At 39.0% G+C, this 260103-nt stretch overlaps 5 protein-coding genes and 1 long non-coding RNA gene across 11 annotated transcripts; 5 read left to right on the top strand and 1 right to left on the bottom strand.

The window, feature by feature from the left end:
• Positions 1-10129: 10129 nt before the first annotated feature.
• On the top strand, positions 10130-12473 carry ccr9b (chemokine (C-C motif) receptor 9b). The gene is made up of 3 exons (XM_044104804.1): positions 10130-10228; positions 10343-10398; positions 11147-12473. Exons 2-3 carry the CDS (start codon positions 10348-10350, stop codon positions 12182-12184), a joined length of 1089 nt encoding a protein of 362 aa, XP_043960739.1. The 5' UTR covers positions 10130-10228; positions 10343-10347; the 3' UTR covers positions 12185-12473.
• Positions 12474-30443: 17970 nt separating this feature from the next.
• On the top strand, positions 30444-150037 carry gli3 (GLI family zinc finger 3). 3 transcript variants are annotated; one of them, XM_044104629.1, is made up of 15 exons: positions 30444-30878; positions 55506-55679; positions 78098-78343; positions 97889-97994; positions 117629-117834; positions 122773-122934; positions 127835-128039; positions 131023-131242; positions 132926-133039; positions 134581-134721; positions 141279-141428; positions 141552-141716; positions 142029-142319; positions 143469-143862; positions 144273-150037. In XM_044104629.1, the coding sequence occupies exons 2-15, from the start codon at positions 55547-55549 to the stop codon at positions 146591-146593; spliced, it is 4854 nt and encodes a 1617-aa protein (XP_043960564.1). In that variant the 5' UTR covers positions 30444-30878; positions 55506-55546; the 3' UTR covers positions 146594-150037. The 3 variants fall into 3 exon arrangements, with proteins under 3 accessions (XP_043960564.1, XP_043960565.1, XP_043960566.1); XM_044104630.1 differs by having other exon boundaries at positions 30495-30878; positions 78101-78343; XM_044104631.1 differs by having other exon boundaries at positions 30495-30878; positions 132926-133027.
• Positions 150038-152460: 2423 nt separating this feature from the next.
• On the bottom strand, positions 152461-163287 carry prpf4bb (pre-mRNA processing factor 4Bb). Of its 2 annotated transcripts, none has more exons than XM_044104576.1 (16): positions 163115-163287; positions 161606-161681; positions 160135-161264; positions 158919-159092; positions 158627-158785; positions 158360-158441; positions 158051-158252; positions 156577-156650; positions 156374-156464; positions 156117-156264; positions 155503-155640; positions 155264-155417; positions 155064-155178; positions 154723-154874; positions 154556-154642; positions 152461-153625 (listed from the first exon to the last, which is right to left on the bottom strand). In XM_044104576.1, exons 1-16 carry the CDS (start codon positions 163171-163173, stop codon positions 153422-153424), a joined length of 3045 nt encoding a protein of 1014 aa, XP_043960511.1. In that variant the 5' UTR covers positions 163174-163287; the 3' UTR covers positions 152461-153421. The 2 variants fall into 2 exon arrangements, with proteins under 2 accessions (XP_043960511.1, XP_043960512.1); XM_044104577.1 differs by having other exon boundaries at positions 156577-156647; positions 163115-163233.
• An 8475-nt stretch (positions 163288-171762) lies between these two features.
• pxdc1b (PX domain containing 1b) lies at positions 171763-183235 on the top strand. Of its 2 annotated transcripts, none has more exons than XM_044104731.1 (5): positions 171763-172517; positions 179265-179356; positions 179968-180109; positions 180210-180321; positions 180920-183235. In XM_044104731.1, exons 1-5 carry the CDS (start codon positions 172262-172264, stop codon positions 181041-181043), a joined length of 726 nt encoding a protein of 241 aa, XP_043960666.1. In that variant the 5' UTR covers positions 171763-172261; the 3' UTR covers positions 181044-183235. The 2 variants fall into 2 exon arrangements, with proteins under 2 accessions (XP_043960666.1, XP_043960667.1); XM_044104732.1 differs by having other exon boundaries at positions 171780-172517; positions 179992-180109.
• Positions 183236-184393: 1158 nt separating this feature from the next.
• Positions 184394-229258, top strand: tmx3b (thioredoxin related transmembrane protein 3b). 2 transcript variants are annotated; one of them, XM_044104462.1, is made up of 16 exons: positions 184394-184493; positions 184734-184791; positions 185761-185800; positions 187013-187136; positions 187289-187334; positions 192239-192319; positions 192751-192850; positions 193004-193081; positions 194657-194723; positions 204144-204242; positions 211105-211162; positions 211396-211449; positions 214855-214911; positions 219455-219584; positions 220888-220956; positions 226526-229258. In XM_044104462.1, exons 1-16 carry the CDS (start codon positions 184400-184402, stop codon positions 226781-226783), a joined length of 1413 nt encoding a protein of 470 aa, XP_043960397.1. In that variant the 5' UTR covers positions 184394-184399; the 3' UTR covers positions 226784-229258. The 2 variants fall into 2 exon arrangements, with proteins under 2 accessions (XP_043960397.1, XP_043960398.1); XM_044104463.1 differs by lacking the exons at positions 204144-204242; positions 211105-211162; positions 211396-211449; ... (2 more) ...; positions 220888-220956; positions 226526-229258 and adding an exon at positions 197083-197979.
• Positions 229259-258211: 28953 nt separating this feature from the next.
• Positions 258212-259341, top strand: LOC122824225. Its single transcript, XR_006369464.1, has 3 exons — positions 258212-258388; positions 258756-258860; positions 259158-259341. It is a non-coding gene; the product is annotated as an uncharacterized LOC122824225 (long non-coding RNA).
• Positions 259342-260103: the final 762 nt, after the last annotated feature.

Genomic DNA, 260103 nt, shown 5'->3' with positions numbered 1-260103 from the left:
CCATCCATTTCAACAAAACAAAAAACTTTGGAATGTTATTTTATAACCCAAATCTGCTCAAAATCTCTCCAAACTTTATCCCTGACTTGTCTGCTGCGTTCCTTGGTCTTCATGATGCTGTTTTTTAACCAACGTACTCTAATTGACACCTGAGGCCTTCTAAGAACAACTGGATTTATGAGATAAGAATGAGATAAGGTAGTAAATAAAATCCACACAAGTGGATTTTATTGTACTAGAGTTTTCAGAGGGGTCTCAAAACAAAAGCAAGCCACACCTTTTAGATTATTTTTTGGAAACAATTTCAGAACCACGTGTTTTCTTTTTGTAGCACAACTTGTGTTGTTTTATCTCATAAAATCCCAGTAAAATACACAATGCCTCAAAATGTTGAAAAAGGAGTAGAAATAGATTTGCAAGGCACTGCATAAGTCCCAAAGCATTTTATTGTAAGTAAATTCTCATGTTTTGGTCATCAGTCTTAACTATAGCAGCACCTTAAAGTCCAAGGTCCAATTTTAAAACAAAGTTACAAGTAAACTCCAAACCACTTTCCATTTTAGGACACTCTTGCTTATCAAAACATTTAATAATATTAATATTTCACTCTAAAATATTTCCAATAATCTGTAACTACAATGTATCTACTCTTACATATAGATGTAGAGGGCCTAGAATATTTTTGGTGTTGAATCCTTGTATATTTTTTGTATTGCTGTACATACATGATTTTCATGATATAAAATGCTCTTGTAGAGTGTGCATTTAACTGGTTTGTGAAATTTTAACAGGTTAATAAAAAGTGTGACCAAATGTATGTTGTCATCTTTTGTTTTAAATTTAGTGTTTTAAAAAAAGAGTAGAGCAGAAAGAATACAGTGAGCTGTGAGTAAAACAAAATAACTTAGATTCAACAAGAGGGCGCCAAATTGCAAAAATCCAGAGAGCATGGAAACATTTTATTGCACCATGACTACAATTTTGATTGATATCAAACACTATATGGATGTTGTTGTTTTTTTTATCGCTGCTGTAGATCTTCATGCTGCAACCACCTGCTGAGTATAGTACGTAGTCCAAAACATTATTTCACAATAAAGCTCTAATTGCACTGTGATCAAACTGTTATGAGAGCAGAACATGTTTTTTACTGTCACATCTTATCAGATCTAATTAGTAATTAAGTAGCACTTACATGATGATGCACTTCCTCTATTCTTGAAATAAACTATGAGGAAACTACAATCGATGATGTCAGACCTAAGTAAGATAAGTTTCTACTTCAACAGGCTAAATTACACCTGCGCCTTTTTCTTTGCCACCTCTTATTTCCTGAGAAAACAGGAACTATGTTGTCACAAAGCAAGTGACAAAAAAAGATGCAAAGTGGTCAATAGCTAGTCAACTGTCATCTCTGATGTTTATACTGAAACTATAAAAGCCACAATGTCCTGAGCTAAAATGGAGTTAGTTTTGCATCGAGTGGGGGAGCTGCATGCTTGATGTACAGTACCAAAACTAACTGAGCAAGGTAGAACAAAAAACATTTTTATGGTGTTTCACTGGGATTCTGTGTGATTGGTCGACATGAAATAATGCAGAATTGTTACGTGGAAGAAAATAATTTTTCATGCATTGTATTCAGATTCCTGTGGTGGAACACGGTTGTGGCAGCAAAGCTTTTCTTCAGCATGGACATTGAATGGATGGCAAAACTTAAAAAAATTTAAATGCTGCTTTCATATGTTTTTTTTTAATCTAATGACTAAATTTGAACTCTTTTACAAAGAGGAATGTGTAAAACTCTCCCCTTGGTCAAGATATGTCCTCACATTACAATTACAATTGCACTGAAAGGCGATTTAGCCTAAATACCAGAATCAACTTTGTGTGTATAAAAAGAAATTTATGTTTAGTTTCACAAGTTCACATCATACAAACATTAAATAGAAACATAAACTTTAGATCAATATCTACACCAAGCAATCTTTTGTTAAAATAATGTAAATAAGTTCATTTTGTTTTACAGGAGAATAGCAGAGTATCTTGCCTATAAGGTGTTGGTTGTGGTCATCAGAGAGAGAGCCTGAGGCAAGAAACTTAGTCTGTGTCTGATGGTTTATGCAAATAGCGCTCTGTAGCACTTATCTGAAGCTAGAAGAAGTTTGTTGTTGAAAAGCAAAACTTGAAAAAGTATGAGGCGTGTAAAAAGTTTTTGAAGAAAAAGGTGCTGGAAACAAAATAAGTCATAACAAAAAAAGCATTATCACACATATTTGTCTATCTGTGGAAACAAAGGGCCTAAAAATTTGTACTAGCGCTTACATGTGTGTATGCAGCTGAACCAAGTGGGGGGGAAACTGACGGTAATTTCATATAGGATGCCACAGCCTAGCAGTTACAATCTTCGTGCACGAAATAAATCACAGCGAGCAGATACAGGAAGTGGTAGCAGCCTTCTCTCAGTACCAAACGCAATCTCTTGTACTGCCGAAAGCTGTGACAGAAACAGTACTTTCCCACAATATGGGGCAACAGTTAATAAATTCAAGAGATGCGCACTCAATTCAGAGCAGCTTTCTGCTTTCTGACTTGGCATCAAAGGGGTTTTCTCAGTTTCAGTAGCAGAGTAGAAGCTTCTGTTGTTTGGGTTTTCAACAGAATCACAAAGCAAATGTTTGCTAGCTAGGATTTCAGCAGAATTTCACAATGAGGGGAGAGATACAATGGAATTTCTTCTTTGATTTTAGGTAAACAGAAAGCAAAAATGTGTGTTTTACTTTTACTTTTTGTATGAAAACAAATGAACTGGCTGATGAGCAGAGCTGACTCATCTCAAGTGCATGCTTGCTAGCATGGCCTGCTCTTTAAGGTGATTATTTCAGAAATCACTCAAAGCTGCAAAACAAAAATAGAAAAGATGATCAAATTGTTTCATAAGTAAAATCAATTGGAAAGCATTTCTGACTGAATTGAAATGACTTTTTGTAATGTATCTCGAGATGATATTTATTGTGAACCAAATTAGTTTCTACTAAGAAGCTTCAGGTGGTTGTTGTTTCCATATTACCTGATTCTCCTCACTTGTCTTTTGTTTTCATCTTCATCTTTTTGACCCTGCACCCTACTGACAGAAGATATCAGTAATATAGTTTTTAAAAGGCTTGGTGTTTGTGCCATAAAAAAACACAAAAAAATAACAGCAGATTAAAATCAGTGTCTCTGAATCCGGTTTTGACTCCTTCTGAGAACAATTGCATGTTCTGATTCATGTTTTGTTTTAACCTTTATCATGAGTAATTTTTATTCTAAGTAGCAAAGATGTCATCAGCAAAACTATGATTTGAAACTCAGTTTTGCTGAGTTTCAAATTCAAGTTGTCATTCTCTCTACAGATCGTTTCTTTTGTTTGAGTACTTCAAACAAAATCGTTTTGGTTCATCCAACTGTCTAAAAGCATTAACTCCCCCTTATTCTAGTGCTGCAAAATGAAGCACAAACAGCTGCTCCTAGGAGTCGCCTTATTAGTAAATAAAGGCCACATTTGTGTATTTTAATCTCAGTTTAAATTCAACAGTTCTATGAAGGCCTCTGAGGTTTGCTAGAGAACAAACAGCATCATGAAGACTAAGAAAACACAACAGAGAGGTCAGGGTGAGGCCTTTTTGATGTTTAAAGCAGGATTAGGTTATTAAACAATATCCCTAATGTGAAATGTCACCATCTGAAACAACTTGGAGCAATTGCACTTCTACCAACCCATCTAAACTAAAAGCCTGAGCAGCCAGGATTAATCAGAAAAACTAAGAGGAAGCTGTTGGTTACTCTGGAGGAGCTATAGTGAAGGAGTGCTCAGGTATGGGTAACCTTTGAAAGGACTTTTATGATTTTAGTTGTGCAAACTGGTCATGGAGAGGAGATGCTTCTGTTCAGCAAGGACAGGAGGGTGGATTGGTATTCTCCTCTACCTCTAACAGGGTGGCAGGCTGATGGGATTCAGCTGGTGCTCATCGTCGCCAATCAGTGAGTACCTTAAATAAGAGCAGCTTTCTTGAGGCAGATGCCAGATGGTTCTGCTCTGGTACACACAAGACTTTAGTGCTGAGCTCTTAGTGATCCAACTTGTTTCTAACTCCTATCCCGTCTCTTTCTTTCCATAGAATCAGCTACTGATGCTCAGACTCACCTGGACTGTTTGTTCCAAGCTCGATTCCTTCCGTCTTCTCACTGCTTCTCTTAAGGTCTCGCCCCTGGATAATGTCTCGAGCATCGCAAAGCAGCTGGTTTGTCCAGCCTCAGTCTCCTGTCAGGACTCATCCACCTGGAAGTGCCAACAACTGCATTCTGTCAACCTCAAGTACTGCAGAATCCAAGTACCCACCTCCGCTCATCTCAATCGCAGGACTCTAAGAGTCATTCATCAAAGTCTCCAACGCTTACTCCTCGTTCTAACCACTCACTTTTCTTCTCAGATCAATGTCTCTCCAATTTCTCCATTAGACTTTGCATATTCAGTAAATCAGCTAAACTGCTTTGTGTATCCATGTTTGCTGCTTGCCTTAGCCCCTGTAAACCCTCATTGTGACATTTTTCCAGGAAATCCCACTGTCTTCACAAGAGCCTGTAAGTATTGAAAAGCAGAGTTTGATCCTAAATGTACAGAGCAGGTATTTGTACCAAGATGGGAACATTCAGATTTTCAGTGGGATTGAAAACAATCCACAACAGGGCAATGTGTTTACATGAAAAGCCCCTGAAATTATAATCCCTTTCATTCAGCAACAGATACCATGCAACTTGGGCCTTTTGCTATGACGTACAGCCGTCTGCTTCATAAAATCCTTCCGCTTTCACTGCCCTACACTGATGACTAATATGCATCTCAAATTCTTGTCATCCCTTAGAATTCTCTAAGTTCTCACAACCTCATTTATCAGAGAGGTGTCAACATTTGTGTTTGGTAAATCAAAACCACTCTAAAACCTGCAACTGGATTTCATAACCATCATGTTGCAACATTGGGTCAGACAGATTTCTGGTATCCCCCCAGGATTCTCTAGTGTTTGTCCAAACACTAACCTGTCTGTGTTTTATTTACCAATAAGCAGTTGACAAGGACATAGAAAAAAATCCCACAAACGCAACAAAAAGCAGACTGAGCAGAGAACAAATGAAAATACTTTTCAAAATACCTTTCATCAACCTTCAATATTTGCTGACTGATTTGTAAGCCTGCCACTGACCTACTGCAACAGTGGGCAGTAAAAGATGCATATGGTATTTCCATTTATCTAATCAGGACACGGGTATTTCCCCATTAGATCCCTTTTATATCCAACCACAGAGCTAAACCAGAAAACAACAGCGAAAGTCTGGCCAGATATAAACCTGGTTGCTCTTTTTACCCAGTTGGAATGGTTCATGTTTCATCAGAGATATTCAGTGAAATTAGTTTCATGCTATAGAACTTGATGTCAGTGCTTATTTAGATACTTATTGTAGGCAGGAGTCTAAGACCAAATCATTTAGCTTTTGTTTGATTGAATTAATTGATTCAGTTTAAAATCACAGTGGGAAACTTTGAACTTTTTTTTATTTTTTTTTTTATTGTGCCCTAAGAAAATGTTTGTCATTCTTTATAAGGCACTTAAAATGTTCATTTGCAGAACACAGTGGTCACTGTTCTCATAAAGGGACAGACATGGTCAACAACAATACTTATCATGTGGCATTTAAATTATGTTCAGCTGAAACTAAGGAGCCCAAAATAAATTAAATAGTTCCCCACATCATTACGTCACCATTACCAGCCAGAACCAATGGTAAATGGATCCAGGATTCAGGTTGGTTTCTGACCCTACCGTCTAAATATGCTTGTTGAAATTGAACGTCAAGGACTTGAAAGCCATAATTTTCCAATTTTGGTGAGCGGGTGTAAACAGCAGCCACAGCTTCCTGGAAGTAGAGGCTGCCAGTCACTGCTGTAGTGCCTCCTGCAACTTGAACAAACATCATATTTCTTCATTGAAGATGCTGGCATAAATTTTATTGGCAAAATCTGAGTGGCAGAAATATAATATGGCGGAAACCAAATCTCCATTTATGTTCCCATTTATGTACAAGCAGTTATCCCCTGCTACTCACCAATAAGTAGGATGTTCAGTAGTAGTTTTATGTGGAATCTACCCTCAAACCTCTTGGAAAAGTAGTGCTTCAGGGAATTCACACCAGAATTAAATTGGCTCTTCTTCATCTAACGTCAAGAGAGTTTAATTTAAGGTACAGATCATCGATCACAAGGTTGAAGAGGCTCACAAAATTTCTTGGAAACTGCTGCTGTCTGGAAGAAACACTAACTTTCTTCCTGATAGAGTCAACAGGTATGAATGTATGGACAACAGGGCAAGCTGAAGTTCAGAGAGTTCATCAGAATTGGGATTTTCTGTTTCATTTGTTTGGTCAAAATGCCTCGTTCATGTCAGAGGTCATGGAAAAATAGGCAGACAGTTTCAAGATTAGGGAAAGGCAAACAACCACTAGTTACAACCTATGTATGCAAAACACCATCTCTAAATGTTCTTGTTGAACCCTGAGGTTGACTGGCTTGCAGATGACCAATGAAGACCATTCTGGTGCCACTAATGGCAGCTAAGAATAGTGAGACCACCAGTGATGATGAATGACAGAAAGATGAGCAGGAACTCCCACAGACTGCTACTGGGTGATTAAGCATAAAGAGAAGAAAAGAATGACTTGCTGGCTGATGTTATCTGTTTGTGTCGATCAGCGCAATTACAAAAGAACGGTAAATTAAAAGTAGTAAGAAAACATCTGCACTTTAAACATTTTAGGTGTAAAATGAGACATACTAAGAATTAGACAGTCACATCCTGGAGGTTTTAATCTCATCATCTAAGTGATGTTCAGCCTATTTTTCTAGCTCCTTTCAGAATCACCTGTTTTATTGTGTCTTGTCACTTTAAATCCAAAATAAGTTGCTGCTGGCCACACACCCGAACTCAACGGTTATACTCACATGTGAAAATGTCTGCAAACAGATTATGCAATTTGACATCTTTGAAAAGCAGAAGTAGAGCCTCCTGTACAATCAACAAGAATGCAGCAAGTAGTTTCTGGATGGGAAGTCAACAGCAGCCATTGCAGGGTTCATACAGAGGTAAAACCAGCTGAGTCAGCGCTTGCACTGCTTTTAGAAGCAGTAGAGACCCAAATGGAAGTACAAAGGTCTTCCCTTTAAATGCAAAGATGACTCCCACAGAAAGTGGTTCTGTGAAGAAAACCATACACTGTACTGTACAGTATGTTTAGCTCTTACCCAATCCACTGTGAGCGATTGCCCTTCATAAATGGAACACAAGACTGGAATCATATGCATTCATCACCATCAGTGCTATCAGGGTAATTTGAATGGTGTATTATACTGAGTCATAATTAAAGTATTGTGACACCTGTGCTGTGCTAGGAGTTAATAATTTCCCATATAATAGGGTCAGTCAAAGTCTAGGGCTCTTTTATAGCCCCAGGTCTTTCCTAAAGAGTAAATTCAACCATTTGAATCAGGAACAAGAAGCCCCATAAGTCGATGATATATGTCGGCTTACAGAGAAATATATTTGTGTAAGTTTTTACAGATCAATTAATTGGTTATGGTAGTGTTCATAATGAGCAATAAAGTGTTTAGAAATCTATAATTTGATCAATGAATATTTTCTAAAATTGGACTTGGTACTTCTGTGCATTTAGTACTTATATTAATTTTCTAGAGTAGAGTTTTCTGTTTGCCTTTTCTAACCACTGGTTAAAAGAAAGCAGTTGGAAATATGCGTGCAGAGTCAGTAAGATAGAAAGCAGTGAGCAAAATGTGTCAACGTTCAAGTATTTTCCCAGGAGGTAAACACTGATCGGATCGTCACTAAGCCGTTTCCCTGAGCCTTTCTCTGATCAAAACTGAGAAACGCAACCAGATTTTTTTTTTGTTTTTTTTTTTATCTGAACCTTAGTCTAAAGAGGTGATGTCCCACGCGCTCTTTCTCGTGCGCTCAGTGTTTCACACACGCCGAAGCAAAGTCGGGAAGTGAAACTTTGTGCGTAAACCTCCTAAACCTCCAAACCCTGTTTGCTCACAAAAGATCCAAACCAAAGAATTAATTTAAATACTTCTTACTTTGAATGTTTTTTGCTGTTTTGTTGTCTACGTGATCAAAATATGTTCCACCCCCACAAACCCAATCTGATGGTAAGACAGGGACTTTCTTTGTTGTCATGATTTCATTTTTCATTGTGGTGAGCCAAATGGCGTATTTTTTGTCATTAATTTCCTTTTGTTCTTGGTACAATCAAATAGAAGTTTTCCTTCCTCTTATACAAGCAAAGTCGCATTTACAGGACTTCCCAAAGACAGCTAGAGGGAAATGTCATGTGTAACATTATGACTACTGACAAGGAATAAATAGCACTGTCTGCCTCTCAGTCAGTATCTAACAACACTGATGAATCAACAATGGGTTCATAGGCATATGAAAGCAAATTTTGAGCCTGATCGCCATGTGATCTTGGACAGTGAAATTTAAGACAATAACATTAAGCTATCTGCTGATATTTGAGTTTAAACCTTCATGTTGTTTTTCCAGCACTTATACCTGTTTAACCAAACTAGCTGGTTTTCCGGATCGTTAATGGTATCTCAAAATAGACCACAAATATGTTAAATATTTTCTTTCAGGGACAGAAGATAATACATGCATATCCTCTGTATTAAAACATCTGTCTAATTGCTGTACATAGCTACACAAATGTCTTTGGACTACTGAACAACATTGAAATGGTCCATTCATTTTATATTTCAACCTTTAAAACAGGTCTTCCTAGAAATGGTTGCCAGGAGGAAAACTTAGACATCACCCTGTCTACTGACACTTTTCAACTCGTTCTAGGGAAATCCAAGATGTCCCCCGGCCAGAAGTTATATATAGTTATATTTTCTGCCTTCTATATATGACAGGTGGGATATAGTTGAAAAAAGTCTCCAATTAGAGGTGTCTATTTGGTATCTTGATGGGATGCATGATCATATTAGCAGACTTCTTTCCATCTCTTGCATCATCCGTAATATGTGGATAAGTAACCAAAATACTTCTTTAGAACCTCATCCCAGGTCTAGTTGCCACCATCGACTCTAAATACCATTAGCAATACAACCCATAACATTTCTTTCCATGTTATGTTTCCAAACCGTAAAGAAGCATCTTAAAAATAGATATTGTACAGCAGTTTGTAAGTTACTAATTTAAAGCGCTGCTGTCCATGTGAATACTTAATAAATAGCTAATACTAGCAAAGATCACCACATTTTGTGCACACAGCCATTTTGGATACTGTACAAAGGGTCTCTTGGCTAGTTTCAACTTTCACCATTTGGAATAGGATTCTGACTTTAGGGTGGCTTGTTGTAATTTTTCCATTTGGGAACTCGGGAAGTCCAGTGTTGAAGTACAAAAACACAATGCACATTAGCTGTGCTAGCTTGCTAGCATATGTTTCTTGTGTAAAACCAACTTTCCATTTCATTATTAAAACTATCTAAATGATGTAACATAAAATTAAGTATTTTTAAATCTATACTAACCTTTATAAAAATCTTTTGTTTTATAATATCCAAACATAGTCCCAAGTGTTTAGCTTTACTGTTAAGCTTTTTAATCTTTAAAACAAAATATGAACAACTCAGCTTCTGTTTCCAGGCATCAATCAGAACTTACAGTTTTCAGTTTCACAAGTGAATATTTTGCGGTGATAAAACCCTCACCTTTGTAAACATCATGTGTCAAAACTGAACAAAGACCTGATTAAGAAACCCTTGCTGTACTCCCATCCTGTTGGCTGTACTTTTGTAGGTTATGTCTAAAATTTAGGTGTAGAGTTGTTGTGTGAAAGTTTTCAGATATCCACCTAGTAAAAATTGTTCTTTTGATATGTAAGTGTTTTCCCCTTGTATTCAGCTTGAGTTGTTATTTCACCAACAACGGTTTGGTGTTGTTTTTCTCTGCTGGGCTGAGACAGAGATGTGGGGATAAACGTTGACACGTGATTTTGTGGTTGAAGAGAAACCATATAAGCAAGTGAAGATGATTAAGTTGACAGCTGTTCAACACTGACAGGAGCATACTTCTGTCTCCAGGTTCCTCTTTCTGACATTTCTATAAACTGGGTAAATATATTGAAATTCTTTAAAACAAGATTTTAAAATGTATTTCTCTAATGTGTAACAGTTGTTTTTTTTACAGTGTTGGTTAACTATTTATTCTTTTCTCTTTCTTTTTAGGTCAAATGGAATTAACAACTGCTTTTATGCCACTAGACACATCTACTGTGTCAACTGTAAGTACCACTTTACGATAAAAGCCTTTGAACATTTTAACTAGAAAACACTGACAGCTTTTCTCTAGTTGATGTACTGTGTATCTGAGTGGACTTAATAGTCTGTAGCATAACAAGGGGAGTCTGATTGTGGTATTTCATTGCACTGCTCTATAATTAATAAAACTAACCCAATTTGTCAAAAAAAAAAAATCCATGTTCCTTTTCAATAATTACTCGTGTTTGACAGCAGACATCTGCTGCGCAGTTAAATGCCACAGGCAGTGTCATAGCCATGTCGGCATCAAATTTTCCATTGTTTGTGAAAACCTAAGCCCCCCCACTGTTTTATCTCTGCCCTACATCTAAACGTTGAGCTGCTGGGGTATTGAGTTCTGCAGCGGGCGCCCCTTTCTTGAGCCCCTTAGGATCATTCACCCCCTCAGGCTTGGATAGCAGCAGGAAACAGTGCAGTTGTGTGGTTTCTCCTGCACAGACACAACACCTGCACCTGACAGCGAACTCTTGGTTAGAATGTACGTCACAGACTGCGTTTGATGTACCTTCACTATGTTCCCACCAGATGTGGGTTATGTTGTGAAACCCTCTGCTGTTGATGGGTTGACTTACTAAAAGAGAACAGAAAATTATGCATAACAGAAAACTACAACATCAGTGGGAAAGGCTTAGAGATAGTTGTGCAAAACATCTTTACTGTCTTATATAAAATACTTGTTTGAAACTTATTAAGAAATCTGTTTGCCGACAGACTCCTGATTATGATGGTTGGCCAACTGATGAAACCGGCATGTGTGACAGACGTTGGGTCAGGGACTTTCGCAGCCAGTATGAGCCACCTCTCTTCTGGATCATCTTCATCCTTGGGTCTGTGGGTAACCTGCTGGTGGTTTGGATTTACCTCACCGTGCGCAACCGCCTTAAAACAATGACCGACGTGTACCTGCTGAACCTGGCTGTGGCAGACCTCCTCTTCCTGTGCACGCTGCCCTTCTGGGCAGTCGACGCCATCAAGGGCTGGGATTTCGGGAGCAGTTCTTGCAAAATAGTGTCTGCTCTCTACAAGATCAACTTCTTCAGCAGCATGCTCCTCCTCACCTGCATTAGCGTGGACCGCTACATCGCCATCGTGCAAGTAACCAAAGCTCAGAACTTCAAGAAGAAGAGATTGTTTTACAGCAAACTTGTTTGCATCTGTGTTTGGTCTGTCTCCATTATCATGGCCCTGCCTGAGTTTATCTTTGCTGAGGTGAAGTTGGACCCAGAGGAACAATCCTATTGCACTATGGTCTACTGGAACAATGCATTCAACCGTACGAAGATCCTGGTGCTGTCCCTGCAGATATGCATGGGCTTCTGCCTTCCTCTGTTGGTCATGTTTTTCTGCTACTCTGTCATTATCCGCACACTCTTGCAGGCAAAAAGTTTCGAAAAGCACAAGGCCCTCCGTGTCATCTTTGTTGTTGTGTTCGTGTTTGTTCTCTCCCAGCTTCCTCACAACACCCTACTGATAGTGGAAGCCACGCAGGCAGCCAATACCACAATTACAGACTGCGCCATTGTGAGTCAAGTTGATATAGCTGGACAGATTGCCAAGAGTCTCGCCTTTACTCATGCCTGCCTCAACCCCTTCCTGTATGTCTTTATTGGAGTTCGGTTCAGGGAAGACCTCATGAGGATGGCTAAAACTTGTGTTGGTGGTAAAGGAGGGCTTATTAAAGTCCAGGCAGTTCCCAAACGTCCCTCTATCATGTCAGATACTGAAACTACCCCAGCCCTGTCCATATAGATGCCTGTTTTCCAAAATACTACACCTGAGACTTGAGCCTAGTAATCATATTTTAAATTGTATTCCTGATGCATTAATTACCACAAACAGATGAACAATAACATTTACAGCTCTGAAAGCCATATTCCATTAAAAAAAAAGCCATGTTCTGACAATTACGAACATATTTGTTCACTGGAACACCTGTATAAACTGTATTGAAATGTAAATATTGTGCTTTTTTTAAATCTTTCCATCATATATTTGTTGTATGCATCTGTAAATGTAAAAAGAAAACCCATTAAAAATCCAAAGAAATAAAAACAACAACTTGTTTTTTCATTGTGCTTTAGCCCTGCAGAACAAAACAGTAAACGGAAGGACTCAATAAATGAATGCAAAGTGATGAGATCAACAATATATTTTTGAGAATGTCTGTCTGCTTTCACTGGTGTAACGTATTCTGTGTGGTGGGTGAAACGGCTCCTATGTGGCTGCTTCAGTCCACAGTGTTTTCGATTTGACTAGACATCCGCTTCGTGTAGTGCCAGTCTGGGCCATACTATGTGCTGACACTTTTCAATTGTTGGAGCACGTTTGGTTATGACTTGGCAGTTTCACTGTTTGCCAGTTTACACACGGATGAAAGAAGTTTCTCATATTGACCTCTTAACGGCTGCACCTCAGACAGAAGACAGACAGACACACAAGTTCAAAACTTGCCATGTTTGGTGCCAAGTTCACTCTGACGCATTGGATTTCAGTTTCACCAGCTTCAAACTACAGTAATTGGTGTAGTTAATGCTTGTATGCAAAAGTCTAAGAAGAAAGTTCATTGCTAGACCTTGCAGAGAAGAAGTGCAATTCACTTCTTGACCCATTATGTCTGCGACGTTAACCCCACAATACTATGTGAAAGTACTCACCATGTGGCACCCTGAGTCAATACTTTTCAGAAGCACCTTTTGCTGCAGTTGCAGCTGCAACTCATTGCAGGAACATCTTTGTACAGCTAGAGGCTTATTTTTTTTCCCCCAATTTCTCTTAAAATAATCCAAGTTCAGGCAGACTGGTTGAAGATGGTGTTCGAAAGACTGTTTTTCAAACTGCACAGAGGAATTCTGATGGATTTTATCCAACAGTTGTTTATCTTCCATAGAGTTCAGATTTGTGAAATGCATGACTAATAGCTATTCTGCTAACAGATTCTTCCACTGCCAGAGTTACCATGGGCCTCTTGGAGCCTTTTCTTATCAGTGCTCTCCCTGGCTAGCCTTTTAGCTCAAGCGGACAGCCATGACATTGTAGTTGTGCTTTTGTGCCAAACTTTTTCCCATCTATAGATGGTGGACTGAACAGCACTATTTAAGATGTTGAACGCTTGAGATATTGCTTCATATGCTGCAGACTAAATACTTGGTCTGTAGTATTTTTGTTGTCCAACTGGACAAGAATAAGCAATAGAAATAAGCATCAGGGAACATGTTTAGGGTGCAAATGACAAAGTTTTGCTTTACTGTAGCTGCTCTCTCAGGCCATGCCGCCCTTTTCTTTTCCTTTCTGATGTCGTAGTTATAGCTCCAATTCAAAGCCACAGTGTTTTCATTATGTTACCCCTACAAAATAAAACCTTTCATGCAAGAAAAGACCCACCTCTGTACCTGGATGATTTTGCTCTTTTCTTCTCAGGAGTTAATAATCAATCTGATCTGACCTAAAATCTAATTTCTAATCACACATCAACAGACAAACAACTAAAAAGGAGTCAGGTGGCAGTGCAGAAGGAGACAAAAAGTACATGCTATTTCTAAAAAACAAAATCTGAGGTGTTATTGTGGTCCCTGAGGTCGGGCCTCGACTGGCACTGCCTACCTGCTGAATTCAGGTGAGACCACAAACACATTTGCTACTTTCCTGATAACAACTTCTCCCTCTCACGACAGGAAACCATCAGCACGAGTCAATAACAACATGGTTCTGCTTTAATTGTTCTGGTGATTGAGCGCAAGTTATAAAAGATCAGCTACCAGCTTTATGTGTGAAATATAAAGTAGCTTGTTTAGCCTGTAAGTGTTGCCATCGATCTGTCAAAACCAGATTTCTTGCAAAATGGAGCATATCACACAGCTGATCTCATGCATGAAAAACAGACCTTCATCTCATGGTTCTTTTAAAAAAGGGGAAACAACAAAAAGTAGCGTCACATCTGATTGCAAAATATACATAGTTTTATTTCCCACAAATCTCTTAAGCAACAATTTTATTAAGCAAGAACACTGTCATGGCAATAAAACATTACATATTTCATTTTAGCTGAAGTGCATAAAAGAAATAGCCTAGCTCATTAGCTTTCACACAAGTAACACAAATTAACAGAGAGAAATTGCAATGTACCAAAGGTCATGCAAAGTCACACTTGTATCTCCAAGAAGACAACCGAAACTGCTAATCATTTTCATCTCTCTAAATAGAATACAACACAGACAAATAGAAATAGATGCATTCATTACTCATTGACAGCCAACATTCTGTGCCAAGACAAGGGTCCTAATATGGAAATGTAAAATTCAGGAGTAACTTCAAAATAAATTAGCTGCCAAACAATTCTTCTTTTCAGAATCAAACAGTCCATTAGATCTTTTTAGAGACGTCAAAGCTTTTTATTAGTGTCTATAAAGATGGAGGTAAATTGAGCTACTTTAGAAATAGTGAAGTAAAATTTTTTGATTAAGTAGTAAGGCCTTTTCAGCATTTCAATGAGACTTCTACCTTGGAAGGTGATCACTAACCCTCCCTCCCCAAAAAAATCACTAAACTAAATGGATGAATGGACATGCATTTTATTTTAATTTGTTATTGCAGAACTGAGATACAAAATAGAAAATTGCTACTTAAAGTTAAGGGTCACATTTTGTTTTGAAATTAACTTGCTTTTTGGGAAGGTAACTGCAACTACAGCTGGTAAACTCTTGTATAATAGATATTACTGCATTTCCTTCCTAACAGAAAGTGGTAAAAAGAAAATGGTTTGATAAAATGGCTGCAGTTTGATTCAGTAACTATCTGAGCTGCAGCAGTTCATATGTTTAACTGGTTAAAGCTAAAGTAATTATAACGTAAATAATTTGAACAAATGCTGATTTTAAGAAGGTAAAATATCTGAGCAATTCCTTCTTTAAGTTGAACTTAAAAGGAAGAGGGTTTTTTTAAATTGTGATTTTATTTAAGCTTTTATTTTCAATTCAGAACCTTTTTAGAGGAATATTTTCATTTTATTTTATCAAGGAACTAAAAACATGAAGTACCAAATGATATCAGAAAAATTTACTTAGGATTTTTCTTTCTTTGGATTTATTACTTTAGTTTCATCTGAGCACTAAAGAAAACTGTTAAATTTCTCTATTGTGATTCCCAAACTACTGAGCTTCTATTCTCCTAAAATAACAGCAATTTCTTGAGTGCCAGCATTACTAATGAGTCTATGAAAACAGAGAATAGGCAAATATATAATTTTTATTTAATTGCATTTGTTAATTTTTGTAGGATTCCTCCCCCTTCCCCCCCACACACACACTTTAGAAATGATATTTTCTGGTTTTTATTTTAGTTTCATCAGAGGTCCTCACACCGATTTCAAAATTTGGATTTCTGAGCACAAAAGAGTAACTTCTAATAGCCTCTCAAATAAAAGGAGATTTATATCTGTATTTAATCCTATTTCTTAAAAGCATATACTGTTTCCACAGTTTTTTGTATGTTTTTGTATTTTATGCATATTCAGCAGCAAAAAGGGGATAAATTGTGTTTTTTATGCTTAAATGATCAAGGCCAATGTTTAAAACATAGTTAATTGTGAAAATATTTAATCTATTCCCATCTTCTCTTTTAATAAGTACAAATTTCAATAGGTTTTATTGGGATTTAGAAAGAACAAAAATGATTTTCAAATCATTTCCAGTTAAACAAACAAAAATGCCGCGCATTTTTGGGCAGGGCTGGTGAATTAATAGTTTGTTTTATTTCTATTTTTCTCTACTTGGACTCTATTTACAAATTGTGTGAGTTTTCCAGGCAGTCAGTGGTGCCAGACTGTATTTAGGGGCATTGGTATAAATGGGATTAAATGCAAACCCTAGCCACACTTTTCAGAGTTTCATTTGCAAGACATAAAAATTAAAATCATGTACTATTCGCCTTCTGCTTTGCAATTTGCCCTGTCAAATGTAGAACTACACTTGTGAAGGTATTCTCTGAATTTTGGCCACAAGATGGAGCAGTTTGCACTGAGGAGCGTGTGGTTTGTTTAACTATGTTACCAGCTTATCCTCCTCTAGTTAGAAAGGAAACGAACCCCCTCTAGTGGCGGTAGAGCAAAATTGGCCTTGAAGCTTGTAACTTTTGTCTGCTTTCGCAAAAAAATAAAAAAATAAAAAAATCCTTCCCAAGAACGCTAAAAAATGTTTTACTTATATTTCATGCTGCTTGTTATTGCACACCTTTGAGATTTGGTAATCACCACTGGGGAAAAAATGCAAAAAAGGCAAGAGCTGTGTAGGTCTGGATTGTGTAGTTAAGAAGGCAAAAGACTCACAAGTAGAGCAGCACCTGTGGTTTGGGAACATCCCATCTATCTTTCTGCACAACGGGGATTGTCTACGTAAATGTGTGTGTGTGTGTGTGTGTGTGTGTGTGTGTGTGTGTGTGTGTGTGTGTGTGTGTGGGTGCTGATGCATGAGCAAGATGTGTGAAAGCAAGAAAAAAAAAAAGCAGGACTTGGTGGAGTCTATGAGTAATAGGAGAGACTCTGCAAGCATATGCGACCCGTTGACACTGAGCAGGCTGCAGTCTGGTTCAAACTGGCGTACAGCCTGGCTCTTGTGGACAACAAAAAGCCTCAGGGGCGGTGGCTTATGCATCAACAGAGACCCAGTGGCTCTGGCCAGCATTTACAACTAAAGCCAAGCGTAAACTTGGGAAAGTAAGGATTATTGTTAGGTTTCAAGCTGGGTCTGGAAAAATTGGGAGGGCAGCTTCCATCAATGTAAACAGACGAGTCTTAAGCAGGGGAAAAAGACATATAATAGAACTCGGACCCCACAATATCAGCCCAAACAGGGAGCTTCTTATCAGCCTCCATCTCCCCCTGCAGCTAATATTTCACTTCGGCTTCCAGGCCCAGAGAATGAGAGACGTTTCCATTTCATGTCAGTCATTTCCAGGCCTGCGTGTTACCTGTGCGGTGATAAGTGTTTGACTGACTGGGAGCATCGTTAGTCACTGTCCAACTACGAGTGACAGTCACAGATTCCTGGAAATGATGAGAGGAAGGGGAGGAGGAGGAGGAGAAAGACACGGCTGATGAAGGAGGAAGACACTTTTACGCTGTCTGTTTGTCCAAACATTCAAAACAACTGTGTTTGTGTAAGAAGACGACTTGGTGTTGCATTCAGCTTCTGTGTTATATCTGATTTAATTTTCAACAATTTTTTTTGCTTTAAGTAAGTACAAGAATGAATCCTCATACAAGAGATAATACTCACAAAATGTATCCTAAGAAGGCACAACTGTTTATTTGAGTCTGTTGCTTTATCATTTTATTATTCTGTATTGATAATTTACATAAATATACACATAACTGTCAAATTCTATATTCAAAATATATGTCTTATATTATATTTATGTCTAAGCAAAGCTACTAACATACTGCAGTTTTTATTTTTTTTGTCTTAAAATTCTAATTAAATCAAGAAATCCAGAGGAAAAACCGGCTGTGCACTCAACCACAAAGTATACTTATAAATCTAGAGTCTCACAAGTGATGCACACATTAATTTCCCCACTGAAAATATTAAGAAATGTATTATTTGCTCTGTTATGTCATGGCTCATTCTTACAGTTTTCTATTTTATTTAACCATTTATTTAAACATTCCAAAAAAGGGCAGTGTAGCTCCTGAAAACTCTGTTTGTTAAAAAGAGGATGATGTGTCATATTCTTGGCTAGCTAAAGGGTATTTAGATACTCCACCAGAGGGCATAAGACAAGTAATGGATTCAATGCAAATGTTTTCAACATAAAACTGCAGTCTTTGAATCCCTACAGGTTATGGTTCATGCATAACATTCCTTCCGGTTGGAACATCTGCATAGAACAATAAACAATAGATTTAATTTAAGACTTAAACATAGCTTCTATTTAAGGTCTTAGTTAGAGGGTTTTGGTTACAATTAGGTCTAGGGTTAGTGTGAGAAAGCACATAATTTAAAGAACTTATGAACCGGAAAAGAATAGAATGTTGTGAGGTCTGAGAATGACAACAGCAGGTCAATATTTCTCAGCAGTGCAGCAAGAAGGTGCCTCAAAAATTAAACTGGTGTAACAGCTTGAATACAATGGGTAGAGTTTAGTTATAAAATCAGAGGAATCCCCTGATTCTGCATCTTTACACACAACCAAACATATATCAGATCCTCGATCTGCAAAATACTTTAACGTATCAGAAACATGAAGAAAAACATAATGCCACCTGTCAAGCATTCCAGGGGCTTTGTCAGCAACTGACCAATCAGAGGTTGCAATTAGTCCGGAAGTACATGCCCCTTATTTAGAGGAACTGGACCTCAGCATTGTTAATGTGCTGCGGTCATAATGAATAGTGAATCATGGTCCAACATTGTCAGTGGGGAACATAAAATCCCGACATCCATTACCCAGAGCATGTAGAAGGCAAAAAGGTTTAGATTCCAAAACCCAAACGGAATCGAATGCAAGAAATGGATCAAGGCCCAGTTGAAGGAAATTGTGATCTACCACATGTTCTTCGACATGAAGGTGACTGGTAGTAAACGTCCCATTTTTTGACATAAAGACACTTATTGGTCGTCAAATAAGAGATCAATGAGTGAAGGTAGTTATGCTTGATTTTATATGTTTGAATTGCAATGGCAGAATGGAAACATACGCTTCAGTGTTTACATTTAAACACCTCTTTATGCTAATGATTATTTTTAAGCATTTTCCTGAGGGCAGACTTTCACCAACTCCTATTATTTACTAATTACTCACCTCTTTTGCACGTATAAAATGCGTCCAACACAGCTTTTAACTCACGTCCAATGAGACTTTTTGCCCATCACTGTTAAACTTGGGCTTTAATGCTGATTTGTCCCGCAAATAAATTTACAGACCTGATGTACGACTTGTTGGAGAGTTTTCTTGCTTGTCGTCTTTGCCTCGATGTTGGCTGACAAGCAAAAATGACTAGGGTAATGCACTCCGCTACCTCTGCTATTACAGCATGAGACTGCTAGTACTGCTAGTTTTTATGCTAAGCAAAAATAGTTTTGCAGATAAGACGAAGCAAGATAAGATAGACTTAGCTTTTTGATAAGTATCTACAAAAATGCTACACAGATAAATTTGAACTGTATAACAATCTGAAAATGAATTCATCAGGGAGTTTTAACAGAGACGGTTGCTGAGAAAATTATGCTGCAGTGTTTTTATTTTGAACAGTGAGCAACTGTGCTAAAAACTGAACCAGGAGGGTTGATACCAAGACCTACCATGACTTCTTACCTTACAGTCTGTAGTTTTACCCACTTGGAGGAAGCCAGAGTGACCTTAAAGAGACAGAGTTCAAATCAAAGTGTCTCGAACAGAAAGTAACACAAGTTGTCATAACTATTGTCTTCCAAACATCTGAGTCCTCTTGTAAATATTTGCTACATATCAATTATAATGTAGGTTTTCTTGCTCATTTGTGTTAGAATGTGTTTAGTTTGTGGTGTATTTATTTATAAAGGGAGCAAAAGAATCTTAAAAATAAATCATAAATCATCAGTGAAATAAACTGTGTCCATGATAAAGGTTCTGATAACCGCAAGATATAAAGTTTGTAACAGTTTCAGACTTTATATGAAAAACTACAGGCTTTGTTTACACCATTACTCTTGCTGTGGTTTAAACTGGGGAAAATAACAGGAAATAATACAGCACTGTGAGGCCAAGAAGTTCAATCTCTGGACATCTCTGGAACATGTTTTCACCCTCACAGCCTCTACCCTTCCCTTTACCTCCTCTTCCAAAAGCAAGACAGCAAGCCGGGAGATGGATGGGCTGAGCTGTTGCAAGGTTTCCAAAAGCGAACAGAGTCTGACTGCTGCTCTACCTGAGGAGCAAAAACAAAAGAGCCATCTCTACCTGTAGGACTGTGGGAGTCGAGGCTTTGATCTGGACCAGAAAGAGAGAGTAGTTTGATGAAATATTGATGCTTTTCTTTTTCTTTCGTTCTTTTTTTTTTTTAACTGAGTCCTGTGGGAGCTCCGTCTGCTCTCAGGATGTTTGCGCTGATCCACAACACAGCTCCGTGCTTCGGCAGATAAGAATAGATTCCAACAATGGAGCTAGAGGAGTGTTATCTGCACTAATGGGGCTAATGATTACCCCCCAGACTGGGCCTGCACTGGTCAGGGACTTTTTCTTTCCTAGTTGATCAAAAGAAACAGTGTGTTTAATCAGTCAGAATCAATTGCAAAAAACATACAGGACTGATGTGTGTCTGACATCTTAACAGAATATTGACAGCAAAGCCTTCATGACTTAAATCTTTATTCTGTGTGGAAAAGAAAGGCACAGAAGCTTTAAATGGGAATCTGGTGCACTTAATCTTTTTTATGCCCTATTGTTACATGTCTTTTAAATATGATGTTGTTTTTATTAAAGTGTTTAACCCACTTAGAGTTTATTATGTCTTAATATTCTGAATCATGAAAAAACTCCCATAATTAACTTCTCACAACAAGCATTGCCCTGCAGGAGCATTTATTACCCCTAAACGTTTCTACATTTTGTTCCGACTTTACGCTTCAATAAATTTGTTTTATTGTAATTTTATGTGACAAACCAACACAAAGCAGCATATAATTGTAAAGTGGAAGACTGTTCTTCAGTATTCTTTATGTATAAAAATCCTGTAATGTGAAAATCTGTGTTGCGCGTTTACGCTGACATCCTTAAGAAATCACCAATTTAGTAAATAAAGTCGTCCCAAGTGTAATTTAATCTCAGTATAAATTCAGCATCGAAAACTTTAGAGATTTTGTTTAGACCCACAAAAGCAACATGACTCTTCAAAACAAGAGTCATGTTGTTTTTGGATTACCTAAAAATAGGGAATTTGATTAGATTTTCATTATGTCATAAAATTATTTAAAACTAAGAATAAAGCATGAAGTTCACATCTTATTGACAAAAAAGAGTAACTTCATAAAAAGAATATTCCTTACACTCTCAGTATTATTACGTGTTGAAAAAGTATTTATATATTTCATGAAAACACCCAAGAAAAACTGCTAAAATTAGCATTTTTAAGTAATAGAGAGACAGCCAGCCCACTGGGGCATGGTAGCTCTGGAGGAGCTGTAAGTATCAGGTGTCAACAGAACAACAATTGTAACCTATTAAAGACCAAAACTGAAGGCTAACATGCAAAACAATTTGTTGTTGAAAATTATCATTTGTTCTCAATCAACTTATGAGGTAAAATAAAACAAAATAAAAGCAAAACACTAAATGTGATGTAAAAGTTTCAATGCAAACCCCCCTCTTTATGGTGAAACATGGTGGTTGCAGAATCAATCCTGGAAGAAAACCTGTTTGAGTGAAAGGACTTGACGTCCTTAACATACCACCAGAGCTATAGGATGGGTTAGATCAAATCATTTTTTATGTATTGTGATGACCTAGTCAAAGTCCAAGCCTAAATCCAAACCAATTGGTTGCAAGAACTGAAAACTGCAGATTTGAAAGAATTATCCATCCAGTTTGGCTAAGCTGTTTTGTGAAGCAAGACAGGAAAGAAAATCAGATTCTAGATGTAGAAAGCTGTTAGAGACATACCTCTTAAGGTGTGTTTAAGAATGTAATTTAATGTTTTAAATAATTTTTATTCCTTATTACTGTTATGCACTACTGTATGTTGGTCTGTCACGTTAAGATCCAAATAAAACACTTTAAAATTTTGTGGCTATAATGTGACAAAATGTGGAGAAAGTTCAAGTTAATAAATGCTCTCATACATCACTTTAACACTGACAAGCTGTGATGCTGTTTTGCCTCAGTATTTAAATCCTACTGTCTGTTTAATCCCAGAGTTAAACCATGTAAAATGAATTAAAGCTCAAAAAAGTTTGATTTGAGTTTGTATGAAAGTGACCCACATTCTCCAGGCAAAACTGATCTCAACGGACAAAAAAAAAAAAAAAAAATCTGAATATTGATAAATTGCCTTGAGTGTTTTTTTTTTTGTCTGCAAGTTAAGAGGCCAACACCGTCCAATCTGTCTTTAAAAAAAAAAAAAAACTGAGAAAAACGAGAGAGGATTTATCGCTCTCCCATGTTCATACACAGATAGACGGCGGGCATAATGACTTCAGAGGAGAAGGCAGATTATTTAAACGTAAAGGAAAAGGGAGAAGAAGGCTGAGAAAGGGGGGAGAGGAAAGAGAGGGTATTAGGAGGAGCCAGGGGCAGGAGATAGTCTGGGAAAGGTCTTACGTTAGAGTTGAATTAACATGCATTTCTGTTGGAGTCCATTAGATAATCATATTCATACCACACAAGGCTCAAAACCCCTCTCTGTTTCATTATTCCCTTTTAATCCAGCCTGATAAGGGGGCGCGGGCGTCGTGGTTTTATTATGTTGTCATTTGGAATCCACATGAAATCCCCTGCGGGACAATATCACAGGGAAATTGCTTAAGTAGCCCAAGTGGATATAGTTTTACGTTTATTATTTCCAAGGGATTCAAAATAACTGCAAATATCCATTTTTGCCCCCTCCCTCGTCATGACTGTTGGGGACTAAGAGTATTTATCAGTCATTCACACTAATGGCCCACTCTAGCCACCCGATACCTTCGACAGAGGTGGGGGGGTGGTCTGTGTTTGAGAGCGTCTTGGATGTAGAACAGAGTACAGGTGCAGCACATGTGAGACGTAGAAGAAGGAAATCTGAAGGGAGATGATGGAGGATTTTTTGAAGTGTCTATAAAGGGTAGATAACACTCTCTTGACAGTAGATTAAAAGCTGCTGGAGTCCTCTGTTGTGCTGTGTTTGTTTGGCCCCAAATCCCACATTGAGGGCAAACAGAGCCAAAATGTCGGGTTGTTTTAGGATGCGTGTGCCTAGCAGACTTAAAGATGTAAGATTAGGGCAAAGTAAACACTCCAGCTAGATCCTCCGTTGCTTTAAATGTACGGTGACAGGGGACAGAGCGGAAACAAAATTGGGAGAAGTTAGAGGAAATAAAAAACCTGACCACAATGTTCTATTGTAAAAGCAAAATCTCTGAAACATTTGTAGTGGTAGTTATCTTTAAATCAGTTAATCTAAGTACATTGCCCTGCTAGACCATAGATACCAGTTGAAAGCACAAACTATAATGAATTTTATTTAGATTTTATCTGCAACACAAACAGTGAAAAGTTGTAAAATGGAAGAAGTATAACACATGATTTTTAAAATTTTTACAAATGGAAACCTGATTGAACAGATGTAGACTTTCATTGAATTCCTCCCCAAGCCAATAGTTTGTAAAACGACCTCTTGCCTCGACGAGATACCACAGATCACACGATCCGGTTATCGGGTTAATGTCCGACCCAATCTCAAATGTCATGCATGGAGTTTGTAGGTTTCTCCTATTCCAGGCATGGGTTCTCTCTGGGTACTCCAGCTTCCTCTGACAGCCTGGAAACATGACCCAAACCAGCAACTATTTTTATAAACTTTTTCAGGCAAAGCCCTTGTAATTTAGAGTCTTGGAATATAACTTAGGCAAAAGTTTTCATTAATCCAATGTCAACATTTTCTACATGTTGTAGAAACAGCTGGTATTGTAAAAACATATTAATATGAGCAGTAAATAAAGGTTTTATGCATCTTGTGTTTGGCTGATTTAAGCTCGTTTTTTTCTGTTTTCCCTTTCTGTGTTTTGGACTGAAGACTCTTCCCTCCCTGCTCCGTTTCATGCAGCCGGTGCATTTCCAGCGGTCACATCTGTGTGGATATTATGTGCCCTGTTCTGCTGTATCCATTTCTCTGTGACATCTGTCCAAAAATGGGGGTCAAAATTAAAGGCGAGACTCCAAATGCCTGCACAACATTCTGCCACGTATCGATTTACTGTTACTCGAGCAACGAACGTGGACGGGCCCGAGCGCCACATATAATTTCAGCGAGGTCATCTGAAACTGAAGGCACGCGCCGTCAACCGACCATAATGTCAGAAAGCAGCATGATGCTTCAGATGCTGATCTCGGGGCTGATTGTGCTGGATGTTTGTCATATTCTTGGATGTGGAGAGAGGAGAAGGGGACAAAAAGAGCGGCACCTCCCTGTCTGCAGGATCTCAGGGTCTGGAGCAAACAGGAGTTCCTTCTTAATTGGGGTGAGATCTGGGGCTTAAAGGAGGGCCAAGACGGGACCTGAACCCCTTTCTTTCTCCTCCAGAATCACTTTGGCTGCAGAGGTGCTTTTGATGTGTGCTTTGGCTCTGCGAGTCGTACTTTGTGAGTGTGTTCTTGGGAGACCAATGGTTACTTGCCTCCAGGCAGAATCTCAATCCCCAGGATCCTGGCCCTCTTTGATGAAATGCTTTCGGGAGCCGCTAACCCTACTGATGCCCATGTGCAACTCCCTCCCTCACTCCCCCCTCCTCCTTTGCCCTCTTGTTCTCTCCCACCTCTCCCTCCCCCACCACGTTCCTCTTTGAGAGATTCATAACAAGGACTTTATCTCTGTGTAGTCCAAGCCAGATGAGCACTGTCTGACAAACTGACAGGAGTATTAGTTGCGTCTTACAGAACACCTCACACTGTCTCCTCTCTCAGCTTCACTTCCTGTGGTAACAGACACAACTGGAGTCCATTGAGCCATTTATAAACACTTTTTGAGATTGTGTGGCCAACTACTAATCAGTTTGGATCTATCAATGATGGTCCCCTGCAACTATACACTATTTAATCCATGTAATATTTAATTTTGACAAGTTCATAAAATGATTTTATGTGTAAGAGCAAGTAACAGTTTTGCAAAATTCTGAGGTGGAGGCAAATAGTGAATGGTTTTAGATTTTTTTTAATCAACAAAAAATGGCCTAATTAGTATGCAGTCCTCGTTTAACCACTTCCTCAGTGCAGCTGCTTTGTAAAAGCTTCTGAGGTTTGTTAGAAAAGTGAATAAAAATCTTCATGAAGACCAAAAAAAATAGCAGACAGGTCAAAGATATAAAGCTAAAAATGTGAGACATGGTGGTGGGAGCATCATGCTGTGGGGATGATATGAGTCTTCACAGAATCAGTAGAAGTGTCAGCTAAAGCATGGTTCTAAAGCTAACACATTGTCTGAAACACATTAAAACAAGGTAATGGCAGCATCATGTTGTGTGGAAAGTGTTTTTCCATCTTTATATGAACATTTTTGTTTGTTATATTCAGTTGTTTTTATAAAAAGTGGATTAGTTGGTATCACTGTTGCCTTGCAGTAAGAAGGTCATTGGTTTGAATCCTAGAGTATCTGCGTGGATTTTGCATGGTCTCCCTGAGCTATTGTGGGTTTTTTGGGTACTCTGGTTTCCTCCCACAGTCAAAAACATGGTTAATAAGTAAACCGGTATTTCTTAATTTCCCTTAGGTATGAGTGGGAGCCTGCATGGTTGTTGTTCCCACTTCCCGTTCATTTATCAGATAAAATTCCAATAAAATACAGTGACTGAAAAAGTTCAAGGCATGTTAACACCACTGGAAGACCTCAGACAACAACAGAAACAAAAAAAAGTCCTCACAATGTGACAAAGTCAAAACACTCTCTATTGACGACAAAGATGTTGACAGACTTGACAGAAAATCTTTTGCTGTGACTAATTAAGGCTCCAATTAGACAGCTCTGACTTTATAAACGCAACAGTCATCAGGACATTAGTTACAAAACTTTATTTTCTTCCTTTGCCAAAGTGTCTGATTAGTGATGTGTCAAAGGTAAAGACAAATAGACCTAACGTGTCCCAATGTACTTAACCTGACAGCCACACACACACACACAAACACGCACATTCAAATCCTAGTTAAACAAATAACAGACTGATTTTCCTCCCTAAACCCCCACCTCTTCATTGATTGAACCAGTGCCCTACAGACCTCTCTTATCACATAATTTCCCTGTATATTGATCATGTATATTGATTACACACCTAACCACTACAGGAGCAGCTTTCCTGTATTTAACCGCAGCACCTTAAAGAACGACCCAGGAGACAGCTTGAGGCCTCTTAAACTAACTATTTACACAATGCGGGAGTCAAATCTGTTCCGACTGTTAATGATGCCTTTTTTGCTTCTTTTACTTCCATTTATACTTTATTTGCTTTGCTGGAGCAATGTGCGTTAATGTTCATAACAACTTAAGATTTAAGATATTTTAAAATTTGCGTAATTGCATCTGTTTGGGCTTTATACAGTCTTTACCTGCCTTTTGGTGATTTTAGACAGTTTCATTAAGAAAAACAACTTAAGAAGGTTTGAGGACATCATTCAAAAAAAATTTTTCCCCCTTTCTCAGCGATCATTAATTATCAATATTAGGAGCAGAGATAACTTCATAAAAAATCCTCAATCCAACTACGCTATTGGCTGATGTTAAGCAGCCAATCCAGTAACTGTAACTGTAACAGTGGCTGTACCAATCAGTTAAGGAAGACTGTACAAGTTATCTTCAGCAGTAATGCCAACACAATTTCCACTGTTTATATTAATACATATTTGCGTAAATCTGGTGCTTGAATTAATAAATATAGCCAGTTATGAGTATTTTTACAGAAGGCATTGGGTCTTATTGTCGTTAGCATTCTGTAGCAGCATTCAAACAGTTTGTGGGAATTTCCCTAAAAATGTCAGTCCTTGCCTTGAAGGCCAATACATACTCTGAAATAAACAGAGTGTGCTCTTTTACTCAGTGTAAAGAACCAGAACAGAGTTCTTTTCTGGCCAGGAAATGTAATATTTCACAATAGTTCACAAGAATCCCAGTGCAAAACAGCTGGAAAGTTATGATGACTCATATTAGGCGACAACCAGTGACGCACAAAACACAGGACAATGACCAGAGAACAGGAACAGAAACGGCTTGATACTGGAGGAAAAGTCATAAAGAATAATGCAAACCAGAGAGCTCAAATACAGGAGAGGTGGACGTGACAATGGAACCAGAAGAGCTAATCAGGGAGGAGTGGACACAGCTGAGGGACAGCACAGGCAGAGGAGAGAAGAGAAGATATAAAAGAGCTGAGAAGGAGCAAACTGAGGAAGGGAGAAATGTAGACAAAGATGAGACAAAGGAAAATCATAGATGAAGAAACCTGAAACTAACATAAACAGAAAAGAACACTAGTCTGAGTGAGTCTCAAATAATCCAAGTAGCAAGTAATGATCTAAAGGTAGATCTAAGATTAATAAAGAAATTGTCAAAATACCAGCACCAGTCAAGACTTGTACCTATGTGTGCTTCATTTATCTTCATTTTTAAACACCCCACTGACACCATGAACAGATGGAATCTATTGGGACTGAGACAGAGAACAGGCACAAGGGGAGGAGAGGAACAACTTCATTTTTAGATAAATAATGACAAAATAATTGTTAATTAAGGAAAGCAAAAAATTCAGATGTTTGTTTTCCTTGTAAAACAAAGAATAATATTTGCCAAAAAAAAAATCTAATTTGAAAAAGTTTCTAAAAAAAAAAAGGATCCATGTCAACACCTAAAAATATGACAGTGTAAATAATTTGATTTTAATTATTCTGATTTTGTTTTCTTACTCAAGTCCTCATTCCTCCCAGGGATTATTTCTTTAAAAATGAGTTACTTCAGGTTGGTCTTTTTAAAACAAAGGAACATAAAAATGAACCAGAGTTTGGAAACAACAAGGTACTGATCCTTTTAAAGATGCATAAATTCCAACTCTAGAGCACAACAGAGACTTGCTGCTTGAGCACTTCTGAGTTTTCAAACTCTGGACAGAGCTAAACAAATCCAACACTAGTAGATTTCTTGATGCTTACCTAAATAAAATTTATGGAATAAATAAACTACATGATCAATAACATGATGATTTTGGGTAAAATTAACAAAATCAAAGTCAAAGATTAGCAAATGTTTTCAGCAAATAAGAGATTTGTTGACTCTTAAATCTAACAAAGGAACTTCACAATCTTTCCAGATCTGGTGGATGAGGTTTAATTTTATTCAATTATCTTGATTGGCCAGAGAACAGCTAAACCACTGTGGATGTACTAAATGTTATGAATCCCTAATTGTTTGACATTTATTGACAATGTCTATTTTAATAAATAGCACTTGGGATGACAGGTTTAACAAGGTGACAACTGGGAAAAAATGTGTTTACGTATTTATTTCTCTAGTTTTCCAGCATTTAAACCCAAAACGCAGCAGAATCTGGAAGGAGGAGCCAAGCTTCATTTCATTGGTTGTGCTCGCAACTGCAGTAAACTGGCAGTTAGTTACTGAGAAATATTCATAAAAATTACAGTGTGGATAAAATGTGATTCCAGCTCAAGCTCTCCCAAAAGCGATTGGGTTTGTAAGCATTAAATTATGAATGTTTATGGAGCTAACAAGCTGTGAAGACATTTCTTTGTATGCTTATAACAGCTAAGAATTTTCTACTCAATTAAATGTGGACCCAATAAAAATTTGAACTTAAGGCACAACAAGTATGTCTTTTCTTGTTAAACAAATATGAACAAGAGAAACTGTGTGCGATGATTAAAGTGCATTTGAGGAGTGAAATTAGCAGGTAAGTTTGATCATTATTTGTCTATAATTGAGTGTGATTCTGAAATAAAAACACAATCTACTCACGCAACTATATTTTCACGGAGAAGCACATCTGCTCATGATATTTAAACTTTAACAAGTGGTGGACCTAAATTGTGTTTGAAGAATTCATTGCATTGTGCTTTGTTCATTTAGTCAACTTCCTTCAAAATGATTGAAGAGGATGTTTCAGTGTTGAGTTTTTCCAGAGCCAGCCCAAGGCATAAGCAAACCAAGCTGCTCTTCAGCGTCAACAGAGGGCCCCCAAGAGAGCTTGATTTCTCTCATAGATTTTGAAACTTTCCTATATCTATTTATGTTTAAGAAGAAAAAAAAACTACTTTAAATTTTGTCTTGTGTTGTTATTAGCATATATGAAAAGAATTTAACGCTATTGTAATATCACTACTTTATTAGTTCTTTCGTCTGCTTGTTAGTGTGCTGAAGTCACATTTTATGCACATTAGAAATGTAAAATAATCAATCAGTGACAATTTATCCTGCTTGTAAGCATAGTGGGTTAAACTGACTGCTCTCTACAAACTCTACTGAGTCCATTTTCAACTGATAAACTTTGGACGTCTTGACCAAATTCAACCTGGATGAGTAAGTCAGGGTAATAACAAAGTAACTCTGTCTTCATCATTTCCTGGTTTTACTGGTATTCGTCATTGCTACTGTGAAGTGAGTAGCTGTTGGCCACTTTGTCGCTACACCATTTTGTACTTTTGGTCATTTTGTACTCAGAGAAAAACTACTAACTTCCAGTTTGAGAAATGATGACTTAAAGACAATCTGGAATTTGATCATGAGTATATTTCAGGTTATGGAAAGAAAGAAGAAAGGAGTATGCAAAAATTAATTTATTTCAAATAATTCCATCCATCCATTAGCTTTCCATCCATTTAACCACCTATTGTAGCAAGTTTAAGTCATCCATCCATCCATCCATCCATCCATCCATCCATCCATCCATCCATCCATCCATCCATCCATCCATCCATCCATCCATCCATTGTAGCTGGTTTAATCCTGTCATCTATTTTTACTAACTTTCCATCCATCTAACTGTGTTGGTTCCATTTTTTTTTTACCTGATCACTGTATAAATATATATTTTTATCATAAACTCAAGGTGCAATTTAACATTTATATTATAAACATTTGCAAACAAACAAAAAACTCTGGGAAAGTGAATCAAAAAAAAAGTACACAGAAAAATCTACAGGGAACCCAGTTAACTAGATTTGGCCCCAACAAATCAAATTCCGCCCTTTACTTAAAACCTAAAAATGGGAACAACAACGGATCCAAAGTACTTCCACAAAGAAAGAATGACTGAAAGAAAAAAAGGGGTGCACAAACTAAAAAAAGGAGGGAGGCAGTGAGTAAAGGAGGGAGCAAACCGAAGGGAGGAGTCAAGCGAAGGAAGGAGCAGCTGGGAGTCCCACACTTCGTCCTCTCTCTCCCTCTCGAAAAAATGCTCCAAGTGTAATAACAACTCTCCACACGCTCTTCTCTGTTGTTTTTGACGCGCATCTGTGGTCTGCTGTCGGCAGATTACAATCGGCTGGCCCATGGTGTTGAGTAGGAGAAAACTGTGAGAAGGAGGAGAAAAGACAGGCAAGAGGAAAAACTCTGGCTGCGCCGCTTTGGAGTTGGACTTCCAGCGTTTGAAAAAAAAAAAAAAAGAGAGAAAAAGTCCAAGGCAACTCCAGAGGAACCTCTGCAAACTTAAGAAGAAAGAAGAAAAACGAACGCAAACAATTTTTTCCCTTCAAGAGAAGTCGAGAAAAAGTAGAGAAATCATCCAGAAACAAAGTAAGTTTTTCCTCCTAAACTCGCACACACTTTGTTGGGAAGTTTGTAGCGAGCCTGTGAGACTTTATGAAGCAGAAGAGGTTTCATATTTCAAAACGATGGACTTTCAGGCAGGTCGGAGCACACAGGCTTAGTTTTATTTAACAATAAAAGTCTCACACGTTATTTGCTTAGATTTCGGCTTCGTAATGCATCCAAACGCAGAGATGTGCGCCGTAAAAACTTCCAGAGAGTTTCTACAGCTTTATTTATGGCAGGAACAGAGATGTTCGCTCAAGTTTTTTCTTTATGAGTTCCGGCAGCACAAATATAAATGAAACATAACAATAGTTCAGTTGAGCGTTTTGAATGAAAACTTTTTGCAGAGATGCAACTTTATTGTGGCTTTACCTCCAGAAAGGCGGCCGCTGGAGGTGTGGTGTGCAGCAAAGACATGCATATTTATGTGCATGTGTGATCATATTTCAGCGCCTGTTATTGATTTGCAGATTTCTGCATTAGAACAGTTTAGTGGAAGAATACATTACTTCCTATTCCGGTTTATTAATTTTCATCGTTTTCCTATTATATCTTGTGGCATAAGACTTAATTTGAACTATCACTTAAATTAAAAGTTTAAACATTTATTTTAAATTTAATTATAAATTAAGAATTAAATTAAGTTTCTCTATGGCAATTTTATTTAAAATAAAAGGGAAAATCATTAATTATAATTTGCATAAAATAAGTATTTTTTAAATGGTTTTAGAGAATGGGATAATTTCTAAAATGTAATATTTAATATATATATGTTTTTTTTAAAATAAATCCTAAAACAAAGAAACAGGTTTTAGGACACTTCACATAAGCATGTGGGCTCAGAGAAATTTAAGCACACCACAGGGGAAGGGGTCTCTGTGGCCCTACAGGGGTCACTGATATGGGGCCCCAAGCAAAAATACCACACATCTCCAAATTTTTAGCTTAAAAACATCTAATTGTAAATTTGTAAATCCTTTTAAAATTAGATAATTTTTAAAATGAGAGAATAAAGCTCGTTTTAGCGTTCCAGGATAGGAAACTGGTTTGGGAGCCCTCCACATGTGCAGATATTTGTTTGAAACTTTCCCTCCTGTCCTCTCGCCAGCTGTTCCACATTTTATCTGCCTGTCTGCTCTCTGGTTTCATACAAACGACGAGGGTCCGAGGTGCTCAGCCATGCGGTGCGGCTCAAATCCTCTCCTTTTCATTTCTTTTTTTCACTCTTCCGTTTGACACATGGCAAATTATTAACGAAGCTTTCAGCAGCCTTGAGATGGAGCGCATTGTGAACAAACCAGATATTGGACAAAGTCCTATTTTTATGTATCTGGATGAGGATGTGGCATCATTCAGTCTGAGGTTAGCGTGTGGTTTGTAATCATCTTATTACACTTGGCCAGTAAAATAAGAATAAAAATGATGTGCCAATTTAAAACTCATCGCTTTTATTTTTTACTCACATTTGGAAGGAAATTAAGAAAAATGTTTGGGTAACAAATTAAAAAATTCCTGGCCTAATCTATTTTTCTTCTTTAAATTTTGCAGTTGTATTTTTTTAAAGTTAAAACAGAAAGTGTCACCAACCTTATTAATGCACCTCAAATTGATATATATCTTGTGTGATTTCTGAATATTTGACTATATTATTTGTATTACTGGTATTATTTTATGTGAATTTTACTATATTTTTACTATATTATGTAACTGGATTGATATTTCACAATTCCTTCCTCTTTTAGAGTTTCCTTATATATATATATATATATATATATATATATATATATATATATATATATATATATATAACAATCTCTGTTATAGATAAGTTAAAGTAGGGGTCATAATTAGCCCTGGAACCAGTTTTAATCCAGATATTATCAGATTTTAACTTAACTGAAAATAATGACAATTTCATTTTGAAGTTACGCAAAAATAATAATAAATAGTCTTTTTTACATAATGTTGCATCAGCAGGATAAAATATAATGGTGTTTAAGGATGATGATTTAAAGGAATCAGATTCAGATAGCATTTCCTCAGCAGCATCCCGTCCCTGTTATGTTTTTATTTAATCTCAATTTAAGCACGACGTTCTGCATACATAGTCGGTGACATCGTCCCGGCCACCTGTGACCTCGTGGCCCAACAGAATAGAGGCTGTCATGTTAATGCACGGACATGACATGCAATTAGCTTCTGAGGTATGGCTCCTCTCCTTTTTTTTTTTTTTTATACGAAGACCCCGGCATTCGCAGCTGAAGGCTGAGTTTTTCCACAACACACCGCAGGAAGAAATACCTGTAATCAGGTTTGTATTCAAGAAGCACTAATGAGCTGCCTTGTTGTGCTAATTCTGCAACTTGATGCTCTCAAAGAGGAGGCTAATATTTTTGTTAAAACAGGACTAACGAGAGGGAAGTTGATTGTCCTGAAGATAACGAGAGCGGAGCGGGATTTAGTGTGTGTGATCTTGCATGCTTTACAAGTTTTTCTGAAAATGTCTTGCTTCCGGAGGAGTCGAAGACTCCCATTTGGGTGTAAATATTGACAGTTTTGCTTATGGCAAAAAGATTGAGTCATTTTTTCCTTTGATCGGCTCTGATCAGATAACAAAAATCTGATTTTTTTCTTTTCCCCTCAATCATCAAATGCATCAAAACTGAGAACTCCCACCATTTTCAGCCTATAATCACTTCCACCATCATCATGATGACACTGTTTATTCTTCGTATTTCATTAAAATCAGATAAAGGTTATGCTTGTATATCTTTCCTTTTCTCGTTGGATTTGAAACTATTACTGGTGTTGCCAAGGAACTAGTAGTAAATTGTTCTTGTCTTATATTTTGAATTTAATCTCTGGAAAAAAAGAAGAATGACCTTAAAGAAAACTGGAACTCGGTTTTGGCCAAGAAAATCCTGATTGGTTCATTTTTACTTTTATGAGTTTAATTGTTTGTAGTAAAGTAATTCAAGAACAACCTGATGCGTGAATGTTTTCAGTAATCTTCCCCGATGAGTGTGATAAACTTTTGCTTTGTTTTTCTGCCCGTACACTATCTATTGTAGTTGATTTGATGTCCCCCAGAAGATATCCCCCACTTTGATGATTTGGTACTTTGATATGCTGACATCAAATGAAACAGACACAGTGCGGAGAAAAAGAGGGCGAGTCAGACAGAGGTAGTGATTGAGGGGGTAAAAAAAGACTTTGGAAATGTGTGTATGCGTGTGTGTGTGTGTGTGTGTGTGTGTGCGTTTGTGTGTGTGTGAAAACTTAGGCTGAGGCTGCAAACCTGAGGAGCGTCAAAATGTCTTGACGCATTTGCGTATGAGCGGAGACAAGAAGGGGTCTTCGGGCGCGCAAGGAGCTCCTCCTTGGCCTCCCTAATCCCCAGGCCCAGCCATCCCTTCAGGGCATGCCTCAGATCTGACTCCCTGGCTCTCTCTGCGTGGACGAGCCAGCTCCGCCAGCAAGATTTAATATGCTATGTGTTCCCTCCACTTCTCTCCCTCCCTCCTCCTCAGCTATCATTGTCCCTGAGCGGGACCCTCGCTCCCTGTTTCAAGGAGCCAGCTAAAGGCACCTTTCAGACCCGCGTGATGTCTTTGGATAAGGGAAAAGTAGGGATGAAGAAGCTATGAGACTCAAGATAGCAAACTGCAATTTTAGATATGTATATTACTCACATCGGGGAATTTTAATGCTCTTGCCTTTGCAAACCGGTGGTCACACGCTGGAAAACTGCATGCATGTCTTAGCATCCTGCTGCAAATTCATTTATTTATTTTAAGGTTGTTGTTGCTTTTTCTTTTTCAACCACCTTGAGGTAACATTTTTATTTCGTCTGAACAAATATATATATATTTTTTTCCCCCCCCCTCCAACTTACTGTCGGAGGGGGGAAACTTACACAAAACTTAAATTTGCTGATCATAACTTAAAAAATTTTAAAATGAAAACCCCAAAAAATGATATTCACTTTTTATTTTAAATGGATGCCAAAATAATATGAGATATTGTTACTGTTTTCATAATGTTATCTGTAATATTTAAATATGTTATTTAGATACAAATAAATACCTGTTAAATTTAAAAGCAGCTCCTAATTGCTTGTTGCATAGAATATTTTGTTATTTTTTTTTTTTATGAAACAAGAGGCTTAAAAGCTAATATTATCAGATTAGATGGGTTTTTGTTAATAATAACATTCCATTAGTTTTCTTGTCAGGAACATATTAGTGTTTTGCAGCCAGAAAAGCAGCAAAATTTGTTATTAAAGTTTTGTTTAAACTGCAGCGTTTTTTCAAAAGGCTGGCAGTGGCAGCAAAAGTTCAGTACAGCTTTTTTATATAGCACCAATTCACAACAATTCTCAAACCTTTAAAAAATAAGGAGATCCAATTCATATGCAGAAACGTGTGGGGGAGGGGGAGTGCTGGCATGTTCTATTCTCTATAAACAGCTGGAGAAAACTCACTTTCTATGGTCTTCCATTGAAAAGGCTCTGAACTATAGGAATAGCATTTGAAAAACATCCACCAAGGATTAACTTAACTTGTATAAAACCTGTATAAAGCACCTAACATGCATAATATATGGGATGTTAAATTTTATTTCGAAATATTACAGAAAATCAGTGTGAAAAAGTGACTGCTTCTTTTCCTCAAACACTTCATCAGTAAACAGGACAGGTCGCGGCCGCTTGTGGCCGCCGCTCACACCCCTCTGTTTGCTTTGGATGCTGTAAAGACGTCTTTAAGTCGTTGGTGTGAAGTGTAGCAGCAAGAGGTGAAGTGCTTTGGGTTTGAGGCCTCGAAGTGTGTAAAGCTGAACGCCCTGAACAGGATGAGTTTCCCGGGTCGTGGCTGTTTTTGCAGATGTGGTATTGTGTCAGCTTTGATGAGAGCCGGTTGTGGCATCCGTGAGGGGTTCTTTGCTCTTCTTTTTCTCCTTGTTTTTGTCCAGCGCTGTGATTTGCGTGACACATACACTTGGCTGCTTGCTGTGAACAATGATCTGTCACTCACCCAGGCTTCTTGATCTGTGACGCCAGCTTGATGCAGTTTTTTTCTCCCACCAGAATTTTGTCATATTATTCTGAAATCTGAATAATACGACAAATGCAAACCAAATGTTTCTTTTGGATGTGCAAAGATGTAGATATAGGCTCGTGTGAGATTCTCCCGTTGTGATAACTTTGATTAAAAGGTCCTTCAGTTGTACTCAAAACCACTTAAAACAAAGCAATGGAAAAGCAACTATTTTTAGCTATCTAACTTTATTACGCCTGTAATAATAACATTTTTTTGATTTAGACAGATTGAGTTTATGAAAAATAAATTTACTGGAAGTCTTGCTCTCTCTCTCATTCTGTTGCAGCCTTAATTAACCGCTGATATGTTTGACATTCTGTAGAAAATAAAGTCTTCTTATAATTTCGCATCTCTCTTCTGCTAAACAGAACTAGCTTTCAGTCTTCTGCACTCAATAATGTCACCTACTGTAAATATAGATAGAACTATATTCAAAGGCAGTTAAGCTAAAAACCGTTAGTAAATGCAGTTCTAGTGGTCGTTTTAGCTTTTAAGTACTTATTGTGAGAAAATTATCCCTCAATGTTCATCTTTTCATAAAGTAAATCAGGCACCCTTAAAAACTGATATTAACATTTTGATTAGTCAGGCTATCTGCTCCGGTACCATTTGCAGTCAGTTGCTTGACTGACTATGTTTTCTGGAATGTGTTTTTCTTGTAAGTGATGGAACAAGTGCATGAGTCTGTTTTTCAGCTTAATGAATGGCAGTGTACAGCAACAGGTGAGGGAGGGGCAGCATGGCGCTGCTTTCCAGAGAAAGCTCCACTCACTCTTTACATTGACTTTCTACCATAAGATGGAAAATCCTGGAGGTTTTGAACCTCTCTTTACATCAGCAACCAGTCTTGTCTAATAAACAATTAGAGGAACATTTCTAGTTTATTTTTTAAAAATACATTTTGGATGCTTAGCCAAAAGATGTTTCTGAACTGGATACAAAAATGAAGTTTGGAGTAAATAATCAGCAGAACAGTATGATGAAAAGTTTCAGTGCTATTCTGACCCAAACTTTTCTAACTTTATTATACCTTGACATAACCGGCCCGTGTCTAAAAATGAATAAAGGAGTATTGGATTGTCAAGCGATGATGCTCACAATGTGAATCTCGTGTTCTTGCACTCCCATGCTGCTCGGAGTTGTTTTCCGGAGGGAAATTTCCATTGGCTGTGCTGCATCCCGGGGTGGAGGTCAAGGAGGTGTCTATTGTTTGAATGCCAAATGCAAATCCCAAGGTTAATACCTGAAAGAAGCACGGGCCTAGACATTATCTTTCCACTGCAAAGAGTTCACGTGTGTTCATGTGGCTTCCTCCTCTCCTGCTTGGAAATCTGGAAATAGAAAGGCCTTGAATGGGTCCGGGTGTAGTGTCCTACATGCATCCCTCTTTAGTGCGTTCCGTTCAGTAATGAATGCTAACTGACTCTGCTTCTGATAATGACTTCATCTTGAAAAACAAAAGGTCAACTCTACTATCAGAGCAAATTTCAGCCCGAGCCTGAGAGAGGCTCTCCATTGACAGTGCAGCACTGGAGCAGTAATTGTTTTTTCTCATGCAAAGTGTGCTTTTTTAAGAGCGCGGGCCGCTGAGAGAGAGGGGGCGGCTGTGTTTTAACAATACTCTGCAGGGTTCGTGGAGGGGAGGTGGGGTTTGCAGTTGAGTTTGGAGGGGTGAGGTGTGTGTGTGTGTGTGTGTGTGTGTGAGGTGGGGGGTTCTTTTTTGCTCATCAGACAAAGCCTAGTTCCTTTCAGGGTTGCATGGAGGGTGGGGAGGTGGGGGGACGAAGAAAGGGGGAGGCATCCAGAGTTTTCTTTGAAAGAGAGGGACTCAGGACGTTTTTGATGAGAGTTTGTCATCGCGGCTGCTTCACCTTCCAGGGGGAAAAAATGTGGGGCTGCCCTTGCACTGACAGCCCTGGAAAAAGTGGGCTCGCAAAATTTTTTTTTATAGAAAAACAGAAATATTAACGCATACACAGGGCCCTAAAACGGCCTCGGCTATTCCTGCCAAGCTGCTGTTTTTATTAAGAGAGGTTGACGTGCTTTGGAAATATATCTTATTCATGAAGAAAGCCAGGTTAGACTTCCCAAAGAATTCATTATGTTCCCCTCAGATGCAGCTTTCGCGGGCTGCAGCCGTCCCCTCTGAGGACGCGGAGCGTGCAGCACAACATTGTAAAGCCTCCCTCAGTGGGCTCAGAAGTGCGAAGGGTTCCATTTGTCAAAGGTGCGAGAGTCTTTTTCCCTCCTCAACACTTTCCCGGCTCAGCCTCAAACTCATTGTCTGAGCGAAGGCAGGACATTAGTCACTGCAACGCCACGGGAGCCTGAGGGTGCTAAGGACCGGAGCTCTGGAGCCCGGTTTGGACAGAGGGGAGGCGGGGAAGGGGGGAACAAGGGAGGGAAAAGGTGACAGAAGGGCAAGAAAAGAGGAGGAAATATGGGGTAGAGGGAAACTTAGGAAGAGAGTACACAAGAGCAGAGTATGTGTGTGGGAGACGGGGTTAGAGGGGGTAGCTCTACCTCGGGGCTCAGCATTGTAAGCCCCTGTCTACCCCCAAAAGCTGCTTTCACAAAGAGATTTACAAGACAGGTCTTGGGTGTGCTTTGCAGCCCTGCATTATGAGTGATCGAGTGTGTAAATGTGTATGTGTCTTGCGGGAACAGACCTTTCTGCACTTGATTTCCGTCTTGCATCACCTATGCAAGAAAGACATTCTCCCTGAATTTACCAATTCCGGGCAGGTTAGACCCACAGCAGCCCCGGCAGAGCGGTGTGAATAACCTATTCCCCCTGGTGGCAGTGTGCCTTCTGTGTGTGCGCGTGTGCATTCATGTGTGAATGCATTTCGCAGATTTTCACATACAAGGGATCCTGTTAGCTTTTGGAATTATTTATAAAGCCTCGGCTTTTGTGTGGCACCCTAAGTCCCTGTCTCCTCCCATTACTGCTTATGACTCTACCTGGGCTTCCTTCAGCCCCTCAGCCACCCTCCGAGCTGAAGGAACTGAGTGTAGAGTTACACCTAAACCTTTTACTGCTACCAGAAGCACTTTCTTCCGCTTTATGAAAACTGACTTAACAGTTTTTCCACTTGAAAAATAGTTCAAAGATGAGGGTTTTTCTTCCAATACCAAATATACGCTGACAATTAAATTGTTGCTGTAGGAGTTCACCAAAAGCATTTTGTAACATGTTCATCTCATTCTGCTTCTTGTTTATTTTAACAGATGGCATTACAAAAGGAAAAACAACCAAGTACTGTGGTGGCTTTTTCTGCATTTGAATTGCAAAGTTCATCCTGACGTGAACCTTTGAGCCCTAACATAGAGATGGACAAAGAAGCTGACTGGTGACAGTCATCAGGGAATTTTCAGCTTGACACAAAGATTTTCAGGTTAACACAAAGATTTAATTTGATCAGTGAACTCACAGTACCAACTGTTAATGAAGGAAGACCCAAAGTTTGCTAGTTTCATTATCAGTACGTGTGGAGTTTTAAAAGTAAAGCTAGATGAAGAACGAGATGTTGAGGCATGTTTACAGTTCTTTCAGCCTGTGAGAAAGTGGGAGAGAGCAAGACTTTGAACAGATAACAGAAAGGCTGGACATCAAAGTTTACCTTTTTTACTCATTTGAGTTTTCAATCTCGGTTAAGGATCATGCTGGATTTGGAAATGTTGGAAGACTTTTGAAAATCTCAGATTTTACCATCTAAATTTTACAGAGAATATATTTAGGTTAAACTGTGTAATAAATTCTAACTGCTATCACTAATTTAAGATGCTTAAAATCTTTAAACATACATCTGTAATCATACAGAAAGACCGGCTGCTATTCACAGGTAGGAAAGCTAACTGAGCTAACTGTGCTAATTATGCTTACTACTAAACTGTCCTTAAAATATAAATAAAATCATTCATAAAATTAAAAATGTTGCCTCCTCCCCTAATTTAAATTATTTTTCTCTTAGCAGGTAGCTTAGAAAAAAAAGGTTGCTGTTCTTATACCTTCTTATGTTTAGTTCTTGCAGAACAATCAGGATTGGCTAAATTCATACTCAGCAGGTCAAAGATTTACAAGAATTAGAGATCAGCAACAGGATTCTCATTGTTGCATCTCTTATTTTTAGGGAAGAATTTGATTAAAATTTGAGTTAAAAATGCAAATGTCAGAAGTCTCATCAGATGCCATATGTGATCAGAGGCATGCACATGTGGAAGTTTGTTATTCTATGGTAGATTTTACAATACAGCAAAATAGTAGAAACTAATTGGAAAAATCGACTATGAATCATTGGGTTAGAGGTGACAAACTTTATTTACAATGAGTTTGATCTCACAGAAAACTCTAACTGGCAGCTTTAAACCAACAGTGGAGACATAAACTTATTCAGACTCATCACATATGGGGCTGATTATCCCATAATCCAAGAAAAGGTTGTTTTTTTATGTGCAGAAGGAATGAGGCTGAAGGTTTAAGTATGTTTTAGACGGTTTATGTTAATGTTAGCCTTTTATTGAAACAAGATGGAATGTGATTATAGTCCCTCTTGGTACATATAAGGAGTGAAACACTCCAGTTTTTCATCTCCCCCTGGCATAGAGATCAATGCAAACCAGCTAACGCAGGGTAATAAGCCATTACTACACACATTGTTGGAGGAGATTTACATACATCGACCGGCGAACTGATAAACTGGGTTCTCTATCCTAGAGGTAAGAATTATTAGTGATAAGCTGAGAGTGCACTGAGTTAAAGAAAGTGTGTGTGTGAACCAATGCTGGGTGATCTCCTCCCTGTAACTCTCAGTCCTACATGATGGGTGCCAGATTGCATAGCTGGGAGCCAGGTTTGTCTCTGCTTGTCAGGAGTGCAAGGTGGTAGGAGGGGGGAAGATGTGAAAATGATTACGGTACACCGTTCCTCTGATCTGATTCATCACTAACTGCCTCTCCTGCAAAGGGTGAACTTATTATCCCTGTCTGAACTTCCTCTGTGGAGCCAGCTGCTCTCCATGCTTCCCAATTAACCCCAGGCACCCGTCAAATGCTCCAATTAAGGCGTCCTCCTCCTTCTTCTACTCCGACACGCGGGTTTATTTGTCGACCCGGCTCTGGTTGAGAGCGGAGGTGAATGAGTGAGCGGCTGAGCTGGGAAGTTTTGAGCGTGTTTGCTTAACGGTTGTGTCGTGACACCCATATTTATTTGAGATGGTGGAGCTAACAGCTGAAACAAGTAAATACATCCAGATGTTTGAGTTTCTCTGAATCACATCTGCAGGTCTGAGCATGCAAACGTTTTCGCTTCAGACTAACGAAAATAACAGTGGAAGAGATCTTTAACCCCTACTGCTGACACAGTGTACAGCCACTATTAGCAAGTCAGTGATGAAGCGGGTAAAGACAACACAAACAGCATTTTAACAAGCCACTTTGAAGGCTATATAAAAATGCTACACACTGACTGTATGTACGTAAAGCTTGTGTTTCAGGTAATTTCGATGATTATGGCTTACAGCAAATAAAAATCCAAAATTCAGTTTCTCAGAAATTATATTATCTTACATAAGTAAAAAGCGTTCCTTTAAGAGAGAAGTGAGGACTAACTTTAAAGCATGCCCATTTACTGTAGAGTAAATACTTCAGTACTTGGACTGAACTTCTCTCTAATTACTGCATCAGTGCGGCATGGAGTGGAGGGGATGATGATTTGGCACTGCTGAAGTGTTAAGAAAGCAAAGATTGGTTTAATAGACCTTCTACTCGACTGTATTGTTGCCTGAAGTGTCTTTCATCCTTCTCTTGATTTAGGCCAAGATGTTTGTACAGTGACACAGTGGTCATTAAAGCAGATATTGATATTTTTGGCATTTCACACCGATATCAAGTCCTGCTAGAAAATGAAATCTGCACCTCCATAAAGGTTGTCAACAGAGGGAATCATGAAGTTCTCTTAAGTTTTCCTGGTAGCTGCTTTGACTTTGAACTTTATAAAATCCAGTGGATGAACAGCAGCTTAGAGCATTGCTCCCTAAATTATTACTAAAAGTTGAAACTTCATTCTGGACTCAAACAATCCAGTGTGATTACGTTACTCGACTCTCTAAACCAAAGCTTTTGGATCAGTGACTGGGTGTTATCGCCTGTCTACTGGAAAACTGTGAAGTTAGAAATCTTTCCTATGACAGTATAAGTTAAAAAAAACATTTCTGTATTAGTCTTATGTAATGTTTTCATTAGCTGTGACAGAAAAGCAAATATATCTCTACTTGTGTGTACTTTATCAGTATAATTTTGGAGTTTCACAGTTTTATTTTAATTAAATCAAAATCAAATAACCGTTTCATAGTATTTTATTTGATTCATTGAGATGGACCTCTGTTTTTTCCATCTTAAGTTTTCTTTTTGAAACTTGTAATTAGAAATCATCCAGTTAAAAAAATCACTTACAAAGCAGAATCTGACAATTTTCCACTTTTGTCATAGTTTTAACATAAACATGCTTTTATTATTATGATTTTTGGCTTGAAGTTGGATTTCTGATAAAAAGCTTGTTCCCAAATTTTTAAGGAGTTTTTATCACTTTTATGCAGTGCTAAGGAGAATTGGATTGATTTGGCCTGACCAATGTCAAGCTTCTGTTTTGCTCAAAGTCTGCTGTCAATTTGCATATTTCCTGTTTTTTGCTCTAAGAACTTTTACACATAAAGTATTTTTTTAAAGCAGGTTCTTTAATAGATTAAGTAATCTTAATCCCAGTTGAAAATTAAGAATTTCTAAGATTATCCACATTTATGTCATTGCATGAGTTTGTCTGACTTTCATCATATTTACATATGTTTCATCAAACTTGTAAAAAGCATCTGAAACTACGTGCTGTTGACTGATGTGTTTATGGGCTCTAAATGGTGGAGGGTCTTTGTCCTGACCTGCCAATCACATTCAGAGCCGATCAGGGGAAGATTTTCCAGTTTCGATCTCTGCTTGTCTGATTGGTGCATTTTTGTTTTTAAAATTTCACCCCGGGGTAAGGATTGAAAACTTCTAAATTCTGGCCTATCAAAGGAAGAAAAGAAAGAAAAAAAACCAGCTGTGTTTTCTGTTTTTGATGAGCAACAGTGTGCCTGCATCCAAGTGTAGGAGTCCTGCTGTAGGTGGGATGCAGGCTTGGCAGCACTCCGGAGTCCTCAGAGACCGCTTGCGTGCGTGTGTGAAGCCTTCGAAGCCGCGTGCAGAAGAAGAAGAAGAATTGGGGGGGCTCTGTGGCTGATATGAAAGTGAAGGGAGAGAGTTGTCTCCCTACGCCGCCGTGGGGAGAGCCGTCAGGGAGCTGGAAGTCTCTAGAACTCCCTCTGAGGCTCCTGGTGTCTTTGATCTCACTCCTTCGCCGCGGTACACTCCACACTCCTCTATAGAACGCACTCAACCTGCTGTCAATCCCGCAACACAGGCTCACACTTCACACAGATGAGATGCTTTACTCCACTTACAGACCAGCACAAGGTTCAGCACTCCTAGACACTGACATAAAGCTCTTCCTGAACAACTTAGGGTAGAAACTTGGAAAGTAACAATTTCAAAAAAAAAAAAAAAAAAAAAATATATATATATATATATATATATATATATATATATATATATATATATATATATATATATATATATATATATATATATATATATATATATATATATATATATATATATATATATATATATATATATATTGAGCCACAGATGGCATGAATGGCGTTTTATAAGTTGGTTCCAATTAAGATAATTTTTTATCTGCCAATTCTGATTTTTGTTGTCTTTTAGATGACTATTGACACCACTAGTAAAGATGTGTAAAAAGTATTTAAATAAATTCAAATTCAGTAAAAAATAAAATCCCCACCTTAATAAACTACATTGTTTACTTTTTAGACTTATTCCCTAAACAAAATGTACACTTTTACTGGAACTGATTGGTTGTTTTCCTGGAGTATTTATGAGTTGGAGAGTATAAGAAAAGGAGAGCAGTGATGACACATTTTAGTCATGTATTATCAATCAGATTGTGTTTGAAATCAGGTGCTGTTCTTTTGGTCATAGGGACAATAAATAAGAATAAAAAAAAACATCAAACTTTTCTTTTAGATGCAAAGAAATGGAAAACTCCCATCCTCTGTCAAGCAGCATGTTTGTCATACTGAATCTAGTAAACTCCTGATGAAGCTACACAATGTTTGTTTTCATGAAAAATATTGGAAAAACCTTGTAATCCTTCAGTTTTCTGGGAATTTTTAAACTATTTTGAAACTACAGAAACACAAAGTTCATCAAAGTGGGATTCTTTGTGTTATGTAGTCCAGAGAAAGAAAAGGAATTGGCAGAAAAAGCTTCAAAACAAGAAAAGACAAAAGTCTTGCGTATTTGTAGAGCATTCCTAATATTTCTGCCGTATTAAGTCAGTGAGCAGATTTTATCCATAATACGCTAGTTATGATGGGCCAAGATGAAATAGTCATGGCACAATAATCTGAGAACTTATGATTTCACTGCTTTAAGTATGAAATGATGAATAAGAAAAGAAAAATAAATTGGAGTTTAGGCAGCAACGGATGGGCGAGGGGCAGCGTGGTAATGGTGCTGTGCCCCATAGAGCTGGAGAAAACAGCAGTTTCTCTGGGTTTTCATTGAAAGAGATTAAAACATAAAAAACAAGAGAACTTTAAAAGCAGTTTCTGCACATTTAATCATTATAATTATTAAAAAAACGTAGATGAAACTAGGAAACTACACCCTCGAATATGTGGTGTTTCAAAATACTTAACTTCAAAATACTTTACAACTTAAAGTTCTCCTGCCACATTATGCACCTCTCGATCCGCCTCCGACATGTTGATTTACGGGGCTGGCCTTATTTTAAGGTTATTTTAACTACATTTTTATGTCATCTGATGCCAGATAACAAGAAAGAAAGCAAAGATAAAACCAAATGATCCATTTCTCTATCTATGGAATGTGTGACCCAGCTCTTGCCCTTTTTGGATCGGTTCCCATCCACACAGGAAGTCTTGCATTAAAGCAATACCCTTCATTTTCTTGGACTCAACCCCCACTTCAGTTCCCCACCCGTCTTCTGTCTCTCCCTGCATTCCTCTGAATGACTGTGTCACATTTCAGGACGGCTTCATTCAGCATTCCTTTACATCCCAACTTGTTTGCCCTCCACTTCTCATTTTTATTTTTTATTTTTCTCCCCCTCATGTCTGCCTTCGTTTAGGTCTGGGTTTTTTTATCAGAGGAGAGCCAAACACCGAGACAACTTCATCTCATCCAATTTTCACCCCTTTAATTCGGTTTAAATGGCGTGGCCGCGAGGGCCGAGCCGGGAATTAATAAGAGCCAATAAAGCTCGCCGCTGGGGCTTCGAGGCTAGTCTTTAAGTAAACATTATGACTTCTTGAGGGGGGGATTCAGGGGCAGCACTTGATGAATTGTGGCGGAGCTCGGGAAGGGCTAATTTCTCACTTAGCCGTCCTGATGGGGCTGGCTAATAGGCCTTGCTTTGCCTGGCTGATTGTCTGCTGGCTTTATTATTGTGCATTATCGCGCTGCCCCCTGGCTGTTTTTAGTGTTCGGCCCCGGAGACGCCAGAGCCCGTCATTAATCACGCAGCGGCACTGACTCATTCCGCTCCAACACTTTTTCCCAGTGACACGGTGAAATGAAGGGAAAGAAGAAAGACGGGAGAGAAAGCACAAATAAGATGCTCAACTAAGCTGAGAGAAAAGTTGGCAGGGCAACTTTGAATTGCCTATAGATGGGGCTCGGCAACAAAACCTGAAAAAGTCAGTTATATACGGCTGGAAAAGGCACAGAGAATAATATTCTTCTGTCTCCTGGGCGAAGGAGAAGACCTTTTGTCAGCCGTGCCCGCTGCCACTACATTTGCACGGGACCATCTATCTGCTTGATCCCTTTCTGAGCAGCACGTGTGAGGAGGAGGCACAGAGAAATGTTCATGTGTGTGTGTGTGTGTATGTGTGTGAGGTTTTCATCACTACGGGAATTTCTCTTTTCCCGCTCATCCCCTCCCTCGGGTCCCGTCTGCTATTTATCTTCCGAGTGCAGTGATTGCACTTGCATACCGAAAGGCGTGCGGAGCAGCTCACGCACCTATTCCTATGCTCACTGTGACATTTTCACGTGCGTTACACGGGAATCATGCTTTCAAGCGGCTCAGCCTACGGTGTTACATGCACTCTTTTTGCTCCGAGAGCGTGGCGAAGGATGTTGCTGTCATGCTCTGCTCGTGGCATCGTGCAGAGCTCCTTCTTAAGCCGTGCATGAAGAATGCCTCCACAAACACAGACCTGTTTTCTCTGCAGTTGAGAAGCCCTTTGACAACATACAGATCCCATTCTCCTGGATTTGCCGTGTGCAGGGGCTACTTGAATGGAAAACTTGGCTAAAAGTCTAGAAAGTAATTATTCTACGAAGTGAATTTCAAGCAGTTGGCTGCAAACTACAGCGTCTTGCAAAAACATTCATTTTTCCTTCAACACTGTTTTACAGTTTGTGTTGTAAAACCTTAAGCAGCAATATATTTTATTGGATTTTATGCCGTAGACCAGCTCAAAGTAATTGTGAAGTGGAAGGAAGAACATACATGGTTTTCAACATTTTTTGGGGGCTCTTTCACTGAAATACCTCTAGTAAAATGCAATGCTGGAATTGAAGGTCACTTAATTAGTAGTGAAAAAAGAGCATCATGAAAACGTGTTAGGTTATTAAAATGTGTCCAAAAGTGTTGAACATCTGACAGACAGAGTTCATTTCATCCAACTTCCACCTCTTCTTTTGTCCAGCAGAGACAGAGAAACTGTAAGGACTAAGGATGGGGGTTTACCCATCAGCAGGACAAACACAACAAAACTCCCAACTAGATCTACAAATATTTAGATCAAAGACATTCATGTATAAAAATAAACAGATATTCAACTGAGAATTTGTGGGAAATTTGTGAATCCCTACTCTACTCTTCTCTGTCTGGATCTACTTTGCAGTCTGTAGATGCGAGAGCAGATACCAACATTCTCCTACGGAGCTGTGATTGCAGAGAAAGGTCATTCTGGAAAATAATTGCTTCAAGGAGGTTGAATTTCGATGTTGACCTTTTTTCCCTAACTTTCATAGGAAAAATGTTGAACACCAGAATCATTTTAGTTTTACTTCACAGTTTTTCACAACTTTGTGTTTGTCTCTTATACAAATCATGTCTGACACAATATCAGTAAAGGGGTATAAACACTTTTGCAGGGCTTTGTACGTCTGTATTAAGGAAAAAATACTCAAAACCTTTTGGGCAAAGGGTTTTCCTTTTTCCTTAAAATTCTTTACTAAATTTGCTGGGGTAATATGTTCTTTTTTTTTTTTGCGTTTACCATCTTTAAGTTGCTGAACAAGCTTTTTTATTTCCCTTCTCAAGAATCAGGAAAAGCCTCAATGTTTTAGCATTTTGAAGAGAAGAGGGAGATACAAATATGCTATAAGTGGGGCAGAGCAGCCGCAAAGCTGCCAGCATTATCCATTGTTTGAGTCGTCACAGGCCTCGCTTCCAACGAACAAGTGGCTCACAAACAAATGCAAAGTCAAAATATATAAATAAACACGCTAATAAGCGTTGGGACTGTGGGGAGAAGGAGCAAGACTTCCATTGTGGCACATGCTTTATTTGGCCTTTATCTACTGGGTAGGGAGTGCAAACGAGGCATCGTGTAAGCATTATGATTACATCGTGTGGGTTTGTTACACGGGAATGTAAAATGCACTCAGCTCATTCTGCTCTGCAACGCACTGGGTCCCTCACCAGCCCTCCAAAGCATCCGAAGCGGAGAGGTCTGAGCCTGCTAGGATAATCTTATTAGCTGCGCTGAAAGCTACTGATCAACTCTGTTGTTGCACTGTTTGTCCTTGGGAAAAAATAAATGAAAGTACTTCACGTTGGCGCAGGCTTTCATTTTTTAAATTTCTTGTAGTGTGCTCGTGGCCGAGAACCCTTACCTGTTTGCTAGTAAGAATACCTTGGAAACTTTTTGCCCATTAAATTTGGAGAAAATAATGCAATTGAGCCACTAACATGTTCATATGCAGCATGTCCAATGACTGACAGAGGCTAAAATCTGAAGCCAGGTCTGCCTTCCTGTTTTCTGCTGGAAGTTCTGGTCTTTCTCTCCCTGTCGCTGCCTGAATGAATCACAAACATGCATGGATATGTGATAGAAAATACAGTTTCTGTTTATGTAACTTTTTACATTACTATGCCTCACTCACTCTAGAATTAGCTTAGATTTGTTTTTCACTTTGCTGCCTCTTATATTGGTAATAATATTCTTTGGATTGATTTTGTTTATTTTTCTCAAGGACATTTTCTTAATGTCCTTAAGAACTATAAAATTTTATGTTTTAGCATTCAGAAGAGGTGCGTGCAGCTAACCATTAGAAGCTAACAATAATAAACCTACTTTATATATTTACAAACTAAAGAGTTAAACTTTTTTGATGAGTCTTTGCAACACTTGAGCATCTTTAGCTCAAAATTTATTTAGCTTAAACTAACCTAGGCTAAATATTTCTGCACTGTCCAGAAGATTTTTAAAACACAAAGGGAGCCTTTCAGTATTTTTTAAAAATAATATTAACATCTGATAAGTGTTGGTCCACATCTTCATATTAGTACATCCCTGCTTCACTTTATATGCAAAACAAAAAAATGGTCAAATTTACTCTTCTCAGGATAATTCGTAAAATCTTCTCTTGTTCTCATAATCCAAGTATTGTGTTTGACCACATTTAGTGATGTATTGTAACACCCCCCATATCTGCCATTTTTATATGTGTGTGTGTGCGTGTGTGGCTGGGTGTGTCTAATTCCCCGTAAATGGACCCTATTTGAAGGGTTGGTCCCCATGAGCTGTAAGGCCAGGGCTTATTGCCATCTGGGCATGATGTGAGGTTTTGTTTGTGAATGGTGAACCGCAGCCACCAAATCCCACTCTTTTTTTCCCAGTTTTTTCCTTTAGGGGCCAAGGGCAAGCTTTAAGTGCAGTGTCAAACACAACGTAGTAACCTGAGCATGTGGGGTTTTCGCTAAGAGTTCTTCTATTGAATTTAGGAACAACTCCTGAGACTTCCTCTAAGCACCAACAAACACTTCCACTGTCCCCCTTAAGTACTCTCCCCTCACATTTTTCCCAATCCAAACACATGCAAAGCAAGCATATTTTGTTTTATTGCTAGATTCAGCTAATCTTGCTGGAGGGCTTTGACTCCTTCTCCCCCTCCTTCTCCTTCGCCCCTCAGTGTTTTAGTCATTCCAGCTGTGAAGGAGCCCTTAATATTGTTGGCATAGCTGCAAATTGTGCAAAACACACATTGGACACACAGGAAAACATGTGCAGGCATGGAGGGGCACAGTGAGGTGCACACAGATGCATGCATGCATACACATACAGACACACGCTCCTCCCCCTTTCCATTCATTTTGTTCCTTATCCCACTTTTGCTCACAATCTGCCTCAATCGTCTACATCTCCCATCTCTCCCCTCCCCTCTAACTCGCTGCGCTGCGGTGCGTTTGTGCCGCGCTGATAAGCCTAAGATAGCAGATCTCGGTGGTCGCTGATGTAATGATGATGAATGCTGCGGTGCTGCCAGTCTCCCCCTCGGGGGGCCCTCGACACTGAACAGTCGCCCTAATGAAATGAACTCAAATACGGCACCCCGTCTGCGAGGGAGGGGGCCGCCAAATCAAAGACGACACTTCAAGAGTTTATATTTAAATGTCCGGAGGTTTCTGACAGTATGTGTGTCATAAAATTAAGTGTGTGAAGATGCAGGCTTTAAATAACTGCAACAGTGATTAGTTTTTTGATATCATTAGTACTTGTTTAAGCTTGCATGAAAAAAAAAATACTTTTTTTTTTCCAAAGGGAAAAGTTTATTTTTGTGTTTTACTTTGATGTCTACAATTTGCAGATGACTTTCAACTCTCTGCCTTTGTTACCAGGGCGTATAATTTATGTTAAATTGATTTGCTTAATGTGCTTAAAAATAAGATTTTTCTTCTAAGTGAACAGTTGAAATTGTGGTGTTTAAACCTGTTTAATCTTCAGCCTTGTCTGCGTGGAAGGATTACAGCTGAACACAAATAACGATAAAAACCCTCTTTTTCTTTTCTCTAAGGCCTCGTCCACATGAAATTGCAGTTTTTCCAAAGCAATCCCTATATTTGTCGTTTATATAAAGTTCTTTATAAATATGCTTACAGTGGTGCCTTCATTCACAGGATAGATGAACCAAAAAACTATACTATCACTGACCTCTATGTGATGCTGTAGAGCAGGCATTGAAGTACACTAAAAATAGAAGAAGGCTTGCTATCAGAGGTGGTAGTTATGACATCATCTTTTTCAAAGTAAGATGTCCACACTTGGGTGTTGTTTTAAGATTTTTTTTGCCACTTTGAAATCCGTTCCAAAAATGCAACTTCTGAAAAATGAAAAAACCCTAATAAACAAAGTCATCGATGGCCAGGTTCTGGTTTCAAGGTATGACACAGTTCTACAAAGTCACAGATTCATGAGCATGATGATTTTTCTGCTTACAGTGGACTCCCACCTATTCATGGAGTTATGTTTTCTGTGTAACATAGCTCTAAATTATTTGTGAATTTTTCAAACAGGGAGTTAAAAGCATTTTTAGAGAGGTTGTTGAACTACACATGGCCCACATTGCTCCATAAACCCTCCAAATACTGGGGTCCACTGTATTTGGACCCGTTCTGTCATTTAAACTCGTTTTCATGAGATAAATAGATGGGGCTGAATTTTGTCTGGTTAAGCCGTATTTGTTGCCAAATTGAACAATTGAGTGCACAGAGTGAAGCAAGTACAGTCATTAAAAGGCCCTGTGTGTAAAAGTCCTAAAACCTTCATGAAGATTTCTTTACACACTCTGTGCTTCACAGTGTGTGAAGTACAGAGGGATAGTTGCTGTTTTATCTTTTTTTTCAAAGACAAGAAGGACTTTTTAAACTGACTTTATTTAAGCAATAAGCATTTACTACCACAAACATCAGTCCCAGTATCTACTCAATAGAGGAAATAGACTCCATCTTTAATTATTTTATGAAAGATTTCAAAATCTTACATATTCAGACTAGATTCTTTACTGTCAAATGTTATCTACAACCATATTACTTTCTTTTTAAGCTTCTGCTTGAATAACAGCAGGCATACCTCTGTAGGCAATCAATCTCCTTTTTACTATCAAATTATACCCTTTGTGCTTTCTCCAAATTCATTTTTAAATTTCTTACTGATTGTCAATATAGCTGACTTAGAGACTTCTTCCTTCAGTAGCAACTTGAACCCTGAAGAGTTTTGTGTTTTGGTGCTTCTCTAATGCCTTGTTTTCACTGAGTGTTACAATATGGGTCTGTGTCGTTCAGTACACTATTTTATAGTCTGGCATATTCAGAAGATTGTTTCCACAGCCTCTTGGACTTTCATTGGAGGGAAAGTTAAACCCGGACAGATAATGTTGCATCGTTCAAGTGCGACAACAAACTTGACACACTTGTTCTTGTCGCAAGCTGTGATATTTCTGTCCCTCAATCAATGGGTTGTGTTGTGTTATGCCAGTAGCTCTGAGCTAAACGTACCATTGTCCTATGACAACTGAAGGGGGCAGAGGAATGATGAGTTGGTTGTTTGGGCCTCTTTTTCTATGGAAACAGAAAAATAGCGTATTAAACCCATTCTGTATTACTCAGTGGAAATGAGGCATAGTTGCACTTTGTCACTAATTGTGTTAGGAGGACCATTAATGTCCAATACCTACTTGGAAATGACCTGTTCCAGTCTGAAGTTGCACACCAATTTTCTTTTGTCTGTTTTAACTTAATAGAAATGGCTCATGGTGTTTGATGTCAGAGGTGAAGGGTCACCTAGTAAAAAAAACAATGGTGTGTAGTGTAAGCTATTATGTGGAGTGTTATGGAACACCCTCTTGAGTGTATAATGAGGTCGTTGGATGAAAGAGTCTTTGCGTTGGTAAATTTCAGGAAAACTTCCAGGAAAACTGATAAAAATGAGCAACAGGACAGACGAAAGCAGAGACGGGAACATCTGCAGAATTGGGTGTGGGCGTCCAGGTCAGAGGGATTATGGGTGAAAAGGTCCTGCTTTTAATTGCTGCTTTGGAACTGTGGACTGCTTTGCGGAGTACAAAAGGCCCGTCAGACACGCTTCAGTTGCTTGGACTTCTGAATGTTTGCCCGACCAGAGGAATGCCCCGCTTTCGCCTCAACTCCCCCCATTTCAATTCAATCCCCAATCCTGACCCTCGTATTCACCACACTTTTCTTTTTCTCTCTGGCCCCCGCTCACCTGGGACACATGCATATTTGCATTTTTTGCTCACAAGCACTTTTTTTTTCACATCAAAGTTTGTTGTTGTTAATGACGTTGTTGCAGGAGTTCACAGACCTGCATCACACATGTTCTAACAATTACCCTCACACATCAAATAAAACAAACAAAAAAAAAATAAATCACTGAGAAGTGAACTGAGATAATATCTTCACGAGCTGGTCAAAAAAGCGTCTCCAGTTTGGGGACGACTGGTATACGTGTATTCAGGCGGGAGCGATTAGAGGACAAGCCCTCGTTTAATTCTGTTTTGATTGGTAGGGGTGTAATTGCATCGTGTTATTTTTTCCCCCTCTCTCTCTCTCTCTCTCTCTCTTTTGTAAGCAATTGCTTACAGATGTTGTTTTCGGGTCAGAACGGATGACAGACTGTGGTTTTTCAGGGGGTTGGGAAGAAACAAACAAAGCACACAGTGTTTGTCTGAAGTTTACCCCTCAACACTTCCCCCTTTGCCTTCCTTCCTTTGGGAGTTGGAAAGAAATCACCGCCCCCTACTTGTTTTAGGCTCTGCAGCACTATTCTTTTTGCATTCTAGCTAACTTTACTACCTTTTAATGCTTGCATGTTTATGGAGCGCAGGACAAATAAATAGTTGAGGGAGGTAATTAACCTGTCTTTATTGTAAAGAAAATGCTTGTTAGACTAAATATTTCCACTTGTTATCCATGAATTATGGAGTCTGTCCTCTACTTTGTGCCGTATGTCCTGTACTTTGGGTAAATGAGGGGTTGTGTTGTATCACCATCCATAATCAGAGGACCTACATGACCTAGATAGATTTGAGCTTGTAGACAGCCGTTGAGGTGCTGAACTGAGCAACATGTCTGCTAGACTTCTGGCTGAACCCCTTCTTAAACCCACAGACAGTATTAACTTGAACCACCTTTATTCTTTGAAAGAAAAATTGCCCGGCACCATGATATTCCCAACGGGGCCTTCAAACAAGCCTTGTTTTTTCAGGACTCTGAGTGTTTCTCTGTCTGTGGTATCCCCTGAAGGTTTCGCCTTTCTCTCTTTGGAAAGAGCGCTGGAGTGGGATTATCAGTGTATCCACAAGCTGCCTTTTCGTTTATTCTGAGATATAAAACCTTGTCAGGATGTCCTGCCTTGCTCTCTTTATTGAGCTGTTGTTTTTTGTAAAAAAAAAAAAAACAGTCAGGAGTTTAACTGAAAAATAAGATGAGCTGATGTTTGGATATTTAACCAGGTTTGGTCCTGAAGCAGATCAGAGTCCATCAGGTTATGGCTAAGTAAAACATTGTGTTTACTTAGCATTTGAGTTTTCTTAAATTTTATTAACTACAGTTTAAAATAATTTACTTTGTGTCAGAGAAAATATGGCTGATCTCTCTTAGAAAATGCAACTGAAAACAAAATCACCCAATATATTTGGTTTGGATTTTGCTTGGTTTGTAAAATCTAAAACTGAACATTTAAAAAAAAGACACATCCTAATTTGAGAACATTTATTCAGGGGAGGTAATAAACCTATGTTGCAACATATTTGTTGTATGTAATTGATTAGTTGCACCCCCTCCTGTAAAATTTTGTAACCAAAACCTTTTTAAATTATTCTCTCAATTAGCCTGGTAAAAACCAACCCCTTCTTGCAGCTTTGCTTCATACAGAGGGTCTGGACACTCGGATGTTGACGTTTTAAATTTTACCCAATTGCTTATTTTTGCCTGTGATGTCTGTAATGTAAACTTTGACGGTTGTTAATGTCAATTTAGTATTTGGAAGTGTGGCCAACACGGACTGAAGGGCTCTGTTCACTTCTTCTTCTGCCATTACTACAACTACAGGCAGTGTCCACTTCCAAAACTCTTTCTTTAGTTTGCTGACTTGTCCAGGTGAAATTCAACTGGACAAATTGAGTTCAGTGGGTTAAATCCTGGACAGACCACTGTACATTTAAAACTGGTCAAGTGAACTTGCATAGAAATGCAACGTCTAGGCTAACTGTCAATTGTTAATCCATGAATTCCTGCTTTCTTGGATTAAATTCATGACACAAAATTGTGGCCTTTTTTCACCACTCTTAAAACCCCCCCCCAAAAAAACAAACCAGAACATGGCGTTCAAATAAGGCAGATGTGTGTTTTTCATAAATAGATCATACCTTCTTCTAAACTCAGTTATTCCTTCAGTCAGAGTAGAAATTAACAAGGCAGGATGGGGAGCTCAGTTTATTTTCCTACCATACACTTTGAGGAGTATTGCGAGGAAAAATATATTTCCAAAGACTCAAGAGATTTTGTTTGAAACATTCAGACAGGAAATCAGCAGAGAGAGAAGGGGTAAGAAATGCAGCAAGGTTCCAGCATCGGAAATGAAATGCTGGATGGCTGCGTTGAGGACTAATGGCCTCTGTATGTGATCCACCATACCAGGAGAAATCAATCAGAACCCAGGATTCTCGAAGATCTCGAGCACAGCTCTCAAACTCCAGTCCTCAAGGGCCGGAGTCCTGCAGTTTTTTGATGTGGAATGAAATGACTTAATTGCCTCCTTCTTGTGTAGATCAGTTCTCCAGAGCCTTGCTAATGACCTAATTATTCTATTCAGGTGTGGTGCAGCGGAGGTACATCTAAACATTGCAGGACACCGGCCCTGGAGGGCTGGAGTTTGACACCCCTGATCTAAATAATACTGTAAATAATACTGATCGAAAATGTAAAGATTTTAAATTACATTTAAAAAGTGGTCCTTTAAACAGGGTGAGAAATAGTTACAAGTTGAGGAATCTTGTCAATATGAAGCACATGTCGAGATTGGTCTGCTGCTATCGTTTTTATAATAAGAAATACCTTTAGTCTTTAGGATGAGGAAAACATATCTATATTCTATATGTCGACCTAATTAAATTGGCTCCTTTAGATGGATGAAATGACTCACACATGGCATACTTTTAAGAAAAACTGACGACAGTCTAAACTAAGAGGCCAGAGGGTGTGCATGTGCAATTAGCACTAATTCATCTTGTTACATTCACCTCATTTCTCTAACTCCTTCTTCTTCCCTAGTTTCACCGTCTCCATGAGGTCCTGAGGAATGAGCAATTGCCATGGAAACCCAGTCACAGGCCAGTTCAGCAGCTGAGAAGAAGAAGAGGGTGGAGACCATTGTGGCTACGAAGGGCTCATCGGCACGCACTGACATCAGCGAGAAGGCAGTGGCCTCCAGTACCACCTCAAACGGTACGTCTTGCCTCTGACTTCATACTGAGACTCTGCGGTTCATGTAGACCAGTGGTTAATCAATGTTTTGGGTTTTAATCCACAAAAGAAGCTGCTTCAGAGACCTTCCACCCCCAGCTATACATAGTGGAAAAGTGCATACATACCAGTAAGCCACTCAAATGAATATAGAGTGGCAGTACAAACTTCCTAAACAACTATTAGGCCAGAACTGGCTAAAGCAAAGTAGATGTCAGCAATGATTCTGGTGGTAGCATTTTTCAGGAAGGTGACACTACTAAACACAGAAGCAATTGGTGAATAGTACTTCCTTTGGGAAAGACAAGCGAGCGAAGAACAGGAAGTGTATAGAAACAATAGCTCTATTGATGACTTTATGCATTAAAAAGACACTGATAAACAGAAAAGGACAGCAGAATAGTGAAAAGGAAAGAAATCCAATAGGCCCATATTGAATGTTAGCAATAGCTTTTTATTTAGCATCTTTTGGGAAAAAAACTAAAATAGTAGTAAGCATCAAAAGCTCTTTTACAGAAAAAACATGGAGCTAAGCATAGGAGAGCTTAGCTTGCTTAGCTCCAAAATACTTTCTTATGTCAAATCAACAATTCAAGCAACATTCGGGAAATACATTTTTTTGTTTTTGGACTTGAGTTTTGGCTTTATCAGGTCACCGTAATTGAATCAGTGCATTTGAACAATGTACCATCTGTTCTCATTATGTAATGAAGACCAACACACAAAAATATGATTAAAAGGTTAACACTTGTGCAAATTCATCTCCGCCTTTGTTCTGTGTCATTACGGTTCTCGTACAACATTCTTTGGTAGCAGCTTTGGCATGTTTGTACAGTGAAGTCTTCAACACATGCCATTAAAAGGGCACAGAGCTTCATTAAGCCTGTCGTCATTCAGCCTTTCATTTTCAAATCTTTGGGTGGAAAGAGAAGTATTAAATAGCAATTTTTGTGGAAAGCCTGGGAGGATCAAGCCAAAGTCATAACAAAACCGGGGTTGAGATCACCACATCCTAAGCTGCAGCTGTGCTCATTAGTCGAGAGAGGATTTGGAAGGTTTTTGAATATGGAGAACATGCTGCAGGAGTTGGAACTGAAGGCTTGACGGAGTGCTTTCTGACTCACCGCCATCATCCAGTGGATGTGTGAGAGGGAAAACAAACAACCCGGGAAAGAGTAAATAAGTTGCTGCGACTTTGCCTCCAGATGGGACTTATCACAGGAAGTGGGTAAGGTAATGCATCCTGAAACATCCTGGGAACGCGTTCATTCTTACCCACTCCCAGATGGCCGACACAGTTTTATTCATTAACGGGGCAGCATGGAAGAAAAGTTAGTTGCGGAAAAAGCATGGCTGCAATTTGGATCTGTGATAGCGGATTTTTCTTAGTAATGTCCTTGTAATTACGGCACCTAACGACACATGTTTTGTCTTGAAAACCTAGCAAGGGGAGCCTGCTGCAGAGTGTCTTATTCTTTAAGTCTTAGTAGTTTCCTAATATACTTGAGAAGGGAAGGACTCATACTCATTAGCAGAGTATGGTCCATTTTTAAAATCGTAATCTCTGTTACAGAATCATAATATTGCTTACACTTTCTTTGTGTGGTTATAATTACAGCACATTCCCAAATTCTCCCCCCAGAACTCTTAACCTCTTATCAGGTGTAACCCTACACTGGCCTCAACTCTAACCCTCACAGCCCCCTGCCCTGCTGCCTCCATCCAAACAAAAGGTAATTGTGAGCATCTGTGGAACCCCTGTGACTACTTTGCGTTTCCTCCCTGATCTTAGCCAAGCAGAAGCTCTTGTGGTGTGCCCAGCAGTACAAGAAGTTGCAAAATGTGAAACATAACTGTGAAAAAGCAGCTGGAGGGATTTGTACATTTGTATTTGGAATTGCTCTCCAGCAGATATTACTTTTCTTGGATTAGATATATTTGGTGCTTTTCCCTGTTTTCTATAACTCAGTTTTGTCCAGGTTGAGTAATCATTGAGTGCTGAAACAGAGTTCCCACATGGTTGGGTAAATGGTGGCTTCATCCTGGGTGCCATTCATCTCTTCTGGCCCCCTCCTCCTCTTCTACTGACAGCTCAAAAGAGCCGACCGGGCCACGACAGTGCTGTGATTGGGGCTCTTTAGGAGGGGCTGCTCTCCCCTAGAGTTCTCATCATTCAGCAGGCAGGTGAACCACAAAGTCCACTAATTCTTTTTTCACATCTGTTCCTTGGCAGAATAAATTCTGTCATTGGGGGATCATTTGTGGTTTTAAAAAGTAGTAAAAAGTAAGATTTGATCATTTGCAAATTTTGTAGAAAAGTATCAGGGGCATGTTTCATCAACATACCCTTTACATCTACAACAGGTGTCATGGATTTCACCAATATTTTAAAAAAAGACAAAATGCTAGCACTTAGCACAACTAGTGCTTAAGATCTAAGCATTCTGCTTTTCAAATGGTTGCTCACATTTCCAGTCCATCAAGGGACATAACAGACAGAGGTTTAAAAAATCTACCATCCCTCATCAACCTTCCTGTTATCTGCTGAAAGTCCCGCTCTCTCTCACTCTATTGCAGCTTGAATGAATGGCAGATAAAAATAATCATTAAAATGGTCTAAATACAACAGTTGCTCTCTTTTACAACCTCTGATTTTGCTTTAAAACATTTCATTGGTACTGAAAATAGCTAATTTTGAATCATCTTTCAGTAATATCATCCACACAGAAGAGCACTGTTGTCAGAGCACCCTAGCAACCCTTACTGTGGTGCGTTCATGAACTGGCCAGTCACGAGTGAGGGCTGTTTTTGTATGTGCAACCTGGTAGCACTTGCACATGGAGTGTTCACTGAAAGACTGGATTTTTGCCCGGTTTGGATTTCAGGGTTAATCGAGCTTAAAGTCTGATTCTTTTCCTCGGTTGATTTCTGCTTTAGTTTACATGCTTTTTAAATTTTCCTTTGCTTAAAAATAGCAGGAGTAAAAGTCTCAGATGCAAGCAAGTGAAGCTCTGAAGGCCATCTTGCCATAGCCTTACGTTGCCAGAGAAATCCCTGGGCCAATACATTGCATGGCCAGAGCATTTTAAGGAGTAAAATAAGCACATGGATACATTGTAAAAAAAATCTCTTCAAAGAGGGGAGAAGAGGTACACAGAGGGGAGGGGCACAGGGTTAGATAGAGGAAGAGTGAGGGCCCACCGTCTTTTTAGGCAGCCATTTAAATGATCAACAGTAAATAGAGGGGAATGTCATCTGACAGAAATAAAGTTCCCGTTAACAGCGGGGATGGAAAGTAATTTACAGATACGCTGTCCCCGCCATCTTTGTGCCTCCCAGATAAGGTTTCATTTCAGAAACGGATAGGAGACATTTTCACTTACGGGCCCCCATTCTGGGACACCTGTGATAACAGCTTGTGGACCCCTAATTGAAAATGGGTTTCAAAATGGATTTTCACTTTTCTTCCTCCTTCCTCTCCCCCCTCTCATCCATTCCCTCCCTCCCCTTTCTTCCCTCTCTCATGACGAACTTCCCCCTCTCTGCTCCCCTCACCCCCTCTTTTTTTCCCCCTTGGCATTCCCTTGTCGTTGGTCGCATTGGAAGAACAGGGAGGGAGGGAACGAAGGGGGCCGAGGGGGGAGTGCAAATGAAGCATTGGGTGCAGATCATCCCTCAGCCTGTGTCACGGTGATGACGGCCCCATGATCCGTCTTATTAATGAAATCATTGATCACTTGATGGGGCTCATAATCAACGGTTTCTGCGCTATGTCCTGCCTCATCTCCTCCTTCCTCCTCCCTCTTCACCTCTGTTCTCCACCTTTGAGTTCCTGCTGACCCTCCTTACTTTAAAAAATAGAACTAAAACTTTCAAGATTTGCAAAATTTTTTGAATTTACTTAAATAGAAAAGTTGTTGGTTGCTTTACAAATTTTGCCTTAAACTACTGTCATTTGTATTTGGGCCTTATTCATTTTATGGGTGACCAGAGAGGGAGACAAGACCCCCCTCATGTTACTCTACTATGCCTCTTGGGGCTAATGAGAGAGAACTGATGGATGGATAAAAGACCTCTTGGGAACGCCGCCTGGTCTTATGGGTCAAACAGTCCAGTAGTGGAGGTGTTATAGGGCCTGACACACAGGAAAACAGTCTTTTATAGTCAACAGACCTGTTTATGGTGTGCACTACATACTTCTTCACCTCAATGTGACTATCTCTGTTCTAATACAAACTATTTTTTAGATACATACATTGGCCTACCTAGTATTCATCTCCATGTTAGAGCCATACATTTTAATGTGTTTAATTTTTTATGATATAACAAGGAAAAGTAGAGTTTAAGCAATAAAATGATGCAAAATGATGCGTGGTGGTGCCACGTCTCTCTTCAACAGAGACAGGGAAGTGGATCTGAGTTGATGAGAAGAAAGACCTTCTAATTCTGCAACTTTTAGATGTCTCTGTGGTTCAGCACACCTGGCTACAAAATTAGCTCTTTAGCAGAGTTCTGCAGAGCTTGGCTGCATTGCTAGTGAGGTGGTTTAGCCATTTAATTAAAGTGTGTAGGAAAAGGGACACATCTAAAAGTTGCAGGACTCTGGCCCTGGAGGAATAGAGTTTGAGAGCTTCTAGAGCTATAAAAAACTTGAGACTGGGGCGACGGTTCACCTTCCAGCAGGACAATGACCCTAAGCCAGAGGTTCCCAACTCCATTCCTTGAAAGATACTGTCCTGCAAATCTTAAGGCCTGGACTTGAGATTTGCAGGCTATTCATACATGCAGCACTTGCTTCACTGGAATGGTTTAATATGGCCTATTTAAAGTCTGGACCTAAATCAAATCTGGAATTTATGGCAGGGCTTTAATAACATTTGGTTAAATACACTTTTCATTCATTCTGACTTAGCTTAAAGAAACATTTCATGCCTAGCATATTGAAAAAAAAAAGACTACAAAGTTTCTACAAAGTTTTGTGTGATGTGGGGTGAAAATAAATGGACACCACACATAAAATTCCAATAAATACATTGAGGAATGTGATTGAAACATGACAAAATATGAAAAACTACAAAGAGTTTGAATTCTTTTGCAAAGGGTTTTATAGCAGAGGCTACCTGTTAGAGTATGGTTTGTAAAATCCCCGCATGCACACAAACGTTACTGAGAAGCCATGGCCATTTCATGGACCTCTGCACTGAAGGCAATTTCCTGCAGCAGCAGGGAGACAGACTTTGGCAGAGCCACCTCTCAGGGGCCTGAGGCGCAGGATTAGCTTAGCCTCGCTGCCACGCAGGGCGGAGGGGGAGCCTCAGCTGGCCAGCTCAACTCCAGCCCTGCCTAGCCTCTCATGTCTGGCGCCCTTCCGCCTGCCCAGATCCTCCTGCCGGGGCCCCCTTTGCTCCCTTCACTGCTGGAAGATGCACATAAGCCACTTGCCTGAAGACTTCTGCAGACTGTGGAGATGCCGCCAAAGCTTAGCTGTGGTGGAATTGTACATTTGCTCTTTATTGCTTAGCTGCTCAGCCTACTTGTTGTAGGACATGTCTGGCTTCAGAACTAAATGAAACTTCAAAAATACAAAACATAATACCCATTTTTATCTTTCTCTCAGTCCTACAGAGACTACAGAGACTGGAAACATATTGCAACAATGACATCGGATTGAGAAAAATACATGTTTGTGTGTTGGTTAGAAATTAATCTTTTACATGGTTTGTTTAAACCATGCTAGTCAATGATATTATTCGAATGAACAGTATCAGAAACAGTAAATACCTTGTATATTAAGTCAAAAGTTTTAGTCAAAGATGGGTTTAAAATTCATATTTTCTTAGCAGGCAGTGAAAGAGAGACACCAGCCTCCATGCAGTCTTGCAAGGATTAAGTGGATGGATCAATGTTGTCTTAGCTTGGGATAGTTGTATCCACATTCCTAATTTAGGTTGAACTCTGCCAGGGCTCCTTCTTGTCAACAACCCTGTTTGTGTTCATGAAATAGTCTTATTGTGTAGCTGTGGGAATCGTTTGATTTTTCCAAAAGATTTGGATTTGTTGGTTTTGAAGAGTCAGGTACACTAAGTCTAAGGTTCTCAACTAGAGAAAAGGTGAACTCCTCCCCACAGGTTAGGGGTCTCTGCCTGAAGTGGTGGAGCTCAAGCGTCTTGTTTACAAGTGAAAGACAGGATAGGATCTTTTCTGCAGTATTGTGGACGGTGCTTTAGTCTGTCATGGTGACGATACGACCCGGTGACATAACCTTCCTCTGTAAGATGTCTAGTTTCTTCTTTGGAAGGCAAAGCGCTCCGTCAACAAGGGAGTGCTCAGAGTACACCTTCTTGGAAGGAGGGGAAAACTGGGTAGAACCAGAACTCTCTGGATATGTTACATCCAACTCTTTGAGAGTCCCCAGAATGAGCCTGGACTGTGTTGTTGTTTGGTCCAGCAGGAAAATCCTTACATCCTTTTGACTAACACCTCAGATAAGCATGAGACAATGGATGAATTGATGTTATCTTAGCTTGTTTTTCTAGCATAGTTGTCATTCTATGATACTAATAGAGAACTGATTAAGTTAAAATTTATGTTTTGAGAATGTATATCAAAGGATTGAAATTAAAGATACTAAGAGTTATTTTCACTATGCTAATAACTCCTCAGAGGAACTTGGGGTAGATTTCAAAGACAGACTAAGAACCAAAAATGCCTGAAGGTCTAAGGTCACTTGGGTCAAAAGCTACAACCATCTTCTTTACTACACATCATCTGATAGACCATCTATTCAATCTATCATCCTGCTCCTGCAAAATCTGCTGTTCTGCTGCATCCTGGTGCCCTCAGAGGGGGTCAGGGGCGACCAGAGACCCCATAAACCCGTAAACCAATACACAGGGAAACAGCAGTTGATAGTTCTACCATCCTGTCCATTTGTTGACAGGCATCAGTAGCTTCCCTCCCACTAGGGGGGACAAAGCAGGAGTGTCCTGATCCTGCCTGGAGGATTCATTTTGTTGTCTTTTTCTCGACCTCCTCCCTGTTGTCTTCAATTGCCCTCTGCTTCTTAGTACTAGTGGGGTTCTCAGATAAATGGACTTAGAGGATGACAATAAAGCAACAATAAATTTCCTGAGATCTTTTTTTTGCTTTTTGAATTGAAGAAGAACATTTATTGCATTCAAATCATAAAACTACTATATAAACAGAAATAGCTGAATATAAGTTTTCTTTATGCCGTATAATTTGTCGCCATACTGGAAATAAAATATTTTAAAGTTGTTCATCAGTTGTCATATTTCCTATGTACCTTTGTACTTTGATGCTACAACACCTTTATTATTTTCCTCTTGTATATTTGCTGATGTGTTTGGGGTCATTGTCATATTGATGACCCAGTTTAGGCCAAACTTCAGCTGTCAAACAGATGGCCTTGTATTTAATTCCTTTTCACCAGGAACTCCTCTGTAATTCCATGAATGCAAAGTTATGGAGAGCCATTGTAGTCATTAATGGTAGGCTTTTCAATGTTACCAATAATCTAATAACCTTTGTCAGAAGTGCTGGATGCTGTTTATTTAGTGTCAATATTAATTAATAAGAAGCATCAGGCATTTAATGAGGCGCCACCTAGTGTTCAGGAATCAATGAAATACCTAGTAGCACTTAAAAAACACGTGGTGACATTTGATTTTTTTCTTTAAGGTCAGTGATGATGTCTTTCCACCCTGGTGTTAAAACAGAAATGTATCCTTCAGAGTAGCAAACCACAAAATATGCTGCTTTTATGGAGTTAGTCACATTTACTGATGAGAAATAAATCAGTTGTAAAGCCGTACTTTATTTTTCCTTTGACTGGTGATGAGCTGAATCAGATTACACAATATTTTAAGAATCAAATGAACAAAAACATTAACAAGCAAACAATAACAGACTATTTTCTCTTTGGTAGAAGTAGTGTTGTTTTTAAAAAGTTACAAAAATATGAAACACAAAAGAAACAGAGGATAAAACATGATCCTTAGCAAAGCACATTTGTAGAAAGTACAAAAATTTATTCAGATACATTGAAATGATTAGATCCTAAATTTAAGACAGAAACTGCCTGAAAGATCTAATCACAACTATTATGTCAGTATATGTATTCACAAGATAGCCACAAAAAAAAAAAAAACTGCTTGGATGCAATACTTGGTAAGCATTAAAAGTCCCATGCATTAAAACTCTGGCTGCTTTCAGTGACAAAGAACATAAAGGTTAAGGAGATTAAAGGAGCAACGTCGAGATAAAAACAAAAATGATTAGTGAGGAAAATGTGGTTCATTTGCAAATTATATTGTCAGTGGAATATTCAGCATCAACAGCAAAATGTCATGTTTTTCTAAATAATGCAGCGTGAATGTTAAAATGTGTTTTTCACCTGAAGGAGGCTGTATGATTCAGGTCAAACCAACCAGATTAAAACAAGACATGCTTTCATATTTGAAGGAGCAAAAGGCCCTACTCCCCTTAATCTCTCTCCCCTGACCTCCACAGCCCCCTCGGGTCTTAACTCTCACCCTGCTCACCGCTCCCTCTGTTCCCTCTCCCTTTTGCCCTCACAACTCTCTCCCTCGCAGTGTGAAAGAGGAGCCAGGATCAAAGGCCATAAACCACGGCAGTGATTTCTGGTGATTGATTAGAAGCAGAGGTTGAGAAGGAGCAACTCTCTCCTCTCTTCCACCTCTTCCCACCCTCTGCTCCGGTGCTCGTATTCTCCCAGGGCTTTTGCAAATAGCTCGGGCTTTAAGTGTGAAAAAGTGCTGCCAGGGCTTGGCAGATGGAGCCCAGAAACACATCCCTGGCCAGTTTTTCCTGCCCTCTTTCTTCGATGGCAGAGCAGAGCGTTGTCCGTTGATAAGAACCATTTGTTGTCTCGCTCAGATCTGGGGAGGGACAGTGTAATCCCCTCACCCTGGTTTGTGCTTCAAGCTGGAGGAAAAGAACTGAGGAGAAGGAGAAGGAGGAGGAGGAGGAGGAATTGATTTTCAGAGTGAGGGCATGTGGAGAATTGAACTCAGATGTGCAGCAAAGAAAAGCTCCACTCGTGGGGAAACAAATGTCTGTTGCTTACAGACAGGGGCTGTGCAGTCTAAACTTGAGTAAGTCCTTCTAATGTTAATTGCATAGTTGTCTTTCATTATTTTCCCCCTCTACCCTCTCCTGACCCGAGGACAACTTTGCCTGGAGGCCTTTCGACGAGCAAGTGGTCCTGTAAAGGCATTTTAATGGGCCCAGGCCACTCAGCAGCGCTGAGATTAGCGCTCGGACCAAATCTTTCCACATGCTTGCTTTTGCACAATTACACCCGCGCCTCTTTCTGCGTTTTACTGATCTCACCTGGAGCTGCAAGTCTAATGATGTTCGGAGTGTGGGGCCTTGCAGCGACATCTCTGGAGCCAGGAAGATGTGTCTCATGTCAGACTTCGCGCCAGACAGGCTCCAATGAGGAAGAGAGAAAAAGAGAGAGAGAAGGAGGAGGAGGAAGAGGGGGGTGAGAGTTTTCTCATCGCAGCTGGAGTGAAGTCAGGACAAGAAGCGCAATTCTCCTACGGTTTTGTTTTTCCTCTGTGGTATTTAAAAAATGATTGAGAGCATTTTTGAGCATTATGGAGTATCTCATTACGCTCCTAAAAGCTTCTTATCCGTCCGCATGCTCCCAGATATGTACACAAGCATTACAGGCTGCAAAAACTCCATCATGCATGCATGCAGATGTGTTCCTTTCCTCCCACTTTCCACGACTTGTGCACTCGTCACAGCTGCAGGATGGACCGGTGTTATTAACTGTTGGGCGACCTCATGACTTCATCTTCAGCGCAGTCAGAGGCGGCTCACATTATATGTCTCTGCTCGGCTCAATGGCCTCTTTGTTCTGGCTTGGCTCTGGAGCAGCTCAGCGTGGAGCTGCATGAGTCCAACAGTCCCACTGCGGCTCAAAGGGGAGGGAGAAGTAAAGATGTAGGGAGGTAGTGGAAGCAGATAGGGCAGGGAATTTGAGGGAGTCAAATAAGGGAGGGAAGATGGAAGGAGATTGAGGAGATTTGGGAAATACATGGGAACTGGGAGAAGGCCTAAGAGAACCAGAAGTGTGAACATGGAGCAAGAGTGACTTAAAAGGAATGAATACAAGTAAAAAAGGGATTTGATGAGGTAAAATAGGCGTAGGAAGTATAGAGATGTGAGAGACAACAGGTGAATCCCAACACAGCACTTATTCTTTTTAGTTCTATATTATTATTAGTGTTCATACACCCAATCTGAGCTCAAACCAAGATTAAGAAAATCAATAACTTTTGCTGAAGTCAGTGATGGAGAGGCGGATTCCTTTGGTGAGATTGACACGAGGGGTCACTTATGAGGGGAGCTTATTACCAAGGAGGGACAGGAAAAGGAGGGGAGTGTTGAAACACGAGGTATGACAAATAAAAGAGCGGAATGAAAAGGTTACGACATCGAGCTTAACAGGTATTTATTATGAAACTATGGGATTGTACGAGATACACACAGCCTGATAATATTCATAAAGTGCCTTATATTTTAGATTGTTAAAATATAAAACATAGGTGTGAAAACATAAAACAGGATGCGAATAAAAATATTTGAAAGTAGATGGAGCTATTAATCCTGCTAGAAGAAAGTTATACCTACTGCCATAATGTTGATTGTTAAACCTTTACAGATGTGTAAAAACATCTTTGCCTCAACTCTGTTCTTTTTGCTTTTTTGTCACACTTAAACATCTCTCATCATCAAGCAAACTTTCATATTAGATGAAGAGTTCAACTGACTATTTCACATATTAAGGAAAAAAAGCATCAAGAATCCCTATGTGTCCCCAGGTGGTCTGTGATGTGTGTAAAAGATGTGTGACCGTGTGTTGACTGGCTGCTTCGTGTGAAGTATAGAAGAGCCTTAATTTGTCAAAGCATCAAAACGGACTCTTCTTGACGTAGTGACATGACAAAAATTGTGTTATATTATTTGCAGGGAGGCTGGTTTTTGTATCCATTCTCTACTTTTCAGAAGTTATGAACATTTGTACCATTTTTCACAAAAAATGGCCAAAAATTTTTCAATATCTTAATTTGAAATTTCCTGGACGGAAATTTCAATGTCGTTGTCAACATGGGAAGCTGTCCGCAGCTTTCTGTTTAGCTTTAGATGACGCATCAGAGAACCTTTAAAGGTGATAATTCAGATGTTGTGACATGAGACTCTGGGACACTATTATCATTAACAGTTTTTTACCTGTAGAAGAAATGTACAATTTTTTCTTCAGCTTGTAGAAGTGAGAATAAAGCCTCAAAGAGACTTGTCAGACAGCAGGCCCTAGCTAATTAAAACATAATACATAATCACAAACTGAAAATATGAATATCTACAAAGATGTAGACTTAGACTTAGACTGACTTTATTGTCATTTTGTATGCACAGGGTGTATACAGAATGAAATTTCGTTGCATACGGCTCAGGACAATGTTTTGAGGTTCCAATGTTATAAGGTTACTCCAGAATAAATGAAATACAATATAAAATATAAATATAAATATTAAATATAATGCAGGAATGACAGTAAAATAGAAGTTATTTAGTGGATGTTAGATCTCTGTGTCTTCACAAGAGATTGTTGTTGAGTTGTCTTATTCAGTCCAGATCGGTGAATTATGTTGTTGGAGGCTGAATCAGTCTATATCAAGACTGATGAAATGTGATTTTCTCGTAACTAAGTCACGATCTTCCTAAAAGTTTCCCAGCAGTCGATTTTGACCTTTTAAATCAGGGTCGAGATTTTGGAGAATTCCTCTCTTTCAGCACTTATATACAGCTGCCTGACAGCTTGTAGTAACAGGTGGTGGAAAGGGAATGCTGCCTACTTATACACATTATCAGAGAAAACCCTGAGCTGAAACTTCAAAAGGGAAGGAATAGGGTTGATGATGAATTGTATTGTGTTTAAAACCTTCACTATGAGAAAATGGTGTTTTGACAACCTTTGATTAGAAAAATTTGGAATTAGTTGGAATTACTATAAAATCTGAAAATATTTTTGAAATGCTATCAAATCCATTATTTTATATTTTGTTGCAAAAGGGGTGTGTTTGCTAATACACTGACTACAAATTAATTACTAAATAATTTGTTTTCAAAGTAAGACTTGCAAAAAATGCAACATTTCTAATTTCAAAACGTATTCTTTGACAAACAGAAAGTTAGCTGCAAGGAAAACAGTTGCAAAAGCACATTTTATTAAGAGTGAAGTGTTAAGAGTAGTTTGGAAAGTGTTTAAATCAAACAGAATGTGTCTTTTAACCTCTGACAGTATCACTGAACTTTCTGAAAATAAAAATATACTAATAATAAGTGATCATCTATTTTGTGTCATCAGAACACACTTGGTGCAAAAGAGATGAATCTCTTAGTGGTGTTTCACTTGAAATGCTGGGAACTTTTCTGGGAGTTTTTACAGTGCAGTGGTGTGAGAAACAGGATTTTAAGATCAGTGATTGGATATTTTATGCCCTGGTGCTCCCTTGAATCATGCATGACTTTACAGACAATTTAAGGCTTTTGCTCATCTTCTGTAATGATGATTCAAGAGAAAGAATTTCATGTCCGTTCAAAGCTTTTCCCACACCCTCTTCTCACCATAACCTGTTAAAACAAAAAGATTTTGCTTCGCATGATAATTATTGATCTATAAAAATGTATTGCTAGATTTAACTTATTTATAAAACATTTGTTCTGCCAATTAGTGCAATAAAAATTCCAGATACACAACTCTCACTTAAATTCTTTCACAGGGTCTTTATTTAACACTTTTTTATATTCATTAACTTATTTTCAACCTTTAGCCTCTTTCTACTACATAGCAGCTAAATCAGAGATTTCCCTGCTGGCTGCAAACACAGTAATGAAGTCCTCTATGTTTAGCATGCAATTTTAAGGGGGAGTGACTTTAACTAAATCCTATTTAGAAAGCAAACCCCTTTGATGTCACAATTCCTGCAAGTGTCATGTGTAGATTTTTTGAGCACAAGTGACTGGTAACTAAAAAAAGATTCATTGTGAGGTTTAGAGGTTTCAATGACTTTGTGTTATTGCAGGACTAATACATTTATTTCAAATATCACCAGAGGCTTAAAAAACCCCCCCACACTGCTAAGTAACCTAGTATATGTCCAGAACAACCCCTCACTGTGGGAAGAGAACGGAGGAGTCAGTTGCGTCCTGTTACTTTTATGGCATTCATTTGGCTTGTAGTTTGGAATTCCAATTGTCATGCTTTCTGGTAAAAAGGCCTTATGTCCAAATGTGACGGGTTAAAAACTGTAAGCGTTACCAGCTGCAGCATCAAAGCCCCGGGCATGCTGTTCGTTTAACCCAGATCCGTCACACTCATGTGCAGGCCCCAATTCAACCTGTAATGTAGACATTCAGCAGGAGGCATTAAACTGAGACCAAAGTAGAATTATAGGCGTGAGGTGACTCCCAAAGCTCACTACCTGTGATATGTCAAAGATCGTGGATGTGCTAAAATACAATGGCCTGGAAAAGTATTCGTGACCTTTGAACTATTCCACATTTTGTAATTTTATGAACAGTTTTCATTTTAGTTTTATCTGGACTTTTGTGATTGATTATTAGAATGTAGTGGTCAATTTGGAAGAGAGACTAAAATTAAACATGGCTGAAATATCTGTAAACTAAGGCTTAGAAATGTATTTATCCCCCTTTACTTCAAAGCTCCTTAGTACAAATAAGTGCAACCAATTATATAACTGTCATATTGTTACTGAATCCATCAGCCGACAATCGTTTGGCACAACAGAAAGTCTACCAAAAAATTGGTATTCACTGAAAATGCTGGACTGGGTCATGAGAGAGCTGCCCGAGAGGCTCAAGGTAACTATGGAGTAGTTGTACAGATCAACAGCTCAGGTAGTAGTCGACATCACAACTATTAATCAGGCACTCCAAAAATTTAGCATTTGTGAAATAGTGGTGAGAGGAAAAGCTACCGTTAAAAAAGGACAGTTTGCAGTTCACAAAAAAAAAAGGTAGAGATTCACAAACGCTTGAAATGTACAGCTAAGAAATGATTTACATCAAAGCATATATATGTAAGAATGGCCTAGTCAAAGTCAGAAACTAATCCAATTGAGTCTGCAGTAAAACTTAAGTTACGTTCACTGACACATTCACAGTCTCAGTCAATCTAACTGAATCTGTGCTATTTTTCAAAGAAATGAGGCCTAAGACTTTATTCTGTAGATGTCCAACACTAAAATCCTAATAAAATACAATGAGCTTTGGGTTTGAAGTTAAACTTTGCAAAAGTCCAAAACTTATGTACACGTTTGCAAGGGACAGTATGATTCATATAGCTTCTTGAATGGAAATCAGTATGGCTTTACCGTTACAAACCTTGCAATATATCAAATATAAATTTAGCCAAGATCTATCACTCTACCAGCTTGAAATAGACTAAGACAGTATTTTAGATTTAAACACTGTTTTAAGAGTTGGTATAATAACTTTCTAATTAGTATCTCAATCTTTAACCACAGTTTATGGAGCTTCACTAACAGGTGTGACTTGCAATCAGCAGCAACAGGGCTGGCAATAAGATGCTTGGACACATCTGAATATCCACAGACTTAATCACCGTGGAAGGCTGAGAGAGAGAGAGTCCACTTCAGACTCACCAGTCATTGATAAAGTGCTTAGCAGCAGGAAAATTAATGAATCCGGCCTGACTGGTTGGGAGTGTTGGGGGGTGGTGGGAGTTTAGGGTTGATGGGGAGGGAAAAGGAGGAGGGAGGGTAATCCTGTTCCAGCTAAATGGCTGATCCCTCTCATTCCTCAGATATCAAATGTCAAAAGTTAAATTAGCCTGCTAGCCTCAGATACCAGTTAACATGCTTTTAAACGGGCTGAGGGGCGGTGATTCCTGCCCCCTCTGGGATAGTGGGCAGGTACCTTTGAAGTGTCTAATTATCCAGCTCCAACTAAGTGTAGGCAAACTATCCTAATGGGAGAATTTGTGTCTCAGTTGGCTGCAAGAAAAAGCTGTTAAATGAATGTTTATTTTATCAGAATGAACGCACAAGCTCATGTTCCCGTTTTACCAGAATATTTAGATTGATATTTGTAGTTTTTTAAAGGTTGCATCCTTTCACACTAACAGATGGAAAGTCCACTATGCTTTGTATCACATTTGATGAGTAGAATAATTTTTTCTTGTCAGGCCTAACTGCTGGCTCTGGATCTCTTTGCCTTGGCTGGAAATCCATTTCTCTTGGCGAGGCCTTCCTAATCTGAGTGCCACAGACTTGGTTCGCATCACTTTGGTCTCAGAAGCAGGATTCCAGTGCTGAGATCCAAAAGAAAACTGGCCCACTGTGGTGTCATGGGCGCACTGTCCGGAATGACCCTAAAAAGACCCACTATTGTCGATATCACTCTGCCCTTGCAAATACAATGATGTTAGATTGTTAAAGTGGACAATATAAGTGATCGACGAGTTTAGACAGCTGGCTTATCACAGAACTGCTAATGCAGTCGACCAGAGCTCTAAATGGCATCTTCCTCTCTAAAGCTTTGATCAAATGCATCTCTTAGCGTTTGATTTGTCAAAGAATGCAGGCCAAGATGCCCTTTGAGTAGCAAAACCTTAAAAGCTGTAACTATCAGAGGTCAAAAAAAAAGAAGAAAGAAATGCATCAGGGCACATTTTCAAGTCGAGGCTATCAGCCCTCTCACTGCAATGCTCATTGCTCCCTCACAATGTGGCCCTGATGAAATGGTCGTGGGGTTTCGGGCCGCTCTATGGTGGGCCTGTGCCCCTAATGGGTGAATGAAGGGCAGTGAGGGAGCAGGCGGAGGCTTGGGAAAGACACAACCCCGCTGTGAGGTTGATTTGAGGTGAGTGAAGGGAAAGAAGGAAGGAGTCAAGCAGGCTTTGATTTAGCCCCTCCCCCGCCCCTGGGGTTGGAGACTGGTACTGTGAGATGCTGAGCTCTGGGTGCGTCCCCGAAGACCCCCGGCGGCACAGAGAACAGGATGGTGGGTTGTGGAGTAAAGGGGTGGGGGATGTGGGCTATTGAGAGCCAAATTGAGATGTGGGAGTCATCAAATTTGCCTAGATGAATATTGAGGAGGGCATTTGTGACTGCTGTGCGGGAAATCAGTAGCTGACAAAAGACTACTAACCAGAAGAGGGACCTTATTTAATTCTCTTTACAATTTTGCCAAACATCACTCATGCACTGATGGGTACAAACCCTGGGATGGAGTCAGACATCAGTTCAAAGTTAGATAAAGTTCTCCAAAACATTTTCATTGATGATTAACAGCTGACCTCACTGCAAAAACACAAACTCTTACCAAGTATTTTTGATCCATTTCTTAGAACACTTGGAATAAGACAAAACTGACTTACAAGAAAATTTTCAGAAAGATATAAGAGCTTAGCATCTTGCTAAAAAGCTATTTGTAAGTTAGTTTGATCTTATTTCAAGTCTACAAAGATATAAGGGTTTTAGGTTTTTTGCAGTGCTGTCTTTGGATATCATAACAATTATGACAGAGTGGTTTAAGTTACTGTTTTTTCAAGAAGGTGCTTGGAAGTCACTCTTTATAGTGAGTTACAAGAAGCACCATCAGTACTCTGTAACCTCCACAAAATGCATACCTGTTGTAAAAATGGCAGTAACAGTCTTGTAATACTGAGCTAATCGTCCGAGGAGTTGATCAGGAAAAACCTCACACAATTGCACTAATCCCCAATCTTGCTGGCTGTTGTTGGTGTGGTACAGTCCCTCTTATATCAGCCCGCACTAATCGTGAATGATTCCCTCTGTCTTTAGCGGCCCTGCCAGAGCCGGTGAATCAGGTACGTAAAGCCTAAGCTGCTTGGAGAGGTGCTCTTATTAAACTCTAGCCAGCTGCTGGAATTTTTTCTTCCCCCTCTCATTGTTGATTGGGGGAGTCTTGAGTCTTTCCCTGGAGTTGATTTGCAAGAGAAAGGAAGAAAAAGGAGCAAGAGATTATTGCACAGGAGGAGAAGAGCTTTGAAGAAGTATTTTGTGATTTCACTGTATATCCTCCACCTCTTTCTTCATGTGATCCTTTAGCCAAAGCATGTTTTCAGAAGTTAGAAGGTGGAACTCCGATTATGTCTGTCTTTGTCCCAAAGAAAGACTCTTGGGGTGATTATAGCTTGCCGTAGCCCCTTCTAGACCTCTGAAAAATAAAAGTTCTAGATGTTGGTCGGATAGTTTAGAGTTAAGGACAGACTATCATGCGGAGGATGTGGAAGATAAGTTCTTCTTTTTAGCCTGTGCCTGTGGACAATTCCTTCAAAACAACAAAGTTGAGGGTTTGTTTCACTTTTGATTGATTCCCAATGATCTCCCTTAGCCAAAACCAGTTTGTGTCATAGTACTTTCAGAAGATGGAAGGTGAAACTCTGTTTTTGTCTGGTATTGTCCCCGAGAAAGGCTTTTGGGGAGATTGTAGGATGCAATGACCCTTTTGTAGACCCCTGAAAAATTAAAGTCTCAGACTGGAAGGCAAGGCAGATGCTGGAGAGTTAAAGACAGATTGTCATGTGGAGGATGTTTAGAACCAATCCTTCTTCTTAACCTTTGCCTCTAGAAGATTCCTTCAAAACAACGAGGATGGGGTTTGGTTTCACTTTTGATTTGTCTAAATTGGCTGGAAACTCTTAACTTTAGCCCCTCTTATCCTGGAGCCCAACTCTTTGAGGCATTGGCCCCACTCCATGTCTCATTATCTCTTTCAAAATTTCATTTTGTCATTGCACCCATGCACTCTTTCATACTCCCCCCATTAGAGGCAATACATTGAGTTTTCTCGAAAGGTATTTGAAACAGAATCTTACAATAGAGACTGCAGATGAGGGCGGGGGGAAGTGGAGAAACCTGGATTTTAGGGTTTAATGAGTGGCCTGCTGGGGGTGAAAGAGAGATAGAAACCAAGTGAGCCAGAGCAACAGAGAGTGCATTTGTGGAGCGTTAGAGGGAAAGGAGAAAGAATCATAAGGGAGGAAGAATACAGGAATGAAGTACCAGGTACCATTATAGTGGCAAAGAAAGCTGCTGAAATACTAGAGCTGGGGCGTGTGCTCTGATCAGGACGGCAGTGAGCACAATTACCTTCTTTTCAAATCCTTCAGTGACACTGCGGGAGGAAGGAGGACTTTGAAACTTGAAAGGCAAGAGCTCGCTTTCAACCTCAAACGCGAGCAGGAAAGGGCTCTGAAATTTGTTCAGCGCTCCCCATCCACCATTAGCTTGTTTCTTCCTCTCGCCTCCAGGCATTTAAGCGCTTTTTGAAAAGATGTTAAGAAATTCAATCACCATAGAGAGAGAGAGCGGGTTAGTTCTTTTTTTTTCAGTATTTTTTTTTTAAGGCATGCTTTCCTCTGGTCCACAGAGGACCGGCCTGCTGCTTTTGTGTTATGTACTGAATAGACCTGCAAACTGGTAGAGGACTGGATGCAGTAACCATGGGAAAACAGAGAAGAAATAAAAGAAGAATCTAAAATGAATGAAGGGAAAAGGGAAAGGATCTGTTGGGCCGAAGTTAGAAAAAGGTTGCATGGTAAACGTATAAAAATTTTATACATTCATGTTTGCTCTGTCTTCATCAGATGTGCTGGTAAAAGATATGTGGTTGATATACGATCCCTGGTTTTTGTAAAGTTTTTCCTTGCCGACTCCAGTTTTAGCCAACTTCAACATCTTTTTAAGATTCATTAACAGCTCTCATAATGGCCATCATGCAATCAGTGACCATAAAACCATTTCTAGGATCCTATATTTAATGCACTTTGTTAACAGTAAAAATTATATTTCTCTACAACAGAGGTCAGCAAGATATTGGATACAAAGTAGGTCTTGACTCAGATTGATTGGGGTTGTTTATAGATATGAGTTTTAATTTGTGGAACTGTTAAACCTGTGGTGTTTATTTCTATTGGCACGGGTCAGTTAACGATTAAAAGTTTACAGCTCAAAAGTTGGAAGCAGAGCAGCTTTGCTTCAATATGTTCATTGTTTCCTATTATCTACCAAGTTTGGCTTCAGGTCAGTTCACTCTCTCACCAATTCAACAATTCATCTCTAAATCAAGTATGAGTTCACGTCCTGTGGCAGACGACTCCTTTTGTTCTGCTGAAAAGAAGCAATTAAAGCTCCTAACGTATGAAATTGTGAAGGAGCAAACTGATGGTATTTTGTGCCACTCTGAATGAACCTACATTTCCCTTTAGATTAAACAATTTCCTTTTGCAAAACTGTTTGTACAGCTTTGTTCTTCATCTAGACTTCTTTTTAAACATCACACTGACAGTGAAAACATGGTTTTTCTCCCTCAGTAGAAACAATCTCTACATTGAAGGGGGTTGTGTTTTGCGTTCACTGATTGAGAAAAGGTTTGATTTTTGAGGATGTTGACATATGTTTAACAGATTCTCAACATGTTACACTGGTACAAAAGGTTTTCTTCAGCAGCCAGAAGCAACACACAAGAGAAATCCGTGAATGAGAGCAGGTCTGTTCCACCAAGACGTCAAGGAGTTAATTGCCCCTTGTGCTGCAGAGTGTTTGTTTAACCATTTAAGGTTCTATGAACTGCTGTAATGAAGCCCCTGAAGGTGGTATATGGTGGAATGATGAACCCTCCTCCTCGGGGGATGGAGGGTGGAGTGTGACAGTGCTGTGATTGAACCGTTTGCCGCTTGACCTCACTTGTTATGTTTGAATAGCGGTGGGGGTCACGACTGAAGAACAAGAAAGTTGCGAGTAACGAGGAAAAATCTAAACAAACTAGAAAGCCTTTCTTTTAACCAAGCGGTTAAACTGTAACTCCTGTAGCTCACAAACACACTCTGATGAATCTATTTATATAAAAGATTTAATGTCTGCTTAAAATATAATAAAATGGAAAACCCAGCTCATAAATATGCAGCCAGTCTACTTTTGCAGCTGGAATTGTAGATTTTCTGCATATGGAAGTGCTGGGAGTACACAGCAGGAGCCGCGCTGCACACAGCTACGTGCACGGTCTCCCCTCTCCTACACAGTCTACAGTCCCGACTTCCTCAATCCATGTCAGGAGATGAACCCAATTTCAAAATCCCTTTATGTTAATATTGCGCTTTGCAAGCGCAGACCTATTAATCCAGCTTTAACCGTATAAGTTGTATTATTCCCCTTAATAAGATCACTGGCTGTGCAGTATAGGATTAAATACTTATATCATAACTGACACTGTCATTTCCCGCGGATGAGAGTGACTTGCCTCTCTCCGGCTGTCAGTTCCGCATTAGGAATCCTTGAATCCTCTGCCAGGGCTGCGCCAGGGCACGGCTGGCCCCGGATGCAGGTAATGGATGTGGGAGAGTGAGGGGAATAAAAAGCGGGACCCCTCGAGCTGCTCCTCCTGCTCTCTCATTGCCTCTTTCAATCTCATTCTCTAGTCCTTTCTGATTGCTTCTCTTTTTTTCTGTGAAGTGGCAACTCTCTGCAGTGCTTAAGGTGGCGCTCTTTCATCTGGCCCTCTGCCCTGTTTCTAATTGGCAGTTGGATTGCTGTTATGTTGCAGCGGATTGTGGGGGAAGGCTGCTAATACTACAGAACCTCTGGCGCCAGTAGAGGGGCATTTTGCCAGGTTCTCAGTGAGGGACATTAATGTTGGGAAAGGAAAGCTGGAGCGCATTGATGACCAGCACCCTTAATGATGAACTCACTTTAACTTAAAAGAAGGGCTGAACATGTGGGGGATTTACTGGAAGCTGGTGAATGCTGCTTAGGGGAAAAAGTAAAGTTAAAAGGTTTTACTACTTGTTCATGTTATTGTTATTTAAGTCTTTTAAATATTTCTTGCTTTTCAAATTCTAAGGCAGGTTATTTTTTTTTTTTTTTTACAAACTAATCTACTAATCATAAAAATGATCAATTGTCAATATTTTGCAGACATTGGACCCCTGGTGTTTACGATGTTTGGGAATTACAGTCAACAGCAAGTAGCTGAAATCTGCAGATGATTGAGATCCCTTCTTAAAACTCTTATAACTGCTATTTTAAGATATATTAATATGCACAGTGAAAACTGTCTTTTTTTAACTTAGTTTTTTTAATAGTGGAAACTGTCTTGGGACTAAGGTAGAAGTAAACGCCAACAGTCTGTTCTTTGGATTAGAGCCAATCAGTACCAAAGAAAATAAATGACGCTCCTGGATTGGCTGCTTTGCAAACGCAAACTAAAAGCTTGTCAAGCAGCTTTGTTTTCTTGGATTTTACCTTATGCCATTTTGAAGATGAGCCTCATCAATGTTGGAGTGTTCATAAGTGTAACAGCTTGTGAGAATTCTTGAACTATGACTATTTATGTCTTCCTTAAAAGATAATTATCAGAGTTAATTTGCTTTTAAAATCTGCTCCTTGTAAATGTATCTAATTTAAATTGAAATAATAGAGTCCCAGACATGCCACGGCACTTTTAGAGAAAGTATCAAACTACAGAAAGGACTAATGCTAATACCAGAAGGTTAGCTGACCTTTGTACACATCAGTTCAGAGGCCATGCCAAAGGTCAAAGACCACGTCTTTTCGGGGGAGTTAAGGCTCTGAGCTCAGCTTCACCTTCATCCCGATTACATGGCATGCTGAGGATCGTACAAAGACCCCATGTCTCTCTTTTTTTCTCTCTTTAGACAAAAAACATTCTGTTAAGAACTGATGGTGAGGGGGATGCTCATACAGCTTAAAATGCTTTCCTTTTCTTTTAAAGTCTGCTTCTAAAAATGCCAAATTTATTCTTTCAGTAGGCTCTTTTTCCATTTGGGGAAAGTTTGAGTCTGCTCAGCTCATAAATTTGATTGGCTAACCTTGACATATATATACCCAGAATGCTCTGCGCTTTTGCTTAGTGCTACTATTGTTGTCTGAAAAAATGCACTACTCCATCTCAAAAATAACCAATCAGAGCCACGCGGAAGCTCTTAGTGCTGTCAATCAACGCAGTGTACATAATGCTCAGTCTGCTAATGGTGGAGAAGCAACTTAGTGTTCCAGGAAAACCATTTACCCGCCATCACCCGCGGCTTTGCTAACTAGACTGATCATTCTTAGCTATCTTTAAGAAGCTGTAGTGTAGCAGAGAGCAGGGGGGGGATTTGAGCAGCACATACACAATCCTAATTGATGGCGTTAAGACCCTCCTTCTGGCTCTGATTGGTTGTTTTTATCTGTTTCTTACCATGTTGTCCAGACATAGTGAAACATGAAACATCACTTTTCTCCATTTCCCCTTGTGTTTCTTCATTCTGGCAGAAGATGAGAGTTCGGGGACGCCGTACCACCGTGAGAGACGCAATGCCATTAGCTCCCAGGCCCAGACGCCCGGCGCCCTCGACAGAACTGTGAATGAGGAACCCTCCACCTCCACAGAGGAACGCCCGTCCCTGCTCAAGAAGGAGCTGCACGGCTCCCTGCCCCATCTGTCTGACCATGCTCTGCCATACAGGGGCACGCTGTTTGCCATGGACCCCCGCAACGGCTACCTAGACTCACACTACCGTAAGTCCACAGGCCTTCCAAAAGTTGGGAACTTAGGAAACTTTACAGCTCAAGGGCACGTTTGTAGCGTTCTAAATGCTGAGGCTAGCTTTGCTTCCTTACTGTAGGTGAAAGGCACGACTGTTAGGCGCTTGATTAAGTCTGACAGATTAGCCCTTCTCTGAGACTTGCACAGACACACACTTGCAAACACATGCACGCTCGCTTGCAATGTTTGGTTCCTGGGAAGTTAGTATGGGGAACAGGCCAGCGTAGCTTCTTAATTCCCTCATTAGGGACCTGTCTGAACACAGTACTCCACTTTCTCTCATCAACGCACACTTCAAAGCCCCAAAGCAGTGCCGAGTCAAACCTCAGCACCCCCTACTCTGGCTCGTTCTCTCTCTCTGGGACTCTCTCAGAGGCTGTGTAAGAGAAAGGGAAGGAGACGAAGCCCTGGAGTAGGGAGGTGAGGGGAGAGCTCTGGTCCAATTGAGATGGTGGAGATAATTTGAAGCAAAGGTGAGGTAAACAGTTGTAGTTAGATAAAAGCAAAGCTGTGTGTGCACACTGGAAGAAAAGGCAGGGGGGATAAATGTTTTAAGAGTCTTATTAGGAGGTTAATTTGGCAGCCATTGTAGCCGCAAGACAAAGATTTGATGTGATTACTCGTTAAGTTTGGTTATTTTGCCCTCGAATTGGGTCAGACAGGGTTGGACAGGAGAATTTTAAAGTGTTGACATTAATGAAAAACTCCACCGAACCCCAGACTCCAACAGAACTCTATTTATTTAACCACTTCATTAGCCTGCACTCCCTTGTGGTTGGGTGCCTGAGAATAGAGCCACCAAGGTGCCTCTTTAAGGGAAAGGTTACTTAAAACCAGGCGATGGTGCTTTGGACAGGAGCCTCGAGGGCAGAACATTACTGCACATTACATCCTGACCTAACTCAGCAACACTGCCACTTCTCATTTTATGAACGAGTGTGGGTATGTGTGAAGGAGCTCTGGTGGTTCCAGACCGCTGCAGGCGCAGGGAGGGAGACGGCAGGGGCAGAATAAAAAGGGGGGATGGAGGTCACTCCGAGGCTTGGGGTCATGCGGAAAAGTCACAGCCTGAAATGGAGAGTTCAAAAGCAGCATGAAAAGTCAAAGGGGCCATGAAGCTTCAAGAGAATTTCTTTGTGACTGAATGCGAGGGGCTTGACGAAGCAGGGCAGAGCATCAAGTTGCATTCTAAGACGCTTTTGGTGTTCTGCACATTTTCTTCTTCTGCAGCCAAAATATGAGGGTTTTTTTAATCATATTTGTTCAGCTAAATACTAAAATCTTCTCACTTACCCTCATGCCCACTTTTCTTTAAATTATTTGATCGTTTTGAGCTATCTCAATTGCCAGTTTTATCTTGATTCAAGTCATGTACGCTCTTCAAGTGGTTTGCCACACGTCATGTAGCTACCATGGAAACATGGAAACTGCAGGTCGAGTGCAGTTTCGGAGTCAGAGCCTTATCTTTAAGTTCTCGTTTTAGACTAATTCAGCTCAGTTCAATGTATTTTTAAGCAGCAGCTGACAACAAATGTAATCTCAAGTCACTTTACAAGAGAAATGGGTCAAATTCATAACCACTAATCACTAAGCAGCAATCCCTCATCCTGAAGTAAGGATTGCTGAAAAAATTATATAAAAAAGAGAGAATAAAAGAGTTTGCAGGAGAATCATTGAGTATGGAGTACCTTCTTTGGGTAAAAATAAAAATTGTGCACACACGAATGCAAAGATTTCATCACTATCTTTCTCCGGAAAAATGGCTCTCTAGATAATGGTATGTTTCATAGGAAAGAAAAATAAAGAGTAGCACCAATTTCAGATTAAATCAATGATTCTGAGAAGAATATTTATAATAATGGCAATCAATCACACAATCAAATTTGTTTAAAATAAATTAATCCGTTCAAACAAAAGAAGCAAATAAATTTTTAAGTTTGTCATCTGGCATTATGTAAGTATGGAACACCTAGTAGAATAAACACTGCTTGACTACAAAAAAACAAAGTTTATCCCACCCTCCCATCCCAAGATATTTTGGGTTGTTTACAAACCCTACTCTAAAGCTAGTTCAGAAATGTACATGAAACTATATAAAAATGATCCACCCAGATTTTCTCTAGACTTTAAAAAGGATTCAGTGTGGCTCGAGATCAGCTCTGTGTATTCCTTATAGTGCTTTCAGAAACAGTAAAAACCGAATAAAACATTTCCTGTCTTAAAGTCAAAATTGCAAATAATCCCATTAAGCAATGTGTTGCAATTGAAAATAACACCATTGAGAATAGAAAATATCTGCATTTCACCTTTAAAACCACAAAGTCTGAATGGCTTCTGGTGTTTTTCATTGATGCTCCTATGATGTTTCCTGTGCTAAGGAAGACTTATGATCTGAGATGAGAGCATTGCTGCGTAAAACACCTCCTTCTGGCCTCAGGTGTTGAGGACATGAGTGGGTATCCCAAGGCGGTCCCATTCTGTCTGATTGAACCCAGTACCACATCCTGGTCTCCAGGGGTTTCGCCATATTTAGGGTCAGCAGAAGGAAAGGGCTCCCCTTAAACCTTTGCAATCCCCCAGCCCCTTCCTCACCTCATTCATGTACTTTGAACCACAGACCTGCAGCATCTGTCGCCACTCCTGCACCACGAGTTGTAAAAATCCACTGTTTGGGTTTGTGCACGCACAGACAGCTCTTACTATGAGGGTCTCCTAAATTCATCCCAGGTGTGTGCGTTGCCCGTGTGTGATGGAGAGGGGGCGGTAAGCCTTTGTGCTGCGCTTGCAGGGAGCGACATGCCATGCAGCAGACATCCAGGTAAATCCGATTACTCTTAGCGCTGCTGTGTGTCAGTGCTTAATGTGGCTAAATGCGATGGCACCTGCAGCCCTGCCACACCTGGCCACTGGGTCGTTAACATGGTGGTGAAGCTCTGGGAGGTGTGGGAGTTGAGAAACGAGAGGAGAGCAAAAGGAGAGGGGTTTATCCTCGGGGGGAAATCTCTGCTATTCACCCAGACTTGCATTCTCCTTTTCCTCTTATGTCCTCGGCCTAAGACTGTGTTTACTCTGGTTTTTTACACCCACTTCAGAGCAGAAGAGGAGGCACCAAGGAAACATTACTTCTATTGTTAGCAATAGCTAATCGTGGTGATGCCTGAGTCTTAGCTGCTTTTCTTGGGCAAACACTGGATAAGAGTCCCTATCCTTCTTACCACAGCGCTAATACATACAGCTTTGCTGTGGGATAAGGAGAAAAGGACAGAGATTAGGATTAATGAGAAAAAAAGTCTTTCTTAAAATCTTAATTGTTGGGAAGCATGAATGCAGTGCACAGTGCTGACATCTGTTTACATTGTGCCCCGATTAGCCGGCCAGTGGTCGTTTAGCAACAGAGAGCCCATTTGCTGGCGAAGCATCTCTTCTTCCTCCGAGGAGATCTTCGTCTTTAAAGTCTTTCCTTCTTTTTCCATGTTTGCCAAGCCTAGCATGACATGGACATTGTTGCTGCTGCACTGAAACCCTAGAGACTTTTAAATGAAAGGAGGGGAGTTAGATAAAAGTAAAAGGAAAGTACTTATGGAACTGAAGATATGTCAGTTTTGGGGTTTTACCATATCACTGACACAGTAGGTCATTGATAGGGCTAGAATGGGTACTTTAAGTTTGTTCAAGCTGTGATGGCCGCCTGCCTATCAGCACAAATTAGCTCCTTAATAGATCTAGCTCATATCTTGCTGCCAGGGCCTTAATCCCCCATACCAAAGCCTTGCCGTCCTTGACTGATCCCAGAAACCCACTGAGCTAAGCTAGAGGCAGTGAAAGTAAGAACGTTTTGCCCAAAGAAATCTTCACATGTATCACAGCAACTGTGCTCTAAGAGTTCAGCAGAAGGTGGTTGTTGCATGGATCATACACGTCACATGTGCGATCAATGTAGGTGATTTTTTTTTTTTGTTGAACACTAAACTGTTGTTTATCAGTTATCTCAGGTCGATTTAGCTCTTTCTTCTGCCAGACTCAATATCAAAATGTGTGTGACCACAGAAGTGTATAAACTGTCACAAACTCAATGTGATCCACTTCACAATAATTTGTGATTTTATGTGATTTGTCTTTCAATGTAGCAGGATTATGTTGTCGGGATGCTTTCCTTCACGTGAATCAGGGAAGTTGGTCCAAAGCCAGGATTGGGTGGTTTTCAAATTCCCTTAGTCAAAACTTTGTAAAACTGACTTTTGCTATTATAGCTGATTGTTTTTTTGTAGGGGCTGAATACACACACACACATGATGTGTGTATTCAGGAGCTGAATACACACATGGGGCATATTCTTGTTTTTGTATAAACATGTTTTTGTCTATACAAAAGCATGTCACTCTTTACGTTTTTGTGCAGAATTTTAGGAGCCAAACTTCTATTTCACAAGTTTGAACTATTTTGTGTTGGTCTATCATAAAATCTTTTCTGCTGTAATGTGACAAAGGGTTGCAAATTTAAGGTAAGAAGACTGTAAAATTTCAAAGCAACAATGTGTGTATACATGCGAAGAACAAGAAAAAGATTCTTTGTCTCTTGATAATTTATTTGAACTCAAAGAACAAACTTTCCAGTCTCTTGTCAGTTTAAATGTGACAACTGGCTCGGAAGCAGGTTCAAACACCCTCCCTTCCCTAAAGGACTGGGGGAATAGGGAGGACAGCCTGGGGTGAGAGGACACGTGCCTGTTTCAAGGGTAAGTTTTTGTCTTTGTGATTGTTTCAATATTGGCTTTTTGAGCGCGGTGGCTCGGCGTAGTCCCCCAGTGGTGCGCAGGCACAGAGAAGCCTCAGGCAGACTGCAGGCGATGGAGAGGGATCCCTTCCATCCACCTCCTTTCATCAAGAAAGAACAACATAGGCCCACGCTCTGCTGTGGCCCCTTGGTCCAGTGCGCCAGGGATAATCAGATGATCCCCTTTTATATAGCTTATTAGAGCCATCTCATGCTGTAAGATAGGCAATATTCTCACATGCTTTCGCCCCCTTTGTAGTGCGTGATGATTTAAGAGGGTTAAGCAGAGTATGAAGTGCTCCGGGAATGCACTCTCATACTGTCTTAAGGTCATGTGGTGCTCTCGCCACAAGGCTCATACGTGTGAACTTAATATCTTGGAGTAATGGCGGCCCTCATCGACAATGAAAAGATTAAATGTGAAGGGGCTAAAAAAGAATTAAGACAAGAGCTAGAGGCGCTCCAAAGGCATGGTCTGCATTTCCTTGGATCGCCGCAACGACTGTTGGTACATTGAACTGCTTTTGTGTGTGGCTGGTTAATCAGTCAACTTGCAGAAGCAAGTAAGAACAAAAAGACTTAAAATGAAGATTTGTCTTGTCATTCCAAAGAGAAAATGAGCTGCAATTGGCAACAAAAAACAACGACGGCAAACGCTGAAGGGGGCTTCTCTAAAATGCCCAGCTCTTCATTAAGTTTACCTTCTAGCCTCTAGCAGGATAATCACCTCTGAGATGAGGGAGAATAAACATGTTTGTTTCTCTTCTATTCAAATCTCATCCTTTTCTGTATCCGTTTCTCTCTTACTGTGGTGAAGATAAGAACCCTTATTCCTACAGCGAACAACCCGTATCTGGCTCTTGTCTCTGGAGGGCCACGAGTGCTTATTGTTCAACATGGAGAGGAGGCTGATGAGCGCAGTGTAATTAAAATGTTTCTACCAGGCTGGTGAAATGTAAGAAATCACTGGAGAAAAGGCAAATGGCTGAGTTGGAGGGGAAAGACGAAGAGTCGGTGAGAGAATGAAAGGAAAGAGCAGGGAGGGGGTGTAACAAGGCAGAAAATGAAGAGAGACATAAAAGAATGGGAGCTCAAGGAGGTCAGGCCCATCACAGGCTTTAGTGTTGCCTTCAAAGATGCCTGGGACAGGTGGCAGCTCCAGACAATCTTGCACCACAGAGCAGCATCCTCTCAGGAGGAGATAAGGGATTCCTCCATCCCTCCTCCCGCCTCTCTCGCTCCAACGCGTTGCCTTTCCACCTTCCCGTTTCCCAGACGGGCGCTTTGATGTAGCTCACTGCGAGCGGGCAGCTGCAGGCCACGGGGGCTGCACGAGCGCCTCAACCGCTGGGATGCGAGGCCAGCGAACCTCAGTCGGGCCTGGCTCTCTGGTGCCCAGCACTTTCAGGTCTTATTAAAGCCCCCCGGAAGGGTTAATCCTCTTTAAGGTTGTCTCTCTGTTCGAGTCAGAGGAATGCCCCTGGGTACCACCTGCGTGACCAAGACTCAAATCCCTGGGACACAAGTTCCTCCTGCTTATACTCAAGCTCTCTTTGCTCCTTCCTCTTCTTCAATGGCTCTTTCTCGTTCTTACCCTCTAGTGCATTCTGCCTCTTCTTGCCTTTCTGTCCCCTGACAGTATCTAGGGCCCAGTCGTACGTCTTTTCGGATTATTTGGGTGGAAACTGTTGACAAGAGAGCAGTAAATGGATTACAACTTTGTCCTTGTTTTTGGATGCCGTGAGGAGGGAAAGAGGAGAGATCAGGAGGATGTGCCTTGAATATTGAGAGGCTGGATTAGCTAGAAGAAGTAGAGTTAGAAACAGGGTGAAAGTGAGGGTAAGGTGACATGAATAGAAGCACCACTGAGAGGGGAATAGAAGGAGAATCAGAGAGTTCCAGATGTTGTGGTATTTATACGATCTAATTGGTTCAAAGGGCGTCAAACCATATCTAGCCCTGCAGAGCCTAGAAGCCATTTGTCTGCCTGCTGCTGTGACACTGGTCTTTACTCTGTGACACACACTTTCCTTTGTTAGCTAAAATAATGGCCATGTACCCCTTGAGACCAGAGCAGACTCTGTCTAATGCTTGAAAGGGGGTAGAGAACATGGTAGTAGACTGAGGGCAAAAGGAAAATATTTGGATTTTACAAGTTTATCCAAATTCAAGTCACAAGTAGGTTAGACTGGGCCGGTAAGAGGTTCATATTGCACAAAATATTTACACCTTCACAATTATAACAAGCTGTTAATTTAACCAGGCTTTCTGCTCCACAGGAGCTAGAACTGAGTTGCTGGATTTCTTGTAGAATTGATGTTGTTCTGATGTGGAATTCCTATGCAAATATTGCTACAGTTAGCTGTTTTATTACTTTTCTATTTAAAGCATTGCTCAAGTATATATAATTTTTTTTCTAAAAGGGCCACTTTGGAGGGTCAAAAGAGCCAATTGTGGATCTGGACCTGCATGTTGCATGTTGCAGACACTTAATCTGGAGAATTTCTTACATAGTTACTTAATCTTGATATTTTTTTAGTAGTTAAAAATGTCTGCAGACTTTTATCTGTGACCTCAGCTTTTAAATTCTTCCTAAAAAATTTAATCCCTGAAGTAGGTGGTATTTTTTTTTTTACTAGAAAGAACAGAGTAGTAGTGGAAGGAAAAAGCATGTACTGCAGTCTTCCTGAGTCGAACTGAGGTTTAAATCAACTCCCTCTTTGCCTCAGAGTTATTATAGTTTGGAGAACGGGAGATAGACAGATGTAAAAGATAAAGTTGGGACGTGGATAGAGGTGTAGTGAAATGTTTCAGCTACTAAACTGCTGCGTCTGTTCCCCCAGCTGGGTGGGAGCGTGGTGGGGCGGCGAAGGTGCACAGCTCTTTGTTCTGTTCCCCAGCTTATCCCAATCTGGGGCAAATTCTGCAAATGCAGGAGATAGATTGGAGCTAGACAGAGGCCCCTCTTAAATTCCCTTCACTCACGGATCCATATGGGAACCAGTGGGAGAGAGAGAGGAAGAAAAAATAGTTGAATCGTGCTGGGGGCCCCCTGGAAGAGCCGCGTTCTGTCAAGAAAAACTTGTGCTAGTGTGCAATTTGTTGAGATGGACTAGATAGTAAATGTCTTGCAGATGCTGGAATGCCCGGGAATACTAAAAGTCCTGCTGGCATGAACATAAATTATTGGTGATTCTCTTCTTCAAAACCTTTAGGATTTAGTTTAAATCAACATTCTTGTTGCAGGACATAGTTAAGTATTCAAAACTGATTGAGCAACAAGTTCAAGAGCAAAAATATGCATCAACTTGCAGAACCGTGAGCAGAATGTCTGGGCATCGGCCGCCTTGTTCAGTCTAGACAGACAAATTGCTTGTGACAGTGAGAAGCTTTGGAATGTATACTTGAACAGAAAGCCGCCTGTTATCGTTTCTCTTTTTACTGCTCATTTTCTCTTCTCTGTTGCACCATGTTAATTACTTTCACCGACAGAGGCTGTTTGTGCTTAGGGGTGTGAGAGCCACTGACGAAGAGAGAAAAGACTCAGGGCGAACGGGTAGAAGAGCAGAGCGGAAAAAGGAAAGAACTATTGATTTATAGAGGAAGGGCAGAGTTTGATCTGCCAGCCTGGTGCATATGATGAATGGCAGACAGATTGGCAAGCCAACGCTCAGCACTCCTCTGTTGCTTAACCTCTCTGCTACTTTTCTTTTCCGCTCCATATACCATCTTTGCTGACTAAATTCTTGTTCTTATCTGTATTGCAGTGCCCCTTCTTTGCAATGCAAGCTGAGAAATCTCTGCACAGCATGAGCATTAGGCTAATTTATACAGTGGTAATTAGGCCATTAGACCTGAAACAATCTGGGACCTGTAATTAGGCAAAGCGCTCCAAAAGTCAACAGCAACTCCCATTGAGCTTAGCTAAACAGTCTCTTAAAGTGTTATTTACATGTCCAAACAGCTTGAGGTCTCAGTGTAAACAAACATGGCGAGAGGCGGGGTGAGAGGGGATTGATCAGAGAGGGGGAATTTGGCGTCACAAGAGAGGCAGCTTCCAAACTGCTTCTCCTGATGGCCTTCTGGGAGTTTCCATCCTTTTTCAGCATCACAGTGATCAGAGGCCCAGAGCCGTTCTTTTGAAGGAAAGTGAAATCAAAAACTTCTGTTGTTTTGTAGTTTAGGCACGCATACATGATGTATACAGGCATTATTGCCAGCAAATATGACATGCTGTATGTACACAACAAAGACCCCCGTGGGGGCAAAGCTTGACACATGTATGGCAGCCTTAGTCCTCGATACGACCGTCACAGGTTTAAGTCCTGGCCCGATGACTTTTGCTGCATGCTTTCCCCCTCACTCAGAACCCACTTTTCTGTCTGACAAATGCTTCAAAAAGGTCATTAGAGCTGACAAAACTTCTAAAAATATTTTTCTCATTGTCCCAGATTTTTTGGGAGCAATATGTTTCAGTTTTTTTATTTTTGTATTTTCATTCCAAGATCCAAAAATTTGATTCAGATCAAATTAGAATCTCTAATATGTCAACATTTGCCCTATTTGGTGGAAGTTCAAGTTTGAACAAAGCAGGTACAAAATGTCCCCAAGGTGGTGCATGTCCCAAGACAGCTGGGTCCCTTTTGTTCCCATAAACATCGGATATTAAAAGACAAAAATTGCCGAAGAACGAACTGGTGAAAGGTTGAATTGAACCACACCTGGAACTGAAGTTGTTCCGTTGTGTCTTTTTAGGGTTTTACAGTTGAGTGCGAAGTGTACCTCTCTGCTGCCACCTGGTGACTGTAGATGGAAAATTCAACCAAAAATCTTATGTTAATCTTGATAATTAGTCCATCGTGATCGGAATATTTCGTCTATACTGAAACTCCCTGCATGTACATATACACAAATAACAAGTGTACGTAGAAAAGGATTCACACCTACTTTTGCACATTAGTGCTCATTAAAGTTACTAAAATAGGTTCGGAGTCAATACAAAGCTGTTTTCCTAAGGAATTCTAATGTTAGAAGTAGCTTCTAGTAGCTTGTCTTTTTTCTGTTTTTATTTTAAAAATGTTATTTCAATTTGATTAGATTAAACACTTGGACTGAGTCTTCTTGCCACAAGTTCTATGCCCTCAGATACAAAATAAGCTGCATTACCGCATATGTGATTTTGCTAACTTTGGTAGCAAATGTGACCTTAGACATTTTTCATCTCATTGGAGGTATTTTGCTTCTTTCTAAATAAAAGTAGAATGACAATACCGGACAAATGATGATGTTTAGTTTTACTGACCTGCTCTAAAGGAGACTATGGTGCTTAGAAAACAACTTGGTCCATTACTGCCACCTTGTGGTATTGTTGTTTGTTTGGCATATGGAAACAAAGCTTGAAGAGAAGGTATGAAATGATATACTTTATATTAAAACAAATTCTCATCTCTATACAGCACATTGTCTTCTTACAACTAGCTAATTAATGAAAATAAAACCACAATCAATTGTTTTTTTTTCCGGGAAGTTACTGCAACTTTTGGAATCCTAAAGTTTTTTTTTCAGTTACTTCTTTTGAATGAAAACTTCTTGAGTTTTTTTCAAGCTTATTTATTCATCCATTTATTTATTCATTACTTTTTATTCATTAAATTAATTAATTGATAAAATGAGTGTATTTCTTTTACAGAAATGCATATTTATTCATATTAAAAAAAAAACCTGGTTATGCAAATAATAAAAGCTTACCCACACAACTGCTTTATGCTGTTAAGTTCATACTGCCAGATTTGCTTGGATGCAATAATTTCTTGGATATTATATTTCAAGTGTAAATCTGGAATGTTAATTGATTTATTGCATGGACAGTCACTGACCTTGATGCCCACATTAGATGCATATTTTGCAGTTGCTGAGATACTATTGCTCGCAAAGAGTTTTTCGGCTGATGGTCTCGAAAATGTATCTTAATAATATTCAATATTATCATCATCATCACAACATTCACAAGTACCACAGTCATATGTTGTCCTTACATCGTATATCCTGTCACCAAAGTAAATGAGCACGAGGAACAATTTGGCAAAAGTTTGCCTTAAATTCCTTTTAGCACTGAAGGTACGCTCAGTTAAAGCAATTATTTATAAAGTTATATAAGTTTTTCTCTCTCCATGTTTTTTTGCGTTGCAGAAATATCTATATAAAAAAACAAATAAAAAATTATACTGTTGTAAACATTTTATGTATCAGACATATCAGCTATTTCTGCTTTTAGATGCCAAGCATGACTAATACTACCTGACACATGTTTATTTGAATTTTGCTTTATAATAATGACAACATTCATCCACTCAATCCAAAGTTTAGAAAGAAATAATATACAGGGGAGCCTCTGATTTATCTGCCTCATGGGAACATCTTTTGCAGCAGGCGCCAGGAAGAAGTCCCTCCTCTTTTGCAGGGCGAAGTCATAAACTCCTGCTTGCTTTCACTTCCAATAAGGAGCAACAAGAGCTGCACATTTATACGCCTTAAAACCTGCACAAAGACAGTCTCGGGAATCATTTATACTTTGTGCAAACTGTTGCAAAGTTGCAGCGTGAAGCGTGGGCCTTCGCTGCAGACGAGCATGCCGAAGTCATGAGCTCACGAGCGGTAAAGAGAGGTGGCATAATGAAATCTGGCAGTCACAGCTCCGGCGCAGGCTTCATATGTTCCACATTAGCAATTCACAAACCTCTGGAGCAGGCCGCAGCAGCCCTTTTTTCTCACTCCGCCTTAGTCGCTTATGACAATCTGTCACTGGCTCTTTGTGCTCTCGCAGCGGAGCGTCGATGAGAAGTGCTCTGTTTATGGGGGAGAGTTTCATCCTCGGCTGCGGGTGACACCCTGTTAGAGCAGAGTCACTGAACCTTTTACCAGAAGAAAGACAGAGTCCAGGTTTACCCGTTGAGACAATAATCTCCCAGTGCTGAGTTGACAACAAAGAAAAAAAGAAGAAAAATTGGTTTTAGTACCAAAACCCAAATAAGAATCGAAACTGACAGAAATTTACCACGAGTATCACATCACATACATCCCAAAGTGCAGAGAGTATCCTTTGTAGGAAACACTGCTATTATGAGTGGAGATTAACCAATGAGGATATTGGAAATAATGTGCTTTTGGCTTTATCCCTAAACCTCCTTTTGAAATGAATCAAGTGTCCAATAAAGGACAAGGCAATTACCATCCTCTCTTTAATGAAGGAGAAGCTGGCTTTTGGTCCTAAGCGTGGTGAGCTTGTGTTGAATTAGAATTAATGAGTCTGGTCAAAGTTTGCTTCTAATTGCCCTTTCATTAAGACCCATTTATTATCATATCTTAATAACTTCCATCCCTTCCTGTAAAAGACTGACAAAAAAAGAATTGGTGCCGTTCTAAAAAGTTAAGCCAAAGTAATTAAAAATAATTAGGAAGAGTGGAGAAAGGCTGATTGATGAGTGAGGAAATTGAGTGTTTTTTTAAAACTCTAGTTTCCTGTTGGTTCCAAACATACCAGTACACATCAGAATATGGATATCTCTATATCTATCTATATATGTCTGTAGCTATATATATATGTACGTAGATATTTATCTATCTATATGTATAAGTACAAAATACAGCTTTACTCAGAGTAAAAAATGAAGAATTAATATAATTTTGCTCCACATTATTCCAACTTATAATGGACTTTGACTAGTCCAATTCAAAAGTCTTTATTTATTTGTATATTTTTGTTTTGTTTCCACCATGTTCGAATGTCAGTGTAATGTTCTTGCAAAATGGTGGCTTTACACCAGATGCTACATGATACACACCTTCCGAAAAGTACCTCAGAATGTTTTCCCAAAAGTCTTGAGGAGCATATAAATGTTTTTTTTTCTTTGTCAACTTTGAAATCGGACTTTTTGTTCTTTTTGTTCATCAGTGAATTTCATCCCGCAGCTCTCCAACTGATGACATTTTTGCTTCGTGTCTGTTTCTTTTGATGAATCATGAACACTGATCCTAACTGTGGCAGGGAAACATTCTGTGCTTTAGATGTTCTTGGTTTTGTTACTTCCTGAGTGACTCATCGATGTGCTCTCGTGATTTTGAAGTCAGTGCGCTCCTGATGAGGTCCACCACTATTCCATACTATCCTTCTTGGTGATAATGATTCTCATTTCGTTATTTGGAGTCCAAACGCCTTAGAAAATTGCTTTGTAACCATTTTTACACTGATCAATGCAAATTTATAAGTTGCTTTGTGAAATCTTTTAGCATCTTCATCTTGACAGACTGGTGCTCTTTAGCTGATTTCTCAGTTCTACTGGTCTGACTGCAACCAAAAATATCAGTTTTGTTTATGATGAATAATAAATCAATTTAACAAAAATTGGAGGATTACTTTTTCTTTTGGCATAGATAACTTTCACTTCAATAAACAAAATCATCATTTGAAAACAGCTCTTTCCCCATTTATTTAGGTTATCTTTGTCAAATACGAACATTTTCTTGAGAATATAAAACATTTAAATATGATTAAAAAATCTGAATACACGTGTAAGCTTTTGTAGAGCTCTGTGTTTCTGAAATGAGAGGCAAGTAATGTTTGAAATAATGCTAAAAATTAGAAATACATCAAAAATTTAACAATCATAAAAGACAAAACATTAATACGCCATCAAAGTAGCTTGATAACTAGAAGGAAAGTTATTTAAGGTTTTTTTTTTAAAGCACAGCTACAGTAAAACATGATGATGGTGGAATCATTCTGTGAGGATGCTTTTTTTAAAAGATAGTTGGAACAAAAGACTTGAACCTCAAGCTGAGATTAACTTCCCAGAAACACCAGAAGCCAACAGACGAGAGCTTTAAGGGAAGGAGAAAGCATACACATAGGTTGGTTAGAATGGCATAGTCAAAGGTGAGAGCTAAATTAATTTGTGGATTAGAATGCCTAGACTTAAAAATTGTTAAATGGACTTTCTATCCATTTAACAGTTATGCACTGCTTTGTGTCAGACTTTCAAAATTCAAATATAATGCCATAAAAAGTTCAACTGGTATGAATATTTTTATAAGGTACTGCATGCTATTGGTGATTTACCACATTTTCTTCCAGGACGAAAAAACCCCTCAAACATAAAACACCAACACAGTTACTTTCCTCTAAAGGAATGCTTCAGCTGCTGTGGTGTGTGGCTGCAGTAGGGAAGCTAAACCTCAGATGTGCATTTCATTTTGGGCTTCCTCCTTACCTTCCAGCTGTATTTTGTATCAGAGGGCCAGAATACCCCTGGAATATCCAGAAGAGCAGGGGCAATTTAGTCCTGGAGTAAACAGTAAGGAGTCCCAACAGGAAACAGTGGAGATGGATTGCAGGATGGAGGCTCTCCCCCACTTCTCCTTTGCTCTCTGTTCTCTGTGACTGTATACATTCTCCCCTCCAGTGACATGAGCATGTTTGCCTTGCTAATGGAGAGCTGCGCTGGTGTAAAAGAGGTGGCAGGCTGTATTTAGACAGGGCTATGGTAAAGTAAACTTGTGAGACGATTTAAATAAACCTCAGTGGAATGGTTTCGTCGTGCGGCAGCGAGGGAGGGAAGGAGTGATGAAGGAGAGAGAAAAAGGGTCCGGTCTATGCAGTGGGCTGTGCTGAGTGAGTGCCTCCTGAGACATAAACAAAAGAGGTCTGGGTAATTCAATGAGGAGTGGTGGATGTGGGAATGAAAGCATGTGTTGCAAAGAAGCAAATAGGTGGAGTCTTTGAAATTATTTCACAGTTTGTAATCTCTGCAGTCATCCCTCCCCCCCATCCGATCGGCCAGGATGACAGAGGTTAGTACAAAGTTCCTGCTATGTGGGCAGGGGAGGAGCTAGATTAGAGAGCATGAATTTTTTACCAGCACTGAGCTGACGCGCGCTACACACGGTGTAAAACTTGAAAGCTTCATTTCCAAATCTGACAGGCAAAAGGGCCGAAAAAGCCCACGAGTGGAGCTGCGGAGAGTAAACAGATCAGATTCTGCCCTCGTCTACTACGAGCTCATCCCAGCTTCCCCTCATCCCTCCCTCCCTTAGAAGCAGCAGCAGCTCTGAAATCAGCCAACGTGAGCTGAGCCAGAAAAACATCATCGGGAGAAAACCATCAAACAAGCAGAGTTGGAGTGGTCAGATACTTCCCAGAGCCGCATGGAGTCGGATTGTAGCACTTATCTCTGTAACTGGGAGTGCTGGATTAAAACTTTGTCTAACTTTTACATTCACTTGTTACAGAATTTGGCAAACGTTTTCATCCCCTCTGGACTCTTTCACATGATGTCACATTCCCAGTTCCCCACTTCAATGTATTTTATTAGGACACACCAACACAAAATGTTGCATGATTATAAAGACAGACACATCTTTACAAATAAAGACTCAAAATAAGTTTTATTAAGCCCTGACTCTAAATTCAATTCTGTTCAATTCTAAACTACTTTATATGTTGCAAATAACTGTTACTTACGACAGCAGTTGGTCTTCAAAATAATCTGAAAAAACGTCTGACTGATGACTGACATTCTCATGACTGTCATGTTAACAGCTCAAAATCCAGGAAGCAGAGACAATATTTCACAGTAGTATGTCCTGAATGACACCATTCATTGTTGATAGCACAGCTAATCCACCTTGTTTGCTTTTTTCGCTCCTCTTTAAATCTCTGCCTGACAGTATGGTGAGGAAGCTGGGCAGAGAGACTATGTAGTCTGGGATATTTTTCTTGCCCAATATGATGGATCTAAGAAATAGTTTGAACTTCCTCCTTCTCTCTCTTTGCATTTATGAAGCCGGCTTTTCAACTCCTTTGGGATTTGGGGTCAATTTAGGTATTATTTGAGCTGTTGAGATACTAATGGTACTCCCAATTCTAAAAACAATACCTTGTTACCATGGTTGCAGATCATAAAACAATTATTTTAAAGTAGAAAAGTTACAGCAGGAGAACAGGAGGAAGACTGACAATAGGGAGAGGGAAAGTGGCACAGTGAGCGAGAGAGAGTAGTAGACTGGGGGACAGGAAAATAAATCTAATGCTAAAAAATGACTACATTTAAGAAACATAATTAAACTAGAGTAAGAATAACCAGGAACAAGAAATGAACATAACCAGAAACACTAAGAAAAACTGAACTGAAGTATTGCAGAAACAAGTCTGATCTAATCAAAGAAAAGACTAGGAACACAGAATAATCAAACTAGAATAGATAAATTAAACTCCAAAACAACCCAGGATCATAACACTAAGTTCTAAAATATGCACCCAATTTGAAAGGAAACTGCTATATTTGTTTCAGTTAGTTTTACTGACCCTAAATAACAATTTCAGTCATGCATTAACACAGAAACAAAAGATATTTCCTGAAAACTACCCGAGTTCAAGTTAAGTTATGTGTTACTATTTATCATGTTAGTCAGTTTACAAGACTAAGACGTTTGAGAAGATTACAGCTGCCTGTTGTACAAATTTGCAAGTCACTCTCTGAAGAGAACCTGTAAATATCTTTCTAAAAATACTCAAGTTGCATCTGTTTGATGCTCTGAAGGCAGGCCTGGTTTCAAAAATAGGCTTAAAAGATGAGACATTCAAAAGAGAAGGACATATTTGTTTCACTTGGAGCAAAAATGTTAAAGCAAAGGACACGTTAACTTCAACTCCATCAGTTTTGAGAAGTAGCTGTTTGTGCAGAAAACTTGCTAAAAGTTTTTTACCCACAGCACTAAAAGGGTCTTATAAGTATGAAATCTACATTTTTGGATAGTTTTTGAATACAGTGTTGATTTTTTATTGTTATCTGTTTTTCACTCTGAAAAATATTTCCAAACATTCAAACTTATTTTCACTGTAAGCTAGGGGAAGTGCAGCAACTCTCTTTAGCTAGCTAACCAGCAGCTGCAGGTGGGGGTGGGGCAGAGCCGCTGTACTTTATGCTCCACACAGATAAAACTCAAGGGAACAGCATGACCAAAAACTTCTTCACATTTTTCTAATCGGTTGCTTTTCAAAGTCTTGATAAACTTTGCTACCATTGGGGATCTGGGCAGCTTAATTAGTAGAGCCTACAGTGGAGAGGCCACAGTTCTCGTCGTGCTTTTCCTATGTTAGGTTGTAATTTTCAAGCTATTTCTTCTCTTTCTCTTTGCACCCTCTTTTCTGTAAAATTACTTTTGAAATAAGGCCACTAGTTCCAAAAACAAACATAACTTTGGTACTAGTAGCAACACTATGCTAAGACATGAAATTACAATGATAGAAAGTTGCGACAGAACGATCCAGTGATAAATTATAGCAATTCTTATGCTTACTTGGGCTATCTGCTGATGTAGCTAGCCTGCAGTCAGCTGCTTAACATCCATGCCTATCGAAACTTTCTAACACCAGTTTTTAAACAGTGCTACCTTAATAAAAGTAATGGGTGAACTTAGTTTCCTTGCGATGTCTTGGTGCTTTTTGCAACCAGAAATATTTCCAAAGCAAATAAATTAGTTTAATCCATAGATCTTGCTTAACTTCAGTGAGTTTTCAGGTTCTACATTTGGTTCTCCATTCGGTCTGATCTCATCCGACTTTGATTTCAACTTCTCGTCCTTTTTTTTCATTGAAGTCTCTTTCGTTTGGCTCTTTAAGGAAGTCCCGCTTTATGCCTACACCTAATTCTGAAGGATTGCAAACAACATCAACCAGATCACCTCTCGACTGTCTGTGTTTTATCACAATCTGACACTAAATGTCCGTGTGAAATGAGTGAACGATGAGGTAAGCAGCGCCGGATCAACACCTGCTGCGCTGCCCAGCAGTGCAGCTGCATTTGTCATGGTCTCCACTCCTGCGTAACTGCCTGGCACCCCCCGCTGTTTGGCCATCTGCCCACTTGGCTCAAATGTTTACAGGCGAAAACAAGAAGTAAAAACACATACCTAGCAGCGTTAGACTTGCTGAGTGAAGTTAAACAGATGTTGACACATGCTTTGCCTCAGGGTGCCGAGACGCAGCTTGGCCTCGGCAACAGGCAATAAACCGACACGTGCTTCAGGAAAAGAGATGTGAATGAAGACGAAATTCTACTTTGGCCTTTTTGTTTAGTTTCACCACTCAGGTTGGCAGCGCTTGTTGAAAGATTCCTACTCGTTTCGACCTGTCTCGACTTATCCCGAAGTGAACAAGTCGGTGCTCTAGAACCCAAATCCAGATTTAGTTTCAAGGTTGGTTTTTTTTGGATTTCAGTTAAGGTTGGACGATGAGTGGCACACATGTGGGACTTTAGTGTGATTGCGGTGCAAGAGTTTCAATTTCAGCAGTAAAAATAGAGAAAAGCTTGCGAGCACATATTATGCAAATGTTGTAATGTTTTATCTTGGTTGGAGAGGGGAGGGTTGTAGAAAAAGAAGCCTCCGGAAAAGGATGTTTTTGTTCTCGTTCGGTGCGTTCCATTGGTTGTACTTAAATGTTATCCTTTGTGTGAAACCACATTATGCTTGGCACGGTGAGAAACGTGCCGTTTGGCTGCTTTTCTTTTGGTTATTTACTGCTGTTTATTTTGAGTTCTATCAGCCTTGAGACGTTTAGAAAGACTTCCTCAACAAACAGTTCAGAGCAAGGCATCTTTTAGTTCTGCACGTTTAATGAGCTCTCATTTTGGGTGGGTCCACTGAAACATAGCCATCAGGCTCTGCCTTTCATGGCAGCTGTGATTTGGATTAGCAGAGTGGTCTCACATGGACTTAAGAAAAAATGTTTACAAAAGTAAGTTTTTTTCTCTTTTTTTTTTTCTTGCTGCACAGCTGCTCTGCCATTCTTCCCTACATCCAATCCTCAAGTTAGGGAAAAACTTGATGGGTGAAATTCACTGTTTAAAGAAAGGCACAGGGAGCCATGGTTGAGGTTTGCCCCAAGTAGCAAATGCCAGAAATGTGGGAGAAGGTCATCTTTCATAACTGACTAAAATTTTACTTCCTTGACTGCCTTTATTACACCATCTGCCTTGCAAATTAGCACTTCACAACACCCTGACATTGTTCCTGCAGTAAAATGTGGCGGTGGCTGCATCATGCTATGGTTTTGCTTTTGTATAGCAAATGGGAGAATGAGGTCAACTAGGACAGCTTTTAGTTTTGTACTCCACAAATCTCAGCTTTGGCAAAAAGAAAGCCACAAGAAGTCCCATTAGCAGTTTGCCACAAACCATGTAGCACACATAGCTAACCTTAAAAAAGATGCACTGGTAAGTTAAAACCATGAAAGACTCAGAAAACCCTTCCCTTGATGGAAGAGTGGAAGAACGTAAGGCATTGTAAGCTTCTTCCAACATGCCTGTGGAAGAAGGCGCTCTGATCAGATTATACCAAACGTACATTTTGGCCTACTTGCAAAAAAGGATATTTCACATCACGCCGTTTCAGCTGTGAGACATGGCTGTGGCTGCAACATGCTGTGGGGTTGTTTCACTTCAGCTGAGAGGTGATGAAAAGACAGCTGAAGCTAAAGACAGGTTTACAAAGACTTCCACTGCGAATGTTTCAGAGCTGGACACTTTTAGCTCTGCACATTTAATGATTTCTCGTTTTGGGTGGGTCCACTGAAAGATAGCCATCAGCCTTTCATTACAGCTGGGTTTTAGATTAACTAAGGAAATTCACATGGAAATATGAAGAAGTGTTTTACGAAAGTCTGCTTTTCTCTTTTCTTTTTCACACAGCCGCTCCCCCGTTCTTCCCCACCTTCCATCCTCCTGTGCCAATTGACGACAGACACACCCAGGGACGTTACATCTACGAGCCTTCGCCCGTGAACCCTCTTCATATGTAAGTCTCTCAAACCGGTCACACACACAAACACAGACCCTAAAATATCGCTGATTACAACCGATACAAATCAAGCCCCGAAAACTTCCTTCCGCCTCTGGCCGTGGAGCCTCCTCTCCGCCTCTCAGGATCAAAGGCCACGGCCCCCGTGCGTGCGCAACATGATCTGCATGTCAGAGACGCAAATGAACATGTGTCAGAGACATGAAAATGAGAGCGGGACCGAGGGGAGCCTGGGAGCGCGCCCGGTTCTCATGATCAAGCCCTGTCAGGAGGAGCGGGGAGTGATGGCTCTGCCAACATCAACCCGTCTTTGACAGACACAGATGGGCTCTTGACTGTTCAGTCTATCAAATGTATAGAGTAAGGTAAAAACATGGCGTTATTCCTCGTTAAGGACAAAGGTGGTCAGTCGGTGTGACTCCTACTGGTGACTGGGTGGGTCAGTGAAGAACTTCAAAAGCACTTTCCTTCTTTCTTTCTGTTCACCGTACCTTCATCATTTGTATTCTTTGCATCCAAGTAGTAAGCAGCACTACAAGCTGCTTCATTGTCCCTGCGGCGCTTGTTTTCCAGGCGAAGGAAGCGATCATGGTGCTAAGAGGACAAATTGGATGGGGCAGCTACTTGGGCCGCATTATGTTTGATATTCTTTATCATTATCAACTCCCCCCATCCTCCCTTCCTCTCCTCCAGGAGTCATATCTCTCCCTTGCTGATGTGCCACTAAGCGTAATGAATTTTTTATACCCCCCTACCTCCAGCCCACCCCACCTCTCAACCTCTCCTGCCGCACCAGAGGAAGAAAGGGAGGAACTAAAAAAAAAAAAAAGAAGAAAAGACGAAAAAAAAGGGAGGTGATTGATGTCCCATGTCACTGCAAACAAAATGGCAAATATAATTTAGCATTTAGCTTATGCGGAGATAATGGGGCGAACACGCGCAGGCAACACGGGCTCAAACAAACAGCCGGGCTTGTTATCCGTCAGGAGTGCTTTGGAGCGATGTGGCGCGCAGGTTAGGGAGAGAGACGAGGGAGAAAAATGAGGAGAGGGCGGAGGGACACCGTTAAGGCAGGGAATTGAATTAAGGCGGAGCGGTTGCGTGGCGGTGCCGTCTTCAGTCACTCTGTTTGGACGGGAATTACCCGTGCGCTTGGCTCGCTGTCACCGGAGACACGGCCGCACTCTGCCTCGCTACTTAAGGCCTTTTTATCCAAACCATTAAGCTCCGAGCTGTTTAATATGACATGCGACGTTGACGGAAACTGTTTGTCATGATTATAAGGCAGCTGTTGAGTGGCCAAACTCATTTAAATGGACTCTGTGAACTCGCTGTCATGCCTTTTACAATGCACTGGGAAAAAGTTTTCAGACCCCAAACAAACCTCACTGTAATTTTGTGGAATTTTCTTTGATACACCAGCATAATAAAATGTAATTGTAACTTAAGTTAATTTTTGCAAATAAAAATTTAACAAACAGAAAATTTCTCTTAAATAAAGCACATTAAAGTCTTACAACAGATTTCTTGTTTCTGCTAAAAAAGCAGAGGCAGGTTTTCTTTCAACATAACTTTACCATTCTTACATAAAAGCTAGATTTCTGGACTTTTTGGTTAATAATTGTCCTGATCTTCCCAACTGAGGTTTTATTCCTGTTGAAGGAAAAAAAAAAAAAAGTATCTCCACAGCATGGTGCTGCCGCCACCATGTTTCACAAAAGGGACAGTGAAATGTGAATGATGGACATAGTTTTTCTTCTCCACTCTTGACATTTTGTATAATTTTGATCGTCTTTCGTGTTTGACCCTGTTCTGACCTTGTCAAAGCCTCTGATCAAGGTTGTGTAAATGCATCAGTTGAAGATGACCTCCGTCTCTCATGCTGTCTTTTACTCTTACGACTTCTCAGACCGGAGCCGTTGACTTTTAAAGTTTCTCCAAAGTCACCCGGACGTCTGTTTCCTGGCCTGACTTGGAAGGTTTTTACCTCTGTACTCATTCCATCATCTGAGAATGGATTGAATCATCCTCCAACAGATGTTAAAACCTTAAGATATTCCTTTAAAGCCTAACTCTGCTTTAATCTAATCCAACCCCTTCTCCCTGACCCATGTGCTGTGTTCCTTCATCTTCATGATGCTGTTTGTCCACTAATGTTCCCTAATAAACCACTGAGACCTTTAAAGAACAGAGGTATTTCTATTGAGATTAAATTACACACAGGTGGATTTACTAAAATCACCTGTCTTCTGAGAGTCTTCTGGGAATTGTACTCAATTTTTTTTAGAGTGTCACATTAAGAAGCGTTAATTTTGGAAAGATTTTTCTTTGTAAACAAAGTTTCATAGGGTAGTTGTATTCCTGCAAAGCACAATATCTAGTAGCTGTAAAGACTTTGCATTGCGAAGAAGCAATATTGCAAGTTTTATTAAAAAGCAGCACCGAATTCCCCAGTGAAAAGAAGCACTTATCACGTGTTGTATTAAAGAAACCACCTGATGGCAAATTGGAGTTAATTGAGCATCCCGGTCTTCTGGTGCTGAACTTTTACGCGTGCAAAGCTGCAGCCAAAAGAGTAAATGGACTTAAGCATTGAGCTCAGTAATGCTTTTTGCAATCAGACGCAAGCAAATAAGTAGGAGCAGTCGATGTATCGCCGCCGTTCCAGGGAAACTGCGGACAAGAGGCGGCTTATGGTGAAATATTGAATTGTTTTAAGACAAGTTCCCCAACCGTGTGCAGAATTAATCGTTATTAGCCTTCTCAAAGATATGCCTAAGTACACAGGGACTATTATTGCGGTACTTCCCCATGCAACCTTTCATTATGGCCTGTAATTACAGTTGGGTTGGCCCTGCGGCACTTCCATCAATCCAGTCAACTTCCCCCCGCCGCACCGCGTGAGCCAGCCACCACCGGGCGTCCAAAAAAACACGGTGAACGCCCAGCAGCTTGTTTCCTCTCTGCCACAGCGACACATCCACCAAATGAACAGAATCACATCCTATTACAGTGAAGGGCCTAATTGAAACATGTTTATTTATGGCCCCTCGTTTTTAGACTAGAAGCAGGCGTTAGCAGCGAACAGCTAACGGGGCTCCGGTGATATGAGGCGGTGGAATTAAATTAAAAGCTCATAAAATGAAATATGCTCCGTATTAGCTGTTTGACACTTAATTTGCCTTCAAATGAGCAGAGGAAATCAGAAATTAACTGTCCTTTGTTTTTTTCCCCCCTGCTCTTTACCTCACCTCCTCTATTAAGAAAGGGAGAACGTAATTACAGACAAAGGCTAATCGTTTAGTTTATGAATTCCTGTGGGGAAGGTACCAGTGTGCCAATATTACAGCCTCAGGGTCAGGTGAGGTGGTGGGGGTCCTTTCTTTTGCTTTTACAACAAAACTTACATGCTTGCATGAAAAAAAACAAACATCTTCACCTGAGTAGATCAATAACTTTCCTAACTAAAGCCTCACAGGCCAGCTGGTCTGATCCTGGTCCAGATGAAGTCTTCTCTGTCTTGACTCCAGGTGTTGGTCCTCATCTGTCTCTCTGATCCAGGAACAGCTTTTATTCAGCTTCACTAGACAGCAAGATCAGGAATGTCTGGAATATCAATTTGTGGTTTTCCAGATGTTGATAGTAATGGGAAAAAAAAAAGAAAATCCAAAATATTTTGTTTACCAGACCGTTATTCCCTATTTGACCTTCCTTCTTTCCTTCTTTCCTTCTTACTTGTTTCCCTTCCTTACTTCAAATAGAAATAATTTGGGTAATTCTAACTAACCTAAAACAAGAAAGGTTTTGTCTCATTTAACTTCAGAGAGTAAGAAAAAAATGTGTCTTTTTATTTGGTGGGTGTAAATATCTGGTTTCAACTGTACCTTCTATGTATCCTTCTTTCCTTCCTTTATTATATCTCCTTTGCTGTTTCCTTTTTTCTTTCTTATTTCTTTCCTTCTGCTGTCCTCTTCTTTTCTTGTTTGTATCCTTTCCTTGTTCCTCTCTCCCTCCCTAGTATTTTTCCTTTTTTATGTGCTCCTTCCCTTGTGCCCTATTTCTCTCCCTCCTTAGTGTCCTTCTTTTGTTTCTTCCTTTTCTATGTCCTTTCATTTGTTTGTTCGTTCGTTCCTTCCAGGAGTTAATTTATTTTTAGATCCTTTCTTCCTTTCCCTTGTGCTATCCTTCCATTATTTTCACTTCTTCCCTTCATTCCTTTATTCATTCTTTTCTTTCTATTGACCTTCCTTCCCTTTTCCCTATTTTTTCTAAGTTTCACTTATAAGCACAGCCCATAGTGGAAATGTCTGCCAAAACCACATAATAAACTTTAGTGCAACACCTTTTAAAATATAAAGGACTGAGATCTGTGGAAAGTTGAGTTTGTAAAATCTGGAGTTTTTACATCCAATATTTACATCATCCAGAAAAGATGCTCCGTGTTTAAACAAACACATAAATAAGTCCATATCGGGCCCTCCACAGGAAGCTCTGGTCCCCTCTAGCACCACCACTGGCGCAGAGCTGGACTTAACAGGACTTTTTTGGGAGCCACGTCTTTCATCCCTCCGCCCCCATGCAGTGTAATGCCAGTCCTCGGTCACCCGGAGACGGCCCGTAACAAACAGAGGAATTTGTCACAAGTCAATTATCGGCTGCAGAGTTTACTCTGAACCCTCGTGCTGTGAATGGGGGTGCCACTAAAACCACAAAACAAACCAACAGGATGGGCAATTGACTTGCAACCTTTTGACTTGCTCACTGTGTGCAAATTTACCAAAGAATGAAGGAATAGTGAGTTAATTTAGAATGCTTTGAAGGTGCTGAACATAATTTTAGTGTAAAGTCATGACAAAATATCCAATCTTGCATTATGTCCTGTCTTCTTTTGCTAATTCTGAGAAATCCTGAAGCTTCACACTTCCAGCTCATGGGTTCTGCATTTTCAGACATTACAGAAAACAAACTGGGGTTTTGAGTGTGCGTCTCTTTGTTCCCCAGTTGTATAGTTTGTCCATTCAGGAGCATGTTTGTTCAGCTGCCATCTTAGAACACACTCTGAAGGTACGACTGGGAGAACTGCTGCAAATTATGGTTTAGATTCAGCTCAGAAGACAATAAACCTGGAAGGAGTTTAAGGCAGCTAAAGCTGTTGCTTACAATACACAGTTTTTTGTGAGCTTTCAAATAAAGATGTGTAAAAATGTTTCAAATAAACATATATTGTATAATGTTTAAAAACCCTCATTTGTGGGGGAAAATACTTCTCTTAAATAACAGTTTTCAGCTAAATTAGCAGTGTTACGATTACTGTGACTCATACAGTCCTCCTAAAATGAATGTAACTTCTTTTATACTCTCCCTTTTGAGATTGATATGAGTTTCTAAGAACTTTTAATTAGCAATCAATGAATTTCTTTTCCCCTGAGGTAAAAAATATGACGTGACACAGGGGTCTTATTTCATTTAGCCATTATGCTGGACAAGGACGAGGGCCTGTATTTTTCTTCCCAGCATGAGCAGAATGAAAAGAAAGTTCTGTCAGAGAACAGCAGCAAAGAGTAGTTAGTTTTTAGGGGTTGCCAAGTCAACCATCCTTATTTGTGTTCAATGATTGAATATGGAGGTTATCCTTACAACCAAAAGCAGTGACCTTTGGTTGATTACACTCAAGACTTCAAAATTTCAGATAATTGTTAATGTCACTTGAGCATTTCTTCTTTAGATCATTGGACTCAATTGAAGTCAGTGTCCATTTTTTAGATGCGTCTAAACCCCTGCCGCCTGTGTTTTTCTACTCAAAAACGGTTAAAAACTTCCAGCTTTGGAGCTAGTATAAAGAGCTCAGCAGATGCTCCCTTCCATGGGGTGTTTGCTAATTGCTCCTGGCTAGTCTGGAGGAGCTAAGTAGGGAAGTTGTGAGCGAGGACTGTAAGTAACTTGAAAACTGTGGCACTCGGTCCAAGCAAGCGTTTTTTACAGCTGAATGGTTGCAACAGCAGACTAAAGGATTTCTCAAGGCAACATTCTAGGTACGTTTTTGATGAAGGAATAACATTACAACATGATAAAAAGGTCAAAAAAGTTGATTTTACATAATACTGCCCCTGTAAATGAAACTTTTTCTTCCTCTTAAAGGAAGAAAGAAATGACCATCACTGCAGTAACAGAGCAGCAGTATGGCAGTAATGCTTTGAATCACCTCTTTAACCTTTGAATTCAGCCTCATTTTTGGTCTGCATCCCAGAGAATCTCCTCCTCACACGCCTCCCCTCTTACTGTCCTCTTCAGTATTTACATAAACTGTTGTCACATGGCCCAATCTGCAGCATAACGGAGCGGCGTGTTGCTTAGCATAAAGACCACATTCTTATCTCAACACCTCCTTCCAGATGGGACGAGGCCGAGTGTTGCGACACTCTCACACAAACGCGCGGAGGCACGCACACGAGCAGCGAAACAATAAACAGAAAATGAGCTTTCGCTGCACTGGAGGAGAGATGCACTTTCATCCCCCGGCTGCTCATGGTTGCATGTTCAAGGTGACTTTTTGTAATTTTAGATTTTTTTTATTTTTTATTTTTTTCCTGAATCTGCAGCGTGTTTTCCAGTAATTTCATATGTGAATAATGTCTGTTCCAGATTGGGAAGCAAAGTGAAGCCATAAATTACAGCATAAATCATGGATTATTCCCTAATCGCATCTGATAATCTCTGCCTAGATACGGCTGCTGTCACACGGGCCGGAGAGACGAAAGGCTGCTTTTTCATCTTCCTCTCCTAACTGTCCAGAACCCAGTCGGTGTGACTTCACGGGTCACCCCTGTGCAGCGCTCCCCTCCTTCCTTCCTTTCTTTAATACTCTCTCTTTGGAGTAAGTCAGGGGGACAGGCGGTCATGCAGTCGCAGGCTTCATGATTAATGGTGTTTATTCTTGACAGAAGGCTCCTTTTTATTTATCTGCATTGCAGTTTCACTGATACCATCGGTCACCTGAATGAAAAATATTCAGTCATACCAATTTTGCAGCATAATTGAGTAGAGTCACTTCCTTTCAGTCCCCCCCTCCTCCCTTCTCCTCTCTCTTCTCTCTTTCTCTCTTTCTATCTGGCAGCCTTATCATTGCCACAGTAATTTTCGTGCTGCGTTGTTTGATATGGAGAGGCTGACTTTAGCCGTATTTGACATAAAGCCTCTTCAATTTTCTCAGGAGCAAGAAAAAAAAAAAGGAAAAAAGTTGTGCACCGATTCCTTTTTTTTATTTTTTTATTTTTTCTGAGGCAATTTCAGGATTTAGAGAGAAAGGAGATAAATGGCTAAGCAGAAATGTGGGCAGATTGAAGTTACTGTATATCTATTTTTTTGTGATACACTGGTTTCAGACGCCTAAAATGGGTAGTGTAGTCTTTTTTTTGTGTGTGTTTGTGTGTGTGTCCAGGATCGTGATATTTTAAAGCACTTGTGTATTTTGAGGATGATGGATCCAGCAGGTTGAAAGAAAGTAAAAAAAAACCTAAGTTCAGCACAGCAGAAATTTGACAAGGCCTGTAAAGGTTTTAGGGTTGAGTCATTACCTGTGGAGTTCTGTTAAGACATGTTCCAAAACTCTACTCAAACCTACTAGGATTACCCTTTTCTGAAGCCTGCTTCTGCCTTCCTGAGTGCTTCTATTTTCCCCTTCACTTATTACATTTTTGTGCCTCTGTTTAATCCCTTTAAAATGGTTTTGAATCTCCAAAATGCTTTGGACTTAATAGTATTTGTGCCGATTATTTTTTTTCAATAAATCTATATTTTTTTTCCACCATTGCTTCTTTGAATTTAAATTGAAAGTGCATGAAAAATAGCTTTGAAAAGGGTACATTTTTTGATAAAAGGAGAACACATTAATCTCTAATACAGGCCCTGCAAATTTGCACATGTTACACATTAGCGGATTTGATTTTTTATACATGAGTCATTTGCCCCCTCTTCATGTTTGAGATCTCAATTTGTAGCTCTCCCAAGGAGCACAATGGAAACACCAGGTCTGAAGGGGAGAGATAACAGGCAGGTGCCAACAGCGCTGCGTTAATGTGTGTGTGACTGGGCATGTGAGTGTGTGCGTGCACGCCGTGCATGCACGCGCATACACACAAATGCAAAAAAGGCGGTTCTGAAATAATTTAATCTTTTGCTTCATCTTTTAATTTTCTGTGCAATTCTGCATCTTTCATTTCTCACTAAAACACTGAAAATAAATTTACATTTGTATTAAATTTGCTGTTGTTTATCAGCTGTGCAGCATTTGCGTTTTATTTTCCCATCTCAAACCTGCTTCTCTTGCTGCACTGAAATACATAAGATTTGCATTAGGACCTGCGTTACTGCCTGAAATTAAAAAGTAGTCGATGAATAAAAATGGTAACTTATTTGAACATGACTGCTTCTCCCGAGAATTTGCATCAAAATTATATGTAAAGTTTAAATATAATTTAACCATTTCATTTTGTTTAATTTCATTTAATGTCATTTAATTTCTCTTTGCAGTTCTCCCAGTTTCTTTGTTTTTCATTTAAATTTACATCTCTCTTAATTAATCTGATTATCTGACTGTTTTCACTTTGCAAAACTATTTCTCAAGCAAAATATAATGTGCAAAGCAACCTGGGTTACTCCTTGGGAATTAAATAACAATCCATAATATGCATAAATTAAACATTTTGTTTTATCCTTACATTTCCTTTGCAATTCTTCATTATTAACTTGAAAGTCTAGATAAATTGACACTTTTTACATGTATCAGCTGATTGTGTTTTACAGGATTTAAACTGCAATTTTCTTCATAAACATTTAAGAATTTTTAAGAAAACACTTTTGCCATCACAGTAAAATACAAAAATGTGCATTAAAACATTCACAGATTGGGCTCAACACTGGTAAGCAAAACAATTCAATGAAATAATTAAATAATATTTTGTTTGCATTTTTATTTCTTTTTCTTGTTTTTTACTTAAAAGCCTAATCATAATTTATTGGGCACGATTTGCAGTTTTTATCTTAAATCTTTGCTATTGCATTAAAATAGCATTATGTTAAAAATATGTAAATTAATCAATAAATGTTACTACCAATTCAAACTTGAATTATCCTCTAATGAATACTTATTAATAAAAAACACTCGACTGCACATCAAGGGGACCAAAGGAGATTTCATATTGCAATTGTATAATAATAATAATAATAATAATAATAATAATAATAATAATAATAATAATAATAATAATAATAATAATAATAAATTATTATTTCCACAAAATGTCAACAAGGTTTATTGTAAAATAAAATTACATACTCTACATTAATGATGTAGCTTATTAATAAAACAATGCTGGGTGATTAAGTCTATGTCCATAACAATAATAATTTGTAATAATTCTAAATTTTATGAAGTTCTACTCTAGCAGAGCTTACTAATGTCTAATGTCCTTGTGGAGTTAGCGAACAGCTGTCTTATATTTGGTGGGTGTGGCACATTGTCAGTTTTAAGAGCTTCTTAATAGCTTTTTCCTACAACACACCACATTATGTGTCACCACATAAGCAATTATTTAGAAGTTAATAAGGAAAGTTTGACATTTCCACACTAAGAGGAGTTTGGAGTATTTTTGAAATAATTGCATAATGCAGAATAATCTATTTTAAGTTTTCTTTTTTTTGTTGCTATTTTTGTTCTGTTTTTACTCTTTGGGCTCAACCTGCGCTCTGCACAGTTCGTGCTGGACCCTCGCAGAAAAGTGGAATTTCCATTACTCTCTGGGCTCCAGAACCTACGATTCCACTCTGGGGGCCAGTTATAGCAAGTAACGAGACCTCGGGAACAGGGTCATAAATCCACTCCAACTCCGCTCATTTTCCACCCTTTCTACCCTTCCTTTCCTATATCACTCCTTCGCTCGGACTCTCCCACAAATGATTGAAGGGGAAAGTAAATGAACACAGTGTGAAATATCACCACATGTTTGTTATAGGAGGCTTTTTGGTGTGGGCTCCGGGTCTGCCAGTGTGGGAAGAAACGACTTCTCTCCCTGCAAAATAAAAAAAATGTCACATAAAGCAATCCTTCTCATTATGTCACTCGTCACATGTGGCATCCATTACGTCTGATGGCGTGGTAGAAAATAGTTTCATCTTCTGATGTTGTTTGAAGCAGGAGCCATAGAGGAACCCCCCTCACTTCGTTCATCTCCCATGATAACCGGTTTTTCTGAGAGGTTGAAGGATTTTACATTGTGATTGTCCGGCGGGAGCGCTTCGGATAAGCAGAGTCGTTGGACGCAGCTGCATGGGAATACAGCGAGGTTCCTGTTGCATGTCCACTATGCCTTTGACCTTAATCTGGAAGTGATCTTTGCTATATTAGGAAGGAAAGTTTGGTGTATTTAATGGAACCATACTGGGAAGGTTCCTCTGAAAGACATGTCGCCTCTGTCATGAGCTGAAATTTCCACACAAGCATCGAGTTACTATGGAGACCAGGAAGCTCTGGAGAATTGCAAAGTTTCATTTATTGTCTTCTAAATGTAGACAAACGTAGAAAATATCCGTTCGTCCATCCATCCATTCGTCCATCAATTCGTCCGTCCGACCATCCATCCATCCATCCATCTCTTTGTATTTAGTTGCTTCTGCAGTCAGAAGTAAATTTACAGTAAACTTTTGTCTTTTTTGTATTTTATTTATGAACAAAAAAGATCTGGAAACTGAAAACATGAACCTGAAATATTATGGAAATGTAGGCAGAAGCATATGCAGTAAGCTTTTTGAAATGTCCTCCTTTTGGGCTCTGTCCAAAAGATTTCTGCAGTTCTTGTGTTTAAGCCTCCCAAAGCTTCATCAAGCTGCACCACCCCGCATTCAGGCACCCCTTCATGATTAAATATCAAGGAACTCCACCTGACGTTTTATTAGCCCAACAAGATGGATGAAACGGCCAGAATAAAGTAGGCTGTGTCTGTTCACTTTCCCACCAGCGCTTGCCTTTCTTCCGTCCAGCTTTCCTCTCCATCCTCTCCTCTGCAAGAAGAAGTATGTGTTAGGAGAACGTGATGGATTTGGCTCCGAATAGAAGATTTTCTCAGTGCAGAGGAGGCAACACATATTTCTGTCTTGTACCTGATGCTCCTGTTGTCTCAGCCGACCCGCTTTCTTTCTTTTCTTTTTTTTTCTCCTCTTGTTGTACCTCAGATCTCTGTCTGAAGGATTAACTATCCCCAGCTGTGTGTCTCTGCTGTCTCGCATTGTTTGGGATTTGCTCGGGTTCGTCCGTGCGGCTGTTCATTTCTGCAGCCCAGTGTGACGCGATGAATCGAGGATAGGGGGGGTGAATGAAGGGGCTCCTCTCGGCCCCGGGGCCACACTCATCCTCCCTCACCTGTAGGTTGCCGCCTCACGCACGGACATGTGCGCTCATTACCTGACTTGACGGGCTGTGAAGGCTGAGTAGGTGTGGAACCCGAGCCCTGTTTGGCTGCAGGCATCAGTTGGATGTTTGTGTGCAGGCACCGGGGCCATCGAGACAATGCTGGAGAAGAAAAAGAAAGATAGATGCGCTTCCTCCCTGCTTTCAGAAGTTTAACACTCTAACACCCAGGAGTCCCCTCTAGTTTTCTCTTTAGCCTGAGGCATGCTGGAAGAACTCAGAGCTCTCACTGTTTTCCACCTGTTCTTACCTTGCTGCTTGAAAAAGAAAAGCAATCAACCCCAAACAGGTGCATCAGTCCATTAGAATATCACTGAAATGTTCATTTAAGCCAGAAATGTAAAACGTCTTGACTCATTATGCAAAGTTTTTATTTCATTTTGATCTTTTTGGTTTACAACCAATGAAATCACAGTATTATGTTTGTCACAAATTTTATTGTATACAAGAATGTCCTGTTGTGGCCTACAAAATCCTGGGGAAGCCTGATAACTTCAGGAGGGTCAACCAAGAAGGCAAAATTAAAGAAGCTTCTGTATTCAGATATATTACTGAAAAATTAAGTGGGAGGAAAAAGTGTGGTAAGAAAAACACAGTTTCACTGAAAATCTAAATATTACAGAAGACGAATAATAACTGAATTTTAATCAAGAAATGTTGACGTACTAAAACGTAGGTCAGTGTTATGTGTCATATATTCACTCAATACTTGGTCAGAGCTCCTTTTGCATGAGTTTTAATATTCAACAGATTCTCTTTCAGTTAAAGGTCAAATTTACTTACCAGTCAAACATCATTATGATTAAACCTGCTCTAAAACCCTCTGTCATACCCTGTGCCTTTCAACTCTTCTTCAGATTAAAAGCTAAATTTACTTCCACCTCCAAATAGGACTTTGCTTCTGCACCTCTTCCTACCCCATGTTTTCCTTCCACTAAACTTTCTTTTCATATGCTTTGAGACAGAACAGTCATAAGTGGCAGCATTTTTAGCAGTGACTTCCTTGTTGAGTGTGATTACTCAGCCAGCGGTATCCACTTTTATCTCAATTATAACATTACAGACTTAAAAATGCTTTTTTTAAAAAAATCTGGCTTATGTGTTATTCTACTTTTCAGAGAAACCTTTTAATATCCGTGCTTCACTTTTGGAATTAGATTACTGAAATGAATAAAAAATAGTTCTCAGATTAGTTGAAATGCACCTGTATGTGCTTAGTATAGATAAAGGCTAAATATTCCATTCAGCGCTGTCGGCCAGTTGGTGAAAACCAAAGTCAAGCATGGGGAGAAAACTAAAAGCAAGAACAGGCAAATATTTCCTTATTGTTGTTTGTTTTGTTTTTTTTCACCACACGTCTGTTCTCTGACTCCAGCCCCACTTGAAATTACAGGAAAAAAGGCCCGCTCATTTTGTGCAATTTCACTTTCAAGTTTTCTTTCTTCTCTGCTGCCTTCTCGGCTGATTCGTTTCGGTAGACATTCTTATCTCAATGGCTGAAAATTACATTTAATTGCAGTGTGGAAAAATGGCTTTTCCAAACAGAGTGTGGGAATGAAAAGACATCGACTTTTTCCGTTCAGAAAAAGGAAAAACTGAAAAGATGTGGTGCGATAAAGAATAATCCTCTAACTTTGCAGACAGGGGGTCTTAATTTAAACCAGGAAGCACATGTTGTGTGCGTGCACGCGTGTGTGTGACCCCTTGCTCGATGAGGTTTGTGCACAGAAACAGAAGCTCTGACACCTGGACCCGTTTGTTATGACATAAACCTGTCACACTCTCTGAGTCCTGTTGATAAATACATTACCACTCCAGGAGCGTGGAAATGATACGTGCTTCGCCCAGGCGTGGAAGACTGCATGTGTGTACCCACTGCTGCTGCCGCCGTCGCTGTCTCTTAGACGGTGTGAGTGAAACATGCGAGCAGCGGCTGGGGGAAGCGCCTCTGTGTGTCTACGCTATATGGGAATGTCTGGCACGCCTCCAGAGGCATCCCACCGAGAGGGAATCCTGCTCGATGTGACCATGAATAGGAAGCTGGACCCACCCAGGCCTTTGATGTCAAGAGGTCACACAGAGACCTTGCAGCTCTGATGGGGTGGGGGTGACATAGTTTCTCTGGATGCCTGGCAACCTCACCAAAACCCTGCCAGGCTCACAACTTGCCCTGTTGAGTAACAAAAGCAGCTTCTGGACACTATGTTCTGTTGGGACTCGATAAATGATCTCTTATTTAATATGCCAACATCAGAGCTGTAAAACACACTTTTGGTTTTAATTAGACTGTTGTGTTTTGCAGTGCTAGGAAAATACCTGAGCAAGTAGCTGCTGTGTGAAAAAAATTCTTACCCAATTACAGAACCATACCTTTGTGTTCTTTTTGTCCAGCAGTGGTTTTGGCCTTCAGAGTTTCACATTGTTGCCATGTCTTATTATTGAGTCATGAACACCAAAGACTGCAGTGCTTCTGCTATTCTGCTTTATTTTGTGACCTCCTGAAAAAGTCATCATAGCCGTGCTTGAGAAGGTTTTCCGGTGTTCCTTGTTTTCTCCATTTGTGGATAACAGCTTTCTTATAAACCTGTTCTTTTTCTCCCTCCTACTTTATGCTGTTCGACCCGAATGACTTTAGTGATATGTAGATTGTACTCGTTTTAATCAGGCCTTGGTGTAACTTGTGAACTTAAACTGAAAGTTGCAATGTCTAATCCCGGGACATGTCAGGTTCACCTTAATAAAAGAAATCATCACTTGAAAGTGTTTTTTTGTTTTTACTCAATGTATCTTTATTTGAAATTGAAACGTGTTTGATGACTCATAACTTTTTATGTAATACTTCTTCAGTGTATGGTAGCTGGTGTGTGTACTCTGAGACAACATGTGGAGGCCCACAAGTACCATTACTGTCAACATGGGGAGTGTATGTTTACTTCTGCAACACCACATTGGACTTCCAGTAGACGACCACATGGTAAAGACTTGTGCTGTTGCAGCTCCACTCTGTCTATCATGCTTCGCCAGACATGGACATTTTACAGTTTTCAGGCCACATCTGGTTTTTCCCATGTATCCAACTGAGGACCATAAAAATTGGAAGATTAGTCTTAAATTATAAGACTAAACCTAAATTGAAAAAATGAGACCATGCTCTTTTTTGACTTTTTTTTTTGTTTCGTTTTTGTCAATGACAGTTGTTTCGTGAAGTTTCAGTTAGGGGGTCAAGATGGTCAAATTCATGGTTACTTACATTTTACTTTCAATTATATAAACATATACTACATTTTTGATGGTTTATCTTCAAGGAAAGTTATTTCACAAAGTTGCAGGACTTGGATAGGGTTATGATCCTAAAGTTCACGCAAAATATTGGAAGCAATAATATCGCAGATCAGTTTTCTCATATGTGCAGCCTTACTCTTTAAGCTTTAATTTAATAAGGTCAAATGTAAAGTGGTTCTGTCTGTGTCTCAGGTTTGCATTAGAAAGCAAAACATTATTTCAAGTCGAATGCTGAACTGACCTGCTGTTAAAATGATCCACTGCAAATTCTGCATCCAAGCTGGATCTGATAATGAAGACATTTAGAGCAGAGGTGTCAAACTCGAGTCCTAGATGGCCAATGTCTTACAAATTTTGGATGTGTCCCTGCTCCAAAGCACCTGATCAAATGGCTGAGGTGCCTCCTCAGTTTTCAGCCATGTTTCACAGATTTCTGCTAATAACTTGAGGATTTTATTCAGATATGTTTAAGAAGAGAATTGTAAAAATTGCAGACTAGAGTAAAGTGATTTAAATAAAAGGTCTATAAGCGCCTTTTAAGAACTTCACTCAAGCACATCTTGTGTAATGGTTGAGCTCAATATTTGGTATAAAACACTCCTTTTTAGAATATATCTATAACTTCCATTTAAGCAGCACAAAATATGTGAAATGTCCCTTAAAAGTGGAACTTAATGAAGACTTTCCCAATGAATCATCAAGAACTCATTCTACCTGTTTGTGTCTCCCAGTCTCTCCAAAGTCCTCATAAGAGACATTTCCGTTTTATTTTCTATTTATCCATTTCTTACTTGAACTGTAAGCATTTAGCAACACTCGGCTCTTATTTTAGCCAACCGCTGTGCCCATACCACCAGGTCTAACTGCCGCACCACAATGATACCTTCTTTGCTGGAGCGTAGTCACCAGCGTTCCCCGCAGCTATGTTGTTTTTGCAGTTTTCTCTACCCAAAAATTAATAGTGTTGATACAGCCTCGTTCCAAACTAAGAGTCCAGGCCTGCCTGTGCGAACACGCAGTGCTCCGTAAAACCTCGAAGTCATTTGGGCGTGCATGCACGCTTACAAGTGTATTTTCATCTGGTGAAATTAGACGACAGTTTAAAACCCGCAGGCCGCCCAGTGCAAACATGTACTGCCTTAAAAGAGGCGCTGGCTGGTATAATCGAGGCCACGTGAAAGGAAATGGCTTCCATATGTGCAAAAGCTCAGGCTGTCCTTGTGCCATGTTTGCCGGATGTTCTCTGTGTACATTAATAGGAATTGTAAAGCAACCTTATGAGCAGAAGAAGGGACATGTGAAGTAGAGTTTTCTCTCTGGGAAGAAGGAGCCTGAGGTGGAACTTTGATGTAAATCTCAAATCAGGTGTATCTAAAACTCTATTTCTCAGGCACACACACACACAAACGCAAGACTAGCATTCCTGTATACACACACATGGCTCTTTGTCAGATTCCTTTCCATTTGTCATGTAGATTAATGCACGCTGGCAGATGCTAAGATGATCGCGGCTCAGCAGAGAGGAGCTGAAAACCTCAGCATCAGGCCGCCGTCTTGGATAGCTCACGTTCCTCTGAGCTATCCATCTCGTAGCTGTCCTCCTGAAATCCCCTCACACCTGGCTCTGAACCCCCTGAGACATCTTTGTTCTCCTCTCCTTGTCCAGCTCCCGCGCTGCTGTAAGTCCTCTTCTACTCTCCCCTCCCCAACACATAGTTCACATCTTCACATGCTCCCACTGACTTCTGTTCATGCTCCAAATGAACCGTTCTCCCCTCCCTTCAAACCACGTTTTGACCTTTTCACCTTTTAGCAGACTCAATGAGCTTTTTCATATGTAATTTGATATATATAGAGATGTATAGATATAAAAACGTAAATTGTAAGTGGATCTCAATAAATTAGAAATGTATCAAAAAGTTAATTTATGTAATTTGATTCAGATTTTCAGGTTTCTATTTATTTTTCTATAACTTTCTATTCTGTTCTATTCTATTCTATAAAAATGTATATACTTAAGGTGTTAATTTCTGCTAAATGCTGGTGGTTTTGGCTTACAGCAAATGAAACTGAGAATATTAGACAAGACCAACTAAAAAAACATTATGAATGCAAATATGTCACAACCATATTATTAGTCTTTACCATTATGGTAAACACTGCTTTCTTTGCTGGAAAAGCTGTGTTACATCCAAGTATAACACAATGGAAAGTTGAGTGGAAGAAAAAAGTGTAATACACCAAATAATCATTACATCAGATTCTGGTACCTATGGCTGTGTGGGAAAGGCCCAAATGATGCTTGAGAATAAAAACTTCACACTGGACTTAAAGCATATGGATTATTTACCTCTCCTTTACTCCTCCAGATTCCAGGACCATGATTTCCAAATGAAATGGAAACTTTGCTTTCATATGAAAAGAGAGCGTCAGACCACTGAGCAACAGTCCAGTTTTTATCCTGAACCCAGACGAGACTGAGCTTGACCAATAATGCGTCAGTCCAAGAAGTATCTGGACAGTAAAAATGTCTCCTAAACTCTTCAGTGAGTTTTATTTCACAATCCTCAATAATCATCAATAGGGTTTTTCAGTTGCTTGTGCACCTTTTTTGTACGCAGTTTCTTCCTTCCACACAACTTTCCATCAATATCCTTGTATAGAGCATTCTGCGAACTGCCTTTTGTGGCCTACCTTGTTGACTGCATGACTTATAAGTCTTACAAATCCTTTTTTTTAGGTTTCAGAGAAGTTGTATTTTGTGTTTTCATTAGCTGTAAGCCATATATTAAATTAAGATTTAAGTCATTTTCCAATTTATTGGGGTGGACCAATTTGTTTGTTGGTGACAAAGCTGGTGTTTCATGTTTCCTTTCATCTGCAAATGCTGCTGAAAGAGTTTTACTATGTACGTGTTGTCGCCTACCTGACAACAAAGTGAATGTCAGCTGCAGCTGTGTTGGGTTCTCTGTAAATGAGCCATGTAAATGGTGGCGTGCGGGCTGATGGCTTGCTTATCGTAAACACATCTCTTTCATGCACCGTCACTGTTTTTTTTTTCTTTCTGTTTTGAAGATGCCCTCTCTGTGGCTCGGTAGCAGGGCGGAGGAATTAAGAAATTACTCATCTGCTACCGTGCGAAAGAATGCGAACTGGAATGTGGAAAACAAACGGGCGGTCATGTTGAAAAGTTCGGATGCCTTTCTGAGGGTTTCACTGATTTCCCATCATAGATCACATCAGCATCATGAGGCACGATGTCGCACACCTGAGCGAAGTGAAAGCCTTATAAATCGTCCCATTGCAGCCCCTCTTTGTGGCTAATTACAGAACATCTCCTGGAGGATGTTCTGGAGGTTTGTGCTCACATGTGTCCTGCGTGCGTCTGTGCGCCGTTTCCACTCCTCGGTCGCTCATTATTGACCCTGGCCTGAGCTCTTTCATTAGGAGGGGCTGTGGAGTGGAGGGACAAAGGGGCTGGTGGGGGATCAGGGGACAGGGCGGAGGTTGTAATTAGGCTGTTCCGCTCCCCCCGGCCTAGCTCAAGGTCACTCTGAGACAAACCGAGAGGCCAGGTCTCATTCTCTTCTCCATCTCCTCCTCCTCTCCCCTCTTAAACCCGCACTGTTCCTCTCCCCCTCCCTGCCTTCATCTTTCAGCCAGCCTCTCCTTCTCCTGGGGTCCTTTGTCGCAGTAGACCGGTCCACCGGGGGAGCCACAGAGAAGCGGAGGGGCTAATTCAGTCTAATCTTTTAGCCTGTTAATGTCTGGCTGATATGTGGATTTCTGCGGATCCTCCGGGGAAGGCCTTTGTGGTGAAGGCCATCATTACTGCGTTTCCAGGCCCTCCTAACCAATTATAAGGAGGGAGACAAATTAGTTCTTGCTAAACTTGACTCTTGAGAAGTTTTCTCAATTTTTCTCAACTTCGCTTCACATTTTCTTCAGAAAAAAAAAAATACAAGAAAAGCCTGACATTGCTGTTATTTTTTTCTCCATTTAAAAAAAGTGGATTTTGGATCCACCTCGTGCAATTTGTTGTTTGGTTTCAACTGCAAGCGATCTGAGCTATGGAGAATTGTGGTGTAGCTTTGCTTGTCTTGCTCTGGCCAGCGGTGAGCTCGGTATAACGCTTCCCCTCTGATTAAGACGCAGTGGTGAAAGCTGCCTTTGATCTGAGGAAATGTCTGCGTAGGAAGCAGTTGGAATGCTGCATTCTCTCCTGCCTTGCAGTGGGAAGGAGAGAGATAGTTTTACCATCTATTTGTCTTGCCCCACCACTGTCAGTCCACCCAGTCGTTTAGTGCTGTGTAAAGAAGTTTGCCCTCTTAAAAAATGTGTTCAGTTCTCTTCTTTCTACTTTTAAATGTTCCAAAACAAATCATGCAGTTTTAAAGTGATCATTTTATTTCTGATGCCACAACCTGGTGCTGAGTTTTTGAGAGTTTTTAAGTATGAAATGCCCTGCAAAAGGCCACGACACAGCAACCTCGTGATCAAATTTAATATTGCAAAAACACACAATCTTACCACGCATGTTTGGTCTAGTTTCTAGTGGAAATATCTTAGCACACTTGAAAGAAGACAAAACTAAGACTACTTTTCAGCAAGATATAGAAGCTTAATTTAAGTAAATAGTTTTACATTTATGATGAAAAAGGACGTTATTTCACTTTTTCCCATGTTAAAAGTGAAATAATCTGCCAGTGGAACCAGTACTTTTTCATCCAAATGAAGGAGTTATTAACAAGCTTACATATCTTGCTGAAAAGTAACTTGTAAGTTAGTTTTGTCTTATTTCAGGTGGACATATAGTTTATTTTTATTCTGAGTAGAAGAACTCGTGTCATTCTCCTCCTACGTTCCCCTTTTGTGTGTGTCTCTGCAGGACTCCATCGATAACAACCACGCCAACTTTCTCCGACATCTCCCTCATTCGTATCTCCCCGCAGCGAAACCCGTCCATGGGGGCGGAGTCACCCTTCCACCCTCCTCACCCTTACATCAGCCCGTACATGGACTACATCCGTTCCCTCCACAGCAGCCCCTCCATCTCCGTCGTACCAGCCGCGCGGGGCCTCAGCCCAGCAGATGGTGAGTAAAGTGAAACATACACCGACACACACCCACCCGCACAACACACACACACAAACCCCAGCAAGAGTGCGAACGATCCGAAACGGCCTCAGTAGGCCTTTAAAAATAATTGTTGGAATTGATCAGTTGCTATTAGGAGGAATTTCATCTCTCTGTATCGGTTTGATTCCGGTTTGGGATCAGAGGGGGTCAGGTGAGAGGCAACCAGATCTGTCTCTATTAAGACCCAGGGGTCCGGGAGATGTTATCTGAGTCAGTTAGCTGGCGGGTCGGAGCATTATGAGTGCAGCACGTTCTGAATGGGTGGGGGGGCTCCTGTCGGAGAGGGAGGCTAATCCTTTTGATCTGTGAGACGTGTCGGAGACCTCAGGAGGACGCAGCAGTGAGCGGCAGAGTCACATACAGTTACATGAAGGATGAAGGAGGGATCTTCAGGTGTTCTGGTTTCATAAACAAATGCACCAAATGCATTTTGAAACACTAAAAATTTTTGTAAAAAAAAAAAAAGGCAGTGCTTGCAGGTCAGATCAAGGATTTGGGTCATCTCAAACGCAAATGACAGCATGGTAGAAAAGGTGAACAGAACAATCTGGAGAACGTATTTTAATTACCTACAGGTTTGTACCCAGTTTTTAAACAAAAATACTGAAAAGTATGGAGTTTGATCTGGTTTGCAAAATGTAATTAGAAAATCTGATAGAAAAGTGTCATCTTTAGAAGATTTTGTTCATCCATTTTGCAAATTCAGTTGACGAGGCCATTGAAACTATATGCCATGCATTTGGAAAACATTCAAAGCAAATCACTTTTCATGAACATGTTCTTTGTTACGCTTTTATTTCAAATTAGGTTAAAGAAATGATTCTCCTTAAAACTCTACATACAACACCCAATAAGGTGATTTTTTTAAAACAAATCTGCAAATATTTTAAAGATAAAGAACTGAAAAAATAAAAATTAATGTCCATTCTGTTTCCATCTATCATCTCAAAGTTGATCCACTGGATTGGGCTGGATTGAAATCTCATGCAACTCAATTCAGGAATTCAGAAGAGTGTTCATCTTTCTATATAAGATCAGTCTACACATGAAATCAAAAGAACTGTCTGAAGACAGGGTACTCACCATAAAAGACTTCTGCTGCTTTTTATGTCCCAATGACACCGGAGCCTTCATCATATGTAAATGGAAGAACCAACAGGACTCCTCATAAAACTGGTTGGTTGACTAATCCGAACAAGAATGGTGTTAGTCATGGAGGTGACCAAAGGAGGTGAGCCCAGAGAGAAAGAAAAGAAGCTTCCAGAAGAACAACAATCTTTCCAGCAATCCACCCATCAGGCATATATGTTAGTGGCTACATGGAAACTACTCCTTCATAAAAAGCTCATGACAGTCTTTCATTAAGAAAATAGCTTCCAACTGGGGGGGATTGTTAATCTTTTAGCAGAACAATGATCCCTAATATTCAACCAGAATATCAAAGATCAGGGCAACTTTGAGCAGACCAGCTAGATGGCAGGAGTGAATCCCATTGAACTTCTCAGGAGAGATGTGAAAATGACTGTGCAGCAACTTTTCCCATTCAGCCACTGGTTCTTGGAAGATTCATCGAAGAATAATGGGTGAAACAGTCCAGAAATTAGTGTATCAAGCTCAAAGTATCATATTCAAGAAGACTTGAGGGTGTAAGTGCTGCCAAATATGCATATAGTAAAATATTGAGCAAAGTAAATTAATAATTAGGTACATTTGATTTCTTCTTCTTAATATACGTGCAAGCGAACAACAGCTTTTCCACATTGTCATTATGGAGGTTTGTGTGCAGAATTTTGAGAGAGAAATTGGGTTTAATCTATTTTGAAACAAGGTTGTAACATCCCAAAGTCTGAACAGAGTTTCAGAAGAGTTTCAGGAGATTCTAACTGTACAACATGTTCTCATGAATATGTAAAGTTATAACACTTTATAAAATGGTTTCCTGTAGGCATTTTTTTGTAAAATACAGTTACGGTCAAGGCCTATCTCCTTCAAATTTCTTGAGCTCTCGCTAAAAAGATCCCCATCTACATTTGGCTTTTAGATCTTCCAATCCCCAAAATGACCCATTATTCGCTCTTTACATCCTCGGCCATCAAGATTTTGGCACATGAGTCACAAACTGCCTCTTCAGCTACCTGTCTGATGTTTGGATGTATGTGTGAATTGGCAGATAGTGGGGTTATTTCCTTTACATCTGCACACTTCCCTTAATCTCTCGCAGACCTGATAGCCTCTAAGTGAGGGTTGAAGTGTCTGCTTCACTCAACCCCTCTCCTGCGCTTGAAAACGGCTTCGACTCTCTGCCCTCCAGGTTTTCCATTACCATAACGTAATGTGCGCCAGGCTCAGATTGCTTTAAATCAAAATAGTTCCTCCAACCTACCACATGATCCCCCGTTTAATTCATAATGCCGTGAATGGTGAATGAGGCACCTAATTACTCCTTTAATCAATTCGGTGATTAATTAACCCATCAGCTTTTGTGTTGTTAGTATATCACTGCGCTTACAGGGAGCCTCCTTCTTCAATATGCAAAGATTTTTTTTTCTTCCCCCAGCAAAAAGTACATTTGAATAATGATGAATTAATTAACAGAATCTAATGGAGATTTAAAAGTGGGTGGGATTTAGTGCCACCCTCCTTCTGCCACACATTTGCTTTTTACGTTATATATTCTCCACGACAAACGGTTCAGAAGTAGGCTTGCCCCTGATCCTATTGTTGTGCCGACGGAGCGCCCGGTGGCTCAGCTCGCCGAGTCCTGAGGCGAGTCTCTGCCTTCTCCACACCCCCTCCACCCCACCCCATACTCCTTTTGCCCCCGGGATGGCACTCGGATGCCAACATTTCTGATTTAGAAAATTCCACAAAGCTCTTTTCCGCGCACCGATCCTGAATGGGACACATTACGGCTGAATGCGAAAGCAAAGCCGAGGCGGAACACTGGTGACAATTAAGAAACTCCCCCTTCTGCTGGAGACATAAAAGCCAGATCGAATTAATTTAAAAATTTTTTTTCTTCCTGCTTCCTTTCATTCAGCCAATCGTGGAGGCATACTGCAGGCACGCGGGCCAGACTTAAGAAGAAATCTCCTCACACACTGTTTCTTTATTTATTTTCCTCTTGATTTCTCAAATTGGGGGGGAAAGGAGCTTCAGCGGTCTGAACCGATTCCATATCTTAATCCAAAACCACACTGTTAGTCTTTCTCTCCTCTCCCTCTTTCTTACAATATTTGCATATAGAAGCCCTCTGCCAGATGTTTATTTTTAGGCTCCGGTTCAAGGACTCCGACTAAGGGAGCGACTTGGAAAGAAGGAGCACTCGGAGAGAGAAAACGAATTGGAGGCAGGATGGTTTCTGTGTCTTTTTGTGCGCTCAGATCCATCTGAGAAGATTTAGGCCCCTTTTGTTTTTGCGATGGAGCAGAGTTGAGGAGCAGGTTGCGTATCTGCAGACTGCAGCGCTGATGCGTGCGCCACACAGGCAGCATGTTTGCCAAAAGATGCACTGGCCCACGTTCTCTCACCACACACACACACACAGAGAAATATTCACACCCTTCCCAACTGCTGTGGATCTTATTGGGTTTGGAGCCACACAGCTCAACCAATCAGTGAGTTTATTCACTCGATTTAGCAAATATAATCACTAAATCATTACATTACTTACTGTACACAAATGGAAAGAGAGTATGAAGATGAAAAAGGTGCAAAGAATACCAGTCTACCTCATTATTGTGGAAGAGAATGGAAAATAGATGGAGGGTTTTTTTTTATTAGAAATGACCCCTCTTTTGCTCTGACACCCCTAAATAAAGTGCAAACAATTGCTCTCAGAAGTCACCTTAAGTCCCTCTGAGGTTTGTTAGAGAACGATAGTGAACAACCAGCATCATGGAGATCAAGGAACATGGCGACAGGCTCAGAGAGCAAGCTGAGGTGACGTGTAAAACAGGTTGTAAAACAATACTGGAAACTTTGCATAACTTACAGAGCTCTGTTTAATACATTATCTGGAAATGGAAAGATTCCTCCTAAATCGACACGCCAGAACAGGGAGTGTTATCCCCAGCTCAGGACAGAGCAGAGTTGTCCGGAGGTTCATGTCAGCGGTTCGAAACACACTTTAAAAATCTGCCTTTGGTAGAAAGGAAGAAAAAAAGCCTCCTTATTTTGAAGCCTTGTAGGGAACACAGCTAGTAGAAGAACAAACTGCACATGCTGGTGGCAGCATCATTGTGTGGGAACGACTTCCTTCAGCAGGGACAGGGACGATGTGTGCAGCTGAACACAGAGTGTTTCTGGAAGAAATCCGTTTGACAGTGGGGCAAAGCAGTGGCCATAAACATCAGCACAGACGCAGAATGAAATGGTTTGATTAAAGCTTATACATGTTAAAATGGCCCAGTCAAAGTAAAAAACTAAATCATAGCATCTCCCTTCTGTAAAAGACAATGGACTTTGTGTATAGATGTGCAAAGTGCACAACATTGTAAGAGGTGACTAGAGAACACCAAAAACAAACAGCTATTTATGGGCCGTATTGCTACATGATCAGTTATGCTGCTCCACGCTAACACGCTAACTGTGATCTGGGAGCCAACAGGAATCCCCAGTGAGACTCCAGTCTTCAGGTGATGCTCCCTGTGCAGCTGTTTTGGTTAACATGATGGGGTTTGCTAATGTGCTCATTACTGTTCTGCTGAGCTGATTATCATCTAAAGTAAATGAGTGCAAGTTTTCTAATGCAGCGCAGGTGTTCTTGCTGTCGGCTTTCCCTCACAACCTAATAAATTAAAGCCGCTGTGTCCTGCTCTCTCGCCAGCATCCTTCTAAATGTTCAGTTTTTCCTCTTTTGCTGACATGAACTTCCTTTTTGTCCCGCTGCAGCGCCTCACGCCGGTCTGACCACAGCTGATTACTACCACCAGATGGCTCTGCTGGCGGGCCACCGCAGCCCGTACGCCACAGACCTTCTCCCGTCTGTGGCGTCCACTGGCAGCGCAAGCAGCGCCACCGCCCTACACATGGAGTACCTGCAGGCGATGGAGAGTGAGTCTTTTATTCTGCATTTTGAACAGATTTGGTTTTAGAAGGTGATCTTGTTGATGAAATAAAGTTCCTTTAAACTTGTTTAATACTGATAAAACATTTCTTCTAGCTCTGCAAGTTTTGTCTTTAGACTCTGGCCTCTTACTTCTGAAATATGAACCATTCCAACACACAGTGCTGGGAAATATGAACCATTCCAACACACAGTGCTGGGAACCTCCTACTCAAATATGCCTAAAAAGAATGAAAGAAATTCAGACTTGTTGAAATTAATAATATGAAAAGCGTTGAAGTTTATTTGTCTGCATACCATGCATCTGAAATGTTTATGAACCATTTCATTTGTTTGTTTGTTTTTTGTTTTATTTTGGCTGAAGCATATAAAAATAAGATTAATTTTATTCCCTAAAGATATATAAAAAAGAGTATTTTTATTTATTGTGATTTGCAGATGAAATATAGCACTGGTCAGTGTAGAAATCTTCCTGAGATTGAGGAAAACATTTAAAGCAAAACAGAAAACTTCCATCAGCCTCACTCTTTAGTTTCGCTGGTAAAAATGAGTAAAACACCTGAAAATAAATGTATTTTTAATGCAGCAGCAGAGTTTTATTACAAAATCAACTGGACCACCCTTACAGGCATCTCTGCTGTTCCTCTCCTAGAACAACTTACAAGATTTGAGCAAACAGAAGAAAGGATCGCTGAACATTTCTTTGTTTATTTTCCCTCATGTTTTGGAGAAACAGACTTTTAAAAGACCCCATGAAGACCTGCGTTCAGACTTTTGGGAAAGTCTAGAGTTTTTTTAATTATTATTAGTATTACTCTTGCAAGGCTCCTAATGCAACAAGAACAAATCAGAACTAATGCCATTTCCATGAGATCAACACTTATCTGCCTTACTCCACAAGATCTCTTGTGGCTTTGAGAAATTAAACTGAAACTTTAGCTACCTTAAAGTTGTAATGTAAAAATAATTTTAAGAAATACTTCAGATACATTAAATTGGAATAGGGATTGGTAGTTATTAATTATTAGCAATTATCATGCTAATAATTGTTCCGTCAGTGATTTTGTGAAAAACAAAACATTTATTTTTTTAAGTATTTATTTATTTTTTTTCACCTAGGAAATAAGTGTAGTATAATTATTAAATGTTGAAACCATTCAGTTGGTTGCACTGTTGCCTTGGATTCCTGGGTTTGGAGTTTTCAACACCATTATGCCTATTTAGGTAAAACACACATGTGCTTTAATTAAAAATTATACTTTATTGAGTATTTAATAAAGTACTCTGAGCATCCGTATGTGAGGAAAGACACTAACTACATCCATCCTTTCCACATTTCCGTCTTATGAGTGCTTACGTTCTCAGCAAACTGTGGGTGGCCCCTGCGGGAATTCAACCCTTAAAAGTGCTCCACCACAGTGATCCCATCTTCTATTCTATATATATCTATATACCTCCAGCTACACCTCAACTTCTGCAACTTTACTTTGACATAATTTAAATGAGCCATTGTCTTAACGTGTCTGGCTCAGGACTGTACGCAAAGGACTTATGCTAATGAGTTATTTTAAAGTGTAAATAGGAAATTAAAGGCACATCGAATCTTAGGGAGGTCAGACAGCCTCACCCCGCTCCCTTTGATGGGAACGTATTTAGTCAGACACACATCTCTTTCATGGAAATCCGGGGGTGAACTTCCCCCCACTGTTCCTCCGAACAAACTAATTAAAACTAGCCAAACTTGTGCGGGTATCAGAAAATTAATTGCTATTAAGTGGGAATTGGAATGTCCCACCATTCATCACGGGAGAGAAATCCTTTCTTCTGTGTCACTTTTTAAGATTAATAGACTGAAACAAAACAATTAGGGCCAAATTCAAGTGGAGACGCTGTGCTCTTCTCTTTAAAAAAAAAAAAAAATCGCCTGTGATCATTGCTGGTAATAACTCATCACATTCAGGCGATGTGTGTTCCTGTGTAGGGAAAAAAAATTAACACTTTAAAGCTTTGGCGGATTTTAGGAAAGAGCAAAGTCTATCAAGAGGCTTTCGGCAATAATCTGGGCTACCATGAAGCTATTTTAGTCCATTCAAATGAGTGTAATTACCTTCAGAGAGAGTTCTGCTAATGAAACAATGGGCCTGTCCAGCCTATTTGTGCTTTAATGGTCTATTGTCTGCGTTAGCACTGCCTAATTAGCACCATAGCTCTCATAGATCACTCTGACTGAAGTATACACTACACTACGATGTTTATTTGTGGCTTCTGTTAACTAATCTCTGTGGTGTTTTTCAGCTAATAGGAAACCGTTTGCATACACAGGTTTATGTTAAGTTTTAAACACTGGTGTTGCTTTATTTAGTCAGGCAAAATGGCTATTATCATTGAAATGTTTACATCTAATCACATCTAATCTCCATTATGGTACTGTTTTTGTACTTTTAGGAAGTATAAACAGCTCATTTTGCAGTTTAGTGGTGTATATTTATATTAAAGTATTAAAAAAGGACATTTATATGGAAGTCCTCAATGGCAAAAAATTTATGTCCAAAGGAATATCTTAAAGCTGACCTAAAGTTTTTTTTCTACAATAAATAAATTAATCAATTTAGAGAAAAATAAATCAGCTGCCATTTAGGGGAAAAGATTTGCATAAACTAAAAACAAAATCTGGAAAGTTCGGAATATAGTCAGACTTAGAAAAAGCGCAGTGAGAAAAAAAAATTAACATGGTCAAAAAGTAAGTAAAATATTACATAAATGACTACATGAACCTTTTTAGTCTGATGGAAGCATTTCCAGATCACGAGAAAAATAAATTTATGGTCTGACTTATGTAAAGGGAGACATTTTATAAAACCTTGGTGAAATAATGATTTTGTTTTATTTAATGCACATTTTTACAATGCCTTAACTTTTTAAGATGAGGACAAGAAGAAAGTTTTGCTTAGATTTGGAAGAAAAATATATTTTTTTCTTGTCTTTCAGAGCATCAGTCCTTTTCTGTATCCTAAATAAGCTGAATTGACAGAAATGTCCTTTCCAGTACAAGTTTTCTTTCTCTGAACACTCTGCTTGTCACAGGATTAAAACCTTGATGATTGTAAGAACAATAGTTATTGTATTGTGCTTCCATCTCCAGGATCTACTTTTACACTCCATAAAGTAGAATGTATTTATTATAGTCGCCCCCCCTTCCCAGGTGGGTCGCTGAGGGTTCAACCCCAGTTTTGGAACCAACTTTTCTTTCCACCACCGTCAGTCTGGCCCATCCGAAAACCTCCCTGGCCCCCTCGAAATTAATGACGCGGCGAGTAACCAGCCGTCCCGTCCATAAATCAAGAGGAAATTAGAGGGACAGTGCTGCTATGAGCTAGGACGCTTCCCTCTCTGTCTCCCCGGTTGGCCGATTTATCATTTGGGCTGTGCATTAATAAACACCGGTCCCATGAGGCTTTGCAGTGATGGCACACAGGCCCCCGTCTCCCGCGCTAGGCTCTCCGTCGCTCTCTCTCCACCTCCAACATCCTCCAGTTTTCCACAAGTGGATGCGGCTTGTTATAGGTGTCAGATTTGTCCGAATCAGAGGTATAAAAGCAGACGTTTCGCAGAAGGCTAGATGGATGTATAGCTTCAGCTGGTGAATGGGCAAAAAAAGAAGGAAAAAAACCCAAACTGTCAAGATATCCCATGTGTTCTATATTGTGTTCTCACACTCCTCCTTGCAAGATCCGCCTTACAATAAAAAATGTAAAGAGAGTGGAGGGTGTTGCTCTCCATGCTTCAGTTGCAGCTCAGGCCTGTGGATGCCAGAATGCTACCACCACACACACACACTCGTATGCGCGCGCATACACACACACAACAACACACTCTCTGATTACCATGTGAAAGGAAGCTCTCTGTAATCGCTGAATGTGTCAAACCAGAGATAGAGCATTTACGTTTTAGGGAGATGGATGGATTGAGGGGGACGTAAATATGCAGGAGGGGGGTTATCGGTTTTGTTTTCCTTTATGAAATAACTCGAAATGTTTTATTTCCAAGTCTTGAGTCACAAAGTCATTGTGTCAGTTCATGCACAAAGCGCGACATCCCCTCAGCGCTGCTTTTTTGTCCCCTCCTTCCGTCTCCCCCGTTTTTTTTTCTCTCCCTCTCTGTCTTGTTTGTGACATCTCCGTGTGAAAAGACAACAAAAGTCATGTTTTAATCTCTACCCGTGGCTCATTGTGCGCGTGGAGAGAATGGTTGCGCCGTTTCCGCCTTTTACCTTTTCAAACCCCTTTTTGGTATTTCCAGTCAACACTGATTGCATTTGAATAACGAGTCAAATTGGACTTGATTAAATATTACCATACACAGTCAGAGCAATTTTCCAACATAAAAGACATGTTTTCTCCTGGATGAAATGCAAGCAGTGCATCAAGTGACAGCTGAACACTCATTGAGATGGGCCTTTTGTTTGATGATTGACAAAAATGTCATCTGTTAGGGTTTGATTAGGTTAGAGTTTAAACAGAAATGCATGTATGAGCCATCAAATGCTTTTTTTTGGTTGTTTTTAGCTGATTCTCTTGATCTGAAGCATCTAATAATAGTTGGAAAAACAGGTAAACTTTAAATAGAGATGAGTCAATATAAAAATTTGCTGTTGTTGCCAATAAGCGATATTTACCAGTATTGTAAATATCTGGTAAATATATATATTTATTGACCATTTTGACACAGTGAAACATAACCTCAACGCTGACATTGCTTCCATCCTTCACTTAAACATCCCACAATCCTCTGCTGCATCACTATCACATGACCAAACAAACTCTACATGCTACCAGCATCCCTGCTTTAAACAATGCAATAATTTCTTTCTCCATCCTCATCCTCCAGATTCGCGTTTCCCAAGCCCAAGGCTTCCGGCACGGCCCAACAGGAAGCGCCCCTTGACCATCTCTCCGCTCTCTGAGCACAGCCTCGATTTGCAGACCATGATTCGTAACTCCCCGAATGCCATAGTTACCACACTGATGAACAGCTCACGCTCCAGCTCCTCCACCAGCGGCTCCTACGGACATCTCTCCGCCAGAGCAATCAGGTAGCACACTAGAAAAAGGAAATAAAATCACCCGAAGTTTGGTTGTCAGAGCTGGAAAACAGTCGGACGGTGATGGTCATGTTAGATTACGCTTGGTTTGATTTATTTTGAAATTTTCCTGGATAGAAATCCGACATCTCCTAGCCATCCGGTTGAAATCTTCCCCTACAAATTTTAGGTTAGCTGTTACCTTCCATTAAACTTTCTAAACATTAGCAAATTATCATTATAAACAACAAATTTTATTAATTGATTTTATTGTAGTTTGCGAAAGGTTTAATCGTGGCAAAAACACATGAATATGTTTTTTCACTCTTTGAAAGTCAAATCAGGCTGTATAATTTATATATGACAAAATAAGAAAAAGGAGAAACTGCTTTCTTAAATGTCAAAAGTTTTTGAGTGGCCACTACTACAGCTTAATCTCAGTCCCTTTGAAAATTAGTGGATAGAAAATTATGTTTGTGGCTGTTACATATATTCTTGTTAAAAAAAAGTAAAAGAAAGTGGATCAATGTGGAAGTGTGAGAGTGTGAGGCGGCTTACAAACCTGACTCAGTTACACCACTTCAGTCAGGAGGAATGGGCCACAAATCCAGCAAACTATTGTGGAAGGACCCTGAAAATATTAAAAAACTTCTCCTCTTGAAGAAAATGTAAAACTATATATACATCTCTCATTTTTTGTGACATTTACCAATGAATAATTTTGGTAGTCATAACTGACTCCCTCTGCCCCAAAGCAGCAAAAATGGAAGAAAATAAGTGCTTTTGTGTCTTTCTAGACAGTGTTTGTAAATATGTGGGTTCAGCTCTATATGTGACATTGGCTTCTTACCAAATTCGCAAAAAACACAAAATGTGTGCTGGTATGTTGATAATTGCAGCAGGAAAATTGTCTGTTTTGCAAAAAATATTCATGTTGTTTCAGGCAGGACCAAAGACTCTGTGTGTGATTCATACTCTGCACACAGCTTACAGAAAAATGCGGCATATTTTCCCTTTAGAATGGCATCATAATACATAAATAAAGCGTTTGGCACGAATGAGTGTATGTGTGTGCTATCGTGTCAAACGCCCGTGTGGGTGACGATCTCCCAGCCAGCCAGCCGGCCGGCTTCCCAGGCGGCTTGTGTCAGTCATCCAGCACACCTCAGGGAAACATCACATACATCATGCACCGGCACCGGTGGAGAGGCAAAGCAAAGCAGAAGAAAAGAGCAGAGAAGAGGGGAAAAATGGGAAAGATCCATTGCCCCACCCTCAGCCATTGATCAGCAATCTGTAAAAGGGAGCTGATCAATCATGCTCCACGCTCAGCCACTGTCCGAGTGACAGGATCCAAATAGCCAGAGCCAACAGACTGATGAGTGATATGACAAGCGGATGGGCCTCCAAATGTGTCTCGGTCCATTGATTTCCACTCGGCTCATAATAAGATCAGCAGACATATGGGTCGCGGGTAAAGCCAATTGTCAGTGTGCAGAATGAATGAAGCCGAGCCACACAGATCCATGTTTATCTAGAGGTTTAACGATTGTTACACAGAGGAGGCTTCTGGGATTTTTATGATCAACAAAGTTAGCTCAGTTTGCAGATTAACACAGCACCTTGCATAATTACTGATGCCCTTTGAATTGTTCCACGTTGTCACATTGCAACTAAAAACTTCAATGCGTTTCATCAGAAATCAAAGCAGTGTAGTGTGAAGTGAAAGGAAAATAATACGTGTCTTTCACAGTTTTGTTGCAAATAACAATAAGCGTGACATGCATTTTTAATTTTGGCATTTGTTTTTATCACACCATCATACTGGTGAAACATAACACATTACTGTTCTGGAGCTTAGTCCAAAAGAATTCAAAACTGTAAGTTTGTCTTACATCAGTGCAGTCATTTCAAGACCTTCTTTATTTTATATGTCAAAGATTCCTGATCTAATAAAATCTGATAAAATTCTCAATTTTCAGTTTGTTTTTCAGCAGATAAATAGTAACTAGAAATGAGCCTCTTTTAGCGCTTCCTAAATCACTAAAAGAGGCGCTTTTAGCGCTAAAAATTGTACACTATTTTTTGTATTAGTGTACAAAAAATTGTACGCTATTTTTTGTACACTAATACAAAAAATTTGCTCCAATATGTGTTTTAAATTTGACAATGTTGGACTTCATGGCAAAAAAAGTTTGAGAATCCCTGACCTGATTCAGACAGGCATTCCTGTTCCTGTCTGAATCAGCTACCTGCGCTTGCCAGCCAGATTTGTTAAATTCTTGAATTAAATCACTAAAATTCATTCAGAAGGCCACAAATGGCCCCAGGACCTCGACTTGGACACCATTGTCAAAGTCCAGAACTAAATCCAAATGAAAAAGGTGTCTGATGTGCACAGATATTATTCATCATGATTTATTCATTCAGATATTTTGCAAAGAACAATGTTTTTTTAATTTTTTTATGAGATTCCCAAAGCTGTTTGAGAAGAGGTATTGATTCAGAGGGGCTGATATAAAAACACACTACACACTCTTCTGATTTTTTTTTTTGTGTTGATCACATAAAAGTATTATAAAGGAAGTTAAAGTTTGTGACTGTAACGTGACAAAGTGTGAAAAAGATTCAAGCGGTATGAACGATTTCCGGAGAACTGTAACTTACAGAGGAAAAAAAAATGTTGTGACTTTATTTACATGGCTCGAAGATAGATTAACGGTTATTTATTATCTGTGTTATTTTGCCCAGTGGAGGAATGACACACTGTCTTACACAAACCACTTGATAATTCACTGTGTTAACAAGCTTTATTTCCCAGCAGCCCCCCTGGTTCCGGTATTACCACACCATCTCATGTCAGATTGCCCTCAGGGTGAGGAGTTATCCAGAACAATCCATTTACTCACTTGAACTACCCCTTCTTTGCCTCATTGCTTCTGTAATTAATGTTTGAAGTATTGTTTAGAGTTGTTTTATTCTGTCGTCTCTCCAGCCCAGCTTTGAGCTTCCCCTACCCTCCAACTCCGGTGGCATTACACGTCCACCACCAGCTGATGGGCCGCCAGCCTGGGATCGTGGGCTCCGCCTTCGGCCACAGCCCGCCGTTAGTCCACCCTACGCCGACCTTTGCCAGCCAGCGTCCCGTGCCTGGCATCCCCCCAACTGGTCTCGGCGCCGGCGATCGCTCAGCCATCTCCAACGACTCGTCACAGGTGAGCACAGCGGCCTCTGCGATTCATCATCACACGTTAATGGATAGCGGCGTCGCATGCCAGCCCTTTGTGAAAGGGATCAGCCAAGCAAGCACAGGTACAGGCAGGACCCCCATTCCCTCAATGCTTTCCTCTCCTGGGACTTTCCTTCCTCCTACTCGTGTTGTTTCTTGTTTTCAGCCTGTCGCGCACATGAGAGCGTGCCTACAGCAAACAACCAGGGGCTTGTTAGCATAGAATCCCTCTGCTGAATCCATTAATCACTAGAGAGAGAACAAGGATGTGGAGAGTGGGGAATATTGACATGGATGGATGGATCCAAAGGGGTTTCCCTCAGTTTTTTTTCTCAGGCCTTACGCTATGTGCGGCCCCGCATTTCCAGTAAATATTCTGTTTATTACCCATGCTTATCATTATCCCATGATTTTCAGAAATTGGACAAAACTGAAGAAAATATTGTTTTGTCAGTGCTTGTCTTATGAGGCAGTAACAGCTTTCTAACTTCTCCATGTGGTCAGCTTCAAAATGGTGAAACAGACCCGTAGCATGATGCTACTCCCACCGTACTTAATAGTATTTATAGACTGGAAATCAGCAACCTGACTCCCCAAACATCCATCTTCTCACTGTGGACAAATAGCTAAACATTTTTCTCTTTTTAATCCTAATACTTTCTTTCCATATGCAGAAGTTGTCGCTGGTTCAGTTCCCGGCTCCAGTTCCATTTGCATCATGTCTTCCCCTTCTTTCTGAATAAAAAGTGTCACAAAAACCTTCAAAAAAAGATTAATTTCAGTTGAGCTCGAAGTTGTGGATGTTAGACCAGGAGCTTCGTTCTTGCCTCAGAAATTAATATGCAGCCCAGCTCAAATGCGACACAAGTTGGAAACACTAAGCATCAAAAAACTCAGTGTTCTCGAGAACAAAACCACTGATCTCACTTGCTAGATGTCGAAATGTTTGGTTTTATCTTAAAAAGACTCCCTTGACATAAAGCTACCACTACCATGCTTGACGGTTGTACAGTCTTCCTACATTTAAAAGCAGCTACTTGACTCCACCAAACTTATTTTTGTTTCATGTAACCATGAAGCCCATCTCCAGAAGACAGGTGGACATCGGGAGATCTCAGTCAAGCCTGAAGGAGCAGACACTTCTTTCCTGACCCTAAAATGAATACCTTAACACAACTCAGAAATGTGTCCTTTAGCAGAAGTGAAGCAGTTGTTTAGTTATGTGAAAAGCTCAGCATTCTCTGGAATAACACCGACTCATTTTCCAGATGTCTAAACGTTCTGTTAATTTTTCTTCTCTCAAATAGCTTATTGTGTTACAGGAATCCTCCCGAGGGCGTATTTAGGCCAGGGCCAAAGCCAGGTCATTCATTGGTGGAATTGGTTCATAAGATTGCTTTAATTGCACTGATTAGGGACGCTAATGTGATACACTGAATTGCATAGTTCGTTGCTGGCTCAGTTTAAAGCTTCAGTTGCAGAAATCATTCTGAGTCAACCCCACCAGTTTTGTCTTGTTGATTAAGTAAATAATTGGATTTGCTTATAAGCATTACATGCATTTTTAATGTTACTATGAAGGGTAAAACTATTGAGATACTGAGCACGATGCAATTAGAGGGCCAAATGATAAAGTTAGAAACATTTTTGTGTTTTGTCTTTACCAAAGGCCAAACCAACTAGCGAATCAGCTGTGAGCAGCACCGGCGACCCGATGCATCACAAGCGGTCCAAAATGAAACCGGAGGATGAGTTGCCAAGTCCCGGAGTGGTGAGTGTGCAGGTGGGTTTTGTCTCCTGAATTAGATCACCTTAAATTGAATTTGGACCAAATCTAAATAAAAGGTATGAATTGGACCTTTTTGTTCTGCAAAGTGGCTTCTTATGACTTGGCGCTTTATAAATAAATTCAATTTACCATCAGTTACTGACTCTATTGTTGAGTCATTTGTCTAGAACTACAAGCGCAGCATTTCTTTAAGTCCAGGGTTGTTCAAAGTGCACCTTATCTTTATGTCCAAATAAATTAAACGTTCCAGAATAACATCCAATATATTTATTTGCTGCAGAGTTACAGAAGGTAGTTAAAGAACTGAGAACAGCTGCTGACCGTACAGAGTCAGAGAATTAGATCTTCCAGAGATGACTTCAGTTTCTGTTGCTTTAACGCTTAAGAATGTGACCTCACCCATCCAGTTTAATGAGGAAATTAATGCATTATTACTGTTTAGTTTAACAAATATATTTTAATTGAAGAAACTAGAACTACATTTATTATCCACTGACTTGGCAAAATATAGCCAGTGTTTTCAGGACCGACCCATGTTCTATTGGTCGTCTTCCAGGCCATTGCAAAATCTTTGCACATCTGGCAACAGGTAATTGTTTAGACTGATTTTATACCGCAGTTACTTAGATGTGTTTTCTTTCAACTTGTGTAAATCTCCACTTCTTTATCTTAAATCTGAATTTCTTGGAGGTTCCCATTGTTCCAAGTAGGAGTCAAGCAGAAATTACCAGCTGCCGACACTCATGATCAATAGTAAGATTTTTATGGAACTTGGCCTTGTCAAGTTAAGGCATTCCTGACTTAACTTGATGATCTCCTATAAACTCAAAGGAATGCACCAAATTGTTATTTTCAAAAGCCATTGCAGTTTTTCTGTTGTATAATAATTCTACTCTACAAAAAGGACATTTCATATATACTAATATTTGAACTATTTGTTCATTTCAAGTATGAAGGATCAATCATAATGAAAGTGATGATAGTGCACAATGCTGCAAAGTGGCTACAACAGCACTCAGTCTTTATTCTTTTGCATGTGGCTGTTTTGTTGGTGTTTTCTGCTCTTATCACTTTTAGTTTCCAATGCGACACAATCACTTAGCTTTTGTGGGAGGAAAGAGAAAATTGATTTTGCTCTTTTTTAATCAAATAATTTAAGGGGCTTTGAAAAAGTAAAAGCAAAATGTAAGCAAATGGCAAGCATTTGCATTGATGTGGGGAAAAAAGAGCTGATTATAGGACTTTAGCGTGAAATAAAGTGGGGTTTGCAGTGGAAGCCTCTTCTGCAGTAGCTCAGAGTGTACGGATGTTGAGGATAAAATCTTCCAAAAAGCTTCATCTGTTATATTTACCACTCATAGAGTCGAGCAAGGCCAGACCCCACATGTTTGAGACATGTAGGCAATAACTCTCTGCCGTGCCTGTGAAAAATCAAATTTATGACAGGTTTGTATGTTTCTGAGCTGAAGCATATGTTATTAAACACCACTAGTGTTACATCAGTCTCAGTATATTGGTTCTCACTGGTTATTCAGGATCATCCTGATGGGATGACTCTGGTGAAGGAGGAAGGTGACAAAGATGAGAGCAAACAGGAGCCAGAGGTGGTTTATGAGACAAACTGCCACTGGGAGAACTGCTGCCGCGAGTTTGACACCCAGGAACAGCTGGTACAAGTAAGTATCCAGCAGACCTCACAATATGAAGTCTTTCTTCCTATGTAGTCTTCCATAAGTAAAACACATTTAACACATCTGCTCATCTTCTCGGGAATATACCCGTCAGCAAACTAACCCCAAGATCAAGCAATATACTAAGGAAAATCACCAAAAACACAAGTACTCCATCTCAGACTTTACAGGTCTCAGTTAGTGGGGGGAATTTTAAATGTTCATGACAGTATAATTAGAAAAAGATTTTTAAAAGTATAGCTTGTTTGGAAGCATAGCGAGAGAAAAGGAACAAGCATTTATGCCTCTCATAAGATTAGCTTCCTTTGCAAGACCAGTAAGACACAACAGGTGTACAATTCTACAGAGCTGCTCAGAAAACAGACAAGCTTTATTTTTTTTTTCCTCCACCTATCTCCCCGGACCTCAGCTTCTGTGTCTGGCAGGCCACAGTAGAGTGAGGGCCTTGAGCGCTGGGTGTTAGTAATGCTGAATTCCTGATTGGTTCCACGGGTAGTGATAATGGGCTCAGAAGCTGGAGTCCCATCTCGCAGCTGGATGGTGTGAACTTATTTGGCGGGTTAAGCCTCACAGAACTCTGTGTACTCTACCGGACCTGTCCGTTATCGTAATTCTCACAGACGCCTGGAGATGGATGTTCCCCGATCATACTTCGCCTGTGGCTCTGTGGAAAGCTAAAAAAAAATGCCATTAGCGTAATCATCGTGTCACCCCTACTGTGGCCTAAGGTGCTTTTAGCTTTGCTTTGCAGCATCTGAACCACTTACCCTTCATCTGAGCGTGTAACCAAACTGGAGTTGGACAAGCGATGAAATTACACCCATACAAGCGATGGGGAAGTGCTCACACAGACATGTGCAGCTGAGAAACACATCAGGACACATCTGATAGAAAGATCGTAAGCTCTCCACAGCTGTCTACTTGCCGTCTTGACATCGCAATCCTCAGCTGCGGTGGTAACCCCTATCTATAATTGATATCCTCAGCACGAAATGGGCTTGCCTCCCATGTTTGAAGGGCTCAGCTCAAAAGGTTGAGGATCTTGACAACTTCTTGCCCCTGTTTCAGGAGGTGGGATGAGTAAGAGCAGTTGGGAAAGGAGTGGAGGCAAATATTGCTCACCTTCTCCCCCTGCTGTACTCACAGCCCAGTTGCCATCATAAGGAAACAATATGTCCTCTTTGATTAGTTTTCATGTTTCTGTCTTGGAATTTTTTTTTTCTGGCATCAGACTTTCTGATACGACGTTGTATTTCTCATTTTTAATGCACTTGGAGATATGCGGAGAGATGCCAATAACAGTCCTCGCCTACAGACTCCCTGCCCCTCTAATTCAGCAGAGCGGACGGGAAAATGCTCTTATCTCTCCACACCCCCTCCCCCTCAGTAATAGGATAAGTACAGTATTTGGACCACAGTGGCTCTCTTCACTCTCTGGGAGGGGTTTGGGATGGCAGCAGTGGTGGTGGTGGTGGTGGTGGTGAAGGGGATTTCCATATATCCAAACAATGGTGCGTCCCTTCCCCCGTACTTGTCTTCTGAAACAGCTTCAGGGAGGAAAAGCGTTATGAGAAAAAAAAATTCATCAGTTTCCCCTTAGCTGAAGCAGTTTTAATGTTTAAGTTTCATTTTCAGAAGTGCTTGACAAGTCTGTCAAGACGTACTCCCTTTCTGAAGTGTTACAAGTAAGAAATCCACAGTGAAATATCCCCTTTTCTTTGTGGTTGGCCTAATTTTTGAATTAAGCCTTCACGCCACCCTCATTGCTCTCCCCCTTGTACAAAAGCGCTTCCTGTAGTGCTCTTGATGCATTTTTCTACACCCCTCAAACATTCTTTTCACCGGCGTTCCCTTTATCATACGCGTATAACCACTCACGGTGCCACCGATAAGATAAACATCAGATCTATGCAATTTGGCCCACTTTATCAGGCCTACCCAGTCAGCAAAAGCGAGGCGGGTGTCAATTTTGTAGTTTGCGAGATTTATTTGATTTATTTTATTTCTACTTGTTCTACCTCTCCATTGTGGTTTAAGCTCAAATTCTCTAGCCCTCCCCCCTCTTTTTGGGGACGCTTCCCCCTCTCTCTCTTGCTCTCTCATTTTCTATTTTACTTTCTCTCCTCCTCTTTTTCCCCTCAGAGGGAACACTTTTAAAGATAAGGCCTGGTGACTTCTTTAATGTATCTCTTGAAGTTGGCTTTTATTCAGCTATTTGTCGCCATAGAGGCCAACCCTTATTGCCATAATTTCCTATTATTACAGCCTTGCTCAACAACCTTATTAGGTTTTTTTGTTGATCTTTTAGAACATTTTCACAGCAGATAAGTCTACAAGGGCACAGTGTGGATAACTTAGTGACATTGTCACTGTATTTAGCAACTTCTCAGACCCTAGAGACTCTTCGAAAAAAACAAAAGATCAACTTGCAATACATCTATCTACTTTTTCTGGTGTTATTGGGGATTCCTGGAGTCTGTCATTAAAGCACAAATTGATCTTAGTTTACTAATAATGACCAACTGGACTCCACCCCTGTCCCAGAACACTCACAGGTGGCCCGGTCTTAGCTCTGAAGATTCAATATCCAGACTGCAGGATCAGCCTTCTGGCTGATCCTTCAATCAGAGCAAGAAGCAAATGTAAAATTTTCCTTCTCCAAAAAAACAAACAAACTCAATACTATTCCAAGTTTATTTTAGGAAAGGAAGCTCAAATGTTGAGGTCCACTTCCAAAAGTCATCACTAAAAGAAAAGTTTTCAGCCAGTTATTGGCTGAAATCCCAATAACAAACCCAATTCGTCAAATAGTAGTATGTGAAAGATTTAGATATGGTGTTTAGGTATACTTTCAAGCAAACAAAATATTTCCAAAGTTCATTATTAGGGCTGCAAGGTCTTAGAGGTTCATATGTTTTATCACCAGGTCAAACACACACTTGGGGTTGTAATGCTCTCAGATGGAAAGCTGTTACTCCATGTGTGCAGCCTTGTTAAAACTCCTGTTGTGTGCTTCCCCAGTGTTAAAGAATGATAAACGCCGGCACAGTCTGAAAGCACACCCCCCCTTCAGTCCTCTCTGGCTGCTGGCACAGGCCTTTAATTGGTAAAACGCTGCTTTTTTTGATCATGAGAAGGATTAGGCCCTTATCTGTCTAGAGTATCTTACTCCAAGATGAAAAGACTGCTGAATTACACATGCCAATTTCAGCTCCCTGCCCCCTGCTTCTCAATCGCTTTCTCTCATCCTCCCTCCTTTTCTCACTAACCCACTCTCAATTCCCACTTTCATTTAATCTCTCTCTCTCTACCTCTCTCTCCCTCTTACTGCCTTCCATCTTTTCCTTTTCTGTGCTTTTTTTCTCCCCACCTCCCTTTATACAAAGCATTTCAGCAACTGACATCACAAAAGAGCATATGATTTATTAGGCAATGTTTGATAAAGCTAAACGGTGTTGCGGGTCCCATCGCTTTGTGAAATTGCCTTGTAAACAGACCCTCTTTTCATGCACGCTTGCATTCTAATGCATGAAGGCAGCGTCCCAAAGAGGGTTTGATAAGGAAACATGGAAATGAATACTGAAGTGAACAAATAGTGGGACATAGCAGGGAAGAAAATGATATGATTTTGTGTATTCCACTATCAAGTGATGAGATGTTGGTATACAGCATAAAGCTATAATTAAAGCTGCAAGCAGCATTGAATGATCCTTGCACTTTAGTGGTCAGAAGCTTTGAGCCTGGAATTATTTTCGGTTAGCGTCTGTGAATAATACTTAAAAGCATTTTTTGGAGTTGAACAATCTCTCTTTGAGTTGGGCCAACTTCTTGTTCGGCGACGAAGATTTGGGGAGGACCACAATCCTGTAAGTGTTTGGCTGGGGACTGCACAGAAACTTTTAATGTTCTTGGAGATTGGTTTTTAAAGTCTGGCTATGCCCATGTGCTTGGCCAGGCATTAATATTTTATTGATTTTTATTTCCCCAAACCAAACCATTAAAAATTTAATGAATCAGTAAATCTGTTTGCCATTGTTTGTGTTCACCCATGTAAGGTGTACAAAAAGCACCCTTTCATCCCAAATGACAAACTTCCTGTTAGGGCTTCAGGTTATTTGTGTTGAATAACATATACCAAATTTCACAAGCTTCTGTCAAAGGAGAGTTTAAAATTGTTGAAGTTAAGATGGACGTCATTAAGTAAAACAGGACTTTTTATCAATGATTTTCTGGTTGGCCACAACCACATCCCTAAATTAATACTCAAGCTTTTGATAACCTTCAGTTCCCCATGCCTTAAAAGACTAATGATCAAGTTTGAAGCTGAGACCTCATCTAGGAGGAATTTCTATTGAAGGGAAAAGCTAGAGAAGGCAAAAGAGTTTGAAAAGGGACATTTTTAATACAAAACGGCAGACTTCCTGTTCAGTGCAGACCTGTTTTAGAGTTGCTGTTTTTTTGGTAGATACTTGCCTGTAGAACATTTTGTAGCTCTCCATTAAAATAAGATTAATGTTGAGGGTGTTGGTCCAAGGAACTGCTGTTTAGGACTTGGTGAGCCATTTTACAAATTCTCTTTCTTACACTTCAAAATTTCTTGACTTTTTGAGCATGTTCAACTGGCTATTGATACAACCCAGGCCTTTCTGCCATCTTTGGTGCTGGTGCCTAAGTATGTGCTATACATTAGCTGTGAACCACAGGGGGCTGAACCAAGAGAACAGTGCCTGCACCTGTGCCTGTGTGGAAGTACACAGTTCATACGTCACAGCCAGTGCCTGTGTCCCCTGTGTCCGTGTCCCTTGCGTTTCCTGTCGTGCAGCTCCCTCCTAAATCCATCTTGGTGGCATTTTTACAGTTGTTGGCCGATAAGCTGGCAGGGGGAAGATGAATAACCCACCGCGCCACCGCTATCAGCACCTGTTTGTCGATTTAGCCGACCAACGGGACCTGTCTGCTCAGCATGGAGATTATTGATTCAATAAGAATTGCCATTAGATCATGCCATTAGGTTTCTCTGCAGTCCTGCCCCCCTTCCATATCCCCCTGCGGTGTTGCCTGTCCCCCTTACTGTCAGCCCAGAGCCTAATGCATCACGCCCGTCAACGATCTCCTTCATTTGTTCAAACTGTAAATATGTGTGAGTGTGCCAGCTGCCAGCGCATGATCCAACTCTACAGCTCTCTCCCATCGCTCTCAGCCGCAGGATATCGAACACAGGTCACAGCAGACCGATTGCTTGCCACCGGGATTCCCTCTTGAAGATGAAGAAAAAGAGAAGAAGAGTCAGGTTTTTTTAAGCACTGGCCAACATGGAAAGGAGATTGATTTACAGTCTCTGATCATCCAATTATCCAACCATTCTCCCCTGTAGTTCTGGGCTTGTCACTTAAAATTACAGAAATGCCTCACAAGAATTACAGTTGCTTTTTGATGATAAAATGCTTAGCAATAGTATTAATACCTCCTAACATCTATTGTAAATAATTGGTAAAAACAAATTAGAAGAAGCATGATTAATAAACATAGGCCATCAATATGTATTTAATGACATTTTCTGGTTGCAACATGACAAAATATGAAATATTTAAGGGTATGAATTGGATGGAATCATGTTTTAGAGTGAATTAATTGAATCATTGTCAGCGATTGCCTTCAGTGGGAAATGAAAACCAGTGGGGCGTCTGCTGGATGTCATAGTCATGATTGTGTAAAAGGTTCAAGAAGGCCTGTGGAAGAAACAGTGAGTGCGTGCAAAAGTTCCTGAATGTGTGCAAAAGTCATGTTGTTGACCGTTTTTTCTGGGCTAAATCTTTGTTTTTTGTCTTCCATTTTTTTTATTTGTTCCCTGGATGAATTATTATTAAAAATCATTCAACAAAGCACAAAATTCTCAAGCTTTTCAACTTAAAGTCTTGTATTCTGCCCTCGGGTTTAAAAAAGCATTTTTTTCTGCTTCTTAGGAATGTCACGACAGTACCAGTATCCTTGAGGATATTGCTTCTCTCCGGGCTTAAATTGCCATCAGAAAAGGTCCTCCAGAGGCCACCTCTCTGTTGTCTCTTAAAGAGGGGCCTGATGTTAACTTTATCCCCAGAGGGCTGTAGCTTTTTTCCCCTCCCCTCTTCACTTCTATTCTTTCAACATTCACCACTTTCCTGTTTTTAAACCACAATTTAGTGGGAATAAAAGAACAACAGAGAAAGTGGAAATGCTTGACTGGACTTATAAAGACCTCATACTTCAGAAGCTTTGACTGAATTTCTGATTTCTCACCTCTCAGCCATTTCTTGTGCTTTCTAAGCCACAATTTGGAAATTGCAACCACAGCACAACTGTCGGCTCATGTCAAGTGACAGGGTTGGTTTGAAAATCTCACTCAGATCAAACGCAGTCTCAAAACCTTTTTTCACTTTGCGAAAGGATAAATTAGTAAAATGATAAAAACCTGAAAGGAAAATGACCTCTCAGAAAAATTAAATGGAGAAGAGCAGTAAAGTTGTTTTTTCAAAATGAACAAAATTTGCTTTTTGTCCCCCTAGCACATCAACAATGACCACATCCACGGAGAAAAGAAAGAATTTGTGTGCCGATGGGAGGAATGCTCTCGAGAGCAGAAGCCCTTCAAGGCCCAGTACATGCTGGTGGTCCACATGCGCAGACATACTGGGGAAAAACCACACAAATGCACAGTAAGGATCCTCATAAATGTCAATGTAACCCTATTTGCAGATGATATTGTATTGTGCATGTTATTATACATTAGCTAAATGTAAAAAGCTAAAGTGTATGGGATAATTTTTTTCCATCTTCAGTTTGAAGGCTGCACTAAGGCCTACTCACGCCTGGAAAACCTGAAAACTCACTTACGTTCCCATACTGGTGAGAAACCTTATGTGTGCGAACATGAAGGTTGTAACAAGGCTTTTTCCAACGCGTCGGATCGGGCCAAGCATCAGAACCGAACACACTCCAATGAGGTATTAACATAGGTCCACCATCTGATTTGATGTCATCCATCATGACATATTATGATGGATGATAGGTCCATCATTACCTATGGACCTGTCATCCACATTACTACAGTTGTACATCCTACAACTGTAGGATGTAGGATGTAAAGAATACATCCTACAGTTGTATTATTTTATATTTAATACCTTGACCTCTGTAGAAATAATTGTAAAGTTTGAAAATGGCCCAAAAATTATTTTTGATAGTATGTAGATAACAAATGTGTAGGAAGCCCATTCAAATAAACTCATTCAATTCTGATGTTCGTTCTCCTTCAGAAACCGTACGTGTGCAAAATCCCGGGCTGTACTAAGCGCTACACAGACCCCAGCTCCTTACGGAAGCACGTAAAGACGGTACACGGGCCAGAGGCGCATGTGACCAAGAAACAGCGTGGCGATTATCCACGCCCTCCACCTCAGCCCCGGGAACCTGGAGGCAACAGCCAGGGCAGGTCACCTGGACAGCTGCCCCTGGGTGGATACACGGACCAAAGGGAGTACAACCACGCTACCTCAAAACAAGATGAATGTCTGCAGGTGAAATCTATCAAGACTGAGAAGCCAATGGTAAGACTAGTTTTTGATTAAACATCCACTTTACTGACTCATATTGCCTTTAGTTTTCTAATGTTCAAACAGTAATTAATTTATGCTTTCAATGCCTAAGTGTATTTGAAGAAAGGGTTTTTACACTGACCTCTTCTAATGAATACGTCTTTTCCTCTATCCAAATGCTTTGGCATTTCTCTCCATTCCTTTCTAAGGACAGTGGGTAATCAGGTGAGATGGGTTTGACACTACATTTGTTTGCCCTTCATCTCATCCTGCTGCTTTGGAGGGAAGTCTGCCAGCCAGACCTTCACCATAAGCATACCAAATGTGTTCCCAATCTGGTTCTCCATCTCCAATTCACCACAACCATCCAAAAAATATTATTTCCTCTCTTTTTTTAGTACTTCTGTTATTTTTATCATTACAATGTTTTCCTGTGAGCACTGCTCATGCCTTTGGAAAAATTCATAATTTGAGATGCACCTTAAAGTAATCAAATGACCAAGAGAATTTCAACCTTGATTGACCTTCATTAACGACCACCTCAACAAATAATCATTTTTTTATGATCAGTAAACTCGTCATGCTACCTGGTCAAGGGTGGGTTCAACACTCTTCACAGTGGGTGCCGTAACTGAGTGAAGAAGTCTAAATATCAGCTATTTTCAGTGTCAATAATGTGTTTAAAATTGAAAAAGTTTTGAAAAGCTATTTTAAAAGACGCTACTTTATTAAATGTATGAAAGAGTGATATACTGAGACTTTCATCAGATAAGAGAAAGTTGCTCTCTTTTGTTCTTTTAAGCTTTCAACTTCTGCTCTTCATCGAACATGCTGGATTTGTTGATATAATTGATAATATAGGAAGGCAAAGATTCTCATTTTGTCTTAAATTGGTAAAAATCTTGTTTTACAGAAATGGTTATTTCATATGCTTACTATTATAAATTAATGAACACCTAATCAACAAAATGTATATTGGTGCATCTCATAGAGGGCGCTCAAACATTCAATGCCCAGTAGTGCAAACTTTCACAATATTACAGGAATTCCATCTTTTGCACTACATTGCATCCTTGTCATGTCATGATATATGTTTATTTGCATGATTTTGATTTAAACTTTTACTTATGCTGCTGCCTTCTGTTTTTCTGCATCCATCAGACGTCTCAGCCAAGCCCTGGCGGTCAGTCTACATGCAGCAGTGACCAGTCCCCCATCAGCACCTATCCCAGCAGTGGAGTCCAGCTTGCTGTGAGCGCCGGACGCTCGCCAGGGGAGGGGCTGGAGGAGGACGAGCAGGAAGAGGAAAACGAAGAGGAGGTAGAGGAGGAGTGCGAGGGCGAGCCAGCCCCCATTATGGACTCCACGGTGTCCACGGCCACCGCGGCCATGCTGACCCTGCAGGCGAGACGAAGCATCGGCCGGCCCCTGCGCTGGATGGAGCACATGAAGATGGAGAGGCTAAAGCAGGTGAACGGAGCGCTGCCCAGGCTTGGGTCCCTGTCTCCCACACCACCCCCTAAAAGTTCGGCAATGCCCAACATCCTGGGGAAGGGTAAGTGTAACTTTGTGAAACTTTTGTTAAATTTCCACAGGCCTCACATCTTGTGTTCATTTTATTACTCCAAAACACTTGTAGACAGAATTTACTGAGCTGAAGGATTCTGATTCCCATCTTATTTGCTCTGCCTGAAGGGTTCAGGAAAAACAAATGTTGAAAAAGGTTCTGTTCCACTGCAAAATAGTATCAAGATGTACATCATATCAGAGAGAACAGCATGTAATATGATGTTTCATGGCCAATTGCAGCTAGTTGTCCATGGTAACATCTGTTTGAGAAATCTCTCCACACTTAACTTTTCTTGGCTTCTTCTCTCTAATCCTCCTGTAATATTTCTTTCATCACACTTCATTTTCCTTGGTTTCTCTATAGCCTTCCTAACGTTCTTCCTCCACTCTTCTCAGGATCGTGCTTGGGAAGGCAGTGGGGGGTGCCTGCTCCTCAGCCACCTGCTCACACTGAGTTGTCCAGCACGGAGCTAACAGTGCTCAATTTGCTCCAAGACCGGCGTGATAGCAGCGGGAGCGCCACCAGTTCAGCCTACCTAAGCAGCAGCCGACGCTCTTCGGGAATCTCTCCCTGCTTCTCCAGTCGGCGCTCCAGCCAGGCTTCCCAGGGTGATGGCATGATGCCGTCCCAGCACCACCGCCGCCTCCACAATCTCAGCTCCACTGACTCTTATGACCCCATCTCCACAGATGCCTCCCGCCGATCCAGTGAGGCTAGCCAGTACGGAGGTGGAGTAGTAGGAGGAGGCGTTGGAGCACTCTCAGGTGGGAGTTGTGGAGGCGGAGGAGGAGTTGGCTTTGGAGGAGGAGGCGGGTCACGAGGGATGCTCAATTTAACCCCTGCACAGCATTACCACCTTAAGGCAAAGTACGCAGCAGCTACAGGTGGCCCACCCCCAACGCCTCTACCCAACATGGAACGCATGAGTCTGAAGACCCGCATGGCCATGATGGAGGAGGGTGGCAGCAGTCATAGTCTACCACCTTTAGTCCGACCACCCCATTGTGGTGAAGACACTGGAAGGTACAACAATGGGTTTATGGGGCACGGAGGTTATAGAAGGAGGGTTCTTTATCCTGGCGAGGGAACTCTGAATGGGAACCGAAGGGCGAGTGACCCAGTGCGGACACAGGCTCCTGAAACTTGCAGTTTGCCTCCAGTTCAACGATTCAACAGCCTTAATAATCTCAATCCTCTTCCTCCTCTGGCTCATAATTCTACAGCTGAATATCGAAGTTTTAGCCTTCAGAACTACACACGCTCAGAGGGCAACCTGCAGAGAGGCCTGCAGCATTCAACAAACACTGGCAGCATTGCAGAAAATGCAGCCTTGGAAGCTCTGGCAATGGAGGATGATGGTGTAGCCGGCTTATTTCTTGGAGATGAAGATATTTTGCCAGACGATTTGGTGCAGTATCTGCACTCCCAAGATCAGATGGGTGGCAGTTCATACATTCAAAATGAAGGGCAAATACATTCTAGTCAAAGGGACAACTCCTACCCCACTGTGGAAGCAGGGGTAAACTGTACCTTCCCTGAATCTCACTATCTCCAGCCACAGCAGATAGTAGAGAGGAAGAGTCCTAGTAAGCTTCCCATTCAGTGGAATGAAGTCAGCTCAGGTAGTGTTGAGAGGTCTCCCCAAAGGTTACAAAGCCACCATGTGCAGTGCGAGAGGTGGTCTGAGCCAACAACTGCATCAACTGGTAGGTTACGAAACACGCTAATTCCCCAGCAGGTGTCTGTGGACTTCCACGGCAGCTGTCCGCAGGCCAACCAGTCGCAAAGTACTAGTTATGTTAACACTGGGGTGAAGCTGGAGACACTGCCCAACTCCTGCATGGAGATGAGAGGTACCAGCATGTCAAACATCTCACAGGGTACCAATGGGGTTCTTCCTCAAGGTCTTAAACAGCAGATGTCCAATGGGCCTTCGAAACAGAGTCATTTCCAACAGAACAACAGCAGAACCATGTGGCAGATTGGAAACAACCTTATGCTTACCCGGGCCTCCATGGACAGTGTACCCAACTTGTCCCAGGGAACCGTTCCAGATCACAATCGACCAGTACATGCTCCATATCCACCAATAAACAATTGCAAAAATGTAGTCAAAACCCAGCAGTACTTCAATCCACAGTCGAATGAAATCAACCAACACCCCAGCCAACCCCAACAGTTACAGAGGAGTGGAGACCAGTGTTCTCTTGTGTGCGATGTATCAGGGCTAAAACTAGAGAACATAGATCATGGAAACATGGTAGAAGCCTTTTCAGATTGTCTCACTTATGGATCAGCCGACTGCAAGTCCTCTTCCTTCCCTGTGTTGAAAGAGCAGAGTTTGTTAGAGTCCATGGCAGCATCTGAGGGACCAGGCAGCTGCAACAGAACCACAAATGCCCTTCCCTCCCCTGGTACAGACCTAGTCAGTAGCACAGTTGATGGCCAAGTTCCAGGAATATTAGACGAAGGGGTAAATCTGGACTTTGGTGCCATTCTAGAGGATGGCTACGATCAGGGTAGCCTGGTCTCTGAGGTACTGAGCCCCTCTATGTTCCAGGGCCTGTCGAGGACCTCATCACGCCTCACCACACCTCAAGGATCCAGCACCTTTAACAGCGTTGCTCCCGGTCTCAGCAACATGGCCATTGGAGACATGAGTTCCCTCCTCACCACCCTTGCCGAGGAGAGCAAGTTTTTAGCTATAATGCAATAGCTACTCCTTCTCTCCACTTTCTCCTCCAAAAGGGATATAAAATGGAAACAGAAAGAGGAAAACAATTGGTGTATGTGAAGATTAAGACACACAAAGTGGCAATTAAAGGAACTTTATAAGAAGTTACCGTTCCCAAACCGTTTTACATTAGGAAAATATCATCCCAAACACAACAGGAATGTGCCATGAATATGTACAGATAAAATTATATTCCTTTTCTGGAATCAAGGCTATTTTTGGAAGCCCTTTTCTTTGTATTTGCTGGTGAGACAAAGCTCATCTTCCTTGAGTCAGTATTGTGTCACTGTTTTAGCTGTTTGTAAAAATGCATGTTACTCCAGTTAAACCTTGAACACTGTTTATAGAACTAGAAAGACTAACCCCATGTGCCAACCTTCCTAACGTCACAGGTACATACAGCGGCTGAGACATGGGTCGTCAGTTTAAAAGGCCCTGGGGACAACTTTATACATCATAGTTTTGATTCGTGCTATATTCTCATTTGTTTGTGTTGCTTTTGTAAATCTGTAAAATGTTTCAGTGCTTTGACCAAGTTTTACCAAGTGGTATTTTTGTCAACCCCCCAACCCCCAAACAAACAAAAAAATGAACTACATCTCCAAGTCTTCAGCCTCTGTAGATCGATATCTTAATGGCTTTATTTTAGTTAGTCTGGTAAGGTACTCACAAGTGTTTGTAGCGGTGTTTTTGTATTCTGTTTGTGGTTCGATTTTTGATGTTGGATTTTACAACTCTTCAGAACTGATCTGTAAACGGACGCTCTGTTCTATAAATCTTGGTGCTTTGCGTGTGGTTACATGGATCGATATGAGTACTTCTATGGTTTTGAAATGTCTTAGCCCATGAAAAGGTCTTCAGCATAGAGGTCCTGTAAACATGATGTGTTTTTGTTTGATTGTAAATTGTATGTATTGTTTTCTCCAAAGCTCTTAAAATGTAGAATGTGTACTAGGGGTGTGATGGCTCATGTATACGTCCTTGAGCCACCATGGTACAGACGTCACTTGAAGGTACATGCAGTCAGATGACATATAGGTCAGTCACAGGTGATCACCACTCCCAGTCAAAAAAGCTTTTTACTGCTTTTTTGTTAAATACTATGAGAAAAGATGAATAGATTAAGAGACTTTCTAAAGCACTCCACACCAAACCAATGTAAGAACGGCTGGCAATAATTATAAGCATGACTCTGAAGATTAGCAGGGTGTAGAGTAAGGGTTTCCAGTGATATGCCAACAATGAAGAACGAACATTGGCAAATAGTCAAGTTCATATCATAGAGGGCTTATGGTAAGCAGCATTATATGTCTTTTATACATTTGACATCAGGTGTTATTCTACCATCAACCACCAGACACTAAAGCGAATTTCAGCTGCAGGAACCTTTTCCATTAACCACTTAACCCACAGCAGGAATCAGGGCTGAACCAGATTCCCAGAACAGGGTTGCATGGATCCTGAGGAAAAGGTGGAGCTTAGTGATGGGAAGGTGTTGTACTGGTTGAATGAGCCCAGTTTAAACATGACAAAAGTAGTTGGTATGTTGTTTAAAAACATTTAAACCCAGCTACCTATGCTAAATATTGCTGCGTTTCACAGCTTTTAGCTTTAAATACATGAATAAAATCATTTGAAATATTATTTAAATTAATTAAACAAAGGGCAGACTTCTGATTTCAGCTACTGCAGGAGTAATGGTCTTGTCACAGGCATTTTTTTTAGATTAAAACTTGTAAAGTTTTTCAAAATTGAAAGAAGCAGACATACTTGTGTATGTGATTATTGTTTCTTCAGGATGCTTTTCACATACTTTAATTGTTAGACATCTGTATATTGTTACAAAATTCCTCTGTGATAAGTTAATTAATTTCAGCTTCGCATATGACATATGTGAAAAAGTTCAGAATAAGATCATGTTCCCCACTCCTTAATTTTACTAGGACAGTTACACCTTTTCTTAAGTTGACAGTGACTAATTAAGGTCTATAGAGTAATCTCTATGCAGATTCATTGGTGTCTCCCCTGTACATACATGGGATTTGGGATTGCTCAGGTCTTTTACGATTTGTTCTAGTTTCACACTTCCACCATCTGGAGAGGCTTTTCTTAGGTTTTATACTTCAACCACTACAAAACAACGCAAGAATAATGCTGTATTAGGGGAAATCTATGGACCCGGATCACTTATAAGAAAAGCAGCAACACTCCTGCAGGAGGAGGAGCCTCACAGACGCAGTGTGCGTCATTTCTGTAAGAGGTCTGATTTAGGACCCCATAATGGAAACACACAGAGCTGACAGGCAGGAGTGAAATAAAATAGGTTCCTTGCACCTAAGTTGTGCTTTGCGTAATTCAGACACACTTAATTTTCCCTAAGTTCATCACAAGCGCCACCTAGTGTTAAAACAGTGAATCACTATTAAATGCATGTTGATACAGAGTTTTCAAATTAGGAGACATTACCTAGTTCTTCTGTGTTGTCTTTTGTATGGAATTAAGTTTTCAATTTAAATTAAAAAGACTTTAAAAGGAAGCTATTTTTTTCATGAAAGAAATTTTGGACCTCTTTTATTTGATGCTAAGGTAAGTTAGTTTCAAACTAAAAAATAACTTAAATATTTTTGTCCTTGCTTATCCTCTGCCAGTACAAAAATCTTACCAGTAAGTACTGAAGGAACATTTTGCATTTGCCTCTGTGCTGTCGTGGCGTACCTGTACCAACCTTATGTGTGCTGTCACACCCCTAATGCGTACTGCCATCAAGTATTGCAGTGACTTTGTCCAGCAGTGTTAGTTTTGCCTTGCAGTCTTCTGCCGCTGCGCACTGAATATTGAGGAATTTACCTTTCATTCAACATTGGAACAATGAGGTACAAAGTGTTTTTTTTGTTTTTTTTCTATTTGTCCTTGGGTACTTTTGTCATTTTTGTAGCTGTGCATTGGAGTTCTATTTTTTTGTTATTTCAAAGAAGTAGAGATAATTTCCTATGACAGAAGGAAATGGGCTGAGGTATGTGCCTTAAACGAGAGAGATCACTGCCAATCTTCCATTGTGAATACTGATAAAAAGGTGAAACTTTAAAACCTGAAAGGAAATTAAAGAGAACATTTATATAAGGAAAGTCTGAATATCTGAAAAGTAAAGATTTGCAACATACATTGTACTTTTTCTTTTATTTTCCAAGTTTTCACATTTATTGTGCTTTTATATAAATATATATATATATATATAAATATATATATATGTGTAAATAAAATACTCTTTCTGTAGATTTAGCAAATGAAACGTGGAGTATCCTGGGACCAATAAAGAACATTGAAATCAAGGATTCCCAGGCCCCCCCTCAGTTAGAGGAGGGGCAGATCTGGCTGCAGAGCTCTGCTCCTTCGCCAGAAGAGCCGCGTCACACTTTTATAACTGACAACAAATGTTTGTATGGTTTTAATAAAAAAAATAAAATAAAATATATTTTCAGACTCTGGGAATTTCTTTTAATGTGACAGGTTTGGATTATAGAGACAGATTACAAAAATGATGTAAACCATTGTTCTTTCAGAGGAAAATCTAAGCAGATTTATAAACTGACATTTGTTTTGCTACATGACAAATATTTGAGCGATCCCAATATTTTTTTCAAAGCACTTTAAAGTATGCAACCTCTTGTGCAACAGGCAGATATTGATTTTATTGATTACAAATAAAGTTTACTATGATCATCTTTGATTATCAGCAGAGCGCTACTGAAGTACTAACTAAATAAAACACAAATGTAAAAACACAAATAATGTTCCACACAAAGCCCAAATATTACTACAATCCCCACTTACTGCCTATTAATTTGCTCGTCAGATTAAACCAAAATCTGCAGCGTCCAGCTCCCCTGATCAGCAGGTTTCAAGCTGATTCAGACTGAAGGAGATGTTTAGGATGAGAGACATAAAAAAGTTTTGGATTGTGAAAAGACAAGGTGATGTGCTCAAACTGGACAAAGACAAAGCGTTCCCTTCATGCATGTTGGAACATAGGATTCAGATTCCTCATAAAAATGTGCAAGTATGAATGTTAGTCACATAAAATGTAATTAATGCCAAATGGGGCAGCAAATCTTCAACAAAATCAGATAAAGATGTTGCAGAACCTTCTTATTGAACATCCAGGCCTGATCTTTAGTGAAAACCCTGCAAACTGAGGTGGGGAACCAAATAAGAATGAAAAATTGTTCCATGTTTATTGAGTTTTGCTGGTTTTGCTTGTTGCTTTAGCAGTTGTTTGATAACTTAATCTGTGATTTCTCCAATTGAAAAACATTTTGAAAACTATTTTTATTATGCCCTGATTGCACATAAAGCAATAAAAATGGGGCTCAAACTTACATTTTTTAAAGGTTTTATTTTCTCTAGTTGCCTTTATTTTGAGTGTTGGTCAAACAGGAAGTGGGCAATGAGAGAGGGGATGTCATCAGTCCAGAACTTGAACCTGTGGTGGCTGAGACAAGGACTAAGCCTCCATACATGCGTTGTGCCAACATAGCACGCCTCAAATCTACTTTTATTGAGTTTTTGTGAAGCAATGTAATGCAAAAAACCCAAACTCCTTACATGTTCGCAGTCCAAGTTCTGATCCATCTCTGACGCCCCCTTTTGATCCTTCTGAGGTATTACAATATTAGATTGTAGCTCAGTAAGTCTCCGACCTCTGCTCTTATGAATGTGATAGCCAGAAATGACTAGTTTGCTTACATATTCACATTAAAGGCAGCCATGCTATCATCTCTTCATGTTGAGATTAAAGCCAGCAGCTGTTAGCCAGTCGGGTCATTCATGCTGACATGTTTACCGGTGGTTCTCCCACTGCAGCCCCTGTGTATTTACAGACCCTTGAGGTTGACGGCCCATCAGCTGCTATCAGAGGCCCCTTTTAGGACATTCTGTACAAGTACAGAGAGACCCTGCATCACCCTACTTTTCGAAATGGAGCAAAATGGCCACCTTTTTGACTCCTTGAGAGCTCAACACTTGTGCAATCCTGAGTAAATTTAAAAATGTATTCTGTAAAGGTTCAACTCAATAATTTGAATATCATCAAAGCTAATTTATTCCAGTGATTACATTGAAGAAGGGGAATTCACATAGATCCAAAGTAGGTATTTACATAAACTGTCCTTAAAAGACTACTTATTTTTCTCACTTTTGAAGTTAAATGTAACTTTTTCTGGTTTTGGGAAATGACCAAAATTAGTTTTTAGCAGCTAAATGCCTTTTATTTTTACAGACAATTTGTATTAGGTAGAATTTCCTCCAAAACATGTGCCAGTTTTTGATTTTCTTCAACAAGTTTCTAACTAAACTTTCCTGGAATTTTGACCCGCTCCTGCTGTGATGTGTTAATACACGACAGCAGTAAAATAACCTTTAAGCCGGTATTAAACAAACTTTTTATTCCACCCATATTTCTGTATTAATTTTTTATTAGTCTGATATAAGATTTTAAACTTGAATGTCATGTTTTTATTAGTTGTAAGTAGGAAATCAATTACCAGAAAAAGGCATTACATAATCAATTTGCGTAATTACCATGAATTTAGCTACTGCAATAAATAGTATTCTAATTTAGTGAATAGGTTTGCATTTGTGTATTGTGCTTATTTAATATTATTTTGTTGTATAATTATTTGGTAGCTCTAATTAAAATTGACAGAAAAAGGCTTTGCTTTGAGTAGATCGCTGCACATAATTCATGTTTTCCATGTAACTTAATATTAAAACCTGTGATCATCTCACCTGTCATCATTTGAATTACTAATCAGAAAGTGTGATGCAGCATGAAAAAAACCCCAAAATATGCGTTTGTTTATAATGGGAAACATTTTATTACTAAAAAGCCATTTGATACTGAAGGTGCTCTTTCAGCAGCGTTCCCATAACTATTCTTTATTGAAATCACAAGATTTGTTTTACCACTGGATGTAAAGAAACGAATTAAAGACACAGGAAAGGACAGTAACTGTGGACTGTATATACACACAATGTTTGGAGAGTGAGGAGAACAGGAGTGGCTTCTACAGGCCAGCATTGTTTGGTGCATAAAACACCAGGCTCATACTGGAGGCACTTGAATGTGAGAGCCTTTAGAGCCAGGATGTAGCCAGAGTGCAGGGAAGGGAGGAGGAAGGAAAAGGATTAAAATACACCAAAAATTAAAATTTAAAGTTAATCAAGAATGCATATGCATCTTTTCCTTCAATTTGGGTCAAGTGTCAGAGCATGGGATGAAGTCGGTACAGTTTACCGTTACATGTGGGACGCGGGGTTTGCAGACACGGAGCATTTACACAGGCTGGCACCACATACAGAGTACAGAGGGTGCAGATTCAAAAAGCATGCATCGTCCCACAGCCAGGTTGAAAACCAAACATGACGTCTGCTTCTACAACAAAATTCAACTGTCTGTTGCTTGATATTGTATGATGCAATAGATGTTAAAGTATTTACAGGAATTATACGTTTTCTTTTAAACATCTTTAACTCCAGTGCCCGTTAAATAAAAAGTCTGTCACTGCATTGCAGCGTATGAGGGGAGGGCTTACGATGAAAACCAAAAGAAAGTCAGCGTGTCCAGAATGGCTACCGTTGCAGTGATCTATTTACAAGAAAACATGTAACGCAGACCAGGAAAAAACTAAACAAAAAGATGACATTCTGTAAATCTGTAGAGGTCAGGCGCCTCTCTGCAGAGTCCCTTACAGAGCTGGTTTAGTGGTCGCTTCTGTCCCGTTGGCTCTTGGAGTGTTTGTGGCGTTTAGGGCGTTAGATTTTCTCCTGGATAAAAGGGTGCTGCAGAGCCTGGTTTATGCTGATACGCTTAGCCGGGTCCAGCATCAGCGTGCTCTCCAGCAGGTCCTTCAGCTGCATGACCTTCTTCCTCTGGTCCTCAGGAAGTCGCTGACCGCCTATCAGCTCCGCCAGCAGGTCTTTGGTGGGGTTCATGGTGCTCATTACAGTCACTTTCTCCTATTGGTCCACAGAAATGTCAAATCATAGTAAAAACGAACAACAAAATAGCAGAAAATAAAAGCACAAAAGTATCATCTCCCCTTCAACATTTTGTCAAAGTGATAAAATTCTACATATTTCACTGATATTTTATGTTGTAGACCAACACAAACTAAAGAATTGTCAAGTGGAAGGAAAATTCCAAACAGATTTCATGAATTTCGCAGCTCATAGTGGCAGCATGCTGGACAACTCTGACATCTGGTTGTTTTTTTTCTGGTTTATTCTGATGAATGTTTGGATAATTATTCCTTTGGCCCTAGATGCTGTGCAACAATGGAAAGACTACTGCCCTCATTTATTCATTTTTTTCTTATTTCAGACAGTTGTGATGCATATCTGTGGCAACCAGGTATAGTTTATACAACTGTGAGCAGCTGATTAGAATAGCAAAACCTCAATTAATACCTGAATAATGACCCCAATTTCTAGAAAAGTTACCACAATTTTCAGTCAGAGGAGTTGCAAGACTGACTGCTACCAGGCATTCATCCTGCCCACAGCTTCACAAGATACTTTGATGATATTTAATTAGAATTTTGTTGTTATTTTGAATCTAATCCTTTCTCATAATTACAACAAACACTATAGGAGAAACTAGTTTGATTTAAGTCGAGAAAACACATCAAATGTCAGAAAAATCTTGAACAATGACATTCTCTTTCAGAGTTGCACTCTATTTCCTTAAGGGGTGTCAGAGTAAGAAGGGATGAATATAAACATTTTGTAATTTACGTCCTACTTCATAGTCTGTTAGTTTATCATAAGATCAACAAAATACACTGAAATGTGTTTTTTTATGAAAAAAAACAACAAAAAAACAACATGAAAAGGTTGATTGGGGATGAATAGTTCTGCAAAGCACTATAAATCTTAAGATCATCTTACCCTTTCAGTCACTTTGTCTACTTCAATGTACAGGAAGTTCAAGTTCTGATCGAAGTGCTGGTCTTTGAACAAGCCTTTACGTATCATCTAAAGAAAAGGATCCACACAGTTGCATCACAGAGCAGCAACATTTCTCATTTCACTGAAGGGACATGATGCAACGCTACCTTGTTGGGCATCTTGCCCTTGAGGTCCATCGCCAGCTTCAGCATGTGATTGTTGGAAGATCCAGGAAGCAGGATTTTGCCGGTGTACAGCTCGTATAAAGTGCAGCCAACGGACCACATGTCGATGCCATAGTCGTAAGGCTTCCCTATGACTGAAGAGGAAAGCCGGTAAACCCGAGGTCACAGAAACTTACTAGCGGCTCTATTAAAGACGAGTAAAAGGCTTAAAATATCCCTCTTTTAGAGCATCAGCAAGAAGTCACACTGATTATTTTAGAAAACGCAAATCTTTAATCTTCTTTATTTATTTATTGTAAAATCAGAAAAACAGTGCAACTTACTAATTTCTGGAGCTCTGTAAAACCGGCTGACCAGATATGGTGTGATGTCATTGTCAGCAACATGTGATGCAGATCCAAAGTCACAGAGCTTCAGGATGGTTTTGGACTCGTTCACCTTTCATTTAAGAGACAATACAATGACACTGGATATGTATGGATGCTATTTTGAATATGACAGACGGTGTGAATGTTGATGGTACCAAGATGTTGTCTGGCTTGATGTCAGCATGGAGGATGTTGCATCGTTTGAGCAGCTTGAGGGCCAAGAAGAGCTGCTGGCTGTACGATCGAACGGCTTTGATGTGGAGCCCGACGTCTTTGCCGTATTTCTTCAGCACCTCTCGCAAATTCATGCTACACAAGACACAAGTCGTGAACAATTGAGGTGAGATGAATGCTGTAGTGCAAGAGGAAAAGAGGAAAAGCTGGTGCTCGGTACCTCAGAGGCTCGAAAACAAGACAAAGATGCTGCTTATGATAGAAATGCCGGAAAAGGCGAAGGCAGTGGAATTTGTCGTCGGGATCAGCATCGTTCAGCTTCCTGAGGAACTCCAACTCTTTCAAACCGGTTTTCTGCCTGTTTACCAAAAACATGCGTGTTACAGATGCACAATGAAATTCAAAGAACATATTTATACTTCATACTTTTAATTCTCAAATCTCCAAATTTCATCTAACAAAACATGGTTTCATCAAAAACGTGGCTGTTTATCTGTGATGAAAAACTGCCACATTTTCATCACAGATAAACAACTAAACTTAAACTGCTTGTCTGTCAATTCCAATAAAATACTCTAAAGTTTGTAATTGTAATGTGACATCAAGGCATAAATATGTCCATCTTAAGATCTGACATGAGACATAAATAAACATTTGGTTAGAGCGGTCCATTTTTAGTTAAAAGAAAATAAAGTTTAGGATTATACATGCTTTTTTACCCTAATACTTAATTTTTTGTCTACACTTTTCCAACATAAAACCAAAAACTGTCAATATACAAATAACTTTAAAGCTCTTGAGTTCCTAAAGCTGCATTTAACTTATGTGACTCACATGAGCTCGTTGTTTCGGATGATCTTGACCGCCACCTCCTGGCCAGCTCTGGCAGTGTCCCTGGCTCTGATCACGTTGCTAAACACACCTTGGCCTGTGTAGCCGTAAACATCATAGCGCTTGTCTAACGTCTCGCCAATGTTTACCCCTAAAAATAGAGACAATAAACATAATTATTCATGTGAACAAGACTGCTTTGCTTCCTAAAATACAGAATAACATGCAGAGAATCTGTTTCAGCATTTGGAAGCACTTACTGTAGTAACCCTCAGCGTCGGTCCAGTTGTCCCTAAGGTTGGGGTTCTCCTTGAAGTCCTTTCCGACACCTGCTGCTCTCATTCTGGCGCTCTGCAGAGACAAGAAAAGCCAATCATCATCTGAGCCCCTCACATAATTTTTCTTCCGTTAACCACAGAAAATCTTTGCTGAGCTGCAAAGCGCGTAAAACCCGAGTACTTACGTCGAAGTGAGCAGCAAACATGTCATCTGACTCTGTAAACATGTCGGGGGCCGAAGGCTTCTTTGGGTTGGCTGCTGAAACAAAACAAAAAAAAAGCAACCAGGAGGAGAGGCGGTGAGTTGCTCAGCTCAACACGTCGTTTAATAAAACAGTAAATCTGTGTTTGATTAACATACTCTGCAGAGCTCAAAACATGCTGCAGGAAGCAGACACAACCAGGCTTTGGAAAACAAGCCAGCAACTGAATGAACACATGACAGAAAAAGATATTCAATTAAAATCCCTGCCTCACAATGCTGAACTTTTCAAACAAATCAAGCCAGCTGTTTACTATAAAGGCTTTTATGCGTCGGCTTTTAATGCAGTCGCAATACATTAAATTGCACTGTTAAGATTTTTATCTACTCGTTTCTGTTTCCATATCTAACCTTTGCAACAGTCTTTTTCTGCCTCTAATAAGAAATAAAGCTGAGGAAAGCTGCAGACACATTTGATGTCCAAAATCATGTTTGGTTGGAATTTTAGAAATTTCTCTCTAATTTTTATGGTAAATTAGATGTCAGGAATCATCACATTACTATAGTTATATTTAAAATGGTTTCATATAATCAAAGAAACATGACTTCTAGTTGTCTGAGTTAGTTCCTGTTTTTTGTAAACATAGATAAATTATGATGTACAACATTTTTCATTATTTTTCTTTTGGTAACTAGCAGTAATTTTCTCAAACTTACCTATTAAAGTCAATTTAATAATATTGCATTGCATTCATTAAAAATACCTTATTTTTTTTTATCTCTCAACTTAAAAGTGGAAGGTTTTCTGGTGGAAGCAGGATATTCCCTTTTATGCTTCTCTAAAATCAGCCTGATCTATTGCAGGTAATGTAGTATAAAGTTTGTATGTTTTATTATTATCCAAAATCTACTGAAAATGTACTAAGTGCTTCTGAAAATGCTTAAAATTTGACTTAAACAGCAGCATAAACTTGAGAAACATTTAGATTTTCACACCTAATTACTTCTATACTTGCATAAATATGTTTTGGAGCCTTTAAAGGTTTATTTTAATGATTATTTGTCCAATGAATACATTTCCTTTTAGCAACAAGTCTTACTTCACAGAGGATAATGAGGTCAATATTAGACATGCTGGTTCAAATTGTAACATAAAGCCCCTTATCAGCATTGTCCCGTCTGGATATTTGACCACCAGAGTTTAAACAGGCTGGTTTCTTTAGAATGTGAAATGGGGATGAATATTTATATTTCAGCCTGTATGAATAATTTTGACCCTGTTACTTCATTTAACTTCTATTAAAAACAAATCATAGAAGTTCTTTTCTGTGTATTCATTCCACCCTGAAACAAAGGCCAAAATAACATGACATTTGTGTCCAATTGTTAAATTTTTCATTGGAGCTGCAGATGACTCGGTTGATTGGTTCATTCGGTCATCTCCACTGGGGCTTTACCATCTTTCTCCTGGGCGATGAGGTTGTGCTTGGCTTTGATGCTGGCCTCAAACGTGTTGAGATTCTCCCGTTCGTACTCCTTGACGTCGGCGGCGACGCGCTCCAAGATGTCGTCGGGTGAAGGCGATCGGCTACGTGTGCTGCTCTGAGGGCTGCTGGGCTCCGACACCATGTTGGTCTCCTCGTTCGCTGTCTTGTATTTCTGTGTGGAGACAAGAGGAGGGAAGAATGGGTCAATCCAAGAACCGTCAGCTTCCTCTGAACTATCAGCAGATGTGTCTGTGGACAACAGAGTGGACATGAACAGACCTGCACGATGGCCATGCGCTGCTGACGGCGTTGCTCAATAAGAGCTTCTTCATCTATCTCCTCACCTTCAAAGTCTTCCAACCTGCAACCACCAAATAAAACCATTAAGTAATCAATTATGTGATCGCCTACCAGTTTCTTTACACAAACATTTTCCAAAAATAACAGATTTATTCAGACCAGTAGTGCATGTAGATATCATGTTTTTAGAATGTCTTAACAATAAAGACATTCTAAAAAAAAAAAAAAAAAAAAGTATTTTCTCACATTTCATCGTCTGAGGATTCCTGGTCAAGTTTCATTCCCTCTGAAAGGCTTCCTTTGAACTTGTCTTCATCTCTGCTGCGCCGTCTTCTTCTCTCCCTATTCCGGGACATTGAGCGCCGATACTGGCGGAGTCTTCCATACCGGTCTCTCTCACCAGACCTGTAATTCATGAATGGATAGATTTTGTATTCAGTAATTATACACAACTATTGAGTAAGCAGCTTTCAAAAAGCACAAAAATATTTCCTATCACGAAGAAGGAATTCAAAGTCAAACCATGAGCAGGAATTACCTGCGCCTGAGTGGAGACCTGCTTCGCCTGCGAGGCGAGGAGCGAGAGCGTCGTGGTGGCGACGGAGACCTCCTCCTCAGAGGAGAGCGACTCACTCTACGACGAGACACAGACCTGGGGCTCTTCTCCCGTGTTCTGTCTCCGAGTGGTCCGGCATCGGCCCGAGATCGCTTTCTGCAGAAGGAATCCAGCATCATCATACGACATTCCATATATAACTGACTTTAGCTAAGGCTGATCATCTAAAAATATTGATTTTGAAATGAAGGGGCCTTTCCATTTTAGGTCCAGGAAAGAAAATTGAAAATTGAAAATCAGGACACAGGACAGAATTTGACTTGAATATTTAGAAGGTTGGGCTACTGTTTTGTCAGCATTGTAATTTGCGATCCATCAGTAATGAAGAGCTCAAACCCTCAGTAGTTCTCTTAAGGACGTTTTCTGTCTTCAGATCTTTGAACTATTAAATCTTGAAGAGTCTCTATGTTTAACCTAACTGGTGTTTTCAACACAAGTTTCAGATCAGATAATTTCTATTGACTTCTAAATAATTAAAATATTTCCTTTCAATCATCACGTCACAAAAGTCTCACTCAAAGCTTCTTGGTCAATAGCTGGCGGATTTGATGCTCTTTAGTTTATTAAATAATAAATAAAATCTGATAACACCTTCCAGCTTGTTCACCCCTGGACATCTTTTAAAATGCTTCAACATTAAAAATTTGAACCGTTTTATTCCACACATCTTTGAAAGAAAAAATATGTCTTCTTGTATAATTATAATCCATTCTTACAGTTTTTTGCTGTTGGAAGGCTTTACATGAGACCAATAAAAAAGGATTTTATGGGCAACACAGTTCAAGGAAACACTACTGTGTTTACTTCCCAATCCCAATTTTTCAGTTTCTTCTGCATCTTTTTGCACATCAGTTTTTCTTTCCACTCATCTTTCCATTAATTAAGAAACAGCCAGTTCTTTCACACGCTCCCATAAAGAATGTTAATGGCGGTCTGCTGGACAAATATCAAGTTAGCAGCAGAACCTATCTTTGAAAATCATGTTTTGTTGGTCTTGTGTAAAATTTAGATTTTCTGAATATGTAATCATCAAAATAAACAGAAATAAACTTCTGAAACATATCTCTCTGTGTTTTGATTTGAATTAATAACGTCATTTTTTGTGATATTTTATAGGCATTTGCAGTTGCTAACCAACCTTAGAGGAGAGTCCTGTCTGTCCGCCTCCCTCCTCCTGGCGTCCGGTGAGCGACTGCGCGCTCTCCTGGGCGGAGACCTTCTAGGTGGAGAATGTTTTGAAGTCCGGTCCGAGGCGCTGGCCGAGGTGTGGTGGGTGTCTCTGTGGCGGGGGGAGGCGCTGCGTTTCCTTGCTGGGCTGTGGGCTCCTCGTCTGTGAGGGGAGCGGTTCTCTTTCCCCAGTGAAGTATCCTTGGACGGCGACTTTGCCGGCCGTTTGTCACGGTCAGCATCTGAGCGACTCGGCCGTTCTCGGACTGGCGATTTGGAGCGTCGGCTCGTTCTGTCCTGATTTGGTCTTTCTTCTCGCTGAGGAGGCGAACGCTTTTCAGTGCGACTCACCTTCTGCTCGTTCCTGAAGCTGGGAGGGGAATTGGACTTCTTTTTCTCCTTGAAGCGATCTGTGCTGGCTGACTGTTTTCTGTCTTTTGACCTGCTCCTTGCTCGGCTTCGGTCTTTAACCGCAGCTTCCTTGCTGCTTTTGGTCCCCTTGTCCGGCTTTGTCTCCTTAGCAGCTTTATCTGCAGACTTGCTCCGGCTGCGACGCTTGGAGACGGATTTACTGCCATCTGTTGAGTCCCTTCTAGATTTTCCACTTTTTTCCCCTCTGGGAGATATGAATTTACCTGAGCTGCCCCTTGGACGCTGTTCTCCGTTTCTGAACCTCGCCTCTCCGTCCTCCTCGGATCCGGAGTTATACCCCTGTAGGATCAAGCCCATGCCAGACTGAACCTTACCCTCCATCAACTGGCTGTCCAGTTCAGCTTTGATCAGGGCCCTCTGCTTCTCCAGGTCCTCCAACACGGCCCGGTCGTCCAGACTCGGGTTTCCGGAGGACGGAGAGGATTCCACCTTTCTGTTGCCGGCCGAGCCGAAGGGGGCGTCTTCAGCGGGGGAGGAGGTCTCTTTGCGTTTATGTTTCCGATGTTTGTGACGATGCTTACGCTTCTTGTCCTTGTCTTCCTCGGCTGCGTGTTTGTGCTTTTTGTGTTTGCTGCGATGTTTGTGTTTTTTCCTCTTGTGTTTCCCACTGCTACTGCTGTGATGCTTGGACCCTTCCTCAGTCTTCTCACCATTAGTTCCAGCTTGCTCCTGGGATGGGACAATAAAAAGAATAAAATGTATCAGTACGATCATGGAAAGAAGACTTGTTTTACTTTCAAGCTAAATAATCTGTCCAACATCAATATCAGTCAACTTTTCAAGTTAATATACATTTTATATGGACTTAAAGTGAGGAAACAACAAATTGTAGAGTTTGCTGTTTTAATTATCCATTTTACCCACATTTTGCCCAAATCCATTCAAGTTAATTTTCTTAAAATCCCAGAAAAATATTTATGGCAAAAGGCATGCAGACACTAAATTCAAATTTTAAACATTTAGTTAAATTAAATATAAGCCAGTACTTGTTATCAACTGTTAATTTTTACCTCTTCTCCTTCTTCTTCTGACAAGTCTCCACTGTCTTCATTTCCGCTTCTCTCATTTGTCTCCAGGTCTTGCTTTCTGCTTATTCAAGACAAAAATATTAATGCTGACAAAAAAGTTCAAGATTGCAAAACAAAACACTTCAAACCATTTTGATTTGGAAAATACAAATAACACAACTAATATGAGAGCCTCCAAATGGCTTGCACTGAACGTCAAAGAAATAAAAACATAATAAAGCAAATACTTCAAATAAGCCACTAATGATCACCACACTTATCTCACGCTGCTAAATACATGGTGTTGGAAACATATTACAGATATCGCTATTTCTGAAATTCTATCGCAATTCAAAAATTTTCTGAAATTTTGCAGACTTATTTCCTGTGTAAAAGGACATGTTTTGGAGCTGCAAGTACACACGCAGAATCTACAATTTCAAGTAAGTATCTGCTGTATTTCTGTTTAAGGCAGTCTCCATAAAAATATGTCTGAATCCAACTGCATGTCATGGCAGGACGAAAGTTAACATATTTCTGTCTAAATTGGGTCTGATGTGAGACAGTCGGATGCTGTGGTGGATGGAATATGAATTTCAGATGAAACAAAAAATAAGAGGACCTTTATCTTGACCTATTTCTTTATGATTTTGGTATTGTGATACAACGTGTAACTTTTTGGTGAACTTTTTAACTTAAAATCCAAAATGTACCAGATTTGGTGGGGAAAAAAAACAACAAAATAATAAACCTTATATTTGACAGAAGTTTTTATATAGACAAGTTCTATTTGTGTTAAACGTTTGCAGCCATTCTTTATTAATGTAATTAAAAGGAAACGCTTAATTTTTTCAAATACTATAAAATACGTTGCAAATATACAGTGTGCAATGTATCTGTTTCTTGCTCATAGCTCACAAAGATTACAACCGAAGCCATTATAAGCCGAACCACTGCCAGCCCAAGAATAAGCGTTGGATTACGTAATGCTCTCGATTTAACCTGAAACTAAAGCGACCACTAGACTATAAACAATAGGCTCAATTACAACCAACAGGTGTAGCGCCAGCACTAATGGACTATCATGTCAACGTGACTTGTTTGCCGTTCCTCCGACCCAGACCGCCAAGGCTGTTTTATTAGCTCAGATATGCTAACGTCTTTAGCAAACTTATAACTAGCACGCTACACGAACCAAACCAGCATACAACAATGAAGTGCCCAAAAATAAAATGAAAAATAATTGCAATATATGAACACACGTTCAATCGAGGGAAACACTGATAAATATAATTAACGTACACTTTCAGCTCGGGAGTTTAGGGAAACTTAGGTCTAGCTAAGCTAAAGAACATTGGCCAGTTAGCTGAAGCCATTAGCATGCTCCGGTAACAACGTGAACCTGCGGCGCTGTTCTTTCTGATTACAAACGGCTCTCTCTTTATTTGAGACTCCAAATGTGCTCGCATCCTGTAGCTGTCGATATGAACTGGTTTTCATAGAAAAACTTACACGTGTTCGTTGCCATTATTCATTCTTCTGGACATGATGTCCATCTCAACGTCAGCCATTTTGCTCAGCTAAGCAAGTTCTTCTTCGACTGTAAGAAGTTCAATGTTTCCATGACGCTTGTCTGCCCCCTGACGTGTTGGCAATGAATTGCAGCCACAATACCTATCTTGTCCAGTAGGAGGGGACCTTCGCTAAATTTAGAAGTGGCGAGTCACTCAACAGGGGACCTTGTCCAGGGGTCTGCAACTTGTGCAGCCTCAAGTGTCTCTTTGCACCTTCCATAATGGGTCTTATTAACTTTAGCCAAAATGATAAAGAATCAATTAATGTTTTTATATTTAGATGTATTAAGAAAAATGCATTAAATGTCCACAACAGAAAGAAAACAAATACATCAAAAATGCTTAGACTATTTGGTGAGATTTTCAATATTTTTTGCATTTAACTTTAATCCACATATCTCTAAATAGAGGACTGCGGTCTCATTCTGTTTATGTTGGTTGTAAGGCAATAATGACCAATTATCAGGAGTCAGGACTTTGGAGAGTCAAACGAAGTTGTTGGGTCTAGCAGCACCACAGGATGTCAGTTACTGGATCATGTGGTCTGCATGGTTTATTCCTTCATGTGCACTATTGCTGTGCACAGCAAAAGGGGTTACAAAAGTAAGAGTGTGCCAATTCTACAATGATCTAAAAACATGCAGACAAATCAGCACAGAAATGCTTCACAAGATCCAAATCTAACCTTTCCAGTCCTCAGATCTAAATCCTCTAGAAATACATAAGATGAGAGACATTAAGTCAAGATGCAGGTCTCAAACAGGAAAAACAAATAGTGGAGGCCCAATGAATTGAAACTTCCAAATTGAAAATATAAATTATGTCAACTTTTGAAAAAGTAAAAAATGGTTTTAGAAAACAAATTTAAGATATACTCAACCAATTATGGTATGCATTCCAAGAATCTCAAAAATATTTTAGGTGATTGTGGATCAGTTGTGCACAATATGATGGCAGAAAACTAGTAAATATTACTGTACTGCCTCATAAAACTGAGGAGATTATCTCTGTAAAGCTACGAAGATGATACATCTCTCCTGTAGCCCCAGTAAAAACTCAGGGCTTTTAAAGACACAGAGCATGATTATCCACTCTTGACAGTTTTATTTGTGTCTGTAAATTGTGTTATTGTGAGGCACCTGCAGCAGCTTTTGTAGAGTGGCGAGAAAGTAATGGAAGTTCAGAGCGTTATAGACGATCACTCCACAGATGGAATATTCCTGCTAGATATCAGATCTATACATAATAACATCATCTTGTGTTTGGATGACTTCTTGTTTTGGGTTAAGAAAGCATGGGAGAAGGCGTAGCTGATTTCTTGTTGAGACAGCTTGCCACTTTGCTGGGTGTTTGACTGCTCTAAATAGTTTTGTCTTTCTGTGAGCTTTTGTAAACTTTGATAGCTTTTGTCCCTGTGGGGGTTTTGTACCTCTACTAGAGATTTGTAGTTTGTATTTTTGTTTAACCTTGTTCAACCTGGACAAAAGGTGCAGTTTTGCTTTTTTTTAAGATCTTTGGTTTACAACTCTGATTGTTTTGTGGATTTTGTTTTATTTAGTACTTTGTAAGCCCCTACCTTTTGATTATTGTTGATTTTTACCTTTTTATTTTGTTAAATAAACCCCAAATTGTTAAACCTTTAACATCTAGGTTTCTTTAATGCTACGTCTTCCCCCTGGCTGAGCTGGATCATAACAAAGATAAAAAAAAATGTTCTTTTCATTTTATTTTGAAACTATATGGGAATCTGAATCTGACTGGAGGCATTCTGAAACTATAACTCACAGGTTTAGCCTTCTGATACAGCATGTGTCCCAGATTTATATGTTAAAATTGCAAACTGGAGGTCTCACTGCAGATTAAAGATTCAGACACGGCCATTAGACATCCCGTCAGCTGAAACTTCCGTTCCCGTGTGCCCAGTAAATCCTGACCATGAACGGTATGAGACGAATGCTGTGTGCTGATTCAGAAGACCGATCTCTGCATCACACACTTTATGATTACATATCTGTGCAGGTTGCACAAAGCTAAGTCCTCTTTCTTTGAAAAATAATTTCTTCTAGGTTTTAAACCCACTACTGATGCAGTGATATGTGGATAATGTGCTGTACATTACTGTTATGAACCAGTCCTCTTCTCAAAATTAGTGTGATTTATGGGTTAAATCTTTATGACATTTAAAGAAAAACCAGGAGATTTTTTCACACTTTTCAGGATTAAGATTTATTGCTGATGGATTTACAGCCCTTTCAAGCCTTGGGCAGGTCTAATCTGTTGTCCTTGTCCCAGTAGTTTTTTTTGACAGTCGGCCAGCTTGCAGACATTATCGATGTTAAAATGCCAACATTCAGCAGAAACAGTTTTCCATGTCTTCAGTCTTTCAGGAAGCCATTTCCACATGCAACCTGCAGATGCTAAGTCTCTGCTTGAGTTTTCTCAACAATTACTTTTTTGATGTGATAATATCAAGATTTGTATGGGGGACGTTTACTGCCATAAGTCGAGAGCACGCACATTTGGTTTGAAAGCAGAATTTCATCTCTTCCAGTGTCCTTGTAAATTTTAATAAATTTAAAATTTTTATAAATTCTTCTGTAAAATTCCTTAATCTACTCAACATCTCTGCATTTTCTTTGTTTGGGTGCATTATCATCACTTAAAATTGTGACAAACAAGAGATTTCTTGGTCTTTTTTAAGCCAGATATGAAACAAGAAATGATTACTCTGGCATTCAGCAATCAGTACGAGGGGTCTCCAGCTCTTAGCCTTGTGAAAAATCTTCGGATGTTTTTCTAAAACTGTTTTTCAAACCAAATCTGATTTTTCTAAATGGAAGCTTCAACATTCTGTTTGTCATACAATGCATAGAAAAACAACTTCAACCACAAATATATGTATTCTTTAAGGAATTTTTTTGTGTTAGTTTTAATATTTTTAGTCCTAAAACTCAAACACTTTCCTTTCAACCTCAATCTAAGACCACAAGGAAAGATTCACTGACGTAAATAAGCCATGGACCAGATTTATTACTTGTGCTGGAGCTCGTTTTTCCATAAGGAGGGAATAAACGATCAGACATTCACTCTGTCTCAAGTCATTGGGCCTCCACTCGTCAAGCATCACTGCAGACACAATAGGGACCTTGGCCATAAAACACTGGGCCCAACGGATGCTCACCAAATACAACCACAGTCCATTATGGAGCCTGTTAAAGACACTCAGGCAGTTTGGTAAGCCGCTGTCACCCCGGCCCCTGCACTCTTCAGTGGGTTTTGTCTTTGAATGTGGGCAACTTTAGAGTTACAGCTTCCCCTAAGCAAAGCTGTGGCCATTCATCGCAAAGCATGCATCCATACTACGCAGATGTTCTTTGTCCTCTGACAGATGTGTCCATCTTTGTTTTTGTTTCTTTTCTGACTTTTACTTATTGACTCTGCAATGTTTGGTTTTCTGAGCGAATGGGTGCTGACATAAGGGTGAACAATTGGGTCTAAAAGTACGCCCAAAGCATATGGCCTTGTCAGGATGGTAAATTTATATTTGCTTAGGGATGAGCAAGCAGTTTTTTTGTCTTTCTGGTGTCATCAATTACAATCTTATGCTGGAAATACACAGGTTTTGCAAAGATATACTACCTAATACTACCTTATTAGCAAATAACCTCACCTGTGTGTAATTTATTTTTGGCATAAATTCAGATGTTTTGTTAAGGACTGAATGACAGCACAGTTGTTGGCAGCAAAAAGGCCATGGCTTTGAATCTTAGGCTTCTGTCATTCTGTTAAAATTTACTTGTTCTTCCTGTGCAAGCGTAAGTTATTTTCAAATTCAATCCGTGGATAAGACACTAAGGCAAGAGGATTCCAGATTTACATTTAGAGAATGGCTGTAAACAAAGGGAGAAACTTTTACCAACAAACTCTGACTTCATATAAAGTGACTGTGGTCTAAATCAACGAAATAAATAAGAAAAACTTCTATCCTCTTTTGGTTTAACAATTACACTTGTAATGTGAGATGCACATTTATGCAAAGGGGGTTTTTGAAGAGAAGTGGGCAAACAGAATTTTACCACATAATCTCTTTCCAAGAAACTATCTTCAAAGAAGGTAAAATGTGCTGACTGTTTCAATGTGGCCAAACCACAGACCAAAACCTAGCTGCAGACACATATCTTTTTTCTTACATGAGGGGAAAAGAGGTTTTCTGATATTACAAAGGCAGTTTACTTGTGTGACACAATCATACAGATCAGCATATGTGTCTGAGTTGGGAAAGCGTCGCCAAGGTAATTCATACCTTTTGAACGTCTTGATGTTGGAGCCACAAAACTCCATAAAACTTCCTTCTGTGTTAAACACAAAAGTTAAACTTTTGTGTTAGACCAAGCTAAAGTGATGCACAATTATGCAGCTGGTTTTTAGTTTAGTCAGGTTGGATGAAGACGTGCTACAGATCCTCCATTGTACTTTGACTGGGCCATTATAATACATAGCCATTAACCTCTTACACCCTAAGCGAGCCGAGGTTACATGGCAGCTGGACCCACCGGTGGGTCCGTCGGGTTCTAGAGGTTAAATCATTTCTTTCAATTGGCTGTACATTTATAATTGGTGGTCCTCCACCTTTTCTTCTTTTTTAAATTTTATTTACACTTACAGCTTTCTTCTTGCTACTTGTTGTTCAAATTCTCATTTGTAAAATACTAGACTAGTCATTCTCTCATCAGAGTTGTCAATCTGTGCAGCTCCTCCAGCCTACTGGTTTTTCTTGCTGAACATTGTGTTGCTTGAGATATGTGCAAATGAATCGGCCAATTATCAAGTTTAGGAGCAATTTAAACAGATACTGTTTTAACTCTTTGGAAATTTTCCAACTAATATAAAGATCAAAGTTAGCATCTGGCACATTTCATGTTATCGAGAAGTCAAAATTCTGTATTATAATTTGTTAGTCAGTAAAAAAATAAAATAAAATGTTACTAAAAAAAAACAAATAATTTTTATGCCTCTCATTCCTTGACTCAAAATCTGTTTTACTTTTAGTAGGAAACCAATGTTGGTGAGCATAGAGAGCAATCTGGGTCAATGAAACAGAACTTGAGCACAAATCTGCACAAACTATCAGTTAATGACTAGGTTCTCATGCCAGATGACAGGGCAGCAATGATCTATGTTTTTAAGATGCTTGTGTAAAGGTTTACATATAAACTTAATCTCACACTTCAACCAACACATAATAATTGAGTGTGCAGTGTAGCTCTCGGATACCTTGTTATTAGAGAGGATCACTGTGATTTTTCACACCACTGTATAATTTCAGCTTTTGTAAACACCATCGATGGTTGTGCACATGTCTAATATAGCTTTGAATGTATTATTGTTAACTTCTTACTAACACCCGCTTAAAAAAGATATATGGTCTCCAATACTATACAACAACCAAAGCTAACATAAAATTTTTTTAAGAATCTCTAATTCAAACAAATTATATATAGGTTTAATTATTCATAATTAAACAAATATCCTGTCTTAGAATCCAACTCAAAAGTCAAAAGTTTAACTTTTGATAAAAAATATATGACTACCTTTCTCAAGTGGGCTAAGACACAATACATCACAGATGTTTTGGTCTTTGTATAAAATTAGCTACTTATCTAATTTTGCTTATTAATACAGCAAGAGCAGTAATAGGTTTTAAAAAAATTACATTTACAACAAACAAGACTGGAATTGAATCCAAGATTCATCCATAAGTAACAAGTTAGCTCAGTTTATTTATATACATATGTCTAAATGTGAGGAAATGAGCAAACTTCAAACTTCAACTTCAACTTCATGACAAAAAGTATGGATATGTGGAAAAAGCACATTATGTCCAGTGTAAACACAGTGGAGGAATACTGTGATCCCGCATCTCGTTCAAAGTTATTGCGAACCTTTTCATTGTATATCATGCAGACCATTTAGAAACAGGCCAAAATGCAGATGGACATATAATTAAAAATCTCTTACATCTCCTGTTATAATTTAAAATAACAAGAACATTACAGTGCAGCAGAGATAGTGTGAATATTTTTATGTTGTTAGTGTCAACACATTCCTTCTGTGAAAACATTTCTTTATCAATCTGAAATAACAAGAGACCAAGGGACATTTGGATGTGATATTGTCAAACTTTAAAGAGGACTTTTTGATTTATCAGCTGTTAGCTTTAAAGTCACAAGAATGCATGTTAAGTGCTTTCCATGTGCCTTGCCTTGTCAGAGCTTCTTTTCCCCCATTTAAGCATCACTGTTTTACTGTTTTCCATCACATAATGCTACTACTAAGTGCATGCTGGTGCATATACGTGTATCTGTGCTGTGGGGTGTTGAGATGAACTGCTTTTACCAGAACAGTTTCCCTCTCCACAGTCATTAATTACAGCTGAATCGTCATTTCTTGCCTCCACCACAGCTTCCAGTAAAGATCTTTTATTAGTCCCTAGCTCTCCTCTCTGTGAAATATAAGTGTTCCGCTCAATGGAGCTATACAGAGACACCCTATTTCTCTTTAGGTTACTCTGTTATAACGTGAATACTAGATAGCTGATTGTTACGTAAGGTAAGGTAATCTAATTTATACAGCACATTTTCAGTATTCAGCCCATTTCTGTTGCATATGGGGAAGCAATACAGAAAAACAGAATATCAAAATTCGAAGTAAAAATTTATTAAAAGTCCAGATTATGACGTTCTTCCTGAATGCTATAGGTTTTGATGGATTGTTACTATTTGCTTTTAGGAAAAGTATCTTTCTGGTGCCATCATACTGTGTCTTTTATGTTATTATTCAACAACAAGAGTACTGTGGTTAAGCTACCTGTTCAGATCCATATTAGAAATCTGCTCCAAATTAGGGAAAATTTCTCAAACCTTGTTAGACTTGTGCAAAAAAAAGAAACTCTTGGCTTTTTTTTTTGCTAAGATAGTGTTATTTAAAGACTTTAATTCTTTTGTGTTCATATTATTTCTTGTATGTTTATTGAAATTTATGAGATTTTTTTATGAACTTACATTTATTGCCGCTGTTCTTCAACGCTTTGATGCAACTTTGTTTAGTTTGGAGTACAACACGAAGAACACAGTGTTCTTTTTAAGACTTTAAGCAGTCAGTGAAATGAAATGGGAACACATGGAGATACCTTAATCAAAAGGAAAAGCCCAGAGTGTCATATTCAGACATGATCAGCACAACTAAAACACATAAGCTGTTTGAATCAAACCAAAAGTTGATTTTGGGCCCCACAAACCCTCAGCAGCCTCTTCTGGGAGCTCTCTCCACTGACTGTCTGGAAAGAACATATAATTTAAAACTGGTTTTGTTTATAGTTGGAGCAGAGACAATAAATGAACAGTCGCTAATAAGTAGCTAGCAGAACTTATCATGGTGAAGAGGAGAGAAAGATATACTGTCCTTTTAATGCAAAAGGAGATGGACAGTGCAGTCTTTGCATTCCTTGCATAATTATACCCTGTTGTCAAGGAGGGAGGAAGGAAAGAGGGAGGGAGTGAGGAAAACGAACAGCGGATCCAGAAAGCTCAAACTCTCTGAACTCTGAAAACTATAAACAAGTGGGTGAAACAAACAATACACTTAAAGCAATATATCTTATCTTTCTTTTAATCTTTATTGTCTTTTTCTTATTTTTCTTTTTTTACATTTTAAAGTTCTGGAAACCGGAAGTCACACATGCAAAATCCCAAATCATAGTCAAGGGACACAAAGTGATGATTTTGTCTTTTAGATTTCATAATTATGACATTTATTGTCCAAATCATGACTTCGGAACACATTATTTTGACTTTTAATTTAATAATTATGACTTCTGAAGTAAAGATTATGACTTTTTATCTTAAAACTATGGTTGTAAAAATCTGACTTGGAGTCCATGGTTCCTTGTTTGTATCTCATGCTCATGACCTTTGGACAAATTTGGACTTTTTACCTCTTATTTTAAAATTTTATTTATTTATTTATTTGTTTATTTATCTATTTAATTATTACCCTTACTTTAAATAGGCATACTTCTGTTTACCTTTACCTTACTGCTGGTAGGCCAGAATTTCTATTCTATTAAGTATATATTTCTATTCTATTAAGTTCTAATTATGAAACAAACAATCAGAAGGATTCTAAATGTGAGCATACCTTTTGCTTTTTAATTAAAAACAATTTTGTATCTCACTATTGTGACTCCTAGGAGTCAAAAAGTAGTCATAATTCTGAATATCACATATAAAATCGATATTTAAAATTGAAATATTTTAATAATGAAAGGCAAAATTTTAAAGTCTCTGACTTCTTTAAAAATTAAAGTTACCGCTACAATTCCTAAAGTGATTCTCTAGGCATCCCCACAATTTAAAGCACCTTTCACTATTCAGCCACACAGTCAGCCACTCGCACTCACAACAATGCACATTCATATACCAACACGCAGATCGGTTGGCAACATAGGTGTCTTGCTCAGGGGCACGTCAACAAGTGGCTGGAGGAAGCTGAATAAAATTATTAAATACGACTAAAATACATTGTGGCTGATTCTCTTCTGAATTATTGTAAGACTCATAATTTTGCTTTCTATTTCCCAAAAGATAATTAATAACTAGTAATTAATAGCTACATTTATGAAGTTAACATCCTAATTTAAAATTTACAAAATATCAAATGACTCACATTTTGTTTTGTTTTTTTTTCTTTCAAGTGGCTAAAATTGGCTATTTAAATCAGCTTCGCAGAGGCGCTAAATTTGTCTGTGAAGTCAGTCGAGTATTTTCCCCTAAGTCATGCCACGTTTGACAGAACTGATGGGTTGAGCAAAACCTCCTCTTTCTGCTCCTCCTGCTCTCTCTCTCTCTCTCTCTCTCTCTCTCTCTCTCTCTCTCTCTCTCTGTCTCTCGCTGCAGACGGAAAACTTCCCCAACTTGCCTTTTCCTCCTCTGGCGCAGCGTTTGGTTTCGGAGCTGGTCCCCACCTCCACCACAGCCCCCTGCGGCAGCAGCCCCGGCATGCCGGACTTAAACGCCTGAAGGGCGGGATGGCATCGGCCGTGTTTGAAGGCACGTCTCTGGTCAACATGTTTGTCCGGGACTGCTGGGTTAACGGGATCCGGAGGCTCATCATCAGTCAGCGCGGAGAGGAAGAGGAGTTCTTCGAGATCCGAACCGAGTGGTCCGACAGGAACATTTTATACTTGCATCGGAGTTATTCCGACCTGGGGCGGCTCTTTAAGAGGCTGCTGAAGTCCTTTCCGGAGGACAGAAAGGACTTATCTAAATCTCCGCTGATAGAAGGTCAGTAAGATGGGAGAAACAGATTGAGACAGACAGGAAATGATTCCTTTCCGGAGGACAGAAAGGACTTATCTAAATCTCCGCTGATAGAAGGTCAGTAAGATGGGAGAAACAGATTGAGACAGACAGGAAATGATGACAGACACTTATTATTAAAGCTGGATATTAGACTGATGGAGAAAAATGCACTAAATGAATGCGAACTTATACAAATGTTACCTTTTGAATGATATTATGCATGTTCATCCAACCAAGGGATTGCTCAAAAGATAATCAGACATAATGAAAGAAGTATCAAAACATAATAATTGTATTATGATTAAAATTTTAAGTATGTATAGCCAATTTCTTATATATAGTCATTATAGATTGACTGAGTTTGCTGGCTTTTTAATAGAAAGAAGAAAATCCACCACATGACTGCATCAGGAGCTGATTCCCTAAGTCCCATATTTTATGTTTATTAAATAGCCTACAGGATGATAAAAGTGGGCTCTCTTTGTACTTGGAAACTGGATATTTGGAATTCTGACAGAAGTACAAGAGTCGGAAGTCTGACTGGGAAAGTCAAAGCCCACAAAACAACCCTGAGTTTTGCATCCAATATGGCTGCCAAGCATATGAGATCTCAGGACAGTGGTGGGGTATTAGCACACATAGTGGTGAAAATTAAGCAGCCCACTGCCTTACTGCTTTTGAAATCAATGCATGATTTGGTTTGTGTTACTAGTAATAGTTATCCATAAGATGGCAGATCAAATCCTTCTATTTTCTGAGTTGCAAAGAGAGCACCCCTGAATAGGATGTGACATCTTTCCCATCTTGGAGCTCTGACTACCATGATAAGTCATATCACAGTCATTCTGTTTTAGCTTCTATTTTTGGTTAATCTCCCCAAAATATTCAGTGGGACCCCTCCCTGCAACCCTAATAAAACTTTCTAGCATCTCTCCTGCATTGTAGAAATGCTAATAAGTGTCCAAACTGATTATGCGATCTTTAATCTCCAGTTGGATTTGAAAATATGCTCAGAGATGCTCTCCATCCAACCTGACTGAGTTTTAGCAGCTTTCAAAAGAATGGGTAGGAAGTTTCTGTAGAGTCAAGTGTTGCTGCTGCAACCGTAGCAAAAAGTGCTTCTATTAACTCAGGGAGCCTGAAGGCGAATGCACAGGAGTCAGTTTCCTTTTGCTTCACAATTATGCACTACTTTGTGTGGATCACACTGGTAAAAAAACAAAAACAGCTGTGAATACTTTATCTATGCACCACATACATATACTCCTAGGGGTTCTACAAATTCAAAAGGATGATGATATGTTTAAAAGTGGATATATTTTTTAAGGCTTTGAGGTTACTCTGACCTGCTCATAGATATCATTTACACCAGCCTGAACAAGTTAATGATCAACAAGTTCTTCTTCAGAATGTGTTTGCAGCAGCCCTGTTGTGGAGCAGACAGCATGTTTCTGTTATATTTCAACATATTTAAAGCAAAATATGTTCTGCAGCTTTTGTGGCTGCAGGGGTTGTACTTCTAGGCTGTGCTAATTAAAGCACATTAAAGTCATATCAGGGCACCTTATCAAAATGTATTTTTATATTTCGATCTTGTTCATCTTTTACTTTGAAATTGTTAGATACTCGTATTCCATATAAGTCAAAAATAGATAAAAGCATTATGTAGGTAACACAGAAGAGAACGAAAAATGTGCTGCTAGGTCATTGATAGAGGTAGTCATTCTGAATGCAGTTACAAATCCCTAAATATCCATGGACTTTGCACAGGCTGTTGGTTGATGTGTTCATTGAAAGGAAACTGTGGGATTTCTTAGTTTTGATGCATTAATCTGCATTTTTATCTGAAAGCTCTGCTTTGCTCTAAGTACCGAAGTTCAGATAAGTGTTTTGTTCTCAGAATGCAAGTAAAACCCTCATATCCCCCCAAAAAGCCTAACAAGTAAATTGCTATTTTGTGCTAAAATGCCACCAAGGATCAGTTCAAAGGAAACTTAGGAATAATTTGCTGTTGGAAGAAAATGGAACAGAAGTTGTTGTACCACTTAAATAAATGTCATCAAACCTGAAAGACATGCAATATATTGCTGTTCATACAGGAAAAATAACTGCATGAGAAAAAATTCTGTATGGGAAACTAAACTTTTCTGTTCTGCAACTCCAGCTTGAATAACAACAGAGTTTAAAGTATTTTTTTCCATAGACCAGTTTGTGACATCTCTATGTTGGACCTTTAGCCCTCAGTATGTTCAGCCTTGGGTGGTTCCATGCTAGAGTTGCCCCAGATTTGGTAGAGTTTCCTATTTATTCTGTGTTTGAGTTTCCTCTGCACTTCCCCTTTGTCTCTGTACCCCGCCGATGCAAGTATTTCGGAAACATCCCTTTAGTGGAGGCTGGAAAAGCTCTGCTTCCTGCCTGAAAGAGCTGACAGAGTTGTTGACAGCTCACTGGCCTCTTCTAGTGTTTGGTGTATTTTGGGAAGAGGTGTTCTGGGTCACATGACTGCCTTTTTGCTTCTTTATTTTGTCCGTCACACCTCTTATCCAGATCACAGCTGAACAGTAAATGCCAGGTTTATGTAGTCTAGGAAAGTCTGGAAAAGTCTGGAAGAGTTTATATAAAATTTGATTGAAGTTTTTCCAGGTTTGAATAAATTTGGATTGAGAAAACAGTGTTATTGATAAAATTTTTCTGTTTAATAAGTAAAGCATTTTTGAATTTGAATTAGAATAATAAAAGGCCTTATTAATATATTAATATAAACATCTGAAGGTCTGATCTTCCTCCCTCATGTCTTTCTTTTCTTTCTTGTGCCCTCATCTCTTTTCTTCCTTCTGTCTTTCCAACATAAGAAGAGAAAGGCTTTCTCTCAGCCTATCTTCTTTTGTCCTGCTTCTTACCTCCTTTCCTATTCTTCCTTGCTCCCTTCTCCATGTTCCTCTTTTCTATCCTTTTCCTCTCTGTTTCTTTCTTGTTGTCTTTCTTTTTTCCCCGTCTTCTGCGTCTTGTTGTTCTTTCTTTCCTTGAATCATTTCTTCATCTGTCCTTTTAATGTCTCCAACCTCACTTCTTTCCTTGTATTTTCCTTCTCTATTCTTGTGTCTTTCCTTTCTTTGGAGTTTCCATTTTCTGTTATTAACTTCTTTTTCACCAGGAAAATCCCTACTGAGAATAAAAATCTCTTTTGCCACAGAATCCTGGCAGCAGGACACACAATGTTCCATATTTTAAACGGCAGCTTTTCACTGTAGAAATATTGCGACCATCTGTAGTATTTTGAATTAAATGGAGAGCATTGAAAAGTTTGGAATTTTTTAATGAAGTGTGTAGGAACTCTGTCAATGGATGCTGTTGATAGTCGAGGCAGATGTTAAGCTACTTCAGTCATTCAGGGCCGCTTCAACAAGTCACCAGTATTCCAAACAGGACGGGTTTAATTACATTCTTTCACATTCAATATTTCATTTACGTGCCTCGAGCGTTGTTTAGATTGATGGTCCTTTCCCAGTCGACTTTCAAGCTGCAGTCATGTTTTCCTGTAACTGTGAGGCACCCGGGCAACAAAGAAGGCGTGTAGAGCTTTTCAGACTGATGTCATGATGAGAAAGAGATTTAGAGAGTGACTGAGAGAGGAGGGGGACTGGCCATTTTTAGCCTGGTGTGTACTTGTGACCTCAGGGTGAACATTAATTGGACTCGATTGCTCATAGTTCATGTGAAATAGGTATAATTTAAAATCCAACTCGGTCACTGCTTCTTACAAATCAAAGACTCTAATTAGAATTGTTTAGGACTGATGAACAGTAATTTACTTGCTGTTTTTGAGCATTTTAGTAAGCTATTAGGTTATTCTTGTATTAACAAACTTTTCTTTAAAAAGATTCTCTGGTACTGCCCTCTACAAAAAGCCTTTAAAAATAAATGATTTTTTTGTGACATTCCATGCTGCTTTTATATTATTTTACTTTTTATGAAGGTTAACTCATTTCTATCTATTAGAATGATCTAAAAATATTCATAACAAGACTCAATTCTGAATTTAAAAACCACTTTCATCCTGTGAAATGATTTCATGTGTTTAAAATACGTTTTATGTACAAAGTAATTCATAGCATGTCAGGAAAACATTTTAGAGTTTCACTTAAAGAATGCAAGTGTATCTAATAATTGAGAATATGCAGCAGCAGGTTTAATAGAATAAAATTGTGTTGTCAGCTTGTTGACGGCGATATTAAGAAATAACACGCTGACCAAACTGCTGTGTGTTGGTGGTTGAGTGATTATGTGCTAAACTGCTGACACATGCTTATCAGATCCTCACAGACGATGGTTGTGGCTCTTACAACATCTTCTGATTATTTGAAGCTCTCCGTTTAAAGATGAATTTGACATTTCTGAGCTCAAATGCACTGTAAAAAAGTCACTGTAGAACTAACTGGCAGCAGGGTTGCCAGCCAGTTACTATATTTTTTTTACAGTAAAGAAATTCCAGTAACTTTACAGTAACCTTACTGTAATTTTTTTTACAGTAGCCTTACTAGAACTTTATTAAAGTTATACTGTAATTTTGTTACGATTTTACTGTAATTTTATTGCAGTTTTACTGTAGGGTTACTGTAATTTCTTTTAAATAACACAGTAATTATATGACATGGTTACTGTGATTTAATTACATTTTTGTCATAATAAAATTACAGAAGTCCTATAATATAATTTAAAAAAGGTTTTCATTTTACAGTAGTTCATGAAACTGCCTACTTTGCTAGCTTTTAAAAGTTTAAATGTGCTGCCCTCTATCCCGTGAAAGTTCACCTCCAGCTGGTAAGTATCCCACAATGCAACTGTACATTAAAAATTTACAGTACATATGTAAATTTCTGCACGTGATCCAGCGGTCCAATCATGTCCATATACTTTCCATACACATTTCAGATCACAGTAAAAGGGCTGTATTTTCAAAACCCAGCCACCTTACTGTATTTTCTTGCTGTAGTTTTTATAGCCATTTGTTACAGTGTGTTTGATTATGTATTATAATCCTAATAATAATAATAATAATTGCTATTTAACCTCAAACGAGGCAGTCTCTTGATTCTACCCAAAACTTACTGACAGCTAAAAGGAAATGTCTTTAAGCTCTTCAGCTTAAAGATGTCTTTCAGCTCTAAAGTTGTCAGCTTTAAGGCCAGCAAATCTAAGTGAACAGTCTTGGAGAGCGTTTCATAATGAGTTACAACATAACATCAGGAAGACAGGAAATCCATGCAGGAAATAGACACTTAAAGGGGAAATTGACGGAAATGGTCTCAGGCATTTTAGTTGGAAAAACAAGAAAGATTTGCTATGGCAATTTTTCTGAAGACAGATTTCGAAGGGTAACTGGACAACTCGAAAATCTAAGCTTATTTGGAAAACATAGTTGACTTCCGTCTTGTGCTAATTGCAAGCGTAGCAAAAGAAGTGGTGCAGTTGGGGTTTTCAGGAACACTAAAAATACCATCTTCGTTGGGAATTTACTTCTGTGGTTTAAAACTTTTCTCGGTCCTCTACCACTGTACAAATCTGGGACACACATTTTAGAATGATCAGCTGATGTGAGTCACACACTGACTAAATAATGAATCATATATCTTAATAAGAGCAATGAGTGGCTCTCCGTCTGTTTCCTCTCAATGACTGTCCATGTTTTTCGTAACCATAGCTACAATAAAAAGTGGAGGCATTTTCTTTCAGCCAGTTCATTAGTTGTTGTTCTAAATGTATCCACAGAACAACAGAAACTTTCCAGCATAATCTGTATCTTATTAATGAGCTATAAATAGTTGGAATTGTTAATGATAATCTTTTTTAACTTTTTAAAGCTTGTACATTGATATTGTCAACTGGTCCAATCCAGGCAAACACATTTTGAAGACTCCCTGTTAAGAATAACTTCTGGGCATTAAGATTCTCTAAATGTTTGAGGATTTAACCATCCAGGAATTCTTCAACCCCCTGGGAATGATGCAATCACTTCAAATGGTTGAGGCTGTGGGTGCACATAGCACCAGTTCTTCTATGCAACAGTGCCTGTTTTGTTTATATTGTTTGGATGAGACAGAGCCTCATCAGTTTGACCTCAGTATTTGTTCTTCATACTTCTCACCACATCCCTTTCTGTCGACACTGCCGTAAATGACGCCTCCCTGATCGCCCAGTCTGAGGGGTGGCAGCCTCATATCACCAAACAGGAGATTTTTATCCACCCACTACCTTCCAAATATGCATTCCCTCTTTTGTTCAAGACTTAGATTATCACAGACTTTGGTATGCAGCATCTGTTATTACCGTTCTGTGTTATTATGTGCTGTTAAACAAATGCCAGTGGTTACACAGTAATTTTACAGCAGCACTTAATGGAGTTTCTTGTGCTCCTGTTGCAAGAGCAGGTACCACGCAGCATTGTTAAGGAAAAGGTTACTTTAATAAAAGCTAGGCTACTTCTTTTATGCATCTAGATCAACCTTTTTAAAAAAAATCAAACTTTTCCGATTGCTATGTCCTGACTTTACAGATAGGTAATGCTCCATTTCGGTAAAGGTCACAGCAACAGCCTTGATTAATTGTCAAAGTACAAAAATAGCTTGACATTTCAATTTTAGCAGTTTCTTTGTAGATCAAAGGTTTCTGTACATTGCATTACTGAGATGTATATATATATATATATAAATTTTTTTTTCTTTTTTGCAGGTCTGGTAAAAATCAAAGATGCACATGACATTGAGGAAAAGTTGAATGAGGTGGAAAGACTTCTAAAGAATGCCATCAACATGCCATGCAAGGTTAGTACTGTAATTTAATTAAAACTGTTAGCATATTTTTAATGTGACAAGAAACACTATTCATAATTATCCCATAAAATGGAGGGAGCAGGTCCAGAGAGAAACCAAAGTCAAACAGCTACAACAAACCCTCTTGCCCAAATTCTATTAACTAAATAAATAACATGCTGGTGTATATTTGGAGGATTAAATCATTAAAACAGCATCACATAACCACCACCAGGGTACCTGGAGTTATCACTTTATCCCTTTATCTTTTAAAGGTAATATTTCGAGAGATAAAATAAAAAAAATAAAATGAAAACTGCAGTAAAACCTTAAAAATATGCAACAGTAATATTTATTATTATTTTAAAGGTCTTGCTTTGTCTTTTTGACAGGGTTTAAAACTCTGTGTTGCATAAAATATGAGTAAAACAGAATAATGAACACAAATAAAAAAAGGTAGAGAATTATGACAAGACAAATGTTGACAAACTTTTTGTTTTAGTCGATAATGCTGTATTTATTTAGAATGCAATGTTAAAGACAATGTGTTTTTGTCTTTTGACAATGTGCTCAAATGTGTTTTTGTGATCTTTTATTTAATGTCAGTACAATTGATGTTCCAGAGTCTAAAAACATCCCTCCTCCAGTTTTCCAGGTCGGAGGTGATGTTGACTTTCTTTGAACGCTCACCGCTGGACCAGGTGCTAAGGAATGACAAAGTCCACAGAATCCAGCCGTGCTTTCAGAGTCCAATCAACATATCAGGTACATGTACATGTGGAACATATTGATCAATGAACTAATTTCGTCCCCCAGCCTTTGATAAGTCCAAGTATGATGTAATTCTGCACTCTGTACCTTTCAGAAATCATGCGGTCGAATGGATTCTGTCTGGCCAACACAGAAACTATTGTATTTGATGATAGTATACCAGACGAAAAAGAAAGACCGTCGTCCACAGACTCTGGAGAACACACGTGAGTATTAAGCTTTCAGGTTACTTTGTAAGATAAGCTGATTTTCATGCACATTTTTGTGCATGAAAAAACACATTTATCATATTCTTAAGTTAACTTTTAAGTAAGATTGTATCAATTTTGCATCGTTTTTTTTTTTTTTTACTACTAAATTTGCTATTTTTCCACAAATCCTACTATTTCCATGTTTGCTTCTGAGTTGTTGAGTGATGCAGTCTTCTAAAGTGACTGTCCACTCCCTTCGTGCAGTACAGGAAGTCTGTCTCTACACCTTTTCCTTCCTTCTTTGTGTAGGAAGCAAAAGCGGAACACGTTCCAATTGGTACTTGCCACAAAGCAGCTTATGAAAAATAAGAATGGGGTCAAAATGTCACAATTCACTGCTTACAGTTAAAATTATACCTATATTTTCAAGTATGTACATCCATATACATGTTTTAATATTTAAGACGTTCATCAAAATAATTTGTCATACTGTCAATGAACTCTACAAGAAGAACTGTTCAAATAACTTATTAAAAACCCACAACAAATGTGACATTTCCGCTAATGATGAGTGTAAACTTTTGACCAGACCTGTTTTGGGTTTTTCCCACAGGTACGAAGATGGAACAGAATTTTTGCCAATGGAAGCAGATGTGTGCGAGGAGGAAACAGAAGCGTATGTCACCAACCTCTCCTACTACCATTTGGTCCCATTTGAAACAGACATCCTGGAATGAACACTTGTGGATGGATATTTCTCCTTCAGCTGAACTGAACTATGCAACTTTGCACATAGATGCTCCAGTTCTATGCTGCTGCGCCTGAATGCTACAGTTTCCTGAGTTGGTGAACTTTGGAAGAATGCCGCAACATTACCACTTCATTCCTTTCACGGGACATCACCAGTGTGCCTCATTTGGAGTCCTAACTCTTTCTCATAGTGTTACAGATCTGATGGTTTCAGCTAGACTAAGACATTTCCTTAAGATGCTAGTCATCCACTTTAACAGGAATAAAACCAATCAGCATTTGTAGTAAACATCAAGTTGGGGGAACCTTACATCAGTTGAAGTTTCAATACAGCTGTAATTTATTGGATCATTCAGTGTTAATGTAATTGACCAGCAATCAATTTTATTGACTGGGCTGTTTTATCCTTTCTGGATTGCACTTTTAAACCGCTAACCTGCTTTGCTAAGATATTCGTGATGGAATTCATTGTCTGCTCTCCACCTACATGACTTCTCTCAAAACATTGTCTTAGAAAATAGCTGTATTTTCACCTGTTTTCACTGTGATAGCTGTGATTGCACAAATGTTTTTCTAACATGTCAAGCACTCCAGTTAACCCAAACTGAATTTGTTTGGATGCCACTAAACCTAATGGAAGAAAATGGAATCCTTTTCTGGAACAAACCTTTGCGGGAAAGTTAGGGATGCAACAATCTAATTTTTGATCCTGATATTGACACTAATCATTTAAAATTAGGCATGTTATGGTACCAATTTCAAGTCCAAAACTACATTATACTGAAATCATTGAGATCAGTATTAAATGTTCTACATAATATTGTGATCTACCCCCACTTAACTCTCATACACCCATGATCTTTAGGATACAGCAGCTTCCTTTTACAATAAATCCAACAAATAATTTTCCCCTGTTGGAGTTTATTCAGCTGAGCCTAAGTCCTTAGCACAGTTACCCGAAATACATACTCATTTCATAATATTGCGGAAAAGAATAATTTTCTTTCCAAAGTCAGAAGGTGTTTCTGACTGGAATTTTTCCTTTTGTCTTAGTGATAAAATGTACATGTGTTGTTGTGTTTATTAGATGTAACAAATAATGCAATGAATGTGAGCCCTAATCCTGAAAGCTACACCACTTCAGTGCTGTTGTTACGATTGAAGTGAGGAAAAGGAAGCTTTGTTTTCCAGCCCTGCTGAAGTCATTTCTGTCCCACCCGGTGACTTGACATTAGTTTGCTCAGTCAGCTTCATTTGAGCGTGGGAGTCTGAAGCTTGGCCTGGGACGGCTAAACAAGACTTTTCTTTATATGAAAAAGACAAATCACTTTGCTTGTTTGAAGGTATGGAAAAAAGATCTTTATTGGTCCTCCTGTCACTAGAAAGAAGACCCTTACAGTTCTGAAAGCTCAAAGCTCAAAGGAGCATTGTATTTGGGTTGTTTTAGATGTTTTTGTTTCTATGTAAGCTAACAGCTTGTGTCCAGGTTTCTGCCACAGCAATTACAAAAGCATTCACATACTTGGCACATGAGCCGGGAGCATGTCCTCCACATCAGCCCATGTAGCTACTCAGTCTTGATCTCTATTCACCCCCGTGAGAAAGTGAAGCTCTTTTAAGGTTGAGACACAACAACATCCTTTATTTTTTAGTTAGATTATCTTCTGAAGCAGCACATTACCTACATTTTTGATTTGCAAAGGTTTGTTAGAAACCATTTCAGGACCAAAAAGTTTCATTTTTAAAACTTGTAAGTCAGCTAGAAAGTTAATTTAAGATGCTTTTTCTTCCTCAGTACAGAAGTTGTGACTGTTGTACTAAAGAAGCGCAATGTAACAAAGGAAATGAGGAACAAATTGCTGGTACTTCAATTTCTGTGGTATTTTGACATATCAATGCCTAATGTGCCAGCTGTGTGTTTAGAAGTAATTAAAGCAAGAGGGAATACAATATAACAAGAATACATATGTAATGTTCAGCCACTTTCTGTGAATCAAACAATTCTCTATCATGTTATTGTTTGCTTTCATTATGTCTCAATAGAGGAGATAATTTGCAGTGTAAATATATTTCAGTGAAGGTAACTAATTATTAAGTTGTTTGATAACCTTGAAACAATTCAGTGTTAGATTCGGATTATCACTCAGAGATTTTCTCAAACAAATAAATATGTTTTCAATAAATTATGTTACTTGTTTTTGTTATTTACGAGTAGTGCACAATAATAAAGAATATAGGTTCAGTTTGTACCGATGAGGAAAGCTCATTCAAATAATTTCTGCAATGAACCACATTTGTAATATTATTTAGCTATCAATTTACTATAGCTTGTTGGTTGTTTTAAGTCATGAAGGACATACTGAAATCTCACGGATGCAGAATTTTATTTTATGACACTTTAGTCAGTTAGTTTAGAGGGACACCTTGTGGCCGATATCAGTAGTGATCGTCACTCTTACTCCTTTTTAAATAAAATCTAAGAAGAGCATGTGTGGTGAAATAATTCAGAATACAGAAGGTACAAATAGACCCACAATTAACAACAACAACAACAACAACAACAACAACAACAACAACAACAACAACAACAACAACAACAACAACAACAACAACAACAACAACAACAACAACAACAAAAAATACTAGAAGGTCAATTAAATACAGTTTAACTAACTATGTAGCAAACTAATGAATAAACTAACCAATGGACTTTCCAAATTATATCACTTGTCCAAAGGTTTTTTTTTCTTATGTTAGAAAAATTCAGTATAAAAATTAAGTGTCTGTACCACAAAACTAGAAACAGATCAGATCAGGATAAAATCGAAAGTTATAAATAATAATAAAAAAGACATCAGATACTCTATGGCAAATATATATATATTAAAGACATCTTACAGTATTCATAATGGGTATTCTATTTTTATTAATGATTTCTGAACTATTTCTGAACTAACATGAAAATTAAACAAAAATGAACCGAAACTGTAAAACGTTATAAACAAGGCTATTGTATTCATGTTACCACTATTCTAGTTTTTAATTTGCAACGCAATAGAAATCAGTTACAGTTGTACAATGAAAAGCGAAACAAGGCGATGTAGAAAAATAGACTATTAAAATATATATTATATCATAATTTACTGCTGTTCGTTCTAATCTGTGAGATTTATTTCCTGGGACCTGAAGATGTCGTAAAATTTACACAGTATACGTGATCTCCTAATGTTTTATTCATTATCTACAATGATATTTTTCAAAAAAATAAATAAATAAATAAAAAAATTTAAAAAATAAAAGAATCCTGACGTAAAGCTTTTTGGACTGCTGCGTAAATCTGCGCATGCGTACCGACCACAACATTAACAGCAGCATTTCCTGCTTGCTCTTTCCACTTGAAGCAATGGCAGAAGTCAGGGCTTCCGTGATTTGTGGAGGTACGTTTACGTTTACCTGCCTTATGCACCCCCAACAGTTTAACACATACACTTTCATGCCCGGGGTTTAGAACGACGTCTGGAGCGGCTGCAATATTAACTTTGGCCCAGACTGAGCTACAGTTAGCCTGGGAGGGCGACAGTAGCTTTAGCTGGTGATGCTTCAGTCATTAGGAGCTCATAGTAGCATGTTATCTCTAATTTAAACATGCCTATTTTTTCTGTCTTTTACTGTTGCAGTTCTGGCAGCTTTCTTGAGCTCATCGGTGTTTGCTTTTGTTGAAGATCTCGATGAAACGTAAGTGATGCTTTTCTAAATTCAATTTCCAGCTACAATGCCTGATTGAAAGTTGACCATGTAATAATGCAACTTCCTGAGTTTACAAACATGCTTTGTAAAACCACATTGGTATGCATGGTTGGACAGTGATTGTTTAAGGTGTTTACACCTGAAAACGTGATACCTGTTAATATAATGCATGACTTATATTGGAATTTTGGAAATTGGAATACAACATTTCAAAATGATTTTTCCATAGATATTTTTCATTTCAATCAAGAGTACAAAAATAATAAAAAAAAAAAATTCTTATTAAGCTTATTAAATAAAACCTTAAAAGTTTAAGGTTTTATTTCTATACACTTGATCCGGTGTTTGCATGAGCCAGTTACCGGTATCAAGAAGCACCATAGCTTGAAAAAACCGCAAAGATTGTCCTTCATACCGCTCCCACAGTTTAAAGTTCTTTAAATGAGAAGTAAGAAAAAGTAGCCAACCAGCATAGCCAGATTTCTGCAGCTGTGTGGAGTTTAGCAATCCCCTCTGCTCCATCTATTGCTGCCAGTTCAAATGACACCCACTACACATTTCTGTTGGCCATGAAAGAGAAATTTGACTGTTTGGGAATACCTCAGCTTATACAACAAATAGTAAAAGTTGTATGTGAAAACTAAAACAATCCCCTTTTCCCTCATTTATTAAGGTAGCAATACAGAGCAGAACAGCAAGAAAGTAAAATATGTCTATACTATTAGATAAAAATAACAAAAAGAAATGTTATCACAAACAAATAAAACTAATAATTCATATAAAGTTGCTTAATGAACAGTAGAAGAAATGGTAGCTTCCAAGTTTTTAAATGAAGACAATTATATTATGTTATAAATCTATTAATATTTCCTTTAAATACTTGTCTTAACACCACATGACAAGTTTAAATATCTGCTGAATCAGTATAACGTTCTGTTTTTTTTTTTTTTGCGATAGGTTTAAAGACACCAGGGAAAATGACATCTGGCTGGTTGATGTGAGTGTGACATTTAACACACATACAAACACAAAGTGATGCATTGAATCCATTGAAGTGTTGTTAACTCTGGGTTGAGCACGCTGCTGCCCGGATCATCGCTTGCGGATGTGGTAGCTGCTGGGGAGGGTGTGAGTGCACTGTCCTCTGTGTTGGTGATTAGTTAAGAAGTCAAGCATGCGGAGAAAAGCCCAGGGGATTGGAGAGCTGTGGTGTTTGGGTCTGGGTCAAATCAGTGGCAAACATGCCTTACCAGCTAGTTTGGACTCCAGGAATAACTTCTGTTAGTAGGGTTATTGGAACATTAGTGTTTACATAAGCTGCTGCAACATGGGAAATATAAAGCTGTTTATGGTTTTCACATAATTGGAAGGAAGTTTTAGGAGGTAAATACTGATGTAATGTTGACAAACATTACTAAACCATGAATTAAGTTGGCAGACTGATTTCAGTTTCACTAAGCACACCCAGGCCTGATTGCTGCAAGTCCTATAGAATCAAGAAATCCTTTAAACATAACCTATCTGACCAATTAATACAGTATTAACTGTTCTTAAGTGGCTTAAAGTTTCTGTTAAAGTCTTTCAAACCATTATTATGGCTTTTATACTTGAGCAAAACACAGGGATATCCACAGTTGGAAAAACAGAACGATGTTCAGCCTTCCTAGGAGGGGGTGGGTTACCAAAATGACTCCTAGAGCACATCCACGACTATCAGGACGTTGCAAAAACCCAAAAGCAAAATCTAAAGCACAGCAGGCCTTACTTGCCTCTGCTGAGATCACTGCTCGTAATTCTACAAGACAAAGATTGGACAGAAACTCAATAAGAGATTTTCAGGGTGAAAACAGACAGGTCTGTCCCACTTTTCCTAAAAGCGTCTTGAATTTTTGGAAAATTTTCTGTGGGCTTATGAAACGAAAGTTTTTGGAATCATACCAAAGAATTCACTTCCAAATACATTATGCTATATCTTAACATCAATTATGCCCCTCTGACTTTAATAATATATGTCTTAATAGACTGTATAATAACACCACACAAAATCTGTACATGCACTGGGAATTTTTTCATCATTAGAAATGAATGAATGAATCAGGACAGTGAGGTGTGAACAGTGGTGCTTTAGAATTTTCATTTGTATCTAAGAGTTCCAGCGTGAAGACTTTTGTTTTCAGAGAGACAACTTTCCTCTTGTGACATCTTCCAGTTCTACGCTCCGTGGTGCGGTTACTGTAAAAAACTCGAGCCGGTATGGTACGACGTGGGAGCAGAGCTGAAAAGCTCAGGGTCACCGGTGCGTGTTGGGAAGATGGATGCCACTGCTTACTCAGGTGAGTAAATTATTTTCAAAATTAAATATATGTAGATAAATATCCTTGTTTTAACTGTAAGACTAAATTAGATGTCTACCTCAAGATTTAAAAAGACAATGGTGTAACTATTGTTTCTGGTGTAATGTGAGTATTATTTTTATGAATTGCAGGAATGGCTTCAGAGTTTGGTGTTCGAGGCTATCCGACAATAAAGCTGTAAGTGTTTACCTTTTGTTTTGTTTTCTGGAAAATACTCACATGCCTACTAGTGTTTTTTTGCTTGCAAAAACACTATTTAAAAATTGCTATGATTCATCTGTTTTTGAAAAACTTTGCACACATCAGTCATGCATGCATTCCAGCTTTATCTATAAAGCACTTTAACACATAATGTAGGACCAACTTCTAAAATAATATAACATGCATTATTACAATTGTAAAACTTTTATGTGTAACATTTATTTATTAAGATTGTAATAAATAAACTTAAGCATTAATGTTACTTAAACACAATCTAAATTAAGTAGTGTTCAGGTTCTTGAGTTGTTTACCAATGGCCAGGATGTCTGCGCATCCTCAAAAAGTCTTAAATTTATAAGTAGAGCAAATGCAAGTCATTCTGGCATCTCATTAAAATTACTTTAACTCATAGTAAAAACATGATGCAACTACTTTTATGCTTTTTAAATGGACTTTTTGAAACCTTGTTATGTCTTTATGCCAAAATTACTCGTACTTAAATTGTTGGAACTAACTATCTGTTACTTTGATCAACTGTTGATTGGCAGGACAAATATCAAAATACTCTGTTCATTCTGTCAATTTAAAACCTATATATGCTGAACATGTAGCTATAATGTTATTCTCCTTTTTTGTTTCTTTGCCTTTTTCTAATTTGTGTCATTATTAGAATTGTGTGTTGCCTGATCAACAGGGTGGAAAATAAAATCAATACTTCAAAATAAAAAAGGGTGGAAAATAAAATCAACACTTCAAAATAAAAATGGCTGAAAAATAAAATCAATACTTCAAAAAACACACCTTTTAAGCATGTTGATTTTGAAAAAATCAACATGCTAGTTGTGTGATTTTGAGAAAATCACACAACTAGGCCTGTGATCTTCTCACAGGCCTAGTTGTCTCTGTTTGTGTCTCATCCCCTGAGGCCCAACCAGTGGGGATGCCCTAAGATAACTAACTGTATTCAGGAGGGAAAAATGTGTTGTTGTGTTTTCCTTGAGGCATAACTAAATGACAGGCTCTGTTCACACGTTTTGTACTTGAATTTGATTACGTTTGGCTCTCCCAGATGCTGTCAGTTATATGTCAGAATATTTAATGCTCGGTTTTATTTTCCAGCATTATTTACAGATATGCTCCATAATCCCTTTCTTCCTGTTGGTGACATTTTCACTGATCCCGTCTGTTGTAAGAAATGATTTCTTGAATGACAAGTGACATCTTCCCCATTAAATCTCTGGCTCTATGTGGATGCCAGCTGCGTAACGGCAGAGTGCATGTTGACATGTGAATAAATGATCAGGGTCTCCTCCATGTGTTTGAAGCTGGGCCATTTATCAGCAACGCTGCCATAATGAGCTTCCCATTTGGTTTCATCAGGTTCATTTGGGAAAGTGCCACAGGATCACGGCGGGGCTCATGACATTAAACCTAGCAAGTGATGAAACAGGCATCGAATTGCATGAGATGCCTCCCTTGATGAGAGAAGGAGACTTGATTTAGAGGCTGTTTGCCCCTGAGCTCATTAGGCCCTGTGGGCTGGTGAAACCTTGGCGATACTTAATGCGTTCTGCTTGTTGGAGGAATGGGAGATAATTAGGAAAAAGGTTATTTTGTTTTTATTTCCTTTCTTGGTGCTATATTTTAGATTAACCTGACTTTTGGATGTGGTTTTTTTGGTAGTAAGCCCACCTGTAGATGTTCCAATTGGGACAATACTGACAACTGAAGCTGGACTTACTTAACAGGAATATCCATCAGGTTCTATGTTGATCATTTAAGTTCACGTTATAATTCAAGACAACTAGTTTACTTTGTGTCTAAAAAACTGTACACATCAGTATAACATTTGCAAATAAATCCCCAGGGCTATGACATGTTAAAAGAAATCTACATTCTGTATCGATATTTTGCTTTCTTTCTTTCTATTTAGCATGAACTATAATTTTTTTTATTCACATTGCTCTTTGTTTTCTGTAGAAAAGCCTGCTCACTTTAAGATTCTTGAGTAGAAAATTAAAGTTGCTTTCAAAATGAAAGCAGCACAACTGGATTTGTGCATAGATTTACAAACTCCTTCATGCTTAATTTAAATTTTTTTATGTGACCCAGTTGAGGAGATGTAAGGGGCGTGGCCTGTGGCTTATAAAATGTTCAAACATAATATACACTATTGTATTCATTTTTGATGAATGTGGCTTTAAATGGACAGCACTGTAAAGCTGATTAGGCAATAAAATCCCAATTGGCTTGTAGAATTAGTTTGTTGAATATTTAACGTTACATCTGGTGTAGTTTTTTTTTTTTTTTTTTTTTTTGCTTTATTGTTTTTTTTTGTTTTGTTTTTTTGCTCTAATGTTTAGGTAAAAACTCTGGTCAAATACCAGGACTCCATGGAACTGCATTGCTGTCTGTGCATGAGTCATGGCGTTGATGTTAACAGGGTGTAAAGAGGTGGGGTGTCCTCTTCTGGCACACATTTAAGCCCCGAATACCAGCTGAGCCTTACTGAAATTCTGCGGTACGTCAGAGCTGACTCTGTGCAGGCCCTAATGGCCTCTACCAGCATGAGCGGTTGGCATTATCACACCAACATGTTAATGAGATCATTGGGTTTCAATGGCCTCCGGAGTCTCTCAGTGCCACGCTGCACCTTTGGGATCTGTCTGAAAGTGAGAGCCATAGCATTAACAGGCAGCTGACGAATCTGCAGCAACAATTTTATGAAGTTGATATGAATGTGGGAGGAATGTGTCAGGGTGTTTTATTCTTAATTGAATCTCATGCATAAAGTATTAGCCCTACTTTGTAAGTCTGTTTGTTACATTAAAGCCTAAGTTATATTAGGACATTTATTCCGTTAAGCCACCAAGAATCTGAAATGCTGTCTAAATGCATAATTTTAAGCCTTATTGTAAAGGATGGCCTAGAATGAATCTCTATTAATGTGCAGCCAAGATGTTATTTGCAAATTACTTATCAGTTTATGACCAAATCACATCAGGTTACTGTCTTGATGTACAACAAATTAGTTTTGAAACCTCCCACAAAATAGATGAAATGTAAAATTATAGTTTCACAGAGGAATATGTTACTAACCAGAATTGGACAATTTTTTCACTTGATGGTGTCTAACCACAAGAGGTGGAAATTTTTGCAGCTTTTAAGATTTGACTATTACATCAAATCAATGAAAACATTAAATACAGAAATGTAGGTAATAAACATGTTCATTACCTGTTTAAAGGTTGATATTTTGAAAAGGTATTTGTAATCTGACAAATGAGCGTCAGTGGAATGCATATTATAATTTATTGATGTTAAAAATAAAGTGGGAGGACGATGGAAAAACTGTTTTAAAGCTTTTTAGATCATTTTCTAAAACATGCTGAGAAATGTCTGCTGTTCATTCAGGCTCTGTGTGAGAACAAGGCGAGAACAGGAAGACTGAAAAAGTATTGTAAAGTTGTATTTTTATGAGCTTTCAACCTATGCATAATATGGAAAATGCAGAAACTGGAAATGATAGAGTTAAGGTGAAACTCCTTTTGTTTGAGGAATACATTTAACAGAGTTTTAACAATGTTTACTTGGTGACTTTAGTAATCTCTAATAGGTGATGCCAACTTATAAATTGATAAGTTGATTAATAAATTTGTGTCAGTTTAGTTTGACGCTTTTCTTACTACAAAACTTGAGGATTTTTTCAGAAAGTTTTCGTATGAAAATTCAAAGCTGGCCTTTAATATGGATGTCTTTCTTGCACGGTTGTCTTGTCGACTCAGCCATTGCATAATATGTCCATTTCCCTTTCCTTCAGAAAGTCTTGGGTTCCTCTTGCATTATGTTCTGGGTCACTGGAACATTTGCCGTAGTTGGAGCAGATGGTTCATCCCTGAACAGCCAAGAATTCATCTGTCGTCTTCTGTCTTTTTAAAGAAAGCGTCTTGTGACCCGTTGTAACAGGAAGCTGTGTCTGTCTCTACGATGTCTCATGCTGAAAGTGGATTAAATGAGTTGTCTGAAACCTTTGCTGTAATTTTAGCTCAGGAATATGTTGACATTTATCATATTTGTCTGAAAAATGCTGTTTTAGATTGGGTTTAACTTATTAGAATGTTATTGTGGGTTTTTAATTTGGTATTAATAACTATTTTTCACATTCTCTTTTATGTTGTAAATTTTTTCTCTGGAATAATTACCCGGATACCCCTTAGTGAGTTTTCATCACTTAGCTGGATGTTGTGAGGTGTTTTTTTTTTTTTTTTTTTATGGAGACGATGCTTTCATTATCTACGGTTGTTTTCTTTAATGTTGCTGAACTAATCAGTTTTCAATGTAACGGCTAGTTAATTTGGCCACTGTTGATGGGCTCACCATCTCTTTGATGGGTTTGTTTTAAGTTTTAGGCTCAACTCTCTAATATCATGGCAGCCTTTATTCTAAATACCTCCTAAATCTGGAATATGAAATAGCTCAAATTAGGCTATTGAATTTTGACTGTCTGATGGATTTGTTAGGAGTTACTCCTTCCTTGTCCTTTTTTAGTTCCTCTTTGTGTTCTATCTTTCTTTCGTTAACAGCTGCAGTTGCTTGAACCAAAAATGAAGCTTTCTTGCAGTAGAAATAACTGTCATGAAAATTTAATTAATAATATATCTCTCTTTGTTTTGCATCATCATAAATTATTTAAAAGTCTTGGCTTTGAAATGTGTAGACTTAGTTTAGATAACAGCTAAAAGAACTTTATAAAGATTCATATGTGACACTAAGACTTTGTCTACATTACATCAGTATTTACCTCCTAAATCTTGCTTCCAATAATGTGAAAACCATAAATGGCTTTTCACACCTGCTTTGTTTCTGTCTTTGTTGTGCAGGTTAAAGGGCGACCTTGCCTACAGCTACAAAGGACCCAGAACAAAAGATGATATTGTGGAGTTTGCCAACAGAGTGGCAGGGTGAGTCTCGGACCGAAACAATATGACATGCAGCTAAGAACTCAGCAGAACTTCCCCCTTTATTGTCCAAGTGCCACATGCTGTTCTAATGAAAGCTCATCCAAGCCTGCTTATCAACACAGAACACAGTTGTTTCATAGCTCAGCGGATGCCTCTGATGCTCCACTTTAAGCCACTGCATAAAGCGAGCCTGACAGATTTTTTCCTCCTTCAGGGTAAATCAAACCCCATCCATGACAGAGGGGATGATCAAAAGCTTGTCCCCAACTTTAGAGGAAAAATTTTTTCTCTTAGCAAACCTCCACTAGGTGGAGCCATCAGTATATAAATCAACAGCTTGACTTCCCTGAAAGTGCATGTTTTCTCTGTCTCCGTTTGAGTTAACGACCCATCGAAATAAATTATATTTTGTGGGTTTTTTATTCCCCCAGACCAGCCGTCCGGGCTCTTCCCAGCAAGCAGATGTTCCAACACATGTTGAAGAGACACGATGTTCTTTTTGTGTATGTTGGTGCAGAGTCTCCTCTTAAAGTAAGCACCACCCATGAAATTAGACATTGTTTTTGTTCCAAGCCTTTTCAGAACGGACACGGTGCTGAAAATGCAGACTGAATAAAAGTCACACGCATCTTGCCCCTTTATTACCGTTGAGAACAATTAAAAGCTGATTTTTTCTGTTTGCAGGAGAAGTACAACGATGCAGCGTCTGAACTTATTGTTTATACTTACTTCTTCTCAGCTTCAGAGGAAGCTTTGCCTGAGGTAAATTATTTGTTTGTGTATCTTTCAGTTCAATGAAAGGACTTATGATACAATTTTGTTAGTGCTTTTCCTATTATGTCTTTTTATTACTCCAAAGTAATTTATGTTTTTGTATTTTTAGTGGATTTGTACCCATTAGAACACACTTACAGATTAGTTTCTTCCAGATGTATTCATATCTCTTGAACCTTTCCCTGTTGATGAAGGTGCACATGCTGCATTCAGGAGCAGCTGGTACAGTCGGTTGTCCAGATATCAAAACAGCTCCAAAGTGATTGGAACATATTTTATTCTCAAATCTAGGTGTGGTCTTCTTCTGAAGTTTTAAACATTAACACTCCCTGTTTTCAAGTGGTTATTGTATAATTTATCTGGTACACCCCTATTTTCTTTTCCTTTTTTACAAATAAAACTCTGAAAATGTGGGGAACATTTATATTTTGCTCACTTTGGTAGATCAGATGTGACAGAAATTCAACTTTTATGCCTAGATCCAAAATGAAGAAAATATACAATATTTATGTGTGAAACTGTTGCCATTTGCCCTGTAGTGAGAGAAGGATGACTGACAGATCCGCCCACCAGGTCACATCTGCACACGTTTGGTTAGTAATAGTCACCCCCACTGTTGCGAATTTAGTGACCTTGTCAACATATATAGTTACTTTTCAGACCCCTCTAGTGATGGGGGAAAAAAGACAAAGAAACCTCCCAACTAGCTACACAGGCAGCAACTTCTTTCAGTGTTATGATATTTTGGCCTCAGTATGTCAATACTGATATATGTATGTCTGCCAAAATCAACATTGGCAGGCAAACCTTTTAAAGATTCTAATTGGCCATAAAACTGCAATCAGTGGATGAAGAGGAAAACTACCATGCTCATCACCCTGAATACACCACTATGACTGTGAAATGTGGTGGTAGCAGCATCATGCTGTGGAAATGCTTTTCTTCATCAGCAGTGGGGAAGTTGATTCTGACAGAAACCCTGTTCGTTGTTACAAAAGACTTTGCACTGGGGTGAAGATTTGCCATGGTAACAGCACTAAACATTAAGCCAGAACAACAACAGAATAGTCCAATTCAAAACTTATTTATGTGTCAGAATTGCTCAGTATTTACAAAGTTTTCACTCAGGGGGACAGAAAGCAAGGGTAAGCCACACTTTTTAAACTTTACAGTTTATCATATTGCTTTACTTTCTGTTGGTGTAAAACATAAATGCCCTGAAGTTTGTAGCTGTAACAGGACAAAATGTGGAAAAGTTCCATGTATAAATGTCCAAAATAGTATTCAATTCACATATGTACAGAAAGTCTCACAAAAATTCTGAACTATCCCTTTAAAACTGCTGTACAAAGGCAAGTCTTTTGGAAAATGTAACAAAACAAGATGATGTAATCCTCATAAATTGCTCTGTGCTTTGTTTTAAATCATATTCTTTGACTTTTATAGTTTCCTGTAGTGTTTATGTTGCAGTTGTCATGATTTATAAAGTTGTAGTGAAATCAGCTTCAAGTGATCTTTTAATGTCAATGAAGTAACACAGGGTTTTGTTTTTATCCCCAACAGTCCGTGTCTTTGTCAGAGCTGCCCACAGTCGTTGTCTTCAAGGATGGATCCCACTTTACTTATGATGGTAGGTATCTTGTTACTCTGGTCTTTGTCTAACACATTCTCCCTTGTCTTGTGCTTTTCTTTCCCGTTGTTGTTCTATCATTTCCCTCACCGCACAAGCTTATAGTGTGCCCGATTCATCATAAACCAGCCTGGGCTCTGCCCTCTATTATAGCCGTGTGGTTAGGCCAGGGATGTCGCGGTGGTTTGTCTCTGGGCGGACGTGCATAGCGGGCCCTGCTGTTGGGACCTGTTCTGAGTGGGCGTTGGAGACCGCGGTTTCAGAAAAAGAAACAAGCACTGTGCTTGTTCGCTGTCTACACAGTTAAACAAAGCTGAGAACTGAACTGACACTGAAGCAACGACAAAATCTGAGTTGAACGGTTAGATTTCTCACAGACAGGCTTCCAAGGTAGTCAGACATTTTCTGGAAAACTGCGGATTTTGATCTCAGGTGTGCACATGAGTGGGAAAAATACAGTAGAGTGGAAAATATGTGCATTTATAGACCTTATATTCCATCCATTCTAAGCTTCAGAGAAGTAGTTTAGGATAAAAATGCTTAGTGTTGATAAGTATACTCAATGCTTATCAAAAATAAGATTTACTTCTATTAGTCAGTCAAATAGATTACATGTAATAATGACTTATATTTAACAGTGACACTTAAGCATTTTTTCCTATTCTTAATGTTTATTAGCAAATAAAAAAATTACCTAAAACAACATTAAACTGAGAGATCTTTCTTGTGAAAATAGGAAAAAGAAAAATAGTTTATGAAACACGGGTACCCATCAGTTTTTCAGAGTTAGAACACTGTACTGTGGTCCAGCTCTTGGGTCACCTAACAGCAAACTGGACTGGGTCTCAGCTCAGCCCACAGGGAATCTCAGTACACAGCTGCTGTTCGACCCGAAGGCTGTTCTGTTTGCAAGATATAGCCGCTCGCTCTTCTGGCCCAGATCATTGGATGGTTTCCCGCTTTGGATAACGCCAGAGCCAAATAAGAGATGAAAAAACAAACTATTCAAGAAGTTGCTAAGTAATGTCGATCATTTTGAGGTTTTGAGGGAAAGTGACAGAAAACGTGTTGTTACAAAAATCATTCTACGGGAACAAAAAGGAGACAATACATAAAACTCTCCTCACAACTGAGTTCTCACAAGTTAATCAGGATTTTTCTGGTCTTCCCTCTGGATTCTGTGTGTTTCTCTGTTTTACTATTTATTTTTCTGAGTCATCTTTCAATCTGCTCTTGGGATCAGACAACCAGGGATGGAAATTAGGAACCTATATTTTTTTTTATAACCTTAAAAAAAGAGGAAACATGTAAGTAACAATTAGCTGCTTTTTCCCAGTCCAGTTTGGGAGACTGGTTTTAAGAAATAAGACAGTTATGATAAGATTCAGAACCTTGCTTAATTTCTAAGTTGATCAAATAAATCATTCAGATACTTTGACATGCATTACATTAAAGCAGTTGCATTCTTTTGAGCTTATTAACTAAGCAAGGTCATGAAAATATGAAATGAAGTTGCCATCTGCAAGAGATAAAAGATTGTCATCACTAAATGCAAGAGTAATGAAAAGAAGTATTTGTAGAGGACAGCTCAATGTGTTTGAAAGGTCAAGTCTGAAGTAGACTTGGTCGCTACAGATTATGATTTTGTGTGACCTTTCTTCCTTACTCTTTGCTGTTTTTCTCCTTCAAATCTGGATTCTGTAGAAATATCTTCTAAAAATCATTGCTTACTTAGTTTTAACATTCACAAGTTAACTGAAAGGAATGGAAAACTTCAGATTTAAATCTTAAGTATGGCAAAATGTGTAAGAACCATTCACAGATGTTAAGAGCAGCTGGAATTATTCTAATGCTTAAGGGATTCACTGATCCCTAAGGAGATATCAGTTTCTGAAAAAATATTAAATTAAAACCTATTGATCTACATGTTTTTTAAATTCTTAACCCTTTAAACATTTGTATATTTCCTTTGTAACATTCATTGATATGCTGGTCAGTCTTTTAAAGATAAATGTACTTGCAAAAAGAAACAATCAGAAAATGAAAAATGTTTGCCCTCAAATATATTACACACACATTCATGTAATAATCTAATATTATCAGTGACGCACACTACAAGACACACACACTAGCTCTTGTTAAGAGGAATGTAGAATGTAGCATTTTCAGTGCTTCTTAATGGGACATTTCTTTCAACACAGAAATGTCTGCTATTGTGTAGGTTAGCCATTCAAGGTTTGATTGATTGCAATTTGAGAAATTCAAGCTGTATCTCTCAAACAAAGCCAAACTAGCTTGAAAATAAAGAAACAAATATTACAAAATGTATTTAGAAACCGATTTACGCTTTTCATCGCAGCAGTGTGAGTCTACCATGTTGCTTCATTATACGTTGAACATCAATGCCGGACCCAACCTCAACAGGCAGCCTGAAGCGGAAGTGAAGAGCGTCGAGGCACAGTGCCAAAACGAACGGCCCCCAGTAGTGGCTGTTGGGAAGGTTGGGTACACGCCGCACAGCCCGCAGTATAAAATCCATCTGTGTTGGGGTCTTGTAGCCCACACCCAACTGCTCCACCTGAGCGCTGCAGAACATGGGCTTGGTGCTCCAAAACCGCAGGAGCAGAGGTTCGCCGCAGCAGATGTTGACCACAAAAACGCCACACTCAGCAGAGTCCTCCAAGACCCTGATGCAGAGGAGGCGCCTGTCTGGTATTGCCATTGATGCGGCAGATTAAACCTGTCAAAGTTGGAGCAGCTAAACTGGATGATAAAACGACCCGCTGCGTGCTTTACTTTTCTAATCTCTAAAAGTAAAAACACATTTATTATCAAACATCACCGACTCCAGTTCGTCAAGCAGTCAATGACAGCAGAAAGAAATCCTTCCACTCCTCTCGTCCACTTCCAAGTCCTTGTTTTTGTTTCTTCTTCTGTAGCTCCACAGCATCTGTTTCTATCTGCTTTGCTTTATTTCTCAGACTTGTCTCGCTTAAATTGCTCTGACTTGATCCTTCATAAGAGAAGAGCTGATCCTAAATCATCTGATGTGGTTTTCTGTATCCCTCACTTTGCATGACGTTCTGTCATAAAGTGTTTTATCAAATGTAATTTGGCTGAACTTCCATGACGCGTTTGCATAGCTGTCCAGTTTTATTTCAGGCAGTGTGGATGTTGCATTGAAATTTTCCCACCTTTGAGACGTTCACATTTCTTTCATGTTCCAGCCACAAAATTGTGAACTGGGTGGAAATATGTGATATATGGTTTTTTAAAAATTGTACAAATAAAAATCTGAAGGTTGTAGTCGGCATCCTGATTCCCTCTTACTCTGTTACCCCTAAATTAAATGCAGTACCACCAGTTCCGTTCAGAAGTAAGAAACATCACAGCACTGATTCATCCATTATCCAAAAATTTAGTGTGATAAACTGGCTAAAACGGAGAGCCTGAGCAAGGAGAGTATTGATTAGAAAAGCTTCCAATAGGGCTATAGTAATCTGACCTTTGTGCAAGACTTGCAAGAAGGGAACTCCTGTTTAAAACCATAAGACAACCTAATTTAAAAACATAAGTTTTTCCAAACTTCTCTGTTTTGAGGTCACCTAGCTATCACTCACTTTGATACACAGTATTTGAAGGATCGTGATGTGGGGATGCTTCTCTTCAGCAAGGACAGGGAAGCTAGTCCAGGTTGATTGAAATATACATAAAGTTAAATACTATCTGAACTGTGACTGTAAAACAACACTAGAAACACAGTGAAACATGGCAGGAGCAGCATCATGCTGAGGGGATGGTTTCTTAAACCATCTTCCTTGGCAGAGGCCTCTGTTTAGGTTGACTGGACATGAACTATTTAAAAAACAAAAGGACAAAAGTGGTTGGTCTGCCACAGACGTGAGTTGGACCAAAATAAAAGACAAAGACATTTGTGTTTAAAATGCAGAACAGTTAAAGGGATATGAACCGTTTGGCACAGCACTGCGTGGCTTTCATGTTCATCTTTTCATAAGCTGCAGTCTTTTTTTTTTTTTTTTATCTCCTGGCTTTAGAGGCTGGCTCTTCCTAGGATATGCAAACAATACCTTCCCCTGGCAGTTCTATTTTTATTTTTGTTAGATTTTGAGTTAGTTCAGATTCAAAAACGCTTATTAGGAATTCACTGCTGCACGTCGGTGCTCTTACTGTGCAGGTCTGTGTTGTTTTAAAGAAGAGTTCCCACTGAGCAGAGACACGCTGTCCAAAAGCCAGCCCTCACTTTGTGTAATGTGATATTTGACACAGTGTTGTTTTAGCTTTGATTACTGTTGCTGCGCACTTCCCAAAACAGCAGCATCCCGCTTTTGAAGAACGCCATTAAAATATAGTCCGGCACAGAGCCTCATGCATATTTAACAACTAAAATCCTCAGTGCTGTGCTGGTGTAAGCTGTTACTGAGCTACAGGCTCTCAGTAGTGTTTATCATTATGTGCGTGTGGATGAAGACACTGACCGACATGGTCTGTTTTGTATAAAGACAGAAAAACATTATCTTTAGGATGAAAGTTGTTTTTGTCACTGCTTCTTTCACAAGATTGGCATATTCCGAGGGTTCTAACTTAGTTTGGAAAGTTTTAGAATCTGATTTCAGTACTTTACAAGCTTGAATTAGTACAAAAAAAACGAGCATTGAAAACTTGTTTTTCCAGATTTTATATTTTCTTTGTGTGAATATTGTGCTATTTCTTCTGCCTTTTTTCTTTCCTTAAGTCTTTTTTCCACTTTCTTGTGTCCTATTTTTTCATTCTTTCTTGCTTTTGTTCTAGATTTCATCCTTCCCTTCATTCTTCTTTTTGCTCTATTATTTCTTTGCCCCACATGTGAAATCTGCCAACTGTTCATATGCAGGACAGAAAACCCTGCAAATTCTTGTCTGAAATTTTTTTTTTACATGGAGAATGTGTTTTACAATCCTAATTTACCCTTTTTACTACTCAGTTGCATCAATGCTTTCTTCTATTCTGCATCAGTGGTTAATGGTTTGATGGTGTTGCACCTTTTATGGAAATGTTCGTGAATGTGGCTGTCATGAGGTAGAACTTGTTTCACATCTGCTGATTAGGTTCATTTAAAGTAGAGACTGAATAACAAGTCATAAAATTACACTGTTTAGATAGGCTAGACACAGGCAGTGTTTGCCTCTGATTATTTGAATAGGGTGAACATGCTGAAGTAAAAGCTAACAGATAACATTTGTACCTTTGCTTCCGTTTCTCTAGTTTAAATTAGGTTTAATGTGAATGAGTCAGTCCTAGTAAACAACAATGTTAAAATGCTACAGTGCTCTACGTTTACAGTAAAAATGGAAAAAGCATTTAAAAGTCCTTGCTTTTCTTCACTTAATGCTATAGATGACAACTGGTAAGAGTTCATCCTTTTTATGCAGCTGACTGGTCCTAGCTTACATAGCGTCCTCCACATTTATTTATGTCTCTGGTAAAAGACATGATGTCACATAAATTCAATTTCTGCCTGATTTGAATGGCAGTTCTGCAGTATTTAATAGTTCACGGCTGTGTAGAGGACAGTATCGAAGCAATATTGTTTTTCCCTCAGGCATTCGCAGTGCTCCATTTACAGTTTAACAACCAACCAGACTGCAACAGATTCTTTGTATATCAAACCTCCATAACATGAGAGCCGGTGCTCTCATATGCTGTGTTTATGCATATGTTTACCATTTCAACACAGTTTGTGGAACTTCGTGAATTGTTACTGTAACGGTCCAATTATAAAGTTAATTATTCTCATCCTGAAATGTTGGATTATTGAACTGATAACCATCAAACCACTTGACCTCGTAGTGAACTGAAAGGTGGCACATTGTAGAACAAAGGTTTGAATTGATTGCTAGCCTTTCCAGCCTGAGACTAAGTATTAAATCAATAACCATTAAGTTATAAGAGATGATGCTGGATTGTGAAATGTGTATGAAGTCAAACACAGGTCAATCGTTTTTATTATGAGGGGAAAAAAGGAAAAATTATTAAGGTGGTGTAACACAAAAGTAACTCACCAGGTTTTGACACATCATAACCCCATGGATTTCACACCATTGATCCCATCATACAATCACTATTCACAACAGGAGCAACGTGGAAAAAGTGACACACATTCTGTAAGATGAGACAATAGTTGCTGTTTAAAAAAATAACTTTCAATTCAAGCATACATGTCATTTTATGAAACAGTTTCTCTCTTCTGGTTGTCCATATTCGTGGCCTTCGAAGGACCTGTCTTCCGTAGACCGGGCCATTTGACGCATAAATGCAAACATTTTAAAAAGACTTGCATAAATAAGCAGTGCTTAGCCTGGTGGGGACACAAGAAAACCCTGGTGGCCCACCAGGCTTATAATACACTGGGGGAAAGCCTGAAACAGATTCACTGTGTATTCGGTGGGAATGGGGTTCCTACTCTTGATGCTTGATTTAAATTTTAGAACTTGGTAAAGACCAGATTGTTTGGTCATTAAATGCTATAATTAACAGAGGTTGTAGGATTTAGAAGCTATAACTGTTTAGTTCATTTATAGCATTAACTTGAAATCTCATAGTAATCCCTCTAATAGTTGGTGTAATTTTGTTATTCTCAGTCTTCTTATCCATCAGGTTTTGAGTGTCAGATCTCATTTCCTGCTCTCATTGTAATGTGTCTTAGTGCTTTATGGATGCTTGTCACATTATCTTATTCTCTGTAACGGAAGAAATCTTTTCATTTTTTACATCCTTCTTACATTTTATGTTCAGCCGTCTTGTCTTTTCATCCTCATCAACCTTCCGTCTCTGTTTAAGTTCTCTTTGATGAAGCTACTTTCCCTCCTCTGCTTTTCTCCACTGTCATTCTGTTTCTTTCTATTTGCATAGACTCCCAGGTCTTTTCTGCCATTAACCTTCATCCTTGAAATGTGTCAGCGTTCCCTCCTGCCTCAGCTCCAAACTCTGACACCAGATCATCCCCTCTCCACCCGCTGTCTGTTTTTATTCCCCTTCCTTCCCCTCATTTCTCCATGTTGTCTCCCCACTGTGCGAACTCTTGGCTGACGGGCTCCTGTAGGGCAGCATGAAATTTCTGAGCCTCATGCCCCGAGAAGAGAGCGACTCTAATTTGATTCAAGGTGAAGCAAGTTGAGTCGTGTACAAGAGCTTCATCAGATGGTACAACCTTAAAAAGAACGCGTCTCCACCCCCACCTTCTTTTCTCGATTCACTCTCGCTCTGTTGCTTCTGGGGAGAAGTTGGGCAGCTGCATGCTGTCTATAAAGCCAAGACATCTGTGGGAAGAAGTCTTTGGAATGTCTACCAGATCGACTGACTCAGCAGGCTTTTACAGCAACACTCCATGGCCTTCGCATAGCAGTAAGGGTCTGGGAGAAATGCATTCTAATCCAACTGTAAGGCACAGCCTTGCACATTTACAAGCGTGTTTGAGGGTTTTAAGTTGTCATGTTCGGTATTGTGCCCTTGGCTCCTTTGAGGCCCTGCAGCATGAGAAACATGTTAAAAATTATCAGTGTTCCTGTAATTACTTAAGTGGCAGCGTAAAGGTCAGGATAGCGTATTAACATGTCATATTAAGGTTCTGGCTACATTTGACAATAATTATGTGCATCCTTTTATTTTTCTCAGTTTTTTTAGTTTTTAAAATGCCTCACTGAACTTGTTCTCTATAACCCTCATGCTGCCTCCAGATATTTGTCTAGAAATGATATTATGTTTTTTCTTTTCTTTTTGTGCATAAGATGCAATGCCTTACAAAAAATATTATTGTCTTTGACCTAATATCCTTTGAATTATTTTCGCACTTGTTGACATTTTGTCAGGTCGTGACTCCAAAGCTTGCTATATTTTATTGATATTTTACACGACGGACTATTACAAAGTGGCACATGGAAGAAAAAAATGAGATCAGGTTTTTTTTAGAGTTATACAAGTAGAAATAAGATAAGTATGGCATCCATTTGTATTCAGCACCCCTGACTCAGAATTTTGCAGAATCTTCTGTTGCGACTGTCAAGTCTTAAAAAAATGCCACTATCATCTTTTCACTTCTAGCGACAAAGACTTTCTTCTTTCAGGAATGGTTCAAGCTCATTGAGACTGTTCAGGTTTTGCCACATATTCTGCATTGGATTTAAGTGTGGACTCTGATTGGATCATTCTAACACATAAATCCGATTTCATCTTAACTATTCTATTGTGTGTATAGAGCTGCATGTTTAGGGCTGTGAACCTCCACCACTCAAGTCTTTGCAGCATCAGACCTTCTTCCAGGAATGCCCTCTATTTTGGAATTATATTCCACAGAAAAATCTGGGACTAGATGCATCTGCAAAAACTGAACTGTAGATAGCTGTAGATTTTTAGTATGAAAGATGCTAAAGTTCATGAAGACTGGTGTGAAATTTACCTGGAGAGAAAAAAATGAGATTTACCACAATGTGGATGTATTGTAATCAATATTGCCTTAACAAGATTCAGCTGTTGTATAGCAGTCACATGTCTTACCCATATTGCACACCCTTAAACAATAGCTTGTTTCTTCCAACTTTTTTCTCAAGATCAAATTTGCAATGTAAACAACTAATATTTATCCCTTTTTTTCCATAATCCACATGAGCTGTGGATCTCGGTAGTACCGCCAAAGCTAAAAAATGTTATAACCATAGTTGAGCTAGATTTTATTTAGGGGCATCAGAGTATAAAAAGAGCTGAAGACACAGCACACCAGTTTTGATTTTTAAAAGCAGATGAAAACTATGTCATTTTCTTCACACTTCACAATTATGAACTGCTTTATGTTGGTCTTCCATAAATAAATAATATTTCCAGTTTGTCAGCTATCAAAGTGGTTCGTATACTTGTCCATAGTAGTGTATGCATTAAAAATAGTATGAAATAGTTTTTTCTTTCTTGCTTTTTGTGATTGACAAGCAAAACTGATGAGAGAGTCGGGACAGAATGGAAATTATTAATGTCAAATGGATAATTTAGTGTTTTTGACAACCATTTATTTGATTAATAAAACATGTTTTGTTCATTCTGTATAACTGTTGACAATCCACCCTGAATAAATATTCTCAACCCTGTTATTTTATCTGTTCACTTATATATCTGTCTATAGTGCAGTTTATGACCCAGACCACTTCAGACGCCTCTGATCTCTGTTTACGTGCCCCGTGTCTGTGAATGCTCAGACAGTGTCTCGCTCTTTACCCCCCCGAAGAGGTTACATGTTGTAAACATTGTGATCTTCTGACAGTCCAACCATCAATACTTTTCTATGCTTTGCTTTTGATATCGACAGGTTGTGTGGTGAATCTCGATAAGCTGCTCTGTCCCCTTGTTTCTGAAAGATTCCCCCCTGTATGTTTGCAGAGTATGAGGACGGCAGCCTGTCGTCATGGGTGAACAAGGAGCGCTTCCAGGGATACCTTCATATTGATGGCTTTACCTTGTATGAGCTTGGAGAAACAGGTAACGCATTCCACTTGCAGACTTATTTCATTTTTATCTTTTTTGATCTAAAGAATGTTATTTTGCAGCAAAGCACATTGTTCCCCAACATACACATGTAACCTTCCAAGAAATGTTCCAGCATTAACCCCAATTTTAAAAAAATTATGTCACTGTTATACCAATAAATGTAGCAAATTGTAACATTTACAGCGTTAAATTTGAGAAGTTTAGTGGCCATCCATTTCTGCTTATTATACATTTAGCGACTTTTAATAATATATTTGATTTGCAATTTTTTAAAATTTTTTGAAGCATTTGTCTGGAAATTTTTGTGATTTTTATTGTTTTTAACAATAATTCTGCATATGTGTTTGAATTTATAGATCGTTTTCTGTAGTCCATAGAGGATTAAAGTTAGAAAATATAGGCTCAAATTAGGACTTGACAATATGGCTTGAAAATAAAATCAAAAATTTTATCATATCAAATCTGATTTTCGATTTTAATTAAAAAAAAAAAATTCTCGCTTCCTTTTCTGAAAAGACATGACATAAGACAGAAAATATTTTCCAAACTGCATCTTACTACAATCATCCCTTCGGTGAATTGATTTGAATTTGAAGTCCAACTAAAACTGCAAATGTAAAAAAAACACTTACAACCCTTCCCAAGGCCTAGCATCTTGTTTGACAATACTTTGAACAATGGAAATCCAAGGAGTGCATGGGTGAAAAGAAATCCAGATTTTCCAAAAATTAATCTTAAACAATAGCACACCCTTAGCTCAAATATATGGTGTGGATCCTGAGCCACTTTGTATGCTGAAAGTAACTACAATTCAAAAAAACTAAAATAACTATCAATTTTAAAAGTTCAAACACCAAATATTCTTCAATATGCATTAATACACAGAGTGGAAATCATTTTACCACTATGGTAGAAGCCAGCCAGCATCAGCAGTCATCCTTATCTCCTTTCTTGGTTGCACAGAGCCAAGGAGCATATGAGAACTTCTTCCTGGAAATATACTTTAGTTATATTTTGATATTTCTTTACCAGATGAAACGGAGCTCAAATCTTTTACAGACTCATTTTATTGCTTTTCTGCTTTATTTTTTTTTTTTTGCTGTAGCTGTGGTTTCTTTTAATTTTGTTCTTTCATGCATATAGCTCTTCTTTAATCTTTACGACCAAAGACGCTGGTAAACATTTCTAAACTGCATATTAAAACACAAGCATAAATCAAGCACGTCAGCAAAATGTTGTTATATAAAGAACGCCCTAATGTTTTGCAGCCTCGCCTTCAAACGTGTCGCTTGCCATAGGGCAGCTTTAAAATTAAAAGTCAAACATCTTCTATCAGAAGCTTGTTCAGCTTCAACTGTACTCGTGGAGCTATTTTTTGCTCAGTCTTTATGCCCTCCAGAAACAGACAAATTTGTTATTCTTGTTCAAAAACTCCTTTCCTTGTAAAGGTAATTTAAGCTCAAATGTGAAATGCAAACTGCCTCTTAAACAGCGGTACATTGATACTCTGTTCAGTGCCTCTCTAATATTAGACACAGTATTTCCTTCCTTTACAGGCTTTATACTTACAGCATTAGAGCAGCTGTGGTTTGCTGGATAAGTGGCTGGATTCCAACAAGGTGTGCAGTTTAATGCACAAATTTTCTATATGTTCACATTTCCTAAGGCAAGAGAGTTAACCCTGATGCTTTCCCTAAAATACTTACTGGTGCAAAAATGTTAGAATAATCTGTACACTTCTCCAGTCGGCTTTCACTCCTTTACTTTTTACTTCCATTAAACTGAAATTTCTCAGGCTTTGTAAGCTCTTTTCTTCATTTTAACGGCACACAAATTCACACTGAAAATATCCAGTACAGCATTTGTCAACTTCACACACAGAATGTTTGAGTGGAACTAGGAGTACAATGCATTGTTTTGTTGGGTAACTTTAAAGTGACACCCAAACAAAATGGAGTGAACTCCCAGCTGTCTTTAATGTCTGATATTTGGAGGGATTAAGGTTTCTCACGCAGCTGCAGAAAGAAAGGTTGACCGAACCATGTCAGGGTGTGCACTTTTCAACAGTGGTAAGCCACACAGCTCGCTCTGCACTTAGCTGAATTTCTCACCTAAAACAACTTCACACTAAATGTAACCATCTCAGATATGGAAGAAAAATCACCTTATGTCCAAATGCAGCAGGTTGTAGAATCCAATCATATGTTGCATGATTGGATTCTGTATGTAGCAAACAGTTCAGTCTCTAAAGGGGCTTCTCCACTAGAGCGGCTTTAACTGGTTCTGCCCCAGTCCAAACGAATCTCCATTTGGTGGCTGTATGTGGTTCTTCCCCATTTTCGTATTTTTTTCAGGAGTAGTACAAGCCATGCCAGCTTGCAGACACAATTCAATGATTGTCTTATTAATGTCATTGCAAGCTCCATACAACAACATCTCAACCACCAAAGTGAGCTGGCAGACATGTTGTCTACTATCATAAAGCTGCACAGCGTGGAGAAGTGTAATTACCAATTTAATCTTGAGCACCGCCAAGAGCACACGTGTCAGCTTTTGGAGTGGAATGAGAAGAATGGGCAGAAATGAAAAAGCAAGAAACTGCATCTCTAGCGATCTGTTGGACAGAGCAGTCAGAACTACGCAATATTAATCAGTTGTGATGTGCAATTATTTCTTTGTTTTGAATTTTTCTTTTTAAATAAAGTTCATGTGTGGATTTTGCTTTACATCTATTGAACTCATAACCTAAATCTAAAACCTTGAGGTTCTCCATTGCCGAGTGTTGCTGCAAACCTCATTAGAATGTCGACCAAAGCTGCTGCACGCTCACAGCCGCCCAAATTCCTGCCTAAATTCACGCCCACAATACAGAGGAACAAACTGTACTGTTTTGGCTGTAACTGATCAACTGTGGTAGAACCAAACCAGACATTAACCGGTTAGAAAGAGACATGATGATGGAGAAGTGGTTTAAGTCTGGAGACATGGGATTGCCACTGGTTACGGGGTCTCATCTCCATTTCTCTCTGCATTGGGCTCTCCTCCAGTGTTGAAAATTCTTGTTTTTCCATCATGGAGAAAATACCGTCCCACTTCCTCCATCATAAGCAGTTTTGCTTTTTTTAAAGACGATTTGGCAAGTTATTTATGGGTGTAACTCCTGTACACAACTCTATTCAACCTACATATGTGGCACCATTTTGAAGAGAGAATAAACAGGGTTTCCAATGGTAAAAGGTTAGTTACGTAGAAGCAATGTAACAACAACAAAATCAACCAAACATTACTACTTTACTACTCCCTGTGTAAGTGAATACTGTTTGATTCTATTTAGGCTACTTCAGGTTGCTTTCTTTCTCTTTTAAACCATACTTCCTGCTTTTTAAACCTTCGCAATAATGCCTTAATTGGATAAACAATGTGTGACTGTTCAAGAATTTGCAGTTTTGATTCATGTGAATGCTTGAAGGAAGTTTTAAAAAAAAAAAAGAAAGTTGGCAGAAGCCCTGTTGCGGGAGTCTTTTGAACCGAATATCACATTTCATGGACTGCAGCTCAGTGGAGCTGCTGGGATGACATTTTATGCTTAAAAAATCCCCCCCTCCATCCCACACATCATAAGTCATACTGACACAGAACTCTGTACCCACATCTAAATACTGGTGTGACCCAAAAAAATCAATGAAGAGCCTGAAACTGTAATTTAGGTTTATTTAACTGCGAGGATTTAAAGGACAGTGAGGCAGACAGGGAGATGAATTGGATGCATATTGAAAGCAGAATATGTTTGGCGGTATTAAAAAGCACTTCTCCTTTTATGTTGTCATGCACTGGAATATTGGAAGGTTATTCTTCAGAAGCGGAGACAACCACAATAACAACACAGGAGAACCAGAAAACATTTGTCATCTTCCACATACCAATTTTTGTGTCCTCTCGATTTTCTACATTTATCACATGAATATCACGTGTGCTGCATATTTATACTGGATTTAAGGCACAAACTGTTAGTCTTCAGCTGGGTAAACAATACAGTCACTAAACCAGTGGATTATAAAACTGAGCTGGCTATAGTTTCTGAAAATGCTCTGGCAGATTTACAGAAAAACGATGTGAGGTCTCAGATTGATGCATTAAATTAGATTCCGTCGCCAAGCGGGTCTTTAAGCTTGCAGCAGACGATCTTTTAACTTGATGGACTTGAACATTTATAAGTTATTCAGAAATTCTCTCTGAAGCATGATTTCATTCTCATCCCGAACCTTTTGAAGTGAGCGATGATCAGAGCTTTGGCATTAAGAATCCAAAACATCTTGACCCGCGTAACACGGCAATCAAGCCTTAATGATGGAAGAGCTCGAATTGATTCTCATTTTTAAATATGGGCCTGTAGAAAACAACCTTGAGTTTTATATTTCACATTCAAACATCATGCAGAAAGACTTGATAGCAGAGAGAAGCAAACTGAAAAGCTGGTGAGTAGTAGTAAATCTCTGAACCTGATTTTTGTAGAGGCATGTTTCACATTGAACACCAAACTTCTGAAGCAGGACCTAAGGTCCCCCGAACTGTTGATAAAGTGAAAAAGCAACAAAAAACATTTTGGCTTGTCTCTCATGATATCCAATTAATGCCGCATTTGTTGAAGTTTGAGACAATTGGAGATGAAGATGAAAACATAAATAAAGCTTTGGTCAGTTTAGAGTATGATGAAGGCTAAATAGTTGGATTCTGTTTTTCTACCCCATATTTATGCTTATATTCATACCCCTCACAGATTTTGGTTTAAAGTTTTAATTACTCAACCAAGAATTAAATTATTTTATTTATATGGTGCTGATTTACAACTCATCATCTCAAGGCATTTTATACAAAAGAAATTCAGTTCATTTCGATCATGAATACATGCCACTTGATCCTAGTTGAGCTCAAAATAGGCAGAGCTGAGCAGGTGATTTTATCTGAGAAAAACTTTGTGCCAAAAATTTAATGAACTTGTTTTGTATAAATCTATCTTAATACAGAATGTGTAAAAGCATAATAGGCCCCCTTTAAAAAATCCTCAGTTATATTTACTTACATAAAAAAAATCTAAAACAATGATGCATAAGAAGTGTTAGATTCTTGCTGGCTGACTTGAAAGCAAATAGTAAATTACTAATAGTAACAGTAAATACCAAAATTTCAAATAGCCATTCAACTCTTGGAAAAGAAACTACCTCAAATTCAGAAAGGGATTAATGTCAACTGAAATGAAGTGAACAACTCCAAGCACAAAGTTCTTTGGTGAAATTAGTGTTTCCAGGTGAGTAATTTTCCGTTACCGCTACATAATCCTGCAGTGATGACCGTAGTAATCATGCTCCTTAGCTGGTCATATTATTGTGCCGTAACTATAATTGTTGTCTCTGCAGCAGAAAGAGAGACATTTTACAATTCTTGCAACATTTGGACCTGTAATTTGCAGTGAAAACCTGCTTAATGAGCTGCAAGCTTTTCTAGCGACATTGTTACCACAAAGAACAATATAAGCCAGAAAAAGGTACGTGAACATATGAGAAGTTTAGAAGATAATTATTGGAGCGTTTGGGTTCACTTTATGAAGCATAATAAAATAATCATGTTCAAATCGCTGGTTAATATTAAAATAGAAGAGAATACATTGTTCCTTTTTGGCTTAACAGGAAGTGTATCCCAAATTAAAAATAAAATAAACTGTACTGATGTTTCAAAATCCCAGTACTCTATTAGACAAGTTGCTGATGAATTACTTTTCTATGCATATTATTCTAGCTCAGTGTACCTTCTTAAGTTCTTAAATCCTTGCTGGTGTTAATTATGCACATTCCCGCTTGAGAAACTCCCATGAAGACAGGCGCACTGCAGTTGGAAGAAATGCACACAAACTAAGCCATATATTAAGATTTCCTCTCTGCATTGTAAGTATTTATCTCTTCTCCTGACTCCAGGCTGTCCACTTTCTCTACATAACCTTTCTGCATCAGTGACCAGCAGGGGGCAGGCTGCCTCTCTGATCTAAATTTCAAGGGGCTTCCTGCCTCAAACCATAGCAGCTTAAATAGGAGACCTTTTTAAGTTGTGTAAGAGTTTATTTTTTGTTTTTTTTAAGTAGACCTATTTGTCATTTCATGGGTTTTGGTTTTGAATGGCACCTAAATAGCTCTGCTACCAACTGAGCACTTGTTTCCTGCACAACGAAGCAGAAAGCTGAAGTTAGTTTAATGTTTGAGTGATTAATGGGTAAATCACCCTCCATGCCTCTTCTTTTCTTTTCCCTATTGAGCGCTGCTGAAGCATCTTTCATGCAACTCCTACAGTCTGGAAAAGTCTGGAATTTAAATATTTCCTCAGATCTGAGTTAATATGGAAGATTAAAAAATCTGTCTGTCCATTTATATATCTAACTTTCCCTCCGTCCATCTGTTTGTCCCTCCTTTCATTTGTTTGTTCATCTTTCTGTTCGTCCATCCATTGATGACCAAATATATGTGCCTTCGTTTCACATGATTCCAGTGTACAAATATTTAATATGCGTCCACAGATCTGATTGTTCCTACACCCATGCATCTGTACATCCATTCACACTTCCACCCATAAACTCTGTAATATCTGTTGTAAAGTTCCTGTGCATTATTATTTCAGTCGTACTTATTGAATATTGTCTCTAAATATCAAAGGACTTCAGAGATTTCCTTTAGGAAAATAAGTAATTTTGATACAAAAGTTGTATAAGAAGCCTCCTGCCAGAGTCTAACTGGTCTCAAATTGTCTCCTTCTATTCTTTATTCTGTGACTTAAAAAAAAAATTGTAATCAATGTCGTCCTGATACAGGTAAACTGGTGGCAATTGCGATCATTGACGAGAAAGACCCCACAGAGCAGAGCAGCAGGTAAAGAGAAGAGAGAAATTAAAAAGTTGTGCCCGTAATAATCAAATGGCTCTCCACACTCTCCACCATAGCAGCATTTTGGTGTGTGGCTTTCGAATAGAGATAAGACTGACTGTTATTGTTTGGAGCTGCCCACAAATTGCAGCCAGCGGCTAAAAATAAATAAAAAATAAGAAAAAAAGGGATAGGCTCTGACTTATGTGGCTTTTCACTCTCTTCTCATTTGCTTTTAGATTAAAGACCTTGATGCAGCGAGTGGCAAAGGAATACAGAGAACAGTTTAACAGGTGAGGCACGGAGACACGATGAGGTCAGAGATGAAAATCCAATTTATACGTTTATTTCAGGATGGTGTACTCGCTGGGGAAATGCTGCCAGTCTATTCACAAGCAAGTTTATGCTGTTGTCAGGGCACGTCTATTTTCCTTTTCTTTTCTTTTTTTTTGTAGCGGTTCAGTAGAAAGGTAATTATGTGAAATGTCAGCTTCCAAATATAGGTGTTCTTTTCAGCTGTCAATCACAACCGCAGCTCAGCCTTTATTAATGCATAATTTTCTGTTTTCCTGCGCAATAACAACTCTGTACCGGGGTGTTTATGTTGCGTGCTGCGCTGCTCGACCTGTTCTCATGCTGGAACGCTGCTCTGTAACAAGGCAAATAAAAACAAAGCAGTGTATAATTTCAGGAGAAGCTATTTTTGCTCCAAGAGGATGGGAAAAAATGGAAGCAGATCTTAACAAAGGGCTGTCAAATGAAAGTGTGTTGATTGTGCGCAGTGGGTTAACTTAAAGCACAGCTGGTGGGTTATCCTCCAGCTGAAGGATTCTGGTTAAAGCAGGAATGCACTGTGCTGAAGTGGCTGCTGCATTTGAATAAAGATGTCCTCCTCAAACCGCTGTGATCAAAGCGCTTCTCCCTCTCCAGGCATTCCCATTAGGGCTGATTGAATTACTCAGATCCCTATCATCAATTATACCACTATCTGCCACACTACCTTCCGCTGTTTCTTCATTTTTTTTCTTTCCCCGAAGATGTCTGAATTTGAGTTCCCCCCCACTGAGATCAGAGCTGCCTGCAGGGTTCTGACACACCTAAACAGAGCTTGTAATTACTAGTCGATAGCTGCAGTTTCGCCCCCAGTGGTAGGTGGAGGTAGCACATGGAGAGAAGAGATCACAGGAGAGGGCTGACATTTGAATGAGCCGATGCCGTTTGATGCAGTGCTGTGGTATTCAGCTCACCCACCATTCGTGGCGTTCATGTGCGTGGGCAAACAGGATTCTCGCCAGTCGGTGGGCATGAATGTGCCGGAATCGAGCACATGTTGGTTTGTCTTGGTTTTCATCTGCCAGTTGGAGCTGAAAATAAAAAAGGCTTTATCACAAAGTCTCACAAACTAAGAGCTCTGGGCCTTAATTTCTATCCATAAAGGATGTTGGACTCTCATAATTCCTCATTTAAAGCCCACGAGAGTCCGGGTAAGCATACTTCTAGACCCAGTGTTTAGTTTTATACTTTATAATGTTCCCTATATCCCAGAATAGATTTTTTTTTTTTTAGGAGTTCTATGGCATTGTTTTGGTTTTAGATCCCATAAGCATGCAATGCTGGTTTTTCGGTTCACTGTACTCTGCTCATTTAGCTGTTTTTAGTGGGAACTCCCCACCCCAAAAAAGCAACTTTTCACACCCAGCCCAAAACGGCAAAATAAAAGAATAGAAAGCAGTGTGCTTTTAGCATACCGGGAATGTTTTTTTTCTACAAAACCAGACAGTAGAAGGATTATTGTTCTTGAATGGATTTAAAAGAAACTTCAGCGGTGCAGCTTGATATTTGTTTTTCTTTTAAAATAAATTATTTTGCCAATTTTAATCTAATAATATCAAAGTTCATTATGAAGTCAGTGCAGATATTTTTTCAGAAAGTTGAAATCTAGAATTACTACACCTGTAAGGGGATTGATGGCTGCATAGATCGATTAATTATTGTTTATTGGATGGATGGATGCAACAGTAATGCATGGTTTGGATGGATGGATAGAGAAATAAATGCGTTAATAAATGAATGGAGGGATTGATAAATAACACCAAAGCAAAACTATTTCCTTGAATTTATAAGCCCCCTCAATCCAATGCTGTGCTCCTTCTGTTCGCCTTTGTTTCATCCAAACTGTGCAATAGCGGCGCAGTGAAGCGACCATGTCCTTTCAAATGGTTCTCCAGTCGGAGGCATGACGTGTAACACGGCGGGCTCTGTTTTCCAAAATGGCTGATTCCACCATGGTGCTTCTCTGCACATTGGTTGATTTGGCTCAAGAACACAGGTGGAACAATATAACCTCCACCAAACATCTGACTAGGAGCTACAGTGTGGTTGTGAGATAAAGTGTGTCTTCAACACATTCAGTTTGATTCGGTTCAAATTCAAAGTCATTCTTTTGCATTATAGAGATGAAGTCCAAACTGTCTTTTTCCTTTTAGAGCTTGAGTTTAGTGTTAAAAACACAAAAAGACCAATTGAATTTTGATAAACAATTGAAAGTAAAACCTCAATGTACAGACAATTCAAACCTGGATTAAATTATTCTACAGTGATTAGAAAGACTTTAGGATGTAGCTTTGAATGCATTAAAAAGTTAAGCTATTTGCGATCGCAATAAATAGTCTTATTTTTTCCTCAAGTATTATTAAACACCTGCTTTATTTTGTGTTTTATTTATGTATTTGACAGCCATACAAGATTTCCAAGCAGGTTTTGTTGATAGACAGCCCAACAAAGCCTGGGCTGTCTACCAACAAAAGGTAGACAGCCCTTTTGTTGGTGGACAAAAGGGACCAAATCTGCTAAAAAATAAATTAAGAAGCAAAATTTGAATAAAAAAAAATAAAAAAAGATTATAGCCTTTCCATGTCACATTTTCAGTGTTGCATTTCCTCACTTCTGTTGTTGCTCTTAGAGCTGTAAATCATTTTCTACCTAATTCAGATCCGTATCTCACTCCGCTGCTGTTTCCAGCGCGGGCTTTTACTTTATGATGAGTTTTATTCCCAGTCCAGTTTGCTATTGTCAGTACGATTACCTCGAACATTGACTGAAGGTTTAGTTTTTTTTTTTCTTTCTTTCGTTGCCTCCACAAAATTTATTACAGTGTTCAGTCTTAATAATCATGCCATTCACATAAGCACATGCAGTACTGCTTAGCACCCTGGGGACAATCCTCCTATATGTAGCAATGATTCAAAATGAATATAATGTATATGCGCGGGCCGTCGCAATCAGTCATTCGGCGAAAGTTGGCGGTTTCTCTGGCCCTCCCCATCCCTTCCTTCATCTGCTTGCAATGTGTTCTTCTCAGACATAGTGCAGTACAATGAGGTACAAATTGAATTCCTCCTCCTTCCTTATCATTTAGATAAATAACCCAAGACTTTTCTGTGGCGAAGGAGATGAGGAGAAGCATAGGGACGACACAGGATGGAGCTTTGGGGATATTTTTTTTTCATCCCCTCCCACAGTGACAAAAGCGTTCTTATGTTTTCAGCAGCGGGGACATCATATTACTTTTAACCAAGTTTTCTATTTGTGTGATATTGTGCATTGAAGATACTGTCCCGGTTTGTGCTAACAATATACAGCCCACAGAGATGGGAGATAGAGTTCATTTTACTCTCTTATTTTTCTTGCATCTCCAGAGACTTCCAGTTTGGCCACATGGATGGGAACGACTACATTAATGGCCTCATTATGGGGTGAGTATCTCTCTCCTTGTGTCACAGTCTTCTCTTTCAGCCTCACCTTACCTTCTGTCAGCCACTTATCTAGGTCTGCAGTGGCTTGTAATGCCGGCCTTTGCCATTAAGCATTCTGTTTTCAGGAGAAGACAGAATCCAAAATGCTGTCATTTTTACTTGTGCTGCTTCTTGGACCTTCAGTCACCATGGCCCAAATAACACAAAACATTCACAAGCTGCTGCAGATTTGCATGTGATAAGGCTGCTTAGAATGGAGAATGGAGCAATTTTTTACAAATGACGATCATTTTACCGCAATCACTAAAGCATCCCTAAATAAAATTCAGTGCAATAAATGTCCTCAGCAGCTTTATAGTAGTTTTTCTGTGTACAAATTTGGTTGTTCTGTGAAGGACTAAGATGTGCGTTAGACCATATCAGCAGGTCAGCAAGTACATGAATGCATAAAGATATTGCAGGCGGGTCAGTGAAAAGTTGTGAAAAAGATTAAAGCAGACAAATATAAAAGCTTTGAACACCTCTCAGAACTTTTTTCAGTCCATCATGAAAAATGAAAGTGTGGAACCAACAACAAAGACGTCCAGCTAAACTGACGGGTCAGATAAGGAGAGGGTTGGTGAGAAAAGCGGCCAAGTAGTTTACGGTAACCCTTTAGGGTGCCGCAGATACCCACCGCTCCGGTTAAAGAATCTGTCAAGGGGACAAGTATTAGTTGTCGGTTTCACCAATCTGTCTCTTATGGGAAGTAGTCCTGTTTCCAGATTGTAACAGGTCATGTAGGGAACACTACAAATATGTGGAAGAAGTTTTTCTCAGATGTGATTAAGATGAAACTTTTTGTTGGCCTTACTGGAGGGGAAATATTTATAATGGAGTTGTTTTTTGCAAAGGAGCTTTTGGCTTCCCTTAGCCATGACTTGGAAAGAATGCTGTTTGGACAGATAAGAACAGCGATCCTTAATTTAATTATTAACTAATTGTTCTTTTTCTAATAGTGAAACACCTCACTCTGTTATCAAAGAACCAGGGATTACGTTAAGTAACCCAATGTTATTCGGCACGTCTGAAACAGAGCAGATGTTGATATCCAAGAGGTCCCAAATTATTTCAGCGAAATACCAATATGCATTCACTATAAACAATGTCAGACATTCCTACGTAAATTAAGTGTAGTAAAGCCATTGGTCAAAACTTTCCAAAACCCTATAAAAAAGTGATGTCAGAAGCCAGTTTCAAAGCCTTTCCACAAACAAAAGTGGATGAAAATATCAATCTGTGGATGCGGCACTTTGGTTCCCAAACACATGCCAGATATAATTGCAGTGCTCCTCATAGGGCTGGTAAATCTTTTCAGAGGTGTCACAGTAAAGGGGCCTGAATAGAAATAGACAAGAAGATAAAAAAAAATAAAAAATAAAATTTTCCCTGCTAAACCCAAATTAACTACATTGATTGTGTTGTTGTAATGTGACAAAGTTAGAAAATGTTGAAGGCGGGTTTTGTCAGGCTCGGTATTAATGGATTTAGTCTATAGAGGTCTTATATTTAATGTTTTTGCCTCATAGTGCAGCAGTAATGATGAAGGGCGATCCGGCTGGAGCAGCTTTGTTCCCATTCTGGGGCCGACTGTTAGGGTGTCATGCTCTGAGAGACCCTCCATCTGACATGCCACACTTTTTAATTAGACTCAATACCACAAGTGTTACAGACCAGCAGGGCTGCAGCGGCCGCTTGTCTGTTTTGTGTCAAGTAACTTCTAGTGCCTCGTTATGTGTGTCTGGTTAATTTAGTGTGAGAGCCTGCATGCGTAATGGGTCTGCTGCAGGATGTTGTTTTAATTTGAGCATGTTATTGTTTGTCAGAGAGAGATTATAGCAGCCATACTCTTCTAAGTCCTGTCTAATTAAGTCAGCCATTCAGCAGTAGGCTGCAGATTCTATATGTGACCAAATACAGCTGACAGAGTCCTAAATTTAAACAGAAAGTGAATATATTTAGGATTAAAAGGGGTTGATTAGTGTTTCTAGTTCTGCATGAGAGCATGCAGCATGCACAATGCAGGGTTTTATTGGCTCTGAATATGGCTGCGGCAGTGCAGGATTAATTGCCCTCTTTTGAGGAATAAAATCCTGCGTTGTCCACCAATCTTTTCCCCTTAGGAGGCTCATGGAAATAAATCTGATGGCCTTTTATCTGCCTTCCTGTCATCGCCATGATGACTGTCTGGCAGCGGTCTGTCTCTCACTAAAGACGACCCCAGCTTTCATCAGGGGCACATAAACACACCCATGAACACACACATACCTAAGATAACTGCTCTGAGTCTCAAGGGTATCCTTGGGTTTGTTTTAATATAGGATTATTGCTAACATCTTTACCAGATAGTGAAAGACTAAGGATGTGAGGTCTCCTTGTGTGGGAGGAAGACTTTTATCAGAGGATGTGAATCATTAGAGAGTAACTTTAAATCAGCCTGTTAAAAATCTGTAGTTCCACTTGAATGTGATCGTTGATTCCTGGAGTTAGGGTTGGGGTGGTTTCACTAACAATCTTGTTATTTTTAAAGCTATCTGGAGAAGTGGTAGCAGTGGTCACCAAACAGGAAGAGTGGCAGGGTTGACTCTCAAAACATGTGTTTTCACAACCATATTCATAGTTGAATTTACAAAATATATACAATGGATACCTGGTATTGGTGGAAGTAAAGGTCCACAGCTGCCTGTGAATAATAGCTAAAATTGCAAGATACTTGAGAACAATCCTCTATCAATCCTTGCAATTAACAATTTTAATACCTCCAACACTAAATATACCTTAACATGCATTAATTCAAACAGTGGAAAAAGTCTTAGCATTATTTAGCAATATTTATAGTTTTCTTATAGCAGCAAGCAGTGTGACAAGTAGGTATTCCGGCTTCTTTCAAATAAGCTATTTTAGATATGCTTTATGAAAAATCTGTTAAATAAAAAGGATAAATTCAAAGGTGTGTTCACTTTTGCACCAAGGTTATTGAATTTGTGTATTTTGTTTTGAAATTATTTAGAATGGTTTAATTTCTTAAGGGCCACCATAGCATGAAGCAGCCATTTTTGTTTGCATTGGAGAAGAAGTGACTGCTGGTGTAAGGCATGTTCCTTCCTCATCACAGTGAACCCCCTGTAGTCCCACTTAGAGGCATAAAGGCTAATCCATATTTAGTTTAAATGAGGGCCATCTGTTGGAGTATGGTGGTGAAAATATGCATTCATTTTGTCTGTGTGTGTGTGTGTGTGTTCGCAGCTCTCAGCTGGACAGAGTAGTGAAGTGTTGATGACTCCACCACACGGGTGTGTGTGTTTGCACTCTGGATCTCAGCTGGGTGGTGGATTGGGACATTGATGGATATGTGTGTGCATGTGTGCAATTTGTTGCTGGGTTGAGTATCACCGCAGGGATGTGAGGTAGCGGCACAGTGATGAACTGTTTGTGTGACATGGTGTGTGTGTGTGTGTGCATGCATCTAAGCAACGACATACCTTATCTAAGCCAGGCTTTGGTGCTGCACAAGATGTGTGGAAAAAGGATTAGTTGTTTTATGACCTTATTCCTTATCTCACAAGGATTTATAATTCCTCTGCCGATTTGTGGAGATTAAGCAGCTCAGGAGTGTAAAGTGAAGGTTACTGTTTGAGTCCTCTGCTAAACTAAAGATGAGTGGACCTCTGGGCCACAGCATAGAGGCAGAGGGGCTTCCCTTAAGACGGCCTGCGATTTACTAAAAGGAGTTTTTCACCAATTGGGTTCCAGTGCTTGACCAGGGCTAGAGATGAAGCCAGAATCTATTAAAAAAAAAAAAAAAAGGAACAGTAAATGTTTCTAGAGCTACATAGCGAACACCAATTATGTCAGTAAAATATTGTTGCTAATTTGACTTGTGTTTAATGTTAAACATTAGTAATTCTTGTCTTTATATTCTAAACTATGCAGATTAATAAAAAACTAAGTTCTTTATTTAAACTGACAAATGTGCAGTGAATCTATAGGGATGGTGTTTTCACTTAAAAATCACCAAATAATGAGCCGAGAACTTTTATTAAATGCATCTTGGGATTTTAACATAAAACATGTTTGGTAAGTAAAACCTTTGTTTAAAGTTAAACTTTAAAAAAGCTTTATTGCACTGCTCTTAAAGGAACATGCAGTAGCATTGAGTTTATAAAACCAGGTTTGAAATTTTAAAATAATTGAATGTTTTTTTTTTATGTCTTTTGCTGTAACAAACACAAGCAAAGTCCCTGAGTTTCCCACATTTTGCTGGAAAAACAGAAGGAACAACATGATTCATTATCTTATTAGAAGTCTTGTCTTTGAAAGAAACCCCATGGGAAAAGTTAGGTTCCTCTCAGTATAAAAGACTTTGTTTATCACACTGCTGTATTATCTGTGTCCCAATTTGTTCTGTAAGATAACTGCATTTTGTTCCCACTTTGATAATGGAAACTTGTGGTAAAGAGGTTAAGAGGATCAAATGTCTAGTTCTGGTTTTGTTTTTCCTCAGGGAGGTGACAGTGCCTTCCGTTATCATCCTCAACACATCCAACGAGCAGTACTTCATGCCCAGCGAGCTGATTGAGAGCACGGACCAGCTGGTCCAATTCATCAGCAGCGTTCTGAACGGTTCTGCACAGGTTAACACCTTCCACTCCTCTTGTCTCCCTCCGCTGCTTTCTGTTTGAGCTTTCTGCTCAGAATAGCCCATTCACCCGCTTCTCCTTGTGTTGTACCATTGTAATCACCTCAGTGCTCCTCATTAATCACACATGTTGTCTTGCATTGTAAGTCCTAAGACAATTTGCACAGTAAAAGAAATTGCAATCTCCTTTTGCATGTTTAGATTCTGTTTAGGCTCTGTCCTGCTTGGACAGATTATCAACAAGTCTTTGAAATCAAACAGCCAGATTCCTGCACTGCTCTGTAATGACAACCTTGAGAAGAGATTTCATGGTTCCTTCCTGCTCTACAGTGAAGGCACCAGATGTATCAAACCATAAGCCAAACATCCAGAGGTTCTGCCTTTTTTTTTCTAGGCTATTTTTGGCTTCTTAAAACAAACCACCTCCCACAAAAAAGGGGAGCAGCAGAAACCTGCGTTTTTCTGTTGTCCCGTTCCAGGCAAAGCCTGGGCAGCTTTAAGCTTTTCACATCATGACCATAATGTTTGCCATGATCCTCTCTCACCGCTGGTCTGGACTTCATGTGTACGCATGCAGAATAATAGTGGTTGGAAAGTATTCTGCTGTGGGTTTCCAGGGAATTCTTGAAGAAGGGGAGTTCCCTCCTCCTCTATTAATGAATAAAATCTCTGAACACAGGGATTGCAGATGATAAGTTTTGGTTCAAACATAAAAAAAGATAAGGATGGTGGTCTGTTCCAACTTTCCACTACTGCTTTTTTTTTTTATTTTTTTTAGAAGATTTTGAACTCCCTTTTATTGTGGTACATGACCAGCTTTAGCATTCAAGTCCTCTATACTTGAAAAGCATTTCTTTCTCTCACACTCCAGTAAGAGAAAGAAATGCTCAAACGGGGTTCTATAAAAAGCATTGTGAAAACTTCTGCATCCATCTTCCTGCAACAGAAGCTCAGTGTGCAACAGCTGCTACCTAAAAATTAGCCTTATGCCCTCTTCCAGCTAATTTACTGAGGTCCTGTTTGGGGCAGAGCTAATTAACTGGACATCCTGATGAATTAGCATCAGCACACATCATTCATTTCTAAGCCCACATGCTTTTATGGGCAAATGAGGTCAGAGCTGAAACATGGGACACAAACTAAAGCTGAGGACGTTTTTTCCCTGAAATACAAATTTCTATTGAAAACTTGTTAATCACATGACTTATCATGTGATTAACTCCTAATAAGAACTGGATTGTTATTTTCCTTTAAGACTGTAGTGTCTCTTCTGTCTTCATTAAATTGTTTTTCTGCAGGCATATGGCGGTGATGGCTTCATCCAGCGGTTCAAACGTGTGGCCTATGATGCCAGGTCCACCATCATGGTAAGATGTTGAGATTTTTGTTCATGCTGCTGCATGATGGCAGTCAGGGATTACTTTCCCAAGCACAGAGCAGTTGTGATTTCATTTGCTTTTATGAGAAAAAAATAATTTCAGAAGTTGTGGTTTTGATGTGAAACCGTTTGGGTGAAAGACAAAAAAAAAAATATTTCCAGTTATTATTTCTTCCCTCCATTACTTCAGTTTTGTGTGTGTATGAGCCATGGCTTCTCCAAACCATCGCTTGGAACCAAACAATCACAGAATTTAGATGTTTGTATCTTTGAAATGTTTTTCAACCATTTCAGACTCTTTCTTTATTGATTTAAGATATTAGAGTGACAATTACTCTAAACAGCAATATTTTGAGCTGCATCTCACATGTATTGAGATTAACCAACTATCTAACATTCTCTGTATTTTAATCTGTTTTAAGAGGTTTCTTGTTTGGTGCAGAGAGACATTAAAGCAAAGCAGGTTTCAACCTCAAGAAAAACTTTTACTACCTTCTAAACTTGCTCTTGTCTGTATGTAAGCAGTGTAAAGCAGTGTATGCTCTCTCTATGCAGAGAGAAAACATTGCATGGATGCAAGAAAACAAGCAGCAGAGCAGTGATACTGGGAGGAGAAGAGGGACAGGAGGTTGGACTTGCTTCTCCTCCCACATTTGCCCTAAGTAGCTTTTTTGGGAGAGCAAGTGTTTATACTACCATGGCTGTGAGAGGAATGTATACACAGCTGTGTTGTAATCCATTACAGTCCACACACCAGTACTTGCATTTGGGTTAAACTAATTACTGCTTTCTAACATGTCCTTTACAGAGGGATGCATAAAAGCAGTCAGTAACTTAAAGAACATTTGTTTTAGTCTATTTCAGTAAAGGAAATATTTACTTTAGTTCCTCTAGGTCATAAAAATCTGAATAATTCTTATTTTTTCCGAGTTAATAGATTAGCGTTTGTATATTTATATTTAGAACCCATATCCCCCAGGAATTGAAAATATTTCCCTGCGTGTGTGGGAGGACTTTCTCATTGGGCTTTGGGCAGTTTTGACGATAACATAATTCTTTGGCCTCATTCCTTGTGGTGATCCACTCCTAAACCTGACACAATATTTAAAGTGTCTTACATTTATTTAGAAGTAAAAAGGACTGGACTGATTCTCAAGTAAACTTCATCCTAATTTGGAAATACAAGTCTCACATTTTGAAGAAAGAGTTTACAGGCCTACAAGTTAAGATGTTTGAGGTCCGGTGTGGTGTTTTCACAGTTAGTGATGATTTAGGAAGCCCTGTCAAAGTCTGCACTGCTGTCTACCAGGACATGTCTGAGCACGTCATGCTTCCCTCTGTTGACAGGCCTTTTGGAAATGCTGATTTCATTTTTCCAGCAGGATGTCTAGCCTCAAAAAGTACCAATATTTTAAGGCTGGGACTTAAACTCATTAATTTCAATGTAATCATGTATTTTTATTTTTTATTTTTTTACATTCAAAAGTTCTTACCTGAATCTTTGTATTTGTGCGTTTCTGGTACGCCCTTTAAAGTGATGCACAAGCAATATATGCAAACAGCGATGGATGACAAAGCTACTTCTCTTAGCCAGCTCGGAGTTAATTTTTGCTTCAAAAAGCGATCTGATGGAGTCCTGGAAAAGGCTATTGTCTGCTAACAGGAGTTGGCCGATAACCACAGCTATTCAAGCCTAAAATATCATCTCAATGCAAAACGCATTACAGCAGCACAGACGTCCTCAACACGTCTGTGATGTCATCGTCCACAGCCCAAAAACTGACATGAATGAAACTTCAAATATGCAAAGTGCTATTATACTGCTAACATTAATCAATCTTTTATACTGAGATTGGTTTCTCAACCAATCTGATGGTTGAAAAACCTAAATAACAGATTAAAAACAGGTCAATATATTAATTTGTTGTTGAGCTCAATAATTCATTAGCTAAAAGGTTTTTTTCAACTGAAAATGTTGCTTATTTTGTCAATGTATAGCTTTTGACTAAATTTTTATTAATTTCAATTCAGTGTTTACAGATCCTGCAATTAACTCAATTAAACTTTTTAATAAGTCCCTCTACTAATACATACATACATAAACGACTCATACTGTGCGCATGTTTGTGCCTAAAAAATATGAGCAAACTGGGACAAAATGGTAGAGAAAGAAAGTTTAAAATGACAGTTTTAAGTAATTTTTTCAGGTTAATATTCCTTATAGAAGTTGATGCGATGGGTTGAAGTGTATTTATTCAGCATTGTTTAGAAATTATTTTCAAGAAAATTGTAAGGATGTGCCACTATAATCCATCTGTATTTTTCATTAAAGCATGTTAGACATTGGGAGCTCAAAGAATCAAGCCAATGTGTAATTAAAGTATATTTAATTGCAATGAATGATAGTGTAAGTTATCTGGAATTTATGTTGATGCCAAAATGCAAAGTAGGATTTGTGGAAATATGTTCGTTGAAAGATCAAGTTTGATTAATTTATATTGCACAACAATAATAAGCAAGACTCTTGCTTAGATGCTTGCTTCATCTAAGTAAGAGTTTTGTTTTTACTTCATCTGTAAAAAAAAAACAGATGAACAGAGGTTATATGTTTAAAAGGCTTGAGTAAAAAAACAGAAAGAAATGAAACACAAACTACTATTGTTTCCTTAAATAAGTGAGCTGTGAGCATCAGAATGGCCAGAATAGAACAGAAACGGTTAATAGGTACCACAGTGACGCCAAGGAGTTTATCTAAATGAATCTCTGACAGGACCATGAGGAAGCAACATCAGGCCCAGTGAGTCATATCCGGACGAGTTAGCATAGTGAAACCAATCCGTACCTCATCTACTGTCTCATTGCTCTGCTGATTACTATCACTTTTCCATCGGCAATAACCAGAGGTAATCTCAATCATTTTCCTCTCCAATTCTCAGTAGCAGTCACAATCTACGACCAAATGCTCCCTCCTGGGTATTTTTTATTTTTTTTAATCTTTCTGCGATATTGCAGATAGATATATATAACACGAACATTTTTCACAAAGAACTAAAACTCTTCTCAGCTGACCTCTGCATTGAGGTTTAAAGTGAAGATGATGGATTGTACATTTTACTGCAGTCATATGGAAATTGGAAAAAAGAAAAGTAGCAGAAAGAAGAAAGTGAACTTGCAATAATAAAAAATGCTTCAATTAGGGAAAAGAAGATATCTACCTTTGTAGAGTTCTGCATGACTTTTGCATGAACCAATTTAGTGTTGTAAATTAGAATATGCAGAGTTCTTATAATGAGAAAATTAGAGTACAGTTTTACTTATTTAGGGAAGAACGCTGGTACTCTCTCTCATTGGACATTGATACTGGAACACATACGGTTATGCCCAAAATTATTCGTACCACTCTGTTTAAGATAAATGAACAGCAAAGTAGGGTAATTAAAAAAATTACATCATGTTTATCTGTGTATAAAACCACAGACTCTTTATAAGAAACTCATAAAGCTGCTAATAAAAGCAGCGATGTGAACACAGTGTTTGATAAACAGCTGCCTGGAGGAAGGATCTACGATGATTCTCCTTTTCACACTTAGGATGCAGGTCTGCCACTGAAGGACCTCTGCAGTTCTGCATTACCTTCAGAGCATCCAAGTGAATAATAAAAATATACAAAGGAAAAACAAACGCAAATTAATCTTAAACATATGAAGTCTCTTTTTGTTCCTTCAAATTATTTCTGATCTGCTAATTAAAAACCTGGTGATGCAGTTCAAATGAGTAACTAGATAAATGTGTTTTCATCTAAAGCTTAAAAGCAATGTAAGCTGATATACTTTGATCTGTGAATGGCATCTATTGAGAGGTTTGATGTTTGATAAACAGTGACTCATCACACAACAGTTCAAACATACCACCACTCAAATACACAACACTGATGTATTATTAGATATGCATTTTTTGTGCGAGGGAGTTGAGAAATAACGGCAGAGCTTGATAAGAAGACGAAACTAAGATGAGGGACCCTTGACCCCTATTTCCTCTGATGTGTGTTTGCATCCGGCCTCCTCTTAAAAAGTGATCATGGACAATTCACATGCGTAACTGTGGTTGGCAGCCTCATTATATTTCACCCAAAAACCAAAAGAGCAATCAGTATTCTTGTCATCAGTGGGATGTAGCGGATACCATAAATAATCAAACTATTCCTACATGAGTTCACTTCGGTGTGGATTTTTGCTGATTCGTACACAGTTGAAGTTGTACTTGGAAGCTCAAATACGTACATAATATCAGTGGCATTTGGTTCAGGTTATCTGCACCTAAACCATGTACGTTTGATAGCCATAAACAAGCTACTGGTATATTTCTGATTGGGTAATTGACCACTTTTACCAGCAAAATTGGTTTGTACAGAGTTATACATGTTAAGAAGGTGATGAGAAAAAAAATGGTTGTGTATCTTCTTACAATGTAAATATCTATTGTTACCTATAAGTATAATGATTGCCTATATACACAGTTAATTGAATGATAGATTACCAATGGGGCCTAAATAAGACATCAAAGATGTTTTTGTCCTTTAATCAACTAGTTAAAACAAAATAGAGCGAAATAACTTTCTTTTAACTCAGAAGTGGTTTAAGTTATATTGAGCATATTGTCATGGGATATTTATTTTTGCATAGGTTTTGTCTTCAGACTTACCAGATCATTCATTTGAAACATTTTTTCAATTCAAGTTATTCAGTTTATGATTCTAAAAAATTTACATCTTTTATCTAGGTTTAAGGGTCGTCCATGTTGCTTTTCCTAATGTGAAAGGGGTTTTAAACATGCAGTTGTAAATTTTACAAACACAAAGTTAACTGCTGCAAAATCAAGATCTGGTCTTTTCTAATTAAGAAACTACATAGAGGATAATTAGAAAAGCAAGAAACTTTGATGTCTCACTTGAGACTTACAGTAGGAATGGATTAAATTATTCTTTTTTAGCTTAGAAAGTTAACAGGATGATATATTGCATATCAGCCACAAACAGTGTTGAGCTTGTTTTTTGTTTTTTGTTTTTCTGCAAAGTTTGCTGATTCCAGATATTTCTATTTCCTATTTTACAGAGCTTGTATTTATTATCATCATATGTTGAATTTAACGAGGAAAAAGGAAGAACCATTTATGCAACCACTGTGTACAGCTAACACACTTGAGCTTCTTGTTAAGGTAGTCTGAGTGTAAATTACCATCAGAGGGACCATTAAAAAGCATATTTGTTGTAAAGTGAATTCACTCTGAGATCTTGGGCCCCACAAGAGAGCCTTTTGCCTTGCCTGGGTAATTCAGACTTAATTAAGACAAGAAGGAAGGGTTTAACGAAAGGAATCTTCACGAATGTTAATTTATGCAGATGATTAATAGCTTTTACCGCTGGTAAGTGTGTGCTCATTTAAATAGGATGCCGGAGTGTGAAGTTATTAATCTAACTTCTTTCTTCTGTCCTTTACTGTGTCTTTCCCTCCCTCTTTTCCCTTTTTTGTTCTCCTTTGCCTCCCTTTCTCCGACACCAGTCTGTGTTTCGCAGCTCTCCTCTGCTGGGCTGCTTCCTGTTTGGCCTCCCGCTCGGAGTAATCAGCCTGATGTGCTACGGCATCTGCACGGCCGAATCAGACGATGGCTTGGACGAAAAAAGGGAGGGGCTCACCGACGAGGAGGAAGAAGAGGACGATGAGGAAGAGGAGCAACAGCGACAAGCCGCTGAGCTGGAAGGCCCTGAAGAGGAGGAGGATGTTGGAGAAAAGGAACCCGAAGAGAAGAAAACAGATTAATGCTGGAGCACACGGAGGATGATTGGCCCAGTCAGTGACATGAAACTCAAAGACGTGTGTGTGATGCTACTTTGCTGTTTTATTTTTCATCTCACTACCACTCAAAGCCCCTCCAGCACCGACTCGTCCTCTACCTTTGAGTTCTGTGTGTCGTTTGCTGGACTGGCTGCCTGGCGGAGCCTCTGAGAAAAAAAATAAAAAAAACAGCCTATTTGGTTACAGAGCGTCAACAAAATTTACAAGAAGGGATGTCTGTGAACACATCACCTTATTTATTGATATCCAATCATGTGATGGGTTTCACTTGGTCAGATATAGTTACATCATTCAAAAACCACTAAAAAAAAAACATCTTTTTTTTGTCATGTCCCAAAGCGTTTTATGTTTTTCCTGTTTTAAAGTAATAACGTTATGACATTTGAAACTGATACATCTTGCCTTCGAAATCTACCAGGAAACAATGAGGTAGTTGTTTGCCTGTCTGTCAACCTGCAGCGCTTTGCAAAATGTATTAACACCTCTTGAGTTTTTTCACATTTTTCAAATAACTCCACAAACGTCATTGTGTTATATGAGGATTTTTGTGGTAGGTGAGCACAATTACTATTATTAATAATTATTCCAGCTTTGTACATGTGAAGAGGACATTTTTCCTCTTCTTTGAAAAACAGCTCAGGGTCAGACTGGATGGGAGTGTCTGTCCGTGAACATCAATTAAATGTTGGTCTGTTCTGAGACATGGATTTGATCTGAATTATTCTGTTGTAGCTTTCTCATAGGGATTGTTTTGGGCTGCTATGAACAATCTTGCCACAATTCCACAAAGGTCTGATAATAGATTCTCCCACCTGAGCTGTGGAACTCTGCGTCTCCCCCAGAGGTAACCACAGACTTTTTGTTGGTCTTTCTAATAGGTTTTCCTGTACGTGGGCTGTCAGGTTAGGCGGCTATCCATGTGTTTGTTGCAGTTCTTCTTTTTTCACTTAACAGTGACCTCTGAAGGCATTTGGGCTTGCATTATTTTTACTATACTATATTTTTTACTTATGCAGACTATTTAATTTTTTAGATTAGGAAAGTGTAAATATTATGTAAACAAGGTTCTTTCACAAAAAAATCCTTAAAAATGCTCTGAATTTTGTTGGCAGGTGTCAAAATGGGGAAAAAAGCTCAAGGTGTATTAAAACTTTTGGAAGGCACTGTAAACTGAAGGTGATATTGTTAATATGTTTAGAGAGGAAAAAGAAGTGCCCAGGAAAGAGGACCTGCCATAAGTGAAATGTGCTTTTTTTTGTACTGTATGACATTGCCTGAAAACATTTCTTCTCGCTGTTCTTGAACGGGTGAAAAGTGCAGAGACGGTCTTGCATTTAGCCTATTTTTCTGTCAGCCACCTGTCCATTTGGGTTGCAAAATGACGAGAAGCGCTTGAATGGTAATTTGTATCACTCTTCGTGATGCCAAAAATAGGTGCGATTTCTTCCTTTTCTTTTTTTCCTCTCCCCCTTTTTAAAAATCCATTTCCACCCAAAAATGACCAACCTACTGAAAACATCTTGCATAGATGGGTTCTACCTGTCAAGCAAAAGCCATAACATGCATCAATGGCTCCTGTGGCTCTCCTAACAACTCTGATTCCTCAAACAGACGGGAGCTGTCTGTTGGCATGTTTCATTCTGTCCTCCATCACTGGTTCCTTTATACAATTTGCCTGGCAGGTGAAAGTTTACATTCAGTGTTGTGACATGCACACTGAGCATAAGAAATATGAGGACCCTTTTTTTGTTTCATCCCATTTTAAACTGGTCTCAAGGTTATCTTCATCTTGCTTTTGTTTCTTTGACAAAAATTTGTGAATTAGATGAAATACTTTGCAGGTTATGGCTTCATTTTTTTTAAAACTTATTTTATGTTTTTAGTTTTATGAAAAAGGCACAAATGTCATGTTTGGACCTTGAGATCAACTTTATTGGTTTGAAAACATGCTGGTGCCCATAAAATAACTTTACTGTTTGCTAGAAATCCCACAGCTGAACATTTTCCAGCCTGTCCTGTTTTGAACTTTTTTGTTCTACTACCTAATTTTCGTTCAGAAATTGGGATAATAAAACTTTAAATTATCTCTGTGGAAACCGAGGACAGTTACAGTATGAACATCTCTGGAAACAGCTGACCGTGCTAATAGATAAAATCTGCTCACCAGCAGCAAATAAAGTAAAATAAAGCAGAATTTAAAGTGCTGTTTAAACTTGTTAAAACACAAATTTAGACTTATCAGGAAAAGCAGGCCTGATTTTATTTTTTATTTTTTTTAACAGATGGAGGTCATCTGTAATCTCTACTGTGAAACTGAGCTTCCCTTGCCTTGCCTTTGGTCGTTGTAGTTGCCTACTGTTCTTCAGCAAACTTTCCTCTTTGAGTGTGAACTGAGATTGTGTAACTTTATTAAAGATTTAAATAAAGATTTTCCCCTTTTTTGTTGTCTTGTTGGTGTCTATTTCTAAAATATTTTTCAAAGCCTACATAAACTACTTTATCAGGCAATTTACTCTGTGGGGTTCAGTGAAATGGCCCAGAGTTGGTTTACCTGGTATATTCCAGTGAAACGTCAGGACCATTCATATTGTCTCAAACTGTACCCCCAGGATCTCTGTCAGGTCCCATTTCATTCTCAATTTTTATAAATGATTTGGGAAAGGGAAGGAACTCTGGAAAAAATATATTTATATGCTGATGACACTTTTCTGTGGTTGAAAATGACATGTTAGGCCCCAGCGGAGAGGGGAGGAATCGTGCAAGATTTGGAAATTAAGATGGCCATGCCTCTGGAGAAGGAGCTTTAGTTCTGTCAGCACTGCTTTACAATTTCTAAACGTGTTCCCCAAGGATATATTTTACGTCCCTTTGTATTTTCTATCTGTGACAAAGTTATGCCAGAGTATGTCTATATGCAGTTAGGAGGTTACAAAAAAAAAAAAAAAAAAAAAAGATACACGCCAGTGACGTGCGGTCAGGGGAGGCAGGTGAGGCAGTGCCTCACCAGCCATCATGAAAAGAAAGAAAATATATAATCATAAAGTAATTTAAATTGTTATATTCGTCCGGTGGTTTGTACTAAAAAATATTTATTTTTCATGTAGCTTCACCAATTTCGATTTTTATTTGTTCAAAATCGCTGAATTTTCTTATTTTCCCATTCAAATGCTTGGAAGCGATGCCGGTGAGGCAGCAGCGAGCTCTGCCTCACCTTGGATTGCGCAACCCCTGGCTCTGCTGGCTGCTGAAATGGTTTAAACAAATTTAATATGTGAACTTATTTCCAATAATTTAGCTTATGTATATAATGTACAGTGCTGTTTGTCACCAACTGTGTTTGTGTAACGTGTTTCGTGTAATGAGCGATTATAAACGGCAGAGAACAGGTTCGAGGTGAGGCAGGCAGTTCTCTTGCCTCATGGCAGGGGGCGCTCAAGATCCCAGACGTTCGTCTTGTTCACTCCTCAACTGCCGAGTAAGTGACAGCGAGCTAGGCTAAACGATTCGGGAAGCAAGTCAAGTGCAGCGATAGATTATAATAGAGATAGTGATTTTTTTCCTCTCGCTTATCCCGACTTTCGACATGGATGACTACATTACAACACCAAAAAAGTTTTCTCAAGTGAACTTTCAATCGAAGCAGGAGATAATATGTGTGTTTTGTGAGCTACAGTTTGTATGTGTAAGGATGCAGAAGTGAAACATAACCTGTAAACTGCTGTCAATCTATGCATCTATTTGCAAATCTGATTCTGATGACGTCAGTGCCTCACCAGCTATGAACCTCACCGCACGTCACTGATACACGCAATTTTCAAATAACACAAAAAGGTGTTCGAACCAACCTGGCTCTACATGGAAAAGTAATCACTCTCTAAGTCTAACAACTGTGCCGCTATTGGCGTTAAAGTCACCATCAAGTGTTTGTGATAAGGAGACTCTTATCACTGTAGGGTCATTTTGCCCTCTTCTAGCAAAACAGTTTTTATTTTAGTCTCACTGGAGGGATTTTCAACATGAACTTTTTGGTTAAGGTTACAGCATAGCATCTCAATTAAATTTAAGCCCATGCTTTGACTAGACAGCTCCAAAATCCCCATTTTGGTTCTGTGGGTTAACGAAAGTTGGATATTTAGCTATTAATGAGTCTTGTGACTGCAACAGCCTGAACATCCTTTGACAAAAGGGATTCCTTGTTCCTACTGAACATACTATGGAATTACCCCAACTTGAAACTCAAATGTGTTAAAAAAAATACATTTTGAGTTTAAGGAAGTGCACTTAAAGCCCAGCATTGCTGTGACATTCACATCCAGGATAAGTCTGTAAACTTATAAGCCTCTAAATCCTTTTACTCTTTTTGCTCCCCTCTTGCCTGTCCCTTTTCCCATCCAGACAGCTATTTCTCGTACAAACTTTAATTATCAACCAATAAATGTATCTTTTTTCTCTAGCAGTGTAATCCAACGCAGATCCCTTTTCTCAATTACTGCAGATAGAATCATATTTTTGGGGGAAAAGGTTTAACCACAGGCGATTGCTTGATGGGGAACTCATTTATTTCTCCTCTTTGGGGAATCACAGCAATCACAAGTCAAACTGAGAGACGTGACTTCGCATAAAAATCTAAATGAACACCTTCTGAAGTCTATTACATGCACAGGCAGAGAAACAGAAAAATGCAAAAAAAAAAAAAATTGCTGCTTTAAAGTTCATATGTTTTCAAGTCGAGTGTAAAAGAGGAGGTGCTCATTTTTCGACTGCATGCCAACTTCAGGATAAATTGCAACAAAAGGGGGGAGATAATATATTACTACATCAGAATCATAGTCACTGAGTGGTGCTGGTGCAAAAAGTAATTCATCGCTCAATTACCTGGCCATATATCCTGAGAAAGAGTTTCATCGAGAAGCAAATGAAGGTGGCCTGCTGTCTCTTTTCTTTTCAGAATGCTAACCATCTCCCGCACCAGACAAGGACAATTATGCCGCTCCGAGCAGCTCTCTCTGACGTCTGCCTCATGTTGAAATGGCAAATTAAGGCAAGGTGGTAATCATCTAATTTCTGGACGGCATGGGAAGAGTTTAATTCCTGGGGTTGGCGCGCTGGAGGTCAAGGTAAAGGGAGAGGCTGTTATTTCAGTTAGCGCTTCAACGGTGCATTTTGAGGGGGCTTCTGAGCTACGTTCATGTCACTCAACCAGATGAGAAATGGCTTATTAACTTGGCTCACCATGGAAACCAGCCCACACAGTGGTTCCCTGAAAGTCTTTGCAGATCCTGTCGGTAAAGCCAACACTTTTTGCATTAGGGGTGATTGATGGCTGCAGGTGCTGAGCTCCATCTGTTTAGTGGCACTTTAAGAAGAATACCTAAATGCCTAATTGCACAGACAACGTTGTTAAATCTGCTCTTTGAGATATCTCACTCCCCCACCACTCCCAACCTAGTAAGCAATGTTTTATATTCAATCATAAAGTCCTGTGAAAAGAATAAGAACAGGTTGAGTATTTCTAACACATACATACTTCTATGTTGTCTATATCAATTTAGCAATGATTAAAAATTCTGTTAATGTAGTTAAACTAAAAAATATATATATTTAACATTTAGTTAAAAATAAGCATTGTGAATGAATTAGGAGTTCCCCACATTCTGACTTAAAATGGTTAAAATAAGAAACTTCTAATAGACTTTTGAGGTCTATCCAAAGAAGGTTAACTTGAATGCAGACCGCAAGAAGCTAAAAGAGATCTCCAAAACACAAAACTGGGTTTTGGAGATCTTACAACTGTTAACATGAAAGTGCATGTCTTTAAAATCAGAACAAAACAAACAAACAAAAAAAAAACAACCCTAAAAAGGCCAGAATAAGATTTCTGATAGAGAACATGGACAAAAACTGACCGGGTTTTCTGGAATAACAAACTTTGGGCAGAATAATTTATTTAACATTAGAACATAGGACATGTTTGGCATAAACCAAATTCAGCATTCCAGGAAAAGACCTTCACACTCACTGTTAAGCGTGGAAAGTATACAATACATCAGGGGTGTCAGAACTAGTGTGCTACAACTGTTCGATGCGTCCCTGGTGTAATCAAACGGCTGATTTACCTCCTCGCCATGCAGTCAAATTCTCCAGATTCCTGTTTATGACATAATTCAGCGATTTTGTAGTATTGAAGCAGAGAAACATCTAAAATTTGCCTTGAGGTCTGGAGTTTGACATCTGTAGAACATTTTTGTTAAAATCTATAGCTTAATGAATAAAACATGGTAGCTGTTACATACAATAAAACAGCTTTTTTTTTAATATATAGAAATCTAAACATTTCATTTAAAAAAACATATTTAATGAGGTGTACTAGTACAAAATGATTCCTTGTAGCTCTGTGTGAATGTTTTTGCTGAAGTTAATTCAGCTGAAAAAAGCCTTTGACTTGGTGTAATAGCTGCCTGTCAGGATGTCAGCTGTGCGTGATGTTATACATTTCCTCCGAGCAGCCTGGCATTTTGGCAAACTTTTCATCTAGGCAGTGGGAAAATGACAAAACTCCCAACACGATTTCTATCTATCAGCCCTGATGTATCACTTTCTGCATCGGAAATGATCAATCACACTCGAGAAGTCAGTAACAGGAAATAGATAAAAAAATAAATAAAAAAAAAGATCTTAGCAAATGCTCAGAAAGTGTTACAGGGTTTAAAAAAAATTGGACTGCAAGTAGAAAAATGTTTTGTTTTTCTGTTTTTTTCTACTTCTATTTTATACAGGAGTAAAAATCTATCAATGCATGAACATAGAGGATATTTGCAAAGTTGTAAAAAAGCATTTGCCTTAAACATATCCTTTACTTCTTATTTTGTTTGTTTTGCTACACTTACATGTTTATATCAACAGACTAATTTTAATATCAGGTAAAACAAAGAAAATGAGTAAAAAATGCAATGTTTCCACTGATGAATTTATTTATTAAGAGAAACTGAAATGTTTCAAAACCAGACAGATATGCATATTAAATACCTGCTCCTCTTGTTAAATAATGAAATAACTGCGATTGACATTATTTCTTGCTCCAGTTTTACTAGCAGTATTCAGGTCTGATATCTGGTAGAACTCAAACTTGTCTGACAACCATAAGAAAGGAATAAAATATCTCAAAAACCTGCATGTCGTTCCCAGATCTGAAAAATCTCAGGAACAGTTTAGAAGCAAAGTCAACAACATCTTTCACATTGCAAAGACTTAGAAAAGTTGATCGTGGCATTGCATGTTTGAACAATAATCCCTCTGGTTTTGGATGCTATTCAGTTGGAAGGATGTTAGCTCTTATATTTTTGCTTTTGGATAGTTGGTGTGATCAACATTTCTCTTACCCAGCTTCAGGACATGATACTGTGGAATATTGTCTCTTTTAAGCATATTATGAGACTTGAGACAGATTCATTGCAAGACTACTGGAGATCTTTCCTGCCCACAGCATCATCATCAACAAAGATTCTTGTATGGCATGAATTAGGATGGTATTTAATTTCCCTTTGGCATTAGGAAAGTAGCTTTGAATTGAACTAAAGAGATGTGAGGCAACTTTCTCAAACTTCTAACTGCATCCGGTTAAACCTGAAAGATCAAACAGAATGCTGACTGTTGTTATGCGCTCATCTATTGATGAGTTTTTAAAATGTCACAATAAAAATATGCTCAAACATTACTAACATTCCTTTGATCAACGTGCTTCGAAATGTTTTTCCTTCATCTTCACTGACTCTTTTAATCTTTAACAGCTTGCTAAAGGTCCTTCTCATGGGCTGAATCACACCCAAGATGCTGTTATGTCCTTTGAGTCACATTTCTGAAATATATGCAGCACAACTCCTTCTTGCTACTTGCTTGTCAGCTTTGAAGTTAGTGCCCTTGGTGTACACAGCTCTTCAAACTTGTGCTCCCATATCAGCATTCACAGTCTACACATTTTCTGAACAACTTTTATGAGATGTATTTAGGATGGTATTCCTCAACTTTAATACCATGTTGCATCAGCTAATTGTAATCCCTTTAAAACACCTTCTTTGCTGCTTTGGATCAACACGAACCAGTCTCCAGACACTATTCCTGGCAGACTCATTAAAGACTTTTATGGGTCAAGGTTTTCAACAGCAGACTTTTGGTGTAGCTGGTCGGTCTGAAACTATTAGCTCATAAATCTTTGGCCATGCAAATTCAGATTCAGGGTACTTTTGGACCCAGCAACGCAAAGGACAGAAAGGACTTATCTACGCTTAGGGAATCAAAGACAATGGCACAAATTCTAAATCTCAGAATGAGCATTTACTCATTCTGATGCACAACTCCCAGGAAGAAGGAGTTTCACATCTGGAATTCATAGCGCTATAAAACTCGAAGTGCAGTAGCAGAGGTGAGGACACATTTGTGAATGTACTGATTTCATTTGCCGAATAAAAAACAGAATTTTTGAAGAAAACTTGGCACCAAGATTTATTTATTTGTGTAAAGTTACTGTAGTGTAAAGTTATTCCATTTTAGTAATGTTTTCCTTTCATCTCAACTCGCTAACCTGCATAAAATATGTCCACATATTCCTTAAAGTGATGCTAAATTTTGTTGGCATGCTTATGGTAGAAATAAAACAAAATCTCTGTTGTTGCGAGGACGGAATTAGTTCTGCTTTGTTTACAGCATACCTTGTTCTCTTCATGCCATAGCATTCTGCCAGTATTAATACAAACACTAATATTTGTATTAGTGGTATTAAAATGTTCATATGGGACTGAGGAGAATTTCCAAATAATATCGCAGCTGCTATTTGACTACTGGATTTGACACCATCTGTCTGTTTGTATACATTTTAAGTTGCCATCTTTGTTTTCCAACATTCAATTCAGTCAGTCACTGGCTAGGTAATACCTCATTAAGAATTAGGTTGGAATTAATTCTTTTTTTGTGTAAGAAAAAAAGAATGACTTACCCAAAAATATATATATATTTCTAGCTCTCCACATAACAATTCATAATTCTTCTAGTGTTTTATAATACCACACCTCACTAGGCAGGTATTCAGAAAACAATAACTAACAAGTGTCTGGGAGCTACTTGCTGTTCATAGTTGAAGAAACTATTTACGACTACAACTAGCTGAGATTGAAAGGAAGGAAACATGGAAGTTCTTTCTATGGGAAAGAAACACAAAGATGACCCCATCTCTCTTTCTTGACAGTTTAAGTTTAGGTATTAACCTTAATTTGGAGGTTAACTTACAGTCTGCAATAAATGTATGTAGTTCACAAGATTGTATCCAGTTCATTTCAATGTATTCCTTTGCAAGAGTTGTACTCCTTAACTTGGTGGAGCTCATTTTACCCTAGTGAGGGTTAGTTATAGGTGAACAATAAAAGTCTGAAGACACTGCTTTTTTAGAATCAGCGTATAGGAGCTAAGCACACTCTTATTCCGATTTCATGCACCGACATGTGACAAATTTTTTATTTATAGCTGAAATGGACAAATGATGCACAGGTCTGCCGAGGATAACAAGTGCCAGCATTATCCGTATCGTCTGGAAGTGCACAGTAAGCACGTCCCGGCAGCGTGATTGTGCTTATCATGCTGCCATGGAGCCGTTGCCACACAGCAGTGGCCTAATGATGTTACCTAGGTCGTGATCATTTACTGAAGGGATCTGTCCCCTCAGGGCAGCATGAGCTGCTTGGATTATCTGAGATGCAACTGTCTCAGGAGGAGGCTGCATGTTCTCTCACCTATAACTGCTGATGCTGTTTTTGCGATGATACCTTTGAGTTTGTATTATTTCATTCCAGCAGATTATCCTAAAGCTCTGAAATCAGCTTTCGGGGTCATGGAATAAAACAGGTTCATCAACCCTCGGCTGACTGTTAGCCACGTGTTAGCCATGTTAAATCTGCTGTGTTTTGTCTGTAATCTCAACCTTGGGGATGTGAGTTGCCTGCCGGCTCCAGTGTCAGTAATGACACAACCGACACCACATATGTACACTCCCAGAGAACTCTCCAATTTGCACACACATGCTTGATGCAAGCTCCTTTTGCTGCTTAGGCAACAAACTGTAAAAACATCAGGCTAAGTGGAAGCCGTGTCTGCTAGAAATTTCCAGATATCTCAGGAAATACTGCTGAGACACTAGGAGCTGAGCTCTGTATTTCAGGATGGAAAGGGGATTTATTCGAGTTAGCTGCTTCAAGTTAGCTGCTTAATCTTGTCACAGATATGTCTAAAATATGCGAATAGCTGCTAATACAGTTATAATTTTAGATGTCAATGACAAAATGACTTGGCAGTAATCTGCTGATGTTTTTTTCTACATTGTTATTGTAGCATTACAAATGTTTTGCAATTCAAGAAAAGTAGACCTTATGGTGGTAATTCATAAACAAGTTTCAGAACAATTTGTTTATCATTAACACATAGAGAATGGCACAGTCATCAACTATATTTACAACTATATATGTAAATATAGTTGATTTGGTTTGAGAATTATTTGATTCACCAAATCTTTATAAATATAGCCATTTAACAATGCACTGTGTAGAGAGTTTGACTGCTCAGGTAGCAGGAAGAAAGCTGTAATGTGATCTACATGTTTTATATAGTCATTGGTAGAATGTTTTATGTTATTGGCTTCAAAAATGCATCACATTATTGGCTTTATTTTGTTTTAAATGGCCTAATTTATTTTGTTTTTGACATTTAGGTAGTTACCACAAACGGGATAGAAAACAAATTGATGCTTTTCAGGGTTTGTTTAGTTCAAAACTTTTAAATCAAATCAAATTTTATTAAATAGCACATTTCTGCAACAAGGCATTTGAAAGTTCTTTACTTCTTAAAAACACAAAATCAACAGATGAAGCATCACATTTTGTCAAGTGCTATTGTTGCACAACTTTAAAAACTCTGTGTTGTCTTCCATGGATTTCAGATGGATGGATCCATTATGTGTCTCTCAAATGGGACTTTTCTTTATCCTTTTTATCACATTACATTTTTGCAACTCAAGACCAAACAAATTTGGAGAGTGAAAAAAATTACACTTTATCCGATAAAGGTTAAAGACCCCTTGTTCTAGAGTAAAATAACCACCACACCCCGCCTCACACAGACACTCAAAGGAAAGTAAGGTTATGTAAAATTTATTAGATGGCTTTTAGGGTTCATGTGCACAATGACAAGTCAAGTAGAGCAACCACTCCTGATGCGGTATTCTGTGGAGCAGCGGCATAAAGTTCAGTCATTGGTCATCAGTGAGCCCACTTCAGCATCCAGCACCATGGAAGGAATAACAACACAACGCCTGGAGAGACCAATAACATCTTAGTACCCCTGTGGGCACGTTCGGCTCAGGCCAGTGGTTAACTTTACAATCTAATAGGAAATGTTTCCTTTTCAGCTCCCCCTGATAGCTTTTTAATTGCTTCCACTGACACTGTCACCCCTTTCTCTCAATTGCCTGGGGGCAGTGTTGTGTTAGGCATGGCGAGAGAGCTGGGTAATGTAATCATGAAATCATCATAATTAGGAAAACATAATTGTGAGCTGTTATTTGGTTTAAAATGACCCAGGGGTGCAAAGTAATATCTTAAAATACATCCTTGTTGACAGTAGATGGCTGAGGAACACATTTAAAAACAAGCATATTGAGAGTCGGGGATTATTGTAAGAGCCACAGTAGAACAACAGTTAAGAGACACCTCCAGGCGGTAATAACACCAAGGCTTTTCTGCCTGTTGCCCTGAATTATCATCACAACATGAAGCTATTAGCCGTCTTTATTATTTGCTAATTACGGAAAAAGGTCAAGAGCTTAAATACACCAGTCACATTTTTGTTTTTAGGTTTATTACAGGTGAATATACCAGCCGGTGCAGCTTCGTTTGCTGGAGTCATCTGGTTGTCCATTCTAAGCTGGTCCTTTTCATATAAAAGGCAGTTCACAAGGCAGCAAATGGAATGTAAAAAGCTGCAGCAATTCTTCAAATATTAAATAAATAATTTCCAAAAAGACATGCTTTTTATGCAGAGTGATACTTTCAGCTTGTAGATTCAGATATTGGATGTTTTTTGTCATACAAAACTAATGTGATAAAACTAGTCTAGGACATGGGCTACAACTGTTAGACTTCTTGTGCTTAGCCACTCCTAAATCAGAGACAAAGAAAGAAGCATTTTTAGGTGGGGACACGCTGAAAATTTTCAAAATTTTCCACTTTATTCCCAGTTGTGTTAGGAGAGCAGACCTGGACCTGAGCTCAGTGAATCAAAATTCTTGATGTCTTTGGAGAACAATCTTGATGCAGTTTATTTGACATGAGCTGACCAGTTTTTTTTCTTTTTTTTTTTTACACTAGAACTGCCAATTGGCCTTGGTTTTCATTCCTGTGTAAGTCACTTAAATTTAACATTAATTCAAGCATTAAAATGCAGCAAAATACATTTTCCAAACACTTTTTGTAATTTTTATGCTCCTATTTAAGGGATAATTCATAAAACAGTTGAAAAGGTCTTAAACATTGACTGTCATTATTAACTCTCCTCTAACAATGAGTGAAAATATCTCCTTATGGTGAATCTAGGAGGTAATCGACTCTGTGGTTCTAGTGTTAAACTGTCGCCCTCGTCACATTTTGTGTGAGAAATTGATGTGTTCAGTTGGCTTTAGCTGGTCTGACAAATGATGCAGTCCTTCAGCATTCACAGTTGTTAAATGTGTGGTTCTCCCTCTACCAGTCATCACACAAAAATCTGCTTGTGTGAACTCCAAGTGCTTCATAAAGAGTGAAAATTGTGTAGGAAATTGTGATTTCCTAAGTTTAGCAGAAAAGACTGGGATTTTGCTTAGATTAAAATACATTTGGCTTTTTATTTAGCAATTGAGACTGGAGAGGCACAGAATTCAATCTGCTTGAACCCAAAGTCAGAACAATGATGTACCAGAATACGTTAGAGATCTTCATGCTTCTCTTTGTTGATAAGCTTTGTGGAGATGCTAAATTTATTTTCTAGCAGGACTTGGCATTTTCCCACACTGCAAAAGTACTGTTACCTGATTTAATGAGCGAGGTATCATTGTATTTGATTGGCCAATAAAATTGCCTTGATCCAAACATCATAATATTTTCTGTGGATGGTCGGCAGTAACACAGGCTGATCACCTCTATGCCACGTCTCAGTGATTCAATAACTCATCCAAGATGTTAAAGTTTTTTACAGCATTATCTACTGGCTATACTCAGAACTTGGATACGAATGTATGGTGGAGGTGATGCTCTTCAGTGTGCTTGTAGCTTAAATTACAATCTTTAGTTGACCAACAACTTTCAGTGGATTTGAGATTTGAGAAAAAGCTGTCCAAAAAGAAAAAAAGATGGTGGAGCTACAGTATGTGAGTTGCTCATATTACTTCTTTGTTTACGTGTCTTCCTTTATTTTGACGCTCTACACCTTTCGCCTGATCACCAATACAGTGTTATCTGTTACTGCATGTCAGAGAGACTAATGTCATTAAACATTGGAGAAGTTCATAACTTTGTAATATGGAGCGCTGACTGAGCAATAGTTGTTGTTAATTTGCCTATGGGTGTTCCAGCCAAAAAAAAAAAAAAAACAACAAAAAACAGCTATCTTCAAAGGCCTTATAACCACACGTCTATCTGTGGAATCCCCATTTCCCCATTTTTCTATGGGAACATTCAACATTATTTCTAAAACATGTCCAGGAACCAGAATGGGCAACGAACCAGATTGGTGGAAACTTTCTCCTAAATGTTATGAGTAGCTGTTCTGCTGCACATGACAGTACAGGGATGACAGGTGTTGCCTTTCATATAGAGTTGCTATCATACAGATATGTTTCAGGTTTCGTTTCAGTTACTATATGGATTTAGATGTTATTAGTGTGTTGCTTACAATTATATGAACAAAATCACAATTTACTGTATGCATTAATCTACAACTTGAAAAGAAAAGTGTCTGTGATCACAATTAATCATTCCTACTGGAAAAGTCACAACTTGGCAGAGCTCAAACTATGCTTTTATTACATTGTGCCAAAATAAAATATTAACCAGATTTGACAACCTCGCCATGTCAGAGTCAATAGCTTCCCCTTTAAAGCTTTGGCAGTGGTTCTCTTTGAGGACCTGAGCAGCTGGGATAAGTGGTGCAGAGGTTGTCAACCATCCAGACAAATCGTCTCAGTGCTCCGCGCTGCCCAGCCCACCCAGGAGGATGGAGCCCAGAGGAGGTCCGTCAAGGACAGCCAGAGGCAGATTCAGAACTGGCCCTCAGCCGTTTTTTTTTCCCCCTGCTAAAGTCGTTTTCATCTGCAATTTTAGCTACCCGCATCTCTCTCCCTCTCCATGTTGGACATAGTGGAGCTGCAATTAGGATAGAGATTGTCTGTTACCACTTCTGCTTTTGTGGAGTTGAATTAAACGGAGCGAAAGCAGCCTTCAGTGTGGGCCGCCCTGCTCTGCTAAGGCCAAAGATGACACAGTGGGTGGAGATAAATTAAATAAAAAAAAGGGAAACGTTAACATGCAACATCAGGGATCCTGCAGCTTGTCGCTGCCTATCAGGTGCCACATTCATCGAGTTTGCTGAACAAGAAGCAGGGAGCCGCCAGTACCTGTTAGAAATTCCTGAGCTGCAACAGAATATTTTTGCTATCAATCAACTTTTCCTGACAGCAACATGAAACAGAAACAGATGCCAACTGTCCTCGGTGAAAGAAAATGAAAATGTGACATCAGCAGATATAGGGAAGAAGGGCAGTTTGTAACCATCTGTCATATCAGGGATGTCTTTGCAGAGATCTTTCCATCAGACTTAGAGCTCTAACTGCATCTAAATATTTTAAAATATGTCTGTAGGTAATCATTTCCTGTACTGATGCTGTTGAAAAACACATCAGAGCTTCATAAAAATCCTTTAAGAAACTAAAATCTGCTAATTATGTTATAACAGCTCTTCCAAATGGTAGCTAAATACCATGGCTCACTGTGCAAAGCAGTGTTAGAATTTTAATAGTGTGATGAAGCACCAATTTTACATCAGTAATGACTTAAATGTTCTGTGAATCTCTCCTCTGTGCTGACAGTCCATGATTCTCTCAGAAAAAAAACAAACAAAAAACTAAAGGTATCCACAGTTGTGCACGTCTCTATGCTGCTGTGGAATAAAGCAGAACACAAAGTGGTGGACAGTTCTCCAGAATGATAAATGCTGTTGCTCTTTTGCTGTATCCATTTATCTTTCTTTGTAAACACCTCTATACAGCTTATTCAAGGGAATCCAGCCTACACAGGGCTTTTCTTGCCCAGCTCTGTTTCTGTGTATAAGCTGTGCTTCACCCTGTTCACTATTGATATTAATGTCATGGTTATGTGTGATGGTGTGTTGTAAAAAGGAAAGTTACTGTAAGGGAAGGCAACCAAATTTGTTATAGTCCATGAATTTCTTTCATGAATTTTGTGACAATAAAGATTATCTCATTATCATTATTATTATTATTATGTTTAACTTTTATAAATCAAAAGCTAACCCCTAAGAGATTGAGACATTTTGTGGTATTCATCTTTTTTTAGTTCCAAGCCGTTTTATGTGTGTTGAATGAATATTCCCCTTTACTGCCAATTTTTTGTCCTCAGGGACAAAATGTGTTAGTACTTTAAAGGACCCCATAAAGCAGGGGTGGGAAACTCCAGGCCTGAAGGGCCGGTTTCATGCAACTTTTAGATGTGTCTTTACTTCAGCACACCTGAGTAAAATAATGAGGTCATTAACAGGACTCTGCAGAATCTGACTGCACTTAGGAGGTGATTCAGCTGTTGGATTCAAGTGTGTTGGCCCCAGGAGACATCTAAGAGTTGCAGGACACTGACCCTCAAGGACCAGGATTGCCCATCCCTGCCATAAAGGGTAATAAACCAACATGCTAATTAACTCTTTTATGCTTTTCTATCTCTTCAGTGAACATATTCAAAGGTTGTTGCCTTACATGTGTGTTAGTTGATGGTTGTCTTCCTTTTTAGGGGCTATATATAAAGTTATAATGTTATTCCCTCATCAAAAACATACTTTGAGTGTTGCTTTAATTCTTTCATGCATGTATGAGGAATCCATGAAACTTCAGTGGCAGTCATTTGGGGGTGCCTAAACGCTTTCTGTCACAAAGCACCATCTTTTTTCCACGTAGCTCCTCCTTGGAGGAGTAGCCCATCTGAGGTTCTGTGTCACTGAGGAACCCACCCCCACACCTTCTGCAGCGCGGATGCAGGTAGAACTGGACGTCTGCTAAGCTTATGCTTCATACGAACTATTCAGTCCTTATAAAAGGATAATGTACTGCATTTACAGATGACAGTAAAGATAAAACAAAAGATATCTTTTTCAAACCACTGTATCTTTTTTTCCTAGTAGGTCATAAATTACATAAAGATGTTAAGACGAACCATATATAACATACAGTATAATACCATGTCAGTATATTTGCCATTTTTTAAATACAGATAGAATTGCACACACTGTACAGTCTTACTGGTTAGTGGTATCTACACTTAACATGCTGCCAAAGTGTCTCGGGAATGAACTCAGAGAACCAGTTGTTGCTGCCAGGCAAGCTGGAAACGATTATCTGAGGTTCACCATTTTGTAGTTAAAAAGATTTCTCTCAAGTGGAAAACAAAACAGCTGCCAGTCTTCCCAGGAACTGACTTCCTAACAAGTTTGTCCTGAACTCAGGCTGCGTACGCTGCAAATAACCAGACAGCCATACCCCGGAGTCTACAGTCCTCAGTTAGAATGTTATAAGTCAAAGATAATGGGAGATCTGTTTAAAACAGACTAAACAAGTGTGGACAGTTTTGAAAAGCTGCCAAAAGACAGCCTGTTCTTTCAGAAAAGAATTATGCAGCATGCCTGGGGAAATATTTAGAAAATGTACATGTAAATAAACCACAAGACTCACAAGTTTGTGTGATTGTTTTGTCGTTACTAACGATAACACATCATCACAAACACTTTATACTACCTGTTGAAGCATGGTGGTAAAGGAAAAATTAGTGTTATTGTTATTTTTATATTCAGAAGACCTTGTTACCTTACTTTGAGCCTGAAGGTCAGGGGTCTCAAACTCCAGTCCTCGAGGGTCGCAGTCCTGCAACTTTTAGATGTGCCTCTGCTGCACCACACCTGAATAGAATAATTAAGGCTCTGGAGAACTGATCTACACAAGGAGGTGTTAATTAAGCCATTTCGTTCCAGCGTTTTGTACCTGTGGCACATCTAAAAACTGCAGGACTGCGGCCCTCGAGGACTGGAGTTTGAGACCCCTGCTATAGGTGGTAGGTCTGTGCATCTGTATCTCAGCGCTATCCACCAAGGATACTACATTGGGCGTGTGTCACCACATGAAAGGAGCTTGAGTTTAAGATTTAGAATTATTTATATGAATCACTGAATGGGACTTATAATTTATAAATGTGTACTTTCAGTGAAAATTGTATGTATTCCACCCTTCCTATTTATTAGCCCTCGTGGTAGAATGTGTAGAAGCCTTCAAATATATTAATTATTGCTGCCTCCAAAATTGTGGAAAAATCAATCATTTTATATATGTTTTGAAATTAAAAGGGACTGTTGTAGGAGGATGGTTATTTGACATAATATTTGTGACAGTAGATAATCTCTTGCCCCCAAATTACATTCATCTGCCTTCTAGGCAAATGTTTTTATTAGATCTCTGTAATCAACATCTTAGAAATTACCTTAATCTTTATCTGAAAGTTGTTCTGTACGAGTCACAGCAGCTGAGACTAGCAATTTTTTTTTACGTGAAAACTCAGACCTTCTTTTCAAGAACTGCAATTAAGTAGTATGTTTTTTTTTTTATAGCTTGCTGGGTTTTTTAAATCAACAGCAACAGGAAAGCTGGTCAGAGTAAAAACAAAGATGGATGCTAAACACAATGCATTTCTCAAAGAAAGCCTTCGAAAGCCCAGATTAGGTTTATGACAACAACCCTAAACATTTCAGTATAAGCAACATGGTTTAAATCCAATTGTATTTGTGTCAGAACAACCTGGGCAGAGTCAATACATAAGTAAATGCATATGCATGCCACACTTTTAAGATCTTAATCTGTAAAAAATAAGGGGCAAAATCTGGCAAAAGGCCAACCCATATGAGTATTTTTGCATCTGACATTGCACAGTTATGGTTATGCTACCTGAACAATGTATAAACCTTTGAACATTCATAGAAAATATGAACTAAGCTGTGATGACTGGTGGTAGTCAAAAGGACTACAAATCAAATTCTCTCTCTGGGGGCCCAAGTAGCCAAGGACTGGTCTTGATCCCTTGTGAATGGCAGCTTTGTCAACTGTAACTTATAAATGCTTGTCAGGAAGGCTGCACATTGACAGGCGCGCACACACACACGCACACAACCTGCTCTTTGTCCTTATAATTTATTCGTTCTTTGTCTCTTTTGCTTCTGTCAACAGTGTCTGGTATCAAAACGAATCTGAAAAGCTGCCTTCGTTTCCAATTAGCATGCAGTGGAGACACCATCATTTTGCATGTGGATAAAGGAATCCAGGAGGATCAAAAATTAAACAACCTTGTAGACTGACAGCTTCTAATTGTATTTTAAAATACACCAACACATATTTGAATAAATCTGCTGTTAACTTCAGCTTTCCAATTGAGGCTCTTCTGGCTGTATTTAAAATAAGAGAAAAATAATCAAAACTCCATCTGGATTTCCATATTATCAGTTGTGAGTGCAAGTTAGAGATGCTTTACCTGGTCATGCATGTTTTCTGAACACATTTACTAAATGATCTATACTCGATGAAACATTAATAAAGATATTAAAACAAAAGGCAGTGTTGTGTTTTGACGAGCTCTCAGTGGATCTCCTGGGACACAATTGTACCTGCTTGAAAAGCTCCAAACAAAAGAACAACTGAACTGAAGCTGAAGGAGCTGCAACGGTGATGTTAATTCAAGCCAGATATATGAAAACATTACGTGTAGTAACTGGACACCGAGCTCACAATTTGGTGCACGTCACAAACAACTTGTTACTACGTAATCTGATTTTACTGTTGGGGAAAAAGTGAGACAAAGTTTTTGTTCATCCAATTAAGCAGCAAAAGTGTGACTCTTCCACTGAGCTCACCTGAGTCTCAAAGTGCAGGAGTGAATCCTGGCAAAATAACTTCAAATTTTCCCAAATTGAGCTCTGTAGCTTTAATCATAGGTACACCTTAACTGTACTTCTGTTTCAATTCTGTAATTGAAACAGAATCTAAACTAGGAAATCACACTGAATTATTTTTAAGTAGTGAATTTGCATGAAATGAAATATTAAATCACCAGCCAACCAGAAGGAACTCAGGCTCTCACAGATGCGTTAATGCCTCTTGAAGAACCACTTCTATTCTTCACTTATTACCTGTATAAAAGACACTCAGTCAATCAGTCTCCAACCTCTCCATCATGAGCAAGTCTAGAGAGCTGTCTAAGGACACCATGGACAGACTGCAGCCCTGCACGAGGCTGGGATGGACTATTGGACAAGCGAACTGCTGGTGAGAAAGCAACGTCTCCTGAAACAATTGTTAGAAAATGAGAGAAACTTAAGATGACTGTCAAGATCCTCCGTGCTCCATGGTACATTTCATTTTTTAATATTGTATCAAATACATATTTCAAACAATAAAATGCAAATTAACTGTTTATAAATTACACAATCTGATTTTTATTTTTTTTTAAAGATTCTGTCTCCCACAGTTAAGGTGTACCTATGATGTAAATTAAAATTGGTTTAGTCCAAAATATTTATTTTTCCCACTATAGAACTGACACAGCAAAATGATATTGTCAGGGAATGTTGTTTTACGACCCATACATCAAGAAAAATCTTGTTGGTTAGTAGTTTCAGCCTTTTGTGTGGTTCAAACAGGCTGTCCAAAACTCTTCCCAAAATTCAAAAGAGAGAGAACATGTTGAAGGTTTGGCTCCGAGCAGGAAATCTGGTCAACTATCCAACACTGCATCCTGTCAAACACAAAACTGATCTTCCTACCAAAGATGGCTGCTGACCTGAATACACAAATTTATACATCAGTATGCTTGTGAGTAGCGGACATGATGATCACGGCGCCCCTCCAATGTCGAACATTGGAGTGTGTGGGCTGCGGTCTCAACCGGAGATAACGAAGTGTTTCTGTCTTGGATAACAAGCACTCCTTAAGCACAGCCATTGTCATCTGCCCTTGTGTCTCACAGTAAAATCTTTAACAGCATACAATCATGAGACTCCCCATGCCAGCCTGTTATGTGAATAATGGCTCATTGCACCATGACACCTCTGTAATCATAACAGGATGTGACATCCTCCCTCCCTTCTCTGTTTTTTGGTCTCGCATACACACACACTTAAAAAAATGTGCACAGTCTCAGACGGTGCATTACTTCGGTGTGACTTCTGAATCTACTTTATCTGCCACACTAATGCCACACCGTATGCCTCAGCAGGAATTTTATTGGCACTACTCGGCAAATACCGTCACATTATTCAGTGGTCCAAATGAATCTGTGGTCTGTGAAATCATTCAAGGGGTGTAATGATGAGCCATCAAAGATCTGCTCTGGCTTTAACAGCAATAAAATACACTGATAGAGTAAGGGTATCAAATTTGCTGACACTCTGGAATATGAAAAGCTGCCATTGCACAGTTACGATGCACTGCGCAAATTTTTCTGAAAGTATATGTATTTTTTGAGGACATAAAAGTCATAAAACCTCAAAGTCACCACAGTGCATGCAATGAACAGCTTATGTTTAATTATGCTTTTAGTTTTGCTCTGTGCACCTTACTGCACGTAAAAGAGCCAAATCTATATTACAGAAATGAGCTAATTGTGTATTTTACAAATTTTCATTGATGTGCTTTATAACCAACTCATTATACATGCATGGGAAGGACAACTGATTGGAGAAGGATGTTGATGGTTCATCAAGTAGAAGTAAATGATATTACATTTCTTTGAATTAAGATACAACATCTTGTAAGACTATCCACAAGGTTAGAACTTTTTTTTTTTTTTTTTACATTATACCCAAAAACTTGGGAAGCTGAAATGCCTCAGCAAAGTGCAACTTAAGGTTGGGATTTGCAAATCAGGCAATCAGTGCCATTTTCCTTGGTGCTAATTGACTGCACCCCAAAGAGTGGAGATAAAGAATATTGTAGATGTTAACTTCTACAGTGGTGCCAAGACAGTATCAAATCATGTAAATGTATGTTTGGTGTTTGAATGATTAAAATAGAGTTGTTAACATTTTTAGATGGCGGTCCCAATTATTGACGGAATTTAGGTAGTAATGGCCGACTGGGGTTCATGACTGCAATAAATACTGTAGATCAACTATAGCGCAAAACTGTGAAGTGGATGGTAAATAATAGACAGTCTTCAAAATGTTTGCTCACATTTAAAATCTAAACAAAAGTGTTGCATGCTTTATCTATTCAGCCTCTTCATTTTTCTACCCCTAGACATAATCAAATGCAAATACTTGATGAACAACTCGCCTAACTCAAAAAAAAAAAAAAGGTTACAATTTAGTCCCAACTTTAAATCCAGCTGTTCTGTGAAGACCTCAGAGGCTTTTTAAATAATATTTGTCAATAAACTAATTATTTATTGACTAATGTTCAATAGTCAGGAAAACCAAGGAGCCAAGATCAGGAAGGAAGAAGAGTTAAGATATAAAACAATATCCCAAGCCTAAGACATCAAACTGAGCACTTTTTCAAGGATTATCTGAATAATATATATATATATATATATACACTGTTAGACTTTTTATTGTAATTTTACAGTACCTTACTGGCAACACTGTTGCCAGTAAGTTACTGTAATTACCATTCTACAGTACCTTACTGGCAACAGTGTTGCCAGTAAGTTACTGTAGTTGCCATTCTACAGTAACTTACTGGCAACTTACTGGCAACAGTGTTGCCAGTAAGTTTACTGTAATTGCCATTCTACAGTAACTTACTGGCAACTTACTGGCAGTGTTGCCAGTAAGTTACTGTATTTGGCATTCTACAGTTACTTTCTGGCAACTTTCTGGCTTCTGTGTTGCCTGTAAGTTACTGTAATTACCATTCTTCAGTAACTTACTGGCAACTTACTGGCTACAGTGTTGCCTGTAAGTTACTGTAATCGTCATGATATTTCACAGTTAATTTTTACTGTGAGTGTGCTTTGCAGTTATAACTGCTTTACTGTAAATGTAGTTTATAGCATAAAACTGTAAATGTATTTTATAGTAAAGCTGGTCTACTGTAAACTTGTTTCACAACATAATGTCAGTTTTACTGTAAATTAAAGTTTACATTTTTTAATACAAGAATATTTTACCATAAACCGAAAAATTTCATAAAAGAAATTTTAGTCCAAGTACTGTGAATAAAAACAGGTATTTATTTTCAGCAGATTTGTTGAAATAAAATCCATTTATATATTCACAATGTCATAAATAACAATGTCACAATACAATATAATGTGCTATAAAACAACACAACCATAGAACATGTCAATATTTTTTATGGCACATGTATGTAGCAACATGAACGTGTGCATCAAGTACCAGCCATAAACTATTAAAAGACTGACTTTTAAAAAATATATAGAATATACTTAACTTCATTTGAATATGAACTGTATTTCATTCAATATGGACACTTGAATGCATCTGGATCCAATAACAGTAACAATCTTTACATAACCTTTTCTATTTGTTGCACACTGTACAACAAAAGAACAACTAAAAAAATTGGGCACTACAAATTTTATGTACCACATCAGGTATGCACCAACATGAACACGTATATCATTCAAATGGTGAACAGTCAAAAACCAGCAGAGGCTGCATTGTCAGAAAGCAGTTAACAGTAGCTTAAATGTGCACTGTTACACAATACATCACAAAAACAGTGCAAGTGTGATAATGTACTATATGGTAGGCATTCATATCAATAAATATTGTTATATCAGATGCATTTCCTACATCAGAAGAACTTTTATTCCATTCGTCAAACAAAATCAGTGGGATCCATCTTGTGGAAGCTGAACTGTAAAGAATAAGACAGACGATGTGGGAAGTCATGAGATGGTCAGGAAGTTATCTACATTTTCAAATCGACAGGAAGGCTGACAAATTAAGCTGAAGTGACAATGTCCAAATGCATAAAACCATTGGTATAAAGCAGCATTAAGGTGATAATTTGTTTTAAAAAAATCAATTGCACTGAAGTGATAATAGAAGCTGCATAAAGAATGAGCAGGACTGGCTTCACTTCAGGTTTTTGGATTGTTTATGGCAAAAGCAGTCAGTCAGTCTTCACTAATTCAAACGATTGCGTACTGTATTGAGACCCTGCAAATGTCCCCAAGGAGACGATGAAATACAACATGTCATAACAATCTTTTTAGTCATTTTGTTGGTGGACAATAAAAACAATAAAATAATAAACATAATAAAATAATAAACATTTGGTAAAATGCTTACCTAGTTGGAAGTCCTCTATTCAAATTCAGCGAGTCGTTTGAGGAAGGTGTTGATCCGGGAGTTGACACTGACTACTTTCCTCTTGACAAGACTTCCCGTCTTGCGGCTTGTACTGACTTTGGCTGTGCATTTGGTACCAACATCTGAATTGATCCTCACAAAGAATCTTTTAACAGAAATAAAATATATTAATTGTATTTTTTAAAATGTAGACATACAATACAGCAATCAGCTATGGTTCTTCATCATCAGTCAAACTGTCATTAAATTTAATTCATAAATGGTTTGGTGTAGAGTACTTACCGTTGTATCATCTCCAGTGTGGTGGATGCTGACTCCTGATACTCCAGATTGAAGTCATAATATGACCCAAAAAAGACAGCAAGGATGCTGGCAAAGTCATGTAGTTGCTCAGGCTCGAAAAATACCTTCTCCTCCATACTGACCATCCACCGGGTTGCAGACATCAAGCTATTTCCTAAAATAGACAAACCCTTGTCAGGCTAACGCTAGTGAGTAAAAGTACAGACTACCATAACTATTACATACATTGCTACAAAACAATTATAGTGATAGAAAATATTCCTCTTACCAAGCATGATTACCCTTGGTGTTGTAGGTGAGGTCATTTCCATCTCAACAGACATCTTGGTGGAAGATACCTTTGAAACATAAAAGGAAAACTCTTAAATATGAATTACTGGTAGTAATTTATATTTAAAGGGCCGGTTCACTCAGATTACAACAGGTTTTTGAGAACCTCACCCCGGAGACTAGACTAGACTTTACCCCTACATCCTGCTACCACTCTGAAACAACGGATGTGAATGACAGTTTGTGAGGCTAAATGCATTTTTGAAAGCATTACATTCCACAAATACAGTATCTGAATGGCTAAGTACAATATGGGTTAATGAAATGAAATTTGGGTGAATTGATACCTTTAACAAATTAATTGAACAATTCTGATTTAAGATGTGTGTTTTAAGTTAAGAGTCGATATAAAATTACATCAACCAAGATGAAGATTGAGTCTTTTTCTTCAAAATGTTTTCTTTTTCTCTGACGGAAGTAGGACATTGCTCTATTCCACAACGAAACCGATAATTAGCTGTGTGTTGATGTTTCTTCACATGACTACAAAATTCTCTAAATTATGAAGTACAAATACTGCAGAATTTACACCTGTACATAATTGCACCTGTTAGTACTGACTTAACTTTAAATTTGCAAGAGCATGGTTTAAACAGGTGAACAGTCCTTATATGTAACCAGGGTTGGAAATTAACTTTTTTGTCCACCTGCCACTGTGACTGAACGAACTCAAAAAATAACAGAAACCACTTGAATGTTTTCCACCTTTGTCCTCATTTACAGACTCTTATACACCATGTTGGAGATGTAATGGTACTTTAGCAGGCTAACTAGCTGTAGCAACCTCAAAGTTATAGATTAGGTTAACTGCTCCTCTACATTTCCAGACTATTTTGTGGCTTCAAATATGTTTGAAGAGCTGTCTTTTTACCTGTTGTCTTGTCTTTTCAAGAGTTGAAACTATGTTAGCACTCAGCAGGACAGAACTGCACAGCCACTTGGAGGGAAAAACCTTGGGAGTAAAAAAAAAAAGTCATCTGACAAAAAGAAAAAAAAAGAACAAGTTAGAATTCATCCTTGTTGACCTAGCTAATCTGCACTCTTAACATTTGCAAGGTCATGGTTTAAACAAATGAACAGTTATTAGATTATTTTATTATCTAATAAAATAATTAGATAATTAGTTATTAGTTATTTTTTTTAAAAAGGGGGATCAATTATCAGTTAACGTTATATTGTTCGACAAAGGATGTAACAACAATGCTAACAGACACTCAGCACTGAGCTTATCTCAACCCAAAGCTAGTCGCTCGAGGAAGATTTAGCGGCAAAAGTCAAGCTAAAACCTTCGGTAAAATTAGCACCTTAGCTAACGTTAATTCCGAACCAGCTCAAAAAATAACACCATCATATTTTTCTATCTTTCACCTCATGCTAAGTAATAGCATTATAGCATGATGCTATAAATTACGCTAGCTCCATCTAAAATATACATTTCCAGATTAGGTTTTGGCTTCAAACAGTTTTTTAAGAAGTGTTTTTTTACCTGTCTTGCGAAGAGCTGAAGCAGTGTGAGCCCACAGCACGGCGACAGAGCTGCACTTGCACTTGGACGGAAAAAGCTTCGGAGTTTAAAACAAACGTCATCAGAAAAACGTTGGAAGCGAAGCCACCCTTGATGACGTAGCCAGATAAACTGCATATTAATGTTAGCTAGGATGTGAAAAAAACAAAAGTACATGCTCTCTTTCTGCCTTAAAAATATGTTAACCACTAAAGGAGTAAAAATACAGAAACAGGGAACCACGATGAAACATCTATGATGACCGTTGGAAATCAAATAGAATTCTTACATGGCCAGCGCAAAGACATTATAAGTGCAGTATCACTACTGCAATGTGTAAACAGTAAATTACAACTTCAAAACATACAGTAAGTTACTGTAATACTATGTACTACACCCATAATGCAATGCAAATTACAGTAACTAATTGTAAAGATGTTTTATGTTAGTTTTACTGGGCATTTTGTGGTATTTAGCTGTAAAAAATACAGTAAAGGCTAACAGTGCAAGACATTATAAATACAGTACCACTACTGCAATGTGTAAACAGTAAAATACTGCAACTTCAAAACATACAGTAAGTTACTGTAATACTATGTACTACACCCATAATGCAATGCAAATTACAGTAACTAATTGTAAAGATGTTTTATGTTAGTTTTACTGGGCATTTTGCGGTATTTAGCTGTAGAAAATACAGCAAAGGCTAACAGTGTATATATATATATATCGAAGCACAACTATCCACCTAAATTGACAGGACAGGAGATCATTAATCAAAGAAGCGGCTAAGGAATAATATTAAGGCTTGAGAAGCTGCAAAGATCCTCAAGATTAGATGGGAGCACTCCATACATCGGGCCTTTTTGCAAGACAGGCAATAAGAATGCTACTGATGAAAGAAAACTGAGGAGAGTTATTAAAAATTTAAGACCTGTGACATACACAATACAGCCAATACACTGAACAAATAGAAGTTTTTGGGTTACATGCAAAACTCCATGAACGGTGCAACATCTTCTTCACTTCACCCTTAAAAAACCAGGAAGAAAACCTGCCGGAGTGAACAAACAGCCAGAGCTACAAAGCTTTAGATTGGAGCACATTTCACTGATGCTTTAAATATAGTCTGACTAACCTTGATACAGCCTGCAAGATTGGTGTAAGGGAATAAGGTCCGAGAATTATGAGAAGGTATTGTCAAACCCTTCTGTGCTTTATGTTCACTGCTGTTACACATTTCAGTCTAAGATGCTAAAAGAGCTTGTTAATGTTACCATTTTAAATTATGATCATTCCTTGACCTTTAGCCACATAAATAAGGCTGTTTAACCTCGTTACTTTGTGCTGAAACTGTTTAAAAGAGTGATTTTAGCTCAGTGTTCAGTGTAAGTAATGTTGACGTCCTTCAAGGTTATGCAGATTTCAGCTTGATCAATGTGTGTGTAGTGCAGCCAGTGGGGAAAGCAGCTAGCTGCTGAAAAGACAGTGATAAATTAAAATAACTTCCACAGCCTTCAGTCTTCATATACTTGTTAATTGTATGCACAGAAAGCAGGTGACAATGGATTCCAGTAATTAGCATGGATGCAAATCTGTCTGTTTGTCCATCCGTCCATGCAGAGTCACAGGGAGCTGGTGTCTAAGGGCAATGTAGAGAAACCAATTAACATAACAATCTTTTTTGAACTGTAAGAAGAAACCAGAGTACCTTGAGACAATCCACACAAAAATAGCCCCATGACATGATTGGAACTGCAACCTTCTTGCTGTGAGGCAAAAACACTACCACCAGTGCGATGGTGCCGTAATGCTAAGCATATCAAAAAGACAAGTAAACAGAAATGACTTGGCAGTCTTGGACCAGATTATAGAGATTAAAATCCATGTGTCTATTACCTCCTGCCAACTGTGATCAGGTCAGGGAGGTAACCCATCCAGGAGGGAAACCCAGACATCACTCTCCCTCAATACTTTTCAACTCCTTATATCAATAAATAAATGTGGTACGTGTAATAACGGAAAGAATAAAGGGCATTTTATTAAGGTACAGAATTAACATTGCAGTGCTTTAAAAATAATCTTGTTCAAATATTTTAATTGGCCACATTTTAGTGATCATTTTTTTATTTATATTTATGTTTTAGTTAGAAAGAAAACAAATGTGAATGAAAGCATGTTCAATCAGAATGTAGCCATGTTTATTTTAGCATAATATGGAGAAGCACAGAGGTACAAAAATGCTTGCTCTGACCAGATTGCAAATTCTTTGGCTTGACATAATCGCGGTGCTGTTTGGCACATTACCATAATTAGAATGCTAATTGCTGTATTATCTTTGAAAAAACTGAATAATGAAGGTAAAGTAATTCATCCTGAGTCTAAATTAGCAAAGGTTTTTAGGTGTTTAACTATGAATATGGATTCCTTGTTTAATTATCAGTAGTAAGTAGTTACTACTGATGAATCCTGATATTTTGTTTATGAGAATATGATAAGTTGACATTCTTGGAAAAACTAACTTTTCACCAATAGAGTAAAAGTCTTATAAATCACAGTCTATGTGGATTTTGCAGTTCAGGTGAGTTTACAACGTATTGCAGGTTCACTCTAATATAGTAATACTAAAGTAGTGCTAGTGTCAAAAAGCACTATGCTAGACGCTTTCTTTTCCAATTGTAATGAATGGATTTTGAACAAGATGATCAAATGTAGTCCAATCTCACTAAAATAACAGCAGAAGTACCCTTTATTTTAGCCCTGATAGTAAGCTCTGAGCCATTGCCTACTACTAGATGTCTTTGCTTTGGATCAGAGCCACAGGTGAAGATTTAAAAAGCTTATTCTCAGTAAAACAGGGAGAAGATTAGCAAAGCAACATTGTTAGGAAAAGAACCAGTAGGAGCATGGTTCACTACTTTAGTTACAGGGCCACAATTCAGAAAGAGGTTGAAGGAGTCTTTTCTTTCTCTCCAAGAGTTTTGATGAAAGAACCTTGCTAACAGTTTCACATAAGATAGCATATCTGTCCATTCTAAAGCTATAAATTGCTTTCCTATCTATCCAGCATGAAGGCTAGAACTATAGCTAACCATCATCTTACAATCTGATTAGGTAAGTTAGGTCTTATAAAGCAGGGAGATGTGGAAAATCAAGCTGGTAGGTCTTAGAAATTTGATTACCTTATTATGCACAACTGAACCAAACCACAATTAACTGGCGGGAACAGCATCACACAATCTCTGCCTTCACCTAATCTGTGTGGACACAAGGTTCTGACACTGACCTGTACTGACAATCTACCTTAGTTGGAAAGAAAATATAGCACAGTGAACACCCAGCATTTGTGAGGGTTAGGGTTCACACACACCTGTGAACAGCTGAGATCTATGAATGGTTTAAACATGAAATATACCTTAATATGCATTAATGCATGGAGTGGAAGCTGTCTTAGTACTACAACAGAAGGTAATATTTATAGTTTTTATGATTTCAGCTCTTGGGGGTACAGCCAGGAGGAGAGCAGTAGCTCAATAAATAGCTAGGTAATGTCAAATCGCTTAATCATAGTACATATTCAAAATTTCTGTCAAATTTCACCAACATTGTTGATGTTCAGTCTTAGGAAATTTTGTGAATAGCTGCTGTAGAATTTCATCATTGATCAAGAAAGACCAAAGACACTTTGATCAAGTTTGTTAGACTGAGGTCCAAGTTCACTGTTGTCAAAAGGATGAAAACTTGCTGGTGGAACTAGTTCACTCATTGACATTGTCAACATAGAAACTCTGGGACCACTTCATATCTTACTTCCACACGAGTCTCAAACACAAATACAACTGACAGCCAAACAGATGTGAAGGTTACCAAACACAGTCGACGTGGGACAATAGTTCCAGGGGTTACAGCTTGTGTCACTAAGAAAGAAACAGATGAGGTTTATTTTTTCGAAATTGTATAAATGACAGAAAAAATACCAATTATTTTAAAAAATCTTTGCATTATTCATATTCATCAACAGTTTAGATGTGTTTTCCTTTTTGACCATATAAATCTGTTGAGAAGGTCAAAGAATTGATTACACAGGGTGAGACTTCAAATCTAAGCAATTTCATGCTGAAATTGGATTGAACAGTTCACGTAGTTTTGACATTTGAACAGTTTCTTTCTGACTTCCGAGAGGCTTGTCAGTGAAACAATAGGCAGAATCCGATCAGAGCTGATGAACGTAATTGAGGTCAAAACTGAAAATCTCATGTCGAGACACGTCTCTGCTGTTGCCAGGGTCTCTCACCAACAGACTCACACATGATCCCGCCTGGTATGAATTGTAAGCCTGTTGCCTAGCACTGTATCTCCTACCCATCATTCTTTCACATATGCCTCCCTCGCCTTCTTTCTGTCCTTTGTAGGTGGCTCGTTGCTGTCACCACACACTGTCTGTGGGGGGATAGTGAATGCCTCACAGGTCTGCAGTATCTCAGCGCCCCATCTGTCAACGCCGGTCATCCTGGCTCCGTACTGTGCTGAGGGAACATCAGGCGTGGGCAGCCCACCCTGCTGCTTGGGCTTCATGATTTCAGTGTGTTCTCACAGTTACAGAATGGCCCAGAGATTGGATTTGTGTCAGGTCAAACAGCAGGTTTCAGCAGATATCAGCTGTAATCTTTGTGTGACCCTCTGCTGAAGGTTTTTACAGTGTCAGCAGTTATCATGTTGCGCATGACTGAATATGTCCAAAGACATCCATTCGCATAAGGTAACTCAATGAAATGGCTGACAGCATACCCGCTGTAAGTGTATTTACCAATGTAAAAATGCTAAAATCACTCAAACATTTTCTTGGAGTAAATTTTTCATATCTTAAACCACTGCTTTCAAATTTTTATTATATTGGTCCAAGTAACAGTCATCTCAGTAAAACAAATAAAACTATATGGTTAGACACAATCCTGTGAAAAAGCAGATTTATTTCTTTGGTTAAACTTAGGGGTGGGCGATGTGGACTTAAAGTTTCTTCATGGTATTTTGTGATTACAATAAGTGACAATAAGAACAATATATTACTTGTTCTTATTGTTCTTATTGTCACGGTTGAGTTTCACTGCATGACACTCAATCGCAGCCTCATAAACACAAATACTATTCTCCAAAACCATTCTCTTCTTTAGGTCACCAGTCACATAAAGCAGTGTAATTTGTATCATTAAACTGCATATCATATCTGCATTTAAGCAGATATTCAACTTTATTGATGCCGTCATTGAACCAATAGCGGAGAAAATGTTAAGACTAACAATCCCAACAATATGGACAGTTTTGGGGTTTTTAAACAACATTAACTGGAATTGATCATGGCAACAATAAATCAAAGTTGTTGTCATAATCATTTTATCACAATAAATGATAAAGGTTGTGTGAGGATTTAAGTTTTCTGTGTGTTTATTTTGGTTTCTGTGTCAGTTGAACCCCTTGATTGCTCCCAGCTGTGTCTCGTTCCCCTGATTACCCACCTGTGTCCCTTGTTCCTTGTTGGGTCTTTATTTATTCTGTCCCTAGTGTGTCTTTTGTGAATTGTCTTCCCTGATGCCAGTGCTATCAGTCTAATTGTTCTTGATTCTGTTCTCCTGTGCCATTTGGTTTGTGAATTAATACGTTATTTCTTCATTAAACCATCATCATTATTCAACTATCTGGATCCACCACATCCAACTTACCACCTCCATTACTGCATATTATGACAGATTGTCATAGAAACTCTTACCGTAAGTATCATTTTTTTTAAAATAGACAAATACAAGTTGAGTAAATAAAAAAAATATGCTGTTCAATTTATTAAGGGGAAAAGATTTTCCCACCCACCCAGTCCCTATTCTCAATGGTTTTCAAATTACTGTGAAGAAGTATTGGCCGACTTTTTTAATTAAATCATTTTATTTAAATCACATTAAAGATCTTGCAGTCAATATATACAGTATAAAATATACAATCTATATGGGATAAAGCTTAGACTTTGACGATAACTCCAAAACCATTTTGTTTTGAGCTACTTATTGGTGGGTGTACTTTTGTGTTTTGGTTCTTTACCCTCCTCCATAACCCATGATCTAATGGCAGGATACTTTTCTTCAGGATTGCGTAGCAGAGAGCAAAGTTTATGGTCCACCATGTTTGTGGTGAGCTGTACAGCTATTGAAGCCAGACCATGGCACTACCACCACTACATCTGGTGTATTGGTAAGATGTTTTTGCTTATTTGAAACCCTTAATTAGATCATACAGGACTCAAGGCCTCCAAACGTGGGTCGTGCAATCCCCTACGCCACCACATCTTTTTTCTTTTTAAGAAACAAAGTTTGAATTTCAAAACTACATTTTGTGTTTCTCCATTGCCTTTGTCTGGCAATAAACTTGGTTTGACAATCTTAAACATTTAAGTGTAACAAATAATTGGAAGCAAAAGTAGTCTGTTAATTACAAATACTCCAACACTTTTCATCCAACAAAGTCCTGTGATGTCCCTTGTGTTTCCAGCAAATCCAAGTAAAAAAAACAACAAAAAAACATGCTTCACACTGGAGATGAACTCGGATCTCGTTGTCTTAATCCACCATCATCCCTCTAAATCTGTGAAAGCTGAATTGCCTTCTGGTACAATGGAAAGAATGCACTTGTTGGTTGGTGTCAAAGTTGTGGCAAGCTTCATTATGAATGTATTTACAATCATACACAATAAATTATAATATGTGTTGCAATGAACCTCGTTTGTCAAATTCATAGTACTTTTAAGCAGAAACTAAATATACTTTTCATTAAGTCTGTCTTTCTGTATTAAAAAATATTTTTTATTGATCTGATGCCATAAGCACAAAACCATTAAAATTATCAATATATAGCTTTGAGAAAATCACCTCAAAAATGTATGACAAACATTATTTACCTCTGCATTAATCATTTGGCTAAATTCAAATTATTTTGAGCATTTTGTAAATGTTTTATAAGCAGCTGTACTCTTGAGTGGGACTCTAAATGACAGGGAAGTCAGCATCAACTAAGAGAGAATAAAAAGAGCAGAAAAAAGAATCCTACGGCAGCAAGAGAAGGAAAACAATTGACACTTTCTGTCATTTGACACCTGCAGGTGCTGAACATGGGAATTAAAACTGAATATATCTAGTTGCTTCAACATTTTTAACCCAGATTTGGTCTCAGCTGAGTACTGAACCATATCAGCTGGTTGTTCTGCAGAATGCCAGAGTAGAAGCTGGATTCCTCTTTTTGTATTTTTATAGGTCATGCCACTGAAAACCTGGATAGATAATTGAGATATATAACATGCTATAAGTCGTAAAAGGCCCTGTTTGATCACAGTGAGCAGTCCTGACAGATCAGAGGCAGGAATTATTTGACATTTACTCTCTCGCAACACCGACATATGTTAGCCTCAGCATGAGTCCATGATAAATGTATGTGATGAAGT

This window comes from Gambusia affinis, linkage group LG21 (genome assembly GCF_019740435.1).
Source record: "Gambusia affinis linkage group LG21, SWU_Gaff_1.0, whole genome shotgun sequence".
NCBI lineage: Eukaryota > Metazoa > Chordata > Actinopteri > Cyprinodontiformes > Poeciliidae > Gambusia > Gambusia affinis.
Note: the sequence above shows the minus strand (reverse complement) of the source record. Positions and strands in the feature narration are given on the sequence as shown.

Excerpts from the sequence above, each read along its gene's own strand:
- ccr9b (XM_044104804.1), top strand. The coding sequence starts at position 10,348 with ATGGAATTAACAACTGCTTTTATGCCACTAGACACATCTACTGTGTCA. Across the intron at positions 10,399-11,146 it reads ACACATCTACTGTGTCAACT|ACTCCTGATTATGATGGTTG; the intron begins GTAAGTACCACT and ends GTTTGCCGACAG.
- gli3 (XM_044104629.1), top strand. The coding sequence starts at position 55,547 with ATGGAAACCCAGTCACAGGCCAGTTCAGCAGCTGAGAAGAAGAAGAGG. Across the intron at positions 55,680-78,097 it reads CTCCAGTACCACCTCAAACG|AAGATGAGAGTTCGGGGACG; the intron begins GTACGTCTTGCC and ends TCATTCTGGCAG. Across the intron at positions 78,344-97,888 it reads CTACCTAGACTCACACTACC|CCGCTCCCCCGTTCTTCCCC; the intron begins GTAAGTCCACAG and ends TTTTTCACACAG.
- prpf4bb (XM_044104576.1), bottom strand. The coding sequence starts at position 163,173 with ATGGCTGACGTTGAGATGGACATCATGTCCAGAAGAATGAATAATGGC. Across the intron at positions 161,682-163,114 it reads AATAATGGCAACGAACACGT|AAAGCAAGACCTGGAGACAA; the intron begins GTAAGTTTTTCT and ends TTGAATAAGCAG. Across the intron at positions 155,418-155,502 it reads CTTGTTTTCGAGCCTCTGAG|CATGAATTTGCGAGAGGTGC; the intron begins GTACCGAGCACC and ends TGTCTTGTGTAG.
- pxdc1b (XM_044104731.1), top strand. The coding sequence starts at position 172,262 with ATGGCATCGGCCGTGTTTGAAGGCACGTCTCTGGTCAACATGTTTGTC. Across the intron at positions 172,518-179,264 it reads TAAATCTCCGCTGATAGAAG|GTCTGGTAAAAATCAAAGAT; the intron begins GTCAGTAAGATG and ends TCTTTTTTGCAG. Across the intron at positions 180,322-180,919 it reads ACAGACTCTGGAGAACACAC|GTACGAAGATGGAACAGAAT; the intron begins GTGAGTATTAAG and ends TTTTTCCCACAG.
- tmx3b (XM_044104462.1), top strand. The coding sequence starts at position 184,400 with ATGCGTACCGACCACAACATTAACAGCAGCATTTCCTGCTTGCTCTTT. Across the intron at positions 193,082-194,656 it reads CAGAGGAAGCTTTGCCTGAG|TCCGTGTCTTTGTCAGAGCT; the intron begins GTAAATTATTTG and ends TATCCCCAACAG. Across the intron at positions 194,724-204,143 it reads ATCCCACTTTACTTATGATG|AGTATGAGGACGGCAGCCTG; the intron begins GTAGGTATCTTG and ends GTATGTTTGCAG.